Source organism: Panicum hallii, chromosome 4, assembly GCF_002211085.1.
Source record: "Panicum hallii strain FIL2 chromosome 4, PHallii_v3.1, whole genome shotgun sequence".
Classification (NCBI taxonomy): Eukaryota; Viridiplantae; Streptophyta; class Magnoliopsida; order Poales; family Poaceae; genus Panicum; species Panicum hallii.
Window position 1 is genome coordinate 2,177,741 of NC_038045.1, and position 214,141 is coordinate 2,391,881.

Below are 214,141 nucleotides of genomic sequence, written 5' to 3' on the forward strand. Positions count from 1 at the left end.
CCAGTCCACGGCACCACGCGCACACGCTCCGTGCTGCGACGAATTAAAAACCCGCGTTCGGGAAAGCTTATCGCGAATGCCAGCGCGCAGCTGGGTGGCAATCCCGCTGCCGATGGGCAATGGCCGTGGTGCTGCGGACGGCAAGGTTTCGGTGCTGCTCCGATGTGACAGGGGCACCGGCAATGGCAGCCGTGCATAGAACGCGGGGCCGCACAACCTGCATGTGCATACTGTATGTGTGTACTGTGGCAAGTTTCCCTGAGCGTGCTCTGCCAGTTTCCGAATGCGTGCACTGTACCCAGCTCGCAAACTGCGCGATTGCAGGAAAAAAAAAACATAGGTGATGCACGGAATCGGGTCGGACGGCTGCACGGCACCGCACCTAGCGTGTGAAACATGGGCAGGCAGAGCAGCGAGGGAGTGGGTGCACGCTGCACGATTCCGCCGCGAATAGGAACCGAGCAAATGCGACGGTGACATGGCTGAAAGCCTGAAACGGCCATGGGAGAAGGGATCAAACCGCGTATACAAAAAAAAAATATATGCTCGCCCATGGCCCTGTTGATCGGTGCTGTCTGCTGACCGGGGAAAGACGAAGCAGGTGGCAGTGAAGCGAAACCGTCTCCTGGTCAAACTGTCAAGGAATTCCTTTCTTTTGACTTTTGAGACCTGCCTAGTCAAAGAACTTGGTCAACTAATTAACTTCAAAAAAGAAAGAACAAACCGGGAAGTAGTTGTATTCAAAGACGACGACGACCGCGGAAGAGTTGGCTCACCTGAACCTGAACCTTTCTTACGGGCCACAGCCCAGGACGAGGCCCACGAAAGAAGGCCTCTTCGTCTGGGCTTCCATGAAAACAGGCCTAAAGCAGTCTGCAAATTTTCTCCTCAGTTCAGTTCCAGTACGAAGAATTTCCTACTAGTAGTACTAGTATGTGAGAGAGAGAGCATCTGAGTTCTGCTCCTACAGGGAACACCTACCAAAAGCTCCTCCTGCCCCGAGCGAGAAAAGGCTGCTCCGCTTCTTTCGCATGTCAGATACGAATATTCAGAAATGGCCGGGGCAAAACGGATCCAGTGAAAAGAGTCTCGTCAAAAGCTCAACTGCCTGCCAGTAGTAGTAGATTCGGTACACCGTGTAGAGGATTCTTCTTCTCTGCCAAATGTCAGTAACGACTAATGACCCAAGATGAAAGGCAAATCTAAAATCCTTCAGGATCACACCATACCAGCTACCAGGGCACCCTGCCGTGGCAAGATACGTTTGCACAGCTAAAAAGTCGCCAGCAGCACTTTCGGTATTGCCAATTCCAGCCCCAGCTGACCTGACCAGTACTGAACACACAGCAAGAATTTTTCTCCTGTTGGCTTGATCCAACGCTTCTTTTCAATAAAAAACGCTGAAGATGCGAGTAAAATGGATCAGAATTAAGACATCAGAAAACAAGCATCCTCATCAATCAAACTTAGATGGCATCATGATATCAAACATTGTAGATGACCATTGTACAGTTCAGTTGGATGCCTTGTTTCGGGGCGAAGATGGGTAAATCTAACAAACAGATGAGGTATGCATTTTTTTTTACACACTGAAGGAGAGGGCTAATCATGCATAAGCAGAAGGAGCTACACATCACCTTACACACCAGAATGAGATGAGCTGAAAATACAACCATGGCGATGCGCAAGCAACCACATGGGGACATCTACATCATTCACTGTCCCACAGGTAGTCTTCAGGAGTTTGCTTCAGGGTAACAAGATGAATCTTCAAGAATTTGCTTCAAAGTCAGAGAGTATGATCAACAGGACCAGTTATTATTAAGCCAGTGCTTACAAGAAATAGCAAAGAATAGAATCAGGCAGCTTGAGAGAAGAACCACTGCAAAATATAATCAAAGTATTAGCTTAGAACATTCAGATAGCTTTATCTAATCCAAATATTAGCTTAGAACAATCAGATAACATTACCCATTGTACTTGACACCTTGTAACTTGCAAGGCATGCATTGATTTGGTGTTTTGCAAATAAGTTGATGAATTAGTAGTAGATTATTGTAGCAATGTTCAGCTCAGTTCAGTCAGACAAACCCACTGAGATGATAAAGCAGCAGCAAATGGTCTGTATAAATATTTTTTTCTGGATTTCTTCCATATTCTTTCCAACTAATGAAACAACAGCAGCAGGAATATCACTCGAAATACCAGAGAAAGATAAGGAAAAGCTCAGATTTCCTTCCTCGCAGCTTACATGGATATGACAGAATTATTCACATATCGAATCATCATCTTCTTCATCATCGTGGTAAGAAAGAAGAAAAAAAGAAGAAAAAGAAAGGGAAAAGGCAAGAATTATCCATCTAGCGAGAGAACACCACCGGATCAGCAGCCAAAGCAGGACAAGGGCGGAGCAGAGAGCAGCTGGTCCCGATCCTTTCTCTGATTCCTGGCTCGGACGGAATCCCCGTCGTTCTCGTGAGCTAGAGGCGGAGCAGCGTGTCGTAGCGGGCACCCATCTGATCGGCCTCGGTGGCCGCGTCATGAGGCGGCGGCAGGTTCAGATCGAACGGCAGGGGCGCGCGGGAGGCGGCCGCGTCGTCGCCGCCGGCGTCTTCGCAGAGGACGGACGACGAGGATCCGCAGTAGCTGCGGCAGTCCTCCTCGTCCTTCTCCTCCGTCGGGGCGGCGCTGCGCGCCAGGGCGGCGGCGGCGGCGCGGGTCGCGCCGTCGCTCCACGACTCTACGGTGCTGCTGTGGCTGGACGTGGCCGCTGCTGCCGCCGCAGCCGCCTGCGCTGCGGCGGAGGCGGCGGGAGGCCTGCTGTGCCGCGGCGCGGGGGCCGCGGCGCTGGGGAAGTTGGTGCGGGCGGTGGGCCCGCGGAGGGATCGGGCGGCGGCGTCGTAGGCGCGCGCGGCGGCCTCGGCGGAGTCGAAGGTGCCGAGCCAGATCGGGGTCTTCTTAGCCGGGTCCCGGATCTCGGCGGCGTAGCGCCCCGACGGCCGCCTCCGCACGCCGCGGTACCGGATCTCCGGCGACGGCGACGGCTGCGGCTGCGGCGGCTTCGCCCGGCGCATCGCGGACGGCGAGGGCGGGGGGCAGGTGGGTGGGGGGGAGGCGGTGAGCGGACCCGGGGCTCGGCTAGGGTTTGGCCAGTAGTTTATTTTCTTCCCTACCCCTGCTCTGGGCTCCTCCCTTTGCGCGCCCCCTGCCCCTGGTCTCCTTGGTTTTTTTGGTCTTTTTTGCGCTCGCTCGCTTCGGTTTCTCCTCCCTCGCGCTCGCGTCCGTCTCCACCACCACCACTCCACCACCCTCCCCCTCCGCGTCGCGCTCCTGCCTGCGCCCCGTGCCCGCTTGGGGGTGGCCCCTGGCCGTGCGCCCGTGCTCTCTGGAGAGGCTGCCCCACCGCGCGCCCCCGCTGGCTGGCTGTTATTATTTTCTAGCGCGCCCGTGCGGGCTTTTCTCCGGATCAGCATCCGCATCAGCCTACCGTGTTTGTTTCTGCTCAGCCGTATATGTGCGGCAGGCAGCTGGAGCCGGCCCAGCTAATCCGGGTGCGTGTAAAAGTTTGGTTGATGAGCGATTCAACGAATGGGAGATACAACCTGCTGCTGCTACCTGTAGCTAACAGAGAGATATAGCTAACGATTAATATGATAATGTGGAATCAGCTATTAATACAACATGACTTCCTATATATTGTAAACCTTTAAACAACTTAAATGAGGAGCTATTCATTACCGTGCTTCAAAAATCTTCTATTTGAAGATAAGCCTTTGGTCTAGTATTTGACGAAAGTTCGAAAGCCCGCATCGCACGCGGATCTATGTTAACTCGATGCTTAAGATGACATTATTTATAGATAATATGACAAGTAACTTCTGCACTAGAATATTTTTATAAGACTTGATAATTGTAAAATAAATCAAGTATTTCCATACAGCGGCTTGATATGATGAAATTAGTCGCAAGTTACAACAATCATTAACATATATGACTTTCCAACTATAATAGAGCTCAAACTGAAAGACGTTTGAAAGACGCGGATCGTTTCTCCTTATATCCGAATGCTGCAGGTGGGTTTTTGACTTTCCAGATCATCTAATTAGAAGTGATATATTGGACTAGATAAAAAGCTCGCAGCTCTTTTACTCTTGTGGTTAGCTCGACTCGGCTTGATTGAATTTTGCAACGAGCTGAGCTGAAGATCTTGCTTGTAGCGAGTTGGCTCAAGCTGCTCGCGATCCAAATGAGCAATAGGATTCATAGGCTTACACTGATACAATCCTTTTTATCTGAAACAACTCGAAGTACCAAATTGCTAGGTTCAAGACATAGCAAGTGCCATACGTGTAGGGTTTCCAATTTCCTCATTATGAGGTAAGATGGAGGCAACTAGCCACCGAACCGCTGCGCTCACAGCAAGAACTCGCTCTCTGCGCTGGAGCTTTGCCTGCCTGCTCCAGCCTGCTCACTTGAAGATCTTCATTGTTGCCCAACACATCACGCCACTGAGTACAACAAAGTCGCAATCATAGCTTAGCTACACAAAACTCTGAGATTTAGTACACTATTGCTGCTGCCGGCCAAGATCCACTATACTATAGCCGCGGAGCTCCAGCTCTAGCGCGCTAATATGCTGCTGCCTCGAAGATGGAGGCAAAGCCGCAACCCAGAAGTTCGACATTGGTAGGCGGGAGGTGAAGACTAGCGGTGTGCAGTTGTACGACGGGTGGAGCTCGATTTGAGTTAAATGAAGTGGGACAGAACTTGAGGTAAGATCCGCCCGTGCCACGCTGCTCGACCCCTCTTGGTGGAGCTCGGATCACCGATAATATGCTGACTTGCATTACGGTGGTACTTTTGTTAGAGGTGGTAATGGATCATAACTATAATGATCTCTTCACAATCCAACTTAATATTTTATATAATTTTAGTTTAAAATTATAATAAGAAGAAAAAGTTCAGCTCATAGATTATCTATGCTAAAATTTGAGATCTATACCACCTTTTAAGATTCTTTTGCCATCCCTACTGTACAACGAGCGCAGAATCAGAGTCGAAGGTGGACCAGCTCGTGAGCCTAAACGAGGTGGCTCGAGCAACTAACTAGTATGAAGAATTGTGAGCCTTCTGTTTTGTTTTATATGACGGTCTAAGCAAACATCACGGATGGAGTAAATCAGCGGAAAAACCTTGGCCGTCAATTTCCGATGGCACGGGGGCGCCCCGCGAACTCGGCGCTCCAGGGCGGTTGGGTACTTGGGTCGCACCGCACGTCACCCGCATGAGCACGAGTCGTCGAGTTGCACGCCACGAACTCGTCCTGGCTCCGGCAACCGTTTCTTTCGGGCGCTCCGCATTCGCCCGCACGGCCGCCCCGCGCGCCTCGCGTTCGGTCGGTCGCCACTTGACCATTCGGCTCGCGCGCTCCCAATTTCCCCGCCCGTCTCGCCGCTACTCCCCTCCCCTCCGATCCCCGCGGCCATGAGCTCCACCTCATCCGGCCGCCGCGCCCCGTCGACGGCGGCGGCGGCCGCCTCATCGCCGGGGCAGAAGAGGGCGAGGGACGAGGCCGCCGGCGGGTCCCCTTCCGACCCCGACGCTGCCCCCGCCAAAAACCCTCGCCGCTCCTTCGCCTCCTCCCCGTTCGCTGACTTCGGCAGCTACATGGCCGCGAAGAACAGCAAGCTCGCCGCGCAGTTCGACGCCGATGCCTCCACCTCCGGCGCGGCCACCGGCGGATTGTTCGCCGGGGTCTCCATATTCGTCGACGGCTTTACCATCCCTTCTAGCCAGGTGTCTGCAGCGTACCACCATGTCATTCTAAGCATTTCTCGCGCCTAATTTGGTCGCAACTGAATTTTGTAGCTAGACCAGTGGGGGTCGTGTCGATCTAAACTCTTTTTTTGTTTGGGGGGATTTTTAGGAACTGAAGGAGATTATGCTGAACAATGGCGGGCGTTTTGTCAACTACTTCTCCAGGCATACGGTGACACACATTGTTTGCACCAACCTGCCTGATAGCAAAATGAAGAATCTAAGGTATATAAGTGGAGGGCAAGGGAAGGGTGCCTCAGAGTTGCTGTTAGTATGCTTCTGGCTTGATAATGATTATCATGTGCTGTTTGATCCAGAGCATTCAGCAAGGGACTTCCTGTTGTGAAGCCGGCATGGGTGGTGGATTCTCTGGCAGAGAACCGGCTCCTCAGTTGTATTTTTTCTTGTCCTTGATCACCTTTTGTAGTCAGTGTAGTGCTTTTCTGGATTATCTGCTTAATTACCGCAGCTTTTGCTTATGAATTAGCGCTGTAGCTAGATTGAACTTGTTGCTGGTAAACACGCTTGTTGGTAACAAGGTTGGGTGAGCTGTTATTGTATTGTTATGCACGCACTGATTGTAAACTCCTCCTGGGAATAGATTTTTATTTTAATGATGAGCAATGTTTTCTTAATAATTTTTCCCTTAGATTAAGATAGATAACCCTGCACTGCTATAAATTCATTAGAACTATGCTTTATTAAACTTCTATGTGAAATTGCGATCCTACACTATTTCACTTAGTTCTGTGGACATATGCCCTCATCTATGGTAAGAATAACAAAAAAAAAACCCTCGACCAGGGGGGAGAGACGTCCCCCTGATTTTCATCTTAAGAAGCTTGTGTCGTGACTTGAACCCGGCCTGGCTCAGCAAACAGCTTCTCTGGCATGTTTGGCTGACCAGTTGCACCGTGAGAGTGTTGGCATGGTTAGAATAACAAGTTTGCATAGCCTGTGTTGGTGCTTTGCACCGTAGGCATAAGCTGACGATGCACATAGCTTGTATGCACTTGTGACTTCATATGCTTGTATGCACATAGCTTTGCATCTTATGCTTTTCTTTTTCCCTATTTTTAATTTAGGTGCTCCCTATCAAATAAGTCAGAATAGCTCTTCAAGCCGAAAGCAGATGAAGCTTTCTGCTTTCTTTTCTGAGAAACAAAATGAAATACGCCACCAGGGGGAGCAAAACAATCAAAATAAGGACATTGAGTTCCAATCTTCGTCTGCTCAGGAGGGATCACTGTGTCAAAGTGGGGAGTTTGAAAGTGAAGTTTCATTGGATAATACGGAGTTATCAAAGGACTCGTTATCCTCGGATGAACATAAGGCATCAGCATTTGAAGAAAGAGTTAGTGGAGATTTTGCAGTTGATGAGGGTGAGTATGATTGTGAAACTGCATGTTCAGAGAGGAAGGGTAATGACATGGATGGTAAATTTGGTGTGGCTCAGTCCCCTGATGCTAAGTCAAGGTGTTCAAACTTATGCAGTACAAGCTCCACAGGCAGCCATTTGTCTGTTCTGCTGGAGAAAAGTGCAGCTAAACCTTCTAGTTGGCCACATTCAACCCTTACAGACCCAAATTTTGTTGAAAATTATTTCAAGGTATTCTGTTGGAACAAATGACAATACTTGATCTGTCATTTTCACATATGGTGCTCTACTGTTGGTCATTTTATTTTTTTAATCCTCTGCTACTAGCATTGCTGCTTCTACTTAATGATGACATCACATATCTTCCCGTGCATTGTTCATGCAGTTTTTGGTCATACTGATTAGTTTTTATGATCTTGTTTGGTGTTCAAGTACTCTCGACTGCACTTCATTGGGACATGGAGGAATCGGTACAGAAAGCGCTTCTCAAATTTACTAGAAGCTAAAAGCATTAAGTCGAATGCTGATCATTCAGGGAAGAAGAAAACAATTATTCATATTGATATGGTAATCTTGTAGTCCTATGGTGAGCTATAGATATAGAGTTGCATCTTGAATGCTGAATTCTTATCAAAGAAAAAATTTCTTTTGTACCAATATTCCAAATTATGAATGTGATCTGTAGTTTCTGCTCTGCTCTTGGGCATATTAGTTTTGTTGTCATATCCTGCTTGGTTGCAGAAAGCTAAACAACCCTCTAAATATACGAAGTCAGACAGTTTGCAGTATGGATTTCTAATATAGTTCTCAATCCAGTAAGCATGATGAATTAATAATGTACTTTTAAAGAACAAAATATCTTCTTGGGAATATGATTGTGTACAAAGTGCTAACCATATGCTGAATCGTGAATGCAACTACCTACTGACTACTGTAGATCCATCCAACAATGAATAAAGATTACTGCTGATGGATTCTATGTGAAACAGAGTCAACACCTTCCCCTAGAGATAAGCAGATGTACATAAAACTAAGTTTATGCTTGAAAGGTTCAGTCCAAGTTATAGTCACTAGTTGAATTCATCACTAATTGGAAGTCATTTTTTATATTTCCCCTTTTCCATACCCTGCAATTCCAAGATGTATTTGGTACCAGTTCTAATCAGGAATATGCTTGAATTGCTTGTGTTATACTTAATTATTGTGATCGCTGACATAATCTCTCCACCAGGATTGCTTTTTTGTGTCTGTCGTCATCAGAAATATGCCAGATCTGCATGATAAACCAGTAGCAGTTTGCCATTCGGACAATCCTAAAGGAACAGCAGAAATATCATCTGCAAACTATCCGGCACGAAATTATGGTGCTGCTATTTTATTTTCTGTTACAATTCAAACTTATAATTTAGTTCTACGAACATATTTGAACATAGGTTGCATGGTGAATTCCAGGAATAAAAGCTGGCATGTTTGTTAGAGATGCTAAAGCTCGCTGTCCTCACCTAATGATTGTTCCATATAACTTTGATGCATATGAGGAGGTATATCTTCAAGGATTTTAGTTACTTCATTTAATGGCTAAGGCTTCCCTTTTTTTTTCTCCTTTTTTTGAATTTGATAATTGGAGATACTTTGAATTCTTGTAGGTTGCTGATCAGTTCTATGGGACTTTGCACAAACATTGCAGTAAGGTTCAGGTACATTCCAGTATTATCCATGCTAGTCACAGTACATGTTCGTTGGTGGTACGCCCCACAGTTAGATTATGAGATCTCCATAAACAATTTCTGATAATGTTATCCACAATTCAGGCTTTGAGCTGTGACGAAGCTTTTTTGGATATGACTGAATGCTTGGATGATGATCCTGAGGAAGTAACACGGAGAATCAGAAGTGAGATTTTTCATGCAACTAAGTGTACTGCTAGTGCAGGTATTGCTGAAAACATGCTCCTAGCTCGGTTAGCTACCAGATCCGCAAAGCCGAATGGACAATGCTTCATTCCCTCTGAAAAGGTACATGCATGTTGTTTCTAACTGCGTGTCTGGCCACTGTTAATAGCATGATGCTCATAGAGACATGCAATTTACTTACTGCAACATGTATTTGTTACAGGCTGATGATTACTTAAGCAGTCTCTCTATCAAAGCACTTCCTGGCATTGGTCATACAGTTTCTACTAAATTGAAAAGCAAAGAAATTGAATATTGTGGCCAACTTCGCAACATTTCAAAGGTTTGTTGGCACTATTTGTTTTGGTGTAACATAAACCAATCCCCTTCCTCATGGAAGTAAAAGTGAATGTTGCAGTCTTTTATTTTACAGGTGTAATATTGTGTTTCAGTCTCGACTTTAAATGCCATTTACTTATCAGCATAAAATGATTGTGCTGTTTACAAATCAGAAGAACAGTACCTGGGTCATCTACTGTGTGATGGTCACATAATGCATACCATATTCTTTTTTTAGGCAATGCATACCATATTCTTTAAGCTTATAGATGTGGTTTCTCCACTGACTACCTCCAAATATGGTTACTACATGCCGTTGCTTCTTTTGTAGGATGCCCTCCACAAGGACTTTGGAAAAAAGATTGGTGATCTTTTATGGAACTATTGCAGAGGAATTGATAATTCAGTTGTTGGTTCTGTTCAGGTAGGAAAAAAAAAAGAGCATCTCATTTAATATTTCAGTTGTGAACACCTGCACCTATCTTGCTTTACTGAAAACTGGACTTGACTGGCGTCGGGGATAGAAAGACCAGGAACAGGCAGCTGTGTTGCTCTGGTCAGGCTCCTAAGAACGTCTAAGAAATAGATAAAAATTTAAACTGTCCAGCTTTAATTAATGCAATAGGGCTGCCTGATTGATGGATACACATGCAAAGTCTTGCCAGTTGTGAGTCTGTTTTGGGCTGCCTGGTTGGGCTAGTGAGTCTGTTTGCTTTACTTGTTCAATTGCCGATATAGTTGCAGTGACTGCTTTTTTGTCAAGGTAATAATTTGGGAGCTTGTAGTTCCATGTTAGTTGAGTTTAGGTTGCAGAACTGTACATGTCATCTTCTGTGTATAGTGGCTGATTAGTTGAACATATCATGAAGTAGTTATGTTCTTTTTTCTTGGATTGGTATTAAATTTTAAATTTACGGAGAGTACGCTTATATATAAATGGGGCACTAGCATAAAGCATGAAGGGTAGTTGTTTAGAGTTCCTTCTTTATATTTTTTTTTTCTAACATCTTGTCTAACCCTTCAGAATGAAAAATTGTAACAATAGTTTAGTGATATTAAATAGTTACTCCAATGTAACCTACTAAGTATTGTCCTCCGCACACAATGCAGGAAACAAAATCTGTGGGTGCTGAAATCAACTGGGGAGTCAGATTTAATGACAACAAAGATGTGGGTCCTTTCTGTTTCTCTGTTCTGTATCATTATAGCACTATGCCCTTTCATGTTTCATCACTTTAATGTTGGTTGCAGGCTGAGCATTTTCTTACCAACCTCTGCAAGGAGGTGTCTCTACGCTTGCAGGGCTGTGGAGTTCAGGGACGTACTATTACCCTTAAGGTTGTTTCGACTGACTACACTTTCCATTCATTTGTACGATGAATGCATCAACTGAATGTTTGCCTTGAAGGTGAAAACAAGAAGGGAAGGTGCGGGAGAGCCAATAAAGTATATGGGATGTGGTGACTGTGAAACCACGAGTCGATCCATGACGGTACGGGGTTCACGGGTGCATAAGAATACATATTCTTAAATTTTTTTAAGGGATACCAGTAGTACATAACCGTAGCTTTTTAGTATTTTGTTTTCTGTATCAAGTTATTATGGTATGTAAGTGTGATGGCACATGGAGCTATGTGTTTATCCTGCACTATGACTTCTGAAGGGCACACTATTATATATTATTTGCTTCTAAACTTTTGTAATGCAGAAATGTTTAATGTTACCAGGTGCATTTTGCATTCTTTTAATTTCTGATCTTTACCTCCGTGTACTGTTTCAAAGATTGCAGGTGCAACAGACAGTTTTGTCACTCTCCAGAGAATTGCAAAACAATTATTTTCAGCTCTTCGTCTTGGTAAATTCAATACATTCTTTTATAAATTTATACGTTATATGCTATATATATTTAATGAAATACCCATATCTTTGGACTTCCCTTATGCTGTCATTACTGTGTTGATGACTAAGTTGTGCAATCTCGTATTCCAGATGTGAAGGAAGTTCGTGGAGTTGGATTGGCAATGTCAAAACTTGAGCATGCAGATTTAGCTCGGGGAGGTATCTTTAGCCATTTGGCTTCTTTCTAATAATTTTCTATCCCCTTTGGTCTGTTGTAAATATACTTTTCATATTTCAGTAGTGATAGAAAAACTTCATTTCTTTGATAAAATAACGAAAGGTGTGGTTGTTGTGCATCTTCATCTGATTGTAGGTATCTCAGAGTCAAGTATGTCTTAAAAGTTAAAACTTAACAGTAACAACTACATCTGAAACGTTAAGTCTAGGGTGCACTATTTGTCTATCCATTGATTCTAGAATCTTTTTAGTGGATACTGTTAAGATTGGTGGTAGCTGATGACACTGCTACTGTTTAGAGAAAGAGCAGTGGCTTGAATGCTTACCAGCAACTTAGCATTTGATTCCTGAACGTTTGACAAAATTGAAATGCTGGAACCACTGCAATATTCCCATCACATGTGGCTACAGTCCTTTGTAACATTTCCAGTTTTTTTTAGCACTATGCAATGTTTTTCTTTCAAAGGAAACACTCTTGTTTAATATTGCCTGAAATAAAATTATATCTCAAGATGCCTATACTGTATATTGATGGGACAAGTCAGCAGTTCTTACAACCCCTTTAATTCTCAAATGCTTCCACGCTAAAATAATATTTAGTAACAAAGTAGCTACATAATCCTAATGGTTCTCATTCTTCAATGAAGCACCACAAGGGAATATGCTTGAATCATGGCTTGCTTCACCAGCTGCAAAACTTGAGAAACGCCACGGTGAGATGTTGGGGAATGTTGATGTTGCAGGTATTTGGCAACTGCTGCAGTCATGTGAAGCTATGTTCATGGTGTTGACTGTGTTCTGTTCAATAGGGAATATATACATATTGACTGTTTGGAGCTTCTGTAGGGGCTAGCATCCTGCAGGATTTGAGAAGATCTGGACCATTATCTATTGCTGCGACAACGCATTCATCAGAATTGAACCTTAGAAGCGATAGGTCTTCTGGAACTCATAATGTCGAGCTGCCGCCATTATCCCAACTTGACTTGGAGGTCCTGAAAAACCTACCTCCGGAAATAATGTCTGAAATGAATGACATGTACAAGGGAGAATTGCAAGGTCTGCTGAAAACCCTCGATAGTGATAAGGGCAAGGAAAGTAGTTCAAAGTCTCTTGCTTTGCCAGCAGTTACTCAGAACTCTGTACCTGCTGGTGATGCAAACCTTCAAGGATACAGAGATCACAAAGACTCCATGCATTTTGAGGAAGATACTAAGGTGAGCTTTATCACTGGAAACATAATGGTGCAAGTTCCGCTATACTAACTTTTGCTGTTACCTCCCAGGGAAAATCTGTTAAACAGCTATCAGAAGTTAAAGCAGCCAATGATGCTTCATGCTCAAGAGCCTGTGAATTAGTTCAGAGAACATCAAAATGTGTTACACAGCTTGATTTGATGCCTGATTCTCTAAGCCAAGCAGATTTCACAGTTCTACAGGAATTACCTGAGGATGTGAAGGCTGATTTGTTTAGCGCGCTTCCATTACACAGATCAGGAGATAAAACATGCAACACTTCCAATGTTTCTGAAAGTAAATCTCCTAATGTCAGTGGAGCTGAAAATAAATCTCTTAATGATGGCAGAGCTGATGATCCAAAAGACCCAGGGATTTTTCTCCCACCAGGAAGTTCTCAGAAATGGATTGAACAGTTTAGAGTTAGCAGTTGCCTGATTCTGAAGGTGATTGCAGAGCAACAAACAGATTCCAGCTGTAGCCGACCATTATCTTCTGTTTTAGAGCCTGTTGCTTCATTCCTACCTTTGTGTCCAACTTCAGGTAGTGAAGAATGGAATGAAACACTTTCCTGTCTATCCGAGCTACTTAGACAGCATATACAACTGAAGGTTGAAACTGACATTGAAGAGCTTTACAAATGTTTTTGCCTTCTGAAAAGGTAAAGTACGAAACTATTCAAGCACCATTGGATACATCTAGCTCTTGTGACCATCAAATTGCTACAAATGTTCTTAAGTCATGAAATAATATCGGTATATGATTTACATAAGTTATCTCATTGCAGGTTTGCATCAGAATCAGAGTTCTTTCTGGAATTACACGATAGTATTCTTCCTTTTCTACAGGTGAATTCTACATATCTAGTCATTATTTGATGTATATAATGCCATGGGCTCTTTCTTGTGTCTTCTACCAACTTCAGTGATGAAATATCATATTTATTCATTTGTTTCGAACTTTGAATTGCCTGTCATTTTTTTCCTGATTTTAAGTTTATCGCATCATGTTTGAGAGTTGGTTTCATCTTACATTTTTACAATCTCAGTTGTTCCATACATTCCACACTTGCATCTGATCATGTAACAATCTAGATTTTTCTGCATGCATCAGCTTGGTGCTTTGTCATCAGTTGATCACTTGGAAAGGCCGTGTTATTCGGTTATTTGATTACCAAACTTCTCTGATGGCGCTTTACATAACAAGACTCTATTGGCATCTAATTGTATGATCATATTGTAGGATTATGTCAACCAGCATTACGGTGGGACACTACATTTCTAGCTCGGTGCTCAGGTTTAAGCCATTTTGCTGTAGAGGGGAAGATGCAATGCCGCAGAATTGGTGTGCCTTGTGACCCTTTTAGATTGAGTTATCGTTCCAATGCAAAGGCGTGGCCGCGTGGCTTACATGCATGGCAACTGTGCAACCCCACAGAACTGCACAAGTCTTCATGCTGGCAGATTCCTTTTTGGCGGGCCTGTAATTATTTCTCGTATAAGACAACTGGCATGCTAAGTTTTTAAGACATCCACAACATCTAGTCTCGCTCCTCTCTGTCATTCAGAATTTCTGAAAAAAGAACACAGCATTTCTGATGAATTCTCACAGCCAAATGATTCGTGGCATTTCATCGCAATGAAATCTATACCTCGTAGTACTTGGAAGGGCACAGGGTATGTTTGGATGGGCTAAAGTTGAGTATTAAATTTTAGCATCTACTAGCACTTATACTTTTGCTAAGTCTTGGCTAAAATTTGATCTACTCATTAGCACTCCTATTTGGATTTGGATGGACTAGTGATAACTTTAACACTTTTAGATATTAACACTTGAATCCAAACATCTCCTTAGTGCAAGCGTGCAGCTTGATCTTTGAGATGGCACGCTTGATCTTTGAGATGGGTTACAGAGTTAATATTTGCATTATCTGATAAAGTGTTCGATAACCACAGTAAAAGTTCGTGCACCATTTTCGGTATCCTGAATTAAATATTTTAATCTTCCAGAGTAAAGATGATATACATTCATAGACGCAACGAAATACTTTCCCTTGTGTTTGCGTTCATATATAAAATTATAAAATATACACGCTAAAACCTATTCTCATTCTTTTTAAACTGAGTTGCTCCAATGTGGCTTGTGCAACCGACGTGAAGTATATTGTATATACGGCAGTAAAAAACACAGTATGGGGCTACCAAATACCAACAGAAGGGCACTATTGAAAAAATATGTTAATACAACGAACGAATCGAGGCACCAATGCAACCTTGTTCCGAGTCTTTTTAGAGTCTTTTGTCTTGTTCTCCTGTCTCTCTAATTGATTGGCTTTTCGAAAAGTTTCTCAAGGCTTTCATGAGTGGATCCTACAGATGAAGAAAAAAAAAGCTCTGATATAAAAAGACAAATAAGGCAATTAAACGCGGCAATCAAAGCGATGCAAAGGGAAAGGCACTTCAAGCAATTAAAGAAATGAAACTCCAAGAATACAAGAATGTTCAGCAGCTGTTCTAAGTTTCATGCTTCCATGGACCTGAACTACAGTTAGGGAGTATTAGATACCAAGTAAGTTGTCAGATAGATGGCAGCAAGCAACATACTCACTGAGTTGTCAGATACCAAGTGAGTACTCACCATAGCTCGTCTGCTGTACAGAATAGCTTCTGAAAATTGACAGCATAGTCACCCAAGTTGACCCAGAATACACTGTTCAACGTATAGAAACAAAATTGTCACTGGTTTTCTTTACACTTCCTCAGTGCATAATCGAAGCATCAGCTGAAAATTAGAAATGGAACATAAGATCATGATGAGAAAAGAGAGAAGCAATATGCAAAGCCATCTTGCATACATGTATGAAAAGAGAAAAGAGAGAAGCAATATACAGGTTCTAGATACATAGCAAAACAGGTTAGGATGTGCCTTTCATTTGGCTAGGTATGAAAAGCCTTGCTACTGACAGAATATCTTGACAAACATGTGTCGGGACTATGCTGATCAAATACAATCGCAACAGGATGTTGCTTGCCTCAAGTCAATGCTGTACAATGTATGCTCTATTCATCTTGTTATATGCAAATCACAGATATCAAAATTGCAAAGATTCTTCTGGTGTCGATAGGAAAAGAAAACAGTTTATCTTTGGGGAAAACTCCAAAACATGAGTGGTTTCTTTAAAGAAAGAGGGAAATCATAAAAGGTCAAATGCACCAGTGACCCAAAATGAAGATTGAACTATGCATTTTCAGCTTTCAGGCAATAAACATTCTGAAAAGAAGTGTAATAAGAATTCTCTGCATGATCCATGCCTCTGGGGGAACACTTACCATTATATCTGATGTCCGAGATGAAATAGCTGCTTTCGAAATGTTGAGCTTGGGTTCACTGAAAGCACGCAATTTATACAATTGCCCACCAAGGGAACAAATAGCAAATGAAATTTACCATCCTTTTGCAATAATGGTAACAATCAGTCAGGCTGCTTCTCCTCTGAGTTCACTAACCACACTGCCAGAAGCCTCATGCATGTTATTAGTCACCATAGCATATGTCTGAGAGTTAATATGACAGTGTCTATTCTCCATAGCAGACAGCAACTTTGAACAAATATCAACATGGCCAGCTTTTAGCAAACCGTCATTTAGAATCTTCCATACCACCTCATTATGATTATAGTCCATTCCAAGTAAGTCACAGAATAGTGACTTAGCCTTGTCATAGTTACCCTCATCACAGAGGCCTGTAATAAGATACTGGTAGGACTCAAGATGAGGCTGAAACCCACAATCTACCATGTTTCTAACAAATGATAAGGCCTTTTTAAAGAGCTTGGTATCACAAGAGCACTTGATAAGCATTGTGTATATCTCTTCATTGGGAGATATACCTTTTCCACACATATGATCAAGAAGCACACATGCTTCTTCAAAACGTTTTGCTTTGCAAAATCCTGCGATGATAGAACTGTATGTCACTACTGTAGGATTTAAACCATACCTCACCATCCTTTCAAGAAGCTGCCAAACTGTTTCCAACTCTACCCAGTTCCACAAGCCGGAAGTGTCTACATAATGAACATTACCCAAACTCGTTTTTAGAAAATGCTTGAGCAGAAGACAATAGGTCCAGTAATTCGGTTCACATGATGCGTCCATCATGCGCTTTAGAGTACAAAATGCACGATCCATATATCCCATATGCCCACAACCATCAATGAATACATTATAGGTTACCACATCAGGTGAAACACCGTCTCTTTCCATTTCCCCAATTAGATGCTCAGCCTCCTCTATTCGACCTATTTTGCAGTATGAGTTAATGAATATGGTATATGTGGTTGCGCTAGGCTTATGTCCTGATGATGTCATTTCACTGAACAGCCTCTTCGCATGGTCATGCTTCCCTTCTCTTATCATTTCATCGATAAGTATTGTATAGAAAACAATGTTACACTTAGTTCCCCTTAGGGTCATCTGATCCAGTATATTCAAAGCTTCATGCAGCTTTTTTTGTTTACATAAAGCATGCAACAGTACACTATATGTGTACGAATCTGGTTTACAGCTCTCATTGACCATCTTCTCTATAAGGGTGGCAGCAAAGTCAGTGTTCCCTGCCTTACTAAAGCCATCAATTAAAGATGTATACGTTACCTTTGTTAGGACTACTCCTTTTCTGACAAGAAAAGAATAAGCTTCTTCTGCTCTTCCAGACTTGCATAGTGCATCAGTGAGAACATTGTATGCTTGCTCATCAGGTGTCAAGCCATTCTGCTCCATCATTTCAAATAACCTGAAAGCGTTATCAAATTCACGTCTGTTGCACTGACCTTGGATCAGACTAGTATAAGTGATAACACCAGGAGTTATTCCATCCTCTTGCATTTTAGTTACTAATGCCATTGCCTTATGAAGCTTTCGATCCTGAATTAGCCCATAAATCAGAGAACTGTAAGTCCAGGCATTTGGACGGCAACCTTCATGTTCCATCAATTTGAAGACCTCTAGTGCAGCACCAACCTTACCAATCTTGCAATAGCCATCAATTATAGAGGTGTAGATGACAACATTAGGAGCTAAACCATTAGCCAAAATGTCATTTAATGTCTCTTTAGCCTCTTTTAACCTATCCATCTTGATGAGGACATTGATCAACAGTCCATATGCCTGTAAGTCAAGTTTGCACTTGCTTGACATCATGATATTCTTTACCCTGAGTGCATCATCGATCCTTTCAGCCTTACAATACCCATTAATCATGTTAGTGAATGTAACAACTGTAGGTGTGAAACCTCTCGCAATAGCACTATTCAGAAATTCCTCTGCTTCATCTGTCTTCCTGTCACAGAGGCCGTGAATCAAACTATTGTATGTCCAATCATCTGGATCACACCCATTTCCTTCCATCAGCGACTTGATCCCCAATGCATCCTTTGTTCTTCCCAACTTACAGTACCCATCAATCATTGCATTATATGTCCAAACACTTGGAACCACCCCTCTCTGAGGCATTTCATCAAGCAACATCCTGGCTTCATCAATCCTACCCTCCTTACAAAGACCTTTTATCAAGAGTGTATATGTGCGCACATTCGGGGAGCATCCATCCTGTCGCATCATGAACAGAAGCACAAGTGCCTCCTGTACACTCCGTGCTTCACAGAGTCCCTGGATTACAATGGTGTAGGAGTACTCATTTCTAGCGCAACCCATCAGTGGCATCATCAGGAGTAGCCAGCAAGCCTTCCCCAAGTCACCCTTTCGGCAGTACCCCAGCAGCAATGCATTACAAGTGAATGTATCCAGCTCCATCCCAGACTCCCTCAACAGCCGGAAATACTGGTGTGCTATGGCGAGACTACCCTCCTTGCAGTATGCCATGATCATGGTGTTGTAAGTCACCGTATCTGGCAGCAATCCATCCTGCACGAGCAGTGAGTACACCTTCCCCATGTGCTCCGTCATGTCAAATCGCGACAGTGATCTGAGTGCGAAGTTGTAGCACTTGGGGGACAGCGCGAGTCGCGCGCCACTCGTTCGACGGATCGCCTGAATGGCGTCGACGGCCTCGCGCATGTCCTCCGCGGTGTCGGAGCACTTGATCATGGAGACGAGGAGCTTGTCGTAGTTTGCGGGCGCGCGGCGGCGGGCGAGGAGCTGGAGCAGCGCGGCGTGGGAGGCGGCGGTGTGGCGGAACCCGGGGCGGCGCGCGACCCACTCGAAGTAGGCGAGCGCGGTGGCGGGGTGGAGAGGGGCCGGCGGGGCGCGGAAGACGTCGGCGACGTGCGCGGCGGTGACGGAAGGGGCCAGGCGCTTGTAGGCGGTGCCCTTGTTCCAGCGGCGCGTGGAGATGATGTTGCCGAGCTCCGCGACGATGTCCGGCGTGGATGTGGAGGCGACGGCGGCGGGGGCGGGGCGGGGGACGCGCGGGAGGCGGGGCATGGTGGCGGCAGGCTTTAGGGTTTCGCTGCCGCAGCGGCGGAGCGGTGGGGGTTATGGGGGGGTTTAGCCGCGCGCCGGCACGGAGGCGGCGGCGGCGGCGGCCACCAAGTAATTTGGGATGGCCCCGTTGCTTGCGCTTGCGGCACCGAAGGCGTTTCGCCACAAGCCGCTCGCTGCGGGAAAACTAACGAGTGCGTTGTCCGTTTTTACCGCTGAAAGGCGTATTCCACAAGAAGAACCAGCAAAGCAAGTAGCGGTGGCCGTTTTTACCCAGCCGAGAGGCTGAGACAAGGGAATTTGAATTTCTGAGCTTGTTTGCCAAGAAAGAGAACAGTTACTTGAAATTAGTTATTGCTCAACCAACCATGTCACGATAGTTATTTGAAAATTACATGCGCTGGAAAAGTTACATCATACTATCTATTAGATTTGAATACGCTACAAACAGCAATGCTACGTGCTTAGACATGGGTGCTCAAAAAGAGAGAATGTGGTCATATCATTAAGCATGTGTGTAAAAAATTAATCCCTACGATGCACCTTGGTGCATGATAAGCTCAACTACTATGTTAACATGCAGTAAGCACCATTCCCAAAAGTAGCACGTCATGTTTCGTGAACTTATAGCACTATCCGAAAAAACAGTGATGGCCCACATACAATCCACAGATTTGGATTTATACCTAATGACTAATGTTATATGAAAATACATTAATACCAAACAAACATATCAACACATGAAACCATCATGAATTTAATGCAACTAGTTTAATACGTTGATATATTTTTTTAATAAATTTGGTCAAAGTTAACAAAAAATCGACTTAGTATAAAACATATCACCACCAACTGTGCTAGTCCAACGCCATAACCACCTGGCCAGCAAGGCAGCAACCCCAATCCGCCGTCGCCGCAGCCGCAGCAGCAATGCAGCTCCTAACCGCACTCGCCGCCGTATCGTCAGTCCCCCGCCTTTCGGGAGCCTCGACCTTCCTGCAGCCCCGCCGCGGCCGCCGCTGCTCCCGGCCCAAGCTCCTCCCCCTTACCCCACGATCGCATCTCCACCTCGCGCGCCGATCCGTGCTCTTCACCCCTCTCGCGCCGGCTGCAGCGGCCACCACCATGGGCACTGCTGCCACGGTCACCGCGCGGTGGACGCGCACGGGGCAGGCGGGGGCGCGGCGGTCATGCACGCGGCGAGGGCGATCGGGCTTGCCGGCGTGGCGGACGCACTGCGGGAGCGCGTCCAGGTCTGCTGCGTCTCGCTCGGGCTCCTCGTGGCGGCCGCCGCCTGCCCGCACGTCGTGCCGCTCGGCTCCATCAGGCACCTACAGGCCGCGCTCGTTGTCGTCGTCTACCCTCTCGTCGGGGTAATGCTGACCCAACTCCTGCTCATGTCTTAGTTTTTGTTGGAGTAATGGGCTTGGCCCATTTATTCTAATGCATTAAAAGAATTTAAAGCCCACTATTAATGCTAGGGAATCAATGCTTAATTCCGTACCGGGAATTGAGGAGGATCTCAACCGACTTAAAAGGTGGACTTCGTGTACACCGCTTGAGAAGCCGGTAAGAGGAGGACGGTGAACCACACGCGCGCGCGCGCTCGCTCGCCTCGCCGAGCCGTGGCCGTGGCGAGGCGCGGCCGGTGCGACGCGACGCGACGCGACGCGACGAGATGAGATGAGAACGTTTTGCAGTGAAGAGCATTAAAACAGAGTGTTAATGTCGATACTAATGACCAGACATTGAAGGCTCTTTACGACGTCCAGGTTCGTTGAACCTGAGGCACATTAACTGCCATTCGTGACGTCCAGGTTCGTTGAATCTGAGGCACATTAAGGCACATTAACTGCCGCTCATCAAAGCCATTCGTGACGTCCAGGTTCGTTGAACCTGAGGCATCTCGAGCCTATATAAGCCAGCACCCTCTCCTCCCATCCTCACTCATCTCAAGCATTCTCAAGGTACTCCTCTTCAGGAGACCTCTCCCTTCTCCCTCAGCTGCTTTCTGCCTTCCCCACCGCTAGCACTGCGCGCACAGGTCTAGCGAGAGCAGGGCCTCCGGAACCTCTGCTCGCTGAAGGTCCTGCACGGGACGCGGGCAATTAGGTTTTTGGGGAGCGTCTTGACGCGACTGCTCGCTCCCTGAACGACTCCTTCGTCTACTTCCCGGCGCAACCGCTCGTGCGAACGACTACTTCGTCTACTTCCCGGCGTAACCGTTCGTGGGACTGCACTGCGAACATCTCCCTGCAACGACATAGTTCGGCTACTTCAAGCAAGGCCAGTCGAATAGCATGTCTATTCCAGCTGGTAACGGCGCAACCGGTGCCTCCGGCACTGGTCCCGCCTTGGGGTACTTACTAAACCTACTCTGGTTTAATTCTTTGTTCATGCTTATTAATGAGAATAACATGAACACGTGCACATATATTGTACACACCTTATCACTCATTTATATCATGAAATTGATATTAATATTTGGAATTAAAATATACCGAAAATTGCCTAGATTTCTAACAGTTTTGACAATTTGACAATTACTGCTCGAATGGAAGAGGGTATTTTTTTTCTTTTTGCGAGGCTCGAATGGAAGAGTTGATGGACTCGAGGTAAGGTAATCCATTTGCATTTGGAAATACTACCGCAATCGAAAATCAAAGCAAATGCAGTAGACCTGAGCTTTCTTTCTATTCTGCCCACAAGTTCAGCAGCCCATCTTAGGCTGGGCCTCATGGGAGCAAAATCCTAGCCCACGTCTGGGCCTAGCAGCAGCTTGATGGATCCGGTCCATCTGGAGCATGCTCTTCGTCTTATTTTTTCTTTTAGGGCACGCACTGTCGCATCCATGGTAGATCAGCAGTTGATAGGGCACAAGGGAAGCCTATCATAACTGAGACATCGATGATAGAAAAGGGATCGGAAGCTTTTAAAATGGTCAACAAGGAACTTGCCCTTCCTAGATGTCCATCTTGATGATCAAGACTCTAGAAACATCGACGTCCTTATTGCACGCTCACATAATCGTAGTCAAATAGGTTATAAAAATAAAACTGAGACATAAAATTTACACCCACGTCGCCTAAAAATGTTGCAAGTTACGTGGAGTTCACAAGTGTTTTTTGCGTTGGGCAGATTAGTATCACTGTGTCAGAATGGTTTGGCACGATTTTATGGGAAATATAATGCACTTCGCCTCCGAACTTCTGAAATATGGCCAGATGCAACTCCTTTTTTTTCTGAAAAAGACACAGACGTGCCTTGTGCATTATACGGTGCGTCAACAAGTTTCAGATTGCACGATAAAAGTAGCAAAAGTGCCGAACCGTGCCGACACGATGAAGCCACTCGGTGACACGGTGACGACACGAGCCAAACCCTGGCAGCGGGCCCGTCATCGCCATCGCCTGGCTCGCAGCCACCCGTCTACCACACGCCCGCCAGAAAAGTCCAACCCCTGGTGGACCATTGGACCAGTCTCCTCCTCCTCCTCCCCCTGAGCTGCTCAGGGCTCACCACCACCAGCGTCAACCGCCTCGCCGAAGCGATCTCACCCCCATCTCCGCCTTCCCTCCCGCCCCGCCCCCCACCAGCCGCCGCTCGCGATGCAATTCCTGAACGCCTCCGCCTCAGTCTCCTCGCCGGTCCAGCCGTCCGCGCACCTGCTCCGCCTCTCGCGGCCCCCGCCCTTCCCGCACCTCCGCCGCCGCTGCTCCCCGCCCAAACCCCTCGCCCTCACCCGCCGGCCGCCGCTCCCCCTCGCCTCGCGCCAGTCCCTGCTCTTTACCTCCCGCGCGCACGGCGGTCACGGCCACGGCCACGGCCATAACCACCATCACCATCATCACCACCACCACGGCCATGACCACCACCACCACGGCCACGGCCACCACGGGGTCGACGTGCACGGGGGAGGCGGGGGCGCGGCGGTCATGCGGGTGGCGCGGGCGATCGGGTGGGCCGACGTCGCCGACGCGCTGCGGGAGCACCTTCAGGTCTGCTGCATCTCCCTCGGCCTCCTCCTCGTCGCCGCCGCCTGCCCGCACGTCGCGCTGCTCAACTCCGTCGGGCGCCTGCCGGCCGCGCTCATCGCCGTAGCCTTCCCTCTCGTCGGGGTAATGCCTAGCTGCTCTGCTCCTTTGCTAGCTCTTACGTTCCTGTGCAGCATTAGGGATCGCCACTAACTAGGTTCGAATGAAGTTTAATTGTCAATCTATGGTCACTAGGAACTAGTTAGTGTTTACAGATAGCATTTACACTTTCAGAGGAACTGGTTAGTGTTTGGGTTGTGTCAATTCTGTGTCGCAGTATTTTCAATAAGCACGTCCCAATCCATTTGTAAACACTTGGTATAAGCTTTTATGTGATTGAGTGGCTTTGGTGATCTTGTCTACAAGCTCACAGAGGGAAGCTGCTATTTGGATGCTATCACAGAACTTAAGATTCTTGTTCGAGCTTAAAATTAGCCAGTCTGTAGTTGGGGCTTCAGCTGAAGTTTCTTGGCAGCTGATATGACAGGCGCACTGATATAACATGAAATAATTGAATGCGAAAATGTTCTTTGCAGTGTTTTCCTCCATAACAAGGAAGATCAGAATAATTTGTTGTTGTGAGGCTTGCTTGCCAACATACTTGTTTGACATTTCTTGCTTACTGTGTAGGTGTCTGCAGCGCTTGATGCTCTTGTAAATATTGCTGATGGAAGAATAAATATCCATGTTCTAATGGCTCTTGCTGCATTTGCTTCTATATTTATGGGAAACGCATTGGAGGGTGGCCTGCTTCTTGCAATGTTTAACTTGGCTCATATCGGTACATTTCTTTTGACAACAATTGAAAGATCCATGTGTTAGCTCCTCTTGTGTGTTTATCAAAAGTTTCCTGTTCTTATTTTTTACAGCTGAAGAGTATTTTACAAGTAAGTCAATGTTTGATGTGAGGGAACTGAAGGAAAATCATCCTGAATTTGCCCTGTTATTAGAAACAAGTGGCGAAGAATCTGTACAGTTTTCAAATTTAAGTTACACCAAAGTTCCTGTGCATGATCTTGAAGTGGGTTCTCATATCTTGGTCAGAGCTGGCGAGGTGTGTTATATTTTGTATAGATATTCAGTCTTTGCATTTCCTATTTTTGTTTTCATTTCATAGCTTCTTCGTGGAATTTCACTTTGTGTCTAACTGAGTACAATGGTTCAGCTTACCCTTCATGCTGATGGTATGCTTATTCTGCGTGGTTAGAAATTTATCTCATTTTGGTGCAGTTCTTGCATTCTTTAGGCTGTGCCTGTTGATGGAGAAGTCTACCAAGGTTCATCAACTGTCACAATTGAACACCTAACTGGTGAAACAAAACCTCTAGAAAGGACAGTGGGAGATGCCATACCAGGCGGTGCCAGGAACTTGGAAGGAATGATGATTGTAAAGGTTTGCCTTTTTCCCCTTCACTGAAGAGGCTGGTTCCAACTTTTTTGATGAAGAGAAGGAAACCTAGCTAACCTTTTGAGATTTAACAAAGTTTTTGTTTTAATATTCAGTAGTTACTAGTAACAATTCTGCTATGCTAGTACATTATGTTTCCTTCTATACTATGGTGTTCCTTGTCAACTTGCAAGAGAATCATTTGTTGTTTGTTTACTACCTTTTGTTCTAGGTGACCAAGTCATGGGAGGATTCAACACTCAACAGAATTGTCCAGTTGACTGAAGAGGGCCAGCTAATCAAGCCAAAGTTGCAAAGATGGCTTGATGAGTTTGGAGAGTACTATAGCAGAGTTGTGGTGGCCCTTTCTTTGGCTGTTGTACTATTGGGACCGTTACTCTTTAAGTGGCCCTTTTTTGGTAATTCAGGTAATCCTCCAATGTTACACTGCTGTAGTGGTCCTGCTAGCTACTTATGTATAACATATTATGTACTTCCTGATAGTTCTAAATGCAATATCTTTGGATAACTTCCCTACTGATGATTTTGATTTGCCAATTTTATTGATTTGATACGTTTAGCTTCAGGCTTGAACTTTCTATGCTCTGACATTTTCTTTAGTTTGTAGGGGTTCAATTTACCGTGGATTAGGACTTATGGTGGCTGCATCTCCTTGTGCATTGGCTGTAGCTCCATTGGCATATGCAACTGCAATCAGTTCTCTCGCTAGTAAGGTACTGTTTGAAAGTTTCAGTTGTTCGAGATCTTCATTTAATGTGATACAAAACTCTCTTGACTTCTGAATTTCATGAAAGCATCTAGCATTTAATTCATAGTGCACATAAGTTTGGGTACAGCCCATAGTTTTCTAATAAAAATCTTTGTTGGGATGGTGCAATTGCTGCATCTACGAAGCTCCTCCTGGTATTATTGGGAGATTGCACCCTAGCAGTCATTTCGCTTTCTGAACACAACCTTTTCTCTGACGAGCTGCTCCATTTCCATCTGGTATAGTGGATTGATGAACCTTTTCTTTTGTTCTCCTGTAGGGAATTTTGTTGAAAGGTGGTCATGTCTTAGATGCTCTTTCAGCCTGTCAGTCTATTGCTTTTGACAAGACAGGCACGTTAACAACTGGGAAGCTTACGTGCAAAGCAATCGAGCCTATCCATGGACATTTGGGTGTGACAAATGGTCATAATGATCCGTGTTGCACTCCAAACTGTGAAAGTGAAGCTCTAGCTGTTGCTGCAGCGATGGAGAAAGGAACAACCCATCCAATTGGAAGGTAAGAAAAATGGATAACGTACCAAAAGCTGAATTAGTTGTTTTATAACTAGAACTCTGCACTACTTGGGCTTTCTATGCGTGGATAGAATATACTCCCTGCACAAGTGTAAATATTGTACCAGTGTTGTTAAACTCAGGCACAGATCTGTGTTCTAATTTGGAAGCTGCATGCTTGGTCCATTCTGGTTGCATGGGATTGCTTGAATTTCTATTCACTCAAGGCATTAGTGGTAGTCTTGCACTGGACCAGCATGGGTCCTAGTTAATATGAATGCCACTATGAGCTTATTTATGCTGATTCAGCATGGAGCACTAAAAACAGCTCTTGCACTTAATATTGGTGTAGATTTTCATGTCTTTTTGCACTAGTTGAAGCATGGCATTTGAAATTTGCAGTGTATATAATATTCTACTGTTCAATTTTTTTATTGTATGCATTGAAATTTGTAGACTAGTTTATGGCAAGCAATTGACATATAGTTTGCATGATCACAGGGCTGTTTTAGACCACTCTGTTGGAAAGGAGCTTCCAGCGGTTGCTGTAGAAAGTTTTGAATGCTTACCTGGTAGGGGAGTTGCTGCAACTTTGAGTGGTGTAAAGGTATGTGTAGATTTGATAATATTTTTAAATCAGCAAAGTCATATGGAATCTTCGACATATGAAAGAACTTACCTGTTGTTAGATATAATTAAGGTGTGTTACTTGAAACACCGTTGGACTTTATTGTATGTTGTAAGCTGCATGTGTTTTACATAACTCAACAATTTAGCATGAATGTTTTTTTCTGCTTGGTCGGTATGGAGTAATTGGAGAGCCAGCCTGTGACATGCTAGCCTAACACCTCATACATTTGCATTACAGGCTAGAAACAACGAAAATGAGCTATCTGAGGCGTCTATTGGTTCTGTGGATTATATTTCTTCACTATACAGATCTAATGGTGAATCAGAACAAATAAAACAAGCAGTAAGAAGTTCTGCATATGGGCCTGAATTTGTCCAAGCTGCTCTATCTGTTGATAAAAAGGTTAGTTAAATATGAGTATAGAACTCTTTTCTTCTTTCATGTATATCTGGACATGTATTTTTGTTCTGCACCTAAGTGATGAACCACTATGGTCCCATCCCATTCCACAGTGAGAACTACAAACACAGCCAAGGTGGTCTTGACTGGCATTTGGTCCATCTGATATGGGCATATGGCCTATGGCCTGTCTATTCTGAAACTTGGTCAGCAGTACCCTGATAATTTGAATCTGATTCATGATTTGGACATTATAGCTTCTTTGGGTCCTACTTAGAACCTTTGAACTTGCTCTTCTTCAAGTGAAGATGATCTCAGCTTGCTTTTCATAGTAAAAAAACGTGACCTTACCTTGTTTGGCCTTACTCACTGACAATAAGGTTGCACTTGCACCGGTGACTGTATTAAGCTGTAGCTATACAATTACACTCATGGTTCTGCTAGAATGCTGAATTCTTCTGCTTGCAAACAGTACACGCAGATTTGAATGTGTTATCACCATATGAGCTGTAGGTTTCATAATAACCCCCTGTCTGGTCTACAAGCTTTTTTACACTGAGAATTTACACAGTCGAAGTTGGAGACATATGAGCCTTAGGTTTCATAATAACTCCCTGGCTGGCCTACAAGATTTTGGACTTTGAGAATTTACACAGTCGATAGTCGAAGTTGGCGATTATCCTCTTCTTGCAGGAGATCCTGCACAAACTGATTTCGAGTGTATTATATCAGCTGATTTTAAAATTTTCAGGTAACCCTTTTCCACTTTGAGGATGAACCCCGTTCTGGTGTTTGTGAAGTTATATCTACCTTAAGAGAGAAGGCTAAACTCCGCATCATGATGCTCACGGGAGACCATGAATCAAGCGCCCAGAGGGTTGCTAAAGCTGTTTGTATTGATGAAGTCCACTTCTCTTTAAAGCCAGAGGACAAATTGAATAAAGTAAAGGCAGTTTCAAGGGAGGGAGGTACTTCCTTGTGATATGCCTATCAGAAGTCAACTCATTATATCAGGGATTTAAGTTTTACATATGTTATCTAAGTATGTGCTTGCATAGATTTAACTCGTGTCACATAGTAGACATGGTTGCTTTCTACATCACTTTTACCTCTTTCCACACCACATGACTTTATCTAATATAATCCCGCCGGTAGTTTACTTAATAAATTTTTATTTGCATACTGCATGGATCTAATGACTCCAATGGTTGCATTCCAACTTTGGTTTATCTTTTGGACAAAAGCAACCTACCAGCTAAAGGTCATACCTACTATCTGTAGCTAAATTCCTTGTATACAATTAAATTGTAAAATGGAATCTTATAGTTTTGTGAGCTCAACCATGCATCATAGAAACTTGAACTTGAAGCTATATGATTCCTTTTGTTGTGCTTATTTTCCTTGTGATTGTTCATTATTTTACCTTTGTATGGTTTCCAGGTGGAGGTTTAATAATGGTCGGTGATGGTATAAATGATGCTCCAGCTCTTGCAGCTGCAACAGTCGGAATGGTTCTAGCCCAACGTGCCAGTGCAACAGCAGTGGCTGTTGCAGATGTTCTGTTGTTGCAGGATAATATCTGTGGGGTGCCATTCTGCATTGCTAAGGCTCGCCAAACAACTTCACTGGTATAGATGGTTTTCATGTGTGACACTTCAGCTTCACATGCAATATTACTGTTTCTTACACTTTGAGGTTTATCCTTACAGGTCAAACAAAGTGTGGCTCTGGCCTTAACATGCATTGTTTTTGCTGCGCTTCCTTCTGTCCTGGGATTTCTTCCTCTTTGGTTGACGGTAAGTTTCTTGTCATGACTTAATGATGCTTCTGTGTTTTTATAGCTAGGAAATTTTGAAATTGTTCAACTGACCTGAGCCCTAATAGTCCTCCGTGATATACTACAAAGTAAATTGTAGAGTTTGAATAAATGTAATGTTACAGATACCCATTTGTAGTACAGTGGAGTGACACCTTAACCTTCTACACAAGAGCAGATTTCAGTTCTCATCTATTGGATGGGTTCTTCACATATTTCCATTATAAGCTTAACATGACTACATTAACCAATTGTTGCTACCTCCCAAAACAAAAGGTGAAATTGTAGTGGTGGTGCCACTTCATTTGTACTTAAACGATGAGGAGCTGAGCACCATAGCCAATTGCTGTTGTCATGGGAAGCAAGCCAGTAAATTGGTAGTGTGAGTTCAATAGAAATAAAATGTCTGGGCGTTCCAAAATCGACGTTCCAAAATCACACATATTTGTTGACCTTCCCTATTCTTAAATCTCTTAAGCCTTCTGTTAAAAAAAATCTGCATCCATGGTTTACCTGACATTCTGGTGGGCTCAACAAGATTTCAATATGATCCGTTGTGCTGAAACATGTTTGGTGTGAGTAGAGATCCAGTTTATCTCAGTGGGTTGCAAACTATTAATAAAACATAAAACATTGGTTGTGGTTACGTATGCTTTCCTATGCTTTCCCAGCAAAGTGTCGTGGTACTTGCATGTGTAGATTTTTTTTTTAAAAAGTTCCTTTTGGTGTTCATATTTCTATCTTTATTACAAATTTCAGGTACTTCTTCATGAAGGAGGAACCCTTCTAGTGTGCCTCAACTCAATACGGGCCCTGAATGCTCCGACATGGTCCTTAGTAGACGACATCCAGCAGCTCTTTGATGGCCTAAGAAATTATTTCTCATCCAAGTTCAAAAGCTCTTCATCAAACTATGTCACAAACACTGTTCCCTTGTAGATACCATGTACAGCAACGTTTATCTTTTTTCCTTTTACCTTCTTTGTGTGGTACCGTCTGAATTTGAATTTAGATGAGGGGTTCTAACCTAATTTTTGTAGCCTGTACTCTTATCTCCACCATGTAAAGGAAGTAATTTGGCTCCATGTTGAGGTAAAAGTAAAAAACAGTGCCGAAAATTGTCTGGCCCGTTTGTTAATAGGAATGCAGGTGCTATACTGAACTGCTGTGCCAATCGATTGATAGGTGATTTCCAGTCAGCATCTGCTGCCGAAGTACGGTACGGAGTACGGTACAAGGACCGGGGGGGATCTTGTAACTCCAGAGACGATAATTTCTCGGGATGCAAAAGTTGTAGAGCCACTATTTGTAACATTATGAGCTGGTTGGGCCACAACCAGAGTACCATACATATAGTAGGTTAAGAGTGTGATGAGCTAACTTAAATAGCCAACTCTATACAACTTTAGGTTAACCTTTTACGCGAAGCGAGGATGAAAAATTTGGGTTAATCTTTTTACGCGAAGCGAGGACGAAAGTGTATACAGATTGCAATGTAGATGTGGTCCACTCAGCGCGCAGAGTGGGCATCAGCCGTTTTTCTAGGTAGGGTCCCTTGCTCTTAGCGCTTTGGAGTCCTATTGTCTCCAAATAAATAGAATATATAGATGTAGAGCTGGCACAGAAATTCATTGCAATGACACCAATGGATAAGGCATTTGATAAATTCACTGCAATGGCACGAATGGACAGACATGTTTTATTGATGAATATTTCAATCAGTTTTTTCCCTTCAACATCTGCACCCAGCAAATTTACATGACAAAGTTCGTCAGGACTTTCTTTACCAAATGCTCCCCGTACACAACCTTTTCGTACTTGGCAGCACCTCCGGTTTTCTCCCGGCAGAACTCAACAGGCTCTATGGCAGCGTCAAAGTTGGACTGCACCATTGGTTTCACAAAAATAAGAAGAGAAGCAAGTTGACATGAGGAGCAAGCGAGAGAGAAATTGCTAGAACCTCATAGAAGAACGCAACAGATACGCGGTAGTGAGGAGAGTTGTTGACAACTCTGTGAAGTGTGGGCTGATATATCCCATTGGACCATACCTGAACCAAGAACCATAACATATAAGCTCCTGTTGCTGTAAAACAATCAGATATAAATGAACATGCAAAGAAGAGAAGAAAGAAAACCTTCAGCATGTCACCAATGTTACAAACAAAGGTTCCGGGAATCGGAGTTGCATATATCCACTCGCCAGAGCGGTTTTGCACCTGAAATTGCATCATGGAAGAATTTATAGAGATTATCAAGATGGAGAGCATTATTAAAAGTAAGCATATCAAGATTGATTATGATTCATTGTTAAATCAAGTTCTCATCTTGGACAGTGCTCCTCTTATTAGCAGAACAGAACAGAACAGACTGGACTGAGAGTTTAATAAGAACTCCTAAATAAATACAAGATATATATGAGAATGAATAAATAAATACCTCAAGGGCACATATGTCATCATCCTGGTTAACCAGTGTCAGAAGCCCTGCAGTGTTAACCAAATGAGGAGAACTATCTCAAGATTTTGGTAAGAAATTCTAACAATCTTCAGAGAGCAACAAAGATTGAGAAAGCATGTCATTTTCTTTAAATGCAACATAATCATTGTAATGTGTGTTATCTATAACAACCAGAAGTAATCTCCTCAATTCCACATACAAAAATCTAATTTCAATAAGAAAAATCTCGGAGAGATGTACTTACCGTAATCCGTATGAGCTCCACTGGATTCATCATAGAATGCATCAAATACAAAAGAAGAGCAGTGAGAGAGGCATCCATACTCTGTAAGCATAATGCAAAATAGTAATGGCCGACATATATTGATTACCATCCAGTATCAGTGCGCTGCTCTTCTGGAATGTCTACTGGATAACCAATCAACCTTAGCACCCAGAAAGGATCTCCAGCTGTTTCCCCTTCAAACACATCAATTGCCCCACCCAATGCCAAGGCTATACCACGCATGATCTTTCTTGAAAGATCTGCAATGGAAAATGGCATCATGAACACTGGTAGCCATGAGTGAAAAAGATTGTTTAGAGTAGGCCGAGAAGTAGACCTCTGCATAGATTGATATAGTTTTCCAGCAGTGCTTCAAAATTTGATGGATTTTCTGGCCTGTATGAAAGCAAATGATTAGTTCCTTTGGGAAAACAACATCCTTTTAATAGTATAGAAGCAACATCAATTGAGTGGCCACTTTAGCACAGGAAAATCAAGTCTAGATTCAGATATTGTTTCAGTACTACTCTAAATGATGAATGATGAAGAAATTTGCAGCCAAATGGAGTATTTCATATCATATATGTTTCAAGTTTTAATCCACAAAATCAAGTTAGAGCGGACCATCCTTTTGTGGTGCTCTAAGATGTACCTGGAGAACAGAGATGAAAAGTTTGAGTTTAGAAACATACCATAAATTAGATCCCTCCATCGGTTTAGCAAGATCTCCATATTTGCCAGGTCTAATAGGAGTGTAGCACTGCCATTTTTGTTTTCAGGTTTAGCTCTGAACAGGTCAAAGCATGAGAAGAAAATACAGAGACAAATGTGAACTTACATCAATTGCTTCGTGCATATCAGGTTTACCCATGGTAACATTCTCCCCTATCCTTTGATACCCTCTGAAAATAAACAGTCAGAAGTTTCCCAAAGGACCAAACAGAACAAGGAAAAGTTGGACATGTTTAAGTAACCACACCTGTATCCACTCTCAGGTCTCATCTTAATCTTTAATTTCTCCTCATAAGGAAGGTGAAAGAATTTGCGTGTCACATCCCTGACTTCCTTCATTAGAGACTCAGCAATACCATGGCCTTTCTGTTAACAATGTGCAGACAGTATTTCCTTGGTTAGATTTTACAATTACAGATTGTTTAAAGATTCACCTTTTTTTCATTAACAAAAAAAAGGGAAAGCAAACTGTGCACATGCACCTATAGCAAAATTGAACAAGATATGAGCATCAGTACTTTAAAAGATACTACCGATGTAACTTCAGCGCATGCCTCATACATTATTAATGCTTGATGTCCACATATTTACTTCTCATGTTTACTTCAAACATCACAACTTAAGTATACATAAACACGTTTTCCTGACATGATTTTACTAAAGAATCCAAAATGGATGATTTGCTACCAGAACATCAACGAGTAGCAGCTTCCAAGTCCATTTCAAAGTTGAGACGCCTAAGCATCATTGGTTATATTAAAACAAACCTACCTTAATTTATACAGTTAGCTTAGAGGTTTGGAGCAGGTTGTCTGCTACCACAGAGTCAACAAGTGATTACCACATAGAAGAATCCGGCCTCCTTACAAGCGTCGTCCAGCATCTGCACAACCTCAAGCAAATCCGCGTCGTTGGCCATATTCGGATCATCAATCTTTCCGACAAGCGGGCCAACATCTGGCAATGGTAGGAAGAAACAACTCTTATGACTCGAGACTGCAAAAGGCACAAAGAGAATACAAAAGGCACGAACTGCGTCGACTCAAAAATGAGAGTCTGGTATCAATCAGATTCCGGAGCACGAGCAGATGCGCCCGTTTTCAGAGGCTGTCAGCACTGCCGCAGGAAAGAAAGAGGTGAAGGAGAAACCGGAGCCACTGGCTCTGAACCCACACAGAAGATGCAAATCTGGATGGAGCAGCAAATGCGCGGAACAGAATGGAACAAGAATTGGGCATCTCCACGAAGCAGAGTCTGATCCGGATACCCCGAATCTGAATCTTTGGAGGCGGAATCGTATCTAGACTGAAGTGGTGAGATGGAATCGGCGAATCGCTATTGACAAACAATTCATAATAATTAACGCGTACCGATCAGGGGGATCGCCTTGAAGTCGGAAGCCATGGTGCGCAGAGGGAGGAAGCTCGAAGTTTGGGGATAAACGATGCTGATTGTTGGAGCTTGCGGCGATGGCTGGGGCTCTCGCTAGTCGGTTAATAGCAGCTGATGGGCGAGGACAAACAGCGTGACGTCAGACTCTCTCTCTCTCTCTCTCTCTCTCTCTCTCTCGATGTGACGCAAAAGCAGCAGCAGGTAATGGAAGCGTTGTCATGTAGTGCACAAGCATAATATAACTTGGCTACTGATCGCAATTTTGCAAGCCACGCCAATCGTTCAGCATCGAGTAGATACCCACTGAAACCAACCAGAGACTCAGAGGATACCACCTATGTGCCCCCACCTGACTCATTCCGCTTTCGTGAGCTTCAGAAAAGATAACTTGCAGCTGAATCATCAATTCCAGACCTCTGCACAGTACAGAATACTGATAAACAACTGAACAAGAAAGCGTTTGTCCACAGGGCAACCGCATCAAGCTGCTTCTCGTCCTCTGCATGCAGGATGGAAAGGCTAACCGAAGCCAGTATCCAACATAATCATCACAAGGCAACCAGCAGTACAGAGCTCCAGCTAGTCTTTTTAAATAAAGACACAAAGCAGAAAGCATCGATGGAACTTGATCGTTAGACAGACAAACACGAATCCTTTCAGCGAGCTGTTGTTCTACATCGAAACAGGTTGTCTTTACCATACACCCCCGAGGCCTGCCAAAGTATACAATCGCAAAACCTATTTTCACTCTGTTCCCTGGTACACATACTTTACATTTCACCTCAAATGGTAACCTACATATTGCAAAAGAATGGGTTTTGACCCCACTACCAACTACGAGAGAAAGCTCCGCTATCTGCATGATTGTCATACCCCTTGGCACATGCGGTAAAGAGCCAGTACAATGAAACGATCTTGCGATGACCAACTATGATGGAGGGCTCACTGAAGGCCTGATCCTCGCAGGCATGCTAATGCCGGAATCACTGCTCATAGCCATCGGATGGTAGAACGAGCGGTGTGGTGTTATGGACATCTTGTTCATCGAATACTCAATATCATCATCGTCCTTGAAATCTATCTCAACATGGTCATCCAAGCTGTCCACATTCATTCCAGGTGCATCAATGTCACCAAGCTCATCGTCGTCATCACTGTTGTTGCTGTATGTTGTCTTGACTAAGGACCAGAACTCAAAATTTGGACGAATATATCTGCAGAGGCACAAAGGGTCATCAAGCAGAACAAACATTAACAAACACTAATTACTAGTGCAAATAGCAGCTGGGTTAAAACAGTGTTCTGCACAATGCAGACATAGAACATGAATTGAAAAGGAGAGGACTAAACAGTAGGAATTAAAATCTCTAACAGTTTTTAGCATAGAATGTGTCCTGGGGTTTGGCACCCCTCATGTTGCGATGTTTCAAAAAAATCACCACAAAAGCCATGAATGCAGTACAGAAAGTTAAATAACATTGCAAATATTCAATCTCAAATTCATCTTCAATGACGAGATTCAAGAAATACAAGTATTGTCAAAAACTGATGAACAGTACCAGGTTGGCTGCATTATCCATTTTGTAAAAAGGGAAAAAAGCTCTCAAATTCACCTCGAGGATGATACGTAGATTACCTAACGGAGCAGTATCTAACCAAAAAGGGAGGTGATATTCTTTTTACAAACAGGATGGAGAATGGCTTCCTTTCTTGACATCTAGGATGAATTTGAAACTGAATTGTTGCAGCTCTGTTTATTTATGTGTGTTACATACATGTTTTTTTGACAAATTTTTGAAACATTAACATGATAAATTTACTGACGGGGATTGGGGATGCCCACACCCCTGGATACGAAATCTGCTCTCTTTCTGGTATAAATGCTATAGCCTCGGTATATCACAGTTTAAGAAGATCAGGATTGCTATAACAGGTCAGTAATTATCCTCCAAGAGCACAGACAAGCAGCACTCATGATGCTACTAAACCTGGCAACCAATGCACTCTTATTTTTTATATTAGTAATACAAACCTGTCAGATTCTCTAAGCAGATATGGATCAAATGGGAAGAACATGTCCAGCCTATTAGCTCCTCCAAAAGCCTTCGATAGATCAGATTCAACTATATCTTCAAGTGGCAAATCCACAGGGGCATTGAACAGCCTGGCAGCCCTAGCCTGTCTCAGGAACTCGTTTACTATTGAAGGCAAACAAACCTACAACATCAAAAGCATGCCAATTACCATTATACATTTATGTAAAGGCAAAAGACGAGGTTTCTGCAAAATGAGATAATAAAGGTGGTAGGGAATGTCATAAAAACCTTTAGAGGCTCCAGTCGGTCCATCAATATAGACTCGATTGGCATTTGAAAAAGCTGTGATTTAAGATTTGGGTAGTCCATAATAGATCTCAACCGAAAGCAAAGGACATACATCACAGCCTGCAAGGTAAGAAAAGCAGCAGAAAAACGTTCAGGGTGCTGTATGCGGTGATAGAACAGGCAAAGGGACAATTTAGAATACATATGAATCTGACCAACTATTCTTCTCTTGGTTAGCTAAATATGCATATAGAAACTGCCACAACAAACCTGGCAGCTAGCATAAAATATTTGATGATCTATAGGCTTCACAGGATCCCTCTTAAGTTTACAATAAGAATCACACCATTCCACTAACCTGTGCAATAAATATAGCATAAATCTCAGATGAATAAATGCATAAAACATACACATTCTGTGTTCAGAGTGTAGCCACCTTTTGAGTACAGCAACAACGGTATCTGCAGAAATGAACCTTGCCCGGGACAGATAGCTTCCAACATATGAAACAGCAGACATTCTGCACTTAAAATATAACTGTTGTCATTGACGTTTCTTTTGACTGTCAATTCATACAGGTATATATGTGTGTGTGTGTGTGTGTGTATTCCTACACTCGCGTGTAGCTACTCTCACCATCAGTATACCATTGTGCATAGGTTCACATACTCATTTATCACTTTGAGTATATTTATATACTTATTCTAAGATACTTCAAAGGGATATATATACGAAAAATTTCAAAAGCATCCCTATTTTTTAAATATATATTATCATACCTTAGTACTAGTATATAAAATTGAGTATGTCCACATACTCTTATGTATGGTCACATACCCAACGTATATACCATCACAGATGGTCTAGTATGATCACATACACCTCGTACATACCTTTCATTGGGTCATTGGGTCAGATACGTCCTACATCATGAGATACACATGTAGGAGTAGCTACAAGCGCGTGTAGAATAGATTTTTCATATATATATATATATATATATATATATATATATATATCAAGTTAGCAACAAATTGATCTCAGAATAAAAGGTGCCGGTTATTTCACTCTCTGAATCTCCTACAACCTTTTTGCTACAAATGTAGTGAAGTTATGATGAGATAATATGTAAATAATTGATAGATGAATGATTGGTGGGCTCGATCAAGCAAGAAACTTGGTCAGCAGATTAGGCAAGGTTTTAATTCCATAATCATCTTAGGTGCTTGGCTCCTTTGGAACCACTGCAACCGTTGTGTTTTTGATGGGGGCTCACCCAACATAGTAAGCTTACTCATTGCAACCCTGGAGGAGCTTAACTTATGGGGCATAGCCGGTGCCAAGGGTATTAAGTTGCTAACTAGCTCATCTTTAGAAGCGGGCTAGTTTCTGGTCATGCTTAGAGCAAGGTCGTGTTACCCCAGTTCCGAGGGGTCCTCTTTGCTTTTTACTGTTTTTGGGCGTGTGCATGTGTGGTGTGGTGTTTGTAAGAGGGTGTGTGGTTTTTCTTCTGTAAGGGATTCTTTAAACCCCCCCCCCCCTCCTCTTCTTAATATAAAAATACGCAGCTCTCCTGCGTGTTCGAGAAAAAAAATAATAGACAGATTATTAACACAGCTACCGTGCCAAATTCTCCTATCATGAGTAAGGCAAAGCGTCAAAACAGATCAGATAGCCAAGGCATGATTAGAACATGGAATGGTAGTTATGAAGGTAAGGCTTGCTTCCAATCACCAACAGAAAGGTTCCCAAGGGCTTACCTAGCTATTGCATCATCTTCCTTCTTAGTAAAAATATCGGTAAGAAAAAGAGCAAAATCAACACCGCAGATTTCAGGATCCAGGGAACAGGCATAAAACATGATAAACTGCAAGGTCAAAATGGAAGGGTCAATACAAAAGGGTAAGGCATAGTGAATCTGACTTGGAGAAGAAAAGGTGAATCTCAACCTGGGCAAATTTGGATTTGTGCACCTTCAGCACAGCTTTTCGAAATATTGTCTTCAAAATGCCAAATTCCTGTCCAGGTCAAAACAGAACATGAGCAATAGCAAAACGTAAGTGTTTATATGCATTTACTTCACATTCAGTGTCATGAACAACTATATACATAACAATAAGCATTTGATTAGTTGCAGTTGACAATTACATAAAAAATCATAGAAAGACAAACAATCTATAAAAAAACAAGGAAATGCATAGCACGAAGTAAAACTGGGCAATGGTAGAAATTATTGGTGTACACGGCCCGGTTCTACAGGTTGTTTTTGTTCTGCAACCCAGTATGCTTACCTTTACCTGGTTCCAGGTGATTCCTAAGACTGATCTGTGATCCCTTGAATAATCTGGGGAGGTTGGGTCGGTGTGGAGGTCCTGACTGTTTCTATGGGCCATGTTAAATCGAATACAGGACGAAGTCAAAGATATGAACTCCTCAGTACACAAGCTTGGGAGTAAATTACCAGATCACACCATGATTAAGACTAATAATCCTTAGACGAAGGGGCTATTACTTCAATAAACAGAGGCAAAAAAGTTCATTACAACTGATAAGCTACAAGGGTACACAGCTAAATAGAACTTTGAACTATTTGGACATCCATCTCATCAACAAGGCGATGGTTGTTGCCTGTTACAGGAAAGCCACCTTGTTAAGCTCTGTCAGAGAAGCAGAGTAGGCGGGTAGAAGGGGGGAAAAACTCCTGATTTTGCTAAGCAGCTCCTAGACGCCCAAAAAAACGTTTAGAACCATCACCTTGTTTTCTAGAGAAGGTTGAGGCCTGAAAATTCGGAAATTGAGTGCAAAACTATTTAGTATGAAATATTTTTTAAGGTAACAAAGAATTTTATGTCCAGCACCTTCGTGACTTAAGAAGGGACAAATTCCCTATGCTACAAGAAAAAGATTTCCATCTTTTATGCTTCTGCTGTCAGAGAAGGACATGTTTGGATGTCAAACCCAGCCATTGTGGAAGAAAGATAACCACTGCATAATCCTGGAAAGTTGGGAAGCCAACACCTACACCCCAGAAGGAGAAGCTGCCGCGAATACAGTGCATGCCACAATGCCGCTGATGCTCATTTTCTATCTCCTCCAACGCTCTATATGGTATCTGAGGGTCTCTAAGTTCCACCTGACTCCTCGGATGATGGGTACATCACTTCATACCCACATACAGATCAGTCTCTTCCTTAGATCAGATGAGCCTCATGTTCTAACAATAAAGACCGTTCGTTTGGTTTCAGTTAGGTGAGGTTAGCTGTACAGGACATTTTATTGGTCGCAAATTTAGAAGAAAAACAAGGAAAGCATACCGATTTGGGCATATGCACATTTATTTAACTAAAATTACCATTGGTAAAATAATTGTAGACAAATATTACAAACTTCATGCAGCAATGTATCGTCTCTGTCTAGATCAGCAGTATAATTATGTTGACATATTCCCAAAGCTGAATAAGTCATACAAAGAAGATGACAGATGAAGATTTTGTTTAGAAGTTAAGGTTCATCCATTTGCTCACCTTAAATAGACGATCACGATCGCACGACTTGAGGTGCTCGCACACAACCACCATTAAACCATCAAGTTTGTCGGCAAATACATTTCCTCCAAAAAGAGCCTAACCAATAAAAAACCTTAACTTATTCGCAGTTAAGTATGTAATGAAAGTGCAGCAAATTTGCTATTAAAACTACTAAAACAGCAGCGTACAAGAACATTCCAAATATGGCAAACCTTTGTTCCTTCTTGTCCAAGGTAATCCTCATCATCATCCAAATCCTCAAGCTCCATCTCAAATATACCTTTGCTGTGTTCCTCTTGAAGAATATCTTCCCATGTTATATTAACCTGCAAAGTTCACCAATCAATCAATAATATAAAGACCTAGTTCCAAGATAGATTACCTAGTCATACAAAAAGAAAACAGCATACATCCAATTCCGTAAGTAGATCCACAACTTTCTCCAACAATGTAGTTCCAATAAGGTCACCCAATCTTTCAGTATCAAGACCCAACATGCACTCAACGAACGATACCATTTTCTGCAAAGAAAATCCCAAAAGGTAAGATTGATTGCTGATGAGCAGTGTGAATGGTGCATACGTAAATACCCGCATAATAGAAGCCGTAAACTATCTACAGAACTATTAAACAAACACACCCTTAGCGAAAATAAAATAGTGAGGATAAATGCCCCTAAGAAAACATGGTGAGTACTATGGGCTCCTCCTGCTTCGGGTCCACTGTGCGAAGTGATTCTATAGGTTAAATTTTGAGGAAGTGATTTTGTGCAGGAACTTAACTATTTTCTTATATGCCATATATTATCTGCTTGTCTAGCAAGCAGGGGTGACTTGTATTTTACCATATATTGCTACAAAATTATATACGCTCCTTGATGTATTATAAAGCAGTGCGCCAGGTTAAAATTGGTGTTAGCTTCAACCCTGCTAGCAAGAGCTCAAGTAAATTGGTACTATGTGCTTAGCACAACTGCCAAAAAATAAAAGATCTCACAAAACTAACACTTACAGCTTTGGTGTCAAATAACTTTGGCATACTCCTGTTTATTACATCCTTTAATATCCTTGCTGCTAAGGGCACAGTGTCAGAAATCATTTTCAAACTCTCATGCAACTGAGAGTAGATTACTTTCTTCTTTGCAAGCCATCCTGGCTGCTCCATCAATGGAACAAGTGGTCTAGGTGGAGTGAAGTTATTCACAAGCATCTGCAAACATTCTCTGAGGTACTGGTCTGCCACAACAGCCTACATGGACACAGATCAGTCACAAACACGCACGCACGCACATACACCCAAATCATGCAGAAAACATAAAATTGAAGAAATATACCAATCTGGTTATTAAATCCAAAAGCGCAACCCTTGTCTCTTCGTGCAAGTACCAGATGCACATGGTAAATATCTAAAAAAGAGTTTTAGTGAGATTCGATTTATTCAGCAAAAAAATAAAGCGTGAGAGCAAGCACTTAGGATTACATTACATTGTGTAGAAGTGCGTGATGATACATGATGTCTATCTTGGATACTGATTCTGACAGTGCCTTCAAAGTCGTCTGAAGAAAGTAGGGAACAGACACATTAAATAGAAGTGACAATAACTCAAGCGTGGAAAGGTAGACAAGTGGAGCTAGGGTTAAGAACTTACAACGAGCACAGCATTCTCATCAAGACTCCTCTTTTTGGTAGGGTCTACAGCGATTAGCAGATAATCATACTCATCTTTGTCCTTTAGATTAATTAAAAATGGATCCTAAATGGCAGGCAGACATGTCAATCGTTTTCCAAAGTACAATACTTCAAGTAACTCAGCAAGTCATAGAAATAAACAGTACAATTTTTGCTCCAAGTACTAATAAATCCTTGTTTCGATGACACCAATATAAACAACAACAGACTGAATGAATTTCTTGAACTAATGCACTGAGTTAAAGGTAGCATACGCAAATCATTAAACTGAGCTCACACGAAAAAAGAAAATTTTGCACAACATATATTGTCAACAAATAATGGATGTATTTTGGGTTCTATCTGGCTAGTCTTTAAAATGGCAAGGTATTCCACCAAACTTGGTGAAATACATAGATACAAGAAGCAAAAAGAACACAACTACTAACTAAAAAGGCAGAGAAGCACTGCAAGTATATTCATTTATTCACCTGTTAAAACATGCATTGTGTGTACTAGCTTCCTTAGGGTATCTGTTATGAGGTTGCTAACTTTACTAAACACCCACAATTTGAAAACGATCACCTTTCAATTTCCCTAACTCCACACCTCACATGCATCTGGCGCATTTTGGCATGTCTTCACCAGCAAGCTTTGGTTTCGAACTAGAATGCAGGACTGTAAAGTTCACTGCAAGTCTCGATTGTTTTTTTCTGAAGAATATATTTTCCATAACACAATAAATGAACGCATCATAGCTTTGTTATTCAGATCACAAAACTTTAATGTGAATCTCTCAACAGAAAATTGATGAAACATGTATGTCATTTAATGCTTCATTGATTTCTAGCAGTTAGGATAAATTAGACAGGATATCTACAGAATTAACACGAAACAAAAAATCAAAGTGCAACAATTGGTGATTTATGGAACTCCTTAATAATCATTTGGAAGATCCTCACTTGTTTCTGCTTTAAACTTTATTGTCAAGGAGCCACCTCTTCGAATCCGAAGATCATGTCATCCTTACAAATATGCAGGAGGACACTTAGGAGTCGGAAACTGCATCAGTTGTTTGTGGGGTGCTTTCTCAATACAAGGTTGGGACACAATACACTTCTCTATAACACATTATAACGTCACAAGTCCTAAGATAATTGCGTCTAATTTATAGTCTTATAAGGCTCGGAGGGATGCATTAATTTGTTAACCTCTGCAAGAATAGCTATCCCTCGTGACAACCAAAATGAGTACTCTATGAAGCTTCATAGTAAGTACTTCTAATCCTAACGAAAATACTAATAATAGTCCAAATCAAATAAGCCACCAAAATCAGTGCCGTCTCATATCAGACGCGACGAGCCAGGATGGAAGGTCCGTACCATCCGCACAGACTGCAGCACGCGCTGGACCTCCCGGAACCCCTGGGAGTCGCTGATGGACACCTCCATGTGGTCGTCGCACTCCTCCGCCCCCATCGCCAGCTACCTGCGACACCTCCTCCGCTGAAGAATCTCGCGCGCTGAAACCTACAGAAACCACCGACCGAATCAGTAAGCATCCCGCGATGGAGAGGGAGGAAATTAGGGAGGAGAAGACCGGGGGCACCCACCGGCTGGGCGGGAGGAGGAAGGCGGCGGCGAGGAGGCGGTTGGCGGCGGCGAGCCGCGAGGTCTAGGGTTTTTTGTCGGAGCGAGTGGGAGAGAGGGGGCGCGTGGGAATGGGGGGCGCGAGTTTTATTCGTGGCCGGTGAAACGCGGCGTCGGCTGTCGGGTGCGGTTACGCCTCTCAGATCCGGGCGGGTCGCGGACAATGCCCGTGATCCAATTTGTTTATGGGCCGGGCGGTAGCGAATAATAATTTATTTTTTCCGGAAGGTAAGGCCGAATGAAACCCAGCCCGAACATGACATGCTGTTTGGGCTGAACGAGCAGCATCGGCTTCACGGTTTTGCTTTCTTCGTTCCCGCCATCCTTTCCGAAAGCATCAAGCGGCCCACATGATGCTCAGCCCGATGATGTCGAGCGAGAAAAAGTTACAGAAATGCCACACTCAGTTAAAGAGGGTCTTTCCCCTCAAAAAAAAAAGTTAAATAGGGTCATGTGGTACAACCTGTCCACCCATAGGCCACAGCTCTCAGAATAAATAGTTGCAGGCATTTAGTTTTGAAAAGGGGCCGATCTAAGGGGGGCTAGGGGGCTCCAGCCCCCCTACCGGCCTAACCCGCCACAGCGTGCCTAACTTGTGGCGCTCAAAACGGCCGCCACACCTGTGGCGGAAAAAGTGTGGTGCGCCGTGGCGGGTTAGGCGGCACTCCAAACAGCCCCTAATATCCATGGATCTCCTCTTCCCCCTAATCTCTCACCGCAAAAGTTTGAAATGAATCAAGAAGAGGAAGAAGAATAGAGATGAAGAAAAAGAAAAGGAGGGAGGATGAAGTGGACAAACCTCTCCTAATTTTCTAGGCTGCATCCACCATTAGTTTTGAAGGAAGTTGCAGACATCTATTTTGCAAGACTACTTACTAAATTATTTATTACTATATTCTTTTATTCATAATAAGCTTTTGTTCTGGTGGTATCAGATACACGTACAAGTATGGCCGTCGTGCATCACATAATTCACTCGTCAGAACAACACAGCCATGAAGCGGCAGCAGGGCCTGAGCCTATTGCAAGGACGAAGTACAGAACTATTTACTATTGTATTACCCCTCGCACAACTTTATTTATTTATAATGTACATTACATAAGCTCATCTCACAACAGATTATTTATAAGTGTAACCATGACACAGGTCCCTTATTTGCAACTTATTTACGGTTGCACACACAACATTCACACCACACGTAGAGCAAGTGTAAACGAGTGGCTACTCGTGAGAGTCCATAGCGCGCACGGGGAGGGGGGTGTGGATCGGATGGCGCCTTAGGCAGCTAGAACCATCTCCAGCAGAGGCATGCCGGGCGCCTTGTGGTTCTTCACCGGGTAATACGCGTCCATGGCGATGCCGCACATGCCCGTGGGCGCGGCCACGTTCCGCCTCATGCGGATGTAGCCGCCCTCGCCCCACCCGGTGCCCCACGAGTTCTTCACGATCCAGTAGTTCTTGCCGCCGGCGCTGCCGTACCCTACCGCCGTCACGCCGTGGTCCAGCTTCGTCCCGCAAGCGCCGTCGAAGACTCCCTGCACGCGCGTGATGACGATGATGATGATGATGGTAGAAATGAGCCAGACTGAAGAAAACATTTTCACTCCAAACATGCACAAGGAATCTTTGCGAGGCTACATGTGTGCATGAAGCAGGGACGACTGAAGCGACACTTTACCGATTTGTAGAGCTGGAAATCACGACCGCCTGCCTCGATGGCGACACTAACGGGCTGCTTCGCCACCGCCATCTGCAGTGCCTTCTCATTGTTGGCCGGAACATGGCCGTACGAATTTATGGACACGACCTTCTTCTTTTTCTGCACGCAACACAAATGCAAACCTCCATCACCATTGACGACGCGCAGATGTGCTGCATGCCTGCATCTCTCAATACAAATTGTACGTAAAGGGAGAAGAAGAAGAGGAAGTACGGCAACCTTGGCCTCGTTACAAGTCCCGTCGCGCCCGGTGTAGGGGTAGTCGGCCTCGGAGTCGATCCCGCCGTTGCCGATCACGAACTGGAAAGCGTAATCCATGCGCCCGCCTTTGCATCCGTGGCTCTTGCGGTCGCAGTCGATCAGCTCCTGCTCCGACAGCGATATCAGCTTCCCCGTCACGATCTTGTTGATCCCCTCCATCGCCGCCACAGCCGAGAACGCCCAGCACCCACCTGCATCGCGGCTCACGGCCAGATGATCATCAGATAAATAGCTAAACTGCAAGTTCTTACCGGCCGGAGAAGAATTCACGAGCGGAGTGGGGACAAGTACGGACCGCATGAGCGTTGGTTCTTGACGCCGGTGACGGCGCCGCTCTTGCGCCAGTCGACGGCGGTCGGCACTGCCGCCAGCTGATCGCCGAAGCCGTCCTCGTCCTCGTCCTCGTCCACCGTGTCGTTGCGGCGGGGGCTCTGGAGCTGGAAGCCGAGGACGCGGCCGCGGAACTCCTCCAGGGTGAGGTCGGCGAAGGGGGTGAGGCCGAGGCGGAAGCCGTGGAGCCCCGCGTCGGCCTCCGCGTTGCGCGCGTCGATGTAGCGGAGGTTGTCGCGGAACACCTCCAGGCGCAGGCGGTCGTCGCCGCCGTTTCTGCCCGGCCGACCCGGCTCCGCCTTCCACGCCTCGTAGAGGTGCCGCACCTCCTCGTCCGCCCGCTCCCACGGCGCTGCGGCGGCGGCGGCGGCCATCAGTGCCACGGCCAGTAGCGCCGCCGCGAGCATCGCGGCAGCAGCCGCAGGCGGGGAGCGTGGTGGTGGATGCATGGTTTCGCGGTGGAGCTGCGCGGAGCCGGCGATCGTTCGACCTCGATCGAGCGCTGCACACTATGCTATGGAGTGAGCTGCTGTACTCGACTCCACCTCGTACTCCTACCTCGGTGGCTGTGCCTGAGCCTGTGAACGAACAGCTCAATTTATAGGCACGCGGAACGCCAACTGGTCAACTGGATCACCCGGGCCCACGGCTAACACCATTCAAGTAACCTCTTGAAGGTGTCTTTTTTTTTAACTCTATCTAGCGATAACCACTATGCTGATGCTAGTTTTGACACGATATAGTTGTAACTTGTACGAATGTAGAAGATATAAGATATCCTGAATGACTGAGAAGCATGCTCAAGATGTTTCTGTCAGTACCTTCTTCTAGGATCCGAAGAGGCCCATTTTTCAATCTAGTTGATTGAAGTGCCGTCACTGTCCTAGTTGCATGAAGCTACGCTAAATTATGAGGAGGCCGGAGCTGACCTGTGCATCATTGCACAAACAAAGTTCGCGTTTATGCATGGCCAAAAGGAGCATGTGGTGGTACTGAATTTACTGGGTCTATGCTTCGAGGATCAAGCATCTTCTATTGCATGCATGGCACTGCATCGCAAGATATTATTTACCGGACAGATGACATCACCTTGAAAGTTGTATTATGCATTTGCTTAAGAGAAATGATTGAGGTGTGATCTGCCAGCCTATGGCATCCTTCGAGCATGCACACCAAGGTTCTAAGATGCGCGTGGGCAACCTCAAACTAATTTACCCGTCGGCATCTCCTTCAGCGGAAGAAGCAACCAAAACCATGCATCGCACACCAGTGTTAACCCCAGCTCGCCTCTTGGGCGCCACGCCGGCATCGATCAACATCGATCTAAAGCTTTTCGCTTGTTTTGCCGTAAGCAAATGGTCCGCACGCAGCGTGGGTTCGGTGCATCCAGCGGCGTCTGCAAATTCGGCATGCCTGCTTCGATCAATTCTGAGTTGGACGAGCAGAGCAGAGGCTTGTCCACGGACCAGCTTGGCGAGTTGCTTGCCCATTCTTTGTTCTGATGGTTTTGGGTGCTTTTAGGATTCTTTATTTTCCATTTTGCCAAAAACATGAATTTTCTTATGCAGTAAACTTGTTTCAGGTTTGCAGAAACATCGACGCATAACACGAGTTCTCAAATCTTCATTAGATATTTATGGAACCAATGGTAGTTTGGATAATTTTTAAAGCTTGTTTGAACCCGTAGAAAAATTGAGATTTAAGTCAGCCTAAAAAACAAAAAAAAACATTCATCCATACCTGCTACCGTTTCAGTGCACCTATACCACCGTGCTATGCCAATGACACGTCAACAAGCGGGCTCTGGTCCCACATGTGAGATAGCCTGACGATATAAATAGAAGGTGCACCTCAAATGGTGATGAAACTGTTAGTAGAAAAAAAACACAGCACAGTGGCAGGCCCCTTCTCACAGCACATTGCTTCCTTTCCACTTTTTTCCCTCGGCCCAATAAGCAGCGCAGCCCAAATTGGACCCCAACTTCCAGCCCGCAAACCCTCTGGCGGCCCAAATCGCGTCTCCTCTCGGTCCCACGGAGTCCGGGACGCAACCGCCTCTCACCGCTCGGCCCACACCGTTCGGTGCCGACGGGCCCTCTCCGTCCGCCCCCTCCCCCGTTCCTCATCCATCCAAAAATCCCCAATCCCTCGAGAAAATTATCCAAGCGACAGAAGCGAATCGAAGGAGCCTCTCCCGATCCTCTCAAGGTATGCGAGTTCGAGACCCCCCTCTCAGCCTCTCTATCTGCTGCGTCCTGTATGATTTCCCATGTTCGTGTTCGTCGTAGATACATGTTAATTAGGTTTTGATTGGGTTGTGCGGCGATGCAGTTCTGCTTGCGTCCTGCAATCTGTAGTAGATTTGTGGGTAGCGCTGTAGATCCGCAGGCTGCGATGAGGTTCTTTGGTGTAGATCGGTGCTTTGCGATTTTTTTAGGTTGAATTCGAGCAGATGTGATAAGGTTGGGACAGATTGGTTCAAGACTGGGATGATGTCGGTATGCGCGTGATTCCGCGGGTGGACTTGCGTTTAATTTTTGGATCACGTTAGACTTATGATTTGGTTTAGATTGTAGGGTCGATTCATCTAGGTGGTGCAGTTCCGATGGATACGGTTGCTGACTATTTTTTGTAGCTTTATATCTAGATGGGTGACTATTAATCATATGGCTGATGCTAATCTTTTGCCTTTGGTCGAGAAATGGCTGATGCTAATCACCTATTCGTGTGAAATTATATTAGTTCACTGTTGATCCATGTGGATACCACTGCTTCTCTAGGCCAATCGGTTACTGTGTAGCTCATGTAGATACTGATGCACAGTTGCTTAATTGTTCCTTCAACACTCATGTTAGATTTGGTCTTGAACTTTCCAACTAGACCATGTTATATGGTGTTGACATTTCATCGCAATGCTGTTTTAATATTGTGTCTTCTGATATTGTTTATTCGATTTATGTCTAGTTCCCCACAGTATGCTGGGCCCTTTTATACTTAATGAGATGTTCATTAATTCCTTCATGTTCAGAAATCAGAATTGATCACTTTCCCTGTAGCAATTTATGTGTCCCTTGCAGTACTCTATATGGTGGCTTACTCTACTTCTGCTAATATTTGCAGATGCAGATATTTGTTAAGACCCTCACCGGCAAGACCATCACCCTCGAGGTTGAGTCCTCGGACACAATTGACAACGTCAAGGCTAAGATCCAGGACAAGGAAGGCATTCCTCCTGACCAGCAGAGGCTCATCTTTGCTGGCAAGCAGCTCGAGGATGGCCGCACCCTCGCTGACTACAACATTCAGAAGGAGTCCACCCTCCACCTGGTGCTCCGTCTGCGCGGTGGTATGCAGATTTTTGTCAAGACCCTCACCGGCAAGACCATCACCCTTGAGGTTGAGTCCTCGGACACCATCGACAACGTGAAGGCGAAGATCCAGGACAAGGAGGGCATCCCCCCAGACCAGCAGCGCCTTATCTTTGCCGGCAAGCAGCTAGAGGATGGCCGCACCCTTGCTGACTACAACATCCAGAAGGAGTCCACCCTCCACCTGGTGCTCCGTCTGCGTGGTGGTATGCAGATCTTTGTCAAGACTCTCACTGGCAAGACCATCACCCTTGAGGTTGAGTCCTCAGACACCATTGACAATGTGAAGGCGAAGATCCAGGACAAGGAAGGCATCCCCCCGGACCAGCAGCGTCTCATCTTTGCTGGCAAGCAGCTTGAGGATGGACGTACCCTTGCTGACTACAACATCCAGAAGGAGTCCACCCTTCACCTGGTGCTCCGCCTGCGTGGTGGTATGCAGATCTTTGTCAAGACCCTCACCGGCAAGACCATCACCCTGGAGGTGGAGTCCTCTGACACCATTGACAATGTGAAGGCGAAGATCCAGGACAAGGAGGGCATCCCGCCAGACCAGCAGCGTCTGATCTTTGCTGGCAAGCAGCTGGAGGATGGCCGCACCCTGGCAGACTACAACATCCAGAAGGAGTCCACTCTTCACCTGGTGCTTCGCCTTCGTGGTGGCCACTAGGTCCTTGGCCATGGAGCTGTCTATTCCTGGGTTCACAAGTCTGGCGCAGGTGCCTCCTGTGTCTCTGGAGATTGTCTGCGTGTTTCATGTCCTGGTCAAGTTGTGGTCTCTTGCCTGTCCAATGTGAGTCCTATGTCATTTGGTTGTGTTTGTGAACATTTGCTGTTGTGCAGCAGCTTAGTTTAACTATGTGATGAATAAGTGTACCCTGAACTTCGTGTGGCAATCTGATTGTTCATGGTTTCTGGATATATCTTTGTTATGTGGTAAAGTGGAAGTGGTGTATGCTCGTTGCTTCAGCAATTCTGCTTGTGTTGTGACAATGCTCGATTTAAATCTGATAATAGAAGGATTTGCATTTCTTCGACTTCATCAAATGCAGTTAAGTTTGGGTCGTTTTTCAGTTGGTCATGTTGGGTGCTCTGGTTTTTGCAGAGATTTCAGATTAACTTATAGTAGGTGTTTACAGGGATTGTCAATTTAATTGCTTTCCCAGACGTCATTTGTGCTGACTATTTTGGTCGCCTATCGAGTGATTGTCACTGTAACTTTCGTTTGTCCAGATGTGATAAGCAAGTTAAGATCGCCTGTGCAATATGACTGACAATGTTAGATTTATAATTCATATTTACTAGTGACCAAATTCAGAAAAAGAACTTTAACCATGACTATCTGTATAGAACAAATATCATTACACCTGAATCTTATGCATTAACTATTTTTTGTCCTTCTGATTGTTAGCATATGGAATTCTGGATTATTCTGGATTCTTTGGACAATTAACAGGTTGCCGATATGAAACCCATTGCTAGATTCTGGATCAGTGATATACTGGCATATTTCTGTAGCCCATTCGCAATTTGTAGAAATACATTGGTGCTGTTTGGTTCCGATTAAAATCGGATTCTCGGTGGAGAACCGCGAGAATCCCGCCAAACGCTTCCAACGGAAGCTTGATTTTTTCCACCGTCGCTTCTCCGACAATCCAAAATACAAGTAGCGCTCGATTTTTCTGGTCCGCGTCCTTCCCCTCGCTTCGCAGGAAAGCCGCCGCCCCCGCTCCCCGCTCCCCGCTGCCCGCTGCCGCCCCCGCTCCCCACGCGCCGCCGCCACCGCCGCTCCCCGCTGGCGCTCCCGCGCGTCGCTGCGGCCCCGCCCCCGCTCGCTGCCGCCGGCCCCGCGCCCCCACGCGCCGCCGCCGGCCCCGCGCCCCCACGCGCCGCCGCCGGCCCCGCGCCCCGCTGCCGCCCGCGCGTCGCTGCGGCCCCGCCCCCGCTCGCTGCCGCCGGCCCCGCGCCCCCACGCGCCGCCGCCGGCCCCGCGCCCCGCGCCGCCGCCCCAGTGCGCTGCCTCCCCCTTGCGCCGCCGCCGCCCCCGCTCCCCGTTGCCGCCCCCGCGCGTGACAGCTCGTAACAGCTCTTGTTGTTACTGCTAAGTCAAATTGGTAAGTGAGAATAGCTGCCACTTAGTGATTTTTATTAGGTATCACCAGCTAGTCATGAAGAAAATAAAGTTGTGTGATGGCACCTGTCCAATAATCATTTTTTTGGTACTCTTGTTGAAATGAATTAGTACATGTGGCTCGGGTTATTATTAAGACTGTTGTTTGTCTCCCAGCATCAACACCTTATACCAGTCATTCTTTGGGACTCGTCTCCCTGCAGCAATAGGTGGATCCTACACTGCCATCGTGCCGACCATTTCCCCAACCCCGAAGTAGCAGCACAGTCAAAACAGGTGCGCTCGGCTACCTTTTCTCTGATGATGATGAATCGATAAATGGACTGCTGAGCTAGTGAATCAGTTTTGATCGAAACAGGGCAAGAAAAAGAATGGTGTGTGTTGGCAATGGTTTGCTAGGCATTTTCTGTCTTGTGCTAATGTGGGTAAAAATTTATTTAGACTGTGCATCAGGATTGAAGCAGAAAAATATAGATACACACTGGTAGTGATTAGCTATCAAGTTATAGTGTGCGTATTAGTTAGCTATCTAATAAAGTCATCAGATTGATTGGTTATCTAGTATAGTTTTCTTATCCTTCTTGTGTGCAATAGAAAATATGAACAAGCTAAGTTCCTGTCATGGAAAGTCTGCATTTAATTTCGTATGCAATTCAGTGAAGGAATTGAATGCAGATTTTGACATGATGCAGGGACCTCACTGGAGATTGAATATCAAAGTGACTAAATTGGAGTGGCTGTACTCTGATTTATTGCAGACCTTAATATAATGTGTTTGTAGTGTTTAGTAAAAGATGACTTGATTGCATATTCTACCACAGTATGCATCTTTGGATACTCTTTTGTTCGATGATCTTTTGTTTATGTTTTTTAAAGTTTACTTGATTTATGGTCTATTGCGTGGCTACTGAAGTATGCTTTTGCCCTCAGCTCTTGGACTGTGCTCTTGGGCACAATGAGTCCGCACTTTTTAGGCGAGCTCAGTTGAAAGCTCTAGTTTCAATCCATAGCAAAGAGGTAACATTATCGTATCACTCTGCTTCTTGAGAAGTTTTCATGCTCAACCAGCGGTATATGACAGTGTAGCCTCTACCATAACAGTGTTGCCTCCTTGGATGTGTCTAAACTTTGGGCTCATTTTGATTCCATTCTCTAATTTTTAATATGGATTGCTAGTTTATGTTCCCTTTGTTGATTGCATGCATCTGCGTACTTTGTTTTTGGGGTTAGTTGATGCTTGGTCATGTAATGTGAACTTTTATTGTTGTGTAGCTTGATGACCTCATATTATCTGTACTATGTAAACTGAAGTTGTACTACTGATATGTGATAATGTTAGTCCTATATTTTGAATAGATGGAAAAAGGAGTGAAGGTTGCGGCGAAATGGGATTCATTTGTTGCCAAAACTTTTAATGATATTTGTGTGGAAGAAGTTCTCGCTCACAATAGGCCCCAAAATTGTTTGAACAGCAGTGGGTATGCGAATCTTGTACGTAAGTTTTTTGAACGTACCAGGAGACCTTACAATGAGGGGCAAATGAAGAATAGGTGGGATGCACTTAAAAAAAGGTATACCCAATGGAAGACATTGAACAACAGAGCTACCGGCTTGGGTAGGGATTCTATGACAAGGTGTATCGTGGCTGATGACAATTGGTGGAAAAAACAGAATGATGTAAGTATACATTGCAGATTTTTCAGTTTTTGATATACAAAAGTTACATGTTTCAATTTACAACGTTATTACCTTTCTTTTTCAGGCTATGGTCGGTTGTATATCCTTTAAGGATGCACCACTTGAGCATGAGGACCAAATGCGGATTATGTTTGAAGCTATTAGTGTTACAAACGAGACATCGTTTGTTCCTTCAAATGGAGAAGGTGGTGGCCAAGAAGATGATGGTGGTCAGAATAGCTGTGAGTTAGGGAGGGAAGGGCAGGTCCCTGCTCCCCCAAATGGCACTCCAACTTTAGGCAAGAGAACAGCTCCATTATCCCCCAAGAGAAAGAAGAAGAAGACCTTTAGAGATCAGTGTATGAAACGTTTAGTGGAAGCATATGAGAAGAAAGCTGAAAGTAGCAATAATTCAGCCACCTCAAATGTGGTTGACAGTGTAAGGGAGGAAATTGGTAACATGTTGGATCAAGTGATTAAGGATGGGGCTGAAGAAGGCAGTGATGAACATTACTACGCCACACAACTTCTTATAAAGAAAGAGTAGCGTGATGTGTTCATTACTTTAAAGACATCAAATGGGAGGTTAAATTGGCTAAGGAGGGCATGGGAGGATAATAAGAAGCACTAGTGTGTTTGTTTGAGACAATTAATTTCTATTTGTTGTTTGCTTGAGACATTTTATTTCTACTTGTTGTTTGCTTCAGACATAGTAGTTTGCCTGTGTTGCATGTTTGAGAGATTGTTGTTTGAGACATAATAACTTGTTGTTTGAGACAATTAATTTCTATTTGTTGTTTGCTTCAGACATATTGTATGTGTACTGTATGATTCATGTATCTATTTTTTTTAATAGATGAGTGACTCAGATGATGATTTTCTGGTAGCGTATTTGGCTTTGGAGTGCATGGGATCTGGATCAACCGGTAGAAGCGCACCAATTCCTGATAATATTCCAGTTATGACTGGGATCCAATGAGTTGAGCTAACTCTAGCGAATGCAGTTGACTGCTATGATATGTTCAGAATGTCAAGGTCAGTTTTTCTACATCTCCATGACACATTGGTACAGAATTATGGGTTGAAATCAAGTCGAAAAATGTGTACGAAGGAAGCAGTAGCCATGTTTTTGTGGATGTGTGGTGGTCCTCAATCATTTAGGCAAGCTAGGAATAGGTTCAAACACTCATTGGAAACAATTCGTAGAAAGGTTGATGAAGTTCTAGATGCTATTATGGGACTGGCTTTTCACAATATTAGGCCACAGGATCCACAGTTCGGAATAATTCACCCTAAGTTGCAAGAAGCAAGGTTTTGGCCTCATTTCAAAGATTGTATTGGTGCTATCGATGGCACGCATATAGAAGTCACTGTTTCGGCATCTGAACAACCAAAATATATTGGTAGGCATGGGTATACTTCACAAAATGTCATGGTTGTTTGTGACTTTGATATGAGATTTACATTTGTTGTCACTGGCTGGCCTGGGTCCGTACATGACACTCGCGTATTTTTGGATACTCTACTCACGTACCAGAACCAATTCCCAAAGCCTCCCAATGGAAAGTATTATCTTGTAGACTCCGGATATCCTAATAGAAAAGGGTATCTTGCACCTTATAGGGGACAAAGGTATCATGTTTCGGAATGGCAACATCACCAACCAGTGGGAAAAAAGAAATGTTCAATCAAGCACATTCATCACTTAGAAATGTGATTGAACGTTCATTTGGAGTGTTGAAGATGAAGTGGCGTATCTTGTTGCACTTGCCTAGCTATCCTATTACCAAACAAGCAAAAATTATAGTCGCATGTATGGCTCTTCACAATTTTGTTAGAGAAAATACCAATGAAGATCCAGATTTTAACTCCGATGTGCAAGATAATGCTACCGGTGGCAGCCAACCTACCATGATCGATGCTAGTGCTCCAGGAGATGACATTGATATGGGTGCCTTTCGTGACGCTATTGCTGCCTCTATGATGTCTTGAATATCATTGTAAAATTATATTATTTATTAATCTATAATCATCATGACTATTATTTATTAGTTTATTTTATCATTATTGTGTGTTTTATGACTATAATTATACTATAACAAAGTTCTGGTACTAATAATATACTTAGATTTGAAAATGGTAGAGAAATCCGATCAAAATGAGCTATTACAGGACTCAGGGGCAAATAGGTCATTTTACAGTCAGAACAGACAATCCAGTAGAAATAATCAGGATTGCCAAACACCCCAGATTCTTCAGACAGCGGATTCTTCAGACAGCGGATTATCAGAAAATCTTGATTCTCAGATAAGCGATTCTCAGGTAAGCGAAACCAAACAGGACCATTGATTGTTTGCAATACGCATGGCTGTATCAAATTCAAGCAGGCGTGGTTCAACCACGCGCTGCATCTCTTACTTGGAGGGATCGACCACCATGCCTGAACCGCTACAAAGGCAACGGGTTCCTGTCTTGAAGATGGGTGAAACATGTTCACAGTCAAACAGGGTTTATTACTCTGACATGCACATTTTGTTTATCAGTTAGCGAGCGGGTGTTTTCGGAATTTCAAGTCTCTCTTCATCCAATGGTTGGTACAATAGCAATGCAGCCAAAGCCACACAGAATGACAGAATGCAAGTCCTGAAATCTCAACTCAGAACTGCAGGTCGAACAAACCATAAGCCCCCCTCAATAAACCCCATGATCATATACTAAGCACAAACAACTTTATTTGAAACTTTATTACATTACCCCTCAAAAGGAGTATAGTATTTATTACATGACTTATTAACTTAATACATCATAATAACTTATTTCCGGTGCTACATGCATATACTAAGTTCAGCAAGATCCTCGCGCATCACAACACTACTGCAAATGAGCAACTCAGCTCCACACACACCGCAGCAACAAAGGGGCAACCTAGCGGCGGCCGTCGCCTCTCTTTCTCTGTGCCTCTAAGCAATGACCATCTCCAGCACAGCCATCGCCGCCCTGGCCGCCGGGTTGCTGTTGGAGCTGTACTTCACCGGGTACGACGCGTCCATGGCGATGCCGCACTTGCCCCTGGGCGAGGGCACGTTGCGCGCCATCCGGATGTAGCCGCCCTCGCCCCAGCCGTCGCTCCACGAGTTCTTCACGATCCAGAAGTCCCTGCCGTTCTCGCTGCCGTAGCCCACCGCCGTCACGCCATGGTCCAGCCTCGTCCCGCACATCCCGTTGAAGATGCCCTGCGCAGAGATGATCAGGAAGAACACAGCTCAGACTTGCAGAGCAAAGAACAGCTAGCCTCCGTTAGCAGTGCTAGCTCTTGTGTTCCTTCTTTCTCACTGAATGTCTGTCAGTCACTTTACCGACTGGTAGTGCTGGAATGCGCGACCGGCGGCATCAATAGCGACGCTAACGGGCTGGCTCGCCACCGCCTCCTGCAACGCCGTCTCGTTGTTGGTCGCCACATCCACGAAGTTGTCTATGGTCACAACCTTTTCATTCACCTGCAATTGAAGAAGACGCAAATCGATCTCCATCATCATCAGTTCCGATCAAATTGCAATCTGGTGTTGCAGGTTATTATGATGGTACCGAGTACCGACCCGGTTGGCGTCACATGTGCCGTCGGTTCCGGTGAAGGGGTAGTCGGCCTCGGTGTCGATCCCGCCGTTGTTGATGACGAACTGGAAGGCGTTCTGCATGATTCCGCCATTGCAGCCGCCGTCCTGGCTGTCGCAGTCGATCACCTCCTGCTCCGACAGCGAGATGAGGTTGCCCGTCACGATCGAGTTGATCCCCTCCATGGCTGCCACTGCCGAGAACGCCCAGCACCCACCTGCGAGCACCGCTCACGGCCCAGAGATGATCATCAGACGATAACTCACCGGAGGAGAACATTCTAGCAGCTACTTCGTCGGCGAAGTTATTAACGAGCAGCATGGAGCCGAGTACGGACCGCATTGCTCTTGGTTCTTGACCTCGGTGACGGCACCGAGCTGGCGCCAGTCGACGTCGTCGGGGAGCTGGTCGCGGCGGCGGCGCAGGTAGCGCGTGCTCCCGGCCCGGCGAGCCGCGCTGCGGCGGCCACGGAACCCGAGGACGCGGCCGCGGTACTCCTCGACGGTGAGGTCGGCGAAGGGGGTGAGGCCGAGGCGGAAGCTGTGGAGCCCCGCGTCCGCCTCCGCGTTGTGCGCGTCGATGTAGCGAAGGTTGTCGCGGAACACCTCCAGGCGCAGCCGGTCCTCCTCCTCGCCGCCGGCCAGGTCGCAGTTGCCGCGCGGGCGGCCGTGCTCCGACTTCCACGACGCGTACATGCGCCGCACCTCCTCGTCCGCCCGCTCCGCCGGCGGCGGCACGGTGGCGTAGGGGTGGCGGGCCGCGGCGGCGGAGGCCAGAGCCAGCGCCACCGCGAGCGCGAGCAGCGCCGCGGCGGGCGCAGGGGAGCGCGGTGGACGCATGGCGATCGTCTGAGGTGGCGTCGAGCTCGGCGAGGGACGATGAGAGGAGAGGCTCTGTGACCTGCTGCGTGTGTCACTGCCGTGGCTTAGCCTGTGAACGACCCCGAGCATTTTATAGCCGCGCGAGGCAACGAACTGGGCCACGCGGGCCCACCGCCAGCACGACTCGGCAATAGCCTCGTTCCTTCAGGCCTTGACGCCTGTCTCAAACAGAGGGCAGCCGCCATGCTTGCCGTGAATTGTGGGATTATGCATGGCTTTGGATTTTTTTTGTACATAAAAATCCTAGATTGAATTGCACATGCTAGGTTGCCTTTTTTTTATTTAAAAAAATGGAGATGTGCAAATGAGATCAATATACCCATCTTATTTCTTATAGACCAAAGGAGCCGTCATCTACTTAATCCTTATGTTTATTAGAGTAGGATGGCTCGAGCCGTCATCATTGTGCAATAGAAGCTAGAAGTTCTCATGTTTGGTCCGAAGAATCTATTCCTAACTCGAGATGACTCGTAACTGATTTCTTTGGTCCGAAGAATCTATTCCTCGTGTTTATATCAGACATGGGTCTACGACAAAGAAATCAGTTATGAATGATCTCATTCCTCGGTCCAAAACAGAGATCAATCAATTTATCCACTGTTTCCTTGAACCAAATTAAACACTCTGCTTAGACTGCGATCAGCAGTGGCGATACAAAACCATACAATCTCCATCAACCTGCGACCAAGTTGCCGAGGTGGATAGGGCGGCTTCGGGCCCTCCAACGATGGGTGATAAGGACGAGCCCTCCAAGCTGAGCATGCTTTGGCTCTAAAGTCCTGCCGCCACTAGAGGCAACGGGATGCTGATTGGCACCGGGCTCCCGCGCTACTCGAACGCTCCCAGGCGTGCAAGTGCAACCCCTTTTGCCCGGAACCGTGGGCGCCGGCGGGCGGAACCGTGAGCGTTGCGCGCAGCCATGCCGCCGCCGGCGGGCTCCGGCTACGACGGTGAAGAACCGGGGGAGCTGCCCGGCCGGTGTCGCTCTGGCCAACCAACGCCTTTCTGCGAGACCACGTACGAGGTGAGGTCTCTCTCACTGTCTCTCCCTCCCCATTTTTAATGCAGAACGTGCAAATCATGCTCGAGGAGGAGGGGATCGTGCTGCACTGCTGCATTGCACCCATCTTATCCGGGCACACAGCTCTTGACGTCCGTTTGTGCCGTGGCGCGCGCGAGGCTCTGCTGGTTTCCACGGAAATCGTCGGCCGCTGCGGCGGTGAAATCCAGTGCTTGCTCCCGCATGGTGTCACTGTCATCTGGCCATCCGTGCCTCCACTTGCGTTCAGAGCTTGGATAGAGACCCCTGTCTGTTCCAATGCTCAAGTAATAAAACCATAAATAATTTGGAGGAATTTTAGTCCTATGGGATTTTTTCTTATATCTCTCTCTTTGGGGTAAAAGATTGCACCTCCTTTCGGCTGTTCTGCTCCTGCAACTATTCCTGACACCAGTAGGGCACTGTATTTTCAGGATTTCAGAGTTAACTGCAGAGTTAGTTTCTTCTCAGATTACTCCTGAATCCTGATCATTGCGCCTTTTCATTCCGTGAGTCTGGGCAAGTCCATGCAATCTACTTATTTGGGATCTCACTCTTCGAAAGATTGCATAGAAAAACAAATACAGAAATTAATCTGGGATATCAGAAAAGAAAAACTTTTATGGCGCACAATACTACCACTCGCTTATTCCGATCACGGTACGTAGACGAACCTCAAGTTTACATCAGCGTTGAGCTGCCGTCGGGCCTTACCTCGGGCACGGCGAACTGCAGCAGTACCAGAGAGAGTCCACAGTCCAGTCCGAACTCCCGGCAGGAGCTCCTACGCGCTGAGGATGACAACGAAGAGTCGTTCACAAGGAGGTGACCGTCACCATCGCCGGACGGGAAGCGAGGGCACGGCGGACTGCAGCAGCGGCGCGCGTGGTGAGGCACGGGGACCTGGCCATGGCTTGGTCGGCGATGAAATAACGACCGGGGGTGGACAGTAAATGAAATACCGTCCACCCCTAGGGTCCCTCACGGCCGTTTGATTGGGCCTGTGCGGCTAAGATTTGCGTATTCACCGTCTCAAGGGGATGATTAGAAGTTATTGGCCATGGGACTCTCGGGCAGCAAGAGCCTGACGTTGGGTCGAGAGAGGGGCCCGGCGTCTACCTCGAGCTATCAAGTGTGAGCACGGCAGACTGCAGCGAGCGCGCGCAGCCGAAGCTCCACGGCGCAGTAGCCACCACGAGCACCTCCATGATGGCGAGGCAGCCACCATGGCGCCGCGGGCGGCGTCGGCGTGTACCTGCTTGCCGCGTTCTTCGCATCGGACTTCGAGGCTCTGGGTGCGAGCAGCGAAGCGCGGGGCGGCGACGAGGTCGGCAATGAGCTTGACCTCCTCATTTCTGATGGTGCCGTCGCTGGCTGTGCCTATGAAGCTACATGCAATTGCGAGGTCGACCTGGTGCGCGGCGTACTGCTGCAGCGCCGAGCTCGCCCTTCCCGAACTCCCGGCGTTCGTCGCGTCCAGGAGCACCTACGACGAGGGATGAACCAGCCATTGCGTTCGGCGTCGCTCGGTGCGCGCGGCGCGCCACTCCTCGTCCTCGGCGACGGACTTTTCGACGCACACCGCGAAACCCGGGGCGGCAACGAGTCCGATGGCGGCCCGCCGGACGCAGGGGCAAGGCTAACGCGAGCACACGCGAGAATGCAGCAGCCGCCGTGCTTGGCGAGACATGGACCGAGTCCCCTGGCGTGGTCGGGCAATGAAATAACGACCAGGGGGTGGACGGTAAATGAAATACCGTCCACCCCTGGGGTCCATTTGTAACTGTTCGATTGGACTTGTGCGGCCACGATTTGCAGATTCATCAATACAAATACCGTCCACCCCGTGTTATTGACCGCTGTCAACTCTCGGGCGAGCAAGGGCCCGGTGGCTACCTCGAGCCGCAAAGCGCCGGCACGGCGGACTGCGGCAGCGCGCCCAGCGCGAGCTCCCCGGCGTTCATCAGGTCCAGGACAGGAGCACCTCCATCGTGAGCCAGCCGCCGCGTGAGTTCCACTGGAGGCGTTCCCCTGCCGCGCGGCCGCGTCATACCTCAAGCTTCCCACCACCACCAGAGGTGCCCGGTGCCTTTGTTCCATGGCTGCCGCCTGCAGCCTTCACGATTTGCAAGCGTCGCGTGTTCGTCTTGCACGTTGCACAGTCCACCGAGGATCATAGATGAACACGCACTTGATTACCGCTGATCTCAGTACATACATGAACACCACGGACTGACGGGCACACAGCATACTAGACAACGTTCCAAGCGTAGGTGTCGCAGCCTAGGCTCCATGTAGAGCAGGTCGGCCATGAGCCTGAACTCCTCGATGGTGATGGCGCCGTCGCCGTGGCCATCCTGGCACTCGACGATGGCGGCGCAGTACTCAGCGCTGGCGGCGCCCATGACGCTGAGCGCCCTGGCGAGCTCGTCCGCGGTCCGCAGCGCCGACTGCAGCAGGTTCCGAGCGCGCCTAGAACGAGCTCCCCGTCGTTCATCACTTCCATGAGCTCCTCGATGCTGAGCCGGCCGTCGCGGTCGGCGTCCACGACCTCCTACGACGAGCCGGCCGTCGCGGTCGGCGTCGTCCGGTACGCACGGCGCGCCACTCCTCGACGACAGACCTTTCGACGGCTGGGCAAATGGATCGGACGCAAGCACGCCGCGGAACACGGAGCGGCGACGAGGCCATCGGCTGCCGGCCGGGCGCAGGGGCACGGGGAACGCGTGCACGCGCGAGAATGCAGCAGCCGCCGCGCGCTGGCGAGACACAGACTGAAGCCATGGCGTGGTCGGGCAACGAAATAACGACCAGGGGGTGGACGGTAAATGAAATACCGTCTTATACCCCTGGGGTCCTTCGCAGCCGTTTGATCGGACTTGTGCGGCCAAGATTTGCGTATTCACCGTTTCAAGGGGACGATTTTCAGAAGTTATCGACCGCAGTCAACTCTCGGACGAGCAAGAGCCTGACGTCGCATCGAAAGGGTGGGGCCCGGCGTCTACCTCAAGCCGTGGAGCGCCGGCGCCGGCGGAATGCAGCAGCGCGCCGCGGCGTTCATCACATCCGCCATGATTCCATGAGCAAGCTGCCGTGCGGCCCTGCCGCGCCATTCCTCCAGCTTCGCACCACCACGGACGTGGCCGGTACACTCTGTTCCATGGCTGCAGGCTTGACGAGTTGCAAGCGGCGTCGGCGCGTACGTACGTGCTCGGCGCGTCCTCCGCATCGGACTTCGAACTCAGGGTGCAGGCAACAAAGCTTGGGGGCGGCGATGAGGTCGGCCATGAACTTGAAACTCCTCATTGCTGATGGCGCCGTCGCCGGCTGTGCCTAGGAGGCTAGGTGCAACTGCGAACTCGACCGCGCCCAGCGCGACGCCCGCACGCCCTGTCCGAACCCCCGGCGTCCACGATTTGCCGGCCATTGCATTCGGCGTCGCCGGTGCGCGCGGCGTGCCACTCCTTGACGACAGACTGCGGCTGTGACGATCGAGGGCGAGGCCACCGGCGGCGGCTGCAGGAGCACGGCCAAAGCGAGACTACCGGGATGAACAGCCTTGTGACTACCGGGATGAGCCGATTCTGTGAGCAGGCAATTATGTAGGCCCCGTGTTTATGAGCAAAACAATGCCAAATTTCTCAACTCACGGCTCACGCCGCATTCGCTGTTGCGCCTATGAGGTAACTGCAGCGGATGGCGCTTCCGCTCCCCGCGCTCCGTCGGGCCTCGACCTCGACCACGGCGGCAGTGCAGCAGCAGCGAGCCCAGCCCGGAAGAAAATTCTCTGCGACGGTGCCGCTGCCGCTGCCGCACACCGCCCAGAATACTGACGCGTGGCGATTACAATATCGGGAGCAGGCCATCCGCGGGAGCTACGCACTGTTCCGAGCCGGCCTGCTGTCCTACTACCGAGCCGATTCCACGACATCCTCCGAAGCCGGATGGTCTAATACTAGATCGAGCCGCTCCCTTCTCCTGGAGTGAATATTTGTAGGGAGCCTTGAGGCCTGCAGACGCCGTCCGCCACCAGATCGTTCTTCATCGTTGAGATGCGCGACACATCGCCCGTCTGCAGCGAAACCAGGAAGCTTGATGGTGTCCAGCAAGACAGCAGTCTTGTACGTCGGACAGGCAAAAATAGGTATCCAGACTCTATTTCTGTATTCGATCGGTGCTCTCAAGCTTCGAGCACCTTTGATGCCGGCATGGTTTAATTCGTTGGCATCTCCAACACCATTGAGACTGTGGAAGCATTAGTAATCAACTCAAAGACGGGAGCCGATGATGATCTCGATGGTGAAACAAAATGAATTGCGATCTCAGCAGCTGCTGCCGAATCGGCAGGATTCACGGCGATGGTGTCCGGCTTGGTCGTAGACATTGATGGAATTGTTTTTTTACGGTGCACGGTACTACCACTTGGTAGTAGGTAGTATGGAAAAGATCTAACCGTCCATTAGAAGAGGTAAGATTGTCATTACTAACTTAATATAAATTAGTTAATAATAATTTTTATAATTTTTGGCAATTTTATTTATTGCAACTATTTGGAGCATATTGCAATACTTTTAGGCTATTGCATCAGGGATGAAACTTTGTAGTGAAATGATTTTTCCCATATTACCTTTATACTATCTATACTACTACCTAGATATAGTATTGTCAGTACATACGGACAGAGGTACCTCATGCTAGGTTGTCCAACCCGAAGGACGCGCAGAACGCGGACAGAGGGTGACCCCTCGGGGATCTCGCCGAAAGGGGAAGGTCCTTCTTGCCTCTTCACTGTGGGCGCAAGCTGTCCACCGGGCGCAATACTGGGATATGGCCCCACCTGCGGGTTTGTTCCTCGCCCAAGGTGGGCCCGGATGTCTTGTCGGTACATACGGATAAGGGTACCTCCTGCTAGAGTATCCAACCCGAAGGGCGCGAGGTTATCCGTAATCTCGCTCTAAGCCTTTGGGTGACGGGGCGTACGGCTCGGGCCTGACAGCTGGGGTCACGGTCTCCGAACCTCACCCCGTGCTCTTGCAGGACCGGCGCCTCCGCGTACCCACGAGGACAAGGTGCTCAGGAACGGCCATCACGGGCCCGAACCCCCGCGGGGTGGTCCGGTGCCGCCACGTGTGGAAGCCGGACCCCCTGGAGGCCTATGCACCTAGGCCGGCCTCGGGGGTCCGGACCTCCCTTCCCTCGGGGAGGAGGTCCGGTGCCGCCACGTGCCCCAGAGGAAACGGCTGCTAAGCTAGTTCTGCCACGTGTCCGGTGGCAGTAAGCCTTCTGCGGGACGCCAACCCAACTGCCACATTAAATGCGGGTAGTTAGGCTGCGCGTGCCCGTGACAGGGCGTGGGCTGCCCACTGACACGTTGGGTAGGTATGACTGACACCACGGTAAACCCGCCTGTTACCGAGACGGCACGTCGCATCACCACATCGCGTACAAAGGTGGGCGCGCGTGTTGTCACATCACAGCGCCGCGCGCGTGAGTAAAGGGTAATTATAATCTGCTGCAGGAGGGATGCGGCGTGCGCTACTACAGTGTGCGCGGAAGCTACATCATGGCAGGTCAACGCGACCCCTTCCCCCGTTAGTGGGGAAGGACGCAACAGTGACAGCACGACTTCCACTGTGCATGTCACTTACAGCTGGCACTGTGTCGGGGAGACGGTACATAACCATACCCTGGTAGAAGATATGCACATAAGCTTCCTGATCGAGGACTACAGGGAGGAGCCGGAGAGAAAGATTTTCGAATCTGTGGCATGAAGGCTCCAATGTGTACGTTATTTAATATGCAGCCTGCTCCACCTGTCGGGGCCACGCTCAGTGTACGTGCTCCCCTTAAGCCTATAAAAGGGGAAGCGCGCTCGCTAGAACACAGGTCCTCTCAAGGCTCGAGGTTGGCTAGAGGACACACACGCTTTTGAAGTCTCACAGGCAATACAACACACAGTGGACGTAGGGTTTTACGCTCCAGCGGCTTGAACCACTCTAAACGATTATATGCTTTCCGTGTTCATCCACCCTTTTATCTCGCGTTTCTTGACTTCCCCCAAACTCATTCTAGACTAGGATTAGGCGGGTGCATTCCGCCACCCGGCCGGAGATTTTCTCCGACAAGTATTTTATATTACTAATCAATATTTCAGTGGTATAGAAAAATCTCGACCGTCCAATATTTACATATAAATTCTTTTCTTTTCAGACAGTAGTATATGATCGTATTATGCGTCGTAAAAATCATCGAAGGATGGACCATGTTCCCAGCACCTGGATACGAATGGCTGATGGCAGCAGAATTCTCCATTCTCCTTCGATGATAGCCAATGCAGAATTAGGGCATGTCCGGCGGCGGCAGAATTCTCTAAAAGCGTCAAGATGCTGGGCAGCCCGATCCTTTTCTGACGGAGCTATCTTCAATCCGCGGAATCGTCGGACAGACGTGGGAGGAGCACCGGCTTGATTGATCGTGGCTCGAGCGCTCGGCTCATTTGGTGCAAGCACTGTTGGCAGCGGAGCCGGCTCGAAACAGCGCGTAGCTCCCGCGCGGATGGCCTGCTTCGTTTCGGATGGTGTGATCGCCACGCGTCAGTATCCTGCGCGGTGTCGCACCAGCGGTGCTGTGCGGCACCGCCGCAGAGAATTTTTATCCGACGACTTGCAGCTCTCGGGCGAGCAAGAGCCCGGCGGCTACCTCGAGCGCCGCGAAGCGCCGGCACGGCGGACTGCGGCAGCACGCCGAGCGCGAGCTCCCCGGCGTTCGTCAGCTTCAGGAGCACCCCCACCGTGAGTCAGCCGCCGCGCTGAGTTCCACTGTAGCCGTTCCCCTGCCGCGCGGCCGCGCCATACCTCTAGCTTCCCGCCACCACTAGAGATGCCCGGTGCTCTGTTCCATGGCTGCCGCCTGCAGCCTTCACGACTCGCAAGCGTCGCGTGTTCGTCTTGTACGTTGCTCAGTCCACGGAAGATCATGGATGAACACCACGGGCACACAGCAAACTAGACACCGTTCCAAGCATAGGTGTCGCAGCCAAGGCTCGATCTAGAGCAGGTCGGCCATGAGCCTGAACTCCTCGATGGTGACGCCGACGTCTCCGTCGCCGTCCAGGCAATCGGCGATGGCCGCACAGTCCTCGGCGCTGGCCAGCAGCAGCGAGCACAGTTTTCCCATTAAAAGGAATTTATTTATCACATAATTTCATTAATTCTCATTCCCGGTGTTACATAAATAAAGTTAATTAAAATGAGACCCATCACGCATCACAACTCACCACAACAAACTTGTAAACGAGCAAATTTAGAGTCCACACCACACAGCAAGGAGACAAGCGATCAGCAGCAGCCTGCCTAAGCAAGAGCCATCTTACTAATCCCAGCTTTCGCCATCGGGTTGTTGGGGCCGTTCTTCACCGGGTACGACGCGTCCATGGCGATGCCGCACTTGCCTGTGGGCAAGAACACGTTGCGCGCCATGCGGATGTAGCCGCCCTCGCCCCACCCGGGGCCCCACGAGTTCTTCACGATCCAGAAGTCCCTGCCGCCCTCGCTGCCGTAGCCCACCGCCGTCACGCCGTGGTCCAGCTGCAGCCCGCAGACCCCGTTGAAGATGCCCTGCACGAACACGACGATCAGGATGATCAAGAACAGTTCGTCAGAACAGAGAACAGATACTTCGATTATCTGGGTTCCTTCTCCTTCATCCAGATGCATGCTTACCGAGGTGTAGTGCTGGAACGCAGGGCTGTTCGCGTTAATGGCGACGCTGACGGGCTGGTTCGCCACCGCCTTCTGCAGCGCCTTCTCGTTGTTGGGTGGCACCATCTCGTACGAATCTATGGAGACAACCTTTTTGTTCTCCTGCATTTTTATTTTTGAGCAGAATAATTCAAATCTCCATCACCATCCACACACAAATACGTGCTGCGTTAACTTTTGCGCGCACAATTAAGCTGATGAAATTTGCTAGTGCACGAATTGGTGAGTGAGAGTACGGACCCTGATGGCATCACAGGTCCCGTCTTTTCCGATGAAGGGGTAGTCGGCCTCGGTGTCGATCCCGCCATTGTTGATCACGAACTCGAAGGCGTTGCCCATGTCGCCGCCGTTGCAGCCGCTGTCCTGGCTGTCGCAGTCAATCAGCTCCTGCTCCGAGAGCGATACGAGGTTGCCCGTCACGATCTTGTTGATCCCCTCCATGGCTGCCACTGCCGAGAACGCCCAGCACCCACCTGCATATCTCTCTCACAGCCCAGAGATCACCACTGCAAGTTCTTACCAAAGAGCTCAAGCGATTCTCGAGAGCATGCATAGCTAGCATGGAGTTTGTGTGTACGAACCGCATTGCCGTTGGTTCTTGACCTCGGTGACGGCGCCCTGCAGGCGCCAGTCGACGGCGTCGGGGAGGTCGTCGCCGGCGCGGGGCAGGTAGCGGGTGCTGGCCACCCGTGGCGCCGTGGCGTTGCGGAAGCCGAGGGCGCGACGGACGAACTCCTCCAGGGTGAGGTCGGCGAAGGGGGTGAGGCCGAGGCGGAAGGTGTGAAGCCCCGCGTCGGCCTCCGCGTTGTGCGCGTCGATGTAGCGCAGGTTGGCGCGGAACACCTCCAGCCGCAGCCGGTCCTCCTCGCCGGCCTTGCTGCAGTTGCAGCGCGGCCGCCGGTGCTCCGACCTCCACGCCTCGTACAGCCGCCGCACCTCCTCGTCCGCCCGCTCCAGCGGCGCCGCGACGGCGACGGACGCGGCCAGCGCCACCGTGAGCGCGAGCAGCGCCGCGGCAGGCACCGGACAGCGTGGGGAACGCATGGCGATCCCTGGACTGGTTTGGGATGACCTCAAGCTCGATCGGCGAGAGATGGCGAGAAGCGAGCGGGAGGAGGAGGCGACGAGAAGAGTATCTCTGAACTGATGCGTGTCTCTGAACGATCAGTGCAGTGATGGCTTAGCCTGCGAAACGAGCCGATCAATTTATAGCCACCGGGGAGGCAACGAACTGGGCCGCCGGGCCCACCACCAACACTACAAAAACCTCGTCCCTTTTGACGCCTGTCTCAAACAGAGGGCTGCCGCCATGGCAAGGTGTTGATTTTGATTCAGCTGTGTGTGAAGGGATAACCACAATTGACGATGCTTGCTATGACACGTTTTCTGCTTTAGCTTGAAAGTACTAAAAAAAATGCAGGAACCTACCTCAACATATGATGAGTTTTTAGAAGCCGTCGCTGAAGAAAGCAGAAGTTGTCTTGTTAGTAGCAAGCTTCTAGGTATGTTCTAGTTTACGAGGATGCAGCAGTGGCAGAAGTGAATCGACGGCAAATATGACCTGGGAAATAAGGGAAATGCTAGATGAAATGGTTCAACATCCCATTCCTCGATTTCAGATTTTCTAGACATGAGCCTTATGGCGTGACGGATCATCCCTCTTTACTACTATGCAGAGCTTAACAATCAGCAGCGGCAGTCAAAAAAATAAGGAAACAAAAATAAGGAAACAGTCCGGTTTATACCCTCAAATTATCGTAAAAGAACAAAACTAGATAAGAGAAGCCATCCAACTGTCGAAACTGGATAAATTTGGCCCTTAGGGTAGTTTCCAACGTGGTTTTATATTTTTAAAAAAATTTAAAAAATTTAATTAGATTAAAAAAAATCAAAACTAATTTATTTTAAATCAGTCTTTTGAATCTTCTTTATTTAAAAATAATAGCCATAACTAAAAGCAACCAAATACTATGAACATAAAAAAATAGATCTGAATAACTGACAAGTATAGTGCCAATAGTAGGTTATATTTTTAGAAAACTTTTGATACTCAATTCATATTTTTCTGATTTAAAATAAATTACTTATAATTTTTTAGTTTAAAATTGAATATTTTTATTTTTATAAATGGAAAACCATCTTTGAAACCACCTAAGGGTCAAATTTGCTCTTTTGACAGTTAGATGACCTAGTTATCCGATTTTATAGTTGAAGATTGAAAATAAAATTTTTTATAATAGTTTAAGAGTGTAAACTAGATTTTAAAAATAAATAATACTCCCTCGTCCACCAGCATCTCCAGCCTATCAGAGCAGTTCCAGTCCTCAATCCGACCGATGCAGCCACGGCAGACAAATAAAACTTTGATTCGATAGCTCCAGCATGCACATCGATTCGTGGGACCCATATATTTATCTGCTCGCCAATCCCGTTGCTCCAACGCTTGGCTCTTCTGTACGCATTTGCAGAGGAGATGTGTTTCGCTGAGTTTTTTAATCGGCTTGGTTCAACTGTTGTTTGAAGGTCGATTTTCTTTCTGACATTTTCTTTCGATTTTTTTCAGCCACGGTTCGCTTTCTCCACACTCTGGAGCTGCCCTCAGACCGGTGTCCACGTTGCCCGTTGGACGTCAGCGTCAAGGTCCAAAGTGTCCCCTGTTTGCGATTGCCGGATGAACGCATCAATCTCAAATTAGGTCCCTCCAATGATGGGTGCTTCGGTGCTCGGATTTGGACGAGCCGTACGCAGAACACCCCGGCGAGGCCCGGGGGGTGGGATCAGAGAGCTGAGAGCAGCCGGTCGTTTAGCGAACATGATCAAGGAGTGCCCGAGTGGGGAATCCCAGTTGGCTCCAAGTTGAGCATGCTCCGTGATTCTTTTCTTTTCTTGAAAAAAGGCTCCGTGATTCTATAACACAGTAGCCACCACCAGAGGCGACGAGCTGTGGGCGCCGGAGGGCGACCGTGCACGCGCGTGCAGCCACGCCGCCGCCGCGCCCCCCGCAAGGAGACGCGCCAGCCTACCGTTCAGCTGCTGCAGTCGTGGCGCGAGGCTGGCTTTGCGGAAATGGTTGCGCGGCATGGTGAGATGAACCGAGATGCTTCCCGTTCGGCTTCACGCTCGATCCGAGCCCGGGCACTTGCCGCGCGCGCTACAGATCTGCTGCCAGCGTGCTGATACGGCGTCGTCTGGTTACCCCGCTTGACGCTTGGAGCGGTTGCCAAATGGCGAAGCAAAGTTCACGACGGATGCAGGAGCGGCCAGCAGCAGCGAGCCTGACAAAACGATCGCTTTGCTCCAGCCTGCAGTGTAGTATACGCCAACTCTCCAATGGTCCCAGCCTGTCAGGAAAGCGAGGCTCAGCTCCATACGGGATGATCTCTAATTCTCTATACCAGTTGGTGCAGAAAATAACCAAAATTCCCCTCCAATACGAAGGAATTTGGACTCATCCATGCTTATCTCAGCAACTGTACACATGAATTTGGTCCAAGAACCCTTAGCCTTAGGCCTTATTAGTCATAAAGAACAAAACTCCATCAAAAAATCATCATAAGCACACCATATGACACCAGCCATCAGCCCGTGAAACTAGAGGAATCTGGATGATCTGAGCTGTTTCATATTCATGTACCAAATGAACCGTCAACTTACATACTACTATCTTAACCACATTCGATGTCAAAACTGGCACCCAAAACATCTGGACAATTGAGTGCACGCGATGAACCGATGCTATCGATTATCAAACAATTTCATACTCGAGCATGCGAGAGTTTGAACCTTTTCTTCAGAAGCATAGACCACTTCCCATAATTCAGCCACCATCTCAGTTTCCAATGCTGTGTATATTACAACACAACAGATACAACTACAGAAAAAAAATTGCCCATTCTACAGAAGTACGGGCCACTGCCCCATGAGCAAAAACATCAGAAAAATGAACACAACAACCACCAGATTAACCGGATATGCTTCCTATTGTGTGTTTGCAGGTGTAAGAGATATACATTATAAGGCCAGTACAATTTGCATCAGTTCTCCTTCCCTTGAAGGTCACCCTTCCGTTTCGTGGTGCTTCGGGGCCGAGATGATTTGTTAGCTCTTGACAACCGCCTATCCTCCTGGTCTTGCTTGTCATCCAACAACTCGGATGGAAGCTCGGTGGTGGTTTCAGGCCATGGAGTGCGTTTTGCAGGAACAACAATGTCCAAAGGTGGCTCAATCACCCACCTGCAAAAGAACATATTTAGTTGCCGGATAAAGAAACGAATGCTCATTGTGCAAAAGAATTAAAGGACATAAGCAAACAGCAAACCATGCACACAAAATAATCCAGTTTCTTGGCCAAGAGAACCCAATATTTTCACTCTTTGTTGGTTTCAGTGAATTAACTGTTTTTCTTACAAGACTTTTTCCTTGTTCAAGGTACCAGGACGAAGCTACTTATTGCACATGGTTTTAAAAGACATCTCTTTTGGAGTCAAATGTTAATAATGATACTTTGAAACTTCTCCGTTGTGCCTTAGCCATGTAGTACCATGTCAATGGAAGTGACCAATCATTTCAACTGCATGTCCTCTTACGCTCTAGTAGGCATGACATAAGCAGCGATTGTCTAACACCTGCCAGATACACAGATGCTACTTGGTCAAACTGTTGGCGTAACCTAGCCTTATTTTCAAGCACTCGGAAACACAAAATTTACGAGTGCAGCAGTTTATAATCAACATCAACAAAGCCTTTTGAGCAAGCAAGTTGGGGGGTGGATACATCAACACATGATAGTATGTATGCAAAGAATAGAAAGTCAAAGTATTTTTAAGCTGTGTGTCAAAGTCAAATCGCTTTTACAAAGCAAAATAAAATGTGATGTCTTCAGAAAGTGGCACAAAGCAAATTCCATAGGCTACAGAGTTCCCAATCACGGTTTTTGACAGTATTATTGCATATCCTAGATCAGCATAGAACTCTATAACTAGATTGGATTTGTGACAGGACAACATAAACATTTTACTTAAGGTATTCAGAGAATATTGTAAAGCAGTGATCAGGGACACACTTATTTCAACGCAATCAGTCAATCACATTTGATATGATAAAACCCAAAAAAGATACAACATTAATGAAGGGCCTGTTTGGCAAGAATGTGTGGAGCTAGAGCTTGGTGTACACAGAGAGTGTCGGTGTGTCTCATTAATCTAAATTTAGACTAAACTAGATATTAATCCAATTTATTATAGCGCACAAACCCCAAATATGGCGTGGTCCACGTGGAGCTTAGAGCTGGAGCTCTGCCAAACAGGACAAAGTTTCAGTTGCTGAGTAGCTATTAGACAGTTGGCCTATGTCCAATGGTCATTAAGTTTCATTTGAGATGTTGAATCCTGGGAACCTAGCTAGCAAGCCTGCTAAGGCATAACTAACTTAATAAAAATTAAAGAAGGGAGTTTCTAAGACTCAAGACTGCTTTTCACTAGATGTTTGGAGTATTGGACGCTAATAGAACACGGTAGCTTTTCCAATTAACATAGCTGGATGATAAAAACACTGATGAAAATATAATGAGAATATTTAGAAAAAAGAAACTCACCCCTGAGGAAACTTGCTATCAGCCCGCGCTTCAACACGGAGCCACCACAGTAGGACCTTCTTCCCACAGTTCCCCAGTGGCTCAACAGAGGACGGATCATTCAATAGAGTAAGTGGGTTCTCAATCTCCTCTCCATTCTCACCGACGGCATCAAGATCCTTCACCCAGTCAGGCTTGCCCTCTACCTCCTTCCACAGCATTCTCGAGTTCAACACAAAGCCAGCCCACTCCAAACCCCTAGGCAGAACAGGGGCTGCCTCGCCAACCACCGTTGCAGTCTTCCCAGAAAACGGCAACGAGTTGAACGTGTGCCATCCAGCCAGATGCCCAGAGGAGTTGCAAGCAGGGCCCTGGACTGGAAGAGGCATGTTCTGCTTGTCCTCCTCGCTGAAGCGTGGTTGGTCTGCCGCTCCAGTATGTGCTAGGATTCCAACGGACACGGCACCCATCCACTGGACCTTCTGCACCTCATCGAACAGCTCCATGCTATGAACATTGCTGTCATCCGCAAATACAACTACACCATCCATCTTCCTCTCCCGAATCACCCTACACAAGCAAACCAATACTTCAGTTGCCACTTTTCTCTCTACTTAATAACTAATAAGAGAGGGTAGCAAACCAAAACTGCTAGTACTACTAGCTATGAGGAAGTAGGGAACTGGACATACCGTAGGGCATGGAGGCGCATCCGGTTCTCAGTGGCATGGCGGTCTGCCCAGTCGTGGGGCATGCGGTCAGGGAAGGGGATGTGGACGAAGGTGAGGCCGGAGCGCGCAAGCAGGGACGCCGTGGCGTTGGTGGTGGTGCCCGCCTCGACGACGATCCAGGTAAGCGGGTACGGCACGTTGCGGAGGGAGTGGAGGAGGCCGGTGAGGTGCAGCGCCTGGAACGCGCGGGTGTAGGTCGGCGTGACAACGAGAACCTGCCTCGGCTCCTTGACGCCGTACCAGCGGCGCTGCTCCTCCTGCACGCGCTCCATGATCTGGTGCGCCCGCATCACCTCGATGGGGTCCGGGTGCGGCCACGGGCGGATCCGAATCCCGTGCCGCCCCACAACCACGTGGCTCTGGGGGTTCCCGGACGTCGCCCCCTTGTCAGCGGCTGCCTCCAGCGCGGTGCGGTTGGCGGGGTTGGAGGGCGGAGGGTTCGCGGCGGCGAAGGAGAGCGTGAAGGTGTTGGTGGTTGTGGTGGTGGTGGTGGTCGTCGTTGTGGTCGTGGTGGTGGCGCGCAGGACCGCGGCGGAGGACGAGGAGGTGGTGGAGTGGTAGAGCGCGGTGGTGGAGAAGAGCAGGACGAAGAGGAGCCGCGAGAAGCGGAATCCGAGGAAGAGCGAGATGAGGCAGCAGAACGCGTGGAGCAGGAACCAGAAGGTGGACGAGGCGGGCGCCCGCGCCCCGGCCCCGCCGCCGTCGGCCGCGGCCCCGTCTCCCCCCGCGGCGCCGCCGCCCCCCGACGGCCGCGCCGACGAGCGCCGCAGCTGGCTCTGCGGCAGCAGAGACTTCATCATCGCCGCCGGCACCCGGATCTGGGCTCCGCCCCTCCGAGCTCCGGTCGGCTCGAACCGAATCGACCGATCGCGCTCGTCGGCGGGCGGAGGCGGATAGTTTTTGAGGGGGGGAGGTAGGTAGGTGGGGGGTGAAGTGCGGTGCACGAAACAGCGGGTGCGGAGGTGAGGTGGGCTATCAATTTGGGTGGGCGGGGGAAAAGGAGGGGAGGGGAAGCGAGGCGAGCGTTGGGTTGGGTTGGTGCCCGACGGGGACGCGGCGGGGCAGGGGGTGGGGATGGAGCCGTGAAGAAGCCAAGCGCGTGCGCCGTGCGGTGCGGGCGCGCGAGGCGAGGACGGGGGCGTCGGGTTGGGGGGAGTTCGGTGAGGGAGTGGGGGCGGGACGCCGAATCCGCGGCAGCGGGGCGCGAGGACTGGGTCGGCGGCGCGGCGAGGGGTCGGACTGGACCGGGCCGCGGGTCGCCGTGGGGTTTCTTGATTTCTTCCGCGTTCGGTGACGGCGTGTCGTTTCTAGTGTACGGTATTTTAGGGAGTTTTTTTTAAGGAATTTGTTTAGGGAGTTTTGGTGGTGGTGTCGTGTGTTCCTTCACGTTTTCAATGATTGAGTGAGAGGCAGCTGCCGGCGTCGGCGGGTGCTCGGTTTGCGCCAACTGCGTTTGACTTCCGAGCTAGCGTCGGTTCAGGCGCTTTTTATTTCCAGAAGAAGACCAAGAGCGCATGTCTGGAGGGAGCGATTTTGATCATATTCAAGGGGATATTGTTCGAATTCCATTGAAATTTAGCTGAATACAAATCATGCACGATCAGGGCCCCCACGCAAAATTAGTTGGCGCCTTGGTGGCCGACTCGTATGTTTAGGAAATTTGCAAGCATCTTTTCCTTGTTCAGGTGAATCTGAACTGCAGTTGTTATGCTTATTCCGTTAGTCATACAGACAGAAAGTAGAAGCGCGAAAGTTAGTTCATTCCCAGGCTCTATTGTTGAATAAAATCCTCAGAGGATCGTCGTTCAAAAAAAGGTATTTCGGGTCTTAGATTATCAAGGCAGTTTTAGCAGATACAGATTTTGCAGTGCCCCCAACATATACAAGACATCCACTGATCCACGGCCCCATTCACACACAACAAATCAAGGAGCCATGCCCAGGACAACGCCCCATGCTGGTCCAAGATTCTTCATGCGCTGATATATGACAGAACCACGTCATTTCAGTTGTTAGCCAAAATTAATAAATACTCATCGGAGAAACAATGAGTGTAGATGTATAGCATGGATCACCTTTTAGTCGACTTTACATGACCAACGTTCCATGAAAGCTTAAGCAATTGCTCTCCCATTCTTACGAATACAGTTGTACAACAATGGTGAGGCGTGGATGGCAACGAAGGCCCCTCAGGACCTTGACCACAATGATTCATGTAGCCTGACAATTGCAACACTACGGAAGGCATAGGCATCTATCGGTGCCTGACTCATCCCCCGTTCCTGTGCAAGACCAAAGTCATCTTCCAACCGGTTCACTCATATGGGTTCCTGAAGTTCTTGAGAAGTTCAGGAATGTCATATCCAAGCATATCATCCACTGCCTGTATCATCTTGGGCTTGACTTTCTCAAACTTGTCGAAGCTATACCCGCTCAAGACCTCTTTGAAGTGCTCCACATAAGGGAAATCCCCTGCCGGGAGATGGTATTCCCGTTGCACCTGTTCCACCAGACAGCAGTTGTTTGTTCAGACCATAAAAATTACATGGAACGGAGATGTAAGGAAATGCTTCACATGCATCCAGTATAAGAAAGATTAATAATTGTGTAACTGAAATGAAACTGGAAGGGTCCAGAATTCACACTATCAGCAAAACCCAATCAGCTCTTACTGTCACTATTTTAGAATGTGCAAAATTAGTAAAATAACTAAAATTTAAGGTGCAAGCTGGTTAGGCAGAACGACATGGCATAAGGCAACATACCCAGTAAAGCCACCCAAAAAAAAAAGGTGTGGTAACAGGACATCTGACAGACTTCCATCCTAACATAGGCAAGGATCTCTGAGGCTTTTTAATCTACAATGGTCCTAGATCGACTTGAGAAGTTAAGAACCCCAAACTACATACCTTCGCAAACTCATCCTGCAAATTGTCTATGAGTCGTTGTTGGGCTTTCGCTTTGCCCATCATTGTAGGCATCTCCTTCTTTAGATGGCCAATTATATAAGCATGGATCTTGGCAGCTCTAGCACGTTTAACAAACTCATTGATCTGCAATAACAGAATAGAAATATTAATATGTGAAAATCAGGACTGGAAATACATATGCAAGAAAACAAAAACTTACTCGACGATCACAGGCTTTCTTGGGGATATCTTTGAGATCAGAAAGGAGATCATCTTGCTCTCTCTCAAATAGTTCCTTTCCAAGTGGACCAACAGCTGATTCATTTACTGGTTTGTCATTGAATGATCTACAAGCAAACTTGGAGGTCACTTGAATGATTTGCATGTATTTGAACGATCCATGGTCATTACCAGAACAAGATTCAGATATACTATGGTAAATCAAATACATCAATGGAACTTCTAGACTCTAGTAGTAATCCTGAAACTACAGTTTGGAAATCTTATGCAACCTGTTATAAACTATCAAAGAGTGAAACAAAGAAGAACAAGGTATCAAAATATCAAAGAGTGAAACAAAGAAGAACAAGGTATCAGAAGTTACCCAATATAAACACGCGAAACCTCGGGTGTATTCAATACTTTCCCGAGAGACCACATCAATGCACCATAAACTCTCATAAGCTGCATGTCAATAAGAAAAAACGTAAATAAATACAGCAAAACAAAGCAAAATGCAACATCACGAGTAAGACACAAAACAACCATGGTTAATACCTGTTGAGTGTCTACTTGATCTGCCTTGTTCAAAACAACACGTATTTTATCATCATGCCCACGTAAAGATCCGATGACACGTTTGAACTCATCGCTGATATCAAGCTTATGAGGATCAAACAGAAGAAGAATAAGATCACACTTCGCAGCAAACCATGATGTCACACCAGTGAAATCATAGCTACGTTGTGTGCGTTGCTTTTCACCAGAAAGAACACCAGGTGTGTCGACAAATGTGATATGCTCTAGCAGCTTCAAGGTAAATGTTTGGTATCAGTATCTAGATTACATGCCTTTTAGGCTTTCACATGCAACAGAATTAAATCTTACTGGATGTCGCATCTGAGAGCACTCAAACTTGGACAAAAATGCAGTCCCAAATGTTGTAAGACCACTAAAAGGCATGTCGGCTTGAACAGCAATAGTATTCCCAGGAATAGTCCTTTCATCAGATCCTGACTGGCAAAGCATACAAAGGTTAACTGGTGCAACAAAAGGGGGAAGTACAAAAACACATGCTGTTGTAATAGCTGGGCGCACAGGCAATTCATGTTGTATACTCAGGGTTGTCCTAAGTTTTTTTTTTGAGATTAGGGTTGTCCTAAGTTGAAAAAACTAAAAGTGGTCGAAGATTTCAAAACAGGTGCTTAGCCTCTATTACAAACTCCACAGGCAAGAATTTGCATATAATATAGGGATGATGAGTTTAAACTTAATATTGATTGGTGGTATGTGTATAATGCCTCGTTTGCATTAGCTAACATTCCCAATGGGCCTTAGGAATCAGAAACAATCATAATACCATTCCAAACATATAATTGCAGCTCATTATTTCAGAGAAAAGGGTAGAGGCTGCTAATCACCACACAACAGCATAAACCAGATAGTTGACAGTGTTTCCACGAATCACAAACAAACAGATCCCAAAAAAATGGCAGACTGAAATTTTTTAATGCCCCATAGCACATAAGGAAATTTTGCATGGACATTAGCGCAATGTTTCTTCTGTAACATTTCTACCAAACAGATATTCTAGATCAGTTTATACCCTTCACATCCTCTTTACTATGAATAAACTCTTTACATGCTCTTGAGGATTTTACAAATTATATCCGAAAAAAACTGTGGCAGTATTCAAACTTTCAAAGGTATAAAGTTGATACTCCTATATGCGCCATTTTCTATCAGTTAAGTGATTATATGATCTGGGAAGCCAGCATCTTAGAAGGAATCCCGCAGATAACTAAAGGATGTATCTTTCCTATCCAAAGTTTTGAGAAAAAGCTGGACTGCTTCAAATCAGTAATTCATCAACTCTAGAGCAGCACAAACTTAAGCATATGATGACAATTTATCAGAATTGAAGTTAGAAATAAAGGGTTGTATCATGTCCATATCAAAATGCAATATAATTCTCCATTTTTCTTTTCTAGTAAACTTCCTTCACAAATCATAATCAGAAGTTTACATCATCTGATGCACCTATTATACCTACAAAGAGATATCCTAAGTTTTGCTCAGTTTACCATGACTACGACAAATCTGTCTGTTGTTGGCTCTGGTCCAATATGGGCACCTGAAAGTGCAGGAGATAAACTGTCAGACTGCATGTTACTGGGAAACTATAGAAGGTACATCTGGCAGATATAGAAACCTGGATAGCTTGTTCTTAGCAGATGCTTGATAAAAGTTGTTTTACCAGTAGAGTATTGACCTAAGAGCATAACCATTGGCTTTGCATCAAAATCACTACTCGTCTGCAGAAAAAAAATGACATTAACTAAATAAAAAGGACTTATTTTGAACAAAATGACAAGGAAAAAAAAAGATAATAATGACATAAAAAGACACAGGAAAGTAGTCATTCATGTCTCATACAGTATTTTGAAACTGGGAATACAAGTATGTACCAGCAAAGGGGAAACGAAATCATTGAATTTGTATGTAACTTCCAAAGGCTTCAGCTTTTCGATGTATAATTTTTTCAAGCCATCAATGACAGAAGTAACAGCAGTCAGCGGTATCTGTTAATATATAACACCGTAAAAGAAAATATTAGCAATAATGATATATGTGTCATTAAAGAAATTAGGGTCAATTAGCATCAATTATTCGAACATTTCAGCAAACAGATATCCGTGTTAATATTTCACAATAAAAACACAATTACTTGCTGTCTTAAATAAAACTCGCTTGACTGTGGGCTTCTCTTTAGCCAATTTATATGTATCATATTGCATACAGGATATAATTAAAATAAATAGGTAAGTGGCCACAGAAGAGAACCAGAGATCATAAGCTTTTCCCTTTGGTACAGATGATAACTACACAAGCTAAACGACTCAACTTGCTGCCTTTTAACTTTGTTAGCTCGAAAGGACAACTGCTGAAAATATGAACACGTGCCCACACTACCATAGTTGTACTAGTATTTTTTTTTTCAAAACTTCCTTTGGTGCTGGTTCAATAACAGATGGAATGCAATATTTATTCGCAAGAGCTAATATCCTAGGAGCATAGAGAAGTCATAGAAAAATTCTGAAGATAACATGAGTATTACCTTCTTTGATGACTTTGAGCTGAACCATTTGTTTGAAGGTGATTGTTCCTGAGGATATCCTGCATCGACATAAAAGGTTTGTGTCAGATTTCTTGCAAGCATGAATTTCCTATTAAAGAGGAGCATTACTTACCATCCAGTTCTGGATCAACCCGCTTCACCACATGCTTTGATTTCTGAAAAACAATTACTTCATATAGTGACATTGGGATAAATCACAACATTGATAAAGAAACAACTGTGAGGATATAATACATTACCGCAAGTAGAGCATCCAAACCTTCCATCACAGGTGGATTCAAACTGCCTAAATCTGTCAGATATAACCTCAAAGTGGTTAGCTCAAATAGATGAATAAACATATGTTATCAAATAGGCATGATTTGGAGGCTAGTAACAACCATCGCGCTTAAGGCTATCTTGAGTGATCTCATTCCCTGCTTGAGCCAGAGAGACTAGCTGCCAATTGATAACAAGCCCATTACTGATGAACAACAAACCAAATCGCCTGGCAGAAACAGAGAGCACAAGAGCATCGAATAGACTAGGCAAACCTGCATTGCCGCGACAAATTCGGGGAAACCCAGGTACCCCTGCCGTCTGGAGTCCGCGATAGCCCATACCTTAATCGCAACACAGTTTCGACGAAAATGGCACATGAGGGAAAAAAAATCAAATGCTCCGCCAGCAAGACAGACAAAACAGGAGGGGGGGGGGTGTTCACAGCGAGAGGCCGCACCTGCTTGAGGTCGGGGCGGGAGAGCTTGGACATGCCGAAGAACTTGATGGCGTCGGGGCCCGTGATGCGGCCATCCCCATCTGCAACACCGCCGGTTAGACCACGCCACCACCCAGGCGAGCAACAGTGAGAGCGGGGGATTGGGGATCGGAGGGGAGAAGAGCAGGGGGGGTGGATCGGACCTGAGTCCGCAAGCGCGAACCACTCCTGGTAGAGCTTCTGGTGCTCCTTGGAGCAGCCGCTCACGGGGTACTGCCCGATCTCCATGGCCGGGAGGCGGTCGCCGCGCCCCCTCCGCGTCCGCCGCGCCTCCGCTTTACCGCCGGGAAAAGCAAAACCCTACGACGTGGGCGCACTGTGTGGAAACAGCGGCGTTTTCAAATGGGCTTTTAGTTGAGCTGGAGGCTGGAGGGGGTGCCTCCTCTGGAAGTCTGGAGTTTGGCTCGAACCCACGCAAGCTTGGCTGCTCTGCTGCCCAACGCGATGAGCGTTGACGCGGCCGTGCGAGCTCGTGGCGCGGTGGCCGGTGGGGATAAGTGGGAGTGGACCGGATCCTACGTGGATGATATTTCTCCGAGGACCGATTTGGGCATGCTACCGATTTCAGTGATGTGGCTCCAAACTGATATTGGCCGTGTTTGGCACAGCTGAAACTTATTGAGAAGCCAGCTCGTGGCTAGCTGGCCAGAAAAGCAGCTGGTTAAAGAAGCAGCTGGTCACGGCCCTATTTGGCACAGCTGAAACTTGTTCATAAATTATTAACAATTAATAGAGTGTAATTAGACAAATAATTAGGCCGGCGCGGGGCCGGAGGCCGGCGCGGGAGCGGAGGGCCGGCGGGGGGCGGCGCGGGGGCGGAGGGCCGGCGGGGGGCGGCGCGGGGGCGGAGGCCGCGCGGGGAGCGGAGGCAGAGGCGGCGTGGTGGCGGAGGCAGAGGCGGCGCGGGGAGCTGAGGCGGAGGCCGGCGCGGGAGCGGAGGGCCGGCGGGGGGCGGCGCGGGGGCGGAGGCCGCGCGGGGAGCGGAGGCAGAGGCGGCGCGGGGAGCTGAGGCGGAGGCGGCGCGGGGGGGAGGCGGGGGCCGGCGCGGGGGGGGGGAGGCGGAGGCCGGCGCGGGGCCGGAGGCCGAGGCGGCGCGGGGGGAGGCGGAGGCCGGCGCGGGGGCGGAGGAGGCCGGCGCGGGAGCGGAGGGCCGGCGGGGGGCGGCGTCGCGGGGGCCGGCGTGGGGCGGCGCTGGGCGGAGCTGGGCGGCGCCGCGGGGGCCGGCGCGCGGGGCGGCGCCGCGGGGGCCGGCGGGGGGCGGCGCTGGGCGGAGCTGGGCGGCGTCGCGGGGGCCGGCGCGGGGGGCGGCGCCGGGGGTCACCGGCCCATTGGGGATCGGGTGGAGAGGATAAGCAGAGAAGAAGCCGGTCCGGTGCGGCTGCTGGAGGAAGCGTCTTTTCTCTCGGGCCGTCCACAAGCGCTGCTCGCGGAAGCTGGGCAGAAGCGCACCGTTTGGCCAGAAGCCAGCTGGAAATTATCCAGAAGCACCTCCAGAAGCAGCGCCAAACAGGGCCATTGGCTCTATTTGTTTCAGCTTATGACTGATTTTGAAGGTTCGATTTTAAAAAATCCAAAACTTAGATGACTCTGAGAATCTATAATCAACTGGATTCTCGATTCTCGATTTTAGGAATCATTTGACTTCTGGAATTTTTAAAATCGAGCCTTCAAAAATTATCCAAAAGCTGAAACAAATAGGGCCATTGTAATAGGCATGCCGTCGGAAGAAAACACTAATTCGAAATCAGCCACCTCTATTTCAACATCATTAAGTTGATTTGTTAACCCCCGGCATATATGAGATACAATGACATTGAATGCACTCCTTCCTTTTCAAAATAAGTACATTTTTAGTTTTGATTTAAATCAAACTAAATTTAATCAAAATTTTAGACACTATATATATCAAAATTTCTCAAAGTATGCATATTTAGTGTCGGAAATGTTGATCATCTTCTTGATAAATTTGATCAAACTTTCACCTATTTTAAGTCAAAACTAGTCAGCAAAAATTTATGCTTTATTTTGATAAAATAATATTGCCATCCTTCTTATGTGTTTAGTTAGGAGTCAACATGGTAGAGGATGTGAATTGCCTAGCGGTAAGGAACCATGTGCCACTTCACATTTCACCGTGCCAAATTTAAAGAAACAACATTATTTATTACCCTCTTTGCTTCCTACCGACAAGTTGTTCTTGTGATATCTTGTTGTAAATTGTGATCCTATGCTATCAAATGGTTCAGTGTAGACGAGGTGTCTATTCATCGTCTTCTGCGAATTACAGTGATTTCATCGCAGCGTGCCCGCGGCTGCTGCTCCCCCGCCTCCCAAGGCTTCAACGCCTCCGCCGCCGCCCTCCACCATCGCCACCGCTAATCACCACCGATCCGAGCTCCCCCGCCTGGTCCCTGACCCACCGGATATCAAGCCGCCGACCACCACCACCCGCAACCCGCCACCCCCGCCGGTCTTCCCTTCCAACCCCCTCCAACTCTTCTAAGGCCGCCGGTGACCACCGCCCTCGCGGCAACCCAGCCCTTCCGAAGTCCGGCCACCGCGGCTCACCAGGGAAGAAGCATAGTAGCGGTAGCGCTGCAGTTGCGCCTTCTGCGACACCGCGCATCGCACCCACACGCAATAAGGGCCTGTTTGGATCCAACGGAAAGAGAAAGAGCAAAACTTTTACTCTTTTGCACTTTTTTTGCACTTTTGGATCCAAACACCCCAAAGTGCAAAAGGGCAAATGCTACCGTAATTTTGCTAATTATGGATTAATTAAGCTTAATAAATTCGTCTCGTCATTTAGTCCTCATCTATGTAATTAGTTTTTTAATTAAACTATATTTAATACTTCTAATTAGCGTCCAAACATCTGATGTGACAGGAGCAAAAATTTTACCATTTGATCTTTTACCATTTGCCCTTGGATCCAAACATAGCCTAAATAGACTCCGCGGTGTAGGCTACCGGGAGGCGGGAAGGCATCGGGCACCCGATTCGAGGATGGATGAGTGGATCCATGGCCGCGCGCCCCACAGTTAGAGAATGAGGGGCAAATTGCATGAAGATTTCTGGTATCATATCATTCATATAGAAACTCACCGATAATATGGAAACTACAGCACGGCCATAAACTTTCGTGTAGAAATATTCCGCAAATTAGGTTGCTCCCAGACGCACACCCATAACTGTCTGAAGCACATCACGGTTCAGAAAGCAACGGCTATACAAGAGTAACATTTATACTAAAGAAGAAAACACTTCAGCTCTTCTGGGGTCCCTCCAGTTCTTTCCTCAGCTGCTGCGAGAAATCATCATTAACGTCATCGTCATCCCAGTCGTCCTCCCACTGCTGGACGGCTTCATTGCTTTCTTCCTTGTCGTCCCATTCTGCATGATAGGAACGTGTGAGTAACAAAGCATTCAAACCACTGGCCTAGTGGCTAGGAAACTCAGTTCATTACAGTTATTTGTCACATAAAAAATCATCCAAAAGCAGGTCATGTCAGGTTAGATTGATTCTAGTGCATCATATTTACCGCTGTTTGCAGTGTCGGCGTGCAATGACTAACAGCAAAGCTCATTTAACCTATCCATTAGCATCAGTCCTATTGTCCATCTATCTGTGCTGCCTCTCGTTCCGCCATTGTCTATTGAGACTGCAACAACAGAAGTGGTGGCAACATGGATAGATGGCGGCAGAAACCATCGAGGCATGGACGATGGTCAAATCTGATGCCAAGTTGTTGTAAATCAATTTCACAACTGAGGTAACAACCATCTTACACAGTAACAGGTTAGATGGCTTGATGGCTGATCCTGGAGGTAGAAAGCACTATATGGAGGGGTTATAAATAGGTAATAGACTCAGAGATAGATCAGAAGGGGGCTTTGTATATTGAAAGCTAGATAAACCTGATAACACATTGCACAATAAATAGCCATGCACATAACCGACCTAATACTAACCTGTACGGCTAATCTAGTTCAACTAACAAAACGAGCTAAGCATCAATTGCAACAAACAAGGATACTGCCTAGTCTTCCCCCATTCACATGTTTGCAATAGTTGCTATACACCTTTTCATAAACATGAACAGTGAAAGCGGCACAGAGATATTATTGAAAAATAAAAACTTTTACCATGGTGGCCCAAAATTTAATCATGTCAGCTAAGCATCCATTGTACTAACAAATGCCGTCCCTCTTCTTTAATATTCAGAGGTTTGTCATACCAAATATATAGCTTTTGGAAAACCCATCAATGAGAGAAAATCTGTAATAGCAATATGTTTACCACTGTAAACCAAAATGTAATCATATCATCAGTTTAACAATGTATTTACCAAGGTTGCCCATGATGTGATAACTCCAAAGCAAATGCAGCCGCAAGCAAGAGCACACCCAAAGTCATACCACAACCAAATGATAAAGTGGTGAAAGCAAATTCAAGCGTCAAGCTAACTTCCAGAGAGTACCTATCTTTACTAACCATACAAAATAGTAACTAAGTAGAAAATATGTGGATTCCATCTTTATTGGCTAACAACTAAGAAAGAAGAAAATCAGCATTTCCCATGCTAGAAAAACCTTCCTAAGAAAATTTAGAAGAAACATACAGAACAGTTAAGCGACAATGAATTATATAATTAATTCTGTGAGTGAGAAAGCAAAAGGAAAATGATACTAACTGATCGTGTGAAACAATATAATTTACTTACTGCATGATAATATAAGTATATGACAGTGTCGTTAGTCACATAGAAAAATAACACCGAATAACGAAAAGTGGAAACTGTTTTGTTTGTTAGCCAGTGAATCAATAATCAAGTACATGCACAAATCAAACCATAAGTTTTGATAGAGGCAAAGCTCTTGCAGAATAACTAGAAAATGGCACACAGTTATTTATAATCACCACATCTCTTCTTCCCAAATCAGAATTCTCATTGCCATTTAGAGCAGTTCAATTTTACTTAGACCCAAGGAAGCTAAGAGAACAATTTTCATCATGAAACAATAGATAGAGCAATTTTCCCCTAATTGATTGCGCTCTGATTTCAAAGCTAGCCTGACCATTGCAGTACATTAAAAAAAATCACAATTGTATGTAACACAAACTGAAAGTTCTAGTATCATGGATTCGTTGAGTAGAATAGTACATAATTCCCTTTTGCTTTATTCAATCAAACAATACTAGAAAAATGGCTAGGGTTATTTCTAACGCCACACCTCTTCTTCCCAAATCAGAATAGGCATTTGCCGCCATATAGAGTAGTTCAATTTTACTTAGCCCGGAGGTCAGTACCTCATGACAACAATAGACTATTTTGATAAATCTTTATGTTACAAATTATTAGACTGCGAACAAGAGGGGGAGTATTGCAAAGTCCAAATTTCGAAATACAATCAATGGCGGCAAGCATATCCAAGTATGCACAAGAACACAACCATGCAGGTGCCACGAGGACAGAAAAAGAAGATAACGGCAAGGTCCCAGAAAGCCCCTTAATTATCATATCCATCAGCACAGCTTCTGGCACTGTTTCTTTGCCATCTTAGTGATTAGCATGCAAGCATTACTGTTACTGAATATTTGATATAACAGGACTTAGCTCACTACATGAAAAGTTGGCAAAAACCCATACACAAATTATCAATACAGTATTTGGTTTATGCTTCTCGCGTTCAACATAACAATTAATCTTTCATTCTGCACCTTGTCTTCAATATTCAGAATTAGTCTAATATAATTAGATAATTGTGAAGATGCACCAAGGACAAGCAAAAGATGTGGCTCGACATGTAATAAAATCATCACTTTAAATGACTCGATCATTTCAATCAGAAAGTTGCAAAACAGCACAAGGCACCATTTGTAGTCTAACTGCATTAGTTTAAGGACAAGGTTTATTGTCAATTGCCAAAGTAAATGCAACAGGCCACTTACAGACTAGAGGATGCAAAGAAAATTGAATTAATTCAGAAGCACTAATCCTGTCCAAGCAAATCCAGGCGCCAAATTAACAGCTTCTATGTTTCCGCAAATGCCCAATCGATTTGAGATAATTGAGATTCCACATAAAAAAAACTAACCCCTTATAAATTTCCCCTAGTCCCGCTGAAATCAGTCCCCTAACAAATCAGAAGGGACGCACAGGATGCAAGCAGCGCATGGATTTCCGTCTAATCAATCAATCATCCAAACCTTTCTGCCGAATCAACAGAAATACGCAAACGAAAGCGAGGGCGCACCTTGGTCGATCTCGAACTCCTCAAACTCGTCGTCGTCCTCCAGGAGGTCCATCTTGGCGGCCTCCGCCTTCGGGTCCGCCGGCGCCGGTGCCGTTGCCATCAACGCTGCGCCCTGCGACGCGGCCGAGCGGATCAGAGGGGAGCGTGTCAAAGCGGGGGAGGGGAGAAGCGGGGGTACCGGGGCAGAGCGCACCAACCTGCTTCGCGTGCGGGGAGAGGAAGCGGAACGGAAACCCTAGCTAGACCCGGAGCTTGTCCGTTGGTGCGGCGGCTGGCTGGCTGGCTGGCTTGCTGCTCTTTGGAGTGTCGGGCAAAAAATTTAGACTAAATTCCCTCGATGCCACTGGAATTTACGTAGATTCTTTTAAGTGCCATTAAAATTCTTTACTTCCGGTTCCCGTTCCCGTTCCGTGACTGTAACTTTTAAAATTGCAATTTCTTCGGTGCCATTTGTGTTAGATTACCGTTATATCGTCTGCATTCATCTACACTGTTGCAGCTAGTATAATTTGTTCCTTGATTTTTAGGTTTTGGGCCAACTCAGAAATATTAATTTTTCTGGAAACTAGCCCTGCCCAAATCGAGTTTATTTGTGCTACATTGAGTTCCTCACCCATAAGATCAACGAACTAGCCTCAAATTAAAAAGGAAACGAGCAAATTGAGTTATACCCATTGCAGCGACGATTAGGGAGAACACGCATATGCAGCAGTGGGCGACTGAGCGAGAGCATAGGCTTTTTTGGCATGACTTCTAGGCAATACAAATCGAACCAAATCGGATTGATTGATGAAAAAAATCAGACGAATGGATTGCTAGTAAGAACACCTCCGATTCTTCTCCTTTACTATTTTTTTCCTTCACTTTTGCTTCGTCCATCCCGTCCTGTCAGTCCTGAGCACATGCACCAGCACATCGAACTTCCCATCGATGACCTTCTTTGTAGCGCCACGGGCGGAGGCGGCCGCCGGGGAGTGATAGCTAAGGGATGTGAAAAATTTTAATGGCACTCAAGGGATCCAGCAAAATTTCAGTGGCATTCAGGGAATTCACTCAAAAAGAGTTCAAATCCGGAAATCAAAGCCGGTCGAACCCTTCTCGTTAGTCCCACTCAGTCGCTCTTTGGCACGGCTCCCTTCGCTACCAGCTCCTTCAGACTGTACCAAACGCTACTTTTCCAAATAGCTTCAGAAGCCATCTTCTACTTCAAAAATAAATGAGTTACTTTTCCAAATAGCTTCAGAAGCTATCTTCTACTTAAAAAATAGATGAGCCAGAGCCGATTTGGAGGAGTCACAGTTTAGTTAGGTTCAGTTTCCAGTCTGGTGGTGTGGCAGGGGAGGATGTTTGAGTCGCCTCTAGCCTGGGGCTAGGCAAGTCTGTAATTGTTTTCCGAGTTCTGGATGTAATCGCCTCTGGTTGTTTCAAATTGAGATGGGAATGACATCTTGATTCGAGGGCGACAAATTCCATCTAAAAAATGCTCAGAAACCGCATCAGCATGATCTCGAAAATGTGCAGTTTCTAATGACCTCTGTTGCCCATACGAAAATCTATACCAGTAGGATGGCAACCAAAGCCATTTCTTCTATAATAGCGGTGATGAAGATGAGTATGGGGATATTGTTTCTCCCAAACCTTAACAGATGTAACAGATTATTAATTTTCCTAAAAGGTAGACTAGCAGATTTTGCAAACATTTGTAAAGAAAAAACCCAAAATGTACACTCACCCCTATCTAACACTTTCTGCTCTTATATAACCTATACTGTTATTTCACATCATTCTACAAATTCATTTCCACATCACGACATGGAAATATTTTGAAATTGCCTCGATGTCATTTGAACTGGAGATGTTCAAATTGACGGCGACAGCCAAATATATATGGAGATCCCAAAGTGATGTTTCCTGCCAAACCTGTGCATTAAGTGATTAACATCTGGAACCATGAACTGACGGTCACATTAGGTGACATAATGAAGGGATATGCCATGGCAACAACTGTCACCTATGAACCATTTGTAAGCTCGATTAAAGAAGACAGACAGCAAAACAGTTATGCCACAAGATAGCACTTCAATATTTCTTTTTTACATCCAGAGGTCATCTTTTCACATCCAGAGGTTTGCAGCTTCAAGTTCAGCAGCTTCGTTTTACACATCCAGAGGCAAGCTGAGGTAGCTATAGCTCTAATGAAGCACGCGGTCACCCTTTAGTGATGATGTTTGATATCCGCTCGAAGAACAGACGGAACATGTTCATGCTGAATCTTATGTCTTGCTTCATCCAATTGACGGCTATCCTTTCCAGGGTGCCCAATGAAGACAGCTTATATGACCATTCACCAGGTTTCTCTAACCATGTGAGGGTGAAATTATAACCTGCATCGATTTGAACAACTCCACAAGGATTATAATCCTGGAATGAAATGCAACCCATAAAACAGATGTTACTTTGTTAACATGATAGCTGTCGTAATTTTAGGGTGTGCTGACTCTACATTCTTTAATGGAGGCCAACATCTTGAACTACAAATCAATACTTATCAAGAAGGCTTAGACCTCCCCCTCCCCTGTCACTAATATTTCCAAAAGATATTCAGAGTATACCGTTGAAAAATAAGTTAATATATCACCATATTATAAATTTCAGATAGTGAAGATTTGTAAGTATTTCATTTAGTCCGATAATTCACACTCTAGCATCAGTTCTACAGTCACCATGAAATTATTACATATTTTTGTACCCAATAAGATCTGTATGTAAGCTATTCCATATAAAAGACAAGACCAAACGACAAAGCAACAAAAACTTGTGCTTTTTTAAATAAAGATATTATCATCTGTATTTGATCACCAAAGATCACCTAAGTCAGTTTCAGAAAAATATTATTAAGGCTTAAGATGCAGCACCAATTCCTCAGCATAATTACAGTCTGAACATTTACGCTGGCAACAATAAGTAACATACCAAATCACATACTGATAGTAACAACATGAGAATACAAAATAAAATGCAGAATAGCTAGTGCTATTCTAGAATTGAGCTGCAGTAAAACAAGAAGATGAGATTCGGGTGAACAAGTACCAGTAGCTTCATGGGAGACTGAAACCGAAAATCTTTCTGTTCCATCATCTACTGTGACCTTCATGCGAACTAAAGATTGAAGCAGCAAGTGAAACATATCAGCGCTGGGACATTCGTTTGTCTCGTTCCCTGAATCAACAAACACACTGGTTAAATAATTTGAAGGCATGCAACCAAGTAGTAACAGCATTTTTGTTTTCACTAACCTGAGATGCATGTATATCTTCTAGAGCATTGTAGCTGCAGGACCAGATAAATTCAAGCCATCAGAAAAAGGATTAGTAAACTCAAATACTTTTATATTACAAGGAATTAGTTGGCTTCCACAGATAACTGACCTCTTGAGATTCCTCCTCAAGGCCACTGTGAGGAATGACAGTACTTTCACTCAACTGTACCCTCTTTGCCTTCATGTTTGACTGTGGTGTCTTCCTTCTAGGCGACATTCGAGTTGGATTTTCATGGACAAGTTCAGGTGTTTGGTCCACAGACCTAGTAGCCGTAGAGTTGTTTTTTTCGGTCTTCTCATCCAAGAGCTGCTTAAGCCTCAGAATTTCACTGTCCCTTGCTGCATGAAACAAAAATTGAAATAAGTAAACTGCGGCACCTAATAACTTAGTTGACACCAAATTAATAAAAAGGATTGGAAAATGAAACATCGTGGCAACATTAAAAGTAAAGGTGATGCCAAAGGACTGCTCCATCTCACAAATTGTGATGAATTATACTGTCATGACCAGATTATTAACCAGGTGCGTGCAAACTATGACTTAAATTACCACGTCAGGACTAATGTAGGATTGCCGGGTAGTGTTAAAGGGTTGGTCATATACCATTGTTCACTAACAAGACCATAGCAAAAAGACAAGTGTATGAACACAAGTACATATACCATTTCAATGGGTCAACCTACCAAACACTACTCAAAACATTATGAATGCAAAGTTGACCGGTTGTGTGACCATAATGCAAACAATACAAAATAGTTCAGTTACAATAAATGGACAAAGAATAAAAAATTCTTAATTTATCTGATGCTAATTAGCTATAGCCAGCATTCTAGTAATGCGAAGCAGTAAAGTTGACACACATCAAACTTGGATGTCCTTCGGTGTCCACAGTGCGGTGAGATAGTATGCTCTGGCCTGAACTGTTTGACACACATCTGTGGCAATTTTATAGACAATACTCCAACTAGTGTATATATATTCTCTCCATTTCACAATTTCTCCTGCCACTCGGGATTCCCTGTTCAAGTATTCATCCATAGAGGAAAGCAAGAGCATAGGTATTGCAACAGTTCCTCTCTCAGTTTATATTGTAATGCTGTGAAAAAGGTAAACGACTGTAGCATGCAGTTTAATAGGGTATGTGTGGCCATTTCTTCTTAACAAATTTTAGACCCAGTGCATCCCCGGTCTTTGTGTATGGTGGTTACAGGCATAAATACATCAAATTAAGGAGAATCCGCTCACAAGTACATCATAGCAAGGAGAATCAGCTGCAAGGATTAACTCAACTCGTGCCTAGTTCTCATGACAAGCTAGACATAAAGAAAAACAAAACATGGTTGCAGGCAGTAAGATTAGGAGAATGAAAAATTATTTAAGAAATCAAAGCTGAGCAGACTCGACATGTAAGCTTCAGTAGTATTTGCAATGTTCATCATTAGTTAGATATTAAGGAATGCACGCCAAGCTGATAATTGCTAGCATTGTGGAACACTGATCAATAGGTAATTTTAATCAGGGATGCATCACTGCCTCCATTTCCCAAACATGTGTTTCAGTTTCATGCATGTGCCAGATTAATAAGCATTTCTATTCCAATTGCTAAAACAGGTCTAACTAAAAAGAGATTCTTACCCCAAATATCTGCAAGGAAATCCTGACGGGCCTTCTCAAGCTCATCCTCCTTGTCCGCCCTGGAATATCAAATTAGCAAAAATAGATGGACAGAGAAGGGACATAAGCAATGGTGTAGGCACCATTTCCACCTCCAAACAAGGAAACCCTAACCCACACTCAATAGTAACAGTCACATCTTACAGCTTCTCACTGAGCTCCTCTTTATCTTTTTCGAGGCCGCGGACCCAATCCTTCATGGCTGCATCATCAGAAAAAAAAAGAAAATGAAGGGAAAAGAAAACCGTTCTCCCAAAACCCTCCCTCTCCCATAAGGCCATAATCCAACCCAAATTCAGAGGCCTGGTCCTACCATCATAAAGCTCCTTGAGCTCCTCCTCCCGCTTCCGCTCCAACCCCTCGTCCAGCAGCTTCCGCTTCTGCGACGTGGCAAGAGATCCAACCAGGAAAAAAAGTATTTGCAGCGTCAATCCACCGTGGACGGGGAAGAGAAACGGGGCAAGGAAGAAGCGGGTGAGTGGTACCTTGAGCGAGGTATACTTCTCGTAGAACTTCCGCTCCATCCGCGCCTGGGGGAAGGGCAGAGTGGGTAAATACTAACCATGCATGCTGAGTGAGACATAGACAAAATTGCTTCAGCTAAGCATAGATAAAATGGTTATTCAGTAACAGGGTGATGCATCATGAATGATTGTTCAGTAACATCAAGCAAGCACAGCCACCATGAACAAAACCTTTTCACATACCCACCCAATCCAGTAAAATTTCAAGCACCAAAAAACACAGTAAAATTTCAGGCAGTAAAATTTTTGAACTTTTTTTTTATTTGAGGAGCCTAAAGTGTGTGCACTCAATCATACTCACTTGCAAACCCTTTTTGTAGTTTGTTACAAGGGTAAAGACATATATCGGCACAATGCCACTAAAGCTTGATGATGGCTGGAACAACATTCAGTTGAACATCGTTGATATTACAAAAGGAGCATATGGCACAAAAAGAGCATACGGCACAAATTGGTCAGTAACCTCGCTAGATGCCTGTATTTTGTTACCTAGCTTGTTATAAATATTTTTACACTTCTTACCTATCTACTATATCCTTTTGTGTGAACTTCAGAAATCATAGGGGAATCGAAGTAAGCATGGAGAGACTCTGGTCACCAGGAGCTGTGCCACATATCAGTGTGACGATCGCTAGCACATAACACATAGTCCAATCCAACAACTAACAAGGGCAGAGCATATTTATGTGCATCCATGATCATCTAGCATAATCATACTGTTCCAACTCAAATAATTTTTTTACCTTTACCAGGGATCATGAGCATGGAACCGCATAAGAAGCAAAACACATCACAACATGCCTATCAAACGTCACAATGATCTGCACCGGGTGTTCTTGGCGCGGGTCGGGGAGGGAGGAACAGCTCGGTGATGGTCGGAGTAGTACACGGCCGGAGCTTCTTGGCACGGCTCGGGGAGGGAGATCCAACTTCGGGACGGTCGGAGCAGTTGGCCGCCGGAGATTCTTGGCGTGCGGCAAGTAAGGAGAAAAGGCGCGGATCGATAAGGATCTGCGCCGGAGCTTCTTGGCGCGCCAACTGCACCGACCGGAGGAGAAGCAGATCAGGGACGGCGGGCCCAGAATTTGGAGCATGGGTATTCAAAATTTTCAAAGGGTGAAAAGAATTCACAAGTATTCGCAAATTGCAATGGCAAACTTTCACGGCAAATTTTTGGATCTTGTTGGCCCACTATCACTGGCTCAATTGCTTGCTTGATGTCTCGCTTTGCTCGGATGTCGGTGCCGCACAGCCCGGCAGCCACAGCCTGCAGAGCCCAACAACCGCCGTGCCGCACTCAGGCCTGGCCGCGCTGCGCCCGCCGGCCGCCGGCCCGCCCTAACGCTGGCGCCTGGCGAAGGTGGAGCCGCGCACCCGCGCCAGCCACAGTGTGCCGCCGCGTAGGCGGAGGCCCTTGGTGGCGTGCGGACCGGGAGCACCTAGGCGCCTAGCGATACGGCGAGCACTCGGACTAGCCGCCGGCCGCCGCGTAGCACCTGTGGGGTGCGGGCTGCCGCCGGCCTTTGCTTGCTCGTCGCTGCCTCGCCAGGGGCCGCCGCCGCCTATTCCTGCCTGCTGTGTTGAATCGGGAGGGGGGCTCGCCGAGTCGCCGGGTCGGGGGAGCGGGGAGCCGAGAGAGTTTTTTTTAAAAGGGGATAAAAAAATAAAATTCGAAAAATGAGCCGATTGGGAAAAATTCGGAAAATAGTTACCTCCCGCTCGTTGATCGGGCGGGAGGCGTGGGGCCGGGGACCTCCCGCCCAGCGGGAGGGAGGTTCCAAAAAAATTTCCAGACCCCTCCCGAGGGTCTTTTCACGAATAAGAAAAATTTCTTATTCGCGAAGAGGTCCCTGAGGTAGGCGTCCTGCCCGGCCAGTGGGCGGGAGGCGTCCCACCCAGCCAGTGGGCGGGAGGTCCCCTGGTTATGATTTTTGTTATATTTTCTTAGAATTTATGTTTCACAAACTATTTAAAATTCAGATTTTTTTCAAATACAAGATTTATTCGCCATACTCTTATGTATGCATATAAAATTTTAATTCGTACGAATATGGTTAAACGATAACGTTTTGCAACGTAGAATCCAAATATTATGATAGTACAATACATGAAGCCATTAAAAATAATATGATAACAAACATTACAAACATTACAAATATTACAAATACATGAATCCAAATATTCTGTCTTTAGTCAATGCGGCAAATATTACAAATACACATCCAGGTCTGATACAATCTCAACGCGGCAAATATTACACATGAGCAAACAACGTTCAAATAAAATTACAACTAAATGATGCCTGATAACGTAGTAGCACTCGATCGGCGACGTCTCCCACTCCTTGTTGCAACCGGAGGTCTTCCATCTGTAGCATCACCTGTAGGGCCAGCTTCAGCAGAACTGGAGCCAGCATCATTTCTTTGAGTAATTATACGGCTAGAATGAGAATATACCTCCAAATCGACGTGTGAACAGGGCTTCGCCGCTTTCTCTTCTCTCTTCCTCTCCTCTCTTTCTTTTTTTTTCTGATTTTTGCTGGATAAAGTGAAATTTTTGGGGCAGGTTGGGGCTTATATAGCCGGGGGACCTTCCGCCCGACCAAAGGGCGGGATGCCTCTCAGAACCACATCCCGCCCGTTGGGTGGGCGGGATGCCCCCGCAGGGACCTCTTCGCGAATAAGATAACTTTCTTATTTGCGAAGAGGCCCTTGGGGAACCTCCCGCCCGCTGGATGGGCAGGAGGTCCCCGGCCCCACGCCTCCCGCCCGATCAGCGGGCGGGAGGTACTTATTTTTTAAAATGTTCCCAACCGGCACCCCTTTTCCCAATTTTATTTTTTTATCCTTTTTTTAAAAAAGTCGGAGCTGAGAGCGCTGAGGCCGATGGGCTGTGTGTGGGCCGTCGAGTGGGGAGCGGACGAGGAGGTCGTGGCTATCAACGCTTTGGGACTGAACGATAGATTGGGAGCCCGTCGCGCTATTTTTCCTTGTATTCGGATCATACTATCTACAATATACTACGTAGTAGTATAAAAATTTTCTTACCAAAAATAATAGGTATTCAGTTGAATACCTTGAATTGAAGTGGGCCCACCCTAGAGGGACGGTCGGGGCGACAGAAAGTTCCTGGTGCGCTAACTACACTGGATGGAGGAGGAAACGACGGATCGGGTAGATCCGTACTAGGTTAGCGCAGATCCGACCTGGGAGTGGAGGGGTTCCGCCGCGCCGCCCCGGGGTGAGTGGTGGGTGAGTGAGGGGTGGGTGAGATCGGGAGAGGTGAGAGCGAGTCGGGCTGGACCTAAGGGGAAAAAAGAGCAAATAGGGATGAAGATGATTCCGTCCGCTAGTTTTTGACGGACCGACTCGTGCCAGTTCCAGAGCTAAAATTTTAAATCCGGATCCTTCCTATCCGCACCTTTTTTTTTTCTAAACTTGTCTAGTCACAATTTATAGATCTTCAAACTATACCATGAGTGCTGATTGGCCAAATGCCCTCCCATAGCAGAGGCAAAACTGCAAATGCTGACGTCCCTTAGATCTAAGGAATGAACGGCCGCGATGCAAACAAACCCCATAAGACCCCACGCGAACTGACGAGCCTCCCAGAACTCCTGGAACTCTCGCCCCGCGCCGCCGGCGTCCACCACCAGACAGAGCAGTCGAGAAACCCTCGCCGCCGTGCCGCCTCGTCGTCTCCGCCGCAGATCTCCGACCCCAAAGCCTACATCTCCACGCAACCCCGAAGCTGCCCGCCATGTCGGCGATGCTGGTAGGCAGCAAGGCGCGGGCTCTTCTTCCGCCATTCCGCAGTCTCCTCCTACTGACGCTTATTTGTTTCGTTTCTCGATTCCGCAGCAACCGCAGGTTATCCTGCTCAAGGAGGGCACGGACACGTCTCAGGGGAAGGCGCAGATGGTGAGCAACATCAACGCGTGCACGGCGGTGGTGGACACGGTGCGCACCACGCTGGGGCCCCGCGGCATGGACAAGCTCATTCACGACGACAAGGGCGGCGTCACCATCTCCAACGACGGCGCCACCATTATGCGCCTCCTCGACATCGTCCACCCCGCCGCCAATATCCTCGTCGACATCGCCAGGTCGCAGGACTCCGAGGTGAGCTCACTGAAGAGATTTACTCTAACTTGCTCGTGTGTGCGCTTGGCCTATTGTGATGTGTCATGTATGAGCTTGTTCCACGCATTTTATAAGAATCCTCTGCTTCGCGATGAGCTGAGACACGAGATTCCATTCTATTATCAATGTGCCATAAATGCGCTGAAATGAAGTTTGCGGTTCTTTCTGGATCTTTTGCATAGTCTTATACAGATAAATTATACAGTACGCTGCCCGTGCTGTATCAACTAATGAAAATGGTTAAATCAACGCTTTCTTAGCATAAAAAGCTCTGTTTATTTTCTTGTCCAATTTTGTATTGCCCATTATACAGTCCAGAAAGTCATTCTCGATATATGGCATGCCTTGTTTGCGTTTTGTCAGGATGTTTCAGAAAATTTGCTCTGATGCCCTGGTAGTGATTAGGCTGATGTTTGTGTTCTCTGCTATTTGAGTGAGCTGCCAGTTTTGTCCTGCAATTTCTTATCTATTGATCAGTTTTAACCCCCTAGATTTGTTTGCACCCAGCCACGTGCTGCAGTTTGGCGGTAATCTGGACATGATAAAATTCTGTTTTCTTCAGGTTGGTGATGGGACTACAACTGTGGTGCTTCTTGCTGGTGAATTCTTAAAGGAGGCAAAGCCTTACATTGAGGATGGCGTACACCCTCATAGCCTAATTCGTAGTTACAGGATTGCTGGCCATTTGGTTAGTACACTTACCAATTTTCCCTTCTTTGAACATCCTTGCATTGAGTGCCTTGCCAATTTTTAAATTTAACTTTTTAATCCACACGAGTTTCTCATCAGGCAACTGAGAAAGTTAAAGAACTGGCGGTCAGCATAGAAGGGAAAAGCCTAGAAGAAAAGAAATCTCTGTTAGCCAAATGCGCTGCAACAACGCTCTCATCGAAGTTAATAGGCGGCGAGAAAGAATTCTTTGCTTCTATGGTTGTTGATGCTGTGCTTGCTATTGGCAATGATGACAGGCTTAACATGATTGGAATAAAGAAGGTAATTCTGTAATATGTTAGTACCAGAATCTTTGTGTTCATTCTCAAAGTTATGGTGGTTGGCTGGTTGCTACTGATATGAAACTGAGTCTTCATTTCTTTATATGCTTAGCTGCTAAGTTTCACTCTTAATCAAGGTATTCTTGTGTTTGAACTGTTATTAGGTTCCTGGAGGTACTATGAGAGATTCCTTCCTTGTTAATGGTGTTGCCTTCAAAAAGACGTTTTCATATGCTGGGTTTGAGCAACAGCCAAAGAAATTCTTGAATCCAAAGATTCTTTTGCTTAACATTGAGCTTGAGCTGAAATCCGAGAAAGAAAATGCAGAGATTAGGTATGTTAATCAAACTTAAACACAGTTACAGTGTTACCTTTATTTGTACTTGTGTTTTATGTGCCCTCGGTTCTGTCCTTTTTTCTCACTGCAGTCTTATTTTCTTGTAGATTGTCGGACCCTTTGCAATACCAGTCAATTGTTGATGCTGAATGGAACATTATATATGACAAATTGGATAAATGTGTTAAAAGTGGTGCAAAAATAGTGCTTTCTCGATTGGCAATTGGTGACCTTGCAACACAAGTATGTACTCTCATTGCAGATCGTTCTTCTTTTTGCTCTATAATTTGCATATATTCAGTGCTCTAGCCTTGGCTCAATGAATCTTTCTTTATGCAGTATTTTGCAGACCGTGACATTTTCTGTGCTGGCCGTGTCACGGAAGAGGATTTACAGCGTGTTGCAGCAGCAACCGGTGGAACCGTTCAGACGTCTGTGAACAATGTCATCGATGAGGTATATATGCTTAAGTGGTTGTTTTTGGTCTATACTATATAGATGGATATTGGGCTGGACTTTAAGTTATATGTTTTAACATCGGTTATTTGTCAATAAAATTAAGCTGGCCCTAAATTTGTCATGCTCCTTTTTTGAAAAAGGTTCTTGGTTCCTGTGAAGTATTTGAGGAAAGGCAAGTGGGAAATGAACGGTTTAACATATTCAGTGGCTGTCCTTCTGGTCTAACAGCAACCATTGTCCTTCGGGGTGGCGCAGATCAGGTCCTTTATTGCTACAATGATTTGTCAAGTTTGTAGATTAATCATAACCATACTAATTCTGTTGTTGATGCTATTTTAGTTCATTGAGGAAGCTGAAAGAAGTCTCCATGATGCCATCATGATTGTTAGGAGAGCACTTAAGAATTCAACAGTTGTGCCTGGTGGTGGTGCTATTGATGTATGTATTGTCAACTTAAGCTAAATGGTGTGATCTTTTACAAATGTCGGTATCCTAACCTATTTCCTTTTATGTTAGATGGAAGTAAGCAAGTATCTCAGGCAGCATGCACGGACCATAGCTGGGAAGTCTCAGTTTTTTGTTAATTCATTTGCTAAAGCCCTTGAGGTATATCTTCCTGGCCTGTTCTTTTCCATCCAATGTATATTCTCCTTTATTCTGTAATCATACTTGATGGAGGAGCTTTTAAGATGTGTCATCAAGGGTTGCTCAGATTTTAGAGCTCAGACCAAGGGTGGATTAAACTACTTAACCCTCATAGTTCAAGATCCGTGCATCTTGAATGGGTGACATTTGTGTGATTGGCAGAAATACATGCAACATTAGAATTCACATATATCAATAGTTTGTGCCAGCCAATTTGTCTGGAAGTGTCCTTGACCTTTAATAGGCTACTGGTTGGTTGAAGTTTCTCTGAAATAAAGAAAATATGCATGTCAATGTTTTGTCTAATCACTATGATTTGTGAATAACATTAGAATGTCATAGTTATGTTGAGACTCACTTGGTTTTGCTTGATGTTTGTTAAGTTCTTGTATATCACAGTTTTGAAATACATAGAATGCAAGTTCCTTAGTTGAAATACATCTTCCTGCAGGTTATCCCGAGACAGCTTTGTGACAATGCTGGATTTGATGCAACGGACGTGCTAAATAAACTCAGACAGAAGCATGCATCTGGTAGGTTACCTTTAACTTTGTTTCAATATTTTAAGCTTCACCGCAGATTCTGAACTTCTTCATGAACCGAGGAACTATTATTTTTCCAACCTTGTGTCCACTTTTAACAGGTGAAGGTGCTAACTATGGTGTGGACATCAACACTGGTGGAATTGCCGATTCCTTTGCTAACTTTGTGTGGGAACCTGCAGTTGTGAAGGTATATGTGCTCCACACCCCCCCCCCCCACCCACAGATCAATGCCAATTCACATTCTAATTCTTACATTGGTGGCATAACTTTCTTTTCCAGATCAATGCTATAAATGCTGCAACTGAAGCTGCTTGTCTTATTCTCAGCGTGGATGAGACCGTTAAAAACCCCAAGGTAAGGAAATGTACAGGATGCATAATGTTGGCCTTAATACGACCTGTGCAAATGCATTTCAAATTCTATATCTTCCACTAACAACACATTTTACTATTTTAGTAGGAACTTTAGTCTTGTAATCATTGTTTCCAAATGTAATTTGAAGAAACAAAGAAAGAGGCTGAAATTTCTTGGCTCAGGATTGGGGAGAGTTAGTGCTATTTTCCTGGTTTTTAATTGTTTAAGTTTCATCCTTTTATGCACGTGACATAACCACACTTCAGTATGGTAATAAAAATTCAAAATGATGAGGACCTGTTCTTTCCACACAATATTCTTTTTATTATGCTGCTACACATAAAACTGACAAACCCAATGCTGAATGCAGCACATATACTCGCATTAAGTAATTAACAACCTCCAGGATGATTGAGCGTTCTTTTCACTCCAATGTGTCTTAGTTTTGAGCATATTATTTCTCTACATATTGGTGCTAGAACCATGTTCTTTATTATTTTGGTACTACATATCCTTGATTTAAATCTATGTTTAGTAATTTGCAACTTCTGGAATATTTTGAGTTTTCTGTTAGTCCTGTTAATTCTTTTTCCAGTGGAGAAGCTGTTTGAGTCAATCACACATTAATTTCGCGATCTTAAGTTTTTGTTTTTGCAAGCCGTTTCTTTGCATATTGGTGCTACAATGTAATTCAAATAATCTAACTGGGTTGCCATCTTTGCTCTAGTCTGAGAGTGCACAAGGCGATGCTGCTGCTAGTGCCATGGGTGGTAGGGGCCGTGGTGGAGCAGCAATGCGCGGCCGTGGTGGAAGGGGAATGAGGCGGCGGTAGTCGATCTGTACTGCATTGTATCTTCGAATCACTTGAGTGGGTCAAATTTTGGAGTTTGGCCCTTCCTCTTCCTATATCCATGCTCTTTGCGTGGCGTTGTTTGTGAGCTCTATGATTTCCTAGATGTGCTAATTGGAACAGCAAATGGATGGGAAAATATTGCTGTTATGTAACGTCACAGGCAGAATTATTGTCCCATCTTGTTCGTTTCCTTTGTAGGATTTGGTAGTGTCGTCATGTGAACCAGGTTTATATGCTGAGATTGTTCAATATTATTTGTTCATCGTGTGGGTTTCATCTCATCTCAAGTTGGTGAGATCACTATTCTCTGATTCGGCACACACTTCTGCATTGTTCTCATTCACAAAATGCCGGGTTTGGTGGAGAAAAAAAAAATCCTACGGCTGAAACCAAAATTGTTGCCTGGAGATGGAGAGCCATGTATTAACCTATTACAAAAGGGTTAATTGGATTCACCATTGCAAATATGTGACTTTGAAGATATACCATTTATTTTACCTGTTTGGAATCGTACCATTACAATTTGTTCCAGCTCTGAAACCATGCCATTTTCAACGTATATGATGCCTTTGGGCCCATATAGAGGTAACCATATTCCTGTATTGCCCAAAATACCCCCGCGACATCTCTTTCTCCAGTCACTGGTGCATGGGCCCCAAGCGTCGTCCCCTTCCTCGATCTGGACAGCGGCGGTCGCACTGATCTGCTCAATGGCGCCATGGCCTTCTTGAGCTCGCACGCTCGGAGGAACTTGTGACCTCACCGTCGGCCAGCAATGAGTTTCTGGCCATCCCCTCAAAAAAAAAAAGTTGCTGGCCAGAACAATCAATTTTAAATCTGCACATCAAATCTTGAGCGAGCTCACACCAACAACCCCTCCATCTCGGCCCTACGCGCGTCTGTTCCTGACCTGCAGAGATCCAGCCCATCCCTATGTAACGTCTGCAGCTGGGGCGGATGGCGTCATCGACGTGTCGTGTTTAAGTTAAACTATTTTTTCTAATCGTTTGTGTAACTGGCCGGTGGGTCCAGTCAGTCAGCGTCTGCGCTCGAGCATATAGGCCGAGCCTCTGTATCGAACAGAACATGAACAATCTTCTTGAGAAACGAGTCTAGCTGGGGTTCAGGGTACATCGCCCGACCTCGCCTATCCTCTGATCTCTTACTGGAGCTTGCTCACGTCTCCGCCGATCACCGGAGGCCACGGGTTGTTACACAAGTATTCGTCATTGCTAAGCTGGAGCACAGGTGAAGGGGAGCATCGCCAACTGCGCTTCCCCACAGCTCCAGTCTCCATGTAACCTCGGCATGCCCGTCCGCGTCCGTCCATGGCCGCCCCACCTGCTCGCTCCCCTCCAATGGTGGCGTCATGGACTCATGGCCAAGGTCGCCATCACCCGATGTTAGACAATGGGCGAATCTGTGTAGGGGCTCAATGCTGTTTGCAAAGTAAATGTGTTGGAGATGAGTTTGTGGCGCGCGAAAGATGGGGGCGAGGCCACGAAGAGAGAGGAGGCGAGGGGAAGGTGGCCATGGCGCCGCTGCTGGTGGTGGCTATGCGTGCCACTTCGTCCTCCCTCGCCGAGGCCTCCATCGGGCTTAACAAGAGCTTTGTGCCCGACTAGGCATTTCAACTCAACAAGATACAAAAGAGGCATCTCGATCTATCTTTTTCAAGTGAAACATAAAGGTGATTAAACACCTTACACTCTAGTTGCTTATTAGAAGGGGTTAAACTAATCAGCAAGACATCTTCCCAATTGCTTATAAAGAAGAATTTATTTTATGTAAGAAAGCGTGCAAAGAAATACACCAACCTTTAGTATCAAGAGAGACCACAATTATTTAGAAATTTGATTTGATACCTATAGTGATAACTAATTCATACATGAATAAACCAGCATGCAAGGAAGAAAAGATGTTCCAACATGTTAGAAATCTTAGTGACAAATAACTGTATAATTAAACAATCAATTATCTGGGAAGAGTTTAATGCCATTAGAATTATGAGCGGAACACTATACCCGAGTATTTTCAGTGGGAAGGCCTGAACTGAAGTTCCTTCTTCCAAAACTTGAATCATAACCTGCCTGCGCCTGAACGGGCAAATAACGTGCTCAAAATCAAATCTGGAAAACTGACTCTTCCATTAAAACAAGCAAAAAGAAAAACCTGCTGGTGCTAAAAAGAAATTATCCGATGACGAGTAAATCTCAGAGGTCAATTGATGCGTATATCATGTTGAAGTAAGCAAAAAATTGTCCCTGAAATTTCATTTCTGAATGAACTCATAATGCAGATATATATTGAAGAACAAAGAAAAGACTCACAGGAACATAATCTATATTGCAACTTTAGTAGTAGATAATGTGACGAAAATCTTTGACTGTAAAACAGAAACAACACGCACAAGGTTTTTAATCTATCGCAACGTCAAAAAGTACTTACTACCTTTGAGGATGAACTGAGGCTACAGGTAGCGTTGGCTCTAGGCAGTAGATCCTTGGCTCTTGGTGGGCAACGAACCAAAGGCGGAGCTCTCCTGTACCTGAGGAGGAGGAGCAGGAACCCATGGAACCTAGGGTTAGGAAAGAGCTCACGATCGACGTTGCACCTGAACCCAAGCAGAGACGGTCGAATCGCCTACCAACGGAACGGTAGCCTTAGCCAGCGGGCGCAGCCCCTTCACGAGATGACGCGGCAGGGCTTGGGGGAGCTTGGATCCGAGAAGGTGCAGCGCCATGGCTGCTCTCTGCTCGATCGACAAGGAGGGGAGATGAGCCGCGGCGACGGAAGACACGTACGACACGCGAGGCTAGCCGACAGTCGTGCAGGGACAAGGACTCCGTCCTACTAGGCTTGGACTCTACCATACAACCATGAGCAGATCGGTGTAAACTTTGTTCTCGCTATATCTGCGACTCTGCGAGCCAGCACCTACCAAGATTTCAGCAAACTAGCAAAGGATCAGGTCCCGAACTGAAGCCGCACATCTTCTCATCCATCCATCCATCCATCCTGATCCAACCAGTCAGCGAGAATTAACCACGCCGATATATATGGTAGAAGTCTGAGAAGAAGGCAACTATAGTGTCATGGCCACATGGATATGGAAGGAGCCACAGGCGCCTTCCAAGTACGCGGCCCGCCGACGAGTCCCAGTTTGGCAGGCAAGGACGGCATCTCGGAGCGCGCGGACGCCGCCGCGATCACCGCATCTATATAAAGTTTGCCACACCACACGGCACGAATAGGTAGTTGAGCACGCACGCACGCAAAACCCAAGCTGCTCGTTAAACACTAGGCGCTAGCTAGCTGCTAGCCTTAGCCACCCCGCAATCATGCAGCTGCTCCACTTCGTCGCGGCGTGGCTGTTCCCCGGCGCCGCCGCGATGGTGGCGAGGGCCACGACCCCCAAGTGCCACGAGCACGACAACGCGTCGTCGCTGGCGTTCAGCGTTGAGGCGGCCGATTCGGCCTCCTCCATCTCCTCCCCCTCGTCTTCGTCCTCGTCGTCGAGCGACGGCCACCCCAGGTTCTTCACTCCCCGGCAGCAGAGCCCCACCGCCTCGCCGCTGTGCTTCGGCGCGGGCGCCGGCGGCGCCGGGAGGCTGCTCCGCGGCTCCCGCGGCGCCCGCGCGGGTCCGTCCACGAAGCATGACCACGCGGCTGCGGCGAGCGTGGCGCCGGCTGCCAAGGGCGACGTGGTGGGGAGGTACCTGCGGAAGATTTCGAGGCGGCTGAGGAAGGCCAGGAACCCCAATAAGGGGTCGCCACCGTCACCCAGGTGCGCCGTTGATGACACCGCCCGTGAGAGGGCCGAGTCCGTGGCGCGCGCCATCTCGTACTGCAAGGACACGCTACGGCGCGGCGCGGCGCCGGCCCAGCCGCCGCCCTCGCCTAGCCTCGACGACTGGCTCCACGACAGGCAGGAGGAGATCATCGCCAGCGCCGCCGCGCACTGCCACGAGCGCACGTACTCGCAGACCCCACCGCCGCGGCCGCCCTCACCAAGCACCGCGAGCGTCGTCGCGCACGGCGACGGCGAGGAGTCGCCGCATCACGGCCGCGACGCCAATGACAGTAGGTTTCTCGCTAGCCGCGCGGCACAATCTGGTGCCTGGGCTGTCATAAAATTATGATGCACGCCAATGTCTAATGCATTCGCTCTCAACACATCCGTGCAGAGTGCCGTGGCGAGTCGGTGAAGGCAGCAAAAACTGCAGCGTCGTCGTCCCCAAGTGATCTGGCGGCCGACGAGTTGGAAAAGCCCGGCAGCTTCGACGAGATGGAGTTCCGGAAAATCTTCGACGGGGACGAGGAGATGATCGGGCGTCACTTCATCACTGTACAGATCTGAAGAAATCGGCGTTCCAGGAAGCAGTGTCGAGAATTTTGCATCGAAGAGACAACTGGGAAAGGCACGAAATCATAGCTAGATTTTGTGGGTCAAAATATAATCCATTGCTATCTGTAGCTATAAAAGAAGCGGAGTACTGTGACAACCTACCATCCTTGAAAATGCATTTCTAGGACGGGTGATGGTCTTACTCGCCCCTAAAAATATCTACCATTTTAATGGGCGGGTGATGCCATTTTTAGGGAACTGGTGACGTCATCACCCACCCTGAAAATGGTGTGGGATGGGTGATGGCGTCACCCGCTTCTAAAAATAAGGGACGGATGTCATGACATTATCCGCCTCTATAAATGTTACGCAAAAAGAATCATAACTTTTTCATAAGATCTCGGATGAATAATTTTTTCATATAATTTTGGATGAAGAAAATTTTATATAACGAGATATACAATTTTATAGTTGATAACCTTTTTTATTTAAGATTATTAGTAGTCCAAAAATTATTATAAGTTCTCTAGTTTCAAAATCTACTAGTTTTGATTTGTTTTCAAACAACCTCATATGTAGATTAGTTCCACATCAAATTGTAGTGGTAAGATCTAAAATTTTATATTTTATACTAATGTTCACCTAAACAGTAAACGCTAAACGGTCGGTGTGGGTCCGTGTAGCGTGTAGACCATGTACACGCTGTGTACACGGTATTACACAGATTACACGTTTTGTACCATATTGACAAATATAAGTACAGTAACATTTATATATGCTAAAAACTAACAATAATAATGACAAGTTAAAAAATAATTTCAAGTGAGAATGACTATAGGAGAGTTTTGCATTCACTTTTGCGTGAATTAAAATTAAATCTTTAAACAAGACCTTTAAGCGATGTGTTCTCTATCCTAAATAGTACGCTACTTACTCTAAACGGCATGCTATGCTACTCGCCCGTTTAGAATATTTTTTTCCGTGCCGTGTAGCCCGTTTAGCCCGTGTACACACCGTGTAACCCATGTAATACCGTGTAACGTGTAAATATACCGTTTATGGCCTAAACTGCATGTCTACCCATCGAGTAACATTTACATGCTGTGTACACAGCCGTGTAGCCCGTGTAGGCGAACACTTATTTATCTAAGATCATTTAGAATCACAAGATCATTTACTAGTTGTGCTCTATACATACAGTTATAACTATATAGTATTTCATACAACTCAAGTTATATTTTCAAGTTTCCACGATTTTAACCCTTTATATACACTGAAATATATTTGGTATATTTTTTCTGTATCTATAGTTCACAATAATTACAGTGTAGAAGTTTCACTTTTTTAATTTGTTCTTCTATATTTAAAGATTTAAATAAATTTTTAGAATAAAATAGAAAAATATTTTTAAGAACAGGTGGGGAAAGAGAAGGGAGGACGGTGGGGAAAGAGAAGGGAGGGCCGACGTCGTGCAGTCTGGGGCGAGGCGCCACGCCGTGGTGAGCATTTTCAGGGCGACACGGAGGTGCAGCGCCGCCATGGAAAGGTGATCCTTCGAGCTGCCCTCGCTGTGGGCCGCGAGCATGGCGGTGGCGTATTGAAGCTCGCCCAGGAGGCGGTGTGCGACCACTGAGCTCGGGTGCATGAGCGCAAGGTCACGGGCGCGGCCGAGCGACGCTTCCATGTCGCCGTCATGGTCGGCGAGTATAATCTCCGCAGCCTCCGCGCGGACAGCCTCCACCTCAGTAGTCGCGCCAACGTTGGCCATCGCGCGCGAGGTGTTCTGGAAAAGGCCGCGGCGAGGCGGGGGGCGGCGGAGCTTGGGGGTTTCGAGAGCTCCATTGCGCGCCGCCCCTGCTCGGCGTCCTCTGCAACTCCGTCCAGGGGCGCGCTTCGTCCCCGCATCCACCTTCCGCATGCCCGGGCTCCGTGCAGGCGTCCTCCTCCGCTGAGACCTAGCCGCAACACCGCCCTTGGGGCGGGCCCCGCGCTCGTCGTTTGGACCCGTGGGCGTTGTACCAGCCGGAACGGTGCGGACCGTGGTGCTCTTTTGCTTTTCTTTTTATCTTTTCCAGGGGTGGGTGAGGGAGTGACCCGCCCCTGGAAATGGATTTCTGAGGGGGTGACCCGCCCCTAGAAATGGGTTTTCAGGGATGGTCGTCTTACCCGCCCTTGCAAATAGCATTTGTAGCTGCGAGAATTAGGGATGGGTATCGCACCGTCCTAAAAATACTTTTTTACCCGGGCCTAAAAACCGTTTTCTAGTAGTGTAGGATTAGAGTTTAGATGTTTATCATAATGGTTTTTAAGGAATTAATCCTAGAGATTACCCTAATGCTTGCTAATCGGTGCGCTTTCATGCTTGCTGGATAAAAGAGAACAGAAATGGGCTCTTGGCGCGAGCCTGCTATCGAATGACACTATGACAGTCAGAAAAGAGGCAACCGTTGCATAAAATTGGGCGGAGCCTTCCATATGCACAAGAACACCAATTAGCCGTTTAGGCTTGCCATCTCCAAGATGACGATGCCGTGGATGATCACGACGTGAACATAAATATGATCGATGCCACCATAGGATGAACAATGGCATGCAGGCGGCAAAACTCAAATTCCATTCCAATTCGGTTGTCCCCTTCCTACGAGCACTCGCTGCCATGAATTGGCTGTTCGCTTACGCCGTGGGCGCGACGATGGCGGGGCCTGCCGCTGCGTGACCACGGCCGCGACTGCTGCATCCTCCTCTCCTCCGAGCCTGACCGCCCGTCGTCCTCGGCGTTCAGCGCGGGCGGAGCTAATCAGGGAGCCTGTCCGGGCTCCTTCCCATCGGCGCGTGGCCACCTCCTCGTCGAGCTCGGGCCACTTCAACTTCTTCACGTCCCGGCGGCAGAGCGCCACCACCTCGCCGCTGTGCTTCGGCGCCGGGACGCTGCTGTGGAGCTCCAGCAAAGCCCTGGACCCTGGTGCGCGCGTCCAAGAACCCGAGAGATGACTGCGCATGCGGCGAGCATGGCACCCAAGGGCGACGTGGTGGGGAAGATGCCTGCGGAGGATCTCGAAGCGGCTGAGGAAGGCCAGGGCCGCCGAGGAGTCGCCGCCACCACGCGGGGGCGCCGTCGACGACACGGCCCGTGGGCGCGCAGAGGCCGTGGCGAGCGCCATCGCGTACAGCAATGAGACGCTCCGGCGCGGCACGCCGCCGCGCGCCCCCGCCGATATCCTCGCATAGCCTCGACTGGTGTCTCCACTACAGGCATAAGGATATCATCGCCAGCACCGCCGCGCAATGCGACGAGAGCGGCGGCGACTCGCGGCCACGCCGGGACGGCTCTCTCCTCGAGCGGCAGCCTGAAGATTAATCCCTATATTCACGATCTGGATCAGGGGCTTTCTGAAAATATCGAAACTATAGTTTACAAATGACCCCCTAGTTTGGATCGCGATTAATAATCACGATCCAAATGAGGGCGTTTTATGAAAATATAGCATAGAAATATTTACATACAGACCTCGAATCGCGATCCAAGTTAGAAGGTTTTCTGAAAATACTGGATCAAGTATTTACACATAACCCCTTATATTCCTGTAAATTTTATAAATGAAGGGCCCCGTTTAGATGGGCCGTTCGTTCTCTCGTCCTCTCGACGACTCGCCGGCGCCGGCCCCCGCCGCACCGTTCCTCCAGTTCAGGCACATGGATCAGCCTCCCACGATCCGCAAACCCCAGCGATAGATCCTCACTCTTCCAATCCGAAGGAGACCCGCCTGCTTCTGACCGGAAGCGTGCGAGATTCGCCGGCGCACATCATTAACGCGCCGCCGCCGATCTGTCGCCGTCTTTTGCTCAATGGATGCCCGCGGGATGATATTTACGAGGCCTCTGACTGTATAGTTCCGGCTTGGACATTGCAGTCTTCTTCAGTTCGGGCCAGCATTTGTAAGATTGACCTGTGCTCTTGTGTTCAACTTCTACCTGATGAAATGCTTCACCGTAGCCATTGTTTGTAGTGTACTCCCAGAATTTGTGCATATTTTTTTAATTTGTTTGCTTCAACGGAACATTGTTCGAGCTTAGCAAAGAATTCCAGAGCTCGCATAATCCACGCTGAACCTGAACAGGCACCTTCCATGGCAACCATGCAGACGCAGGTACTTGCCATGCCAGGCGCCGCACGGAGAGCTGCCCCGCTGACGGTGGAGCGGGGGCGAGGAACTACCACAAACGCGTCTCTGGCTGCTCTGTCGCCGGCCGTCTTCGCCGGCGAAGGGGAAACCCCCTGTGCCTCTACTGAGCCGGCGGATACCACGGCTTGAGGTGTGCGAGCTTGAGGAGGAAGACGACTCCCTTATGCGCTGAATCAAGTCCGATCTGCGTCGCGAGGCAAAGAAGAAGTGTCCAGTTGCAAGCCCAGCCTGATCGTTGGAATTTAGTATGATTTTATATGAGGTATCCAGAAAGTGTAGTTTGGGCTGGGCATGTTCTCTTTCTGGCTGGGCCCGAAGAAGCAGCTTGGTTGCACACAAGTAAAGGCTGAAAGCTGTCGAAGCTCCTCCTCCCATTCCCATCAGTGTAGATCGTCGGCGCCGCCGCACCGAGCGTGCGTAGCTTTGTCGGCGGCGCGACCGCACGGGATGTCCGCGGCAACAGCCCTGCCCCTGGACTGAGCCACGCGGCGCACCCGGTTCCAACTTTCAAGACCGGTCCGCACATGTGCAGGGAAGACGAGTCCACGGCATGGCCACCCTCCCCTCCCCTCGCCAACATTTCCGGCGAAGAGGTCGCCGCCGCCGCCATCGCCCGTCAGCTTGGGCTGGGGGTGAGAGTCCCCTAGAGCTTCCGAACAAATTCCGTGCAAAACTTTGACGATTTTTTTCCTCAAAAAAGAAAAAAACTTTGACGAAATCCATGCTCTTCAAGCACACTGATGGAACCGCTACTGCTGTTCGTTGACCCAATTGATGTCCCCCATAAAATCTAGAGTGTGGCATCATCGGTGACCACTTGTTCTTTTCTTGATCTCTTGGTCAACACCTTGTTAGTTACTGTGGCGCCGCATCTGGCGTGCCTTGTCGGTGGCACGACTCCGCCGCACGGCGACGTGCCCAACCAAACCGAAGCCGCTTCCCCTTCTCTCTGGCCGCTCGTGCACGAACAGGATGGGCCGTGCGTGCACGGTGGCACCACCGGTCCACTCGAACAGTGTGGTCACATCAGAGTATCAGACTCGGTTCAGTTTCCTGTTCGTCTCGCATCCATGTAGCGAGCACCATCAGCGTCGCGCGTCGGCTCAGGCGATCGAGGCACTGACGAACCACGCCGCTGTTCGCTGACCCCACGTCACGTTACGCCTCTCGCGCAAACCCTAGCTAGCGCACTGCTCGTCTTTCGACTCCACGCCTAAACATGGTCGATTAGTCAACACCTTGTTATAATTAACTGTCATGTGCGCCATTAATAGTGGTACTTATAAGCCATGCTTAGTCTCGAAATCTTCGCTACCAGACAGCTCCAGGCACTGAACCGCTTGTCTTTGTTGCCTCACCTAGATCTTGGCCGCGTCGCGAGGCTTAACGCCCAGTTCTGAATATAATTTAGTTGTACTCGCACGTTGAGTAAAACACGTACTCCTACCAACTATCCGCGTCCCTAGCACGCACATGCACACGTCCCAGTCCCAAATATGGCTCAGTTGTACTCGCACGTTGAGTAAAACACGCACTCGCATTAACCCCGCTTACGCTTTCGTTCTCGCTTTGCGTAAAAGGGTTAATCCGGAGGTTGAAATCACTTGGCACTTGAGTTTATATATTGATGAGACTCACTCTCAACTAGCAAGGTGGAACAACGCTCTACGTATACCATATACCATACCACTTATACTTGAACCACCGGTGGGCTCAAATTTATTCTTGTCAGGATGTCACAAGCTCGCTGACGGGGTAGAAGATGAGGAGCTCGACCTCAGCGCTGCAGAGGAGAGAGCTCCATGCCTACTTGACCAGCCCCGCGCTGAAGAGGTTCTGAGCATGCATATCATGTACCGTCATCTCCTCACTACCAAATACCAATACAAACGTTGCCCCATCGCCTGCCGCCCCTACACCATTCTCTTCTTTTCTCGTCGGCCAATCTCGTTGTCATATTGCACGATGGCTGCGTGTCACAGCATTCAGCATGTCAGGGCATCTTCGGCGCAGAGGAAAAAGATGATTAGTACCCTTGCATCTCGTCGAGACAGCAGAGTGTTGAACTAACTACTGCAGCAAGCATTTTCTCCTCTCCTGTAATACTCCGTATTGTTTACCTCTCTTCTTTAAACTTTCCATTACTAGAAGAGTAAGAACAGTTGTTCCTCCGTCCAGATGGAAGACGGATATCTTATTATCGGCTACAGTTGCTTTATCATCCATTTTTTTGGACACCATGTTCGATCGTGTCTGATTTTTCTGTATCTGTTTTCGATCCATAAGTGGACGAGCGCCATCGTCAGCAGAGAGCCAGAGAGGACGACATGGACCCCAGGTCTCGACCCAAATCACACGGTGAAACTGTGAAAGTGAAACTAGGAGACTCAGGCTGTAATTTAATTTGTCCACACGATGCACAAAAGCAGGCGAGGCCGTCCTCAGATTTCGCTGTTCGTTCGACCACGGAGTGAAGGGCACTACGCTCCCTGACGGCACCAATCAAACCGCGATGCGCGAGCTACTGGCAGCGGATGGGAGGAGCTGTCTTCTTCCACCGCCGTGCCGCGCACGAGCCGGCAGAAACCTCTGCGTCGCGTCAGGCGGCGCCGATGCCTCCATCTCCATGGGAGAGCAGGCAGCAGACGACGAGCCAACAGTCGCCGGCACGGGCGCGAGGCTCCACCACCACCGCCCATCCTCGGTCCTCCCGTCCCGGCCCACGAGACCGCGCGCTATCCGGCCACGAACGGGTGGGGGCTGGCCCTGGTCGGCCGTGTACAGGCAGGCAGCGAGGCCCAGGCGGCCAGGCCCCGAGTCAATGAAGGATCTGCAGAGAACCAAAAATGGCAGCATGTTAATGCCGCCAATTCGGCGCTCACTCCATGTTTCCTTCATTGCAGTTGCGAGCACTGAACACGATTGAGAGTTCCCTACCTGTGATGGCACTGGGGTTGTATGCGATGCTGCGAGGCAGTGAGAGTGATCATTTCTAGCGGATTGTGATGGTGCGTAGTAGACTACTATGAAATTTACAGAAAATTCAGAGCAAAGTGCGAGCACTGGAGGTCGTTTCTTCCCCAGTTGCAATCTCTACTACCTGGGAATGTCGTGTTCCGAGGTATTCAGGGAGTGTCAAATTTCTTTGCACGTGTAGGTTTTTGTTTCTCAAGGAATTTTTCTGGTTCCGGTTGGTAGTTGCGTCGAGGAAACGCGGAAAATCCGTGGCAAGGGAATGGGGGGAGGAGAGAGAACGAACCAGCACCATGGATTCGTCAAGGACAGAGACGCATTCCTCTGCATTTTTTTTGTCACACCAATTTTTACAGGCTTCACCTTTCTCTTTTTTTCACTCACATGACAAACAACATCATGATCGACAACCATCATCGAGAGAGGTTAAAAAAAAGTAGAAGAAGAGGTGAGTAGGAGTAATCGGAGTAAAAACTAGTGGGCGGCCGCTACTACGGCGCCGGAGCAGAAGGCGTCCCGGCGGACGGCGCTGCCGCCGCGCACGACGAAGTGGGCGAGCGACCGCGTGCTGGTCTCGGCGACGCGGTTCTCCTCGCACAGGAACTCCCTGGAGCACGCCCGCTCCACCTCCCGCTCGTAGTCGTGCACCAGCACGTCGGTCGTCGCGCCCTCCCCGGCCCGCGTCCGCGCCAGCACCCCCGCCGTGAATATCGCCGACATCCTCCCCGGCGACGACGCCGTGTACCTGTTACGCCGAGCACGAACCACATTGGGGACGGATTTAGATGCTTGCGTTCAGCTCGAACTAGAAATGGAGCAGATAAAAATTAGATCTTTTTTTTCTGGGTGTGGGTGGAGAAGGGGATAGTGGAAGAAGTTGGATCTTGGATGGGTTACCCGCGCGGGCCGTCGACGAGGATGACGTCCCAGGACACGTCGTAGAGCTGGTTGGGGAGGTCGTTGATGGCGAGGCGGCAGTCGGAGAAGAGGAGGTTCTGGACGGGGCGACACTCGGCGGCGCGGGCCGTCCGGGCGGCGTCCAGGAGGTCGGGGAACTCGCGGACAGTGGTGGTGTAGGCGACGTCGTAGGCCTCCAGCCCCGGGTGCCGGCCCTCCAGGTGGGAGACGTAGTACTGGTTCTCGTCGAGGAACACGGTGCGCCCGCCGTGGTTGAGCGCCCGCCACAGCGGCGTCTCCCCGCCGAGCCCGAACACCAGCAGGTTGCACGGCGCGCGCCGCTTCAGCACCGCCGCGATTGCGCGCACGTCGGGGCCCGGCATGCTCGCCGTCGAGTTCCCGCCCGCCGACGAGTACTGCACGAGCGCGTCGAACACGTACCCCGGCAGGCCCTCCCCCGTCCCCACCGCTGCCGCGCCGCCGCCCCCGCCCCCGCCCCTCGCCGGCACCGCGAACGCCGCCGACGCCCTCCCGGACGCGCCGGCCGCCCCCGGGTCCCGCGCCGCCGACAGCAGCGTGGTCGCGAGGGACACGCACGCGAAGCAGGCCAGGAACACGGCGGCGCACACCCGGCGCCGCGCGCCAAGAACCGCCCCGGGGGAACCCGCGCCGCCGGGCGATTTATTCGACGACGGGTGGACGACCAGCAGCTTCGCCCCGCTCAGCCCCTTCATCTCCTCCCCTCCCCCGGCTGCCGAACCCCAAGACACGAGCTTGGAGCAAGGCAATGGCGAGGTGGAGCCGACGTGCAGGTGGGCGTGACGAATTTAATAGGACCGATCTGCTCCCCCTTCCCCCAGAGAGAGAGAGAGAGATAGAGAGGGAGTGAGTTGGGAGTGGAGAGCGAATGGAGGAGGTTGTGGTGGTGGCTGCGTGGGATGGGGAATGGATGAAGTGTCAGCTCAAGTGGAGGAGGAGGGAGGACCGGAGGAGCTAGATGAAGAAGACGGGTTCGGTCCGGAGTCCGGAGGGTGGTTGAATTGAAGGGGGAAAGGAGTTTAATCCCACCGGGATTTGCGGTGGGTGGTGCTCTTCGTTTTCGTGAGCGGCACTGGCGTTCGGCATGGAGGATTAGGCCGGTTCATGAAGATAGCAAACGAGTTGCTTAAACTGAATTAGTATTTGCTAGTGATACTGTACAGTAGCCCAAAAAACAATTATTTGTGGTAAGCAGAATCTGAATTAAAGTCTTAAGTACTCTGTCGTCTGTCCGTTCTAAAATATTAGCTGCTATTTATGTTTGAGTTGTTTCAGTAGTAGGAGTACCACTGTGGAGTTCAATCCGGTTGCGTCAACGTAAGGTACGAGTTTTTGTCATGTAGGGAATTCACGTTGTTAGGCCGTCGAGGCTCCTTTGAACGGACGAAATGTGGAGAGCCATGAAAGCCATCGTTGCCTGCCGTTCTGCACGAGATCGGGAGAACAACATGATGAAACCTGCCGGCCCCCTCACCTTTTTTCCCCTGCAAATGTCAGTTCCAGCTCGGCCTGGGAACGGCTAAACGCTGCAGGTCGAGCAGCACAATCAAGTAGTAGTTGGGAAGATACTTTGCAGAAACTAGCTGAACATATGAGGGCATGCGCGATCAGTTTCGAAATGAAAAAACTTCAAGCTCAAAGTCAGCATGAGTAGTCATGAACCGATGCGTAAACACTTACCATCTAATTCCTTAGATAAAGTCAGCAAGAAATGTCTCGAGATACACCAAAGTTGGGTGGCATGAAATGTTGTCTTGACAACAAAAAAGAGAAAAAGAAAAGAGATGCACATCTCCATCCATAAATGAGTTAGATGGGGAGGTGTTCTCAGAACACGCTTAGAATTTAAGTCACGGGTCTGACACCTACACGCCAATCTGCTGCCCATCCATCGACGTCCGGCCATTTCTGGCTGAAGCCAAGGAGAGCACAAGCTGCCACCACACTGACGAGCCCATGCAGCGCAGCTGCTGCCCTGAACCTGAAGCGTTTGCCCCCGCTTTTTCTAATGAGGATCTCTGAACCACTGGGATTAGTCTATTGCGCAACCGAGAATGAAGCGATTGTAAGCTAATCTCAGAGAGGGTGCTCCGGCAGTTAGCAACAGAGAGGTTTGTCTTACTGGCATAGAACGGGGCAACGTTTTGCATCAGCAAAGTACAGCACCCAGCGTATCTTATCACACAGAATCTTTGTACTGTCGTCCCCAAAATTCCTATAGAAAAAACATATATATTATTGTTTCAAAACATACATATATTGGAGACTGAATAGAATAATGATATTGTAAAAGGCATTTCTTTGGGGCAAATCCATGAAAACCATGGAGACTGATGAACTGCTTGCTCTGCAAATATGGTTGCTTTTCTGAGACCCAAGGGAGTATGATAGAAACACCAAGCATCAAAAGCAAGAAACGAGCAGTGCATCTGAAGAAAGGTGAGAGCAAGCATGCTGTCTTGGTCTCTTAACATTGACGCCCATAAACTTTAGGTGGCTTCCCAAGAATGTTTGGCATGCGCCAAATCTCCACGCCATGCACTCGCCGCTCCCCTTGCAATTGCGAGGTGAAAAGAAAAGGAAAGCTTGCTCATCTGATGCCGCTCCTCCACCGGACAATAAAATATCAGGTCGATAATGGCGTCAAAGAGTTCATGGAATCATCGAAAGCGAAGTCCTTCCTTCTTTTCAGGTCTGCAGTGCTCATGGATGCTGTGATTGCTCTTGCTCCCAGGATCAGAATCTTTCTGGAAGGCCTGCAATGGTTTGCTTTTGTTTAATCGTAGTAGTATGCAAGCCACTGCTCCTTTTCTTTTTGACATGTTTTGAATTCAGTTTAGGGTTCAGAGAATGGATAGGAGAAACTAGAAAGTTTATTCCATTGCATCCAGCTGGTGTGGAGGAGGCAAACCTCAGACTTACACGTGACCGATGCTTAAGCACTCGCGCTTAAAAAGGAACAAAGTACATTACTGGTTCTCAGCTAACATACAACTAGATTCGAACAAGTTATGCTCCAATGCGTTACTTTGATGGCCAAATTTGGGGACAATGTATTTTGGTCTTGTATTCCAAACATAAAAATGCCAGCTACCTCTCTGGACTCATTGCTGAAAACCTGGACAGCAAAACCAAACAACGTCAGCTGTCAGTTTCGACAAGAACTAGCAAACAGTGTGGCGAATGCAAGCCGACACCATTTCAATGTACCCATAATCCAGTTTCATTTTTCTGACAGAGCACTAGCAGATTGCTGTTGGCCTGTTGCTGCAACCAACGGAGCTGTTGGGATCTGGCTGCGCTAGTGCTTCCGAACTCTGCATTGAAACATCGTACTGGAGCCGGAGGTCTAAGCATTGACACCTGACGTGTCTCCTATGAACAACACCTGGATTAGTGTCACGATTCTGAAGAAAACCGAAAGGTTTCTGTACTTGTTCCTCCATTTAAACAAACGGTACTGGTATTTTGATCCCTTCTTTTCTGAAGGGCGTGCTAGCTGTGCAGTTAGTGGGACAGGCCAATCACATTGATAACCCATTGTGTTGCACTAAACTGAACGTCAAACTCAACCACTCGCTAGAGGTACAGGAAGTTCAGGTAGCCTAGGGTTGGGGGTTCTGTTGCAACGGCGAAGGGGTCGGTTGGTGACCTGCAGCTAACAGCCTAAAATTCGACCGGGAGTTGAGATGGTCGCCTTTGTCCTATCATGTCCAATAACAGGCTCTCTGGTATTGGTAGGACAGGCTTGCAGATGCAGAAGATGCTAAGGAGCATGGGTAAAATATATTTTCATAGAAATGATATGCATTTATCCATGGATTATTGAAGCAATCACACGCTACTTTTTTGTGTTTACAGTCTGCACCTTTTCAGTGACCACCACCTCTCATGTTAATGGAAGGTGTGTACAATCATTGTTCAGAACTTCAGAGACAGGGAAACAAAAGCGCTGGTACAGTTCATCAGAACTATCACAATTAGATATACAGTACTTCTGTGCAGAAAGTAGGACAGCCGGCAAATATCATGAAGATCGCCAAACCCACCATGTTTTCTCATTTTCACAAAACCATTCACAGTAGAGTCATTGACGTTTCTATAATGCAGCGCCATACGCACATACCCCACCCGGATCAACCATTCAAAGTACATCAGCGATTGTGAACAACAAATGCACACACCATTCACAGTACAGTAATTGTCTTATTGACGCTTCTACATTGCTGTGCCAGATCTTATCCTGTTATCCATCAACAAGTACAATAAATAACGTACTGCAAGATTGATTTCTCATAACCATCTTAAGGAGTAAATGCGCTCTCAATTCATAACAACACTACTAGCTTAAAATCTGCAGAGGGTCAGTGACAGGATAGGGGAGGGGGGGGGGGGGATGTGCACTGACAATACTAAGTGATACAACCAAACCCAGTTACATCATGCCATGCATCTAAAATATGGGCAAGACATTCCCTGCATGACTATGTCAGCGGGCTCGGTGTCAGAACCAGTCATAAGTGAACAACGTTGATCATTATTCAAATGCTCATCTTTCAGCTGCACTAGGGGCGCTTATCACGCTTACGAAGACCCATCCGGGATTTGGCGTATCTAAAACATGTTAAGGAACTTGATTAAAAGTAAAAGAAATATGAATGGAAAGTAGTGATAATGCATGGTTACTCTTAAAAAAGCTTTAGCATGCAACAACATTAGGCTACAGACAACTAGTTAAAATAATGAGACAATAATTACTCTCACAATGATTGTTATTTGTTAACTTGCAATGCAAAGCTCTCATGAATTGAGGTGAGACTGAACAAACATGAACTAAAATCAGACTAGAAACTACAGAAAGTTTTCCACATGATCTGGTGATGTGCTGCTAAAGTTCAGGCATAACAAATATGTAATGTAACCAGCTCTACTCAAATGGTAATAATTAAAGCAATCAAATTAACCCTACATATAGATTTGCAATCAAATAAACCCTGAGAAAAGAGAATTTGCAGCTAAATATAATAGTAAAAAAGTTAAATTCCTAAATTGTAGGATACTCTAAGCGTATTCCCTCGCCAGGTGATGAATACAGGATAACTCCTTGGAGACGATTTAGGGCTTCAGTTGAGCTGTTCGCATCCTGCAGACATGAAAATAGGTTTAGGGTTTACTTTGGAAGAAGTTCAAACACAGATATAGCAGTAATAAAAAGTTAAGGAGTAATTCAAAAATAATTAAAAAATGTGACAAGAGAACAAGCAGCATTGCATCACAACGAACAAAAATGCTAGTTTTAAGCTATTTAAAGTTGCTACCCACTATTTCATGACATCACATCAGGAAAGCATTGTATTGATGACTGTGCATACAGTACGATAACAGTACTCAATGGGGCACTGTATTGGCAGCTGCATTTGGAGCAACAGATCAAAATCACATATACACAGAAATAACACTAAAGTAAACCTGAAAGCATATAAGTTGTTTAAAGGACAATTAACACAACCTTAATTGATTGAATTCATCTTGTTTCTTAACATACCAAACTGACATAATTGAAATTTAGTACTATATGATAAGTAGATACATGTTTTCCTTCCATAACCCTCTTCACTCATTTACAAAGGCATAGCTGCATTTCCTCAGTTCCAATTCAAAAGATTAAAGAGAGAGAATCTCTGCAGGATTGTATAACCAGGAAGGAATCTAATTAGATACTCTGAACCTTTAAGACGACTCCTTGGCTCAATTTATAGGGCATTGATGTCTCACAATATCTGCCTAGTGATGAAATCAAGTGTTTATTCTTGTGCCAGCTCTAACTAAAGCTTCTAGGTTTGGCATGAACTGAAAGCTCAACCATTATAATATCATGAACCCTATATGTACACCATAAGCCATGTAACAAAAATAAAACCACTATTAGTCCCATGTAATGGCTGCCTGGCTGGAAATTAAGAATAGACGGTATGATAGTCCACATCACTGTTTCATAGAGAATAAAATAAAATAGTAATCAGGGACACAGGAAGAGTAGCACTTTTTTTCATTAATCATTATACCTTGAAATCAACAAATGCAACTGGAGCTCCAAGCTTGTTTTGCATCTTCAGCTTCACAAATCCCGCGCAACTAATTACGCAAATAAGCTTGTCAAAACAAAATTAAAGGCTTAATCCCATCTCATGAAGCGCTGGTATATTGGCAATACCTCGAGAAAACATCTATGAGCTCTTGCTCTGAACAAGCTGGACCAAGGTTCGCAACAAAAAGAGTAGGACATGGAGGATTATTTTGAGGGGCAATTGTGGATGAATCCTGCAGGCAAGTGCACGACATAAATTCGTAAACCTTGAACCTCTTTCAATAAAGCATCTCATACAAAAACGAGAAGAAACAGATTAAAAGCTGACAGTGTTGAAACATTTCAGTTTCTTAAATCCTAAGCTCCGTGGTTCTTGTTCATAGAGACATGGGATTTATTCAGTATTCCACTAAACAACTTCAGTTTTTAATGTGGTTCAGTTGGCAAGCCAACATCAAAGGTTTTGTTCCTGATCGTCTGGACATATGATCAAGCATGGTTTGTTCTTCATCATCTGCACATATGATCGAACATATGTTGTATATGTGGACAACCAATTAAAATACAATTGAAATCATTAAGTTGACAACAGAATATAGGTTGCTTAAATTCTGACTGCAGATCTAAGTAGCCAGGACAACGACAATCGACAGTATCATAAATGCAGGAAATGACTTTTTCTTCTCTTTTTCTTTTTCTGAAAAAATGGCATATGTCTTGTGAATGAAGCAAACCACAAGTGCGCCCATTCATATAATGAGAGGACTTGGCAAAACATGTCAAGCTTTGTAGCAATTATTTGCAATTAGCATCTTAAATACCAGAATTATCTGTTAAAATGGCACAAAGGTTTGAAGGTTTTCACATAAAACCGTCAAGGAATGAACAACCCCCCCAAAAAAAAAATAAAGTAGCTAATTTGGGACTACTGCTGGAGAGTGACCCCCTAAATCCAATATCTTGTTTCATTGCTTCAAAGTTTAATATCAAAACGACAAGGCATGCTCTGCATATTTGTATCAAGAGACAAGGTGTGGGACTAGAACTTACCTTCCTGAAGGAAGCACTAGACTCAAGGCTTGTGTAACTGCATGATGGAACAGTGCTAATTAGAGTTGTAATATTTCCTAAAAGTATAGCTCCAATATAGTATTGATTGTCTACATCCTATTATCAGCTGGCGGGTAGTTTAAAGCTGATTTCCCCAACAGAATCACATGATAAAACTGTGCTCAAGTATTGTGCCATAACCTTTGTGCAGAAGAATAACCACTCAAGCTGTGTGAAGAATTACCCATTCCAGATATGTAAATATTGCTTCCAGCACCTGATAGGGCGCAACGTGTGCCAAAGATGTGCAAGGTGAGTGCTTCGCAGTAATGTTCAGCCATGTGAGTAAAAGAGGCACTTCACTGAGGATATGAAGTCACAGATATACACATTTAGTAGGGTATGAACACAAAGAAAATAGTGGAATATATACTGTAGGAACTCAAGATAAACTAGTTTCCCTGACAGTTCGAAATTAACTGTGATGCTGGGAGGGAGTAGAACTGTGATTTGCAACAGCCTATGCATGGTTCAAGTGATTGTAGTGGAGCTACCATAAGCTCTAAGCACTACCTCATCATGCATAGATCAACAAGGTGTGGAAACACTGGTGGTTTTCTTTCATGACATACAGTCTGAAAAGCTACATGAATGATACCTGAATCAGGAAATCCCATTGGTCTCTTAGTTCTTTTCTCGGGAGAATAAGGTGAAGCATCATCTGATGACATCAAAAGTGTGTCAGCAATCAGCATCAATGTGGAACCACATTAGTAGAGAAGGAAGATGTCCTGGAACTGAAGGCTACCTGATCTCAAGCGCTTTGATCTAGAATTGGATTTTGCGAGGTCCACATGAAGAGAGCAATTCTTCTCAAGGTCAAATACCATTCCCTGCGGCAAAAAAAAAGGTCGATAATATTGCTGGTAACTTCATATAAACAAATCACTTGCTGCCAAGACTTCTGACACGGAAAGAATCACTTTGGAAGCATGATGAATAGAAAATCATGTGGTAATGGTAATTTAGCTGCAATGAGTGTGGCTGGCATATTGCTCAACAATGTCGTGTGGAACTCTTACATTTGTGGCACTCAAGGCAGCTAAGGCAGATGGTTGATCAGCAAATACAGCAAATGCATATGCCTGCAACACAGAAACAGATCGATTAGGTTAAATATAGCCTTCGAAAAAGGAACAGCCACGAGTGAAAGCCCTAGCGGTGGAGCATACCGAGGGGTTGGAGTAAGGGGAGGGGAGAACCTGGGAGGATTTTCCGGAGCGGAGATGGGAGGAGACGTATCCAGGGAAGTCGCGGAAGAGGTTGTAGACCTCGCGAGGCTTGGCGTCGGCGGGTAGGCCAGCGATGAAGAGGGTACGGAGCTCGTCCCGCGGCGGGAGGGCCTGCTCCGCGCGGTCGTAGTAGGCGCCGTAAGCGGTGGGGGGCGCCGGCTGGTAGGCGTGACGGTACGCGCCGTACGGGGAGGTCCCCGGCGGAGGAGGCGGCGCCGGCGGGTAGGAGGAGTGGTTGAAGTACGAGGCGGCCATGCGGCGTGCGTGCGCGGAGAGCGGGGGGTCGGGCAGGCGGTGGCTGCAGGCTGGCGCGGCGCCGGCGGTGGGTGGCGAAGTGCCGAGTGGCCGACGCGATTCGGTGATTTCCGGCCGTGCGGCGGTGCGGGTGCGGCCGACGGGAATTGGGAAGGGGATGTTTGGAGTCCGGATTTGGAAACTCTGGCCTGGAAATTTCCAATAATTCGTTAAAATCTGCACTGCGTGGGTTTGAATTCGAAACTCCTTTTTTCCCCAATAACTGAGAGCCGAGCAACAGAATGGTCAGTCGATACATATCTCGTGATACGCATTTTTATTTATTACTCCTTCCGTTCTAAATTATAATTAATTTTGATAATTTTTATGTATAATTTTACTATGTATATAGATATACACTATATCTATATATATAACAAAATCTATGCACCAAGAAATTCCAAAACAAATTATAGTTTGGAACGGAGGGAGTATATTTTTTTAAAAAAATATAAAAGTGTATGTAACATTACATGAGATGAAAATAGTAGATACTAGACGAAATGAAGTTGCATCTATCAACACTTATCATCACTTAAGTTGGTAGCAATAAGCCAATAAATATGACAACAATTTTTTATATACATATGAATTTTCTTTATTTGAAGCAATATTAGTTCATGTGGGAGTATAACATGACAACATAGGAAAATGCTAGACAGTCAAGGTGATAGAAAAAAACTCATCTTAAGAGAGACACATTCTGATTCCTAAGGGTAGTGCTTGAAAGTTTAAGTAAAAACACTAGAAAAAAGCGCCACTTTCACTGCTACACGTATTGAGACACCATTGAACCTACATTTTTTGAAAGAAAAATCGCACCTAAATGGTTAATCTATCCTTTTGGGGAAAAAAAATCAAGCTGTGTTCGCAGCCTTACTACTGAAGGACTTATCACTATGCCACAAAGTATGATATCTATTATATATGTCTAAAGATGGTAAGATACTATCTTGCACATTATTATTTATACCACTGGAGTAAAGTAGAAATATTAAAGGTTCACGATGGAAATATATATATATATATATATCTAAAATCGTACTTGCGGTACTGCTATTAATATGACTTAACTCATAAATTAAAACTTTATCTATTTTTATGAGATTACCAAATGGTTTACAAAAGCCATAAACCAAACCATTGATGTAAAATCAAACAATCCAACGCTACGTGAGACCAAGCTGTACAAAACAAAATCGCTGAGCACTACATGGAATAAAGGTGTAGAAATCGTGTATGTTGCCGTACGGGTAGGGGTGGTAACGTATTCTTACATATTTTTAGTTCAAAATTATATTAAATTAGAGTCCGGCTCTAGCTTTTAAATTATCTAGGCTAAAATTTAAGATCCCTAGTAAACCAAGATGGCTCAGATAAGCCATTGCCATCCAGCACTCCAGCAGGTAGCTGGACTACAGGAGTACGCAGCCGTAGCCCGTGCCCGTTAATGGCGAGGGCGCCAAGGAGCCCGTGGGCCCGAGCTGTTCGGACTGGGGCTCCGGTCGCCAACCCAATCGTACGGTCGGCCGCCACGCCTGGAGGGTGCCTCATCGCACTCCTCTTCTGATCAGTGGGCGTCGGTCACGTTTGTGGCCATTCGGTTGACGTCGGCATTGTGGCGGGCTTGTTGCCGTGAGTGGTTGACACTACATGCGTCGTAGTTGGGGCCGACTTGGCCGCGTACCAGCGGGCGCTGCAGGGCAGACGCCGGACCGGGGAGAGGTGCAGCCGCCGCGTTGCGGCCTGCCTGGGGCTGACGTACCTATTGCTGGTGGACCGAAGGGTTCGGCTGCTGCGAGCATGCTCCCTCGACTGGGCAGGAGGCCGCGTGCCGATGGTGCGAGGCGGAGCTCTCCGAAAATGGACGCTCTCCGAAAATGGCCGACAGCTAAATCTATTCGAACGTGTATGCCGTGCATTGTGATCAGATCTGGCCTAACACACAATGACTCAAGATTTATACTGGTTCAGGCAAAGTGCTCTACGTCCAGTCGGGGGTGGGTCGGTTGTATTGCTTGAGCTTAGGTGCTCGAAAGAGTTTGGAAAGTTACAAGCTTTCGAGTGGGAGATTGCTCTAGTTGGATCGGATCAGATCCCTTCCTCTCGTCCTATGGGAACCCTCCCTTTTATAGTATAAGGGGGTCTTCATTAGAGGGTATCTAAAGGTAGAAGAAAGGTGAGAGAGAGAGAGATAGAGTTCCTCGCTCCGCTGATCGGGGTCGTCAACTCCGTCAGTCAGGGCTACCAACCTTGTCAGTCAGAGCTTTTCCGGTGACCACTGTCCATGTCCGCCGTCATGGAGTAGCCGTCTTGTCCTGTTGCTGTGCACCGAGCCCTCCCTCGGTCAGGGGAGGGTGTGTGTCCATGAGTACGGTACGACAGTTACGCTCCATCCCTGGCGCCACGCCCCGTCAATGTAGAGGCGTGCCTGCTGGATCATGATGGCGTCGTGCCCCGTCCCCTCGCGAGAATGGGCAAGTGAAATAGTGCCCCCTACTGCCACAATAATGGGGAGTGCGACCCTTTTTGTGATGGGAGTGGTTGGCCTTGTACGATAAGTTGACTCCGGGGCTCACCCCTGCTCCTAGGACCCTTGGGTATGCGAGGGTCGGCAGTCCGACCGGCTGTTCCAGTCGGGGAGGTTGGCACGTGTAAGACGGAGCCTAGTCGGAGCCCTCAGTAAGAGCCGCGGTACGGCGCCGGCCTCCAATCACGTTTTAGTCGGGGATATGGGCCCAGGCCATCCCGATCAAGCTGTCGGTTGGGGTTATGGGCCGAGGCAGCCTGGATGGAGTCGCTGCCCATGCGGGTGGACGCTCGTTTCTGGCGCTTTCTTGGGCTGGTCAGCAGGAAGTGGACCTGCTGAGACCCGGATCCTTGGACCCATCATTATTATTTATACCACCGAAGTAGAGTAGAAATATTAAAGGTTCACGATGGAAAATAAGAAACATACATCCAAAATCGTACTTGCGGTGCTGCTATTAATATTATGACTTAACTCATAAATGAAAAATTTATCTATTTTCATGAGATTACCAAATGGTTTACAAAAGCCATAAACCAAAGCATTGATGTAAAATAAAACAATCCAACGTTACGTGAGACCAAGCAGTACAAAACAAAATCGCTGAGCAGTGAGCACTACACGGAATAAAGCTGTAGAAATCGTGTTTATTGCGGTACAGGAAACCAAGATGGCTTGGTTACTATAGAGTTTATTATAAGTCCTTTAGATTCTAATTAGGAGTATTAAATATAAATTAATGATAAAATAAATTCTATAACTTCTAGACTTTTTTGCAAGACGAATCTATTAAGCCTAATTAGTCCATTATTAGCCCATATGATGCTATAGTAAACATGTGTTAATTATAGATTAAGTAGGTTTAATAGATTCATCTCGCAAATAAACTCTAAATTTATATAGTTAGTTTTATAATTAATTTATATTTAGTCTTTTTAATTGGTATCGAAATATTCGATAGAAAAAGCTTGTGACAAGCACCTGCGATCTAAACATCCCCTAAATATCGTTGCCATCGAGCACTCCAGCATGTAACTGGACTACAGGAGGACGCCGAGGAGCCCACCCCACCACAGGCCCACAGCGCTCTCACCACTTCACCGTGCGCGTCCGACAAAAGTCCCCGACCCACGCGTGGCCCCGGACCGCCTCCGCCGGGACCCAATTGGCCGATCCACTCCCCCACGGTCAGCGCGCGGCCCACGCCTCAGCCTCACGGGGGAGGACCTGAGACTTTTTTTAAAAAAGGGATAAAAAAATAAAATTAGAAAAAGAGGTGCCGGTTGGGAATATTTTGAAAAATGGGTACCTCCCGCCCGCTGATCGGGCGGGAGGCGTGGGGCCGGGGACCTCCCGCCCATCCAGCGGGCGGGAGGTTCCCCGAGGTCCTCTTCGCAAATAAGAAAGTTATCTTATTCGCGAAGAGGTCTCTGCGGGGGCATCCCGCCCATCCAACGGGCGGGATGTGGTCCTGAGGGGCATCCCGCCCTTTGGTTGGGCGGGAGGTCCCCCGGCTATATAAGCCCCAACATGTCCCAAAAATTTCATTTTATCCAGCAAAAATCAGAAAAAAAAAGAAAGAGAGGAGAGGAAGAGAGAAGAGGAAGCGGCGAAACCCTGTTCACACGTCGATTTGGAGGTATATTCTCATTCTAGCCGTATAATTACTTGAAAATAACTATAATCTAGAAAATATTTCTTAGAGTAGTTATGTTTTGAATAGTTTTTAGTATTTTCATTTATTTTTAGTATAATTTATATTCTGAATAGTTTAGAATCTGTAAAATATAATCTGAGAATCGCTGAAAGTTAGGGTCGTCGTTGTGTATTAATATGTAGTATAACTAGTTTATTAATGATTGACAGATATGTCTTCCGAGAAGGGTATTTTTAGTATATATTACGGAGAAGGAAATGTGATTTATGGGCCGAATGTGGTAGATTTAAGTGAATTCAACTGTGCGGTCAGAGGAATTACCAGACCGCACGAGAGGATATTTGAATCCCTATGCAACTGGTTAATGAGAGGATTAAGGATTAATCAGGAGACACACACCGTGAGTGTTCAGTGCGTCATAAATCGTACCACTCACGCTTTGATCTGGGAGCTGATGCCACTTGCAAGCAACGAGGACTGGTTAACTTATCTGCAAAATGCAAGTCATTAGCAGTGGCCATTGGTACTTCTTGTCAGTGTGCACCAGAACCCTTTGATAAACATTGAAGCTGCTCCGAGGGATGAAAATATTGATGAAGAATTTGAGGAGGCAAACATTGAGGCAGGTGGCACCGCTGCACCTCAATGCGTGGCTGATGAGGGTGAGAACATACCCTTTATTGTTGAACAACTGCAAGATGAAGAACGTGAATTGGATGAAGCAATGAATGCCGATTCGTCTGATGATGACGATGATGTGCCTGAAGAATGGGTAAGCAGCGACTTCAGTCATCTTGTCGTAGATGACGGATCTAGCGTGCCTTCGGATTGCAGGGAGAATGAAATTGTCCAGGGTGCGAGGTACCACTCAATTGAAGAGGTCAAGGAAGCTGTTAAGTGCTTGTGTCTCTCTCTTATGCGAGAGTTTAAAACAGTCGAGTGCAAATCTCGTAAGTACGATGTGGTATGTGTGAAGGAGGGGTGTCCGTGGCGGGTGTATGCTTATAAGGATAAATGGAAAGATTATTGGGAATGCTCAATTGTTACTCAGCACACATGTCATTTGCCGGGGGTGCAGAAGACCCATCGCAACCTTACATCACAATACATCGCAAATGAGATGTATGGGATGATAGTAGAGAACATGTCATATGAACCAAAGTCTATTATCAGGTATATTCAGAAAAAGTACAAATATACCATCTCGTACAGCAAGGCGTGGAGTGCGAAACAGAAGGTGTTGGAGATGAGGTTTGGTACGTTCGAGGCTGCATATGATAATATTCCTCGATTGCTGGCCGTCCTATGTCAGAGAAATCCTGAAAGCTATTATGACCTGAAAAGTCTAGACAGAGGAGAAGGTCCGCCCTACATATTGCAGCGGGTCTTTTTCAGTTTGGGTCCATGCATTAACGCATTCCAACACTGCCGGCCTCTACTGTGCATCAATAGGATCTTTCTCACAGGAAAGTATAGATTATAAATGCTGACAGCTATTGGAGTGGATGGAAACAATAAATTGGTTCCTGTTGCTTTTGCTTTTGTTGAGAGTGAGAACACAGATAGTTGGTACTGGTTTCTGGAACGGGTTAAGCTTGCAGTCATTCGGGATAGGGAAGATGTCTGCCTGATTTATGATCGCCACCCCAGCATACTGAGGGCAATACTAGATTTGCAGGAGGGGTGTGTGGAGATCGGAGAGCCGCCCAAGTGGCGTGATGTTCGCAGTAGGTGGTGCATGAGACATATCGGTGCAAACTTTTTCAGGCAATTTAAGAACAAGCACCTTATGGATATATTCAAGAGGCTAGGCAAGGAAACAAATCAGCAAAAATTTAACAAGCAGTGGCAGAAACTTAATGAACTGACCGGGAAGAAAAGAAGCGAGGACGCATCAAAAAACAGAACTGCACAGGATGAAATAGAGGCTTTGTGTCCTTTGCCAACAGATACTGCACGTACTCGCAGAAGGTCCGGGTCAGCGGTGAAAACCTTTTCTGAATGAATTGGGAATGAACCGAAGGAGAAGTGGGCGTTACTTTACGATACCGATGGTGCAAGGTACGGCATAATGACCACCAACTTCGCCGAGGTTTACAATTGGGTGCTGCGTGGTGTTCGTGGGCTTCCACTGGTTGCAATTGTGGAATTCATCGTCCGCGGGTGTACCGATTACTTTAGGGATTGGTTCACTAAAACTCAGGTATTCATGCAAGATCCTGACAGATATTTTGGGAAAATGATGATAGAATATATGACTAAGAAGGCAGCTAGCGCCCGGCTACACCATGTACGGCAATGTGGTACACAGGAGCTCAAGTTTGAGGTATCTCCTAAAGACAGAGCGCGACATGGCATGAGACGTCAAACTCCTGTAAAGGAGTGCATTCTCAAGTTTGATGGAACTTGTTGTTACTCATGCATGAGGCTAAAGTTGCTGCACGTACCGTGTTCTCATGTAATGGCTGCTTGTGCGAATATTTGACATTAGGGATGGCAATGGGTCGGGTTCGGGTCGGGTGGAGTCAAAACCCGACCCATGAGAAAATAACATCGGGTCGAAAACTAGACCCACACCCACACCCATGGGTGAAATTTTGCACCCACGCCCGAACCCGTCGGGTTTCGGGTCGGGTGCGAGTGCCCATCGGGTTTTGCAATCGAATATGCAAGCAAGCAATGGGGGTGCCCGGAGCAGGGGGCCGCCGGAGCAGCCGAGCAGGGGGCGCCGGGGGGGCCGCCGGGCGCGGGGGGGGGGGGGGGGGGGCGCCGCGCGCGGGGGGCCGGAGCAGGGGGGCGCCAAGGCGCCGGGCGCGTGGGGGGGGGAGGCGGAGTAGGGGGCTGCCGGAGCAGGCAAGCAGGGGGGCGCCGGACGCCGGGGGGCCGAAGCAGGGGGTGCCGGGCGCGGGGGCGCGCCGGAGCAGGGGGCGCTGGGTGGGCCGCCGGGGGCGAGGGGTGGCCGGACCGCCGGAGCAGGGGTGCGCCGCCGCGCCGGGGGGTGGCGGCGGGGCGGCTGTGCGGGCGGGCGGCGGCCTGGCGGTTGGCGGCTGGGCGTGGGCAGGGGGCAAGGGGTGAGGGAGCAGGGAGTTAGTGAGTTAGGGTTTGTGAAGTTTTGTTAGGCTGGGTGCATGTTTATGGGCCAAAATACGTAATGGGCTAAATTTCAGGCGCCCGGTGGGCATCCATGGGTTTTTTTTTCAAAACCCGAATCCACACCCGAAATTAAACGGGTCGGGTTTGGGTAGACCCATGGGTGAAAAACAGCACCCACATTCACCCCCATCGGGTCCGAAACCCGACGGGCACCCGAACCCGTGGACCCGATTGCCATCCCTATTCGACATCGTGTTGATATATATGTTTCCCATTACTTCAGAAAGAAGACAATTGCCAGCACCTGGCAGTATGAGATTTATGGGTTCCGTTTGGTTGGATCGTTCACTGAGACAGCGAATCCTGTTATATATATTTCAGACCCAAGATCAGCACGGTTAAGAGAGGGCGCCGTCAGATACGGCGTATTCGTAATGATATGGATGAGTCAGAGCTCCGTCCGAGGATACAGCGCTGCAGTGCATGTAATCAGATTGGACACATGTATAAACGTTGTCCAAACAATGATGCTGGCCCCAGTTCTGCTGAAGCTGGCCCTACAGGTGATGCTACAGATGGAAGGCCTCCGGTTGCATCAAGGAGTGGGAGACGTATCGAGTGCTACTACGTCATCAGGCATTAATTTTATTTGAACGTCGTTTGCTCATGTGTAATATTTGCCGCGTTGAGTTTGTACTAGACCTGGATGTGTATTTGTATCGTACTATCCTAATATTTGGATTCTACGTTGCAAAACGTTATCGTTTAACCATCTTCGTACGAGTTTTAGATACCGTAATCTTCTTCGTAAAATTGAATTAAAATTTTATATGCATACATAAGAGTATGGCGAATAAATCTTGTATTTGAAAAAAATCTGAATTTCAAATAGTTTGTGAAACATAAATTCCAAAAAAATATAACAAAAATCATAAGCAGAGGCACCTCCCGCCCACTGGCCGGGCGAGAAGCCTGCCTCAGGGACCTCTTCGCGAATAAGAAACTTTTCTTATTTGCGAAGAGGCCCTCGGGAGGGGTCTCGAAATTTTTTTGGACCTCCCACCTGCTGGGTGGGCAGGAGGTCCCTGGCCCCACGGCTCCTGCCCAATAAACGGACGGGAGGTACCCATTTTCCAAATTTCCGCATTTTCGAATTTTAATTTTTCTATCCTTTTTTAAAAAAACTCGAGGACCTGAGGAGGATTCGGGACCGCGGCCCACGGCCCGTACCCTTCCCCTGCCGGCTGGCGGCTGCCGCACCGCCTGCCAGCCTGCTGCCACCCCCACCAATCCGCCGCTCGCATTTGGTTTCCCACGCGGCTACGGCCTCTCCAGTTCTCTCCCTTCCGCGTCCCCGTCCGCGCGGTGAGGCCCAGCCGCGAGCGGTAGCCCCACACGGTCTCATGCCGACGCCGCCCGGCCAGTAAAGAGAGACACGCCGCGGGGGCGCGAGCGAGCGGGGAGCGGGAGGGCGATGACGCCGCCGCCGCATGGCCGCGGAGCCGGCGGGGGTGGCGGCGTTCTGGGCCGGCGCGCGTACGCGTCCCTCCTCGCGGCGGCCGTCGTCGCGCTCGCGCTCCTCTGCCTCTTCTACGGCGCCGCCTTCGCTCCCTCCATCCGCAGCGCGCACCCTCGGCTCCCCGTCCGCCGGCTCGGGTTCCGGGCCCGGGAGACGGGAGCGCTCCCGGCCGGCCTCGCCCTCTCCTCCATCCCGGTGCGCGGCGCGGCCGCTCGGCTCACCCACCCCGTGCTCTCCGCTTCGATCGTAAATGGAGTCGTGATGGCCGGTCTCTGGTTTCGTTCAGGTGTGCGACGCGAGGCACTCGGAGCTGATCCCGTGCTTGGACCGGGCTCTCCACTACCAGCTCCGGCTCCGGCTCAACCTCTCCCTCATGGAGCACTACGAGCGCCACTGCCCGCCCGCGCCGCGCCGCCTCAACTGCCTCGTCCCGCCGCCCGACGGCTACCAGGTGAGAGAGACCACCGTGTATTGCACCACCAATGCGCCATGTTTGTTGTGCCCATGCTCATGCCCGTGCTGATGTGATGTGTGCGATTCTTACTTAGGTGCCCATCAGGTGGCCGAGGAGCAGGGACGAGGTGTGGAAGGCCAACATACCCCACCCCCACCTTGCTGCTGAGAAGTCAGACCAGCGGTGGATGATCGTCAATGGTGATAAGATCAACTTCCCTGGCGGGGGAACTCACTTCCACGCTGGCGCTGACAAGTATATCGTGCACCTTGCGCAGGTTTGAGATATTCCTGTAGCTAATCTACTGCACATTGTGCCAATCTTAGGCTGATGGGATCATTTTTGTTTTCCTATGGTGGTAGATGCTGAATTTCCCAAATGGCAAGCTCAACAATCGAGGGAATGTTAGGAATGTGCTTGATGTCGGCTGTGGTGTTGCCAGCTTCGGGGCTTACCTTCTTTCGCACGATATGCTTGCAATGTCTCTTGCTCCCAATGATGTGCATGAAAACCAAATTCAGTTTGCCCTTGAGAGAGGAATCCCAGCAACCCTTGGCGTGCTGGGCACAAGGAGGCTGCCATACCCAAGCCGCTCGTTCGAGATGGCACATTGCTCTCGCTGTCGGATCAACTGGCTGCAGAGGAATGGGATCTTGTTGCTGGAAGTTGATAGGGTGTTAAGGCCTGGGGGATATTTTGTGTACTCGTCACCGGAGGCCTATGCTCTGGATCCCTACAACAGGAAGATATGGAGACTGATGAGCGATCTTGCTCGAAGGATGTGTTGGCGGGTTGCATCTAAGAAGAACCAGACGGTGATATGGGCCAAGCCATTGACCAACGGATGCTATATGAGGAGAGAGCCTGGAACACTTCCGCCCATGTGTGAACGTGATGATGATCCAGATGCGGCTTGGAATGTACCCATGAAAGCATGCCTAACTCCATACTCTAAGAGTAAGCACAGTTCCTTGACTTTCTTTGAGATCACCAAATGCCTTGATTTTTCCCCATGTGTCATTTCATTAAGAAGAGAGTTTAATGTACAAAGAGAGACCAAAGAGGCCTCTCCCTAAGACCCTAACACCCACCCACAAAGAAAGTAAATTACATTAGCGCCGCTGCTAGGAATTAGGCGACCACAACCATTCCTCCTTCCAGATCAGACTAATAGTCTGGGGAAAGCAACCAAGTGCAACAACAACAACAACAACAACTTAGCCTTTTGTCCCAAGCAAGTTGGGGTAGGCTAGAGATGAAACCCACAGAAAACAAGAATAAGAAACACAAAAAGTGCACAAGCCAAAGGAAGAGTTAGGGGTTAAACAAAAAGTAACAAAGGTCACGGTTCAGGTACATTAATTGCTAGTCTCCAAGCGCTCCTATCCATAGCTAATTCCTTAGCGATATTCCACTCCTTAAGATCTCTCTTAACCGTCTCGTCCCAAGTTAGTCTAGGTCTACCTCTACCTCTCTTTACATTATCGCCCCGCTTTAAAACTCCACTACGCACCGGCGCCTCGGGAGGCCTCCGTTGTACATGTCCAAACCATCTCAACCGATGTTGAATCAACTTCTCATCGATAGGTGCCACCCCGACCCTATCTCGAATCTCTTCGTTCCGGATTCTGTCCCTTCTTGTATGCCCGCAGAACCAACGCAGCATACGCATCTCTGCTACACTCAGTTGCTGGACATGTCGCCTTTTTGTAGGCCAACATTCAGCACCGTATAGCATCGCAGGGCGAATCGCCGTCCTATAGAACTTACCTTTTAGCCTCTGTGGCACCTTCTTGTCACAGAGGACGCCCGAAGCCTGCCGCCACTTCAACCACCCGGCTGAAATTCTATGTCTAACATCTTCATCAATGTCTCCATCTTTCTGAAGCATTGATCCTAGATACCGGAAAGTATCCTTCTTGGCCACCACTTGACCTTCGAGGCTAACGTCCCCATCCTCATGCCTAGTCGGGCTAAAGTCGCACATCATATACTCGGTCTTGGTCCTACTCAGTCTGAACCCCCTCGACTCTAACGTGTGTCTCCACAGCTCTAACTTCATATTAACCCCTACCCTACTCTCATCAACTAGCACCACATCATCAGCAAAGAGCATACACCAAGGGATATCACCTTGTATGTCCCTTGTGACCTCATCCATCACCAAAGCAAATAGATAAGGGCTCAATGCTGACCCCTGCTGTAGTCCAATTTTATGGAGTTTGAATGCTGCCTCTTGTGGAGTTTGAATTTTATGTAGATTTTAGTTATGCGAAGAAAATACATGGTCCCGGAACCGCTAGTCTGCCCATTCATGCACCAATGGGCTCAAGCAGTTCCCCTTTGTTGTGCCGTTGCAGACCTCAAAGATTACTTCCTCTTTTAAGTTGCCAGCGGTGCCTCTAACTATTTTACTATTTCCATACAGACATCATGGGTTTTATTTTATATTTTTTAAGAAAATATCACAAAAATTTATTATTAGGAAAGTCAGGACACATAGTTACCTGGTGAACATTAGTAAATTACGTGTTAAATGATTTACCTTGAATTGTTCCAATATTTTACTTTTAAATAAATTACTTGTTGTGTCATTTGCTAGAATAATTGTACGGCGTCCATGCTAAACCAATATATGTATTCTAAGATTATAGCACTATATTATATATTTGGATGAGTTCAGGTATGCAAATTGTATTCGCCCTGCATATTTTCCTTAGGAAATTGTAAATTCAGTAACTATTCTATACTACTATACTAAATAACTCAGGCGTCAATCATGTGTTGCCTCCCTATTGGTTTAGCACATTGACATTCTGATCTGGCATGTTCTTTCGCCTAACCAGGAGTTAATAAGGTTAAAGGCAGTGAATTGCTTCCCTGGCCACTAAGGCTCACAGCACCACCACCTCGCCTTGAAGAGCTTGGGATCAGTTCAAACAATTTTTCCGAAGACAATGTGAGTAACTGCATGATTTTGCAATATAAACACGCCCATCTTTCTGACGGTGCTCTTTTTGACATTGAAATATTGCTTGCAGGAGATTTGGCATTCTAGAGTAACTCAGTACTGGAAGCACATGAAATCTGAGATACAAAAGGATTCCTTTAGAAATGTTATGGATATGAGCGCCAACCTTGGTGGATTTGCAGCATCTCTGATGAATAAGGATGTCTGGGTAATGAATATAGTTCCCTTCACCGAATCTGGAAAACTGAAGGTAATATATGATCGTGGTTTAATGGGGACTATTCACAATTGGTAAGAACTTTTTTCTACTATCCATCCATTTATGTAATTGTTTCAAGGTCAAATTTGCATGCTTAGAATTGTTAGAACCTTTTTCTGGTTTGTCCTCTACCTTTAATTAACTACAAAGGACAAATGTTAAAGTTGCTTTTTAGCGATTGTCCCTATGAGTTCGTTGTCATGCGTAGGAGGTGTCATTGGTTCCTAAGATGCAATTACATGCAATTATGTGGAACTCACTCAGCCGTGCAACTAGTAGGTGTTGGCAGACTGGCTCCACTCCGCTTGTATGGGATAGGATGACTGGTAGTTATAGACAGGGTTTCAGAAATTCAGGTAGTCCTGTTGTCATATTGGAAAATGGTGTAGATGGTAATAAGCCATCGATTCATTGTGATTGGGAAAGCCGGGCAGGAGTTAGCTCCATAAGAACATTTCCTAAACTGATAATATTATTACACAAAACTGGAAAAACTGAGCCTGTTTCCACATCTGATCAGGTTCTCAATTCCATTGTTTCTCTCCATTTTAACCACTTATATAGTTTAACTTATGCATGACAAGTGTTTTGTGCATTATTCTGTGTATATCCATATTCAGATGCTTCATACATCTGCTCTGTATTTCTTTATTCATGGCTCTTTTTAACTGAAGGTGTGAATCATTCTCGACATACCCGCGCACCTATGACCTCCTTCACGCCTGGCTCCTACTCTCCGAGATAGAGAAGCAGGGGTGTAGCCTGGAGGATCTGCTGATTGAGATGGACCGCATCCTTAGGCCTCATGGGTATGCCATCATCAGAGACAAAGCCACTGTCTTAAACTACATCAAGAAGCTTTTACCAGCGCTACGGTGGGATGACTGGACATTTGAGGTGAAACCTAAGAAAGATGCACTCTCGTCAGATGACGAAAGAGTCTTGATCGTCAGGAAAAAGCTGTGGAATCAGACGTTGCAAGATGTGTAGCTGTAGTCACTCTCGTTTTGATCCTAGCTGTAGCTAACTGAGCACCGTGATTATCCTAACCGTCAAGTGTAATATAGTTCTGGGCTTTTTTGTTTTGCCCGTTGTTTGTTAAGAGTGGAGGATCATGAATCTTCAGGAGCAGACTTCAATAGTTCATAACGTACCGACACCTGATATGTGTTGCCCGTTGTTTGTGTGGTCGATTGTAATCATACCGTGCTACAGGAGAAGTTGCTAGCAGAGGTACCGTGCCGACACCTGATATGTGTTGTTTGAATACCTGTTTAAGCTCTCATCAACAACTTCCATATCCGTTGAAGTTGGTTAAATGAGTTCTAAATCTCTAATATAAAACAAAACGATCAAATGTTTGCAAAATATCTATTTAAAAATAGAAATCTGCGTAAGATCAGTTCATTTTTTTGGAAGGATTTCAAAAGTGGAACCTCATTTTTAAATATTAAGGGAGTAAGGGACCATGTGAAAGCTTAAGTCGTCCTGAACTGTGAACAACCGGAAAGCTGGTGAAAAACAAACCTGTTCCGGGTGGCGCAGCCAGGCCAACCAACCCGACCTCGCCTCACTTCACTCGGGAGATCCGAACAGTTGCCTGCTGCCGCCTCCGCAACCGCGATACTCCCCTCTCGCCGCCGCGGAAGAAGCAGGGAGAAGAAGAGGCGGCACCCCCGCGCCGGCGGGGGCGGCGGCCGCGCCATGGCCGAGCTGCGGTACGCCACGGCAGCGGCGGCGGCGACCCGCGCCTCCAGCTCCCCGTCCAAGCGCGACGCCGACGCCGCGTCCGCGTCCTCGCCCTTGGTCGCCTCCCCCCGCGTCGGCGGCGGCAAGGACGGGCCCCGCCCCCACCAGAGGTGGTCACTCCCGCCCCCCGTCCGCTCCCTCCTCGCGCTCGAGGACCCCAGGTCGCCCGCCGCCTCCACCTCCTACCGGATCCTGGTCGCCGCAATCGCCTGTTTCGCCCTCGCCGCGCTCTTCTCCGCCCCTTCTGTCTGGTCACGCCTCGTGAGTTCTCGATTCCTTGATTGCGGCATCTCGATTACGTTCATGGAGATCTCTTGCTTGGTTCTTACTCTCGTGTCGGTGCTGGACCCTAGAACGCGCCGTACCTGTGCCGCAAGGAGGGGATTCGGCTCCACTGCCCTCGGGTAATGAGGTGTTCGTTTGAGCAATGCACTGGGGAACCTAATTGTGCATGCGATGTGATTGGGACCTGAATTGTTATCTTGTTTGGCTTGGTGTTACGCTGCAGGTGAGCGAGCGGGACTCTCTGTGGGAGAATCCTCATGCAGCAGCCACTTCCTGGAAGCCGTGTGCTGAGCGTCGTAGTGACGAGATCTCAGGCAAGTACAGAATCTGATTGTTCTAGTGAAAAAGTTGATGGTAATTGGGTAACTGCTCTAGTTGCATCCTAGTTTGCTGTAGTGATCACTTTGATTTCTTATCCGTAACTTGGACTGCGAGCCATGTAGTTTTTCATTGGATGATGCACCACTTCTTCGTGTGCCATTACACTGGTTGGAGTGGATGAGCAATGATAGCAGAATAAAATTAAAATAGAACAATCATCCCAAGAAAAAAAGTTGCATAACTTCTTTGATACCCATGTGCCATGCTTTCCCCCCTTGGAGCCTTATGTACAGGCAAAATGCTTTGGTGATATCTGAGAGAGGATACTGTCACGTATTTAAGCACCTGCACAGACATTAATCTCTCCAATGCAACTTGGAGATTAAATAGGCTTAACCACCTTGTTAGGCTGTTAGCACACCTTAAGCACCCAGTGCATATGATGTGGCAGAAAAAAAACTGGTTTAGCTACCTAAGAACCATGTGTAAGTACCTCCATTGTACATGCCCTCTTGGGGAAGTGTTTTAACTTTGCAAGCCATGAGTTTTCAAACTGTGTTGGCTCCTCATTTTTGTTTCTGCTTATCAATTTGTAACTTGAGAGCACATGACATAAATCATGGTTGGATCCTGACAACTTCCAGTTTGATCTCCTCTATTTTGCAGATCTTGTGCCAGAGAACGAAGCCTCTGGGTTTATATTTATTCATGCTGAGGGTGGTTTAAACCAGCAACGTATAGCTGTACGTATGTGCCCTTTTCACAATTTATGCCCTCTAAATAGTTGGCATGTGAACACATGAGTTATTCCACAGTCTTAGACTTAAAAAGGAAAATGTTGACTGACCTATTCTACATTGTAATTTTTTTTATATGATGTTTGGTTCTTAATACTAGAATGCTGGAAGATTGCCATTTTGTTGCCAGCAAATTTTGTTAGCTTCTTATGTAGTGTTACGTTTTCTACTAAAACCTGCATATTGTCTTGGTAAAATTGCACAACTCTTAACTTGTTTGTAATATTTGATTCATTTACAGATATGTAATGCTGTTGCAATTGCTAAGATAATGAACGCCACACTTATTCTGCCAGTGCTGAAGCAGGATCAAATATGGAAAGATCAAACGTAAGTGATGAACTATGATGTTCTCTTAAACAACTTATGGTCACCCTTTTTGTTTATATTATGCGTTCCTTCTTCATGATACCTTCAGTAGTTGAGATTGTTTCTCTTTGTGCAGGAAATTCGAAGACATCTTTGATGTAGATCATTTTATAAAGTATTTGAAGGATGATGTACGCATTGTGCGAGATATTCCTGACTGGTTCACAGAAAAGGAGGAGCTTTTCACCAGTATAAAGTTAGTTGCATCCGTTTCAGCTATCCCTTGTATTGGTGATATTACTTTTTGTCATCTCAATATAAGCATTACTATTGTCACTGAGGATTATTACACCTTGATCACATGAACCTGAAAAAAGGCTCTGCTGCTGCTGCTGCTGCCGCTGTTGTTGTTGATCACATGAACTGATGAATTGGAATGACAACCTGACTGGATACTCCTGCTGCTTGCTTTGTATAGCTGCACTTTGCAAACTAGTTTTCTAGTCATATACACTTGCATCGTTCACTTTTGGTTTTGCAAGAGTTATCCTTGTACAGCCTTGATGCAGCTGCAGATTGTGTTTTCCATTCTTGCCTCTAAAGTTCTGTATGCGTTTTATTTTTATTTTATTTTATTTTATCTTGTAACAGGCGCACTGTGAAAAATATCCCCAAGTATGCATCAGCACAATTTTACATTGACAATGTGCTTCCAAGGATCAGAGAAAAAAAGATAATGTCCATCAAGCCGTTCGTTGATAGGCTAGGGTAAGTATCACAGCATCAATATGACAATATAAAACATTTTTTTACCCTTTTGATGCATCTATAGATGTGCTAATTATGTTAAGCTTGCCATTTCAGGTATGATAATGTCCCAATGGAGATTAACCGGCTCAGGTGCCGAGTTAATTATCATGCTTTGAAGTTTCTACCTCACATTGAAGAAATGGCTGACAAGCTAGCAACAAGGATGAGGAACCGAACAGTCAATTTAAATCCGTACATGTAAGCTTGGTTTTCTGTCTTCTATTTATCTTGCTTGCAGTTGACAAATTGATACCTCATACTCAATTGCACTTGCTTCAAAAGGGCTCTTCACCTGCGTTTTGAGAAAGGAATGGTGGGGCTTTCCTTTTGTGATTTTGCTGGAACTAGAGAGGAGAAAGCTATGATGGCTAGTTATAGACAGCAACAATGGCCAAGGCGGTACAAGGTGACATAAATTTTCAGTTTTCTGAATGCCAGACGATGACATGATCCCTAAAAAGATTTAAGGGTGGAGACTAGAGAGTGTACTATTTGAATATACTCTATTCACTTCTACTTGCTTGCAGAATGGATCTCATCTATGGCCATTAGCACTTAAGAAGAGAAAAGAAGGCCGCTGCCCACTCGAACCTGGGGAAATAGGAGTTATTTTGCGTGCTATGGGGTATACAAAGGAAACTCAGATATATGTTGCATCGGGGCAGGTATATGGTGGAAACACTCGAATGGCACCCTTGAGGAATATGTTCCCCAATCTGGTAGGTGCCTCTGAAGTTTACACATGCCCTCTTTTCCCTCTCATTGATATTTCAAATATAGACAGAAATACAGCAAAAACCGTCCAAAGGAATATGTATAATCGAGATAAATATCTCTTATTATTACCATTGTAGATTTATGGAATTTATAGAAGCTGCCTGAGACACAACTGATCATGCTGCTCAAGAAGCAACTGACCAATCCTTTGGCAACTGCAGGTTAGCAAAGAAGATCTTGCAAGCAAGGAGGAGATGGAGCCTTTCAAGAAGCATGTAACCAGCCTTGCTGCGCTGGACTTCCTGGTATGCCTGAAGTCAGACGTGTTTGTCATGACCCACGGCGGCAATTTTGCCAAGCTGATCATCGGCTACCGCCGCTACATGGGGCGCCACCGTCTCAAGTCTATCAAGCCAGACAAGGGGCTCATGTCCAAGTTCTTTGGTGACCCTTACATGCCATGGGCGACTTTCGTGGAGAATGTGATGATCACCCATCAGACACGGACCGGCCTCCCTGAGCCCACTTTCCCACACTATGACCTTTGGGAAAATCCCCTCACCCCTTGCATGTGTAGAGCTTAAGTTATAGAGCACGAGTGATTGTTCATAGAATCATAGTTATTCTTTGTCCATATGCTGATGTCGCAAATTTTGTATAACTTTATTTTTACCACTTGTACTGTATATTAAACCCCAATTGATGCAGAATCCTCATCTTTCTTTCCACAAGAAACTGTATAGTTGATGCATAAATGTGTAGACAATAGTCTTTTCTGATGAAAACAGCTAAAATCGTGCCAGCAGATATACGACACGACATCTTCCAGCAGCTTCTCCCTGCCTATGAAATTCATACATGAATATTTTCTGCTACCGTGAGGGCTTGAGATTTTACCTGCAAATGTGCATGGAGCTGGAGCATGAATCCTACAGATTGTCGCTCAGGTCTCGGTCACTGGCGGAGCCAGGGGCGGCTCGGGCAGGGCCATGCTCCCCCACGCCAACACCCCCCCCCCCCTCCCCCTCGGTTGATTAGCACATATATGTTAGGAACAGTAAGCAATTCTTATTTTTAGATCTTAGAATGAGTTTGTTTTGTCTTCCCAAGCACATATTGAATCAGTGTAATGTAGAAAATATAAATTATATATTAATCGTGAAAGTATCATTATTTTTTTGCGGGTAACCATGGAAGTATCATTAAATCTAAAAGTAAAATATCTTGCTTCTTTTATAAGAACATGAGGGATTTTGTATAAAAAAATTTATTGATTTTGGAAGATATCAATCTTCATTTTTATGCACCACTATAACATCTAAACTGCGAGAAAAGTTCTCAAAGACAACATCAACAGGAAACAACACGCCTAGAATGATTTGTTTTTTTTTAGGACGGAAGGGATAGCTCATGTTCGACTCGTTCTATGTGTAATTCCTGGCTCCGCCACTGCTCATGGTAACGTGCAACAGATCGAACGCACGAGTTTTGGACTTTCTCGTGCTAAGAAAAGAGAAGATTCTGTCTGGTTCTTCATGTGACCCTTGGTCATCAGTTTACGACGATCTGCCCACGCAGCCACAGAACTGCCTGCATTTTGCATCAGTCATGCATAGTGGACGTTTTCACAGGAAGGGCGTGGTGCCGTCAACTTTGTGAACTGCGATAATCGAGATTCGAGAGGATGCTGGTACGGTGGACATCCAGAGGTTGTAATGCATAGCCAGGTGATGGACTGGACGAGCTGCCAGCAGTCATCATGGGTGGCCTGATATGATCTCGTAAAATAAAAAGGATATTTGTATTCTTACCTCTACTTTACACTAATTTAGTGTAATTATATTTTTATCCTCATTTTTCTCAACTTTGTGATTTTGTAAAACATCACTTTGCATGCGGTCGCATACGGTACATGTATTGTTTCTTTCTCCATTATCAGTTACACAAGCATAATGAATAGACGAGAGAACTACTGACAAACACGTCCAAGTGAACAAGCCGACTGCACACAAGAGACGAGATGAGAGACCAGCTCAACACCAAATCGACACATGCGGCACAGTTAGTGGCGAAGCTAGAGCAAATTGAAGAAGATGTGCGCTTACCTGCATGGAGTTAAGCTATCAACAGGTGCATATACAGTGAAAAATTAGATCCGATCATCGATTTCTCCCCTAAGGCCCTAATCATAACCTACCTTCGTCCCTAGGCACAACCATGTGTGTCCTCCTCTATTATTACCGTGTTACACTGACCTTGCTTATGGTAGTGGTATGTTGACGGTGGCTGCGGTACGAGCACGCCGAAGATCGGCTCGGCGGGGAAGCTTATAGATGTAGGCCACCAACAGCGTCGCCGCCGAGCCGACGACTACTGAGATCTGGCCGATGCGGACATCCTGGCAGTGGAAGAACCACAATTGCACTGGTACGGCGCGCAGAAGCAGAGCTTTCCCAGCATCTGCTAGTAGGAGGCCGCGTCGCCGCCAGGAGCCGCAGGAGCTGTTAGCTAAGCCATGCCGCACGGATGGGATGGACGTCAGGAAGGGAGAGATGGAGATGAGCAGTGGAAGGTGACGACGCCGAGGAGGTTTCTGAAGTTGTGAACCAGCAGCTAGCTAGTGCTAGTGGGACAGGGTTGTTATAGCCGATCACGCAAGTAGCAATAGCTAGCCTGCGCGAGTGTAGCAGTGGCGGTCAAGAGCGGATCTACGATCTGAATTTAGAGGTGCTTATCCTTCTTCTTCCTCTTCTTCTTTTATTAAAAATTGTTGAAAAAGTTTTTGGAGGGATTTCATGAGCTGCATGGAGGTAGGGGGCTCCAGCCCCCCCGCCCTCACACTGGATCCGTCCCTGGTGGCTGCCATTTCTGCGAATTGGACCTTCAAAGGCATGGTAAGCCTCTGCATCCTATTTCCTAAATCGACGTGTTTAGCGCTAAATTAGGTGCTTCAGTTGGAATATTTATGACACGGTACCTAAACTAGAGCGATCGTTTAAAGGATCGTGGTTAAGGGGCCGTTTGGAAGAGCTTCTTCTAAAACGCCTCACGTGTCAAGCCAAAGCCTGTGAAGCCGAAAGAAGTACTCGATTTATAAAATAGCTTCACGCTACGGTATCTTGATTTACGTAAATAGGCGAAGCCGAAGGCGATAAAAATCCTTCGAATAAATCTGTGCATGCTTATCGCTCCTGTATGCGAAGCGAAATTGGTGCTAGAAGACAGCCTGTGTCCGGCCGAGATGCACAATAAATGTTCCAATACTACATCGTTACCTCTGCCTTGATCCGTCATTTTGAAGTTCGCTTATCAAGTCATCATTGGCGTTGCCCAGTGAGGCACATTGATCCAAAGCATCGTCCGGCTCCGTGCCCCGCCGAGGAGAACGCGTGCGTCCGCCATGATCTCGAGACGCTAGCTTTTGGAGCATCCTCGGCTCAGCTCACGTGACGGCTCCCCCTCCTATCCGTTAGCGCACGCTGCCGCAGCCCGTAGGAAGGAGGCTGCTCTCGCGGGGCCACATGTCGGCGGCACAACACGGGCCGTTCTGACCGTTGGAAGACGGCCGCGCAACGTCCAGATGGGGGACCCAGGTGGCCAGGTTCTTGGGCTGGGAACTCCAACCTCCGAGCCGGCACAGGGATAGATACACTGCTACTCTGTTTCTGCGGAAGTACTTAGTATACTCCCCCATTCATTTTTATAAAATATAGTATAATATGGCACGGTTTTTCAAATAATATTTTAACCATTCATTTATCATATATTATATTATTTATAATTTTAAACTTATAATCATAATCATGGTAAAGTATATATGATTACGAATCCAATCATATAAAATTTACATGATAAAAATAAAAAATTAATAGTCAAATTATTGGTCAAATATTGCAAAGTTTGAATTTTGATATGCATATGCGTCTTATAAAAATAGGTGGAGGACGTATTTTTTTTGTCGGTTGCCAGGTTTTGGCAGGAATTCGATGGAACCTGGCGACACCTGGGCCACGAAATTTGACGATTTCCCCCTCTCGGTTGCCAGGTTTTTTTCTTGTATCTAGCCAAGGGATCGGATCTTCCATGACATGTGTCGTCTTTCTGGGCTTTGTCAAGTTGTCAACGACCGTGAAAAAGCATTCGGTCCTTGCTTTCTCAGTTTTTTTTTTGTGTGTCGTTCAGTCCGCAATGTCGCAGAAAATATTGCTTTTAAAAGCCTCCAAGGACGGTAGAAGCCAGCAACGAGCTGCTGCTATGCGTCCGTGCATACAAACAAAATTGGGAGCTCCGCTTCGCCGGGACGCCGGCACAACATTTCCGATTTCTTTAATCCCCTGTTTCCTGTCGGCAAATGCTTCGTCTCTGACTCTCTCTGTTCGTCGGAATTCAGAAAAGAACCTGAACCTGTCACCTAGCCACGTCCTATGCTAGTCTTCTGACTTCCACCGGTGATAAGCTTTCTCTATGGCGATGTATTCCTTCGAGATTCCAATGGCGGCAAGGCCTCTTGTTTTTCTGAAGAGTTTTTTCTTCTTCTTCTTCTGTTAGACATGGCATGCCAACCATGTTGTGGAAAGTTTTTGTCAACGGCTACAAGGCACACGGAAAGGCTGCAAATGCAATCTCTTTTCGTTCATCATGGGAGAATGGTTTGGCAGGTGAAAGTTGAGTGGATTTATTTTAAGTTTAAGGGGTGACAACCCCCATCTTACCTATAAGCTAAGACCTAGTTTACAGCGCTGAGAATGAGGGTGCCATTACACAGTTTTAGAGCTCAGAGAACCACAAAAAGCAAAAGCCGAGCCTCTCAAGACGAGAAAAACAAGAGCTGAGAACTAAAGACAGCACTGAAACAACTGAAAACAACTGCTGAAACAACTGAAAACAACTGAAGAAACTAAATCTAAAAAACGCTCCCCACTCCTGGTGGAAAACAAGGACACTTCAGGCAGATAGCAACACCAGGTCGCCACTTCAGACGGATAGCATCACCAGGTCACCACCATCTTTCAGCATGTCTTCTTCGTAGAGCTTCCGCAGATCTTCAGGTAGTTTCTCCATGCCCCAGGAGAAAGTTGAGTGGATTAGCTCATGCCTATGTTGCCGATCGATCGATTTGCTGCTGGAATCTGAGACCAGTAATCTCTCTGGATCAGCTGAAACTATTTGGAAGAGTGTGGTACAAGGAAGCCATTGCCGAAACGAAAGCTTTTCTGAAAGCCTGTCCCCTGCCGTTCGTTTCAGTCCGTGAGCTTTCCATGCTACCCAACGGAAAAGGCACACATGATGAAGCACCTGACATTTCCATCTCGAAGTATGTGAAACCATTTGTGCTAATCTCTCTTTTACCATATGTGTCAGGATAAGCACCTGCACGAGAAGCAGACAAATGAGTTGAAATTTGAAACAGAGATTCTACGAAGCAGCAGCGTATGTTGGAATGTTGGGAGAAGTCAACATGTGCAGCACCAGCACAACATGTTGGCAAGTAGGCAACTCGTAAAACTTTCTTATGAATCTTACAGCAGGTATAATCAAAATCACATTAGTACAAAGAAAAGGAGGATCCAGCATGTCATGGGTAAAATTTTGAAAGATTTCCAAGCAATGTATGTGGAAGGTATGTTATGAACTTTGCTGGATTGACAACATAAAAAAAACTCGAATATAGTCTATTCCATCTCCTAAAAGAAAAGAAAAACTAGATGACATCTAGTACCTGCTCTAAGTCATTAATCTGAACATCTCATGATGTGAGATGATTTCCTAAAATTTGGTGTGACAAATCTCAGCAGGCGCTCGCAGGGGTTCCGCAACGGGCTACTGCAAGATTAGGGCGTCTGAATTTCGAAAGGCGGTTGCTTTATTCCGCAACCTTTTTCTCCCCGTGTCTCTTACGATCCTTCCCCCGTTGCCGTCCTGATCCGTCGATATCCGATCGGACGGCTGGGAACACCCGGAACCCCCTCGCCGCCACCTGGCCTGGCCGCGCCTGCCGGCGGCAGAGCGGCAGCAACCAACAGCTCAGCTCACGTCCGTCCTGTTCCGTTCTGCAAGACTGCAATCTGCCCACCACCTCCTCCAGACCTCCACTTCGTCGACTTCTTCCCCCAACCTCCCTCCCCTCCCTCCCCTCCTAACTCTGCCTCAAAGACCCTCCTCCTCATGTCTTGACGACGCCATTGGTAGTTTCGCCTGTTGGTCGAAGAGCAGGGGGAGCGAGAGGAAGGGGGGCTAGGCTAGGAGGGAGGAGGTCACGGGTGGAGGGGACAAGATGTTTGATACCTTGCTCAACTCCAAGTTCTACAACAAATGGTACATGAAGATTGACCTCTTTGTTGTTAGGTTTCATGGTTCTTGGGTTGCTCTGGTTCCAGTTCTAGTTGGATTCGTTCTTGCGGTCGCTGTTCCTCGGATGAGTCTACTCGGGTTCTTCGGTCTTCTTGTTGGTTTCTTGCGCTAGATTTTTTTTTCTCTTTTCGTTTTATTTTCTGGGATTGCTCAATGCGGGTTCCGCCTCCAGTTCTTGATGATTCGGTTGCGTTTATTTGGCTTGAGCGAGAAAAAAGGCTTCTGTTCTTGGATTGCGCTAACCAATCTTTGGTTTCTTTGCACAACGGATGCAGCAAGCACGCGTTCAAATGCATCCGTACGCGGATGGCACCCATACGGCGGAAGAAGCACGCCATGATTCGGTTCCTGAAGAAAGACGTCGCCGACCTCCTCGCCAATGGCCTCGACACCCACGCCTTCGGACGGGTACGTTCATCCAGGCTCTCCCTTGCTCAACACTGCGTTTCGGTTGCTCTGGCGCCACAAATGATATTTGTTCTGGGAGCGAATGCGAATTGGGGAGGAAGTTATCATAGGGTTGAATCGATGAAAGCTGCTCTGTGTCCCTTCCTTTTTGATTGGAAAAGTTGCAGTTTTTTGTGCAAGGATTTTACTGGTCGGTGGTCAAACTGTGGTTAATTTGGTAGAGGTGATTCTGTTTACTGGCTCTAATTTTAATCTGGAATGCAGATCGATGGGCTGATAGTTGAGTTGAATCATGTATCTTGCTATGATATGATCGTGGGGTTCTGTGATTACATTGGGAAGCAACTTGGCAGCCTTCAGAAGCAGAGGTAAATATAGTCAACTCAACCAACGTTTGGTTTTGATTCCTTCTTTCTGTTGCTAACGATTAGCAATAATGGTAAGTTGGTAACACTGAGGAATTAGTCTATGAAACATATTTTTAATGGGCAATAAGGTTGACTATGGGCCTTTTGGAGACTTCATGTCTTTAGGGACCCTGGCTGGCTGCTTGGCTGTGTTGCTTTTGTTGAGCTATTAAGACAGTGGCACAGGAGTATTAGCATTCATAGTACTATATACAGCATATCGACTTGATACGTCTGCCTGTCTGCTTTGATGTTACTAAAGTGTTGGAACTTCAATTTGTGAATACTAACAAACCATTACTAGCATGCTAAGAGTTCAAATAGAGAAGCATTTCCATTTGTCTTGACTGTTAAATGATGACCGCAATTGTGTTTCTTTCTTTCCAAACAGGGAGTGTCCCCCAGAAACCAGAGAAGCGGTGTCAACTCTGATTTTTGCTGCTGCTCGATTTCCTGATCTGCCTGAACTGTGTGACCTAAGGCTCATATTCACAGAGAGATATGGCAATTTTGTTGAGCCTTTTGTTAGCCTCGAGGTGCACAAAATGACGCGACTTTGTTGTTATTGAATTGCTTTATGCTTTGTGGTCCTAATTCAATCCTTGTGTCTGCAGTTTGTTCGGAAGCTTGACAGTACAGAGTTCACTAATGAGGAAAAGTTGCAAGTTATGCAAAGTATCGCTGAAGAATTTTCCGTCAGTTTTGATGCAAAGGAATTGAAACTCAAGTTATGGACAATGCCAGAAACTGAACATGTAAGTGCTCCTCAAATTTACTACTTGATAAATTAGGGAAACAATATTTGTCCGTAACTTGGACTCATGGAATGTGTTTTTTGTAGGATATACTTGAGAAGGGTTCAAGGAAGCCAGCAGAGCTAGCAATGCCTTTATCCAACAAGCAGAAATGCAATGACGATGGTCCATATGAAAGCAAAAATAAGGATATGCTTGAGAAGGGTTTAGGGAAGCCAGCAGAACTAGCAATGCCTTTATTCGACAAGCAAGAATGTGATCAGGATGGTCCACATGAAAGACAAATTAAGGATATGCTTGAGAAGGGTTCGTGGAAGCAAGCAGAACAAGCAATGCCTTTATCCAACAAGCAGAAGTGCAGTAAGGATTCTCCATATGGAAAGCAAGATAAGGATATGCTTGAGAATGGTTCAATCAAGCCAGCAGAACTATCAGTGCCTTTATCCAACAAGCAGAAGGGTAATGAGGATGCTTCATGTGAAAGAAAATACGGTGCTAAACCTGCATGCCGTACTGAGAAAGTGAAAATAAAGCTGAACCGAAAAGATATCCAGGCCACTACTGATGGCATCGGTCTAATTGATGAGAATTCCAGGAAGCAGCAATCTGATAAATCTGATAAGGAACATTTGCAGAAATCAGTTTCTCCAGTGGACATTAACAGAAGGGACACCCAAAAAGATGTTAAGAAGCTTAACAGAAGAGATGGTCGCCCTTCCGAAAAGGAGCTGATGGAAGCAGTGGAGCTTGACCTCAATGGCCTACCTAAGAAGGGATTTGGTGCAGTCAAATTTCCTGAAACAGAAAGCAACAAAACAGTTCATGTAAATGCCAGGCCAAAGGAGGTTGTGAAAGAACACTGTGTTGAAAAAGAGAACGAGGAAGTCATTCGTCGCCACCACCCATCACGACCTGGTGTAGCTCCACGTCTAGAGAATCAAGGACGTCCAGTGAGTCCTTTGAATGGTATCACTAGAAATAAGGGTCCTCCTTATGCTAAGATGAATGGGCCAAATATGAAGAATTCTACTGAAAAACAAGCAAACAATGGTTTCTTGTATGACAAGCCGCAATATTTTGCTGATCTGGGAAATCTGGTGCAGAAAGGACAAGGAGTGACAGAGAGGGCAACAACTATGTTACCCCCTTACGTGAAACCAAAATCTAACAAACAACTTGTGAATGGTGATCTTGAAAAGCGAACTCCAAGTGGTTACAGGAAGCACATCTCTGGAGAAACTGATCACTTGGACGAAAAAGATGTGAATCGCCCTGTTTCTGTCAGAAGGAGAAGTGCAAAGCCTCCAGCTCCTGATGTGCCTAACAATCAGAAGAAGGCCACAGGCCAAACACCCAGCAGTCACAGAAGCCACTCAAGCAGGCAGAATGATTTTAAATATGATCTTGACCCGAAAGGCAATGGGACTGCTGATGTTGTTGGTGGTGAGAGAACTACTAGTAGCTCACCAAAGCACACAGGCGTAAGGAACGGAGCTTTGAACCACAACAATGACTATGACAGGTTCATGCAGCGTCAGCAACCAGAAGCAGATGATACTGCTATTGATTTTGGTAATCTCTTGCCTCGAAACGCAAATGGACATAGGAGACACAAAAACAGATGCAATGGTAACCTTGATGAGGAGGAAAGGATGATGGACAAGCTCCTGATGCATTATAGCAAGAAAGGTTTGGATCAAACCAACAAAGCTGATAATGACCCGGAAGCACAAATTGATTCCCAGAAAAAGCTTTCCTTGCATCCTCCAGGTAGAGCTATCTCGCTACCACCTGAATCCATTGGCCCGGGTGAAGAAGTGAAGGTTCCTGCTCGGTCCACCTCTCTGCAGCCGGACGCTCCTAGGAGCGTGCGTGTGCACCCCAAAATGCCGGACTTTGATGAACTGGCTGCCCGGGTCAATGCTCTGAGGAAGGTTTGAGGTGGCATAAGATTGCATTTGGCTTGTGTACACGTTCTTTCAGCTGAAGAGTTGATCCTTTGTTGACAGTTCCTTGCAAGTCACAACCATTGAGTCATTCTGTATGTGCAGTGCCTATAGGCTATAAGAGATTAAACAGATTTGTGTATGCATTTTACTCTTTTGTTTTTCTGTTTGATTTTTCTATAGTGCCCTTGTTATAGGATTTCCTTGGCACCAGGTGTTTGTGCAGAATAGGAGCACTGGTTTGAGGATTGATACAGTTGATACGGAGTTCCATTGGTTATTCTTCATTTTATTGATAGGGGTTGGATTTGATGTACTAATTCAGATTCGGTGTACTAATTCACAAATTCATGATGGGATGTGTGTAAATGTTGTTGATAAAAAGTCTCAGTGGTTATCTCTCTCTTCAACTGCCCGAGTTTGTATGAGTCTGCTGTATCCTGCATGTTTGTACAGAAAGAGCTGGACATACAGCTCTGCAGTCTGCATGGGAGACTACTACTACTTCTACATTCCCAAGTCCACTTGTACTGCCCTCCGTAGTCTTTTTCTTGCGTCGTGTCTTACAAGTGCTACACTTTTTGTTTGTTTGTTTGTTTCTCCTGTGAAAAAAAAAGTCATATTTGCAAGAGGTACACTTGGTTCTTATTGTAGTTGTAGTGCCGGTTGATTTGTAGAAGACGTCAGGTTTAGCCTGCTTATTAAGCTTTGAGAAGCCTACATGGCGGCGGCCACTTGTAATGCTACTCCATTTCCAAAACCATGGGGGAATCTCTCACCAACCTCAAACAATGGGCTCTGCAGAGCAGAAGCAACAGATCCCAAAAGTGTTCAGGTCAGAGTGCAAGTGGTCGTGATCGGAATGCAAGTTTCATGTTACAAAATCTACAGCAACCAAGAGCTACACACACTGCTAATCCAGTGCCGTCTCTAGCTAAAATAGAGAGGGGGGAATGTGTGATCAGGCCATCTGACTGATCGAAATGCCAATGCACAGACATGTCCAGCATTGCGGCCATCAACCCCTAGCACAGGCACCGCATCACGCCGACGACGAAGCTGGCGATGCAGTCGTGGCCCCGGCCGTCCTGGAGCGCGTCGTCCCGGACGAGCCGCTCCAGGCCCCGGTTCCTCGGCAGCGCGCCGGCGCGGTGCAGGATTGTGGCCGCCACGGCCGCCGGGCCGCCCGCCACCGCCACGCTCGCCGCGAACCGCGCGACCGGCCTGAGAAACAGCGGCAGCAGAGCCTGCACTAGCAAAAAAAGGAAACACGTCAACCCATGAGCAGAGGTCACGCCACGGCCGCCTCCGCCGTAGCCAGGACACGGCGCAGACGAGACCCTCGCTCACCATGGGCGATGGCCGGCCGGCGACAATGTCGCAGCTGACTTGGCAGCGGAGGTGACCGTCGCCAAAACGATTGCAAAGCTGCAGATTTGTTCGGAACGCCTGATGCCGACAGCTCCTGGTCAGAGCCTCACAGGGGGTCTGGCTATTTATACACCCTCGGGGAGGGGGAGCCGGCCAGCGACGCCGACGGACAGATGGGCGCGGCGAGCAGGTAGCGCAGGCGTGACAGCACCCGATGCAATGCAGGCGTGCCCCCGTCGCGACGCAAACGGTTGGCGGCGGCTCGCGGCGCTGGTCCGGGGGGCGCCCACCGGCCGCGCCACCCGGCCGCGCCGTACTACGGACAAGCAACGGCCGCGATCGAGGGCGAACCACCCCGCCGCCCACGCGAGCCTATCTCGGGGCCTGCCGCGGAGGCTAGCTCGTGCAGCCCCGTTTCGTCACCCTTCGCGCGCGCGTCCCCTTTCGGCGCCTGTAGCTTCTGCAGTTCTGCTCCGCGTGGCGTGGCGCTCGGCGTGGGTGATCAGCAGCAGCAGCAGACCAAGGGGTTTTTTGGGGTTTCGTGGACTTTTTTTTGGGTGGTTTCGTGTCGGCTTTCGTGGAGGATGGATGGATATGTGCATAAAAAAAAACCGGTGTACCGTCTATGTACGGTGACTCGTCAGTAACGTCCAGAGGTATGATAAGCCTGGATAAACATATGGTCACATGATCAATGCTCAAGTTCATCTTTGGATTTCCTATAAAAAAAGTTCACCTTTGGGCTTCGGCTTTTTTTTAGCAAACGTACCTGTATTAAGAGGTAAGAAAAAGTACAAAGACCCGTACAGGCACAAGTACGCCATAAAAGGATGAAGAGTACAGCTAACCCATCCTTTTTGCACAAAGGGCCTCAAGAAAAATAAAAATTGCAAACAAGTCCTTGGACCCATTGTCGACCGGAAGCTTAAGGGATCCCCACCAAATCCGGCCGCCGCCGCACCCTAGGCCAAGGGGAACTCCATTGCACGAAGGTTTTGAAACGAGCCGCAGAAGATACTTCCCAATAGATGAGCTGTAGCCGTCGCTGAACGCCCCTCGACCAGAGACACGCCCCAAGCTCCCTTGACCTTGGATCCAACCTCGTCGATGACAACGACCGCCGCCGCCGGAGACTTGAGAGCGATCCAACCTCCTCGCTTCTGCAAAGCCCATAGCTTCCTCCGCATCCTCCAAGCAAAAGACCGATGACCGCGCTCCTCCGATATGACGAGCCGCCGTTGAAGAACTACTGTACAGGACCGACGATGAGCCGCCGCCGAAGAACTCATGTACAACCCCTCCTCCATGGACTCGCCGTCGGTGCTAGACCGGAGCGCCGACGAGGCAAGGAAGAGTCAAGAAAGACTTATTCCGCCATGACGTCGGCGTCAGCGCCTTGCCGCCGCCGCCGCCTGGAAACTAAACCTAGACACTCTAGGACTCAAACTACGACCCACGCCATTAGCCGGCAGGAGGCCAACGATCTCCACCACCTAGCGATGCCTCAGGGGCCATTGGGGGCGGAAGAGACCGGCGGAGCGCCGGCGGGGACGCTCACCCTCCCTTTCACCTCTCTAAACTGTAGCAAACGAGGTGATGGGGAAAAGAAAGTTTCGACTTTGTCTTTGGAGGAGATATAGAGAGACACAAGGGGAAAGAAAGTTTCGACTTTGGCTTTGGAGGAGATATAGAAAGACACAAGAGCATGCAATTTTCCTTGGGAACGACTCCCTAACAATCGAGTAAAAAAACACAACCTCATCAATTGAAGCCAAGACCATGTGGCTTTGAGTGACGTGAAGATAAATATCACTCGATTTTGTTGGTTAGTGACCCGCAAGAGGGAAAATCAGCTGGAAACCTGGGCACAAATCACTCAAAAAGGACCCCACCCAAACAATGGATCCGTCATCTACAAATCAGAAGTCCTTTTTCAAAACATTACAAAGGGCGACGACATGGACATGACATGAATTTAAAAACATATAGAAAAACTGAAATTGATAATACTAAAACATACTTAGACTTAAGAAAAACATTGCAAATTCTTCCATTAATTTCATCCTACCCATAGAAATAACACCATACATAACAGTAACAGCTTCAATATTATAATTGATTGAAACAAGTAACTGAACCAGCCAAATAAAAGTCAGATCCCTATGTTAACCAAACCTGGAAAAGGAAACATACCTGTTAACAAAAAAAGATCAATATTCTAATATTTCTTTTATCGATGCAGACATTTACACATGTACGTACATCCAGACCTATGAATACATACATGCAAACTTACTTCTATGATCTCGTTATCGATGGACAAATCGTCTACTCCTAAAAAGAATAGCGGTATTAATTCCTAAATACATGAAAATACGAGTATCCTTGTCGAGTTTAGGACTTGAATCATGATTGGTAGGTTCCATCACAACTAACATAACAAACTGAGTGTAACTTAGTCTCTAAAAAAATATTAATATTACAAGAACATAACATAATGTTATCGGAGGCAAAGAGATTGCATCCTTTAGTATGATTTTAACAATACAAGAAATTCATGCATAGTAACTAATCAATTTCACCACTCATGTACCTTGGACATCGAAAAATTGTATTAATTCTTCCATTAAAGTAATCTGATCCAAAGAATTCATTAAAAAAAGAAGCAGTTTACATACATAACTTGATGCAGGCCAAACAGGGGTTGACCTCCTCAAGTGCACAAAGAAATAAAAAAATAGAGAAAACTGAAGAAAAGGCCAACGAAACAAACGGCCAAGAAGCTAGCGGAACGACGACCACGGAAGAGAAGAAGAGATTACATAAAAATACAATAACTAAGAAGAGATTCGTAACTGTCACATGGAGCAAAGGTGAGAAGCAACGTCTGTGAACGAGCTGAAAAGAGATCAAACAGATAAAAAAAATCGACTGACGCACATAGTAGATTTTTACTCGAGTGACAGGTAGAAATTCCGATTTTCCCTTGCATGTTGTAACGCACACAAAGACACGATCGAGCACACACGGCTTGAAATACACACAGCCCAGGACGTTTTGGGCCAACAGAGTCCATGGCAAGAGAATCCGAGCCCATTCGGGGTTACATTACACGGGCCGAATGCACCCATTCCCCCCAAGCGGCCGAGCCAGAGGAAAGCCCGGCCCGAGCTCCGCCGAAAGATGCCAAGATTCCCATACCGGCCCCTCGCGGGTCGCGTCTCGTGCACGCGACCTTGTGGCCCGTCGACTCGATCTATATACGCCGTTCGCTCGCCCACCTCGCCCCGTCTCCCGCAGCCTCGCTCGCCTTTCCCCACCTCTCCCTCGTCGCCGCGGCGCCCGCCAGCTAGGGTTTCGCCTCCCCGCCCCCGATCCGCCATGTCGAAGCAAGGTGCGCTCGTCTGATCGTTTCCCTTCCTTCTCCTGTGATCGTTTCTTTCGCGGGATCTAGCTGCTGTTCTGCGCCGATCGGCTCGATTTGGTTTGCTGACCGCTGGGCATTCGGGGTGTCGGTGCAGGAGGGAAGGCCAAGCCGTTGAAGGCGCCAAAGGTCGACAAGAAGGACTACGACGAGGTACGTTGCTACGCGTTGGCCTTTGCACCCGTTTCGTTGCGCGTTTGGTTGGTTGCCTGATTACGGATCTGCGCCTGTTTAGTCTCTGACCGTAGGGTTTGACTGCTGATGCGCCTGTTTAGGGTGGTTGATTCGTAGCTAATTCTAGCGGGAGGTGCTTTAGCAGATCCCCAATAAGCTTCCCCCAATAATCCACTGGGCTGATCTTGGTTTTTCTTTCTACCCTAAAGAGCTTGTGTAGATGGCATGTCCATAGCTCATGACTTTTGGTCGAAATTTACTTGCTTCGGGTGCATCTTTAATTTCATGATTAGGGATTGTGCTAATTGGGAGCTGCTTCTTTTTTCTATCCTGTTCTCATCTGTAATTAATCTAAGCTGGTTGGGATATAGTGTATATAGGGACTACAATTTCTTAAATTGGAATTGCACAACCTCATGTCTTGAGTTAGAGAGAAATGCAATAATTTTGTAAAAAGAAATACTCTTTATGTTAGTGGTTCTTTTGGTGGAACATATGACTGTTAAGTTTCATTATAACCAATCATATTATGGCAAGGATTGAGTAGCAATCTAATATGACATTGTTCCTGCTATAAAAATCCACATCTTTTTTTGATTTGTAAAACTAGTGAATGTAGCCATATACAGTAGTAGGGTCGTCTGAAACTGCTTCACTGATTAGTTACAATGTGTCTCCACTTCACTTCATTCTGATACCATCTATCTTTGCAGACTGATCTTGCGTATCTGCAGAAGAAGAAAGAGGAGGAAAAGGTGAGACCAGTAGTCAATTCTATATGCAAGCTGTAGTCAATTCTACATGGTACTTGTTTCTTCAGTTATGACCCTAATTTGCTGACACAAGCTGTGTCTTTGTTGCATTGACAGGCACTGAAGGATCTGAAGGCCAAGGCACAGAAGGGTGCAATTGGAGGCTCTGGCTTGAAGAAAAGTGGGAAGAAATGAGTCTGTTTTGCATGTGTGTGATACTTGGGAAATGATAAACCTCCTGCCAATGTGGGCTGTGTTTCGCCATATGTGATTGTAACAAAACTAGTGGTTCTGTGTTGTAATGCTGCAGTTGGTTGCTTGATCCAAAAACATGATGGCTATGATGCAGATGGTTCGATGATAATAACATGGCATTCTAAGATGTTATCTCAAATTTTCTGTGCTGATTTGAAGTAAGCGGATCTGGCATCTGTGTTGAGTTTTCATTCTTCCATGTCGTGCAAAGCAATGCTAGATGTGTTTTTTTGGGTACAGATGTCTAGGATCAAAAGAAATACAATGCAAGGTGTTGCCTCGGGGCTCAGCTACTACCCTTCGTTTTGGGATTCAACGAGCGCATCGGTGATCGTCAGTGAATTTTGGCGTGTGCGAACCAGTAATCTCATATTCTCATCTGAACACCCAGTGCAAAAGGAGTGGAGCGGGACGCAGCGCTGCGTTTTCTGAAACTGAACCTTTGGCTGCTGCTTTTCAGTTCCAAAGATCAGGACGCACGGCCTCACCGGAAGAGCAGGCCTCCGTCCGTGATCAGATCTATAGCTCCCTTTTCATCATTTTAGTATTGTTAATTACTAATTCTTCCCTAACAACATTACCGCCGGCCGGTGGAGCCCGAGATGCCGCCGGGGACGGCGACTCGGGGGACAGCCGTGCCTTTCCGCCCCTATCCCCCCGGCTTTCCAGGGGACAGCCCGAGCCCGGCATCCATTACCGAGCGTCACCCGATCGATCGTGCACGGACAGAGTATCCATCCTCCCGTCCATGCTCTCCGTACGTACCCCCAACAGCGGCAGACCAAACTGACTGACTGACTGATTGATCGGTGTGGCACCACTACCGTCAGCAGCTGCAAGCCATCGTCGACCTGTCGTGGATCGGAGCTGTGGGAGTGGACGCACGCACGATTGGGCATCATGGCGATCAGTACAGTACAAGGGTGTAGCGTCGTCTCTCTCTCTCCGAGTGATTGGACTCGCAAATTGAAGTCGCAATCACACACACGGCACGTTCACCTGTCGACACAACGAATAGTTCACGCACAGAAAACGCAATGGTCACCTAATGACTAGTACTTGCTAGTAGAATAAGACCGGGGATCACCCGGTATCATCCCATCGTCGCCGAAACGAATTCGGTGCTGGAGGCGACCTGGAAACCTCCCAGCCGGAACAGAGCCAGAACTCCCACGCCGACGCCACCGCGTGCCGGCGCCGCGACAACCCAGTGGCAGCCGATCGAGGCCGCGGCGGCGACTCCGAGCAGAATTTCCCGGGATCGGCCGGGCAAATCCCCCATCTTTTCGACCAGTTTTCCCGACGAGGCTGCTCCCCCGTCGCTCGTCGTGGTGCGGGCGGACGTTGCTTTCGTTTGCCCCGGCGGAAACGACGGCGGCGAGGCCGGCATGATGATGAAGGTACGAGAAAGAAAGCGAGAGGCCCGGGGGAGGCGACCGGTCGGATGACCCCCGGTTGGGTCGAGGCAATGGGTGCGAGGTGCGTCGATGGAGCACCACTGGTCCATGCCATGCCACCCACCGCTGCCCGATTCTTTTCCCTCTCTCGTCGACCGATCCGTGCACTGAACCTGACCGGATAGCCGACGCCGGGCACGACGGAACCTCGTGTACAGGGTCGCGGTCTCCTTGCTCCCTGATGGCTCCCAGATCGATCGAGCCGGCACCTTTGCTTCCCGATCCACTTTTACTCGCACCGCACCTCGACAGAGTCTTGTTTAGTCTTCCAGGTAGGCCAGACGACGGAGCTGAGCCCTCCCATGGCCACTGACCGGTGGGCCCACGATCGACCTGTGCTGTTCCAAAAGTTGCCAATTCGTCAACTGAAAGTCTGAATCTTCACAGGTTTCCAGCGAGCTGAAGAAGTGCCGGTTGCCAGCAGGTCAAGTGATGAGCAGATCCTGATCCGGCATTCCGGGCCCGGCCTCGGGGCAGGCAGCTTCTTCTTCTTCTGGGCGTCGCGGTTAGGCCCGGGAGAAAAGGAGAGACCATGGCCGCATGGGGATGGATCTCTCGAGCGTTCGCTGTTGCGGCGTCCACCTCCGGGAAGAGCCGTCGGCCATGTCCATCGCCCAGCAGCGCACGTGGGGCACACGGGCGGGTGAGTGCCGCGCCCACTCCCCACTCCCCTACAGCACACCATAGCTAGCAGCAATCCCCGGTGGCCCGATCAAATCAATTCAAGGCCCGGCCCGGCCGGCGGAAAATCGCACGGGCACGCCCGGGGTTTACGAGAATTGCAGATACTTATGGTCATCCTTTTTCTCCCCGATTATCTTAGCATCGCTGCTCGAGCTTTTCTTTTAAAAGACTCGGCGGCCTCTGCTTTTGGCGTGTAACGTGCGGTACGGAGCTCCGTTCGTTGAATATTACGGGGAGGGACACAGGTGACATGATGAGATGGAGCGTTTATTATTAAAAGAAAAAATTGGCAGATAGCATGGGCATGTAATGATTTTGTCAATTTCAAGATTTGCTAGGGCTAGTCTTCTTTGAGCCTCCATATGTGCGGGTTTGTTTTTTTAAGCCTGCGTTACGCCGGAGATCATAAAACATGCCAATTCAACCTTGTGTTCCATTCTACACCAGAGAGATTAATCAAAGTTTGAATTATAATTTTTTGCTGAGCTTTGGACCGAAGCGGGTGCAGTCAAGCTAGATTGTTTAGTTTGTGAGTAGTCGACTTTGTTTGTAAAATTTTAGCCCAGGCAAATTTGTAATCCAGCTTAAGGCGGGCTTCGTAGCACGATGTGTAACTTCTAACTTCTATTTTTAATATAAAGATACGCAGCTTCTGCATATCGAGTAGCGGTGACGAACAATGATTACTTAGATATTGCATCTTCGATAAATTAAACTAGTACGTACTCGCAAAATTTGTTTTTAGATGAGAATACCCTAAAACTTTATCGGAAAGGCCGAAGATTCTTGCGCTGAAACTGCAATGAACCTGCTTACTACATGATTAATCATCAAGCAACACGAGCCCATCTTTTCCGGTCGTAAAGGATGACCAAAAGGACCACCTTTAGCACAACCGCGAAGCACGGGGTGGTCCGTGCAAAATCGCCTAACAAATCAGGTATAGAAAACCCCACCCCTTTATCGCCTTCCCCACTCAATTAGCAGCTTCCTTCATCACCCACCTTCCCCCTCACCACTCCTATCAGCCATCACACGAGCAAAATCCAAGAAACAAGAGGAGAGGTGGTTCTGAGCTAGAATCCCGATCGCCCATGGAGAAGTGCAGGTCGGTTCCGCACGAGCACTCGTCGGCGTACTACGGCTGCGGCGGCGGGTACGACTACGAGGACGTCGGCGGCGGCGGCGGGCAGGGCAAGTCGTACAGCTTCAACGGGCCGAGCGCCCGCGACGACCCGGAGGCGAAGCGCCGGCGGCGGGTGGCGGCGTACAACGTCTTCGCCACGCAGGGCCGGATCAAGACCACCGTCCGCAGCAGCGTCAAGTGGCTCAAGTCCAAGTTCTCCGACATCCGCTACGGCGGCCTCTGAACTTCCTCCTGCAAATCAGTAACCCTACCTACACCGTATACTATGATGATCACACGCATCTGCACGCAGAAGCTGTGTGCATGGCCAAGCTGGAATAGCTGCTGCATATGTGGAGGTACTGTGTACATGCTATGTTTGTATAGGCATGTGTGCATGTATGAACTGTGTATGTGTGTCGTCTCAGGTCACTGTGTCCCTGCTTTTCTAGATCGGTCTGCTATGTGTTCTCGGTCTGCAAAGAAATGGCGGTTGTACTCTGATTGAATGTTAAATCTGCAAGTCCAAGTTGTATCATGCTCGTCTTAATTTGGTTTGCTTTTGCCCTTCTGTCTTTCCTTTTATTTGTGTTTTTTTTTTGCTTTGGAGTGGAAACTTTCAGTGGCTCAAAATCACCATGCCAATTTGGATGGGGTGTTTTTTTTTTCTAGATTTAGTTGGTACCAATATTTGCATTGAAAAAAGGTTTCTTGAGCATGAACACAGGTTATTTGCAGTAAAGATCAATCAGGAACTGAATAAAAACCAATGATTCTTCTTTTTCTGAAGAGATGATGATTATTTGGTAGTACATATGAAGCATCAGTCTCCAAATTTCAGAGGATGCTCAGTCTTCAAATCGTTAACCAACAGTCGCGGCCTACACATGATCCACAAGAACGTACTGCTTGGGAGGGAGTTCTTCCGATCCGCGCAGGGCTGCGGCGGCCGCCTCGAAGTCCGTCATGAAAGCAGCCGGTCTGCTCTCTGGGCTGTGGTTCACAGTGGCACCGCCGCTGCCGCTGCCCAACGGCGGCTCGCCGTCGGCCTCGTCATCGTCGTCAGGAGCCGGAATCCGCTGGCGGTTCTCGTGATCGTCGTCGCTACCTGAGCGGTGCAAGGTCTTCGCCGCTGGCAGCTGCTGCTGATCCTGAGGTGCAGCAGGTGAGGCTTCTTGTTGTGGCAGTACCTGATCCGGGCTAACTGAAAACCGTCCTGGGATTGTGCTGTATGAGTATGAGGCAATGTTGATGGTGATGTCCAATGACTCTTTGATCACGGTGCCATCTGATTCTTGGGCTGAATTCGCTGTGTCGATTACTTTGTCCTCCTATGCAAATGTAAGCAATGGAGCCCAAAGACAGAGCCAGCAGTCAGAGTAAGAAGAGCAGAAACTAGGATCATATTTGGTCCTGAAGAGCAACACAGGAATTTCACATGAAAGAGATGAAGTTCACAGGAATTTCACACGATGTTAAACTGAGCTGTACCTCTTTGTTGGGAGATCCGGTGTTGATCTCTGACGGCTGCTCCTCGGCTTTCTGCTTGCTGTCCTTCCGTCTGTGCGAACGCTGTCTCTGCTTTGGCCTGCACGCAGGATCAGAGAACTCATGAGCAATGAAAAGGCTGCCTGCAATGCAGTAGGTCTGGTCTCTCGAGTCTACGATGCTCACTTCCTTCCGTCATGGGAAGCAGCAGGGTCGGCGACCTCCTCCTTGTACACGACGGGGAGCGACGAGAGGTCGCACGGCAGCGGCGGGGTGCTGAAGAACTGCAGCAACACAACCAGAGTTATCATTAGTCAGGGGAACATCAAGATGTGCTGAAGAAGAAGAAGAATTGAGGCAGCAATTGTCAGGTACGCACGCTGCTCTCCAGGGCCTGTCCGGCGGTGCCGCGGGCGGCGGGGTCGAGCGCGAGGAGCGTGGCGAGCAGGCGGACGGCCGACGGCGGCAGGTCGCGGAACCTCTCGGCCGTCGTGGGCTTGTACGCCTTGGGGGGCTTGAACGTCGGGGATAGCTTCATCTTCCGCCAGTAGTCGTCCGGCGGCGACCCGCACAGGCTGAAGATCTTGAACAGCTGCTCCACCTGCAAATTGTCAGAGCAACCTGAGTCTTATCTGTCGCCGTCATCTTATGCGCCATTTCGGAAGATTTCTGAAGGACAAGTTCTGCGATTCGTCTTAAACTCTAAAAAGTTCTGCGATTCGTCATCCTGCAACCAAGCGCTGCCAAATCAACCGGCGGCCGCCGCCTCTCTTCGCGGTCGGAAGATGCTGCTGGCTCGTCCTGTGCTAGGGTTTGCTGCGGGATGAGGCGGATGAGCTCGACGGAAGGTGCGGCCGCCGTCGGCGCCGGCGGATCCGCGAGAGGAGGGGACAACGAGACAGATGAACTGCCATACAGGAGAGAAGGACCTATCTGTAAATATTTAGGGGGTCTTGGGCAAAAACTCGGATCGCGTTAATAATCGTGATCCGAATTAGGGGGGTATATGAAATAAATCGGATCGCGGTTAATAACCGCGATCGAGGGTCCAAATTAGGGGGTTATGTGTAAAAAATCGGATCGCGGTTAATAATCGTGATCCGAATCAGGGGATATTCGAAAAATACCGGAACACGATTTTTCTAAGGGGACACGACGGCGATGAGGCCGCGTCGCCGCCGTCATCCACCGCCCGCCTCCGTGTCGTGCATTCGCGACAGTATCCGTCGACCCAACGCATCAAGAGCCGGATCCGTCGTGCTCCGCGCTCGCTTCGCTGCTTCCAGCACCGCACAACCATCCGCGACTCCCCGCGGTGGGGAAGAATGGGAGGAAGACGACGACGAGACGAGCTCACCTCGGTCGTGGCGCGCAGGAGGGGCTTGCCGAAGAACATCTCGGCGAGGAGGCACCCGGCGCTCCAGAGGTCGATGCCGACGCCGTAGTCGGTGGAGCCCAGCAGCAGCTCCGGGGCGCGGTACCAGAGCGTGACCACCCGGCTGGTGAGCGGGCGGCGGCGGCCGGGCCCGAAGTAGTTGGCGAGGCCGAAGTCGCCGATCTTGAGCACGCCGTGGCGGTCGATGAGCAGGTTGGAGCCCTTGATGTCGCGGTGCAGAATGCCGCGGTCGTGGCAGTGCTGCAGCCCCGCCAGCAGCTGCTGCATGTAGCTCTTGATCTGCAGGTGTCCACAGCAGCCACCAGCAGGTTTCAAATGGGGTAGAATAGAATTCAGCGACAGACATTCGAAAAGCTTGCATTAGATTGCTTCAGATTCAGGTGCACATTTTCAGCTGGACTAATTCTACAGCAATTCATGGAATCCAGGCTTTGACTGTTCACTGCTCAGGGAATCAGGAAAGCAGAATATGTGGCTTCACTCTTAGAATCGACGGCAACTTGCCATTGCCTCTCCAAAGGCCGTCAGACAAAGGACAGATGAACTACCAAGTTCAGTTGCTACCGTTCTCTGCCGCAGCTACCAGGGTACAGTGATCTCTTTCTCTCTACAAAATTTGCAAGATTTTTTTTTATCTTAAGCAGCAGAGCAGGACTAGAATACTTCTGACCAATTCGCACATGCCATAGTGTTGTAATACTTGGTATCTACTCCGTATTTAGATTTCCTCTAGTATAATACTTTGTTAAACACAAATGTCTGTCATTCACTGGTTAATATTGATTGGCTATTATGTAGTTTTCTAATGTCTATTTGGGGACAGTGGAATATCCGGTGTTTTTTACCGGCCCAACGTACCCAACATGGGTTTGCATCAGCATCAGCATCACCCGAGGCCGGCCACATCGATGGGTCCAGATTCCAGAAAGGGAAAGACACAACGGCCATGGACACGTCAGAGCAACAGCCAGCAGAAACAGGCGACGGGTGGCTGCGTATCCAAGGCGTGGCTGCGAAGAGGAAGACGACGGCCATGGCCGCCGTGGCCGTCTGCCGGCACATTTACCTGGGGCTCGGTGAGGCGCTGGCCGGGGCGCGCGATGAGCTTGGTGAGGTCGGAGTACATGAAGTCGAAGACGAGGTAGATGCTGCGGTGCATCCGGGAGGTGGCGATGCCCTCGAGGCGGATGACGTTGGGGTGGTCGAGCCGCTGCAGGATCCGGATCTCCCGCGCCATGAACCGCACGCTCTCCGACTCCGACGTGTCGAACCGCACCTTCTTGAGCGCCACCACCCGCCCCGTCCCGCGCTCCCGCGCCTTGTACACGTTGCTGTACGTGCCCTGCCCGACCTTCTCGATCTTGTCGTAGGCGTCGGCGCTCCGGGGCACGATGCCCTGCAGCGCCTCGCGGGGCACGTTCTCGAGGAGCCACGTCGGCCACCCGTCCACCAGCTCGTCCTCGCGCCGCGGCGGCGGCTGAGGCGGGAGCGGCGGGGCCGGCGCCGCCGAGGCGTCGGCATCGTCCGGTGTCTTGTCGGTGCTCCTCCCCGAGGCGGCGCCGCCGCCGCGGCGGGCGGCGTGGGCTGGATCCGTGGCGCCCGCCGCGCGCTCGGCGGCGGCGGGCGGCGGGTCGGAGAAGCGGGAGACACCGGAGCCCGGGCGGTAGGCGTTGTCGCGCTTGAGGCGGTCGATGCCGCGGCCGTCGCTGCGGGCGGGCGAGCCCCGCGAGGGCTTCGCCTGCGCGCACCCCATGACGCTGGTGCTGCCGTTCTCGCGCCGGCGCCGGCGCCGGCCGAAGAGGAGGTGGAGGTGTAGCAGCGACGCGGGGGGAGGCATGAACGAGGCGGGAAAGCGCCCGGGGGGGGGCCCAGGTGCCGCCAACCATATAACGCTCGCGCCGCGCGCCACCCACTATAATAATATTACCACCAGCGGCCGCCCGGCGCCGGCCAGCCGGCCGCCCTGGCCGTGCGCGAGCGCCCGCCGCGCGGCAGAGCGCGCGGACGTCGACGTCGCTGCCGAAATCAAACGTGTTTGGTGCAGATGTCGACGGTGTTGTACGAACAGTGTACCGTGATGATGCCGTGATATCATCTACCGTTGCGTTTCACGGAAAGGGACCCGACGCGGCAGAACGGAGGAGGCCATTTGGCGGCGGCTCGGTGGTCAGCCATGGCCGGGCCCCGCGCCGCCTCGACGTCGTCTTCGCGGCGTTCTGGAAGCTGACGACGACGACGAGGTCGTAGGATGGGAACGGCACTACCTGTTGGCGTAGCACACATGCAGAAACTGGCGCACCATGTGGGCCAAAGAAACAGAGACGCCTGCGCGTTTAGCCAAAAGAAAGAAGATGAAACACCAGCTGATGCTAGTGTAATCTTCGTTGTGTGTAAGGTTCTGAACAAACCGCAGCTGGGTGGCTGCGCTGTCAAGGAGCAACAACATAGGCGAGCTGCCGTCGCAGGGCGTTTGGAAGTATCATGGTCAACAAATCACACGGTTTATACAAGTTACAAAATAAAATAGCCGGGGATACCACCGAGCACTGACTTTACTTTGACAGATTGACTGTTCAGGTCGGTGACAGGGAGCTGAGCTCGATTCTAAACTCGCTTCCTTGTTTCCAAAATACACGCAAGGCATCAATTTCACTCTATGATCACCATATAATGGGAGTAGGATAGAATGACAACATCTCAAACGAGGATAACACCAGACAGATCACAAGATCATCCGCACAGAATTCAGCAGCAGAAACAGGTGAAACGATGAAGATAGCTGAGGCCCCAGGAGACCCATCCAATTTCGCGTTAGGATCCTATGGGGACAACCAATTGAATTCCTTTTCATGAATCTCATACGAGTAAATCAGCTTCATCTGCAGGAGCTAGCACCCGCCGTTGTGCCGAGAGATCAAACTCCTGAACTCAGCATCACCATGGCTTCAGGCTTAGTTCTTCTTGCCCCGTTAGTCTAGTTCAGTGTCAAACAGAACGCTGACAGCATCTACACCCTCAATGGTATTTCACAAACCAATTTCTTTGCATAAGGAACTAATAATGTCAGGGATTATTCCGCTGCTAGGGTTTCTAATGATGGCATCACCAGCAAAATCCTTCATCAAGGATGATGGGTTGTCCTTTCACCCGCCATACCGCAAGAATTTGACCCTAATGGCAGTATGGCACTACCTGCATTGCGGGACAATAGTTCTTCCTGGCATACTTCTTGCTAGATAGTTGCTGCAAAGCATCTAGCGTATCCTGCAATAATATGACATAATTAAAATAGCTTAAAGTGTCTATGAGAAGTAAGGAACGCAGACCGGTTCATGTGACTAGAATACGGGACTAAAATGATGGATCAGATGCAACAAAAGAACAGAACGATGTGAATCTGTGCTGAACCTCTTTGTGTGGAGATCCGGTGTTGATCTCTGACTGCTGCTCCTCGGCTTTCTTCTTGCTGTCCTTCCGTCGCTGCGAACGCTGCCTCTGCTTCGGCCTGCACGCAGGATCAGAGAACTCAGACAAGTAGACAACGAAAAGGAGCTTCTCAGGTCCACGATTCTCACTTCCGTCCATCGTGGGACGCAGCAGGGTCGGCGACCTCCTCGTCCTCGTCCACGACGCACGGCAGCGGCGGGGTGCTGAAGAACTGCAGCAACACCACCAGAGCTGTATTTTGTCAGGGAACATCAAGATGTGCTGAAGAACCGAAGCAGCAATAGTGGTTAGGTACGCACGCTGCTCTGCAGGAGCACCTGAGAATCATCTGTCGCCGTCAGATAATCTGCGCCATTTCGTAAGAAATCTGCAGAGCAAGTTCTGCTATTCGTCATCCTGCTAAAACCAAGCACTAGTGCATTACCCAATCAACCGGCGTTCGCCGCCTCTCTTCGCGGTCGGAAGATGCTGCTAGCTCGTCCTCCGCCGCCTTTGCTTCCGCAGAGCAGTCGTCCACGTCGACGCAGCCACGGCCGGGGATGCTGCTGGAGGGCGAATCTCCTTTGGACCGGAAAGGCGAAAGGAAAGTGCTAGGATTTGCATCGGGGGACGCGGATGGGATGGACGGAAGCTGCGGCCGCCGTCGGCGCCGGCGGATCCGCGAGACGAGGGGCCGCGAGTGCGATGAACCGCGTACAGAAGAGAAGGATCTATCTGTAAATACTTAGGGGGTCTTGATCCGGCGATCCTAAACAGGGGGGTTCATCGCAGTTAATAATCGCGGTTAATAATCGCGATCCGAGTTAGGGGGTCATGTGTAAAAACTCGGATCGCGGTTAATAATCGCGATCCAAATGAGGGGATTTTTTTTGAAAAAGGGGACACGACGGCCGATGAGGCAGCGCCGCCGCCGCCGACCACCGCCGGCCCCGTCGTTCTGCATCTGCGGCGGCATCTCTCTACCGAACGCACGAAGCGCCGGATCCGTTGCGCTCCGAGTTCCCTGCTCCCAGCACCACACAACCATCGAGATCCGCGATCCCCACCGTGGGCAAGAATGGGAGGGGGAAGACGCCGACGATGCGACGAGCTAACCTCGGTCGTGGCACGCGGGAGGGGCTTGCTCAAGAACATCTCGGCGAGGAGGCACCTGGCGCTCCAGACGTCGATGCCGAAGCCGTAGTCGGCTGACCCCCAGCAGCTGGTGAGCGGGCGGCAGCAGCCGAGCCCGTAGTAGTAGGCGTTGGCGAGGGTGGAGTCGCCGATCTTGAGCCCGCCGTGGCGGTGGATGAGCAGGTTGGAGCGGTGCAGGACGCCGCGGCTGCTGCAATCTGCATGTAGCTCTTGATCTACAGGTGTGTGCATAGCTATCAGCAGATTTCAAATGGGGTAGAAATAGAACAGAATTCAGCGACAGACATTCGAAAAGCTTGGATTAGATTATTTCAGATTCATGTCCACATTATCAGCTGTACTAATTCTACAGCAATCCTTGGAATTCAGGTTTTGGCTGTTCACTGTTCAGGAAATCAGGGAGCAGATTCTCTGCCTTCACTCTCAGGATCCACAGTAACTTGCCATTGCCTCTCCTATGGCCGTCAGACGAAGAGCAGGGAGATGAACCGCCAAGTTCAGTTGCTACCGTTCTCAGCCGCAGATACCAGGGTGCAATGACATCTCTACAAAATTTGCTAGATCTTTTTTAATGTTAAGCAGCAGAGCAAGACTAGATAGAATACTTTTGACCAATTCACACATGCGTAATCTCTGCCAAAGAAAGAGGGGATGGAAAACTGGCTGGTGCTAGTGTATGCAATCTTCGTTGGAGTGTAGAGTTCTGGACAAACTACAGGTGGGTGGCTGCGCTGTCATGGAGCAACATAGCGCGAGGTGCGTCGCAGGGCGTTTGGAAGTATCATGAATGCGTCAAAGAATGACAAGTCTTACAAGTTACAAAATAGAATAGCCAGGGGTACGAACAAGCACCGACTTTGCTTTGACAGATTGTCCAGGTCGGTGAAGCAGAGCTGAGCTCGATTTTAAAGTCGCTTCATTGTTTCCGAAAGACGAGCAACGCATCAGTTCCTCCTATGATCACCATACAACGGGAGTAGGGTACAAGGACAACATCTCAAATAAGGATAACACCTGACAGATCACGAAACCACCCTCCCAGCATGCAGCAGCAGAAATAGGTGAACGTTGAAGATAACTGAGGCCCAGGAGACCCAGCCAACTTCAGATAAGGGTCCTGTGGGGGTAACCAATTGGATTCCTTGATACGAACCCCATATGAGTAGATCAGCTTGACCTGCAGCTAGCACCCGCTGCCGTGTCGAGAGATCAAGCACCTGAATTCAGCATCTCGATCGCTTCAGGCTTAGTTCTTTGCCTGTTAGTCCAGTTCAGGGTCAAACAGAACGGTGACAGCCTCCACCCTCAATGGCATTTCACAAATCAATTTCTTTGCATAAGGAACTAATGTCAGGGATTATTCCGCCACCGGAGTTTCTAATGATGGCATCACCTGCAAAATCCTTTAGCAAGGACGATGGGTCCTTTGACCCGCCATGCCGCAAGAATTTGTCCCTAATGGTACTGCCTGCACTGCGGGACAATGGATCCTCTTGGCATATTTCCTGCCAGATTGTTGTGGCAAAACACCGAGCATAGAGGTAGCTATAGTAGCCTGCAACAATATGACATAGTTAACATAGCTAATATGCTTATATATATATGTCTATGAGAAGTAAGGAATGCAAACAAGGCCAGCCTGAAAACTTACCAGCACCATAGTTTATGAGATGGGTAAACCGGGTATGCCAGTGTGCGCCTTCTGCACATTTCCAACTCGTATGCTTCCTTCTCAAATCAGCAACAGTGGAAATTGTGTCCATAGGCTTGGATGCTTGCTCCCCAAACAAGGTTAGGTCCATTATAGAGTAGAAGATCTGGGAAGGGGAGTACAACAGCACTAAGTGAAACAAGAAATATGACGACAAGGAAAACAAAGGACGAATCCTACTTTTGTGAGACCTGGAAATAAAAACAAACCTGCCGCTGGAGTTCAGTAGCAGGAAACATATTCCGAGAAGCATTTAGCGCCTTTACCAGCTTTTCTGGTATTGCATCTCCAGTTGTTTCATCTAAAGCAAATGTCTTCAGGACACGATAGTCCCACGCATAACATCTGCAATGTCAATGAAATTCAACTATAGGTACAGAGGCTGCTAACCAAAAGAACTCTTTCTCTCTTTTTTAATGAACAACTCTTATTTTGAATCAGCCAAAACTAGATAGCATTGCTAAAACAACTAACTACTATGGAAGTATGGAACCATACGTACTCAAAGAGGTTTGAGGGAGTTTCAGCTACATCAAGAGCAACCCTAGTACCAGAGAAATGCTGATATTCCTGCATTCAAATATTAAAAATAAGCCAGGTAATAAATGTAGAAGTCAAAGCAGAAGCGAAATATTAAGAAGAACAAGCAAAGTACCGTTCTTGATAGCAGAGAATGAAGCGCGTGCCCAAACTCATGAAAAAGAGTTTCAACATCCCCATGGTTAAGCCTTGCAGTTATTCCACTAGAATTTGAGAAGTTGCAAACTAAGGCAATGATCTGAAAATCAAGCATGGAGTCCATTGGAACTGAAGTAACTTTTTTAATTTGAACAACGGCAAATTTCTATGATATATCCATTGATCTTTTTACATTTTTAACATCCTTCAAATATCATGTATATGCTAATGAAGCCAGAAGCTGCAATGGATATTCCACATAAGCTATGTATCAGGCTATGCAACAAGAAATATATTGAACTTATTTAGGCTGATAATAGCTACCAAGCAAACCCTTGATTCTTTTAGCTACCATTTCCTTGTATGAAGCTTGATCTTCATGAAAGAACTTGATAAATTCTACAGCAACATGGAAGAAACAATGAATAAGAGAACATATACCGGAAGTTGGTAATTTGAGTCCGATAATCTCCGCCCCCCTTGGACAGCAAAATGAGCACATCCTGGATATTTGCCCTTCCTGGAGTAGAGATCAAGATACATGAATCCTAAATCACCCTGCTCATTAGACATGGTTGCCTTTAGTTACTTTGTTCCCAGAAAATATAAGAATAAGTAGAAATTGTGGTGCATATATGTCCAAGTAGTACTAACTGGCATCTTGATTAGATTTCCCCGAAGCACTTAATTTTTCATGAAATTCGCATGGTTACAAACAGCAAGAACTGAAAATATAGAACATTAGTAATGATCATCACTAGCCATTACAGGTTACACAGTGTAAACCTCACTATCAAGCAGTCTAATTTTAGCCACAAAGTTCTAAATCATCTAATCAGACAAGAGGAGCACAAACGGGGTAAGACACATTGAAAAGGATCATCAGGCAGGCTGCCAACTAGGATATGAGCCTTAATTTACAATTTGCCGTTTGAATTTTAGTAATGAAAAGCAAAAAACCATGGTGATAATGCCAGCATTATATAAGTTGAGCACGTAGAAATAACTAAAGCAGAGAAGCTGAGGATGTCCTTTTTAGGTTTGTTGCAAAACTATCATTTAAAAGCATGTTTGGCACACTTACCTCATCAGGATGACGGAGTGAGAGCTTTATCACATCTGGATGCCATGACTCTCCATCCCTCATGGGAATTTGATGGAATGTGGCACCAAATAATGATTCAACCAGCACATTCAGACCTTTTAGGCATTGTGATAAGGGAAAGTATTTTGCAATGACCTGATAGATTAAAAAAAATGTCAATATTTTTATCACAAAAAGTAAGGCCTACACTCTAAAGGTATGCATCCAGTGTATGTCAAACCGGTGTTTGAATTAGCTTTAGGTACAGTTATTTCATCTCTGAGATGTATATCAGATAGCACATACAGAAGCATCCAGGTTGTTTAAAGATGATTTCATCATTCCAATGAAGTAATCTTCATCCCATGGTTCAAGATCAGCACTCTTTTCATTACATATTCTTCTCTTGAAATCCTGTATAGCCTTAAATTCCTGTGTAAGAGAAATTATCAAGAGACAGAAATGGATTATTAAATTTAATGATGCATAACAACGCCAACACTCCTGTAGTGTAGTGGTAAGCTTCCCAATTGAGGAAGACACCAACCAGGGTTCAAATCCTGGTGTCAGAAAAAAAAAAACCTCGCTGGCAACCCAAAAAATAGTGGCAGGGCGCCAGCCTGTGGCACCTGTTGGTTTGGGCCCTCCTACCAAGGGGTAGTTGCAGTGGTCGCTAACGCAGTGGGTTGTGGTCGTCCCAGGTTATGGTGCGGCCCTATAGGGTGAAGCCGGAGTTTGGGGTTTTCTCGGCCGGTTTGGCTGAGATTTCTTCTTAGTGCAATGCCGTGGGGGCAGTCTTTCCCCCGCCGGTCGAGGTTTTTTATGATGCAGAACAACATATAGAAGTATAGAACATAACAATGCATAATGTCAAATTAAGTTGAATCCATTCGTACCTCATCAGCTTTATGCCTAACAATGTTACTCAAATATCCGAGAAATGACATAACTACATCAGCTGATGCAGCCATGTTAGGACGAATAGCAAAGTCAGCATACGATTTGCATCCCATAATCTGTAGGGCCATCATCAAGGGAAAACATGTAATTATCTATGGTTGTTGTGCCGGTTGCATTTCTAATCAATGCTACGATATTTGAATAATAAAGCCATGAAACTTCACAATATAAAGAAACCGCGATACCTTTGCAAGCTCATCACGAGCATCTATAAGCTCATTAAGAACACCAATATTTTCTCGAGGTTCAGAGTTCCCAACAATGTATACCTGTTTCCTGACCTTTGGAAAATTCGAAATAGTTAGATTGACAGTGTCACTGAACTGGTGATACGCATCTGTACATTAACAGACAATGTAATTGAATCAATCAAGAGCGAAAGTGGGTGGTGACGTAAGAAATTCAAGCAATGCTATTATGCATCTTTATCTGTGACATAAAAAAATGGGTCTATGAATGTTCCAGATGTTTTGCAAGTGGAACAAGACGTACTCACTTCCTCATCAGAAATCCATCTTAGTGCTGATGATAGATTTTCCGAGTCTGTTACAATCCTTAGACCCTTTTGCTTTGCAGTGCTCATCTGGTTGCTTTGCTTCTCAAAACTTCCAAAGTTAAACCGGTAAACAGACTTGAAATGATGTCGCAGGTTTCTTGGGACCCGTGAAGCTGGGTATACATCCACAAAACCTGGTTTGTTCATTACATTTTCACTGAACCTGGAACAGGAAAAGGAAGTAAGTTTACACCAGATACAAACAGTTCACTCTATCTAGCCGTACCAATTGACAGGCTCAACATAAACTGCAAAGCAAGCAACTAGCCAATTCACTAAAAGGAGTACTGTACAGCGAAGCTAAAGCAACAGGGCATCATGAACTGTCTAAAAGGTGCTAGTAAAACAAATAGAGTTCCACTGGGCAGTTCAGAGAGCTACTTGGCTGATCATGAGATCAACTAGCAGCGTGCATAATAGGTGTGTGATAGAGCAGAATACTTGAGAATCGTCCAACACGCCATTTCTCGATTTCAGCGGTACAGGAAAAGATCAAAAGCAATAATCAATTTTTGTTCAATAAATGCATGATTAACTAATCACATATACTCCTTAACCTGGTACTCAACTTAATGTGGAATGCATGCCATCTAATTGCTTGGATGAAGAACATCAAGATAACTGAGCATTTAGAGAGAGAGAGAGAAAAAAGAGTTTTATCCAAGTACTTTCAAGCACTGGAACAATTAATAGTCAACCAGTTGGTCATTCATAAACGTCTCAATTGTTTTTCAGCAGTCAGCACAAGCGAGGAAAAATCAATTTCTAAAACAGATGAAACTCACAGATCAGTGCTAGAATCAAGAATTTTAACATATAGACAGTTTGCCAACAACTCAAGTCATTAAACAGTGAAATTACTTGCCAATACACAGCCTGAAAAACATGCAACTAACACAGATCGAAGTAGCTAGTAAAGATGGTAAAGACTATCAACAGCAAGTGTCCAATTGATGTACCTACTTTCTACCCAGCTGGGCAATCTCAAGGTTCAGCTGATTAACACGCTCAAGTTTATCTGCCAAAGAAGGAGAACCATGGTTTACTTTAACAGTCAGTTACGGGAAGAGACAGAATGACATAAATTTCAGTTGGCAACCTTCAGGAAGATGAATCCCTCCCTTTTCAAAGTCAATACGCAAGGTAGTTGCTGCTCTTCTAGCTTCCTCTGTGAGCAGGACACTTTCACCCTCAGCTTTTAGTATAGCATTGTACAAAGTAATGTTCGTATTCAGGTACTGCAATGAGTTACAGAAATCAAAATGTTACTCCAAATTGATCATTTAGCCTAATTTCAGGATTTTCAATTAGCTACAGGATTGCAAAGTTTCACGAAGATGTTTTCAACCTGTCATCATAATTGTTGAGATCACCATACTATGCAAAGATGCAGATATCTTAAGTTTCTATTATAAATGATACTTCAAGTCCACCTGAAGCAACGCCCTGCTGTTAAGCTCACCTGAAGATGCTCATAAATTCTCATTGACGCCTTATCTGCCTCCTCCACAAATTCCCTGGTACACAAGCATATCCATTTAATTCAAACCTGAAAACACATTGCCGCCCAGCACCAAAATTGAATAAGAAGCAACCATCACAAACTCACCTATCAGGGTGCGTATTCCTGCACAGCTCCGCCGAATCAATGACCGAGCAAACCTAACCACATCATCATAACATCGACACATCAACTACTCCGCATCAATGCAATAGAATGGAGAAAAAGCCACTGGCAGAAAAGGAAGTAGATTACGGTATTGGAAATCTCGTCCATGGCGCGGACAATCTCGGGGGCGGACGGCAACCGCGCGACGTGTGCGACGAGCTCGTCCGACCTGCGAGTTCGAGCAAACATTCACTGAGGATTAGCGGCCGTTGTTTGATTTTGGGCATGCAAGCATTGGGGATAGTTGGCGCTCAGGTTTCCTTACCGCTCGATGGCGTCGTCGACGAAGCGGCGGAACCCCTTCGCCGTGCGCAGAACGTCGAACCCATACAGTCCCGTCTCCGGCTTCTCCGACACCGTGGAGAACGCAGCAGCAGCGCCGCGGCGGATGGCGGCGGCGCGAGAGAGCATTGCTGCGGGCGCTCAGTTGATCAGCTCTGAGGTTATTCTAGGGTTTCCGTTGGGATCCTATCTGCTCGGAGTTGCTTTCTACTCGTGATGTGTAGCAACGGCAATATGCTGCTGGCTGGCCTCCGTCTCCGCCGCCGCCGCTCGCCGGAGCTTTCGCTGCTCGGGAGCGACAGCAAGGGGGTGGGGGGAGGTGAGCCGTGGAGGTAACAGCAAAATGCAACAGTTCGAGGGTGCTTACGCAAAAGATCCCTTTGCCGTCACCTTTTTCTCAATCGCGGCCGCTTATAGTTGATCGAGCGGTCAACATAATCGCGATCCAAATTCTGGGGACACAAACGGAAAGAAAGAATAGTTCGAGGGCCTCCTGCGAAAACGTCCCCCAGTTCCCCGTGTCCTTCGATCTGGGCCGCATAAGCCGCATCGGACGGTCAAGAAAAACCCTAATCAGGCCGCCGGAGAAAACATGACCGTAGCTCCTCCCCTTCACCTCGCGGGAGCAACTCCCGCTGCCGCCAGTTGGACGACAGTTCCCACCGAATCCCCGGCATCTACACCTCTATACTTCGCAGCTGCTAGCTACCCCAACTTCCTCCTGGGAAAGGGAAACACTTGCCACAACATCTCCGCTGCAGCTTGCACTGTAGTGGTTGCTTCGTGCTTCAGATCAAAGTGATCCATGAATTATATGGTAGTATGGTACAAAGAACATTTGATGTAATTATCTAAGTTTAATACAGCACAATGAAGAAACCAATGAGAAATTCTAGTTCAGACACATCACTCTACTGGCGGACTATATGGATACACAGCAAAACAAATGCTGATTGTATCGTTACACAGCCATAGCATCACCATCTCAGAACATTGCAGCAAATCATCTATTGCGGGATCAAACAAACGTAATCTAGTAATAGCGTGATGGATCTTATGCCAATACAGACCACAAAGCTAGGAACAAGCTAATCAATCCTGGGAAACCGACTGACAGAGTGCGATGACCGGAATTTCTGCCACCACCTGATGGAGAACCTGCAAGAATGTAGAGTTTGTGAGGTCAAAAGCTCATTGTCTTGTTGCTGTTTGGAAACATAGAGGTTTAAACAACGGCTCTTCATGTTTGGAATCAAGATGACGTTGAAATATGATGTGACCTAATTCAGTAAAGGTGTTTATTTAATATACTAAGGATGTTCCATTTACGAAAATTTAAAGGTACCATAAAACAAAATAGTTCGAGGAATAAAAGATGGAACAGCTACTAACAAGACTTACTATAAGGATTCAGCTCAGATACTTCATGGAAAATTGGCAAGTGTGGGGACTATCTTATGAAAGCAACATCACTGAAGCACTATGAGCGTCACTCTGTTAGGCAGGCCCAACAGATTGTTAATAGAGTTCCATTTTAGCACAAACTGTTCATGTAAAGCATTGCAGGGGCACCATCTATTATGCTACAACTATACACCTAACATAGTGCTCTACTGATCTGAGTGGTTGATTGGTAGCATCCTATCATCAATTTAAATAAGTAGGCAGCAATTCCTACTCTGCAATGCATTTATTATCTGTTTCATAAGCTAGTGGGTCATCGTGACCATGCCTAAGCATACACATACAGCAGGGATCCAATCTGCAAATGAATGTGCTACATTGTTGGCAATAGTAATCCTTGGGACCATGCCTAACCATGCAGTGATACAGAAACTTTAAGCATGCTAGTGCGTGTTGCTGTGTTTTCACTTGGTTATGATCAATTTGAATGTGCTTCAACATATGTTAAGTAATCTCCAAAAAAGTTTCTAACTCAATCTGGCACATATAAAACAGAGTTGCTTTTCTTTCTACATATATGACTTGAATCAATTATTTTTCCCTGAAGCCCCACTTGAAATTTCATAGCACAGAAGCTTTTTCATGAAAAATAGTAGCTTTTCTTCTACATATATGACTTGAATCAATTTTCCCTGAAGTCCCACTTGAAATTTCATAACACAAGAAGCTCTTATTTGGTAATTAAGGAAGTTTCAGTTAGCTATATTCAGACAACAAAGTATTGTAACTAAGCAAAGCAAAGGGGATGAGCACTGTGTAGGAGAAAGGCCTGTAAAATTGAAATTTTAAGACGATTATCAGAAAACCACCAAAGAGAAAAGACTAGCTAGTTGAAGTAGAATAAAAATCATGAAACCCTACGAAGTTACACGTACAGCACAAAAGTTCTGAAGAAAACACGGGTCTATTTCATCAGGTCAAACTAGATCTGTAAATATTATCCTAGATTTCGATTATGGCACATTAGTCATCCAAAACTGGGCTGAGAGCCTGAGATCAGTGTTTTAATGGAAGAGAAGGTGGCACAAGCCTAGATCAAACTAAGTTCATTGAAATTTTAAGACGTTATAAGAAAACCACGAGAAGATATACATCAAAATTATTTGAAGAAAAGACTAGCTATAGCTAGTGTAGAATAAAAGTGGGACACTCGGATGGATACAGCACACCTTGTACCAAAGTACATGGTTTGTTGCTTTCAGAGTTGATTAATGAATTTTGAAACCCTATGGAAAGTTACAAGTACAGGGTACAGCATGAAAATTCAATACAAAACCAGGATCTACTACATCAGGTCAAACTAGATATTTTCCAAACCGGGTTGTAAATAGTATCCTGGATTTCTACTATGGCAAATTAGTCATCCAAGACTGAGCTGAGAGCCTAAGATCATGGCATATTTTAAGGGAAGGGGACACACGGCTAGAATGCTAAAGATTAAACTAAGCTCCTCTCGGGGCAGACTGGGGAAGCATATGGCATCTATATTTTTATGACTCCAAATCTCCTAGCGACACGGATCATGAAGCTTATTTCAACTTCCACATCCACTAGATGTTTCCCCAGTGTTGCCTTTGACCTGATGGAGACAGCAAAGCAAGACCAACTTGCCTACGCCACACGCCGCTAGCAACAAACGCGGAAACGCAAGTCACGGGCCCTTTGCACACCTGTCCGGCCTTGCGTTGCTGCCTGATTAATCACTTGAATCTCTATCTGATGCCTAATAGCGCAAATCGACCGCTGAACCTGACAAATTGATCGCTAAAGATGCTTGCTTTAATGATTGTTCTAACTGATCGCTGCAAATCGGATGCTGAATAATCAGATCGTCGGAAAGGTAAAGGAAGAACACTTGTTCGGCGCCGGAAGATGAAAGGAGAGTTACTCTTGCAGGCTTCGGTGGTGTCGCTGAGGCCGCAGCGCTTGGAGACGCCGAGGGCCTGGGTGACGTTGATGTTGAAGGCCTTGAAGATCTCCGGCGTGGCGTAGAGCCCGCAGAGGCACTTGAGGTCGTTCTCGACGGCGTCCTTGATCGGTCCGCAGCAGGTGTCCGGCGGCGTCCCCGTCGTGTTTATGTACGGCGCACACGACGAAAGCTTCGCCGCACAGTCCGGCGTCCTCGACGTCTGCGCCGCCGCGGGGGGCGCCAGCACGCACAACACCGCCACCGCCGCAGCCACCGCCATCCGCATCGCCATCTCTCTCCTCTGTCGAGTGTGGACGGCCTCCTAGTCTCCCCCTGCTGCTACTTTTTTTTCTCGTTTTGGGAGGGGCGAGCAGAGGAAAGCCAGCAGGATGGTGCCTTCTTTATTAGTGCTGACTAGCCGGTAGGTGTGCCTGGGCGGTTCTACTTTTGGAGAGACTATTCATACTACGAAGAGCGGCGCGCTCCGCCGCGCCCGGTATGGTCGTAAGCATAGCTGCTTCCGTGAGAGGATGCAATGTTTTATACACTGTATTTTTAAGGTAGCCACGCTTATATAACATGTGGATTGTATCCTTAGATGTTGGTGGAAGATTAATAGCGAATGCTTTGTTCTGAATTTTTTGATTTGCCTTCTGAATCTGTGGCATGAACTTTCCTCTAGACTGTGTAAATGGCAAGCAAGTCTTTTACTACTTGTATGTTTTGTATTATTGGTCGGTTTGAACGCGTTAACAGCCGTAGCTAATTAGGTATATGTGTTCATTAGGCTAATAAGTAGTAATGTCACACACAGTTCAAAGATGTTGCATGACAGATAGGGGCGTAGAAAATTTAGGAGGTCCGAGCAAGCCATATCAAATCAATAAATAATAAATCTATCTGTAACGGTATCTAAAATATTGGCGTCAGCAAAAGTTACGCCAGACATATTTTTTACACTGAACAACAATCCGGACACTGACTCTAAACGACAAAAACGAGAAGCGGCTCCTCTGGACGCACTCTATAGAATGCGCTGCCACGTGACACAGTTCCAAACAAACCTAATAATAATTGTGGTTGTAGAATATATAGTATAATAAAATACTTATTTATATTGTAATGTAGCATGGATAATTATATTGATGGTTTAATGGATTCATCTCATAAATTAGGCTCCATTTATGCATGGTCAAATTATGGACTAATTAGTCTTAATAGATTTGTCTTATAATTAGGCTCTACTTATATAATTAGTTTTATACTTAGCTCTCATATTAGTCCCTCTAATTAGCATAGATACATTCCGGTCTAAAAGTTAGTTCTTGATCCAAACATCCCTCTGAACTAAATTTTAATCCGGAGGATCAAACAGCAGATGGATTCGTTTACCTCGCATCGACGACGCGGTTGGCTGGGCCCACGACTGGGACACCCGGCTCAACGCGGCGAGCGAGCCTACCCAAGCAGCATGCGACGGTGTGATTGAGCACCAGCGCAACGCCAAAGACACGCGTCCGCGCCACGGTATGTCCGTGATAAGGAGGTACATATATAGGTCATAGGTGTGTTTTGTTTGGAAATTGGAATATTCAATGATCGTTTATGTACGTTTCATTCCATTTGTATTTCGAAAGTTGGCAAATTATAGCATAATTTACCACTTTCCTGTAATGAAGCAAAGGAAGTTACGGCTTGCGATCTTTAAATGCCTTTACTAATTTCTAATGTGAGTTTTTGTTTTTCATATTATCAACAAAACGAAAAGATTATTATCAAAAGGCATAGGTATTTACGAATGATACTTTGGGATCTTTTGATTTTCATATCATCAACAAACGCCACAAAATTATTGCAAAAGATCCCAAAGTCGGGTTACACAACTTGAATTTAACTTGGAAGATGCATAGGTACTTACCACCCAAAATGCGGCCAGATCGTGTAGAATTTCTGGAATGTGGCCAGATTGCCAATTTTTTAAGCCCAGCTGCAAATTGCCAAATTCCTTTTTTACTTTTATTGAAATTTTGACCGCAACACGATCCTAGGTCTGCAGTTAACAGCAGCTGCATGAAAGAGACTAGCATGTGTTTAGCGTCTGACAGTAAACAGCTACCTCAAATCAGCAGGCTAATAAGAAAGCAAAGATCTCTGCGCATTCTGCAGCGGCTGGCGGGCTGCTTAGTAGTCCAACGCAGGCTCCTCAACCATGACCTCTGACCAAGTCTTGCAACGAAGTTGCTACCATGGACCGTGGACGCGCTGGCCGGGTCCGTCATCGGAATTTTGCGCTCCGCGACAAGTGAGAAACGGAAGAACTGACGCAAGAGGCTAGCCCTAGCAGAGACGGCACGCAGCAGGAGACGTGCCTTTGATTGAACGTCGATGATTCTCGTGTGACCATTTGTGCACTTTCGCTGAACATTTGTTGAGAGAACTATTGTTGAAGGGGTTACGAGCCACAGATGTGGACTCAAAGTTTGCTTATCTCAAATCATCATGGTAATGATTAAGAGATTAATACCATTGATTGCCCATGGGTCAAAAAAAAAATCAGTCATAAAGGTAGCCAGCAAGTGCTCGCTCAGTTGAAGAAACCAGAACTGACTTGACATGGCACAGTTCAGTGAAGGGCCATTCCATTTTTGTCCTGTGAACTTTTGTGATTCCTTATGTGCTATCGATGTCTACACGTGGAACCAACTTGTGTCACTGAGTGACAGACAAATAACGAATTACGTAAAACTGTAATGGCACAACATATTATGATCTGCTGGTCAGATTGCAGGCTAAAAAAAACTCAGAATTTTAAAAGCAGCACGACTTCGACTGCATAAGCTGACCTCAGAATGAGCACTGCAGCCCTGCTAGCAGTAGGAGAAAAAATATGACAGTAGTGATGCAAACCACATCATCGTGTACCATGACAGGCGAACTTCGAGCATACAGCACATGCAAATCAATCAATACATCTAGAGCACAGCGGCACTCCGGCAACTTCAATCATAAATGCGGTATGCTTAAACAAAAATGTGAACTTTATCCGTGACAGATTCATTTTCTGTGCAGTTTGCATATAAAATTACTTCACCAGCTTCAAACGCTGTCAGTACTGTAGCGATTGCAAGCGAAATGATTTGTTGGCAGAAGCTGCACTAACTTTCCTTTCTACCAGCGGGGCATTCAAAGCTGCCCTTAAAAAAATATACATGATGTTTCAGTCTCCGAAACTCTGAAACATCTAGCAGCCTAGTACAGTTCCTCGAGCTCTACTTCTCAAGTAGATAAGTTTGAGCACATGCAAAGGAACTACCAAATCCTTCCCCCAGAAAATTGCTCCAAAGATGAGAATTAGTGCGCAACATTGTGATATCTGTTGGGCAGAAAGGCTGGCCATGGAAGGCTACAAGATGACCAATGCCACTCATTCGTGCTGCTCATATATTTGCATGTAGGCTTCTGAAAGAGCTACCATTTGAGGAAGAGTCTCAGTAACATGGAGATCCTGCATCTCATACCTGAGGTGAAGATTACCAGATGATTAAAATCGGGGCTACCATAATTACACTCATAAAAAAAATCCATGTTACATGAGGAACGTACCAGGCCTCTTCTGATTTCCGCTGTACAAACACTCTGTAGCATCCTTCGCCTGGCTTCCCATCATGGACAATGTTTGCTATAAGGTCATACTTCGAACGTAGCTTATCATTTTCTTTGGGCTTGGGTAATGGAATGTAATCCTTCAATTCCAAGTTCTTCACGGGAAAATTTACTGTCACATCGAAGATTAAATCCTATTAGAACAAGTGACTTACCAGGGAGCAGAGCAGCATATTTAATCAAGTGAACATAAGATCTCACCTAAAGTAGGGTTTTTCTCGACAAAGAAGTTATTTTTGGTGAACCGTCGCATATGAAGGATCAGATACTTTGGCAGTCTAGTGACACGGTACCTCATCCGAGCAATGGATGGGCGGACAACCTCTGTCACAGTCTCACCATCAAACTTCTTCAGTATGTTAAACAATGGTACCTGAACAGTATTGATAGATTTAGTATTCCAAAATACCCAATCACAACAAACTAGAACAGAATATCTCAATGCTGAAAAAAAGAGCATGGAAATAAACATCACGGTTTCATAGGGTGTGCAAATCAAAGATATTCCTCCAGTAAGTGTAATTCTAGAATGGATCAATTAGGTTCTATGTAGGTGGATCGATCATTTGACCTAAAAGCTCTAGGCATAGCAGCCTTTGCCATACTCGTATTTTCCAACATGATTGGTCAATATGCAGTAACATACAGATATTCTGCAAGCATGTCCAATTCCATGGAAATTTATGTAGAATGGCGACTAGAAAGCATTACTCACACAAGACGGTAAGAACAAGCATCTTTCGTACTAACAAGAACAAAACTAGAAGCATAGGATTACAGCGAGGTTAAATATTGAGCTCTAAGAGCAAAATTTGTGTGACACATTGTCTCACAGCTCTTCAAAAAAATGAGAAGGTCCTATATGTAAGCATTGAAGTATAAGAAAACTGAGGAGCACCATCCCAAAATAACTCGAGCAATTCAGACAGGGGAGCAAAGCTTCACTTATTAATGTTCAATGTGGCTGTAACACTACATACTTGGTCCTCACATCACCGATCCCAGAAATCTTAGTTGCACACATTTTCATCCTAGAGTCTACACCTATAAACATCAAAGCTAAACACCTAAATGAGATTATAAAAATAAAACTACATTGGACCTCGTGAAAACACGAGGTGGAGATGACATACCTGTGGGATGATATTTTTCTCCATGGCATCTTTGAAAAGAGGTGGAGGTGGAAGGTCAAGACCGAGCATCAAGAACGGGACCTTAGATGTTTCAGTGACAGTACCATCTGCTGTTCCAACCACTGAACCTGCATCACCATTCAGCTCATCACCATCTTCTCTTTTTTCCATTATATGCTTCCTGTGAACTTCCTTAACAACTTCAAGTTCTCCCTGCACGAACAGTGATTCCAATGTGACCTGATAAGCTGCTGAAGTGATATCAGCTACGATGTTGATGTCCAGAAAAGCTAACCTGAAAGCAATCATGTATTATGCTTCTGTTTTTCCTCTTTGAACTTTTTAATTTCGCATGCAGTGTATTCAAGAGCCATGACATAAATTCCACAGGATCTGACTGTACGCCGATCTGAAACCGCTTGTTGCTGGCCTTCATAACAGCTTGCAGAAACTCATGGGGACTGACCTGAACAGAAAACAAGAGATTTATTTAGAGACACGTGTTGATGTAAAGGGATAGCACATATCATGCTGCAAACTGATTTGACAAAACCAACCTGCCCCTTGAAGTTCCTAGCATGCCAAATCTTGCGTGTCAGTTCCCCAAAACGATGAACCAATGGTGATTTGCTATGCTGATAATTTTCAGGGATCAGAAAGAAATTTCTCAGAGGAGTAACTCTCATTAATGACTGTATTGTGACATTCACAAAATCAGTCTCCTTGATGTTGTTAAGACCGACCTGCAGAGCAGTGATTATTTAGACGAGATAAAATGCATCAATAACAGTCCTAGTTTCCCAAGTGCCTACAAATTTCCATGTGTGATAAAAGCATATTCTTGAGATACGTCAAAGTCACATTAATATAACAGAGTAATACAATCAGATAAATCAACTGAAGAAAAAAAAAGTTCCATGATCAATCAGGTGTCCAGTTGTTTGTAAGCAAGTCACACAACATATTCAGGCTTCAGCTAGTACTGCAATGAATTTTTAAAACTGCATTTGCTCACTATTTAAGGATACAAAAAAAATTAAAAAAAACTTTTCAAGAATTTAAAATTAGATATTTTAGTAGGATTGGTAAAGTAAAATTCCATAAAAAAAATAAGATCCCACTGCATAGCAAACAAAGTACAGCAGGTAAATCATCCCAGAGGTAGATCATCTAAGGGCCCTCCAGACAATTTAGAGGGTACATACCATTCCGGGTAGATAATTGGAACCATCAAGTGCTCTAGACCACTGCTTGTTCTTGTCAAGATTTAGAACCTGCTCTTTCGTGAACCTATCAGAACAGTATGCCAATTAGCAACCTGAAACTGGCTGCCAAAGCGATCAAGTACTGTTGGAATGTAATGTTATAAGCAATGGAGAAGCACCTTGGGTTCAGAACATGACGAATATCTTCTAATGATGGATCATTTATCTCATATCCATCAGGAAGACAGTAAGCCCTCTCAGTCTGAAGATTAACGAACACATGATGGCCTGCTTCAAGACTGTGCGTATAAGCATGAGATTTCAAGCCTCTTCCTTGGAAATACTTTCCACAGACCAAGCACGCATACACATTCAAATTTGACAAGGAGATTGAACAGAACTTCTCAAAATCAAAATCAAGGACCTGCAAAGCAGCACAAAATGTACTCAGCTGTAAATAACCATTAGAAGTAACCTAAAAAAAATGTACACGGACTAGAGCAACAAAGAAATCAGCCACCAGAGTATAGATAGTACATATGTAGCACGTACAGTACAAGGGTAATCATATGCGATTAATATCAGGCGCTATTAGGATACCGATCATAGTATTGGGATTCAGTTTGAAGACAGTGATGAAACAATACTGTACGCTAAGCCAATAGGATTGTACATTTTAATCAGTAATTTCAAATCACACAAATTCTATACATCTCTGGCACAATATCAGTAACTTGTAATTCAATAGCTACAACTATAACTAGTACTTGTATGTATATCTCAAGTGTTAGGTCACTTTAGAGCTGCGAACAAAAGGGGCCTATTAAGCTAAGCTAATTCGCAAGTGTACCTGTCTGTTCACGGTGTCGAGGTAAGGGCAGTCACGGCGCAGCTCCACCTGCCTCGGCCTCCTCTCCGGAGCCCTCCTCACATCATCCTCCTCGTCGTCCTCGTCCTCGCCCTCCTCCCCCTTCCCCTCCCCCTCCGCGCGATGGCCATTTGCCTGGCCCCTGGCCGCTTCCTCCTCTTCGTCGTCCTCGTAACTCGCGAGCCCTAGCAGCGACGCGCCCTCCGCGCGCGGGCGCTTCTCGGCGGCGCCCCCATCGGCGAGCTCGTCCTCCTCCTCGCGGTCGCGTTTGCGCGTCGGGAATGGTTGCTCGTCCCCGCCCATCGGCCGCGCCCGCAAGGGTCTAGGGTTTGGGGCGTGGAGGCGGCGACGGCGAGGGCGGAGGCGGGCGGCGACGATGGAGGGTGGATGCGTGGGCTAGGGTTTCGGGAGGAGCGGGTAGGCCGTAGATCGCCGTGGATTGGTGTGTATCACTAGAGGCAAAGGCGGCGACCGCCAGGCGCCAGGAGCCCAATACCAGGAGTCCGAGGATGTTTCGCGAAAGTTCAGAGTCACCGTCTCCTTCGCTGTTCGCTCCCCACCAAATTTGAAGTCGAGAATTTCTGGAAAATTGAATGATTTGGGTTCGAATTCGAGTTATTTCAAATCAAGAATATATTTTTTACAACAATCAAGAATATATATTGATCTGATAGTTATTATGATTCTATGAAGCGCAGATATGTGCACCTAATAAGTTACAATCACAAAATGCCAAAATGGTTCTTTAGAAGTTTGAATGGTGTGTTATTTATTAGTATTGTTTATCTCTTTTCTCTAGACTTCTTTGATATTTAAAGAAATAGCACAGGAATTGGACGTCATGGAGCTCAGGGAACCATGCAATTCAAATATAACCCTTCAGTCTTCTTCAATTCAGCTGTAAAGGCGCAGGGAAATTCGAATATCGATAGTTAGTGCAAGTATTTCCCTACGCCCTCAGTTTTTAAATTATAGGTCGATTTAGTTTTATCTCAAGTCAAAAAATTTAAATTTGACTTCTTTATCTTCTCATATAACGTGTAGACTCTCTTTGATATTAAAAAAGGTACTACAACAATCAAACACCTGCAGTCGAAACCCGGAACTCTCATTTTGCGTTTAAAGACCTTCATCGTCTTGAAAGTTGAAACTCTATCGTTGTGCCGGCCCGGAAGCGCTACTATTATGGGGCGGCTAGACCCAGATCGGAGTTCACTGTACAGGCCTTTTGCTCGATTTGGGCTTCGGCGCCTAGCAATTTTGATGGGCCTTTCGTTTAGGGAGGAAAGAAGGGTTCGGTTTCGATGCTGCTGCGGCGCTGCCACCGGAGGCCCACGCACTCGAAACCGGGCCCTCCTAACTCGCCGACTCGGTGTGCTGTCCTGTGTCCGACGACGACAGTGGCAGGGCCGGTGGCCGCATGGTCAACGACGGGACCCCGTTCCATCTCGGCAGAGCAGAGTTTGCACGCAACACGCCGTTCTCGTAGACCACCGCCGCGGGCCTACGAGGTCTGGCCACGGAAAACACGGCTGAACAGTGACACACCAAGGCGAGCTCCCCGCCAAGTCTGCAGCCGAACCCGATGCGCCTGGGGATCCCAGCCACGTGCATCCCATCGCATTCGCCGGCAGTGACTCGGCACCCCGCAGACCGGAGCAGCCGCCCGAGGAGCGAGGCGGCGCGGCGGTTTCCTCTCGCCGGAGCGCGTAAAGAAAGCACGGCCGGGCGCGCACCCGTGCGTGCAAACGCAGCGACAGCCGACAGCCACGCCGTGCGTCAGCGTCCGTCTCGCCCCGCACTCCGCGCGCGCCTCGGATCTGCCGAGACGTAGCACAGCAGCAGATGCATGCATGGGCCTGCGGCGCCCCGCTACACTTGCGCCCTTCTCGAATACGCAGGAGAACTGCGCATCATTGTATTAAGCAGAAGAGATCAGCCCCGGCACTGAAAGATAGGCTGAGCTCCACGGACGGATTAATCAAACTGGTGGCGGCGCTAATCCCCCTGCCCGTGGAGTACTACCGACTGCTAGGTGCATCGGATGGGTTCAATTAGCGGCCAGGTTGACCGGCCATTACGCCGTGTGCGTGTTTAGTATTATTAGTTATTTATCGTGTTTCTTTTTCAGTATTTTCTTTCCTTCTCTTTTCTTTGCCGAGTCGACAGAACTTAGTTCTCCTAGGCTACGTTGAAAGAGCAAGCCAACAAGCCAACAAGCCAACAAGACGCGCGCCGCCGGCCGGAGAGAAGCACGGGCGGGCGAGCGAGCGAGCGCCCGAGCCAGCCGCCGGCGGGCCGGATCGGAGCCCCTCCGACCACCCCGCATCCCGCATCGACTTCTCGGCTCGGTTGGGTAGTAGGATGCGGGCGGCATCCGCACGCCAAGCAGCCGCCGCGCACGGCGGCGCACACGATGCCTCGCGCGGCGATCGATCGCGATAAGGCAGCTTCTAGCAAGCTGCCCGGCCGGCCCCCCGTGTTCCTGTGCCGCGGAACGAGTCTGACCTGTCCCTTCTTGCGTGCCTGCTTGTTCAACTGTCCGATGCCCACGAAGAGACGTACGTCTGGTCTCGACGTCGACGGTGTTGGGTGCTAGCGTGTCGCGACATCGGACCATCGCCGCCATTGGTCGACCGGTCGGTAGTCCGACATGTGGGTTGCTGGTGGTGGTTACCCAGCTGTTAAGCTAGCACCCTGTACCTTGTGACTGAGCCTGACTGCTCATCTGACATGACATTGGCATCCCATGATGTGTTGGTTTACCTTTTCTGGGATGGCGCCATGACGGACTTCTTGGTGCATGCATGCTACAAGGAGAAAACTGACGGCTGATGGCATGTCCGTGTAGGTGTAGAATAATCGCCGCTACGGGAACTAACGGATTCGCCGGTCTCAGCTCGCTGTCACTCACTACTCGCCCTTGCCAAAGCGAGGGAATTCCTCACCCCTCTTCATCTCTTGCACCGTCACGTGGCCATGTCCATCACTCCCCCAGCCTTTTTCTGGGTTTTCCCTACCCCTTGGTTCCCTTTTCTCGCCACGGGAGAACATCGCCATTTCTGGCCGTCGCTAGCAGCCTGGCTAGGCTAGCAAAGGGGCGAAAGGAACGCGCCATTAAAAGGCTGCCCGATCCGGGCACGACGACACGACATCTAGTCGAGACCAGCCGGGCAAGAAAGCGATGCCACTCTCGCCCGCGGCGGGCGCCACGCTTGCGCGCTCGCCGACACACGGCGCCAGCGCCCGCGGAGGACGGAGCACACGGGGCCCCGGCGGAACCCCCGCACCGCGGCCTCGTTGCTTGGCTGCCCGCGCCACGGCCGGGCTGCTGCCGGCCGGCGCACGCCGCATGGCTAGCTAGCTAGCTTATCGTCAGCTGCCGTCTGCTGGTCGAGCGTCCTTCTCGTCGTCATCGCCGTCGCCATCAGCAGCGGCTGGCTCGGTTGTTGTTTTGACCAGGAAACAGTGCCGCGCGTACGTACCACCAGCACGGCAGGCGGCACGAGACCGACCGACGTCGGCGCGAACCGGTGGCACCGGAGACGGGCACGTACCCACGCACGCACGCACGTCCACGCCGCCCGAGTCGGAAAGAGAGACCCGACGGGCCGCGATACAGGAGTACAGGACTAGCGTCCGCGGCGGCGGCGTTGGGCGGCGACCACTGTAGCCGGGTACGTCGCGTCCGCGTCGCGGGATTCAACAACACTGGCCGGCCGGCGGCCATGTCGCATTGCTTCTCCTCGCGGAACTCATCATGGACGGAGCCGGAGCTAGCCCCAGCTAGCTAGGTCTGTCTCGTGCGCCCGTGCGACGACCGTGCGCGCGTGCGAGTGGGATATATAGTGGATGGCGTGGTCGCACGCACGTACGCGCCCCTGCGGTTTTCTGAATCTCAAGCTCCGTACAGGTCGGTACAGCGACGCCCCCATTGATGGCGAGGCTCGTCCGCGACAGGCACGGCCGCGCCTGCTGTGGATTTGCCGAGGTTTCACCGTGCCGGTACTCGTCACTCGCCAGTAGTTCTACCTTTTCACCGTACCCGTGCAGAAGAGGATTACGACCGGTAACGGGAACGCAGAGCCGTACCGTAGTACTAGCACGTGAGAAATGTCCGCGAGTGAGATCTGGGCCCCGTTTAGATGCATTGCAAATATTATAATTTTTACACTCTCTCTCCATCACATCAATTTTGGGACACATGCATGGAGCAGTAAATGTATGTAAAAAAAATAACTAATTGCACAGTTTAATTGTACATCACGAGACGAATCTTTTAATCCTAGTTAGACCATGATTAGATAAAATTTGTCAAATACAAACGAAAATGCTACAGTAGCAAAAAGTTCCAAATGTTATACAAACTTGCGATCTAAACGAGTCCCAGATTAAACGCGTGACCGTACGAGAGGGGCGTGGCAGATACGCCCAAGATTTCTCTGAGCGTTCACCAATCAACAGTGCAGCCGTGCAGGTTGGTCCCGGGGGGGGGGGGGGGGGGTAAAGGCGGCGCGCGACTGAAATGGTAAAACCCAGGTAAAACACCTCCTCGGTGGGCATCAGTCGCTCACCAAGTCACCAGTCTGTGCTGTGGCGTCGACGTCTGATTTGGATGCTTCTTGCTTGCTTGCTTTGCTTCCAAAGGAACAAAACAGCAAAAAAGTGTGCGCGTTATCCTTTTTTTTCCCCCAGAATGTAGTGTCACAGTAAAAGACATGTATGCTTACTGTTTCACCTTTTCTAGTACTTTTTACACGTGCAAAGGGGCCGTTAAAAAAGGAGTACGGATCGAGCGTACCTTCTTTTCGCCCGGGCACTGCTACTCTTCACGCTTTCCACCCGTGCAGACGAATCCGGGGGGATATAAAGTGAGCGTAGCAGAGTACTTCACCACGCGCCCGGAAAGAGATCACCGCGGAGACGCACGCCGTGTCCACGGCCGACTGCACGCGACGCTACAGGGGCATCCAGCATCGCGGCCGCCGGCCCGGAGCACGCAAGCGGCAGTAAAAGGTGAGAGCGTAGGGAGGACACGTCGTCCGGGACCTGCTTCACCGGATCACGGCGGCGCCGGCGCCCCGGTGACGGTACGCGCGCAGGTCCGCACGGCGGCCGGGCTGATCGGTGATCGCCTCCGCCGTATCCAAGGCCCGGGCATCCACCAACGGATCAACGCCATGCATGGCTGGTCCTCTCCTCCTGGTCCGGGGACGTACCGCACACCCGCGATCTCCGTAGGATCTCCCCCGCAGCAGCAGCGGCAGAAGACAAAGCAGTACGTGCTGACTACTGCTGTGAAACAACCGGCAGCAACTGGCGGTGGAATGAACCGTGAAAAATTGATGTGAGAACCAAGCCCACAATCGCCGGCCTGTCCACAGCACGGCATGCCTTTTATTAGAGGAGGCCCAGACAGAGTCAGAGAGAGGTAGTACTAGATAACAGATCAGATTTCAGCATTCAGAGAACCAAGTAGACAGCAGATATTTCAGCATTTCAGACAACCAAGTAGAAAGCAGAGATTTCAGCATTTCAGACAACCAAGTAGATAGCAGAGATTTCAGCATTTCAGACAACCAACAGACCAACCAAAAACCTTCCCAAAACTTTCAGGAATCGCATTCGCAAAGCAACGGTTTCGTGGCAGAGTACACAACAGTATCATCACCAGTGATCAGACGCAACCGCGACGATCACCTTGAAACGACAAACAGGGTGTGGAGCTAGTCCGGCAAATCTGCCGATAAAATCACGGGTCCTGGATCACACGCGCTCTCGGTCCCGTTCCAGGAGCCCCAACCGAGACCGAAAAAAAAAACAAACTGAGCTGCCTCTCTCCTCTTTGAAACTGCACCAGCGCTTGGAGGTGGCAATTTTGCCTTCGAAATTTGCCACCACGCTCCTCCAGCTGTACAAGTGACGAGAGCTTCTCCGATCCCCTCCCTACCTCGCTAAGCTATCGCTGCTTGTCTCCGTTAGTATGGTCAGCCTCCGAGCAGTTTTCGTGAACTCGCTGCAAATCATTCAGAAAAATTGTGAGATCAGTAGTATAGTCTGAGGGGACAATGTGAGAATTCAAATTTCGTTTCAAAAAAATGTGAGAGTTCAATTTTTTTTTTGGCAGAAGATGAGACTTGATGACGATGGTTCTCCTCCAACAGCATGGATGATGCAATGTGTCCTAGTCCTTGCTTGAAGCAATTTGAGTCAAAGTACCATAAGGATGCTTCCAAGGAAAGAACTCCTAGAGTTTGGTACTTCGAGATAACTGTGTCCTGATGTAGTACTAATCGTAAGGTCTAGCACGGCCATGAACACTAGAAATGCAGTTATTTCCATGCTCGTGCTATACTGTGTTCAGCTTGTCGAGGTTATCAAATGCAGATCACTACGTAAGCTATCAGGAAACTTGAAAGCTAGTAGCTACGCACGTATTGTGTTACGGGTCTAGTTATTCTATCTGCAAATACAAAAGACGACGCTTCTAATTGATTCCTGAAACAAAATCTAATGACTGAACAGAAACGAGCATTCTGATCCAGAATCATACGAACCTGAAAGGCTTGTCTCCGGTGTGTTTCAGTGCCCCAGATGCATCACGGTAGAAAACATGGCTCATCAGCTCTGCTTTCTCAATGCCAAACATGTCAGCAAGCCTCTGGTACAGCTCCTCATACGACCCAACATCAGAGAGATCAAGTGTGCGCCCAACATCCTCCGACTGCAAGAACACCTTGCAGTGCCCGGTCTCCAACCCGAGATCAAGCACCTTGCTATCCTGGCACAGTGGGGCTCCTCCACTGGACGTGCCATCTTGGTTGCTTCCAGGGCTTGAAACATCCGAGTTGCTCACTGTCTTTTCAGCATTGTCATCAGAAGGGCTCTTTTTCGGAGTTGACACTGGAAACCCCGCAGCATTACCCAACGAGATCTGCTGCTCGGTGAGTATTGGCTTCCCGAACAGCATCAGTTGCGGCGGCGTCTTCTTGGCGTCCGACTTCTTGTTCTGCGGGGTGCCAATGGTCAGCAAGCAGGAGATGTCATCTCGAGCTGCCCGGTGGCCGATGATGAGCCCGGCTGCGATCCTCGGCTGCATGCCGTGATCGAGCTGGTGGATCCCGTGGGGTGACAGACTCGACTGCAGCTTGTTGAGGTGGAGATCTGATAAGGATATACCAAATTGAGCATGCCTGGCTCCCTGTATGCCTGCAGGAGTGCCATCCGGGAAATAGCACATAGGACCAACCCCACGGCCGAGAGGGCTCCCATGGAACATCGGCGTCGGGAACTGGCCCTCCAGCGGAAGCTCGGGGTACATTGGGACACACAGCTTCTTCCGGGGTGGCGAGAACGGAGAGAGATGGATGGCCGGCATGTTCGAGACGAGCTCAACCAGCCATGGGCTCACTCTCTTCACGTTCTGTAACAAGTCCGGTTCATCCCAAGCGACCTGCAAAAGCCATCCCGAACGAGTGATCAGCATTGTGAAAAGACTCTGTAAGCGTGAAGTAATGTAGGATGGAAATTTGTAGATGCCGTCCTTGAGAGGACATTGACAGTTATGGAGATCTACCTGAAGAAGCCTCCAAGGTGAATTGGGCCATCTGATGGGGTCAGCCACCTGCACGGCCGAGACTGTACCCATGAACCAGCTGATCCTGGAGGAGTCCTCCGTCTCAAAGGCCATCTTGAACCTCATGCCGGCGCACCACTGGGTGCGCATCGCCGTCCGGACGGCCCCCGCCTTGACGCAGAACTCTGGCGTGCTCGCCCTCGGGTAGTAGACAACCTCAAACGGTTGCCCGCTCACCGCGAGGTTGGACGCCTCGACGACCTCCTCCGGCCCCACCCGCACTCTGACCTTCCCCCTCGTGGCCATCATCTTGTTGCCGTCCTCTTCGCCTCTCAGGAACATGGAGAACCCGCCGTAATTGCCGCCCGGCGGAGGCGGCTGGTGCAGGAACTCCGGCCCTCCGATGCCGCCTTTCTTGGCGCGCCGGATGCCGACGCAGAGGTCCCCGTTCTCCGTCCTCATGAACACGATCGAGTCCCCGGCGACGAGCTTCTTCTGGTTCACGAAGGTGCTCCACCCAGTGGTGAGGAGGTGGCGGCGGGGCGTGCCGCGGTAGATGTGCCGGAACTTCCAGACCACGCCGTGCACGTCCTTGGCGAGCACGGTCTGGACGGGGGGATCGGCCGAGTAGTCCAGCCGCGGGAAGATGGTCTCGGCGCAGTAGCGCGGCACGGAGAAACCCCCGCCGTTGTTGGCGTCGGACTGCGTGAGCGTCTTGGCGAAGGACGCGGGCTTGTCCTCCTGCGCGCCCGCGCCCGCGCCCATGGCGTCGTCGGCGTCGGCGGCGTAGCCCGGCTCGTTGGCGCGGACGGGGGCGAGGCGGATCTTGGCGAAGACCTCGTCGGTGTCCGGATCGGCCATGAAGCGGACGGCGGCGACGCGGCAGAGGACGAGGGCCGGGACCCGGCCGGCGGGGAGGTCGACGGGGCCCTGCGCGTGCTCCGCGTGGCCTTGCGGGAAGTAGTACACCTTGGAGTGCACCGGCGGCATCTGGACCATGCCGCCGGCGCAGGCGTGCCACAGCTGCGGGTCCAGGCACTTGTCGCTCTCCCGTGCCCGCTCCATGGCCGCCGAGTCCACGAAAGTGATCATCTTCACCGCCCACGGCTGCCCAGCGGCAAGAATCTCAGCGGAATTGAGCAATCCCCCACCCACCGCGACAGCCTTTACGGGTGAAATTTCACGCCTCCTCCACTAGCACGAGAAGCTTTTCCGCTGCGCAGCCGCCATCACCACCACCATCATGATCAGCAGAGCCTACAGCTGAAAAAAAGGCTGGGGGGAAAGGAAGCAGCAGAAGGGGAGGGGAAAGGAGAAGAGAGAATTCCGCCTCAGAAAATCTTGCAGGGAGGGAAAGGGAACCCAAACCAGCACCACAGGTTCATCCGTTCACTCACCTTTGGCAGCAGCCGCAGCTCAGCTCAGCTCAGATCCCTCCAAAGCAAGGGTAACGACGAACCGGGGGGCAAAACCGGCACAGTTCTTCCCCCTGCCTCCCTCCCCCTCTCTGCGAGCTCTGCAGCGTTTGCCTCCCCACAGGCTCTCAGGTGTGCAGCAGGCTCAGATTCCCCCAGACTGCAGCTGACATGGGGGCAAAACAACTAAATAGAGAGAGAGAGAGAAAGGGTAGGGCGGAGGAGAGAGAAAGGCAGTCAAGGCAGCAGCTCTGCATCTCAACTCTCAAGCAAGTACCAGTGCCTACTGGTACTACTAAACTCCTGGTTACTGGCTTAATTAATTTTTTATTACTACTTTTCAGTTGCACACCCAAAGTGCCAGGGGTAATGATATTTCCCGCACGATTAGCTGCATCATTATACCATTATCCATTTTGCTGTCCCATTGCCGTTCTCTTCTTTAAAACAAGATTTTTTTTTCTCTCAGAAGGAACCAAAATGAACGGGACCACACGCGATCTAAACAAACAGAATCAACAAGTATTGTTGTTTTCATCTTGTATTTTTTTTACTCAATCTCATGCCATCCAAATTGCACTGGATGTATGCGCTTAAGCTATAATATATTTTTTTAACTGGTAAGCTTGTATTTTTCTTTTTTTATTATCAAGTACTAAAAGCTTTCTTTAAGGTAGCTACCTTGAAAACTCGAACCTAAAAATGCACGAGCTGAGCCTGAGCTCAAGCGGACTTGCATGACCAGCGCCCAATTTCCACAGCTTTCTCGTGACCTCAAACATGGAGATTGAACAAAGCCGGGCAAATCCGTGGCCCTCCTTCTGAATGAAATTGCTGCTGGCTGTTTTCATCAGATGTTCATCGGCTAGTCCATCCAGTCATGGGAAACCGGTGCATGGTGGTGGTGAGCAGCCATCGGAAGCGCGTGCGAACGAGGGATCGAGATCGAGCGCACCCCGCCGGGTCGTGCGCGCCCAAGCCAGCGCACGTGTGGCGGCGGCGGGGGGGGGGGGGGGGGGGGGGGGGGAGGGCGCGATCGGATGGGATCGCGAGATGCTCTGGTCGGGGCGGGGGCGGGGTGGCCGTCGGTTGCCTCGGGATTCGCGTCGCGTGGCCGGCGCGGGCGAGCCGGCGTCCTGGTCGGGTCCGGGTCCGTTGCGTGTGCCCGTCGCGCTCGGGCTCACGCGCTTGCCAGGTCGCCCGGCATGTGGCGCTCGCTTCGTTCCCTTTCTCAGCCCATCCATCCGTGCTGGTGGCTGGCGGCTCGATCGTGCAGCGGCGATCTTCCTTGGAAGGCCGGCAAGAGCAGCGAGCAGCAATGCCATCATGCGACGCGCACAAAAGTTTTCCTCGATGGTGGGGGGTGGGTCAGATGGGTTGCACCTTGCAGAAAAGCTTTGTTGGATTCTGGTGCAGCCGGTGCGTTCCTCCCTTCTCCTCCTCAACTTTTTTGATCGCGGACTAATGTTGTTTTCTAAAAATAAAATAGAAACGAGCAACATAAGATTATGCCATTCAGGATTCAAATTCGAGACCTCGATCCCTAATACTATATTAAGAGTTATTGGATCACATGTACCGACCAGTCCGGCCAATCCAACATAGTAAAACCAATGCAAGCTCGTAAAAAGAATGTTGGACGATTTACTTATGCTTCAGCAACATGATATTACCGACATAGTACCAAGTTAGCGGTTGGATTACTCACTCACAAAATCGACACCTGTCCTACGAAATAACTCTGCACGTGATTATTGTGCACCAAAAAGCAGAAGGTGAGATGACAAATCTGGTTAAATGTATTTTACATGGAAGAAAAAGGTTGATGTTTAATAGTCACTCGAAGTCACGGGCTCGCACAAGTACGCCCTGGAGAATAACGAGGCGCGCCGCGTGCACGGTGCGCATCATCCTCGTCAAATTTGAAAAAAAAGGAGAGCACCGATGATCACGAACGCAAACGGAGCAAGTTGCCGCCGCGTCCTCGCCCCGGTCTTAACTCCGACGTACATGCCGCTGCCGCCGCCGTTGCGACGCTGTCAAAATCTCCTCCAACCACCGCCCCGAACCCAGCCAGACACGGCGCCCATTTATGCTCGTCCCGAACGCATGGTTGGATGAGGATGGAAGAGGAAAAACTCTTCCTTTAAGAAGCAAACTAACCAGCAGCACGAATTCAAAGCCATTTCTCTGCCGTTGAGCTTGACCGATCAATCACCTCGTCGACAGCTCGGCCGGTCACTTTTTCCTCCAGCTATCGAAGCCTGAATTTCCTGTCGGTCTCCGATTGGATCCTCGCTTGTTGACAGGCTAGGGTGCGTCGCGGACGGAGAAAAGATTACCAAAAAGATCACAGTTCACAGAGAGAGAGAGTCAGAGACAGAGAGCAAGGAAGCCAAGCAAAGCAGCAGCCGTGGATTACATCTGTTGGAACCGGGCAGCAGCCAACAGCAGCGCGAGGAGGAAATCGCCGGCGATTAGTTCAGGCGTCGTTGAATGATTTTTTTTTTGAACGCAAGTCGTTGAATGATTTGGACTCGGGCCGACAGGCGTGTGAAGCCCCGGTCAAATCACTCGCTGTCGAGCTAGGCCATTACTTCATCCGGCTGCCCGCCGCCGATTGGTCGCGGCGGAATGAGCGCCGCAGCGGCTCCGGTCACCTCGACGGCCGGGGCGATGATGGGTTGGACTTGGTAGACCTGTGCTCGGTTCGGTGCCTGATGTTGCCCGGTCATTGCCAGATCACGCAGACTGGGTTAGGTGTGTGTGTGCGTGGCAAGAAGAATGGTTTTGTTTGTTGTTTTTTTTTTGGTCTGGATTAAGATATTGGGTGTGTGAATGTGAATGGAATTGGTGAGGGCGTCGTCTGCTGACTACTGGTCATGGATACACTTGATTAGGCCGGTGGTTGCAGGTTTGGAAAGGGATTAGGAATTTAAGACGGGTGGCATCATTGGTAGAGGGCTAGTGAGCAAGATCCTGCTCCCCCACCTTCCTGTCCCGTTCCTAGCTAGGCAGACAAGTTGCTTGCGGCCTGGCTGGTGAGCACCTAGCTAGATATCCATCATCTGTCCCCTGCCCTGCCAAGTGCCAAGGGGCCAGCATTAGGCCATGATTACGCTGCTAACACCGGGACAAATCACACCCGTCTGCAGCAGCAGCAGCAGCAGCAGCTCCATCTCTCTCCTTAACTCCTCTCGGCGGATCCTTGCCTTGTCTTCGCCAGAATCTTGCTGTCGGCACTCCAGAAGTCCCAGCAGAGAGACTGCTGATCGCTCGCCTGCTCGGCAGAGCATTTGGCCGGTACACCAACCGCTGGTGACGTGCGCCTTGTTAACTGGGCGAGCTAGGGCGTCGTCCGCCATTAAACCCAGCCGTGACCGTGAAAGATACACATGCTTCGCTGACGGCTGCTGCTACAGTCTGGTCCAGTTGTTATTAGATAAAGGTGATGGCATAAATGGGAGGAGTCTTAGAAGGCACAGGCACGCGAAGAAAAGGACTGAATAATATGCCTGGCCGGCCGCCTAGCGAGAGATGGGAGGGATGGAGCTACAGAAATCCAAGCGAGCTTGATGCACGTCCAGATCACCACGCACCAGTAGCCTGAATATCTGATCTGCTCCGGTGGTGTTGTGTTCCTCCTCCATCCACAGGATGTCATGGAGATTATTTTGTCCCTCCTCGTCTGTGACTGTTAAGAGTCTGTGAGCTCACACGGCAACAGTACCGTAGCTGACAGATGGCCGCTTTGTACCTGCCTAGAGCCTAGCTACTAGCTACTCGCCTGGCCAAGTGCCAACCTCCGTCCCGTCCCCTTGTAGTTCATGGGACACATCAGAAACGATACTGCGGGTCCCTTTGGTTGGGCGTTCTGTATCCGGTTCGCGTCCAGAACGCGAAAATCCGAACCAAACGGGTTCACGACGCGCAGCGATTTTGGTAAAGCAGCCGCGTTTCCCAGTTCACGGAGAGAATCACCCCGTACCCCGATTTCACTGCGTTTCGGACGAAATTACCCGCAATGCCATCGGTTATGTGCGTACCGGTTCGCGTTTTCTTTTCCCCGCCGGCCGCGCCGCCCCCGGTCGCGGCGCCCCCGCCCCCGCCTCGCCCCGGCCGCCCCGCCCCGCCCCGCCCCCGTCCGCGGTCGCGCCGCCCCTGCGCCGTCCCCGGCCGTCCGCGGCCGCCCCGCCCCGGCGCCGCCCCCGTCCGCGGCCGCCCCGCCCCGCCCCGCCCCCGTCCGCGGCCGCGCCGCCCCTGCGCCGCCCCCGGTCGTCCGCGGCCGCGCCGCCCCCGGCCGCCCCGCCTCTGGCCGACCCTCAAAACGAGTTCCCCTCGCGGACCTAGTGCTCCCCCACCACCCCTCGCCGCCGGCCGAGCCTCCCATCGCCGGAATTTGAAGCTCCTCCGGCGCGCAGCTGTGCTCAAGGACCACATTGCAAAGATCAAAATCTTTTCAGGGTTCTCGGTGCATAAAGTCAGGGACCTAGTTGTAATTAAAAACTATATAGAGTTGTATAGAACTGCAACCTGTAAATTCGTTTAAAATTCAAATCATAAAAATACAACGTAAAATGTATGGAGTCTCTCTACAAGCTTATTGGCTAGTTTTAAAATAAAATTTGTTCTAAAATAAATAATAGTTTTGCATATTGCTACTTAAGTACATATAAACATTAATACTCAACTCAGGGACATAATAGGGGCATAACAGACATTTGTATCTAGAATCCACAGTTGACAGCTGTTTCGCCAAACAGCTTTCAGGTTTCTCACAGCTGGCAGCTCACAGCTGATTTCCCACAGCTGGCAGCTGAAATCAGATTCTCAGAAATCCAAAGCTCAACCAAAAGGACCCTGCATCGATGGGGTAATCAAGGCCATGGAAAGGATCCTCTGCATACAATGTTTCCTTTCCTTTTTTTTTTGTTTTTTTGAGACCAAGTGTACAAGCGTACAACATTTCAAGATCTCCCCCCCCCCCAAAAAAAAAAAGATTCTCCAACCGAGGCTCCTCCTACTGCTTGAGCAGCGCATGTGTACACGTCACCGATCACATATGTGCCACACATGCGGGCTCCTTGCAGTTGGCGCGCGCAACTAAACCCGTGGACAGCAAGCCGCCAAGAGACGGCGCCACTGGCCATGTGCCGCCGCCCGCCGCCGAGCTGTCCTCGCGTGCGCCGAGCGTGGCGTCGCGCTCGGGCTCGCGGCGGCGCCCACCCACGGCCTGCCGGCGGCCGCTTTTGACCGCGCAAAAGCTAAAGGCGGAGGAGCACCGCCGCGACACGAGCCAAAGCCGGGCCGCGGGGTGGGGGCGCCCGGCCCGGTCGGTGTGGTCACGTCCGGGGGGTTAATGATCTGCTCGTACGCGTGCACGCGCGCGGACATGCCTGGGTAACTCTCGCCGGCACTGTTCGGTTACTGTTCGGTTACGTTTTTATGGCCGTAGGCCTAAGTAGTGCTGCTAGATAATGCTGTCTTCGATCCGGGATATGGAATGGTTTAGTTTTGTCCAGACTTTATCCACCCCGTTTATGGAGTGGTTTAGTTTACTTTGTCCTGACTTTTATTTACCCCGTTTATAGAAAAATAAATTGACATCTGATACAAATTCGCAGACAAATGCGCTGATCTGTGTTGAGTGGTGCGGCGCATATTTGTTGAGTTGCTTGATGTTGAGCTATTGTCTTCTCATTTGTTATACTGCTCAATCTGAGATTCTATCTTTCTTTTAATATAATCGGATGCTCTTCTGCCCGGTCTGTTTCAAAAAAAAAACCATGTTGCGCGTGGATGATTTTTTATGGAATGGCTAATATATCGCTGAAGATGATGGCTTTCCGACAAAATTGGCACACGTTAGAGAAATTTGGCTAGTATTGTGCTAGGCTGCTAGCATCTACGGGGTTGGACGAAGATGAGTTCATGTTTGAAACATTATGTATGGTTCGCGAGGATTTCACATTGACTCCTCCACTTCCGCAATATACTTGAATAAAAGAGGGAAAAAATGGTCGCGTTTCAAATGGGTCCAGCTAGCTGGACAGCAATTGTGCGGTTTGTCTTTTCGCAGAGGTGTCGACCGACGAGTGGCTCCGGCCATCGCTGCCCCCGACACCTTCAAACGCTTCCGGCCAGATCCGGGACGTCCGTTTCAGAACGAGTGGCTGGCTGGCTCGCTCTCTCGGCCTCCGTGTACAGTTCCATCCCCGGGGCCCACTATGATGCGTTCGGTCACAGCATATGTTAGCCGCTGTTGCAAGCAAGTACGCAAGCATGCCCAGCCCAAGCAACTCCCAGAGCGTCTCGTTCTACACGTTGCTGTCAGCTGTCTGATCTGATCGATGCGCGATGCGTCGTTTCCTTGTAATAGAAGCTGCACATGAACCCGTCAGGCGCAAAAAAAAGAAAAAGAAAAAAACTTGCAGTTACACACGGTCGTCGCGCTTGCACCAGTTCCTGCTGGCTGGTGCCGCTCCCACACCTGTGACCTGCTGTCGTCTGAGGCGAGAGCCCACATGATGGGTGCGTGACCCAACCGAACAGGGCGCGAGGCGACCCTGTCATCCTGGCACCACGCACACGGCCGGGGCCATGGATGGAGTGGTCGATGCGGACGGAGAGGGCATCGGGCAGCAGTGCCGGCAATGTCTGTTGGGTCACAGCGGCGGGAGCCTTTGGGCTCCCTGTTGTCGGAATGAATGTGCCAACGACCTCCGTTAGTTGCCGGGGCCGGGCGTTGCTCCATGGACCCTCCCTCCATCGATCTCTGTCGGTCACGTCGTCGCCGGGATCGATCGGCTCCGTGGTCTGCTCCGGCCTCCGGCGGATGTAGCTGCCCTCACCTAACCCAGTTTCGTATCGGAGTTTCTGTAATGGCGTCACGGCGATGATGATGATGCAGTTGAGAGACCGGAACAGTTCCCGATGCGTGCTTGTGATTGTGTCCCTGCCTCCAGAGAGAGAGAGAGAGAGAGAGAGAGATGCAGTACTGTACTGCTGCGTTTCTCACTCCAAGTAAGTAGTGCCTCTGTTCTATTTCTCGCACATGTGCAGAAGGGCATACCGCCAGGAATCCAGCAGACCTGGTACTCGTACGTACGTCTGCCTGCCACTGTTCAGTGTAATGCAGCTCGATCGCAGTAACTCACACCTGTATTTCCATACGGCCGTGCACGTCCGGTCGCGCACAAACAGGCACGAAACGCACACAATCATGGTATCCGATCGGTATCTTGCAACGCTAGGACGACACACGCTGCATCATTGCATGCGATGCAGGCTTTTGCCAAGTTGCGTCGATGCATCGTGATTCGGGCACGGGCAGGATACGAGCATTTACAGAAACGACCGGTACAGCTTTTCTAGTACCTCGTACTCACTCCTGCCAGCGTGCGATGACGAGCCGAGCTCACCATTTTTGCGTACGCCGCTTGGTAGCATTTCGACCGGGCCGTATAGGTACGCCCAGAACAAGCAGCAGGTGTATCCTGCCAATCTAGGACACAGCTACAGGTCCTAGCTAAGCTTCCTAGTAGCTGCTGCTGCTGCTCCACTCCACTTGCCTGCGTACAGTACCAGGTCACACGCTGCCATGCCCACTCCATCCACCGGGCAGCAGGCTTTACAAAATTGTTAAGGGCTCGGATCCCCAGAAGATCTTGCTGCTCGCCTGCTGGCTGGGTGCAGAGTTGCAGGAGGAATATTTTACCGCGCTCGGAATTCCAGGGTCTCCCAGCAAGTACCAGCAGCCAGGACGGGCAGAGATCGACGGTGTCCTCCACGTCAAGACAAGCAGGTAACTTTCTGGCTCGTCAAAAACAAGCTCACACATGTAAATGCGCAACGTCCTTTGAGCACAGTGTTTGTACCGCAACGAGAGGGAAAAACTTTACACGTACGCCGGAAGCATCGACCCGTGCCGTGCGTGCCCGGACGGTGCAGCTACGTACACGGCTGCTACGGCGCAGCGAGCCAGCGAGATCCGTGAGCGAGCGCATGCTATTAGCTGGAGCAAAGCAAGGAGCTGCCCGTTTAGTTTCCTCGTCTGTCCCTGCGAACGCATGTGGTGTGAGCTTCAAGTGGCCGGGGTACAGATACAGACGGGGTACTCCCGCTCTACGATCCTGCTGCTTCAACAGCGTGTGAATGAGTGACGGGTACGCGTCGCCGTGACAGGGCTGGCGGTACAGGCAAGAAGGAGCGGCCCAGTCCCGGGAAAAGGAACCTGCTGCCCTGTTCTGAATGCGTGAGACGTGCAGGTCTGCGCCAACCTCAAAATGTGCAGAGGCTTCAAAAATACACGTTGTTTGGCACACCGGCCAGACTCGCAAATTTTGCAGACTTTAATTTTACCGGGAAAAATTCACGTTGTTGTTGTTTTTTTTTTCTTTTGTTTTGCCTTCTTTTGGACACTGGCCGTCCTTGCCGGAAGAACAAAGATTCCAGCAGGGCGGCGTGGGCATCTGCTTCCCATCATCTACCAGCCTAGCCATGCGGTACGCGGCGTACACCACTACTGGTCGCTGGCAGTGGCAGGCTCTATGGCGATAGAGTATGGTGGCGCACGTGAGGGCGCGACGTGCCGTGACGACCACGCGCGTGGCCGTGGCCGTGGCCGCCTCCGGCGGCGGCGCGCGCTGCCCCGGCCGGCCACCTGCGGACGCCGTGCCGACCACTGCCTCCCGGCCTCCGCGGCCGGGCAATCCCAATCTCGCCTCGGGATCCGAACAGAATTACTGCGGCCAGGTCTTCCTGTCCCCGGAGCAAATTGTCACCGCCACGCAACCCACCGGAGCCGGACTACCAAAATCGGCTATCGGACAAGAAGCTCAGAAGAGTGCCAGTGCGGCAATGCCAACTAGTCCTAACAGATCTTCTGCTTTAACAGATGGAACAGGCACCGTCTCGTTCCTGTTCGTTTTTCTTTTGGAAAAGGACAGATGAGTGACAGACTTGTGATGTTCGAACGAATTAGTCTGGAATCATCTCATTGAAAGGACTGGTGATCTAGTCTTTTGCCATTGAACTGTCACTAGATTCAGAAGCCGGGGGTAACCAGCTGCAGCTTCATTTCGACAGAGAGAGCTGGCTGTGGCTGCAAGCCAGACGACAGAACGGTGGTCCAAAGGCATGGAAAGAACGACGATTGGTTAAGGGCGGGCAGGACCACATCGCACGCATAAGTCTCAATGTTTCTTTCTGTTTGTCGTGCATCCATCCTCACGCACCGATACTTCCCCTGTCTCTTGCAACTTGCAAATGATCTTCACGGCACGATCTTGATCGTCAGTACCCTGGTGATACGAGTGTCGAACACTCGTTTGGACATGGTGAAAAACTGAAAATCCCCTCCCTAGATGGAGCCTGGCCTACGTTTGTTGCGCCACATTGTTTGCTCGCCATGTTTACGGAGGAAGATCGATCTCAAGCCAAGCCTAGCTTGACTCTTTCTTGAACTGGGAGAAGTAAACCGGGTCTGACCAAACTGAAAAAACAAGCAGCAGCTTGACTGGGTGAAGTTAACCGTCCTTGTTTACAGTAAACCAACAGTATTCGTCGGGAAGTATGCGCGCGTCCATCATCATCGACAGTGAGAGTGAAACTCGAGGTTTTCTTATTCTTAAGATGAAAGCTCCCGGAATCTTCTGTAGCTAGGCCATGCTGCTGCTACTGGGTCGTTCTTGTGACGTGACACAGTCACACAGGCACTCCGTCACTCCCCCAGCAGAATCTGCTCAGGGCTGCTAGGTGTGTGGAACCCTGCAAAAATTCTTCAGTTCCAAACACAATTCAGATCTGCGATTTACTTCGCTTTTGTGAAGATAAAGATCTGGACAACTTGAAATATACTACTCGTACCATTGGCAACAAAAGGAGCTGGTAGAGCGATCGAAGACCATGGTTCACTGCTGGCTGGCTTTGTTTACCCGTTCTGGGATCAGGCTTGGTGATCCGAACGCCTGCCTCGCAGGTGGGGCTTGTTTACTACGATCCGCGTGTGCGCAGCATCGGTCGCGGGGTCGATGGACCATCGGGATCCGATCACTCTTTTATGTCGCCGTTAACGCCATGTCGCGGATCCATGTGTTCGTTGCTAGGGTTTGTACATTCTGGGGATCGGCGCACCACGGTGAGCTAGCTAGCAGGTCGAGTGGGCGTGAATCAAGGGTCAAGCGTGGCTTTTGACTCGAGCACGAGCCCGGCATCAGCGTAGGCAACTGCGAACGGTGTTGGCTCACTTGCTTCTACTGGCTTGGTCTCCAGCACGTCAGCAACTGCACAACAACAACACAAGCGGCGGCCCAACTAAATATGGCCCTTGCTGGAGCCCAATTCTAACTTGAAGATCCAAGGCCCGCAGGCGAGCGGCCCAACGAAACACGGCCCTTGTTGGAGCCCAATTCTAACAGCAAGATTTAGTAAGGCCCAATACCGCCGAGACCATCACCAAACTTCATGACCGTTTCGGGTGGAGGGCAGACGGAGAAAATCTTCGACCACGGAAAGTCAGGCAAATGGAGATGCACTTTCGGGGACTTTGCAGCCAAAAATACAACAGTACTGGGGATAGAGATGCAAATATGCAATTTCCGGGGACTTTGCAGCCAAGGCAAATAAAGATGCAATCTCTGGCATGAGTGCTCAAATGCCAGGAAACTGAACCTAACAAGGGGCACTTGTCTCCTCGCCATCGAGGACTACACTATATAATTATTAGTATTTTTGGTATATTGGTGGTTGTGTTCCAATATTAAGTACCTTCATGTGATGTTTCATACCATGTAGCATTTGGCAAACCCATGTTCCTATATTCAAGTAATGTCTTCAGCAACACTTTGACTGCATACTATACTATTATATGTGACGTTGTGCCTTTGTCTAATGAAATGCATTGTGATATCTGTGCTGAATTGTCTGGTACTCTTTTGCCAGACTAAGCACAGATGAGCAGAGAAGTTCAACCAAGAGCAAAATAGTGGAACACTTCCCAGTCATCGCATTCATCCAGTATAGCCCACAGCTACACGTCCAAATGTTAGAAAGTAGGAAAGCTAATCATTATTCTGAAGGACTTGCACATTTTCCCATGAACTATCCTACCTAAAAGAGTACAATGCTTTCCAAAACGCCCTCAAACACCCCAGGTAACAACCTCATTTGATCGCCATTATTGTCATGAGTAGAGATGCGATCCCGAGCTGCAGCCAACGCACCATCTTGAGGAACTTTGCGCCACATTCTCCACACCATGAACTGAGACATAGGGTACAATGGCAGATGATGCGATTCCCGTCTTGTCACGCTTAGTACTCTTCGCGTGATGTTCCTATATGCTTTCATCATCCTTGCTTGGACGCAACCTTCCCCTTGTTTAGTCTCATACTGCAATGCAGGATCTCAACATGTTGAGAATTCTTATGCTTGCAAGCAAGTTTCTGACCAATGGTCACCTTATCGCAAGACACTTCCACCATGCCATCATGAAACACCTTTCAGCAACAAATGTCCTCGGCATCCCCTGAAATGGAAGCATATTACAGAGTAAGAAAGAGTGCATAGTTCATCACATTAAGAATAAAGTCATGTCTCATATGTTAGGGTTAATATGCAAAATAATAATATGAATTCAGTAGGATTAGTAGAAGCTAGCAACCTAGATGATGACAGCAAAAAGGAAGAAGGCTTTTAAGCCTAAGCAGAACCAAACCTGCAGAATGATGGATGTTGGATGCATTGGAGATGGTCACACATGATCTTTCATTGAAAATCTAAACACAAGCACAAAAACGAAAAACAGGGATAAAAAATCTCTAACAGCACATGACGTTTCCATAATTATCGCCAATCACTGAATTCACAAGCTGATGGCACTAAAAACATGAAACAAACTGGAATTCTGAACTTAATCAATGACCGAGTTTCCAAAGAAAGAAACTATGCTAGGCTGGCAAACAAACAAATCCTAAAGCGGGTCAGTGACCAGGATAGGCCGTGTTGTCACACGTTTAGGTATATAAAATCTTTGTGCTGGGAGGTGATGCCTGACCTGATGTCAGAAGCAAAAACATATGTGCGATACGCGAATGAGAAACTGAATAGTTTATTGGTTACCATTGACATTTCAGATGCACGATACTAATGAGATATCCCCATCTTTCAAAGTGACCTCAGAAGGATTCAAATCTGCAGCCAAACTATAATCATATATGAGAAGATTCACATGAAAGGAGTACAAATTACAAATATGTTGTTATTAACAGTATTTCTGATACACAGATACTCCACTTTGTATTTTGCTAATTAATCACGAAAAGGCATTTGGATCCATTAAAAGAAGCAGGCCTTCTGATCTTATAGCATTGACAACGCTACTTTCAAATGATTATATGTCAGATCAAACAAGTTGTTTGGTGTTGGTCATGTTCATCATAGAAATACTTGCTCTTATTTTGGAATTAGATCAACAACAGCCTTGTTCAGATATCTTTTCTCAATTAAAGATGCCATAATGGAATAAATGATGGGGCGATCATTGGCGCATTTCCAGGACCCTCCTTCCAAACAATGTCACTAAAATACAGTTCAGGTTATTTCCAGCATATGATCTTTTAAACACATGCCAGCAAAATATTGTCAAAAGTTTGCTTCAAGAATATATCAAAAGAAATATTCAACTTCAGTTATCTCAGTGATGCAATAATTAACAGAAATTTTCCTCCCAGCCAAAAGGAAATGCTACCAAAGTGACCAGCAAATGAGGTCATTAGAAGGATAGCACATGCTCTCCTGCCATTATCATTATGACATATTGGTCAATGCTAATCATATAGGGACCATATCCTATTCCTTGCAAATCCATGTCTCTCCCGTATCCCAGAGTATCCAAACTACATGAAGTTGTTGCAGTATTAATATTGTCATTTGGGGAAACTAATCCACTAGATTGCCGAAAAGCATATGTCAGATTGTGCTATTGTTGTTGCAGTATTACCATTTTAGTAGTAAAATTATTGTAACAAAAGATACAGTGAAATGAAGCCAGTCTATCAAAGTTGCTGCAGGCCTCCATCCAATCAACTCAAGCTAATAGAAAAGGTCCCATCCTGCGGGAGTGCGGGTTCCCGTAGCGGGAGAGGTAGAAGGGGAGCAGGGCGTTTAGCACGCTCGACTCCACGGGGATCGTCGCCTGCAAGTCCATGTACAGCGGGCGGCCCGAGATGCGCACTCTGGATGGATTCCTCCTCCTCCGAGGCCACCGCGGCCGCTGCGGGAGCGGCAGCCGTGGAAAGGACGCGGGCGGCGGGGGCGCCGCGGCGGAGGAAGAGCGGGAGGAGGCGGAGGGAAAGGGCCATGGCGTGGGGTGGATTGGGTTGGGGAGGGAAGAGTGTTCAGGGGAGGCTTGGAATTTGGGGCCGCCGCCGCGCGGCACCTGTTTCCGGTGGAGGGGCGACGTGAGTGTAGCCGGAGCACGAGGGGGGGCAAAGTTGCAGCGACCATTTTCCAGAAAAGTCCCGAGTATTTCAGTTTACGTTCAAATACGATCCAAATCGGATCGCGATTCATAATCGCGATCCGATTTCGGACCTCTGTGAACCGTCGGATCAAATAAGTGCGGCTCCGAAACGGCGCGGCGCAAATAGGCCGCGGCTATTTTACACAAGACTCCTCATCTTTTACATATACTTTCAAACGGACCCCAAATCGGATCGCGATTATGGATCGCGATCCAATTTCCGGATCAATTTGAACCGTCCGATCGTTCATCCGCGGCTCTGGTCGCAGCCGAGCAGAAATCGCAGGTGCAGTTTTCCAAAAAGGACCCTGCACTGACGAGGACGGTTAAATGTGCGGTGGCACCACGACGGCGGCGGCTACCGCCGACGAGGCGAGGCAGCAGAGCAGGGAGGTGCTCGAACCTTCCAGGGCGCCATGCCCCAAGCCACCACGGCCTCCGCCGCAGCGGCGACGGCGAGGCTCCCCCGCGATGCCCTCCTCCGTATCGCGCCCCGCCGCTCCGCGGGCTCATCCGCCTCCGTCAAGTCCTCCCTCCTCGCCTCTCTCTTCCCTTCCGCTTCCCCGTCCCTGCCCCAGCGGGCGGGCAAGGAGGCAGCGGCCTGCTACTCTTCTGCGCCGCCGCAGTCGCGAGCTCCGCGGAGCCCCCCGCGCTGCACCCGGCGGCCCTCGCGAGGGCGGATGCCGGAGGTTGTGCCTCCTCCCAAGTCCCAAGGCCGTGGTGGAGGAGTCGTGCCATGAAGCTGACAACGACGAGATTGGGGCTGTGAAGCCGCCCAAGGAGCATGCTATGGTCACGGCGCACCAGTTCGGGTGGCTGGTGTTTCAGGTTTGTGCTATGTGGATACTACTTGAGCATTTCTGAAAATGTCTGCAAGTAGGATAGAATTTCTCACTCTGAATAAAATGCCATTGCTCTGAAAATATTTTGCCCTGGAAACTTGTGTGTCCAAAGCAGCAGAACTGTATTAGCAGGTGAAGAAGTAACATTGTGGCACTGGGACGTTCATCTCAGTATCTATTTTTGTGTTTCAGGTTTGTTACCCTAAGCTTGGGTGTTTGTGTTGGTTAGTACTCTGACGACATTGGATACCGGAAGTTAAGGTCTGACCACAGGTGGTAACGGATGTGATCCTGTTCACTGTTCAACTTGATTTTTATTATTTTTAACTTAAAATTGCATAAGATTATAGTTCGCTCTTTCTAGTTTAGATAATCTAAAGTTTTGAAGTCCTTTACCACCGCTGTTCATTGTTCAGTTTCTTAGTCTGGATTGTATATTAGTGCCAACTTTGTCTTAGTAGCATCTACTCAATTTTGGTTGCTATAAGTACAGTTCAACCCTCGGTCCTGTTGACGAACATTGTTCCATATAATTGGCCGGAACAGGGAATGGTTAGTTTCATACACAAAGCAAAGAATGTGACAGAATTTTTTGCACCGGAAAGTAAAGAAAGGATCTTTTACCTGAGGGTGTGAGTCTACGAAGAGGTAGATGTCAGAGTCGAGGTCGATGGCAATGGCATGGAGGAGAGCTGGCTGATGACAGCCATCTGAAGCCTTCGATCTCGTCGCCGAGGAAGACGATGCGCTCCAGGAGGACCATGAGGTCGCTGGTGCTGGACCCAACGCTGGCGTCATCCACTGAGTGGCACGACCGCCTGACGCCTACAGCACCATCCCATCATCCACCCAATTCTGATCTTACTGCGAGGACGACCACAACCCCAACCTGCGCAGCGCAACCCACCCGACCCGACTCTTTTATTTCATCCGTTCCTGTTCCTGTGATCCTGTCCTCGCGTCGCCAACGCTCGCGGAGCAAGGAGCCGGTTCCATCCCCCCCCCCCCGGTCTTCCTCCCTCGCATGGAGTCGGACGCGTCCAGCTCCCCGCGGCGGCGGAGCACGAGCTGCTACAGCGACAGCGGCGACTCCTCCTGCTCGGAGCCCTTCAGTGAGTGCGGCAGCGACGACCTCTCCTTCACGCCCGGCGCCGCGGCGGCGGGCATCCACCGCCTGCTGCTGTCCTGCGCGTCGGAGGCGTCGGAGGACGCCATCTCGTCTCTGGTGGCCGAGCTGGAGTCCCCCTCGCCGTCGCTGGACTCGCTCCGGCGCGCGGCCATGGAGCTCCGGCTGCTGGCCAAGCACAACCCGGACAACCGCGTCCGCATCGCCGCGGTGGGGGGCGTGCGGCCGCTCGTCCGGCTGCTGTCGCACGCGGACCCGCTGCTGCAGGAGCACGGCGTCACGGCGCTGCTCAACCTCTCCATCTGCGACGGGAACAAGGCGGCCATCGCGGCGGCGGGCGCGGTGCGGCCGCTGGTGCACGCGCTCAAGTCCGCCGCGTCGCCCGCCGCGCGGGAGAACGCCGCGTGCGCGCTGCTCCGGCTGGCCCAGCTCGACGGCGCCACCGCGGCCGCCGTCGGCCGCGCGGGCGCCGTCCCGCTGCTGGTCTCCCTCCTCGAGGCCGGCGGCGCGCGCGGGAAGAAGGACGCCGCCACCGCGCTCTACGCGCTCTGCGGCGGGGCGCGCGAGAACCGGCAGCGCGCCGTCGAGGCCGGCGCCGTGCGGCCCCTGCTCGACCTCATGGCCGACCCGGAGTCCGGCATGGTGGACAAGGCCGCCTACGTGCTCCACTCCCTCGTGGGCTCCGGCGAGGGCCGCGCCGCCGCCGTCGAGGAGGGCGGCATCCCCGTCCTGGTCGAGATGGTGGAGGCGGGCACCTCGCGGCAGAAGGAGATCGCCACGCTCTCCCTCCTGCAGATCTGCGACGACAACGCCGCCTACCGCACCATGGTCGCCCGCGAGGGCGCCATCCCGCCCCTCGTCGCCCTCTCCCAGTCATCCTCCGCCCGCCCCAAGCTCCGGGCCAAGGTACCCGCCACATTCCCGCATCAACAAAATAAAAACCCCTCAAATCATCTCGCCCATTTGAGCTCAGTCCAATACTGCGGTCCGCAAACTAATCCGTTTTCCAATTTCATCAGGCGGAGTCGCTGATCGAGATGCTGCGGCAGCCGCGGAGCCCGAGCCTCCGCGCGAGGCCGGCGGCGGCGGTCGTTGCGGCGGAGTGACGTCTTCCCCTTCGCAACCGGGCGATCCCATTCCCACCTCGGCCGTTCGTTCGTGCCAACTTCCTTCCTCCACTTCTTCGACGGGACGAGCCGGCGCGCGTGTAAGTAGCAGGCAGCGTGTTTGCGTCCGCGATCGAGTGTGCAGTTTCCTCAAGCGAGATGTCGCCGAAGAACAGTCTAGCTCTAGCCTCCCTCCCTGTAACTTCCTTTCCTTTCTGCTCCATTTCCAGTTTCCACTTCCCAGTCTGGTTGCTTCCTCGCCGCCGGCCGCGGCGAGGCGAAGCTAAGCAAGGGTGTGTGCCGCGAAGCTGCAGAAAGGAGCTTCGTGCTCGCGCGTCTCCTTCCCGTGTGGGTCGGATTGTGCTAGCCTCAGCGTGTGACGTGCGCGCGCGTGCTGCGTCAGGAACGAATCCAAAAGTTGGTTTCCGATCCTGTGGTGGATGCGAGAAGGAAACGCCTCTGGTGTGCCTGTCTCGTCTGGTCTCTGGTTGGTCGGGGAACCTGCGATGGCGACTGGATCCCCGTCTCCCTGACGTCTCCACGCGTGGCTCCCCGGCGACGGCGAGCGGCGGTTGCGCCGGCCCTCGGCCGGCCGGGGTCCCAGGCCTCGTTCCGTGGCACGAACGGCGGCCGGTCGGTTCGTGCGTTGGCCGTGACTCGGTAAACCGGCATCCTTTCCTTGCCGGTTCAATCGATGGCGATATGGCCGGGCTATGCGAGTGCCATCTCTGTCACCTACCTCGCCGTCCTCTTCGGCGCCACTGGAGAGCCGGCTGCTTCCTGCCTTTTTGAGGCAAAAATACAAAACCATACACCCCCACGTGGGGCTTAAAAAAATCTGGATCAAGCACTGCCGGCCCTCTCACGCTCCACCTCCTGAAGTGCTTCCTTCGAGCTCCTCCGTTCATACCGGATTCCAGGAAGATGCACAGTATTGAGCCGGGCCTAGTCCCAATCTATGCGAGTTTGCCGAGTTCTGTGGCAGCGCCGCAGCCGCACCGGCCGGAAAGCATGTTCGATGGTTTCGGTGCGTTGCGCCTTACAACAACTGCAAGAGGAGCACCGGCGGACCAGTGGTGCTGCGATAAGCGGATCGGATACGCATGCAATCGGATTTGGATAATATTTTTTTATTATATTTTAACTCGAATACGGATACGAATTTGGATATTCTCAAATGCGAATGCAAAATGGATGCCTCGGATTCGGATACGAATTAGGATATTTACTCGATATATAGGATAATATTTAACTATTCTTTATTGATAGTTTTATAATATTAAATCATTATACATGCACAAATTAAAGTATGAATCAAAAATAGTTTATTTATCAACAAATATTTTAATAAATAAATATATAAAAAATAAAATTAGAAATAAAAATATATTTTCAATAAATATATAAATATTTTTAGTTAATATATAATAAAAAATATAAAAATGATTTCACCTATAAATAGATAAAACAAGAATATTTACGCATAAACTTACTTTTTTATAATTTTATTATAAAAAATAATAATATTGGTTATGAAAAATAAATATAATTTTTTTAAATAGTTTTACGGATAGTGTCGAATACGGATGTTGAATTGGATAGAGAAAAATAATAAAAATCGAATTTATATGTATCTATTTTACTATCATATTAAATTTAAATTCGAATAAAGATATGGATATGGAATATCGGATATTTTAAATATGCGGACCGACATTCCCATTGCTGCTCCTCGTCCTCGTCGCGGAGCTGCTGCCGCTGCACATTGCTGCCATGCAAAAAGGAAGAGCCAATCATGCGGCGCCACTTACGCCTCCTCTTTTCGTCATCGTGGGTTCGTTGGATGCTGGAGATGCAGGAGAGATTCTTCCTGCCTGCTTGCTGCTTGCGTGCCCTCTGTCGCAGTTTATGCGCTTCCTTTTTGTTTTGTTTTGAGCTACTACCTGGCGGCCCGGGCAATGCTGCCGAACCTTTCCTTTTTCAGGCGCGGCGTGGGCCTGGCGTTTCGTGTGGGCATGGATGGACCTGCGCGTGATGGGAAGCGCGGGTGCAGGGCGAGCGAGCAGGCGGCCATGGCTCGTGGGCGCGGCGGGAGGTTGACGACGGGGACAGACAGCGGCGAGCTAGGCGGGCGGGGGCGCGAGATGGATGGCGGGCGGATGGTCACCGATGGGTAGGTGGCGCTCGAGCGAGCTAGGGCTGTGGTGTCCGGCCACGTGGCGACCCGGCCCGGCCCGGCTGCCAGCCCCCACGCTGGCTGGATGTGGATGCGCCACGTGCACGCGCCCCAGCGGGCGTGCCCGAGCAGTGGGGGCAGCAGCGGCAGGCCCCAGGTGTGGGAAGCGGGCGCCGCGCGCGGCAGCTTGCAGAGAGCCGGCGCTGCAGCTGCTAGCCGGTCGCCAGTCGCCACAGCGTGAGCGATCGATGCAGCAGCACATCTTTTTTTTCAAAAAAAAACGGTGTGCTGTATATTTCACTTTTTTTTTATTAATCTGTTCATCTGTTGACATGGTTGTCCAAAACAAAGAGCGGAGGAACTTCAACTAGGCAGGGAAGGTTGAGTTTGGAATTTGGAATTTTGTATTAGAGTCTTATGGGCAGAAGTATCAGGCGTTTCTACGCCTCAGGGCTATTTCAAGTTCCAAGCAGACCACTTCCTCTTTCGTGTCTCGCGTTGAGCTTTGAATTCTTGTATCTGCATGACATTGTCCGCGTGATCGCGATAATACACAGGCATCACTAGCGCTACATTATTGGCAACTTGCATGTTGATGCTGGCCGTCCCTTATCTTGATCTCTTTTTTTTCTCCTTTTTCTCTCTTTTTGGTGCTCAATGATACAAGCACTTCATAATAAGGTACATAAAAAGTTCACGCTATTGCTAAGTCACATGGAGTATTTATTTTCTCAAAATAAATTGAGATGCGATGCCATGATGCACGAATTTCGTAACGGCGTATTCCCATGTGCAATAATTTACTCCGATCAAGTAATGCTGGATCCGACGTTCAGAGAAAAGAAATGTTGGGTCGGTGAGGTCCGGAGCATGCATACAGCTACCGGAACAGTAGGGTTTTAATTTCAGTACATGGCTCAGAACGGTACTCGGAAACGACAACTGCTCCCGCACTGTTCAGAATTCAGTAACCAGATCGTGCAGTGTCTCAAAGCTTTGGCCAACGTCGAAGAGGCAGGCTACAGGCGTATTTGGCTGCCTGCCTCGGACGACCGCGCCACGCCACATATCTCGCGCCGCAGGTGTAGCGGCCGAATCGGCCGCCGCACCTTAAGCGCGGTATGGCCCTGTCGACAGGCAAACATACAGACCTTACGTTTTTTTAAAGCTTCTGGCATGTCCCGGCAGCTCAGAATAATTTCTTCACCACCAACAGGTTGCTGTTCAGTTCATTTGTTTGTTTATCTTGCTCAGGTGTTACATTTGCTGTTAATGCAAGAACACACTTGTTTTGTGATTAAAAAGAGATCAAAAATCCAGGAAGATTCCTGGCGCTTCATTTTCTTGCTCCTGTCCGTGGTTTCTGAGCTGTCACTGGCGTGCGTGCCCCTCCGCAGACCTACAGGTTTAGCTGTCCGGTCAGTGTAAGAAACTAGGGATGGCAATTTTACCCGCGGGTACGGGTACGCGTCGGGTACCCGACCCGTCGGGTACGGGTTCGGGCACGAAAATCTACCCGCGGGCAGTACCCGTACCCGACCCGAGTTCAATTCGGGTCGGGCGCGGGTATCACTTCTTACCCGCGGGTAACCGTCAGGTACCCGAATAGTACTGTGCATATTTTTTTTTGGCCCATAAAGCCAACAGCCCAGTGGACCACTGCCTCAGACAGCCCATACATTATAAGTCTCTTGTGTGAATTGTGGGCTGATGGGCAGCCATAAATTTCAATTGTATATATGCAGAATTTTTTTTGAAAGTATATACATGGCACATGCATAATTGTTGTATAAACTGCTATATAAACTGCTGTTTGTGTCATACCCGACGGGTACCCGATACCCGACCCGATACCCGTCGGGTACGGGTACGGGTAGGATTTTGTACCCGCGGGTACGATTCGGGTCGGGTACAGCCTGCTGTCGCGGGTACGCTCGCGGGCGGGTATTTGCTTTACCCGACCCGAACCCGACCCGTTGCCAACCCTATAAGAAACTAGAGAGAGAGAGAGAGAGAGATCTGGACACAATTGGTTAATCATACGGAACGCACATCATTTGGGCCTTGCCCGCCACACGGCCCCGTTAATTAAACGACTGATGCCATGGCATGTCTCTGGTATAATGCCGCGCGGATGTCCTGCAGGTTCTTGGTGAAAAAAACAATTAGAAGTAAAGTCCCTAGCTTTCAGACGGAGGAGCTGTTGCAAAGAGAGACGGAGAATGCAGGCCTGGGGCTGTTTGGTTGGTGTTATCCTTGGCCTGCCAAGCAAAAATGTTGCTAGAGCTAAACCAAAGCACGGCTAAAATTTGGCTACGATGAGATGCTTGGATTGTGGCCATGCTACAATTCGTACTAGTAGCTATGACACGTGGGTCCCGCATACTAACAATTTGGTATCACTTAAACACAATCACCATGGATCTTGATTTATAGATTAACTTTGCCCTGGCCAGCAACAGCAACGGCCATGATCCAACCACGCACGCAGAGAACTGTTGGCGTTTTGGACGCAAACAAACCGGCTGCGTCGGACAAGCCCCTGCAGTGGTTGGGGTGACAGGGAGATCTCAGACTTTTTGTTTCCGCTTATTTTCGATTTTGAAAGCTTGATTTTAAAAAAATTAAAAGTCGGATGACTCCCAGAATCGAGAATCCATAATCAGCTGGGAATCTCGATTCTCGATTATGAGAGTCATCCGATTTTTAAATTTTCTAAAATCGAATCTTCAAAATAAAAAAATAAGCGGAAACAAACGGTACCTCGTGTGTGAGGTTGGCCCGTATCGTGTGTGAGGTTGGCCCGTACAGTTGGTGGCAGTACTTGCTGTTGCGAGGATCGATTGTTCAATAGTTTGGACAAGTAAAGCTTTGTTTTTGTCGGCGTCGGACCGTACGCTTGGACAAGAGTTTTTTTTCTAGGAAAATATGCCAATCAAGGATTAGACTGCGACAGATAAAGTGATCCAAATAATGTAAAGAAACAACACGAGATAACGTGTGATCCCGGGTAAACTATACTTTTTTCGACAAGAAAACTCCAGACCGATAATAAGAAAAAAAACATCCAAGAGAAAAGAAATGTTTTGCATCTTTCTGTGTGAACAGAAACGGGCCGTTCAGTTTCATTTCAGGTGATGGCATTCTTGGCACCAGACCAAAGTATGGTTCCAAATTCCAAAGCTAACCACCCACACCTAAAGAGACGCGCACGTAGAAGAAAGAACATGTAGTACCACGCTATCCCTAGAGAAAGAAACACAGAACCAAAACGCTTGACCACCGCACAAAGAAGCACAGCATAAAAAATTAAAAGAAAGGAAACGGAACATATCTAAAAACTTGAAAAAAGGAAACAGAACATATTTGCATCGATCATTCTCGGTGCTATTCAATCCCCAACACGCGGCGCCGTATGGCCGTATGGGATTTCCGGGCAGGGGCGATGAACAGCGTGCAGTGTGGGATGCGGGCGATGACGATGAGTCGTCGATGACGCACTCGAGTTCTTAGCGAAGCAGCGTCGCTGCTTCTTCTCTCCCTATCCCTCTCTGTTGCAGGTGGTGCCTGGTGGAGAGAGCTCGCGCACTGGCTCTGCAACTCTGCGTCCTGATGCGTGAACCACGTGGTTGGACCGCAGCCACGGAGAGCGGGCATGGCCGCCTCACTCGCCGGTCGTCTCAGTCCCCGGAATCATCATCTTTTCAGGATTCCAAAAACCCTGCAGACTCCGAACCAGCTGCTCCTGCTATCGGATACTGTGTTACGAGTAAAGGCTACTGTAGTTGCGACCATTCTTCCAAGCCATCGCTATCGGGGGTCGGGGAAACAAAAAAGAAAGTACTCATCTCCATGCTAGACTAAGACGGCCGCAGATCGTAGTGTGATCGCATCGGACAGCAACCCTAGCTAGCTCTCCTGCTTCTATTCCTCCCCCGGATAATTCCAATAATGGCTGCCGACGAGGCAAGGCAGGACGTCGCGGAGCTTAACCATGGCGGGTAGCGTGACGATTTCGCGGAGAACTTTGACCGGATCTGGCTTCGGTGCAGGGAGGGAGCGATGGCGTCTGAGTCTGATGAAGCAACTGACGCGTCTCGTAGGAACATCCGGACGACTGGCGGTGTAAGCGTCAGGCATCGCCGAGCGATGGCATCTCCCTCGCTTCCGAGCGCGACGTGCTCGCTCGCGCCCATGTCCTCCATGCCTTGTCCATCTCGCGTCGCGATGACAGGGTGCGCGTTGAGGGGGAACGGCCAGCGGGCAGGTGGCAGGTCCGCCGTCCAATTGCTGGGCTATCCGGAGGTCGTGACGAGCGAGAGGGCCGAGCGCTGTGTCAGAGACGGGCGTTGGCTGCGCTGGCCCGCTGATGGCTGTCCAGAAGCCCAGTAGCCCACTTGGGTTTCTTTTTTATTACAGCCCACTTGGGCTTACGGCCTTCGGAGTATCCTTTTTGTTATGTGGGCTGCTGCCACGAATCATTTTGTCTCACCGAGGGGCCTTCGGCCGAGCAGGAGTTTTTTTTTGAAAAAGGAATAAAAAAATTAAATTCGAAAAGGGTGCCGATTGGCAAAATTTCGGAAAATGGGGACCTCCCGCCCGATCCAACGGGCGGGAGGTCTCAAAATTATTTTCAGACCCCTCCCGAGGGCCTCTTCATGAATAAAAAACTTTTCTTATTTGCGAAGAGACCCCTGAGACATCCCGCTCGCCCAACGGGCGGGAGGTGCCCTCGCTTATTTTTTTTAATTTTTGTTAGAATTTATGTTTTACAAACTATTTAAAATTTATATTTTTCAAATACAAAATTTATTCATCATACTCTTTTGTATACATAAATTAAATTTTAAATTTAGTTCAATTTTACGAAGAAGATTACGGTATCTAAAACTCGTATGAATATAGTTAAGCGATAACGTTTTACAAGGTAGAATCCAAATATTACGATAGTACGATATATCAAGCTATTAAAAATAAATTATGTGTATTTGTAACCCAGGCTGCACTGCTTCTTCGTCATGGACCTTTCTA

The 214,141-nt window shown here is 47.9% G+C and overlaps 26 protein-coding genes, 3 long non-coding RNA genes and 1 pseudogene across 41 annotated transcripts; 10 read left to right on the forward strand and 20 right to left on the reverse strand.

Annotated features, from left to right (window-relative positions):
* Positions 1–2,123: 2,123 nt before the first annotated feature.
* LOC112888354 (ethylene-responsive transcription factor 3-like) lies at positions 2,124–3,390 on the reverse strand. The gene has a single exon (XM_025954558.1). The coding sequence runs from the start codon at positions 3,072–3,074 to the stop codon at positions 2,481–2,483; it is 594 nt and encodes a 197-aa protein (XP_025810343.1). The 5' UTR covers positions 3,075–3,390; the 3' UTR covers positions 2,124–2,480.
* Positions 3,391–5,484: 2,094 nt separating this feature from the next.
* On the forward strand, positions 5,485–14,397 carry LOC112889406 (DNA repair protein REV1). Its single transcript, XM_025956015.1, has 21 exons — positions 5,485–5,796; positions 5,927–6,042; positions 6,135–6,211; positions 6,903–7,426; positions 7,628–7,762; positions 8,427–8,559; positions 8,648–8,736; positions 8,842–8,892; positions 9,007–9,210; positions 9,311–9,430; positions 9,758–9,850; positions 10,537–10,596; positions 10,678–10,764; positions 10,835–10,918; positions 11,209–11,281; positions 11,416–11,484; positions 12,150–12,245; positions 12,349–12,719; positions 12,788–13,398; positions 13,525–13,585; positions 13,980–14,397. The coding sequence occupies exons 1-21, from the start codon at positions 5,485–5,487 to the stop codon at positions 14,019–14,021; spliced, it is 3,408 nt and encodes a 1,135-aa protein (XP_025811800.1). The 3' UTR covers positions 14,022–14,397.
* A 347-nt stretch (positions 14,398–14,744) lies between these two features.
* Positions 14,745–19,347, reverse strand: LOC112888897 (pentatricopeptide repeat-containing protein At5g65560-like). 2 transcript variants are annotated; one of them, XM_025955283.1, is made up of 3 exons: positions 16,067–19,347; positions 15,375–15,446; positions 14,745–15,106 (listed from the first exon to the last, which is right to left on the reverse strand). In XM_025955283.1, the coding sequence occupies exon 1, from the start codon at positions 19,178–19,180 to the stop codon at positions 16,214–16,216; it is 2,967 nt and encodes a 988-aa protein (XP_025811068.1). In that variant the 5' UTR covers positions 19,181–19,347; the 3' UTR covers positions 14,745–15,106; positions 15,375–15,446; positions 16,067–16,213. The 2 variants fall into 2 exon arrangements, with proteins under 2 accessions (XP_025811068.1, XP_025811067.1); XM_025955282.1 differs by having other exon boundaries at positions 15,375–15,518.
* A 3,338-nt stretch (positions 19,348–22,685) lies between these two features.
* Positions 22,686–29,866, forward strand: LOC112888898 (probable cadmium/zinc-transporting ATPase HMA1, chloroplastic). The gene is made up of 13 exons (XM_025955284.1): positions 22,686–23,295; positions 23,842–23,992; positions 24,081–24,265; positions 24,458–24,604; positions 24,831–25,026; positions 25,220–25,332; positions 25,648–25,886; positions 26,384–26,489; positions 26,751–26,915; positions 27,664–27,880; positions 28,353–28,540; positions 28,622–28,708; positions 29,488–29,866. The coding sequence occupies exons 1-13, from the start codon at positions 22,786–22,788 to the stop codon at positions 29,665–29,667; spliced, it is 2,484 nt and encodes an 827-aa protein (XP_025811069.1). The 5' UTR covers positions 22,686–22,785; the 3' UTR covers positions 29,668–29,866.
* A 538-nt stretch (positions 29,867–30,404) lies between these two features.
* LOC112888900 (probable 2-oxoglutarate-dependent dioxygenase At3g50210) lies at positions 30,405–33,720 on the reverse strand. Its single transcript, XM_025955286.1, has 12 exons — positions 33,555–33,720; positions 33,026–33,141; positions 32,432–32,550; positions 32,291–32,354; positions 32,145–32,212; positions 31,790–31,848; positions 31,559–31,712; positions 31,432–31,451; positions 31,167–31,213; positions 30,866–30,946; positions 30,689–30,778; positions 30,405–30,611 (listed from the first exon to the last, which is right to left on the reverse strand). Exons 1-12 carry the CDS (start codon positions 33,586–33,588, stop codon positions 30,483–30,485), a joined length of 981 nt encoding a protein of 326 aa, XP_025811071.1. The 5' UTR covers positions 33,589–33,720; the 3' UTR covers positions 30,405–30,482.
* Positions 33,721–34,179: 459 nt separating this feature from the next.
* Positions 34,180–42,810, reverse strand: LOC112888899 (RNA polymerase I-specific transcription initiation factor RRN3). Its single transcript, XM_025955285.1, has 16 exons — positions 42,708–42,810; positions 42,478–42,624; positions 41,076–41,180; positions 40,912–40,983; positions 40,761–40,832; positions 40,439–40,675; positions 39,838–39,948; positions 39,640–39,753; positions 39,425–39,523; positions 37,850–37,918; positions 37,661–37,767; positions 36,337–36,420; positions 36,171–36,258; positions 35,901–36,020; positions 35,609–35,793; positions 34,180–34,790 (listed from the first exon to the last, which is right to left on the reverse strand). The coding sequence occupies exons 2-16, from the start codon at positions 42,571–42,573 to the stop codon at positions 34,505–34,507; spliced, it is 1,845 nt and encodes a 614-aa protein (XP_025811070.1). The 5' UTR covers positions 42,574–42,624; positions 42,708–42,810; the 3' UTR covers positions 34,180–34,504.
* A 1,043-nt stretch (positions 42,811–43,853) lies between these two features.
* On the reverse strand, positions 43,854–45,505 carry LOC112889094 (ervatamin-B-like). Its single transcript, XM_025955582.1, has 4 exons — positions 45,022–45,505; positions 44,685–44,917; positions 44,424–44,564; positions 43,854–44,280 (listed from the first exon to the last, which is right to left on the reverse strand). Exons 1-4 carry the CDS (start codon positions 45,503–45,505, stop codon positions 44,023–44,025), a joined length of 1,116 nt encoding a protein of 371 aa, XP_025811367.1. The 3' UTR covers positions 43,854–44,022.
* Positions 45,506–47,105: 1,600 nt separating this feature from the next.
* On the forward strand, positions 47,106–49,397 carry LOC112888966 (annotated as a pseudogene).
* A 5,550-nt stretch (positions 49,398–54,947) lies between these two features.
* Positions 54,948–56,741, reverse strand: LOC112889335 (ervatamin-B-like). Of its 2 annotated transcripts, none has more exons than XM_025955910.1 (4): positions 56,182–56,741; positions 55,829–56,061; positions 55,661–55,729; positions 54,948–55,301 (listed from the first exon to the last, which is right to left on the reverse strand). In XM_025955910.1, exons 1-4 carry the CDS (start codon positions 56,681–56,683, stop codon positions 55,158–55,160), a joined length of 948 nt encoding a protein of 315 aa, XP_025811695.1. In that variant the 5' UTR covers positions 56,684–56,741; the 3' UTR covers positions 54,948–55,157. The 2 variants fall into 2 exon arrangements, with proteins under 2 accessions (XP_025811695.1, XP_025811694.1); XM_025955909.1 differs by having other exon boundaries at positions 54,948–55,465; positions 55,589–55,729.
* An 8,208-nt stretch (positions 56,742–64,949) lies between these two features.
* Positions 64,950–66,681, reverse strand: LOC112889336 (zingipain-2-like). The gene is made up of 4 exons (XM_025955911.1): positions 66,106–66,681; positions 65,765–65,997; positions 65,486–65,626; positions 64,950–65,380 (listed from the first exon to the last, which is right to left on the reverse strand). Exons 1-4 carry the CDS (start codon positions 66,566–66,568, stop codon positions 65,117–65,119), a joined length of 1,101 nt encoding a protein of 366 aa, XP_025811696.1. The 5' UTR covers positions 66,569–66,681; the 3' UTR covers positions 64,950–65,116.
* A 2,613-nt stretch (positions 66,682–69,294) lies between these two features.
* Positions 69,295–72,869, reverse strand: LOC112889334 (probable glucuronosyltransferase Os06g0687900). The gene is made up of 3 exons (XM_025955908.1): positions 71,789–72,869; positions 71,118–71,666; positions 69,295–69,757 (listed from the first exon to the last, which is right to left on the reverse strand). Exons 1-3 carry the CDS (start codon positions 72,625–72,627, stop codon positions 69,559–69,561), a joined length of 1,587 nt encoding a protein of 528 aa, XP_025811693.1. The 5' UTR covers positions 72,628–72,869; the 3' UTR covers positions 69,295–69,558.
* Positions 72,870–73,830: 961 nt separating this feature from the next.
* Positions 73,831–79,323, reverse strand: LOC112889333 (EH domain-containing protein 1-like). The gene is made up of 16 exons (XM_025955907.1): positions 78,995–79,323; positions 78,813–78,892; positions 78,628–78,696; positions 78,475–78,532; positions 78,334–78,386; positions 78,207–78,249; positions 78,074–78,132; positions 77,424–77,537; positions 77,168–77,270; positions 77,040–77,089; positions 75,844–75,972; positions 75,514–75,765; positions 75,341–75,420; positions 74,957–75,083; positions 74,737–74,880; positions 73,831–74,327 (listed from the first exon to the last, which is right to left on the reverse strand). The coding sequence occupies exons 1-16, from the start codon at positions 79,077–79,079 to the stop codon at positions 74,142–74,144; spliced, it is 1,632 nt and encodes a 543-aa protein (XP_025811692.1). The 5' UTR covers positions 79,080–79,323; the 3' UTR covers positions 73,831–74,141.
* A 2,599-nt stretch (positions 79,324–81,922) lies between these two features.
* On the reverse strand, positions 81,923–85,434 carry LOC112891160 (protein DELETION OF SUV3 SUPPRESSOR 1(I)-like). Its single transcript, XM_025958094.1, has 3 exons — positions 85,307–85,434; positions 85,110–85,221; positions 81,923–82,244 (listed from the first exon to the last, which is right to left on the reverse strand). The coding sequence occupies exons 2-3, from the start codon at positions 85,207–85,209 to the stop codon at positions 82,117–82,119; spliced, it is 228 nt and encodes a 75-aa protein (XP_025813879.1). The 5' UTR covers positions 85,210–85,221; positions 85,307–85,434; the 3' UTR covers positions 81,923–82,116.
* Positions 85,435–87,016: 1,582 nt separating this feature from the next.
* LOC112890058 lies at positions 87,017–92,257 on the reverse strand. Of its 7 annotated transcripts, none has more exons than XM_025956894.1 (10): positions 91,759–92,257; positions 91,429–91,665; positions 90,589–90,633; positions 90,417–90,483; positions 90,248–90,305; positions 90,065–90,123; positions 88,538–88,767; positions 88,406–88,439; positions 88,200–88,328; positions 87,017–87,493 (listed from the first exon to the last, which is right to left on the reverse strand). In XM_025956894.1, exons 3-10 carry the CDS (start codon positions 90,625–90,627, stop codon positions 87,318–87,320), a joined length of 792 nt encoding a protein of 263 aa, XP_025812679.1. In that variant the 5' UTR covers positions 90,628–90,633; positions 91,429–91,665; positions 91,759–92,257; the 3' UTR covers positions 87,017–87,317. The 7 variants fall into 7 exon arrangements, with proteins under 7 accessions (XP_025812679.1, XP_025812678.1, XP_025812675.1 ...); XM_025956893.1 differs by having other exon boundaries at positions 91,371–91,665; XM_025956890.1 differs by having other exon boundaries at positions 90,589–90,673; positions 91,371–91,665; positions 91,820–92,256.
* A 1,965-nt stretch (positions 92,258–94,222) lies between these two features.
* LOC112891141 (T-complex protein 1 subunit eta-like) lies at positions 94,223–99,235 on the forward strand. The gene is made up of 14 exons (XM_025958075.1): positions 94,223–94,401; positions 94,488–94,748; positions 95,332–95,457; positions 95,559–95,762; positions 95,926–96,095; positions 96,206–96,341; positions 96,438–96,554; positions 96,698–96,817; positions 96,897–96,995; positions 97,074–97,163; positions 97,654–97,735; positions 97,846–97,934; positions 98,027–98,101; positions 98,829–99,235. Exons 1-14 carry the CDS (start codon positions 94,387–94,389, stop codon positions 98,931–98,933), a joined length of 1,689 nt encoding a protein of 562 aa, XP_025813860.1. The 5' UTR covers positions 94,223–94,386; the 3' UTR covers positions 98,934–99,235.
* A 1,519-nt stretch (positions 99,236–100,754) lies between these two features.
* Positions 100,755–101,802, reverse strand: LOC112891142. The gene is made up of 3 exons (XR_003228418.1): positions 101,602–101,802; positions 101,406–101,502; positions 100,755–101,050 (listed from the first exon to the last, which is right to left on the reverse strand). It is a non-coding gene; the product is annotated as an uncharacterized LOC112891142 (long non-coding RNA).
* Positions 101,803–110,755: 8,953 nt separating this feature from the next.
* On the reverse strand, positions 110,756–112,514 carry LOC112888409 (protein IRX15-LIKE-like). The gene is made up of 2 exons (XM_025954617.1): positions 111,357–112,514; positions 110,756–111,204 (listed from the first exon to the last, which is right to left on the reverse strand). The coding sequence occupies exons 1-2, from the start codon at positions 112,088–112,090 to the stop codon at positions 110,934–110,936; spliced, it is 1,005 nt and encodes a 334-aa protein (XP_025810402.1). The 5' UTR covers positions 112,091–112,514; the 3' UTR covers positions 110,756–110,933.
* A 3,074-nt stretch (positions 112,515–115,588) lies between these two features.
* On the reverse strand, positions 115,589–120,276 carry LOC112891097 (U2 small nuclear ribonucleoprotein B''). The gene is made up of 10 exons (XM_025958024.1): positions 119,796–120,276; positions 119,616–119,678; positions 119,342–119,426; positions 119,192–119,254; positions 118,735–118,810; positions 118,534–118,570; positions 117,610–117,716; positions 117,461–117,530; positions 116,456–116,538; positions 115,589–116,009 (listed from the first exon to the last, which is right to left on the reverse strand). The coding sequence occupies exons 1-10, from the start codon at positions 120,078–120,080 to the stop codon at positions 115,961–115,963; spliced, it is 918 nt and encodes a 305-aa protein (XP_025813809.1). The 5' UTR covers positions 120,081–120,276; the 3' UTR covers positions 115,589–115,960.
* An 8,438-nt stretch (positions 120,277–128,714) lies between these two features.
* Positions 128,715–133,768, forward strand: LOC112891071 (probable methyltransferase PMT9). Of its 2 annotated transcripts, none has more exons than XM_025957973.1 (7): positions 128,715–129,113; positions 129,205–129,369; positions 129,467–129,649; positions 129,735–130,329; positions 132,219–132,331; positions 132,414–132,593; positions 133,277–133,593. In XM_025957973.1, the coding sequence occupies exons 1-7, from the start codon at positions 128,874–128,876 to the stop codon at positions 133,280–133,282; spliced, it is 1,482 nt and encodes a 493-aa protein (XP_025813758.1). In that variant the 5' UTR covers positions 128,715–128,873; the 3' UTR covers positions 133,283–133,593. The 2 variants fall into 2 exon arrangements, with proteins under 2 accessions (XP_025813758.1, XP_025813757.1); XM_025957972.1 differs by having other exon boundaries at positions 128,722–129,113; positions 132,414–132,634; positions 133,277–133,768.
* A 332-nt stretch (positions 133,769–134,100) lies between these two features.
* On the forward strand, positions 134,101–138,345 carry LOC112891149 (protein PECTIC ARABINOGALACTAN SYNTHESIS-RELATED-like). Its single transcript, XM_025958083.1, has 11 exons — positions 134,101–134,612; positions 134,705–134,755; positions 134,860–134,950; positions 135,624–135,700; positions 135,996–136,084; positions 136,200–136,319; positions 136,715–136,831; positions 136,928–137,071; positions 137,156–137,279; positions 137,401–137,592; positions 137,812–138,345. The coding sequence occupies exons 1-11, from the start codon at positions 134,307–134,309 to the stop codon at positions 138,172–138,174; spliced, it is 1,674 nt and encodes a 557-aa protein (XP_025813868.1). The 5' UTR covers positions 134,101–134,306; the 3' UTR covers positions 138,175–138,345.
* Positions 138,346–143,697: 5,352 nt separating this feature from the next.
* LOC112889868 lies at positions 143,698–147,813 on the forward strand. The gene is made up of 6 exons (XM_025956650.1): positions 143,698–143,905; positions 144,217–144,349; positions 144,614–144,717; positions 145,148–145,292; positions 145,371–145,511; positions 145,598–147,813. Exons 1-6 carry the CDS (start codon positions 143,865–143,867, stop codon positions 147,449–147,451), a joined length of 2,418 nt encoding a protein of 805 aa, XP_025812435.1. The 5' UTR covers positions 143,698–143,864; the 3' UTR covers positions 147,452–147,813.
* A 4,250-nt stretch (positions 147,814–152,063) lies between these two features.
* LOC112888424 lies at positions 152,064–153,572 on the forward strand. Its single transcript, XR_003227815.1, has 4 exons — positions 152,064–152,222; positions 152,350–152,405; positions 153,140–153,181; positions 153,296–153,572. It is a non-coding gene; the product is annotated as an uncharacterized LOC112888424 (long non-coding RNA).
* Positions 153,573–156,538: 2,966 nt separating this feature from the next.
* On the forward strand, positions 156,539–157,264 carry LOC112891008. The gene has a single exon (XM_025957900.1). The coding sequence runs from the start codon at positions 156,669–156,671 to the stop codon at positions 156,942–156,944; it is 276 nt and encodes a 91-aa protein (XP_025813685.1). The 5' UTR covers positions 156,539–156,668; the 3' UTR covers positions 156,945–157,264.
* A 192-nt stretch (positions 157,265–157,456) lies between these two features.
* LOC112891007 (probable serine/threonine-protein kinase At1g54610) lies at positions 157,457–161,464 on the reverse strand. 2 transcript variants are annotated; one of them, XM_025957898.1, is made up of 6 exons: positions 160,651–161,457; positions 159,546–159,863; positions 158,568–158,789; positions 158,375–158,472; positions 158,192–158,288; positions 157,457–158,031 (listed from the first exon to the last, which is right to left on the reverse strand). In XM_025957898.1, exons 1-6 carry the CDS (start codon positions 161,419–161,421, stop codon positions 157,582–157,584), a joined length of 1,956 nt encoding a protein of 651 aa, XP_025813683.1. In that variant the 5' UTR covers positions 161,422–161,457; the 3' UTR covers positions 157,457–157,581. The 2 variants fall into 2 exon arrangements, with proteins under 2 accessions (XP_025813683.1, XP_025813684.1); XM_025957899.1 differs by having other exon boundaries at positions 157,977–158,113; positions 160,651–161,464.
* Positions 161,465–162,246: 782 nt separating this feature from the next.
* LOC112888941 (mitochondrial intermediate peptidase, mitochondrial) lies at positions 162,247–171,838 on the reverse strand. 2 transcript variants are annotated; one of them, XM_025955348.1, is made up of 21 exons: positions 171,089–171,838; positions 170,911–170,992; positions 170,764–170,816; positions 170,617–170,671; positions 170,254–170,392; positions 170,118–170,172; positions 169,095–169,317; positions 168,784–168,879; positions 168,535–168,654; positions 167,945–168,070; positions 167,639–167,794; positions 166,996–167,112; positions 166,532–166,654; positions 166,379–166,446; positions 166,086–166,221; positions 165,817–165,982; positions 164,127–165,720; positions 163,331–163,398; positions 163,160–163,242; positions 162,993–163,089; positions 162,247–162,848 (listed from the first exon to the last, which is right to left on the reverse strand). In XM_025955348.1, the coding sequence occupies exons 1-17, from the start codon at positions 171,232–171,234 to the stop codon at positions 165,482–165,484; spliced, it is 2,100 nt and encodes a 699-aa protein (XP_025811133.1). In that variant the 5' UTR covers positions 171,235–171,838; the 3' UTR covers positions 162,247–162,848; positions 162,993–163,089; positions 163,160–163,242; positions 163,331–163,398; positions 164,127–165,481. The 2 variants fall into 2 exon arrangements, with proteins under 2 accessions (XP_025811133.1, XP_025811132.1); XM_025955347.1 differs by having other exon boundaries at positions 168,784–168,935; positions 169,091–169,317.
* A 104-nt stretch (positions 171,839–171,942) lies between these two features.
* On the reverse strand, positions 171,943–174,933 carry LOC112888943 (lipid transfer-like protein VAS). The gene is made up of 2 exons (XM_025955349.1): positions 174,458–174,933; positions 171,943–172,263 (listed from the first exon to the last, which is right to left on the reverse strand). Exons 1-2 carry the CDS (start codon positions 174,768–174,770, stop codon positions 172,160–172,162), a joined length of 417 nt encoding a protein of 138 aa, XP_025811134.1. The 5' UTR covers positions 174,771–174,933; the 3' UTR covers positions 171,943–172,159.
* A 2,543-nt stretch (positions 174,934–177,476) lies between these two features.
* On the reverse strand, positions 177,477–181,872 carry LOC112890282 (U4/U6.U5 tri-snRNP-associated protein 2-like). Its single transcript, XM_025957186.1, has 9 exons — positions 181,330–181,872; positions 180,659–180,903; positions 180,480–180,564; positions 179,832–180,017; positions 179,570–179,740; positions 179,275–179,487; positions 178,343–178,514; positions 178,082–178,253; positions 177,477–177,996 (listed from the first exon to the last, which is right to left on the reverse strand). Exons 1-9 carry the CDS (start codon positions 181,648–181,650, stop codon positions 177,903–177,905), a joined length of 1,659 nt encoding a protein of 552 aa, XP_025812971.1. The 5' UTR covers positions 181,651–181,872; the 3' UTR covers positions 177,477–177,902.
* A 5,044-nt stretch (positions 181,873–186,916) lies between these two features.
* LOC112889505 (auxin response factor 18) lies at positions 186,917–190,585 on the reverse strand. 2 transcript variants are annotated; one of them, XM_025956195.1, is made up of 4 exons: positions 190,321–190,585; positions 188,924–190,138; positions 187,905–188,800; positions 186,917–187,363 (listed from the first exon to the last, which is right to left on the reverse strand). In XM_025956195.1, exons 2-4 carry the CDS (start codon positions 190,013–190,015, stop codon positions 187,294–187,296), a joined length of 2,058 nt encoding a protein of 685 aa, XP_025811980.1. In that variant the 5' UTR covers positions 190,016–190,138; positions 190,321–190,585; the 3' UTR covers positions 186,917–187,293. The 2 variants fall into 2 exon arrangements, with proteins under 2 accessions (XP_025811980.1, XP_025811979.1); XM_025956194.1 differs by having other exon boundaries at positions 188,924–190,198.
* A 10,735-nt stretch (positions 190,586–201,320) lies between these two features.
* On the reverse strand, positions 201,321–203,938 carry LOC112890701. The gene is made up of 4 exons (XR_003228326.1): positions 202,459–203,938; positions 202,055–202,115; positions 201,798–201,865; positions 201,321–201,729 (listed from the first exon to the last, which is right to left on the reverse strand). It is a non-coding gene; the product is annotated as an uncharacterized LOC112890701 (long non-coding RNA).
* Positions 203,939–204,219: 281 nt separating this feature from the next.
* On the forward strand, positions 204,220–207,388 carry LOC112890700 (U-box domain-containing protein 4-like). Its single transcript, XM_025957551.1, has 3 exons — positions 204,220–204,688; positions 204,895–206,734; positions 206,848–207,388. Exons 2-3 carry the CDS (start codon positions 205,727–205,729, stop codon positions 206,932–206,934), a joined length of 1,095 nt encoding a protein of 364 aa, XP_025813336.1. The 5' UTR covers positions 204,220–204,688; positions 204,895–205,726; the 3' UTR covers positions 206,935–207,388.
* The last annotated feature ends 6,753 nt before the right edge of the window (positions 207,389–214,141 follow it).

Bases quoted from the DNA above. Each gene is read 5' to 3' on its own strand.
- LOC112888354 (XM_025954558.1), bottom strand. From the start codon at position 3,074: ATGCGCCGGGCGAAGCCGCCGCAGCCGCAGCCGTCGCCGTCGCCGGAG.
- LOC112889406 (XM_025956015.1), top strand. From the start codon at position 5,485: ATGAGCTCCACCTCATCCGGCCGCCGCGCCCCGTCGACGGCGGCGGCG. The intron at 8,560-8,647 runs GTGCTGCTATTT...GGTGAATTCCAG, and splicing joins CTATCCGGCACGAAATTATG to GAATAAAAGCTGGCATGTTT. The intron at 9,431-9,757 runs GTTTGTTGGCAC...CTTCTTTTGTAG, and splicing joins AACTTCGCAACATTTCAAAG to GATGCCCTCCACAAGGACTT.
- LOC112888897 (XM_025955283.1), bottom strand. From the start codon at position 19,180: ATGCCCCGCCTCCCGCGCGTCCCCCGCCCCGCCCCCGCCGCCGTCGCC.
- LOC112888898 (XM_025955284.1), top strand. From the start codon at position 22,786: ATGCAATTCCTGAACGCCTCCGCCTCAGTCTCCTCGCCGGTCCAGCCG. The intron at 24,266-24,457 runs GTGTGTTATATT...TGCATTCTTTAG, and splicing joins TCTTGGTCAGAGCTGGCGAG to GCTGTGCCTGTTGATGGAGA. The intron at 25,333-25,647 runs GTACTGTTTGAA...GTTCTCCTGTAG, and splicing joins TCAGTTCTCTCGCTAGTAAG to GGAATTTTGTTGAAAGGTGG.
- LOC112888900 (XM_025955286.1), bottom strand. From the start codon at position 33,588: ATGGCTTCCGACTTCAAGGCGATCCCCCTGATCG. The intron at 32,355-32,431 runs GTGTGGTTACTT...GTTTATTTTCAG, and splicing joins AGACCTGAGAGTGGATACAG to AGGGTATCAAAGGATAGGGG. The intron at 32,213-32,290 runs GTAAGTTCACAT...CAAAAATGGCAG, and splicing joins ATATGCACGAAGCAATTGAT to TGCTACACTCCTATTAGACC.
- LOC112888899 (XM_025955285.1), bottom strand. From the start codon at position 42,573: ATGGGGGCGGAGGAGTGCGACGACCACATGGAGGTGTCCATCAGCGAC. The intron at 41,181-42,477 runs GTACGGACCTTC...CCTGCCATTTAG, and splicing joins TGCTGCAGTCTGTGCGGATG to GATCCATTTTTAATTAATCT. The intron at 35,794-35,900 runs GTTTTTATGACA...TTGATGTTGTAG, and splicing joins ACCGACTGGAGCCTCTAAAG to GTTTGTTTGCCTTCAATAGT.
- LOC112889094 (XM_025955582.1), bottom strand. From the start codon at position 45,505: ATGCATCCACCACCACGCTCCCCGCCTGCGGCTGCTGCCGCGATGCTC. The intron at 44,918-45,021 runs GTCCGTACTTGT...GCCGCGATGCAG, and splicing joins CAAGAACCAACGCTCATGCG to GTGGGTGCTGGGCGTTCTCG. The intron at 44,565-44,684 runs GTTGCCGTACTT...TGTTGCGTGCAG, and splicing joins GGACTTGTAACGAGGCCAAG to AAAAAGAAGAAGGTCGTGTC.
- LOC112889335 (XM_025955909.1), bottom strand. From the start codon at position 56,683: ATGCGTCCACCGCGCTCCCCTGCGCCCGCCGCGGCGCTGCTCGCGCTC. The intron at 56,062-56,181 runs GTCCGTACTCGG...CGGTGCTCGCAG, and splicing joins CAAGAACCAAGAGCAATGCG to GTGGGTGCTGGGCGTTCTCG. The intron at 55,730-55,828 runs GTCGGTACTCGG...CTTCAATTGCAG, and splicing joins GCACATGTGACGCCAACCGG to GTGAATGAAAAGGTTGTGAC.
- LOC112889336 (XM_025955911.1), bottom strand. From the start codon at position 66,568: ATGCGTTCCCCACGCTGTCCGGTGCCTGCCGCGGCGCTGCTCGCGCTC. The intron at 65,627-65,764 runs GTCCGTACTCTC...ATAAAAATGCAG, and splicing joins GGACCTGTGATGCCATCAGG to GAGAACAAAAAGGTTGTCTC. The intron at 65,381-65,485 runs GTAAGCATGCAT...GTGTTCGTGCAG, and splicing joins CGTTCCAGCACTACACCTCG to GGCATCTTCAACGGGGTCTG.
- LOC112889334 (XM_025955908.1), bottom strand. From the start codon at position 72,627: ATGATGAAGTCTCTGCTGCCGCAGAGCCAGCTGCGGCGCTCGTCGGCG. The intron at 71,667-71,788 runs GTATGTCCAGTT...TTGCTTGTGTAG, and splicing joins ATGCGCCTCCATGCCCTACG to GGTGATTCGGGAGAGGAAGA. The intron at 69,758-71,117 runs GTGAGTTTCTTT...GTTCTTTTGCAG, and splicing joins GATAGCAAGTTTCCTCAGGG to GTGGGTGATTGAGCCACCTT.
- LOC112889333 (XM_025955907.1), bottom strand. From the start codon at position 79,079: ATGGAGATCGGGCAGTACCCCGTGAGCGGCTGCTCCAAGGAGCACCAG. The intron at 78,893-78,994 runs GTCCGATCCACC...GCGGTGTTGCAG, and splicing joins GTTCGCGCTTGCGGACTCAG to ATGGGGATGGCCGCATCACG. The intron at 75,084-75,340 runs GTAACTTCTGAT...GTTTGCTTGTAG, and splicing joins GTTTCGCGTGTTTATATTGG to ATCATTCAATGACAAACCAG.
- LOC112891160 (XM_025958094.1), bottom strand. From the start codon at position 85,209: ATGGCAACGGCACCGGCGCCGGCGGACCCGAAGGCGGAGGCCGCCAAG. The intron at 82,245-85,109 runs GTGCGCCCTCGC...CCTATCATGCAG, and splicing joins GGAGTTCGAGATCGACCAAG to AATGGGACGACAAGGAAGAA.
- LOC112890058 (XM_025956888.1), bottom strand. From the start codon at position 91,721: ATGCTCCAAATTCTGGGCCCGCCGTCCCTGATCTGCTTCTCCTCCGGT. The intron at 90,124-90,247 runs GTAAGATGTGAC...TTGATATTCCAG, and splicing joins GAGGAGCTCAGTGAGAAGCT to GGCGGACAAGGAGGATGAGC. The intron at 88,440-88,537 runs GTCAGTTATCTG...CTGGTCCTGCAG, and splicing joins TTGAGGAGGAATCTCAAGAG to CTACAATGCTCTAGAAGATA.
- LOC112891141 (XM_025958075.1), top strand. The intron at 96,096-96,205 runs GTATGTTAATCA...ATTTTCTTGTAG, and splicing joins AAAGAAAATGCAGAGATTAG to ATTGTCGGACCCTTTGCAAT. The intron at 97,736-97,845 runs GTAGGTTACCTT...CACTTTTAACAG, and splicing joins CAGACAGAAGCATGCATCTG to GTGAAGGTGCTAACTATGGT.
- LOC112888409 (XM_025954617.1), bottom strand. From the start codon at position 112,090: ATGAAGGGGCTGAGCGGGGCGAAGCTGCTGGTCGTCCACCCGTCGTCG. The intron at 111,205-111,356 runs GTAACCCATCCA...TCGGCGTAACAG, and splicing joins CTCGTCGACGGCCCGCGCGG to GTACACGGCGTCGTCGCCGG.
- LOC112891097 (XM_025958024.1), bottom strand. From the start codon at position 120,080: ATGGCCGCCTCGTACTTCAACCACTCCTCCTACCCGCCGGCGCCGCCT. The intron at 118,571-118,734 runs GTTATGGCACAA...TCCATCATGCAG, and splicing joins GGTTATTCTTCTGCACAAAG to TTACACAAGCCTTGAGTCTA. The intron at 117,531-117,609 runs GTATTGCCAATA...TTGCGTAATTAG, and splicing joins CTCATAGATGTTTTCTCGAG to TTGCGCGGGATTTGTGAAGC.
- LOC112891071 (XM_025957972.1), top strand. From the start codon at position 128,874: ATGACGCCGCCGCCGCATGGCCGCGGAGCCGGCGGGGGTGGCGGCGTT. The intron at 130,330-132,218 runs GTAAGCACAGTT...TCGCCTAACCAG, and splicing joins CCTAACTCCATACTCTAAGA to GAGTTAATAAGGTTAAAGGC. The intron at 132,635-133,276 runs GTAAGAACTTTT...TTTTAACTGAAG, and splicing joins ATGGGGACTATTCACAATTG to GTGTGAATCATTCTCGACAT.
- LOC112891149 (XM_025958083.1), top strand. From the start codon at position 134,307: ATGGCCGAGCTGCGGTACGCCACGGCAGCGGCGGCGGCGACCCGCGCC. The intron at 134,756-134,859 runs GTAATGAGGTGT...GTTACGCTGCAG, and splicing joins TTCGGCTCCACTGCCCTCGG to GTGAGCGAGCGGGACTCTCT. The intron at 136,832-136,927 runs GTAAGTATCACA...TTGCCATTTCAG, and splicing joins CCGTTCGTTGATAGGCTAGG to GTATGATAATGTCCCAATGG.
- LOC112889868 (XM_025956650.1), top strand. From the start codon at position 143,865: ATGTTTGATACCTTGCTCAACTCCAAGTTCTACAACAAATG. The intron at 145,293-145,370 runs GTGCACAAAATG...TTGTGTCTGCAG, and splicing joins AGCCTTTTGTTAGCCTCGAG to TTTGTTCGGAAGCTTGACAG. The intron at 145,512-145,597 runs GTAAGTGCTCCT...TGTTTTTTGTAG, and splicing joins CAATGCCAGAAACTGAACAT to GATATACTTGAGAAGGGTTC.
- LOC112891008 (XM_025957900.1), top strand. From the start codon at position 156,669: ATGGAGAAGTGCAGGTCGGTTCCGCACGAGCACTCGTCGGCGTACTAC.
- LOC112891007 (XM_025957898.1), bottom strand. From the start codon at position 161,421: ATGCCTCCCCCCGCGTCGCTGCTACACCTCCACCTCCTCTTCGGCCGG. The intron at 158,473-158,567 runs GTGCGTACCTGA...GTGTTGCTGCAG, and splicing joins GACAGGCCCTGGAGAGCAGC to TTCTTCAGCACCCCGCCGCT. The intron at 158,032-158,191 runs GTACAGCTCAGT...ACATTTGCATAG, and splicing joins CCGGATCTCCCAACAAAGAG to GAGGACAAAGTAATCGACAC.
- LOC112888941 (XM_025955347.1), bottom strand. From the start codon at position 171,234: ATGCTCTCTCGCGCCGCCGCCATCCGCCGCGGCGCTGCTGCTGCGTTC. The intron at 170,817-170,910 runs GTAATCTACTTC...TGATGTGGTTAG, and splicing joins TGGACGAGATTTCCAATACC to GTTTGCTCGGTCATTGATTC. The intron at 166,222-166,378 runs GTACGTATGGTT...TTGACATTGCAG, and splicing joins ACTCCCTCAAACCTCTTTGA to ATGTTATGCGTGGGACTATC.
- LOC112888943 (XM_025955349.1), bottom strand. From the start codon at position 174,770: ATGGCGATGCGGATGGCGGTGGCTGCGGCGGTGGCGGTGTTGTGCGTG. The intron at 172,264-174,457 runs GTAACTCTCCTT...ACATTCTTGCAG, and splicing joins CACCACCGAAGCCTGCAAGA to GTTCTCCATCAGGTGGTGGC.
- LOC112890282 (XM_025957186.1), bottom strand. From the start codon at position 181,650: ATGGGCGGGGACGAGCAACCATTCCCGACGCGCAAACGCGACCGCGAG. The intron at 180,904-181,329 runs GTACACTTGCGA...GCTGCTTTGCAG, and splicing joins TCGACACCGTGAACAGACAG to GTCCTTGATTTTGATTTTGA. The intron at 180,018-180,479 runs GTATGTACCCTC...ACTGCTCTGCAG, and splicing joins CCAATTATCTACCCGGAATG to GTCGGTCTTAACAACATCAA.
- LOC112889505 (XM_025956195.1), bottom strand. From the start codon at position 190,015: ATGATCACTTTCGTGGACTCGGCGGCCATGGAGCGGGCACGGGAGAGC. The intron at 188,801-188,923 runs GTAGATCTCCAT...TGGCTTTTGCAG, and splicing joins CACCTTGGAGGCTTCTTCAG to GTCGCTTGGGATGAACCGGA. The intron at 187,364-187,904 runs GTTCGTATGATT...AATGATTTGCAG, and splicing joins ACCGGAGACAAGCCTTTCAG to CGAGTTCACGAAAACTGCTC.
- LOC112890700 (XM_025957551.1), top strand. From the start codon at position 205,727: ATGGAGTCGGACGCGTCCAGCTCCCCGCGGCGGCGGAGCACGAGCTGC. The intron at 206,735-206,847 runs GTACCCGCCACA...CAATTTCATCAG, and splicing joins GCCCCAAGCTCCGGGCCAAG to GCGGAGTCGCTGATCGAGAT.